Genomic DNA, 288,358 nt, shown 5'->3' with positions numbered 1-288,358 from the left:
TTTCTGGCTTAGCATTTACTCTTGATATGCTTTAGGTGTGTGTCCTTTTTTAAAATTTTTTTATAAATAGATAAATAGATTTTATCTATTTATTTGACAGAGTGCTCACTTCGGCAACACATATGCTAAAATTGGAACGATATTTATTTGACAGAGAGACAGCAAGAGAGGGAACATAAGCAGGGGAGAGGGAGAAGGAGGCTCCCTCCTGAGCAAGGAGCCCGATGCAGGGCTTGATCCCATGACCCTGGGATTATGACCTGAGCTGAAGGTAGACGCTTAATGGCTGAGCTACCCAGGCACCCCAGGTTTGTGCCTTTTTAAAATAACTCTGCTTGGCACTTATTGAACTGTTTAGACTTAAAAATTTGTCTTGTCTTAGTTCAAGGAAGTTTTTATTGCTTTCCTTCCACCGGTTTCCAACCTGCTTCCTTTATAGATGAGGAAACCATGTCCAGAAAGGTTAAGCTACTTGCTCAAGGTCACTCAACTAGTTAATAGTGAACCTAAGCAAATAATTTGATTTCTTCTTTTTATTTAAGATTTCATTTATTTGATAGTGAGAGACACAGCGAGAAAGGGAATACAAGCAGGGGGAGTGGGAGAGGGAGAAGCAGGCCTCCCGTCGAGCAGGGAACCTGATTTGGGTCCCAGGACCCAAGGATCATCACCTGAGCTGAAGACAGACGGTTAATGACTGAGCCATTCAGGCGCCCCAATAACTTGATTTCTTTGATGAACTAGACTTTTATTGTATTGAGTATTGCTCTGTTGAGAGGCCCATCATGAAAAACGTGGACATTTTTTAGTGAGACAGGAATTTTGCTGAGGGTTCATGGGGAGCTGAAGGAGGAGGAGAAGATAAAGTTCATTATGATTAAAATGTGGCCCATTTGGGGTGCCGGGTAGCTCTGTCATTTGGGTATCTGACTCTTGGTTTTTGCTCTGGTTGAGATCTAAAGGTCATGGGATGGAGCCCAGTGTTACAGAGTTTGCTTGGGATTCTCTCCATGTCTTTTTCCCTTCCCCTCTGCCCCTCCCTCCCCCTAGGATGAAGAGATAAATAAAATCTTTAAAAAAAATGTGGCCCATTTGAAGGGCTATAAAAAATTCACAAGGTATCCCAGTCACTGGAGTTACCCCAGAGCTCTAAAACTTAATAAAGCCAGGAAGTTAATTGAACACGTGGAGAATTAGATATCTAATTGTCAGGAGCTGGACAAGCATGGTCATGCCCTGTTGTAAATATTGGAAAACATATAAATATCTGAAGGCTTGGAGACAGACATCATAAACTGTCTTATCAGTGGTCTGGTTTCTGTTTTGAGTTCCAGCCTGGGACCCTTTTCTGCTGGGAACCACCTGTTCTGGCTGTGTTGATCTTTGGACTTCCCCAGCTCTCAGTCCCTTTCAGTTTTGAAATGAAACCTACCCCAGAGGGTGAGGTCAGGTACGGAGAGGACTTTGACAGCTCACACCAGGTTGTTTTTTTCTAGAGTCTGGTATGTACTGTGAAGTCTAAGTCTCAGCGGGCTGTGATATAGACTAACTGATGGTGAATCAGCTGTTGGGTAAGGCTCAGGTAGTGCTATTTCTTTGGGTAACCAGGAAAACATGTAGACCAAATATGGTGTCTTTTATCCTTAGACAGTTGAACGTTAAAGAGTACAGTCATCAGAGATCTGGCTCTCTTTGGTTTACTGAAGAAGGAAAGGCATTGTTTCAGTGGCTTTTCTCCTCACTTTTAGAGCCTCCTTTCTTTTTAGGAAGGAGCCAAGTCCTTGGTTTCTTTATACTGCTCCAGCTTCTAAACGTTTATACTGTGCCTCCTGGAATTGCTGCTTTAATGTGAAGTGACTCCTCTAGGTACCCTTAGACACACATATCCCCCATGTGCTACCCCCACCCCCTTCACAGAATTTGGCTTCCCCTCTTCCATTTGTTATGAAACTCGTTTCCACTTATACTACAGCACTTTGCTTGGAATCTTTATAAGTGGTACTGGCTATTTATTTATTTACTTGACAGACAGAGATCACAAGTAGGCAGAGAGACAGGCAGAGAGAGAGAGGAGGAAGCAGGCTCCCCACTGAGCAGAGAGCCCGATGTGGGGCTCGATCCCAGGACCCTGAGATCATGACCTGAGCTGAAGGCAGAGGCTTAACCCACTGAGCCACCCATGCGCCTGGCTCTTTTTTTTTTTTTTTTTAACTCAGTCATACCACTTCCCCCCGATTTTATCTGACTGTCCTGCAGCCACATCCCTCAGTTTTGCAGAGCTGCTTATAGACCTTCAAATACCTTTCTCCACTGAGACTTTTACTGGGCAGCAAGGCTGCTGGATCCCTGTCCTTAGATTGGTTGACATCTGTACTCATTCTCTCATGGTGGTTTATTGTTGTTTTTTTAAAGATTTTATTTTTTATTTTTTTAAGATTATATTTATTTATTTGACACACAGGGAGAGACAGTGAGAGAGGGAATACAAGTAGGGGTAGTGAGAGAGAGAAAAGCAGGCTCCCCACTGAGCAGGGAGCCCAATGCAGGGCTCGATCCCAGGACACCAGGATCATGACCTGAGTGGAAGGCAGATGCTCAACGACTGAGCCACCCAGGCGCCCAAAGTTTTTATTTTTTAAAGTAATCTCTACACTCAATATGGGGCTCAAACTCAAAACCCCAAGATCAAGAGTTGCACGCTCTACTGACTGAACCAGCCAGGCGCCCCTCATTCTTCCATGTTTGTTTATTTTATTTTATTTTTTTTTAAAGATTTTATTTATTTATTTGACAGACAGAAATCACAAGTAGACAGAGAAGCAGGCAGAGAGAGAGGAGGAAGCAGGCTCCCTGCTGAGCAGAGAGCCCGATGCGGGACTCGATCCCAGGACCCCGAGATCATGACCTGAGCCAAAGGCAGAGGCTTTAAACACTGAGCCACCCAGGCGCCCCCATGTTTGTTTAAGACTTTGGTGTCTGACTTTTCCTCCTGGGACTCTGGCCCAGGCTAGGGGATTGGTGGTCAGGCTTGGCCTGGGTTTAGTGATTCAGGGTCTAGGGATTCAGTTCAGGCTTGGCCTTGGTCTAGTAGACCATAGAATTAGGGAGCTTTGTGTTAATATCTTAGATGTGGGGAGATGGGAAGCCTTAAGATCTGAACACTAAGACAATTGGAGGTGAAAGGGACAGAAAATTTGGCATCTGAAGCAAATTTTGTAGGCTCCCATTTAAAAAATTAAGAGTTTTTTTAAGAACAGTTTTAGGTTCACAGCTAAATTGAGGGAAAGATAAAAAGAATCCTATTATTATTATATTTAGGTAAGCTTTGTGCCCATGGTGGGGCTCAAACTCATGACCCTGAAGTCAAGAATCACATGCTTTAGCAATTGAGCCAGGCAGGTGCCCTGAAAAATTGATCACTTTTTGAAAAATTGATCTTTTTGAAGAATTGATCTTTATTTTATAGGGAATATGGTAATATAATCTAAAAGAATTAAAATCTGTAGATATTTTGAATTCTCCTGCTCCCCCTGTTATTTTTATATTTCTTGGAGGTGGTAACCTGTTAGTGTTTGGAATTTGTACATACCGGACTTTTTTCTGTTTACATGTATATGTGTGAAACCAGAAAAGTATTATTTTTGTGTCTTATTTATACAAATGGGGTCACATTTTATGGATCACTTTGGTATTTCTCTGATTCAGTAAGGTGCCATGACAGTATTTCATGTTGGTACAAGAAGATACTTCTCATTGATTTTGGCTACTATATAATATTTTATAGTATAGGCAGATATGCTATATTCAGTTATTTTCCTATTGAGAGACATTAAGGTATTTCCATTTTTTTGTTGTTATGAACGATTCTTACTGTGTTTTAAGTATCAGTGTTCTTTTCTTAGGCCTTTTGTCTTCTTTTCTCATGCTGCTCTTCTAGGTGATCTCAACCTTTCTGACAGCTCCACTTAACCGTCTACATATGGATGATGCCCAGCTCTGTCTGCAGACCAGTGTCCAGCTGCTCACGTGGCCGGCATCACAGGGATATTGTGCACACTCACCACCATGTGGCCTCCTGCTCCTCCTTACTTGCTGCCTCACCTGGTGTCCTGTCACATGGTAAACACCACGCAGTTATTAGGCCCAAAAGACTTCCCTTCCCCTCCCACAGCCAACAACCAGCGTGTCCCTGGGACTTTTCCTCCCTAGTATTTCTTGGATCCAGTTGCTTTCTTTTCTTCTTCATTGCCACTATTTTGTACCTTAGTTTTATGGATTTACAAAACAAGAGTACTTGTGAGTATTAAATAAATTAGTAACACGTAAAATGCTTAGAAAAATAGATCAACTCCCCGTAAGTGCCATGTGAATGTTGTTACCATCATCACATTGTCGTTGTGGGGTTCTTCTCATCTTAGTGTACATAATACCTTTTCGTCTCTACCTCCAGTCTTGATTTTATCCTTCCCCACCTCCATTCCACTCTGCACAATGCAGCCAGAGTGATCTTTATAATATATATGAATGTTCATGGTTTACATTTCTTGCTTAAAAAACTTCCATGATCTTGCTTTTACATGATTTGTCACCCCCATCTAGAATGCTTTTCCCCTTGATCTTTGACTGACAGTTTTTTTTAGGGGTTTGTTGTAGTTCTTGTTGTTTTATTTTGTTTTGAGATACATGTTTTAATCTACTTTTATTTTTTATTTTTATTTTTTCTAAAGATGTTGTTTATTTGACAGAGAGCACAAGCAGGGGGAGCTGCAGTGGGAGAGGGAGAAGCAGACTCCCCACTGAACAGGGAGCCTAATGAGGGGCTTGATCCCAGGACTCTGGGATCATGAGTTGAGCCAAACTGATTGGCTTAACTGATTGAGCCACCCAGGCACCCTGAGATACTAGTTTTTAAATGTCATGTCCTCAGAGAGGCCTTCCCCTGACCACTTAATTATTCCAAAGTAGCCACCCATATCTTTTCTCTTACATCACCTATTTTAATTCTTTCCATAGCACTTAATATGTGATTTTTTCTAGTTTATTCATGTATTTGTTTATATAGTCCCTTTCAATTAATATGTATGTATGTACGTATGTATGTATGTGTTTTTTTAAATTTTTTATTTTTTATAAACATATATTTTTATCCCCAGGGGTACAGGTCTGTGAATCGCCAGGTTTACACACTTCACAGCACTCACCAAAGCACATACCCTCCCCAATGTCCATAACCCCATCCCCCTTCTCCCAACCCCCCTCCCCCCAGCAACCCTCAGTTTGTTTTGTGAGATTAAGAGTCACTTATGGCTTGTCTCCCTCCCAATCCCATCTTGTTTCATTGATTCTTCTCCTACCCACTTAAGCCCCCATGTTGCATCACCACTTCCTCATATCAGGGAGATCATATGATAGTTGTCTTTCTCCGCTTGACTTATTTCGCTAAGCATGATACACTCTAGTTCCATCCATGTTGTCGCAAATGGCAAGATTTCATTTCTTTTGATGGCTGCATAGTATTCCATTGTGTATATATACCACATCTTCTTGATCCATTCATCTGTTGATGGACATCTAGGTTCTTTCCATAGTTTGGCTATTGTGGACATTGCTGCTATAAAGATTCGGGTGCACGTGCCCCTTTGGATCACCACGTTTGTATCTTTAGGGTAAATACCCAGTAGCACAATTGCTGGGTCATAGGGCAGTTCTATTTTCAACATTTTGAGGAACCTCCATGCTGTTTTCCAGAGTGGTTGCACCAGCTTGCATTCCCACCAACAGTGTAGGAGGGTTCCCCTTTCTCCGCATCCTCGCCAGCATCTATCATTTCCTGACTTGTTGATTTTAGCCATTCTGACTGGTGTGAGGTGATTTCTCATTGTGGTTTTGATTTGTATTTCCCTGATGCCGAGTGATATGGAGCACTTTTTCATGTGTCTGTTGGCCATCTGGATGTCTTCTTTGCAGAAATGTCTGTTCATGTCCTCTGCCCATTTCTTGATTGGATTATTTGTTCTTTGGGTGTTGAGTTTGCTAAGTTCTTTATAGATTTTGGACACTAGTCCTTTATCTGATATGTCGTTTGCAAATATCTTCTCCCATTCTGTCAGTTGTCTTTTGATTTTGTTAACTGTTTCCTTTGCTGTGCAAAAGCTTTTGATCTTAATGAAATCCCGATAGTTCATTTTTGCCCTTGCTTCCCTTGCCTTTGATGATGTTCCTAGGAAGATGTTGCTGCGGCTGAGGTCGAAGAGGTTGCTGCCTGTGTTCTCCTCAAGGATTTTGATGGATTCCTTTCTCACATTGAGGTCCTTCATCCATTTTGAGTCTATTTTTGTGTGTGGTGTAAGGAAATGGTCCAATTTCATTTTTCTGCATGTGGCTGTCCAATTTTCCCAACACTTTATTGAAGAGGCTGTCTTTTTTCCATTGGACATTCTTTCCTGCTTTGTCGAAGATTAGTTGACCATAGAGTTGAGGGTCTATTTCTGGGCTCTCTTGTATGTGTGTTTTTTTTTTAAAGATTTTATTTATTTATTTGACAAAGATCGCAAGTAGATGGAGAGGCAGGCAGAGAGAGAGAGATAGAGGGAAGCGGGCTCCCTGCTGAGCAGAGAGCCCGATGCGGGACTCGAACCCAGGACCCTGAGATCATGACCTGAGCCGAAGGCAGTGGCTTAATCCACTGAGCCACCCAGGCGCCCCTGTATTTGTTTTTTTTTAAAGTAGGCTGCATGCCCAGTCTCAGATCAAGGGTTGCATGCTTTACTGACTGAGCCAGCCAGGCACCCTGGTCTCCTTCAGTTAGAATTAAATTCTCTGAGAACAGGAAGGAATGTTGTCTGTTTTATTCACTCTTACATTTCTTGTATGTGTAACAGTGTCTGGTACATTGTAGGCACTCAGTGAATACTTGTGAATTATAAAATGGTTTCATACATATTATGAAGCCCTTTTTGGTCTCTCCAGCATCTTCTGCTTCAGGACACCCTCTGCTTTGGCCTCTCCACTCCCCAGCTCATCCCATCTCTTCAGATGTGTTTTCTTGCTGCAGGACCTTTGCAAATGCTGTTCCCTCTACTTAGAACACTTTTCCTCAAGTGCCAATCCTCTGCCTGGGTATCTCCCTCCTATTTATCCTTCATGTTTCAGCTTAGGTCTAACTTCACTTGACTGCCCTTCTTAGTCTTACAGTTCTACATGCGTTACCTTTAATTATACATACCGTAGTTATTTGTCTGTCTCCCTCACTATATGGTAAGTTTTGTTGAGCAAAGACATACGTCTTATTCACCATGTATTCTTCATTGTAACTGCTGTGGGCTAGAAGCATCTCTTGAGGTGGGGTGCTGTATAGGAGTACCCAGAGTACCCGTCGAGGGCTAAGAAGGTACGCCTTTGAATGTCAGGGTAAGGTCTGGTCATTTAGCCCTGGCTCATTGTCATTCTCCTTATTCCATCTTTGGTGATCCCAGTGTTTACCTGGATGAACTATCTAACATGCTTGAGATGAATCATCTAAAACACTTGTCTTTCTCTGAGACATATTCATAAAAATCAGTATACCTGGCAGAAGACTTGCCCAGGAATGGGACATGAGTGGTTAAGGATAAAAGTTGCGGATCTGGGTAGGCAGAATATTTACTCTGAGTGGCTGATGGCAGTATAACTGAGAGTGGAGTGCACTTCTATTCAAGGAAGGAAGCAAAAGGCCTTAGGGATAAGGTGAGGCAAAGATGAAACAGGAAACTGAATCATTAATTCAGAAACCTAGAGAATCAGGATAATGGGTGGAGTGTAAGAATGGAAGGGCAAGCAGTTCACGATTAAGGCCATAAATAATCTTGGGGATTACTTAAATCATCTTTTGGCATTCTTACCTCTTTAGTGTGGAACCAGCTTTTGGATTAGAAGGAGGATCAGGTAGTTGACATACAAAGGTTGGAAATAGATTGCTTATTACTTTGTATTTTATGTGTTAATTATCTGAAAGTCAGATCCTCAGAAATCCTACTGTACCTTTTCCCCACACTTCAGTTTCTGCTCATTTTTAAATATACTAGGTTTAACTAGCTAATCTTTGGAAAAGTTTCCTATAGCAATCCGTCCTGGTGCTCCCCTTAGGTAGGCTGAGGATACTCCATTCAGGTAGGGTGAGCACTCCTTCAGACTGTACCTCCTCCCATCAGACCATGCCTAGGAGCTGGCCTCAGCAGCCTCAGGAGTTCAGGACTCTGCCTAGCCTGAATCTGTGGATTTCTGTCTGAATTTTGGGGAGGGGCATGAAAGTGTAAAATATAGGATGGGATTCTGTTAGTGAGGCGTGGTAGAAGTAGTGGAAGACTGGCTGGGTGTGCATAGATGTAGGATCTGAAGGGGTATAGGCGGTGGTTTTCAAAGTCACTGACCTGGAATGGTCGTTGAGTTTATGGCAGTGTTAGGTGCTCTGATGTGCCAAGTGGAGAATCTTGGTGAGTGGTGCCTGCCATTAGCCCTTTGGGGTGTTCTATATGTTTTCTGTGTGGCCTGAAGGTCTGCTGCAGACTGGTAGCTGGCTTCATGGTGGTTGCTTGGTGAGGGGTAGTCATGGGGATAGGAACAGTACTTACTGTATGTTTTCTTTGAAGATTATGTGCACATCCTGGGCAGTCTAAGGCCAGTCACCTTGCCTCTGTGAGGCAAGGCATCTATCTGCACTCTCCTCCTAGGGTTTTGCTGGGAAAAGCAGACTAAGAGAGCCAGAGTTCTTGGCCATAGTTAGTGATTCCCTCGAGAATGCTCCCTGTCTTTGACTCCTCTGTTCTCTAAGCCTTATGCTCTGATGTTCTGCCTTCTATTTGCTGCTTTGGTACCTTCGAATTTTTCTTTCTTTCTTTTTTAAAAGATTTTTATTTATTTGACAGACAGAGATCACAAGTATGCAGAGAGGCAGGCAAAGAGAGAGGGGGAAGCAGGCTCCCTGCCAAGCAGAGAGCCTGATGTGGGGCTCGATCCCAGGACCCTGGGATCATGACCTGAGCCGAAGGCAGAGGCTAAACCCACTGAGCCACCCAGGTGCCCTTGATTTGTTTTTTAAATAGAAACATCAGGACAAGTGGGTGGCTCAGTGGGTTTAAGCCTCTGCCTTGGGCTCAGGTCATGATCTCAGGATCCTGGAATTGAGTCCCGCATCGGGCTCTCTGCTTGGCAGGGAGCCTGCTTCCTTCTCTCTCTCTCTCTGCCTGCCTCTCTGCCTAGTTGTGATCTCTCTCTGTCAAATAAATAAGTAAAATTCTAAAAAAATAAAATAGAAACATCACTTTTAATGACCAGTTAGGGCCACAGCAGACACCTTCCAGAATAGAAGTAAGACAGTCCCAAGACAATGGAGTGTAAAATCGTTTCAGATAGCTAAAAATATGGACCGCTTTACGAATTTGTGTGTCATCCTTGTGCAAGGGCCATGCTAACCCTCTCTGTATTGTTCCAGTTTTAGTATGTGTACTGCTGAAGCAAGCACAGGAATCTGTATTTTGATTGCCTCCCAGATGACTCTGACTACAGTCATCATCTGCAGACCATATTTGGATAAACTGACAGAAGATTCCACTGACCTCCTATCTCTAAAGGGGAAGAAAGGGGATTTGAACACTTTACTTGGATCTAAAGGTTCTAGGAAACCCAGTCTGTCATCCAGTGGGAATAATGGATAACTGCATGTACTGGCACCTCATCTTCTCATTGCCACAGTAGATGGCAGAGCCAGATGAGGTGGACAAGGGCTTCATGACTAAGCCGTAGCTCTAGGATTTATAGGAAGCTTTGACTTTGGACTCAGAAAACAGGATAGAACATGGACCCTGAAGGCTACCGGTCGCATGGCAGATTTTCTCAAGGGTGCCTCTCTTTTCCTGTGTACGTTGACCCTGTCCTAGTGCAGGTTTTCTTTATTTGGTTCCCAAGCTGTCTTCACTCCCTGTTGTTGCTATTGTATACACACAGCTGCTGCTATCCTTCTATAAGAACCTTGTCTTTCCTTTTCAAGTCCTCTGTTAAATTCCTGTTACCTATAGGATCAAGTCCAAATGTCTTGGGTTATAATAAACGGCCTTACACAATTTGGCCCAAATTATGGCCTATAAGAATCGAGGACAATCTGGTCCCTGCCTTTTTCTTAAGTCTTATCCCAAGCCCTTCTCTCATCTCCTGGGCACCCTTATATATTCATAGTTCCTTGATCTCTTCTTCTGCTCTCTGGTTTCAGAGCCTTTGTAGTGCTATAGCCTCTGCCTAAGGCTATAGCTTTTACCCTACTCTTTACCTCATTAACTACCCTTTACTTTTAAGTGTCAGTTAAACATTATCTCCTCTTATTTTTTTTTTTTTAAAGATTATTTATTTATTTGACACAGAGAGAGAGAGAGAGAGAGAGAGGCACAAGAAGTCAGAGCAGCAGGCAAAGGGAGAAGCAGGCTCCCTGCTGAGCAGGGATCCCGATGTGGGGATCAGTTCCAGGACCCTGGGATCATAACCTGAGCTGAAGGCAGATGCTTAACCGACTGAGCCCCCCAGGCGTCCCCACATTATCTCCTTTTAGAAGTTTTTCTGGCCATTCTATACAAAGCAACTCAATGTTACTTTTTATTTTTATACCTCATTTACTTCATTAGACCACTTACTGCTTTTTACTAGTTTGTCTTTCTCTCCTATTAGATTATAAATTCCATGAAGGTAGGGACCTTCTTGCTCATGGTTGTATCTTCAGTGCTTAGAGGTACTTGGGAAGTACTTGTTGACTATAAATTACTTTTCACCTTCTTGTCAGTAGCTGTGTGGGTGCTTTGTGGCACTGCACAACTCTCATCCTTTGCATGGATTGTTGCCTCTGCTGAAGGCACCGTTTCTCTCATTACCTGGTCAGAATTTTTTCTTGTCCTTTTCCACTTCTCTAAGCAAGTCTTTGACTTCCCCAGGCAGTGCTAGTTCAATAGAGACAGCTCTTTGGTTCTCTCAAGTGGATTTCCCTGTGTTGATTTCATCTGCATAAGAGATAGATGGTATTGCCCTGGGTTTGTAGATGATGAACCAGAAGCTCTGAGCAGTGGATTAACTTGGAAATGGCAGAACTGAGATTCCAGCCCCATTGTATGCATAGAGCCCTCACTCATTCTACCTTGCTGTGATCTAAAAGAAACCAAATAGTAGACTGAGAGACACTGAAGTGAAAGAGATGTTTTTTGTTTTTTAATTGAGTAATGAAACTGTGTGTGTGGGGAGTGGTGGTGGGGGGTTTATTTGTCTTACACTTTTTCAGAGTTAAATCCAGTAAAAGGTTTACTATTAAGAAGCAATTTATAAGGATGATGGAGTAAAGGGTGACCAGAATATTCAGAGGGCAATGTGTGTTCTTTTTCTTTTTCTTTTCTTTAAGATTTTATTTATATACTTGAGAGAGAGAGAGCATGAGAGGAGAGAGGGTCAGGGGGAGTAGCAGACTCCCTGCTGACCAGGGGGCCCGATGCGGGACTGGATCCTGGGACTCCAGGAGCATGACCTGAGCTAAAGGCAGTCACTCAACCAACTAAGCCACCCAGACGCCTCTCCTGTGTTTTCTTGATCATCTTTGGTGACAAACAGTCAACGTATACCCTAGTAGAAATAAGTCAAGGTGAAACACTATTAAATTCAAACCAAAGCAAGTATCAGTGGTCATTAATAGTTGCTTGGAGGATATATAAAGAGTTAAATATGAATATTTTTGTTAAGGGAGAAAGATATGCAAAATTGGTATGCATAGTCTTTAACACATTTTGCTTAAAAATACATCTTAGTATATATTGTTAAGATACTAGTTGAAGGGGCACCTGGGTGGCTCAGTGGGTTAAAGCTTCTGCCTTCGGCTCAGGTCATGATCTCAGGGTCCTGGGATCGAGCCCTGCATCGGGCTCTCTGCCAACAGAGAGCTTGCTTCCTCCTCTCTCTCTCTCTGCCTGCCTCTCTGCCTGCTTGTGATCTCTGTCTGTCAAAAAAAAAAAGATACTAGTTGAATAGGGCGCATGAGCGGCTCAGTGGGTTAAAGTGTCTGCCTTTGGTTCAGGTCATGATCCCAGGGTCCTGGGATCGAGCCCTGCATTGGGCTCTCTGCTCGGGGGGAGCCTGCTTCCCTCTCACTCTCTGCTTGCCTCTCGTCCTACTTGTGATCTCTGTCTGTCAAATAAATAAATAAACTTTTTGAAAAAAAGAAAAAGATACTAGATGAATAGGGATGCGTTGGTGCCTTAGTTGGTTAAGTGTCTGCCTTTGGTTTGAGTCATGATTCCAGGGTTCTGGGATTGAGTACCACATTGGGCTCCCTGCTCAGTGGGGAGCCTGCTTCTCCCTCTGCCTGCTGCTCCCCCTGCTTATTTTCTCTCTCTGACAAATAAATAAAATCTTTAAAACAAAAATACTAGTTGAATAAGTTGTAGTGGATATTGCCATATTATGTAGTGTTAAAAAGAATGAGACAGGGGCACCTGGGTGGCTCAGTGGGTTAAAGCCTCTGCCTTCAGCTCAGGTCATGATCCTAGGGTCCTGGGATCGAGCCCCACATCGGGCTCTCTGCTCCGCAGGGAGCCTGCTTCCTCCTCTCTCTCTGCCTACTCATGATCTCTGTCACGTAAATAAATAAAATCTTAAAAAAAAAAAAAAAAAAAAGAATGAGACATACAGGCACATACACACTCACACCCTGATATGGAACAATCTCTGAGATCCATTATTAAGGCAAAGTGCAGAATAATATTTGTGGCATGCTAGTATTAGTATTTGTGTGCAGAAGGGGAGGATTCTGTCTACCTATTATACTCAGATTACCTCTTCTTTGTTTTGTTTTGGTTTTTTGTTTTATTTTTAAAGATTTATTTGAGAGAGAGAATGTATATGTGTGCGAGACAGAAAGTGGGGGGAGGAGCAGAAGGAAAGGGAAAGGGAAAGAATCTCTAGCAGACTCCCCACTGAGCACACACAGCCCAATGTGGGGGCTCACGGTTTTATTTATATACTTGAGAGAGAGAGAGCATGTATACGTTGACTGTTTGTCACCAAAGATGATCAAGAAAACACAGGCTCACGACCCTGAGATTATGGCCTGAACCGAAATCAAGAGTTGGATGCTCAACTGACAACCAGCCAAATATCCCAAGTTTTATAAACTTTTTAAGTACTTTGCTTTACCCTCTAAATGTGTTCCTGAAAAGTTGAATGTTTGTGTGTGTGTGTGTGTGTGTACGTGTGTGTTAACAGGAATTGGCTGGAGAGGTATTAAGTTATATCTCTCTAAACTTCACAGAAAAGAGGAAAAAGGAAGATCCTTTCTGTCTAGTGAATGATCCCTAATTTAATGTATTTTGATTTTGGTAAATGACATTTTTCTTGAAGTGAAACACATTTCTACTGAGAATAGAACAAAAGGGAGAATGTGTTTGAAATTGAAGATACCCGTGTGTGTCAGGATACCCCATTATTTGTTTATCCAGAAATCTTGGAGCCCCCATTTATAACATTTTTCCTGTGTGTTGATTTTGTTTTTCCAAATGGAGTAAATTCTTTTTTTTTTTTTTTTAAGATTTTATTTATTTATTTGACAGAGAGAAAGAAATCACAAGTAGGCAGAGAAGCAGGCAGAGAGAGGGGGAAGCAGGCTCCCTGCTGAGTGGAGAGCCCGATGTAGGGCTCCATCCCAGGACCCTGGGATCATGACCTGAGTTGAAGGCAGAGGCTTTAACCCACTGAGCCACCCAGGCACCCCTGAAGTAAATTCTTGAAGGTGGGAGGCATATCTCATGATTATATCTTATAGTGACAAGCATAATAGAAGTTGCTCAGTAGCCCCTTGGGCACCTGGGTGGCTCAGTCGTTAAGTGTCTGCCTTCAGCTCAGGTCAGAGCCCTGGGATTGAGCCCCGCATTGGGCTCCCTCCTCAGCGGGGAGCCTGCTTCTCCCTCTCCTACTCCCTTGCCTGTGTTCCCTCTCTCTCTCTCTGTCTCTGTCAAAAAATAAATAAAATCTTAAAAAAAAAAAAAAGTTGCTCAGTAGCTACATATTCAAGGAAGAGAAGAGAGAGGTGGAGAGAGAAAGAGCCACTTCTGTCAAAGAGATGATTGCTTTTGGATTTTCTCTGACTCATCTTTTCTCTTTACTAGTAAAGAATTTCTTCCAGTTGTACTAAGTGTGTTGGAGGATTTTGGGGGTGTGTCTGTGTATGTATTGGAAAGATGTTCCTTGCTGAATGCCCAGGAAGGAGCAGAAGCTGGAATGGGGCATGAAGGCTGTTGACCTAATGGTGTGTAATGAGACTTCTGTGTTGCAGCCTGAGGAGAATCTCAGATTGTCTTACCTGTTCTAAATTCAAGCTTGGGTATTCACCTGTCAGCAGGGCAACTGGACCTGTATGTTCCATAGACTTCCTAAATTTAGTAGCAACACGGTAAGAAAGTTTGGTTAAAGTGATTTGTTATTTTTGGTGAGAGTATATGAAAACTCTTAACACCAGGACTTGTGTATTATTGGTATCCAAGAGGTGACAGAGAGTATGTGAGATATATTTTGAAACTGTTAAGTCCTTCCTTAGATCCCCTGCTTCTCACGTGCCTCCTATTCTTAGCTAAACAGGGGATAGCAACATGGATTCCACATTTGGGAAGTTGCCAATTCCTCGTTGGTGGCTTTATGCTCAGGCAGAAGGTGTAATAGGCTTCTGCATATATGACAGCAAATATATCTGGACCCTGTCTGTCAGGTTACTCAAAATCTTACCCCAGACTGAAAATGTCACCTTGGGCAACATTCTTGGTAGGGACCTAGGTTTGAGAATCTTAGTGGGGAAGACTGTGAATCTCTAGGGTAGTCATGCAAGGTGGTGAGTGTATGGGATTGGACAGGAGTTTAACTTAGCCAGGATAGCTTGATGGATGTAGCTATGGAGGAAGGGATAAAGTAAGGAGTAAAACGGTCTCAGCTCCTTGTAATGTTCTGCTCCTAGGAAGATATAGGCACTGTGTGCCAGGGGCAGAGCTCTGGCCTGTCACTCCGCTTTGAGAGTCAGTCTTACCCCTGGCTGCCCTACAAGGCATTTGGAGTTCAGTAGGAGATGGAACAGGGAATCTGAATCAGAAAGACCTTGCTTCAAATCTTTTTTTTTTTTTTTTTTAAGATTTTATTTTATTCATTTGGTTGCGGGGGGGAGCACAAGCAGAGGGAGAGGCAGAAAAAGAGGGAGAAGCAGACTCCCTGCCAAGCCAAGAGCCTGAAATGGGACTCAATCCCAGAACCTGGAGATCATGACCCGAGCCAAAGGCAGATGCCTGCGTGCCCTAACCTTACTTCAAATATTACAGATCTGCAGGAAGGAAGTGTGTGTCCCAGGACTTGTTTTCTGTGTGCTGAAATAAGGACTGCCATCCAGGTGTGTGGAGGTTTCCCTCCATCCTTCTTATGCCCCTTCAACTTGCTTCCATCTTAAGCTTTCATCCTTTTCACCCTATCATTGGCATGGCATCTAGAAAGAGGAGGGGGAAGGGTGAGAAGGAAAGGGAGAGTTAGGGCTGAACAGAGAGCCCAATGCGGGGCTCGATCCCAGGACCCCAAGATTATGACCTGAGCTGAAGGCAGAGGCTTAACCCACTGAGCCACCCAGGTACCCCTAAATTATATTTCAATATGTGGATGTACCATAATGCTTTTTATTTTTCTTGTAGGGGTAGGTGGATTTGTGATTCTTAAATCCTTTCTGAACAAAGTGTAGGGGGTGCTTGTGTGGCTCACTTGGTTGGGCATCTGACTTTTGATTTCAGCTCAAGTCATGATCTTGGGGTGTGGAGCCTGCTTAGGATTTTCTCTCCCTCTCCCTCAGCCCCTCCCTCCTCCAATAAATAAATAAATGAAAGTATAGGTGTGGGGAGAAGAATGAGTAGAGTTGGAGAACAAATAAAGGCTGCCCATACCACTTGTCTGGCAGTCAGCCTGGACCCTTGGTTGGTGTTATCAAGTTCTTTCTGTGTTGTTCCTCCATCCCAATTTAAAGCATAAGCATATATAAACATGTAATTTCATATGAAAGGAATCATACCTTAATACTGTTTTTCTTCTTTATACCATTTTGTAATCTTTTTTCACCTTTTTCCCCACTTTATTGAGATATAATTGGCATATAACATCGTGTAAGTTTAGGGTGTACAATATGATGATTTGAAACATATATATTTTTAAGTTATTATCATAATATGGTTAACACTTCCATCACCTGACATAGTTCCCTGTTTTCTGTGTGTGTGGTGAGAATCTTTTCTCATTTTATAATTTGTTATAGACACCTTATTATGTAAATAAATGTAGAATAAATGGCTAAATTATATTTCTTTTCTTTTTTTTTTTTTTAAAGATTTTATTTATTTATTTGATAGAGGTCACAGTAGGCGGAGAGGCAGGCAAAGAGAGAGAAGGGAGAAGCAGGCTCCCGCTGAACGGAGAGCCCAATGCGGGGCTTGATCCCAGGACCCCAAGATTATGACCTGAGCTGAAGGCAGAGGCTTAACCCACTGAGCCACCCAGGTACCCCTAAATTATATTTCAATATGTGGATGTACCATAATGCTTTTTATTTTTCTTTTCTTTTTTAATTTTTTTAAAGATTTTATTTATTTATTTGACAGACAGAGATCACAAGCAGGCAGAGAGAGAGGAGGAAGCAGGCTCCCGAGCAGAGAGCCCGAAGTAGGGCTCGATCCCAGGACCCTGGGATCATGACCTGAGCCGAAAGCAGAGGCTTTAACCCACTGAGCCACTTAGGTGCCCCTTCTTTTTATTTTTTAATATTTAATCTGTTTATTTTATCTGTTATCTATGGGACCTTCCCTGACTCCCTTACTTAGAATTGTAGCAAACCCCCTTTCTTTCCTATCTCCCTTTTCTCCTTTTTCTCTGTAACGTTTAATACTGCTTGATACACTGTATACTTTTATTTGTTTATTGCCCAACACCTTCCATTAGAATATAAGCTCCATGAAGACAGAGACTTTTTTTTTTAAAGATTTTATTTATTTATTTGTCAGAGAGAGAGAGAGCGAGAGGGAGCACAAGCAGACAGAGTGGAAGGCAGAGTCAGAGGGAGAAGCAGGCTCCCTGCGGAGCAAGGAGCCCAATGTGGGACTCGATCCCAGGACGCTGGGATCATGGCCTGAGCCGAAGGCAGCTGCTTAACCAACTGAGCCACCCAGGCATCCCAAGACAGAGACTTTTTTCTTCTTCTTTTTTTTATTCACTGCTTTCTGTTACATAGGACAGTTCCTGGCACACAGTTGGTATTCAGTAAATATTTGTTGAATGAATGAATTTGTTGGACTTCCGCTGTGTTTGTTGGACTTTTTATTTGCAGTATTTTTTTTTTTTTTTTTTTTTTAGTAATCTCTGCACCTTTTGTGGGGCTCAGACTCAGGACCCTGAGATAAGAGTTGCACACTCTATTGACTGAGCCAGCCAGGTGCTCCTATTTGCTGTATTTTTGTTGTTATATACATGCTGTGATAAATGCCCTGTATGTAATCTTTGTACACTTGTCTACTTATCTTAGGATAAATTCTTTTTTTTTTTTTTTTAAAGATTTTATTTATTTATTTGATAGAGAGTGAGAGAGAGAATGAGAGGGGAGAAGGTCAGAGGGAGAAGCAGACTCCTCATGGAGCTGGGAGCCCAATGCGGGACTCGATTTCAGGATTCCGGGATCGTGACCTGAGCGGAAGGCAGTTGCTTAACCTGTAAGGGCCTATTTAGCCGGAGTGGCCCCACCTCGATTGAATAGCCATTTTGTTGTTCATGCAGTAAAACTTAAACTGACCCTGCCTCCCCCCCAACCAGTCCCAGGTAACAAGCCCAAATACAAGGGTGGGTCAGATCAGGTAGAGTTAACAGCCCAAATGCAGGGATGAGCCGGGTCAGGTGGAGACATCCAATCAGTGGGGCGCGCATACTGTCTCCCTAGCTACCAAGGAGTGTGGGCCCCACCTTTTAAAGGGCTCCAGTTCTGACCAAGGTGATAGGCTAGTTCAAACAGCTACTATGGGGTGAATTGTAATTCAATTGGCCACCCGTGTGTGACCTAGCATGACTGTGCAGCTTTCTCTGTGTGTTGCAATCTCATTGGCCACCTGTGTGTGGCCAGGCCCAACCACATGGCCTTTGCTCTATAAAAGTTAGTCTGTAAGGCAGGGAGGGGTTGCCCTCTCTGTAAGAGACGGCCCTGAACGGTCAGTTTGATTCTCGATGCTTGGCGTGAAATAAAACTTTGCTTGACCTTCGCTTTTTATCAGTCTCGCTCCTTTAATCACAGACCCATTATTGGGGGATCTTTCACACCAACTGAGCCACCCAGGCGCCCCACTTAGGATAAATTCTTAAGAAATAGAATGGCCTAGTTGAAGGATATGCACATTTTAAAATGTTGATTTATGGAACCAACTACCCTTAAGAATTTTAACTCCTGCCAGTGGCACATGAGATTGTCTACATTTGCCAGTAATACTGTGTTGTATGTTTTTCATTTTCACATCTGACAGGTGAAAAGTGGTCTTGTCACTATAATATGGTAGTTGAGAATGTGACTCTGATAGATGTGATGTGATACGGCATATGACTCTGGAGCCCATCTGCTGGGGCCTGAATTCTGACTCAGCCACTCACTTTGTGACCTTGGGTAAGTCATTTAATTTCTCTCTTAGTTTCATCTTTGATAAGGTAAGCATAATGATAGCACCTGTTTCAGGAAGAATAAGTCAATTAATCTAAGTAAAATGCTTCAAATAGTAAAGGAGATCTGCAAATCAGTAACTAGGACTTAGTATTTTTTTATATTAAAGATTGAACATCTTTTCAAATGTATTTTGGAAATTTATGAATTTTTTTAGTCACTTATTCATGTCTTTTTTTTGTTTTGTTTTTTGTTTTTTTAAGACCTTTATTTATTTGACAGAGATGTAGCCAGAGTGGGAACACCAGCAGGGTGAGGGAACACAAGCTGGGGGAGTGGGAGAGGGAGAAGCAGGCTTCCCGCTGGGCAGGAAGCCTGATAAGGGGTTCGATCCCAGGACTCTGGGATCTTGACCTGAAGACAGATGCTTAACAGGAGGCACCCAGGTGCCCCTGTTTTTTGCATGTGCTCCCAGTAATGTTTTCTTAATAACTTAAAAGAGGTAAGGTTCTGACTATAATATATAACAAAATTGTTCCTAGTTTATCATTTGTCTTTTGACTGTGTTTATGCAATTTTTTTCTCTTGGGAAGTTTTATATTTTTAGCTAGTCAAAATAATCTTTTTTCTTACAGTTTTTCCTGCTGCTAGGCCAGTGTTTAGAAAAGGCATGTCTCCCTACCTCAAAAACATAAAAAATGGTTACTCATTCTCTTTGAGTACTTGTGTGTGTGCTCGTGCACCTTCTTTTAATTCTTTAAATTTAATCTTTAAGTCTTTGATCCTTCTGGAATTTATTTTGATATGAAGATAGCAGTTGAGATCTGGCTCTATTTCTTTTCAGTTGTGTACTGCCCCAGACCTGTTTATTAAAGAAGAAAGACCAGGAGCCTTTAATCTTTTTTCCCCTCCCCTAACCTGAAAGTAAGGTAATAGGAGACCTCCATTTTGGAGAATGAATTTCATGTTTGGACTCAAGTCAGTTGCTTGGCTGTGGGATGCATATGCTGTGTAAAGCAGTTTGGGACCAGAGCTCACAGCCTGACTAAGCGATGAAACTGCTACATTCCCTAGTGTAGCTTCCCTGCTGGCTCTTCTCTGGAGGCGCCTTCTAAGTGCATCTTAGTTTGAGGACTGCTCTGAAGGGCCATTGTTAGTTTGGAATGATAGGTTTTGTGTTCTTAAGAAACAAATGAAGTGACTGTGGTGGATATTTCCTTACTCCAGCCTGAGAGTATTGGTGGGGTGTTGATGGGGGGCATTGAATGGTAATGAACACATTGTGTTCTACCTGTGCCCTCATCAGCTCTTTTTGGAACTCTTTTGTCCCATCTAATTTCTTCCCTCTAATCAAGATGGAGGAAGAGGAATTCCTCTATAACCAAGCTCTCATATATCCCGTGGCAGCTGTCATTTGCCAAAGATGTTGAAGAAGGGTAGCTGACTTTTACAAGGCATGTGTTATGTGCCAGCAACTGTTCTAAGCACCTTACGTATATCAAGTCTTTATGAGATTGGTTCTGTGTACTGAGTTGCATAGTGTCCTCCCCAAAATTCACATCCACCCAGAACCTATGAATGTGATCTTATTTGGAAATAGGATCCTTGTAGATGTAAGCAGGTTAAGATGAAGTCATACTGGGTTAGGATGGCCCTAATCCAGTGACTGGTGTTCTTTTTTTTTTTTAATATTTATTTATTTGACAGAGAGAGAGAGAGATATCACAAGTAGGCAGAGAGGCAGGCAGAGGGGGAGGGGGAAGCAGGCTCCCTTTCTGAGAAGAGAGCCCGATGCGGGGCTCGATCCCAGGACCCCGAGATCATGACCTGAGCCGAAGGCAGAGGCTTAACCCACTGAGCCACCCAGGTGCCCTGTGAGTGGTGTTCTTATATGAAGAGGGATACATAGAGGGAAGATGTCCGTGTGAAGATAGAAGCAGAGATTGGAGTTGTGCTGCCACAAACCAAAGAATGTCAAGGATTACTGGCAACCACCAAAAGCTGGAAGAGGCAAAGGAAGATTCTCCCCTGGAGCCTTCACAGGGAGCATGGTCCTGCTGAAACTTTGATTTTGGACTTCTAGCCTCCAGAACTTTGAGAGAATAAATGTCCTTTGTTGGAAGCCACCAACTTTGTAGTGTTTGTTATAGAAGCCCTGGGAAACCAACACATGCTCTTTTATTATGTCCATTTTCAGATAAGAAAACAGGCCCAGAGAGGTCAGAGACTCTGAGATCTGTCTAGGCTGCTGCTCTGCTGGCTGGGCACTTCCACTGAAGTTCCTGATGTTGCTGTTGTCAGCTCTGCACCTTCGCCATGGCCATCACACCTTCTGGTAGTGCTGGCACTGAGCTGCTGGAATGGCTCCTTCTCTAACTCAGCGGGCCGCAGCCTTTCCCCCATTCTTGCCCATTTCATGCCCTAAAGCCAAAACTCCTCTCAGGGGCTTCTGGCTGTAGCCTGATCATTTTAGCAGGTTGCTTTGTGGCCCCACTCTTCCAGGTGAAATCAGGCTTTTATTTTTCATTTCCATGCAATGTCAGAGCAATGTGGGTGACAGTTGTGGGGAGGGTCACTCAACTTCTTCTGGCAGTTATTATAATGCTTCCCATTTCTGGCCTTCTATACTTCCTAGAATTCCTGTCAGTAGACAACTCATGTCTTGATTGTTTTTGGAGCTTCAGGGTGTCTCATACAGCTCACGTGGCACATACCAGTTCATGGCTGTGAGCAGAGAAGCGGCAGCATCATAATTGCATTGACTCTGAGGGCCCTGGTCACCTGTTCTTGATTAACCCAACATATTACAGTGGCTCTCTTCTCTGCCAAAGTGAGCGGAGGGGATAAGGATGTTATCTGACCCAGCCCATCCCCCTAAACAGCAGCTCCTTGTTTGCCCATGGCCTCTTTTGCTGGCATCCCAGAAGGGATCTCCTCCCTCGGCATTGTTGGCTGCAGAATCTTACCTGCTTTCCATTATGGACCTTTTGCTTTGGATCCTACTCTTACTCTTTTTTGTTTGTTTTAATTTTATTTACTTATTTTGAGAGAGCGAGAGAAAGCACGAGCAGGGGTAGGAGAAGAGGGAGAAGGACAAGTGACAGAAAGTGTGAGCAGGGGGAAGAGAAGAGGAAGAGGGACAAGCAGACTCTGTCCTGAACACGGAGCTGGAGGTGGGGCTTGATCCCCCAACCCTGAGATCATGACCTGAGCCAAAACCAAGAGTCAGATGCTCAACCCACTAAGCCACCCAGATGCCCCAGTCCTGCTCCTATTCTTAACAACTCTCACTAGACTGAGCTCCAGGAACTCAGGAACCATATTTGTTTTGTTTGCTGCTGTATCCCAGGACTGAGCAAAGACCTGACACTTCTCTAGCCCCTCAAGAAATATTTATTGAATGAAGAACTGAATATTGACCTTGAAGCTTTGGAATCCTGATTTTCCTTGCTTCTTGATAAAGCCAGGGACCAGATTAAGAACTTCAGAGACCTAAGCAATAGAAAGATTATGATGTCCCTCATATTTTCAGCCCTCAATATGTATTTGAAAAACAATATTTAACACAGAATTAGTATAAGGAAATTGAGCAAAGTAGGAAGATCTAGCAAAGTTCTGTTTTCATGGTGATTAATTACATAAATACAATTTAAAATATTTGCAATTACTGTTTCTGCTTTGCCAGTTTTCTAAGCACATGCTTTTGGATAATCCTGCCTGGACCAGTCCTTTCCTCCCTTTGGATTTCTTCATTTCGTCTTTATTCCATCTGCTAAAGTTGCCAGCCAGTCTCTTTCACCCCCATAGGGGTGTCTGGCTCCTGAGACCCCCAGCCTAGGCTAAATGCCCTGGGCTCACTGAGGGCTTGCCAAGAAAGTCAAGTAGAACATGCACACTGCTAAAGAGTACCTCAGGGAACTTGCATGCTGGGTTACGATTTATAGTCAACATAGCGCATTGTGCCGAGTGATTACACTTGGGCCATTTTTAGTTGTAATAATCTGCTTCTGTGATCCTGTATGTGGAAACCACAGAAGAACATCCCTGTGGTCCTCCTTCCTGCATCACTGAGAAGATGCAGTCCCATTCTGCCATTAATTAATCTCTGTTATTCTGGCTTTGTTGAAACCATTCAGAGGAGCAAGTATGATTCTGGAAGTGTAGAGCCCAGGCCTCCTACAGGCTATTCCAAGGCTGTGACCGTAATCGCCTCTGTTGCCGTTTCATTTCAAAGAGCTTAAAATAGTGTTGGAAACTTCCTAGGGAAAAAGCACCACTGTAACTTTTTGGCTAAGGAAGCAGTGTGTGTTGGCTAGAGCAGAAGCAATGGCCAAGGTCCCAAATTCTTTTCTGGACCTGTTGATTTAGGGTGTGATATTCGACAATCTGAGATGCTGTCCTATAGCTCTGATGGTTCATCTTCAGCACAGAGAATGATGTGGGCCATGCCTGTAGAGAGAGAGGCTGACATTGGTCCCCTGTGATCTAGGGGAGCCTCATCATTAGATGGCCTTTCTTTCATTTGAATTTCTAGTTCTTTTAAAAATTTTTAAAAATATTTTATTTATTTAGAGGTGTCTGGGTGGCTCAGTTGTTAAGTGTCTGCCTTTTCCTCAGGTCATAGTCCTAAGGTCCTGGGATTGAGCCCCACATTGGGCTCCCTGTTTAGGGAGAAGCCTGTTTCTACCTCTCCCTGTGCCCCTGCTTGTGTTCCCTCTCTCACTGTCTCTCTCTCTGTCAAATAAAAAAATTTTAAAAAAGGAAAAAAAAAAAGCCAGGATTCCAGAATCAGCTGACCTTGGAAATCTACCTAGTGTTTAAAAAAAAAAAAAGATTTTATTTATTTATTTAGAGAGTGAGAACAAGTGAGGAGAGAGGCAGAGAGAGAGAGAGGGAGTGAGAAAATCTCAAGTAAATTCTACACTGAGCACAGAGCCTAATGCAGGGCTCCATCTCACCACCCTGAGATCATAACTTGAGCTGAAATTAAGAGTCTGATGCTTAGCCGACTGAGCCACTCCCAAAAAATTTTCAAAGGTTTTTATTAAGTAATTTCTACATTCAGTGTGGGGCTCAAACTTACAACCCTGAGATCAAGAGTTGGTGTGCAGAGTCAGCCAGGCCCCCCTCTAGCTCTTCTTCTTTTTTTAAAAAAGATTTTATTCATTAATTTGACAGAGAGACAGTGAGAGAGGGAACACAAGCAGTGGGAGTGGGAGAGGGAGAAGCAGGCTTCTTGCCAAGCAGGGGAGCCTGATCTTGACTTGATCCCAGGATGCTGGGACCATGACCTGAGCCAAAGGCAGATGCTTAATGACTGAGCCTCCCAGGTGCCCTAACTCTAATGTAATGTAGAAATCCTCCCCCTCTTCCGCAGAATTAATACAGTATTTGTTTTTTTTAATGAAATATTTTAATTAAATTAAATTAAATTTATTTATTTATTTGACAGAGATCACAAATAGGCAGAGAGGCAGGCAGAGTGAGAGAGGAAGGGAAGCAGGCTCCCTGCTGAGCAGAGAGCCCAAATTGGGGCTCGATCTCAGGACCCTGGGATCATGACCTGAGCTGAAGGCAGAGGCTTTAACCCACTGAGCCACCCAGGCACCTCGAATTAATACAGTATTAATACCTACATTTTACTTGAATTCGTTTTATCGGAATTGCTTTGTGGTGTGATTAGATCAGTTCTTTTTTTTTTTTTTTCACCAAGATTTATTTTAGAGAGAGTGAATGAGCAAGGAGAGGGAGACAAGTAGACTCACTGCCCAGCAGAGAGCCTGATATGGGGCTTGATCCCAGGTCTCAGAGATCATGACGAGCTGAAATCAAGGGTTGGACATGTAACTGACAGAGCCACCCAGGTGCCCCTAAATCAGTTCATCTAAGGGATGCAAACTTTAATAGGGTTTAGGAAAAGAAGGTTAGGTTTGTGTGGGGCATACACCTTGGCCTTGGATAGCCAGAGAGTAACATTTGGGCACCAGGTGCATGATGAGCCAGATGGGAGAGAACAAACTCTTACCCCTGGAGAGCCAGGCATGTATTAGATGCTTTTCATATATTTTCTTATTTAATTATCATAATGCAAACCAATAAAGTATCATCTTCACTTTTGCACATGGGCAAGCTGAAGGTCAAAGAAGTTATGTAACTTGTCCAAGGTCAGATAGCTAATAAAAAAGGCTGATCTAGGGGACGCCTGGGTGGCTCAGTTGGTTGGACGACTGCCTTCGGCTCAGGTCATGATCCCGGAGTCCCGGGATCGAGTCCCGCATCAGGCTCCCAGCTCCATGGGGAGTCTGCTTCGCTCTCTGACCTTCTCCTTGTTCATGCTCTCTCTCACTGTTTCTCTATCAAATAAATAAATAAAATCTTTAAAAATAATAATAATAATAAAATTTTTAAAAAAAGGCTGATCTAGGATTTATTTCTCTTCAGATCTGTCCAGTTCTAAAGCCTATGCTGTTTTCACAGAGCTCTTCTGTCTCTGACAAGATTTGGGGAGAGGAGAGAAGTTAGAGAGATGACATCTTTCTCTACCTCACAGTTTTACTCGTTGAGACATGTTTAGCCAGAGCATCCTGTTTATAGATGCTAGGTTCTATATATAGAGATGCTGCAACAACATATGTGGGAAGGATACCAATTGGCCGTAGGGGAGGATTAAAAGAAAGCCTTTGTTCTTTACCTGTAAGTTTTCATTGCAGTGTAATCTACAAGTGTCAGAACACTACTGATGACTCTGGTTCACTGCTTAAGAGGCCCTGTCCTGTTCTCCAAATAAAATTTGTTGATATGTCCCAAGGAGTGAGCCATGATGGGGGCAGAGGTGAGGGTGTGGTGTGCCCTTACTGTATGTTCTGGAGCTGGTGACACCTGTTATGTGACTATTACAGTGAATTATTACTGAGTAAACAAGAGGTGTCTCTCTTTTGCCTTTCTAAGAGAGACCAGATGGCATTGGGTGCTGGCCCAGGTCCAGGGGAGCCTGTCCTCTGGGCTGACAGAGCAGACAGCTTGAGTGTGTCAGGTGATGAACTAAGAAGAGACAAGGCTGGACTGTCAAGTGGAATCATTTCAGGGGCACGAAGAATGTGTGTTGCCCCTCAAAGACTTGCTTTAGCTCTTTGCTAGTGTTCGGAATTCCACAAGTGAAATTTATTTCCCTTGATTTAAGTCTTTGAGACCCTATTAAAAATGAAGAGACTCCAGGAAGGGGTCTGACTGTGAAGCATTTTGTAAGTGGAAGTGTTAGTGAGTGTATGTGATTGATTTCTGAGAACTGAACTAAGGCAGGGACAGAGAGGGAAGGGCACTCTGCCCTCATCATAGGGACAGGAAGGAGAAACTATTGAGTTTGAGATAAAGGCCCTGAAAAGAGAAGTTGGGTCCCTAAAGAAACACTTTGTTTTCTTTACAGTTTTGACTGAGAAGACAAGCGGCTGAGGGTGATGGGGTTGGAGGCTTATGATTCCAAGAGGGAGTGTTGCATGGAGAAACTTCCTGTGAGCATGCTGGGTATTCAGGCAGGATATTGCCTGGAGAAAAGCTGATAAGCAGAATGTAACAAGGAGTATAGGACCTTGGGTCTGTGGTTTGCTGTGATGTCCTCAGACAAGACCAGCACAGATCTTAGGAAGTGGGAGGCAGCTTCCCAGAAGTGATGTAAAATGGTGGCGCAAAAGAGGCTGCTGATGACAACATGGGCAGGGCACTTCCTCAGAGGTTGCTGGTCACAGACAACTTCTACTTAATTTCTCAATGTGCTGTGCTGAGAGAGGGCTTTACCAGAAAGCAAAATACGCCATGTCAAAAGCAGTGACAAAGCATTTGGGGTGTCCACACAAAGGTGCAGTTTCCCCTTGTCCTATAACTTTGTGGAGCCAAAATAGCTAATCCGGAGGCTGCCAGAATAGTACCTGTGATTCAGATCTACAACTTTTTTGACCTGAGAGCCTTTCTAGTTCACTGTTCATCATCTTTCATCTAGCACTGCTTTCAGACGGCCTTTGTGATCTGAATTCTCACATCTTTTCTCCCCCAGGGAGTCTTTGACAGAAACAACTCAAATTTCAGTGCCTTTACCAGCTCCTCACAGTTGGGTTCATGGATGCCCTCCACTTCCGGCTTGAACTTCTACGGTGTCCACATTCCTACCCCAAGTCTAGAGCATTTTGTTTTGGTTCAGTTCAGTCCTCTGGGGTCCTTCTAGCACATTTCCCTAGAAGGCTCTTCTAGGAATAGTCTCCACCTCTCACCTCCTGAAGTTTGACAGGGTCTGGACCTCCCTCCTTAGTGGAATTAGCACAGCTCTGTAGAGTTTCTGGATGTAATACACCCCTTCATCCCTCCCCAACCATCCTGGCCCCATACAGAAGATCTAATGATGTAGCTAGATCTGTTATCACCAGTATTTTGGAGCCAGTGCCCCCAGCAGGGTGGGACTCCTGGATAGGTGTACCATACTGTGAGTGACAGCTCTGTTTATTACTCTCTGCCTCTCCTTCATTTCACCTTTATTTTGGCTTTTTCCTAAGGGCATCAGGCTCCGTCCATTTGCCCTGCCTGGACCCCCTAGTCTTGTTTAGGGCTATAACTCTGCTCAGTCAACACCTTACCAGAGGCTGGGGCTTTTGCTTTCCAGCCTTTCTCAGGCCAGGTCCCTTCTCTGATACTAGAGACTTTTCTTTTTTCCCCTTCATCCCCCCACTAGAGACTTTCTTCCATCTAGGCTTCTGTGGGTAGGGTCTTGCCCATGCACAGATCTCCCAGTTGTTGACTATCCTGAACTCTGCCTGCTACTCTTTATTTTTGGGCTAATTGGATGTCATGCTAGTCTGCTCAGCTGTACTTTCAGAACAAGCTTCTTAGCTTAGTTGGGCTCTGTTCTGAATTTCATGTTAGTTCTCCAACTGCCTCTGCCTCCAAAACAGCTTTTAATATGCATTTATAAAGTTTCAGAAGGGAGATAGAGAATATAATATCTTCCAAAGTCATTTAACTAAAGAACCATTTTTTTTTTGAAGGGATATTAAACTCTCACAGAATATGGTGTCTGGTGGAGCACAGTTTGGGATAGTATGAGGCTTTATCCTAAAGGAATAGACATCAGATGGAGGAATTCCAGGTGGAGGTAACGGGGCAGTCTGTGAAAAAAAACTGTTTGCGGTAGGAAGTCTCTCTTGGTGCCCTTCATTCAGCAAATGCCTACTGAGCACCTGGTGTTTACCAGTCTTTCTGGAGGAATCACTTCATGTGGTCGACTGCTTAACTCTGTGTTGTCTGCGTAAGGACAGCTCTGATCTGGAGTATAGCTCTAAGGTGGGGAAGATGTAGGGATTCTACATTCTTTCTCCCACATTCAAATCTTCTTCCTCTTTCCACCAAGTAAAACAGGAAGTAATGAGGTGATGCCATCATCAGCTTCTGGATCCAAAGAAGGAAGCTTCTCTGAGGCTGCTTTGCCCAGGTTTGACCTCTTCCAGGATTTCTCTAGCACTGCTGAGCCCCACTCCATCTCACTTTGGGAGTATTTGTCTCAGCATCAGTCTCAGGTCTTACAGCTAGTTCAGGATTTCAACTTCGCCTACAGAATCAGTGCCAAGTGGGATGGAGCTCATTCTTGTGGAATGATTATGGCATTGTAAATTTCTGTTCTGCCTATGAAATCCCTCCTTTATAGCTCATGGGTAGTCCAGACTATTATTTTTTTTCAACCCTTCAGTGGAGATAAACCCATGCCCTGTAGGCTGGCAGTCTTGCAGGTGGAGATCATTTAAATCTGGCCAGATGGGTGACCAAGAGCCAGGAGCTGCAGCTGGCAGAGCTGGTCCCCAAAGAGGAAACTAGTTGCTTCCTCTATATGCCATTCTCAACCAGTACAGCCAGGAAAAGACCACTTGAAGCAGACAGAAATCTCTAAGACTCCTTATTAAGAAATTTTACGTCCCTTTGAGACCTTGATGTATGTATGTTTTTACTGTCATGAATGAGCTCTTTATTGGCCAATCTTAACTCAGTTGTATGAGCTAATCATGAAATAAACTATATGCAAAGCTTAGCTTTGATCCTGCCTTTAGGTATGATGTTCATCCAGTTATTAGCATCCTCTACCCACAGGTCTCACCCCAGAGGCCTTGGGTCCAGGGCCCTTTTCCATTCTTGCCACTTCCTCTGAAACGCTCAAGTTTTAACTGAAGATCAGGGAGTAAGCTCACTTACAGGAAGACTGAAAGAGGGCTTGAAATGGGCATTTGGAGGTCTTCAGTAGAGTCAGTTATTTGGTCCATCTGTTATAAGTATTAGTTGGCACGTAACTATGTAGATGTGGTAACTCTAACTTTGTATAACTGTGGAAGGCTTGTTTTACCCAACAGGCTTCTTATGAAGACATTTCTTAAGATTCTATTCTTAGTCTCCTTCTCTCCTCATCTGTATATATACTATCCCTGGGTGATATCACCTGTGCTTATGGTTTTAGCCATCACTGATATGTCAGGAACTCTTAAATCTCCCTCTCCAACCTAAATCTCTCTTCTGCGTTCCAGACTCAGGATGGCCAAACACTGTTACCAAACACTATTACCATCATAACGTGGGTGGCCCTCAGGTCTCAAGCCAAATTATATTTTTCATTATGCCATCCTCTTCCCTTCATTCTTCTATTCCTTCCTATTCCCGTTCCTCCTCTTTTGTTCTTAGGAGCATTGCCATCCAGGGTCATTAGTAAACTTGCTTCTGCATCACTGTCTTCCATTTCCCTACCAGGAATTAAGTAGGCTCTGAGTGTAATGTAAGATTTTTAGAATGTCCCTTCCTCCCACCCTCTCTCGCTTGTGCATGTGCACACACTCTGCCTCTCTCTCTTGTTGGGGTTCTTGTCTACAAGGCATCTATAGTTGAATTCTATAGATAAGTTAACGAATAGGGAAAAAAAAGAACAATTAAAGGTTACACTGAGGTTCAGATTCTTGGTAAAATGGAAGTTTTGGAAAGGAATCATCTGACAGCTGAAACCTGGGGAGAAAGCTTCATGGAAGAGATGAGAGTAGACCATGCTAAGTAGGGTAGGGACCAGAACACCTCTGTGGGAGCATGTGGAATGGGAAGGTTTGTGGTATAATCCTCACCTTATCTTTTGTGTAAACAGAGTAATTGGCATCTCCCCCACTGGCTTCTTCTGTAAATCACCACTGAACCTCATGTAGTTTGGTCCTTTTTGAAAGCTTTTGAGGATTGAGTATCCTAATATCACCCATTAGGTAGTTGGAACCATCTTTTCCCTTAAAAATTTGGCTCAAAGTGTCATTCTACAGCTTGTAGAGAGTCTCATTCCTTCACCCAGATTCTTCAAATTCCTGGTAGCTCATGTATTTATGGTCATTCTAATTTTGAGCTCTTGCTTCTACTAAATTAGTTCAGATTATAGATGGTCTTACCAACTCAAGCATGCTGTTCCTCTTTCTATCCATATTCACCCAGATGTAGAACTCAAATATCTCCCAGCTACAGACTTTGTGTGTAGCAGACTTTATATTAAAGATTTAGGGTAATGGAGATTGTTTTACATTACCACAAAGCAAGCAACTTAAATTCTAATACTGGCTGTTCCTGTCCCTTAAATATGTATATATATTTTTGTCTGCCTCTGCATTAGGGATTCATCATTATTCCTATCACCTATGTGTATGTCTTTGGTCTCTTATAATCTCTTCTCTGTAAGCCTTCCTAATTCTATTGCCACTAAGCATTCTAGATACTTCTTATTCTATTATGCAAAGCAGTTGAATCTTACTCTCTCTTCCAAACTTCCCTCTGTACATCCAAAGCCTACTGGAATGGGTTTGCTGAATTAAAAGTTCATCCACTTCTTCAGCCACACAAAGTATTTGTAGAAGCTCTGATGTGTTCTTTTACATTATTTCTCTCCTTTGAAAGCATTTCTTGTTTGGGGTTCCTGGGTAGTGCAGTCGGTTAAATATCTGATTCTTGGTTTTAGCTCAGGTCATGATCTCAGGATCATGAGCTCAGAGTTGTGAGGTTGAGTGCTGTGTCAGGCTACAAGCTCAATGTGGAGTCTGCTTGAAATTCTCTCTCCCTCTCTCTCTGTCCATTCTCTCTCTCTCTCTCTAAAATAAATAAATAAATATTTTTTAAAAAGGCATTTCTTGTTTTATTTTTATTTTTTAATTTTGATTTTTTAAGAATTTTGTTTATATGGGGGGAGAGAGAGTGAGCGATTGTACAGGTAGGGAGAAGGGCCATAGGGAGAGGGAGAAGCAAACTCCCAGCTGAGCAGGGAGCCCAGTGCAGGACTCTGGGATCATGACCTGAGTCAAAGGTAGATGTTTAACGAACTGAGCCACCCATGACCTGAGCCAAAAGAAGATGCCCAACCGATTGAGCCGCCCAGGCACCGTGAAAATATTTATTTTAGTATGACACCCAGGGCAGGAACTATAAAGGAAAAAATACAGTGTATTAGCCAAAAAGAACAAAAACAAAAAACAAACACCATAAACAAAAAGTAGATGACAAACTGTTGTTAAGAACAGTTTTGGGGGCCTGTCGATTAAGCAGCTGCCTTCAGCTCAGGCCATGATCCTGGGGTCCTGGGCTCCCTGCTGAGTAGGGAGTTTGCGTTCCCCTCTCCCTCTGCCCCTCCACACTGTTCTTTTCTTGTACCCTTTCTCTCAAATAAATAAAATCTTCAAAAAAAAAAAATAGTTTTCAGCATATCTCAGCATGCACAAAGCTCTTATAAATGAATAAAACAAAAACAAAAAATGGGCAAAAGTCATAGAAGAACAAATACTAATGACTTATAAAACCCATAGAAATGGGGCACCTGGGTGGCTCAGTGGGTTGGGCCTCTGCCTTCGGCTCAGGTCATGATCTCAGTGTCCTGGGATGGAGCCCTGCATCGGGCTCTCTGCACAGTAGGGAGCCTGCTTCCTCCCCTCTCTCTGCCTGCCTCTCTGCCTACTTGTGATCTCTGTCTGTCAAATAAATAAATAAAATCTTTTAATAAAAAAAAAACCATAGAAAAATGGTGTTTACCTTATAATCTAGAAGACACAAATAGAAATGAGACCTCCCCTCCTGACCCAGAAAGCTTAGGAAATGTGAAGGGTTCAAAATGGTTGTTAGTTATTGTTGCTCCCCTGTGCCCCCTTGACTCAGCCTGTAGCCACCTGTTTTACCAGCAGACCACATTAACTAGCCAACCACAGACTCTACAGTGAGAGCATGGGGGAAATCTATGGCATGAGGGGCAGTTACATACTACCCCTTCTTTTAAAAGGTTTTAAAAGAAAAAAAAGAAATGACACATTATTTTTCTTTTCTTTCTTTCTTTTCTTTTTTTTTTTTTTTTTAGATTTTATTTATTTATTTGATGGAGACACAGTGAGAGAGGGAACACAAGCAGAGGGGTAGTAGAAAAGGGAGAGGCAGGCTTCTGGCTGTGCAGGGAGCCCAATGTGAGGCTCGATCCCAGGACCTTGGGATCATGACCTGAGCGGAAGGCAGACGCCCTATGACTGAGCCATCCAGGTGCCCGAGACATCATTTTTCAACTGTTAGATTGACAGATATTTAAACTAATAGTATTTATTGCTCATGAGAGTTTGAAGAAAGGGGAACTCATACTCTGGGAATTTAAATTAATATAGTTTGTCTGAAGTTCTGTTTGGCAATATGTATCAAATTTTTTAAAAAGATTTTATTTATTTATTTGAGAGTATGAGTATGAGTTGGGGGAGAAGCAGAGACAAGCAGACTCCCCACTGAGCAGGGATTGTGACACAGGGCTCAATCCCCACTGAGCGGGGAGCCTGACGAAGGGCTCAATCCCAGGACCCTTGAGATCAGGACCTGAGCCGAAGTCAGATGCTTAACTGAGCCATCCAAGTGCCCCTGAAGTACACACATTCTCAGATCAGCAATCTGACTTCTAGGTATTTATCCCGAGGACAATGTACAGAGATATATTTATGAGGATAAATGTCACTACAGAATTTGTAAAGCCATCAAAATGGCCATCAGTAGGGAATTGGCCAGATAAACTGGTAAATCCATACAATGATAAATGAAGTAAATCTATAATTATTTACACATAAATTTGGCTATAATAGGTGCATGAAAAAATATATAGCATATGAACCTGTTTCAGATGAAATAAATACAGCCATGACTATATGTATATATTTTAAAAAAATCATACAGTAGGGGTATCTGGGTGGCCTAGTCGGTTGAGTGTCCAACTCTTGTTTTCAGCTCAGGTCATGATCTCATAGATCATGGGATTGAGTGCTCTGTCAGGCTCTGTTCTCAGCGGGAAGTCTGCTTGAAGATTCTCTTCCTTCCTTACTTGTCAAATATATGAATTTTAAAAACAATATTAAAAAGAAAAAAAACCTTTTTTTTTTTTTAAAGATTTTATTCATCTGCCAGAGAGAGAACAAGAGAGAGAGAGAGAGAGAGAGAGAGAGAGAGGAAGCACAAACAGGGAGTAGGAGGCAGAGGGAGAAGCAGGGTCCCCTCTTGAGCAAGGAGCCCGATGTGGGACTTGATCCCAGGATGCTGGGATTATGACCTGAGCCGAAGACAGCTGCTTAACTGACTGAGCCACCCAGGTGTCCCCCAAAAAAGAAAATCTTAAAAAAAAAAAAAGTGGGAAATAGATTCTGACTTGAGGGTGGTGGGTGGGCCAAAACCACAGTTATATTATGCCAAGGCATGTTTCTATCCTGTGAAGTTGGAAAATTACTTGTCATGACAGAAAGGGGTAACTGGAAAGGAGAACCACTTTTTAATGTTTTTAATTTATATTTCAAAAGATTTTATTTATTTATTTGACAGAGAGAGAGAGATCACAAGTAGGCAGAGCAGCAGGCAGAGAGAGAAAGGGGAAAGCAGGCTCCGCATGAGCAGAGAGCCTGATGCAGAGCTCAGTCCCAGGACCCTGAGATCCTGACCTGAGCCGAAGGCAGAGGCTTAACCCACTGAGCCACCCAGGTGCCCCAGAACCACTCTTCTAGAAAGGGGAGACATATTTGCTTCTTGGAGTTGAATTTGAAGGGCCAGAGTTACATCCAAAAGAAAGTATTCTATAGCCTGGGAATTCCCATTTAGAGGAAAAGGTACTTCTAAAGTAGAAGCAGTAAGTAAGAGTTGGGACTCTAGATTTGACACCCTTGAGATGTTTAGGGGAGGAGTGGTCTTATCTTAGTTCTCCCTTTTTTGTTGGGTAGTCTTGACAGATGGTGGAGAGGAGTACATGGCAGTGGTGTCCACTGGTATCTGAGAGTAGAGCTTGAAGGGAGGTAGGAGTGGGCAGTAATCACCATAGTAAAACAACAGCCAAAACATTATTTAAAGGTCACTCTGCAATTTACGAAGGCCATTGTATAGTGACATGGCTAACACGGTCCAGTATGCTATGCATTATTTTTTTTTCTTCTTTTATATGGACATTGAATCTCAGTCAGAGAGTAGAATTAGGACTCAGACTCAGGTATTGAGGCCTCAAATTCCATTTCTCATTTCTCCACTTTGCATTTCTTCGAGGTGAATCTTCCAAGGAGGGAAAGACTAGAGCAAAAACGGCATCCTGGAGCTAGGGATACCCACAGTGAAGAGGTGGAAGGAAGAAGAGGGCCAGGAAAGATACCATGCTATTCACAGTCACTGTCCTGTCCTCTGGCCATTGTAGGTCCTGACATTTCTCTAAACCAGAAAATGTGGGATGTTCTTTTGATTTAAGGGGGAAAAAAGTCCTAATCTGTTCATAAATAGTTTGAGGTGTTTTGGAAGTAAGCTTGGCCAGTTTGGTTACAGCAGAGTTTATTGAATTCTGGCTTCATTTTTTGAAAGCAATACAGTAGAAGTATATCAATTTAGACCCATGACGGAAGAGCTTGTCTGATTTAATTACATGGAAAAATTTTTTTTTGTGGATTCATTAAGTTTGTTTAGTTTTGGAATCACATGTTAATTCACTTATGCATGTATGCACTAACTAGTTGAGATCCTAAGAGGACCTGCTTTAATCAGTAGAAAATCAGAAGTCTCAAGTTACTTCAATTTTCCGACTGACAATCATATTTATGCAATTAAATATGTTAGTTAGCCGGTTCTGATAGCATAAACACAAGCAGTTATCTCCTGTCAGAAATTCTGAACCAACAGGGTCCACTTTAGAGAGGTTCTTGGGCATTTGCTAGAATGGTGTCTGCTAAGAATTCTGCAAGGCATTCTTGCTGCCCAGTGCTTGGAGCATGTGAGGAAGGAATGGGCGAGTAAGGAAAAGACTGAAGGAATCTTTATCTCTGAGGCATGTTGAGCTTTATGGAACAATCTTTGTACTATAGTTTGACTTGGGTGGTTTTGAGACTAGTCTTATCTCTTGGATTTTGTGTTAGGGAGAGAGGAAACAAGTACTATGGAAGTTTTTGCTCTGTGAGCTGGTGACTCCACAGAGGAGGGATGTTTCCAAAATCAGTAAGCTGGTGTCACTTGAGTCCCAGTCACATGGTCTCTCCTTCTAAAAAGATCAGGCTGCTGAGAAAGCCTTTGGAACAAGTGAGGAGGCCCATGAAGGTAAGAGATTTCCTGTTGGCAACCTGGATCTTACCCAAAGAGGGCAGCTACTTTGTAAGTCTTCTGTGGGAGGCTTTCTACCACCCTTCTTCTGAATTGCTTAGCTTCTAAATCAGGAGCCTTTCTGGCTCATCACTGGTTTTTGCTTTACCCAGCCTGGCCCTGCCCTCTGGCTGTGTGCCATTGGTGATTTTTAGCCTTGCTGGAAATTACACCCTCTGCGAGGGTAAAGCAAACTGGGAGGTTCAGACTCTGGCTCCAGAGGGACTGGAGCCTGTCACCTACCTGGCCCTGCCCTGTGTTTCCTGGCATGTTTTCCTGGCCACCTTTTTACCCTTTCCATGGTCCTCTACACCCATAATTCGGCCTCAGTAAGGATTTAAGGACTGGCTTCTTCAGAGGGACTGTGGGAAGCAAGAATGTCAGTGCTTTGGCGGAAGCTCCTGATAGCAATCTCTGTGTCCTGCCTAAGGAGAGTATTGGTCTCATGTAGGTGATCTAACAGCTATGTTGGGGATGGTTGGAATATGAAGATTCTTCAGTATCACGAAAGGACTCACCACTGGGTTCCTTTGACCTGCTTTTCAAAATAAAATTTGATTCTCACACTGTAAGTAGCGGCAGTTACTTATATCAAAAAACCTTTGAGGGGCACCTGGGTGACTCGGTTAAGCATCCCCCTCTTGATTTCAGCTCAGGTCTTGATCTTAGGATCCATGCTGGGTGTGGAGCCTACCTTAAAAAAAAAAAAACACCTCAAAAAACACTTTTTTAGATTTTCTAGGCGAACTTCCTTGTTTTAGATATGAGCAAACTTTGGGAGGTTCAACAAGGGCAAAGCTGTGCCTTTACTAAGGAGCTGACATTCACGTTATCTGAGAGGAATTGAAGCAGAGGGGAACAGACATTGTGTGAGAGGAGGTCTCAGTTCCCCCGGGAGGAGCATTTCTTGGTTTGTTTGTTTTTTTTCTTTAAAGATTTTATTTATTTATTTGACAGAGAGAGAGAGAACACAAGTAGGCAGAGAGACAGGCAGAGAGGGGGGGAAGCAGGCTCTCTGCTCAGCAGAGAGCCTGATTCGGGGCTCCATCCCAGGACCTTGAGATCATGACCTGAGCCAAAGGCAGAGGCTTAACCCACTGAGCCACCAAGGCGCCCCTCTTGGGGTATTTTTAGGTGAGGGAGAGGAAGAATGCATTCCTTCTCCTCAAATGCTCACAGCCCTTGGGTTGGGTAATTCTGCCTCACTGACTTTTACCTTAGTCCTTTTGGATTGAACCCCAAACGACATGGTAATACCTCAGTGTGAAACTTTGCAAGGTACATTTAAGTAAGTGAAAACTTATAGGATGTAAGTGACTGAATGTAACTTTATTAAAATTCAGTGTGTGAGAAAGGCCTTATACTAAGTTAGCAAAATGTCAGTAGAGGTTCTTTAGATGGCCTGATTTAATTAGTGGATTAGATAGATTAGATTAGAATTATCCGGTCTATAATAGGTACTTGTAAATTTGGTTCATTTATCAAATACGGATTAACTGCAGAGAGTTCCCTGATAACTCGAGATAAAATGGTATGCTATGACAGATACAGACCAATGCTGTGGGAACTCAGATTGTTTCTAGTTTTGGGATCTAGAGAATCAGGATCGTTTTGGGAAAACAGATTTCTTTGTTTTAAAGTACACTTTATTTTATTCATTTTTTAAAAAAGATTTTATTTATTTATTTGACAGATCACAAGTAGGCAGAGAGGCAGGCAGAGAGAGAGAGGGAGAAGCAGGCTCCGGCTGAGCAGAGAGCCCGATGCAATGCGGAGCTCGATCCCAGGACCCTGAGATAATGACTTGAGCCAAAGGCAGAGGCTTAACCCACTGAGCCACTCCCTTAAAGAACACTTTAAATAATCTTGCTTATACTCTGGTCAGAGGTAGTATTGATACAAAGATAAATCTATTCTCATTTATATTATTAAAATTTATTTTCATTCATATTATTAAAACTGAATAAATAGCAACATAATGTATTTCCTTTCACTAAGCTTCTTTGCTAATCTCTAAAACAATTTTTCCAAAGAACAGACCTTTGGCAAATAAGAGCAGTTCACTCTTTTACAGACAGTACCTCTGCAGCTAGTGAATGGAGGCCAGGCTGTGAACAGAGAGGCCACTCTTACAAGAAGCTTATTTAAGATTTTATTTATTTATTTATTTGACAGAGAGAGATCACAAGTAGGCAGAGAGGCAGGCAGAGAGAGAGAGAGGAGGAAGCAGGCTCCCTGCTGAGCAGAGAGCCCGATGCGGGACTCGATCCCAGGACCCTGAGATCATGACCTGAGCCGAAGGCAGTGGCTTAACCCACTGAGCCACCCAGGCGCCCACAAGAAGCTTATTTATGAAGTAAGGACCGTTAGTGAAGGGGCAACACAGAGCCTAAGGAGGGTTATTTATTTTTTTGAGACTGGAGCATGTCCTTGTGCTGTGGGGGAAAGAGCTAGTTAAGAGGTAGAAGATAAGAGTAATGTTGGAGAGGATGACATGCTAGAGGAAGAGCGCCCTTATGACTTAATGGTTACTTTGGCAGTGTCCAGCAACTGAGGGTTAAAGCAGAGGACATTTGTATTCAAACAGGGGCTGTGTTTTGTGATCCAAGTGGAAGACTTGGAGTAAGAGGAGTCTAAAATATTGGTAGCAGAGTGGTAATTGTTAAGGTGGTTAGAGAAAAGAGTGACTCCAGAGGAGGGCTGATAGGCAGCAGAGTGATGGCGGTGGGATGTCAAGGGGCTGGAAGTGTCAGTGAAGTTGAAGAATGAATCTGTAGAAGAGAAAGACAAGGTGAGGTGGAAATATAGAAGGATATAAGAGGTCATGACCAGGCAAAAGGTCTGACGTGGAGTGTAAAGCACACTGTGATCAAGGATCCAAAGGTCTTGATGACCAAGGAGTCAGTAGTCAACAGTAGGGAGGAGGAGTGTAGTTGTTTGGTATAGATGTAGGCAAAGGAAGGATTTTTTTGTAAGGTGGTAGGAATAATGGCTTTGAAGACACATTGAGACAGACCATCTGTTTTTCTTCTTGGTACCACTGGGTACTGAAGAATGATTTTATGGCAGCATCTTCATTGCTTAGAACCAAGTTCCTCAGGGAGTGCCAGGTTCCAGCTAGGGGGAGGGAAGCCAGAAGCACCTTTTAGGCCTACTTTTTTTTTGCACTGTGTACCTCAGTGCTGTGGACTGCAGGGAGGAGGGAGATTCTGGCCAAGTGGAACAACCTCTACAAAGTACTGGGCCTTTAGGTGGAGTTTGCAGGAGTAAGGACTAAGTACTCTTTGCAGGGAAAATCCCATTTGGCCATGAGGGTTTTTTGAACTGTTCAGGATCAGATTGAGTCAGTGCTAATCTGTGAGAGGCTGAAGGGAAACTGTGAAGGTTTCTTGCTTAAAATTCTACAAGTCCATAGACTCTTGAGACTTTCTATTCCTGTGGGGTCTGGAATTTATTTTTTCTTTCCATAGTGACAGCAAATAATGCCCTAAAATTCACACGGTTTGAAAGCGTCTGGAGATACTCAGATTACTGTTTATAAAGATGTTTTTGGGTTTTTAATGGTTCAGAATTCTTTTGACATTGTTAGTACATGATTCCAACAGTTTAAGAAAGAGCTTCCAAACAGGTGGAAACAAACTAAGTCTTTACAATTCTTTTTGTTCCTTCTTTACTTGATTCATTTATACCACCACTCTGGCCAGATGTGAGTAGCTTAGAAAATGAGCCTAGGGACGCCTGGGTGGCTCAGCTGGTTAAGCTGCTGCCTTCAGCTTAGGTCATGATTCCAGGGTCCTGGGATTGAGTCCCGCATCAGGCTCCTTGCTCGGCAGGGATCCTGCTTCTCTCTCCGCCTCTGCCTGCTTGTGTGCGTGGTTGCTCTCTCTAACAAATAAATAAATAAAATCTTAAAAAAAAAGTTAGAAGACAGCCAACAGATGGGGAGAAAATTTTTGCAATATATGTAATAAGTGATGGGTTAATATCTATAATCTATAAAGGGTTTCTATAAATCAATAAGAAAACGACAGACCCAGTAGAAAATGGGTGAGAATACAATAGGTGAGACACAACAGGGCAAACTGTAATTTCATCTTAGAAAATGCTTATTCACTTCATCCATTCCAGGTAAAACTAGAATTTCATTTAAGAAATGAGCACAGACTTCTCTGGATAGGAATGTTCACTCTTTGGTAAATATCCATGAATAGGGTACTGTGAAATACTATGTGGCTGTGAAAACTTTTTTTTCTTTAGAGAGAGTGCACATATCCATGAGTGGGGTGAGGGAGGCAGAGAGAGAGAATCTCAAGCAGGCTACATGCCCAGCACAGGGCTGAATCTTACAACCCTGAGATCATGACCTGAGCTGAAATCAAAAGTTAGACACTTAACCAACTGAGCCATTCAGGCACCCCAGCTGTGAAAACTTTGAAGTTAACTTTCTGTATCAGTGAAAGGAGCAAGTACAGAGAAATATGAATAGAATGTTCCCATTTATTTTTAAAAAACATTGCTATTTGATTTGGAATGTATTTATTCTGTTTTGAATTTTGTAAAGGATTCCTGTAGGTTAAAAAACATTTAAGACTAGGGATGCCTGGGTGGCTCAGTGGGTTAATTAAGCCTCTGCCTTCAGCTCAGGTCATGATCCCAGGGTCCTGGGACCGAGTTTCGTGTCGGCTCATTGCTCGGTAGGGAGCCTGCTTCTCTGCCTCTGCCTGCCACTCTGCCTGCTTGTGTGTTCTCTCTCTCTCTGAAAAATAAATAAATAAATAAATAAATAAATAAATAAAAATAAATTTAAAAAGGATATTAAGATTATATTCTTCTAATTACATTAATGAATGAAATGTCAACTCTTGTCTTCCCCTTATGTAAATATTGATCTTAGCTTCTGAGAATTTCAAGACTTCTCACTACCTTTCTCTTTCCAGAAACTAAAAAAATTCCTGAAGGAGGCTACTGGGCCATGGTGTCTGCAGTTACACTTGGTGTGAACAAAGGAATTCAAAGCTCAGAATTATTTTTTCTTAGGATTTGCTACATTTTGGTATTCACAGTCTTCTAGAGCTTCTCTGCTTCCTGCCTGTGACATATTTGAAGGAGCTGAGACCTCCTCTGGTTGGAGGGCTTTGTTGCTCCTGCCCTTGCAAGAAAAAGGAAAATTACATGACCGGCCCAGGGAGGCAAGACCTAGAGCCAGCCTGAATCTTGGGAGGAAACCTGCTTCTAGCATTTGTCCTTGCCTCTTCTTTGGAGAAGCCTCTCAGCCAGTTTTCATCTTGATCTCAGGCCCCCCATCAACCTAGGTGAAAGCAGACTTTGAAGCAGATAGCTTAGTTTTGCCTATCTCATTGGAATTTGAGGCTCTAGATCTCAAGCCTGAAAACAACAGAATTCCATCAGAGGCTGGCTCAAGGCCAAAAATCTCTTTGTCTTTCAAAGACAGGAAACAGTTATGGGACATAAGCACCACTTTCTTTAATTATAATACCAGTGTCAGTAGACCCCAGTATGGGTGTGTGAGGATTGTTTCAGACTTGTAACATAGGCTTTTCTGTGAACTGGAGAGTTTACAAAGAGCAATAGAATAAAAACCTATTTAAAAAACCAAAATCGACTCTAGCCAGTTGTGTTCGAAAGAGGGGTGGCCTAATTCATATTTCTAGGGGGAAAAATCATTCCATTCTCTTCACCAGTATAGAATGGTGGTGGTGAGAGAGTGAATTTCAAAACTTCCTTTTGTTCCTCAGTGCTGGTCAGGTGTGGAGCCTGGAGTGATAGTTCTCAGTGGGGCTGATTCCAGGTATGGGTCACTGGATGTCAGAGAAAGGGGGATGGAGCTAAGTTGCTCTGAATAATATAAGGGGAATTTAGTTTCCTGAGCAAAGGGGAGACCTTTTCCAAATATGAGCAGTCTGGGGAGGGAAAAGGAACCACGAAGCATGGTAACATTATAAAACCCCTCTGTCTCTTCATAACTTAGGAAAGTCTGATGAAGACATAGTGTTTCGAGTCAGTTTGTGTATGTGTATTTTTTTCTTTTTGGTAAAGCATGGAAAGAAAGGAGCTGAGTCCCACCTCTGGGACAGCTCAGATCAGAAGGAAGAGATTGGCCTCAGTGAGTGATTAAAAATCCAGCAGGAGCTGGAGTCAGAGCCAAAAGAGGCTGTTAAGAGCATTAGCTGGTGGGCGTTTGCAGAAATTGTGGGAGGGTCATCGGATGGGAGGATCTACACCGTTTAACCAACTGAGCCACCCAGGTGTCCCTCAGATTGGATTCTGGTGTAGTCAGGTCAATCCCTTGGCTAGATGGAGGACACATGACTGCCAGTCGGAACACCAGTTGATGTTGGTATGGTCTCAAATCCAGGCCAATTAGGACTCTGGATTTTTGTCAGAACTATTAAGAAGTGACTTCTCATTTTTTTTTCCAACTGAGTTGCCAATCCTGTAGAATGTGCATAGTTCTGAGGCTGCTGGTGATCATCTTGCCATCCCAAGGGGAGTGCTGAAGTCAACACAGGTGAAAGTTGAGTTGTGAGGTGGAGATGGAGCTTAAGTGGCATCTTTGGACCACCTTTTCTCTCTCTCTCTCTTTCTTTCTTCTTTTTTAAAGATTTTATTTATTTTTTGACAGAGACAGCAAGAGAGGGAACATAAGCAGGGGGAGTGAGAGAGGGGGAAGCAGGCTTCCCTCTGAGCCGGGAACCCGATGCAGGCCTCAATCCCAGAACCCTGGGATCATGACCTGGGCCCAAGGCAGACGCCCAAGGACTGAGCCAGCCAGGCACCCCAGAGCACCTGGATCTAACCAGCCATTTACATGAGTCCAGGCTTTTTTTTTTTATTTTTGAAAGTGTGCTTGGATATTTGTCACCTACAGCCAGTAGAGTCTTAATTCATGTTATGAATTGTATATAGTTCTCATTACAAAGTGTGGTTTGGCTTTTCTCATCAGACTCTTTTGTCTTAAAGTGCTGACTTGTAAGCTTGTTATATGAATCAAATGAGACCATACGTATAAAGAATTTAGCATTATCCTCAGTACATAGGAAGCAAGGAGGGAGGGATTGAGGGGGAAGGCAAGGAAGGTCACGTGCTGAATTAAAAGGACCCTGAACTCCCTAGGGTAATATTCCAGAAACCTCCAAGCCCTATCAGGTCCCCCTGATCTAAATGCCCTAATGCCCTACACTTTATCCTCTGTAAGCCTTTATCATGGTTTGTAATGATATGTTTATGTAATATTTTGGTTACTGTCCACCTCTCTCACTGAACTGGTAGTTCTATGAGGGCAGTGATTTTTGCTCACTGTTTTGTCCATAGCAGGTAGTTAAATGTGTGGCATTCAGCAAACATTTTTTTTTTTAAGATTTTTTTTTTTTTTTGAGAGAGAGAGAGAGAGTGTGTGTGTGTGTGTGTGTGTGTGTGTGTGTTGGGTGGGGGTGAGGGGGTGAGGAGCAGAGGGGAAGGGAGAGGGAGGGGGAAAGAATCTCCAACAGACTTCCTGCTGGGTGCAGAGTCCTACCCGGGGCTCAGTCTGACCTTAACAGATTGAACCACCCAGGTGCCCCTCAGCAAACATTTTTTGAAGGAATTGTCACCTGTAGGTGCCTAAATTGGACTGGCTATCCTCGATTATTGGGGTTGGGGCTGTGGCAGAATTGGCAAAATCAGGGAAAGCTATCTCTGTCCCCTCTGTATCTCCTACACTAGTGATATCCCCAACACACATAGAGACAATTTTGTCTTAATGGGATACTTTTTATTTGGTTGTGAAACCTGGAGAGGTGGGAAAATGTTCCCTTCTTACTTCCTAGAATGGTCTAATAACTAAATTGATATAAAACAGATTGCAGGAGAAAACCAGATTTTGTATATATGGGAGCTCCATAAAAACATAAGGCCCAAAGGGCAGTCAAGTAATTGAAGTTTTATATAACATCCTGAGCTAAGGAAAGGGCTTGCGGTCTGGGGATACAAAGGGAAGGAAGGCTATTTACAAGAGGAGATGTTTGGAAAACAAAGGTTACCCTTTTGTGCAGATAAGTTGCTTAGGTAAAAAAGTATTTCTGGTAATAGTGTCCTGGTATAGGCACCCTTCCAATGTCAATTTAGGCAGTTGAGGCGGGGGAGGTAAAGAGCTTTTCCTAAATTTGCTGTGTTTTGACTGCGTTTAGCTCAGAAAAAATCCTTATGCCAAAGAGACATGTTTGGGGGTGGCAAAATCTCCCCTTCCAACCCTTTACCGAATCTCTAGTACTTATATTTATAATCTCTAGTTATATTTTTATTGGCTCATTTTATTGAGGAATCGAATAGTATGGTGGTTGGAAATAAATAGAACGCAGAGGAGTAGGTCAGGTCTCTGTGATTAACAAGCAGTCTTCCTTGCTCCTGTGTCTTAATAAAATCATATATTTAACTGGAATAGTCTACTCTCACTTAGGCTTGCTCAGGAGTGTGTTGGAGGATGTATGAAGGTCCAGGAAATTGAAGAGGGATGTGAATGCTGGAGACTTAACTCTCCAGCAAGGAACAAAAGCAGTTAAGTGGCCTGGGGAGGGCAGGTGACCTGAAGCTCACTCCTATGGGCCTGGTATCTGGGCCCAGTGGAATCTCCAGGGGCATCCCAACCAAACCCCTGCCCAACACAAAAAGCAGCCTCCTTCCAGCTTAGTCTATGGTTCCTCCCTTCCCCCAGCCTGCTTTCCCTGAGGTGGGGAGTGTTTCCCAGGGCCCATGTGACTTCCACTGGCAAGTGACGATTACAGACGGTTTACCAGTCAGTAAAACTGCCAAAGGCTTTTGTGCTGTAATAATCCTTTTCCTGTTTAAAACTCTGGGGATTTTCTACTCTTGCCAATAGTTTTTCAAGTCAGCAATTACGTTGTGGATTATGTAATGGCTAGGTATTAAAAATAGAAAAGACCAGAGTTTGCGTCTATTTTAACCAAATCAAAACAGAGCAGAGGGGAAAGGAGGAGAGGGAGAGACCAGAGGAGGAGGGAAAAAGAGTTTACGTGACAAGAAGCAGCCAGATCCCATCATGTGACTGGGCAATCCAGCCCACAATTTACTGTGCTCTTTTCCTGCCATTCTTGGCCCAAGGGGCTGTACTCTTCCTTGGCCTCCTCCAGGGAGAGGACCCTGAGGAGAATTCCTTTATTTCTCAGCTAAGCCTGGGGTGTTTGCCTGCCTCTGACAGGCGAAATGACTAAGGGCAGAGGGGATTGATTTTGATGTGATTAAAAACTATTTGCTATGAAAATCCACTTTTATTATAGCTACTGCCAACCCTCCAACTTCCCCACCGTCATCTCTTCCCGCTGGATTGCCATCCCTAAACCCTCATCTGGCAGTTCCAAGGCTGCTGTTCGTCGTTCTAATGTGACTTCTCACCAATCCTCCACCCTCACCCCAAGTGAAGAGATCTCTGTTTTTTTCTGGGAACCTACTGAGTAACTTTAAGGGCCCTCTAATGAGATTTTAGGTGCCAGGTGGGTCTGGAGTAGGGGGTATATTTTTGGAAGGGAAACTTCATGTAAGGGCCTGATAGATCATACCAAAATATACCAGGCTTCTACTGTGTCACCTTCGAAGTCCCTCACTCCATTCCGGATACAGAGGCAGCTGCAGGGGCAAGTCTTGAGTTAATCACCTCTAGCCCTTGGGCCTACGTAGAGCACAGGCTGAGCAACCAGATTTAGTAGGTCTAGGGGGCGGGGGGTGGTGGGTGCTTTGAAGAAGCAGCTTACTGTTTCTGAATATGGAACCCAGATAGCTTTGGCAGGGTTAGGGCGAGAGACCTGGGAGTCTAGACCAGCGATAGGATTAGTAACAGGCAATATTAGAAAGTTGTGTCCTCATTGTTCTTCCTCAGTCTTCGTCTGATCTGGGGTGGAGGAATGCCAGTAGCTCAAAGGAACACTGGTCCTAGCTTTACCCAGCACTGCCCCGATTAGTGGAAGTACGGTGAAAGAAGAAAACTCTAATTTGGGGATTATAAGCATAATTTCACTAGGTAGGTGGAGGGTATGGGCACTCTTCCTTAGGGCCTTTCAAATCCTAATGCCAACCTGGACTAGGAAGTGCCTGTGACTCAACCTTGGGTGTGGTCAGTGTCACTGCAGCATCAGTTTTCTGTTATCTGACAGGCTGGCTTCTCCAGACCCAGATAGTTAGCAGAAGTTGTCCATCTTCTGAGTATCTGTCCTCTACATCCCTGAGGCTTTGAGCAAGATTAGGAGTCCACAGAAGCACCTGCCTTCGGGTCAGTCAGAGGCTAAATCATTGCAAGGTCCACAAGGAACCTTTTCTGTCTGAACTCAACTTTCTGTTGTGGCCTCCTTCCCACTCCTACCCGCCCATGACCTTACAGTTTGACCACAGCAATGTTACATACACCGGTCATCCCCCTCCTGAAGGAGATCACCTTTTCTATCATTATTATAATATTTAATGGATTTCCACTCCCAACATACACACACACACACACACACACACACACACACTCTGTAGTGGTGGTGCTTTCTGTTGCTTGTTGTGGTGTCTGTTGCTTGTGAGAATGCTCGTAGTCACAAACTGGTATAGACAGAGTAACACATTTTAACAGATTTAACTTTTATTCATCCAGTTGACAAAGACACAGTAGTGCTTCTATGTGTTGGACATTCATTTGGGCCACAGAAGTGTAAGGTATAAAGGATAGATCTCTTGCATTAACTCCCACTACCAAGACTCAGAGCTAGGCAACTACTTCCCTTTACTACACACACCATCACACTCCTTGGACCCCCTTCTTTATCCCATTCCAATATCAGACCGAGAAATGAGTTTGGGGACAGGGCGCCTGGTTGGCTCAGTAGACTGGGCGTCTGTGTTTGGCTTGGGTCATGATCCCAGGGTCCCAGGATGGAGCCCCATGTCAGGCTCTCTGCTTTCTGCTTGGTGGGGAGCCTGCTTCTCCCTCTCCCTCTGCCTGCTGCTCCCCCTGCTTGTGTACTCTTCCTCTCTCTGTGTCAAATAAATAATAAAGTCTTTAAAATAAATTAAAAAAAAAAAAAGAAATGAGTTTGGGGCATGGACCAAGACAGGAGAGGGTTAGGCTTCAGGCTTCCACATTATTTGTTGCAATTCCTGTGGCCAGAAGTACTGGGTGGTGGGCATGGGAAGAGGGCTGGATGTGGGGAGAGGTGGTATAGCACCTGAAATGACTCTAGGAACTCCTGGAGCTCCTGTGTCTTCCAGCAGAAGTCTGGGAGAGGACGTTGGGAGAGGGAGTAAGAGGAGAGTAAGAGGAGGAGTGAGGAAGGGAGGGAAGGAAGAATCAGGTAAGGGAAGAGGGGATTGTAGGCAGACCCTTTGGGCTGGGCAGAGCCAGATTAACAGGGACATCTCAGAGCTCACCTAGGACAGACAGGGCAGGTGAAATCTCTTATTTTATTTAAGGTGCCAAATCTTGTGGAAGTGAGCAGGGATGTCTTGGCAGCCTGGTATCTAGCCTGGTGATCTGACTTCAGGCCAACCAGGGCTGCCAAACAAGGGGCGGTACTAGCACCTGCTCTGTCTCTCAGCACCCTCGTCCATCCAGATAGACTGTTCCAAAGACCCATCTCTTGTGTTACAAAAGGCAACCAGTTCACTAGCACTTACTTCCCTGAGGGGTTTGCATTTGAGAGACCCCAGAATATTACTTCTACTACTGCTGTATAAATTTTACTAGAACTGTTACTTTTCCTCTAGGCAAGTAATTTGGTAATTTAAAATTTTATCAAGGGGCCCCTGGGTGGCTCAGTCAGTTAAGCATCCCCCTTTGGCTCAGGTCATGATCCCGGCATCCTGGGATGGAGCCCTGCATTGGGCTCTCTGCTCAGCTTGGAGCCTGCTTCTTCCTCTCTCTCTGCCCCTCCCTCTCTTATGCTCTCTCTCTCAGATTTTAAGATAAAATCTTAAAATTTTTTTTTCTTGGGGCACCTGGGTGGCTTAGTGGGTTAAAGCCTCTGCCTTCAGTTCAGGTCATGGTCCCAGGGCCCCGGGATAAAGCCCCGAGTCGGGCTCTCTGCTCAGTGGGGAGCCTGCTTCCCCCTTTCTCTCTGCCTGCTTCTCTGCCTACTTGTGATCTCTGTCTGTAAAGTAAATAAATAAAATCTTAAAAAATTTTTTTCTCAAAATTTAAAAATTATTCACATAAAATTTCTGTAGTCTTGTTTTTATATCTCTACTGTATCTTCCCTTTTTCATTCCCAAAGTTGCATACTTAATGCTTCATGCTTTTTTCATTAGTTTTGTTGGAGTTCTGTTTTGTAAGCACCAGCTTTTATGTTATATCTATTGTTTGTTTATTTGCCTTTTATTTCATTAACTTTTCCTTCTTAATAATTTTTTTTTAAGATTTATTTATTTGACAGACAGAGAGCACAAGTAGGCAGAGAGGCAGGTGGGGGGTAGGGGAAGCAGGCTCCCTGCTGAGCGGAGAGCCCGATGTGGGGCTCGATCCCAGGACTCTGAGATCATGACTTGAGCCGAAGGCAGAGGCTTTCACCCACTGAGCCACCCAGGCGCCCCTCTTAATCATTTAAGGTTTATTTATTTGTTTTGGGGGGGGTACAAAATGGGGGGAGGGGCAAGGGAGAGAGAATGCCAACACAGGGCTTGAGTTGGACACTTAACTGACTGAGCCACCCAGGCACCCCTCTTCTTAACCATTTTAAAACCAGTTTTATAATTGAAAAGCAATACAGGGGCACCTGGGTGGCTCAGTGGGTTAAGCGTCTGCGTTCAGTTCAGTTCATGGTCCCAGGGTCCTGTGATAGAGTCCCATGTTGGGCTCTCTGCTCAGCAGAGACCCTGTTTCTCCCTCTTCCTCTGCCTGCCCTCCTCCTGCTTGTGCTCTCTCTCCCTTGCTCTGTCAAATAAATAAAATCTTAAAAAAAGAAAAAAGCAATACAAAGCGTCACTTTTTCTTACAAACTATTATAAAAAGATCAGTTACCCAAAAGAAGAGAGGATTAAAAAAAGAACTATAATAAACATAGTAAGAGAAGACCTTACAAGTAAAATAATGCATCTGTAATAACGGGCCTCTAGGATTGAGTGGGAAAAAGAGGCATTTTAGAGCTAGTGCTCAGTGGAGGGAACCCTGGAAAGTAACCCAGTGCTCCTGCCTACCTCCCCCCCATCTTTATTTAAGATTGGTATCAGGGAAGACACAGACCTCTGTTTCCTTCTCTGTAAATAGTGACTAATACAGAATGGCCCCACCTGCCTTACTTACTTCATTGGCTGTTGTATCTGATCAGATACTGAATGTGAAGGAGATGAGACCTGAACTCCCACTGAGCCCTCTGCTCCCCGTCTGTTCTCCCACAATTAGCAGAGTATGAAGGGTTTACAGAGGAACCCAGCCTTCCTTGGCAGGGTTAGTTACCAGGCCGTGGCTTTTAAGGGAACATTATTTTGAAGGGAAGGAAGGGTCTTATTCTCTGTTTAGCTCACTGTGCCTGTTGTCTCATCTCTTCTTCAGCTAAGTTTTATTTTTGATTTTGTATTATAATTCTGTATTTTACGGAGAAGTACGTGGAAGGGGTGGGTGTGCTAAAAATGAGCTCCAAGAACTGGGAGGCAGGAAGGGGGGCTCAATATTAGTGGTTCCCAAACGTTTTGGTCTCAGGACCCTTTTACACTCTTAAAAATTATTGAGAACTTCAAACATCTTTATTTATGTGGGCTGTGGCTGTAGATATTTACCATAATACCAATATGGAAAAGAATATTAGAGAAAGACTTTAAAAGTATTTATTAATTATGTAAAAATAACAATAATAAATCCTTTACATGTAAGATACTTTTTATAAAAATATGTTATCTAAAATGAAAAAATTCAGAGAGTTATTATTTTACAGTTTTGCAACTGTCTTTAATGACTGGCTAAACAGAAGACATTCGGATTCTTGTATCTCCTTTACCAGTCTATCATATGTTGCTTTGGTTGAAGTAGGTGAATACAAACCCACTTCATACAGATTTGTAGTTGAAAAAAGTAGGAGTATTTTTAATAGGCTTTTCAGATAATTATGGATATCTTCTTTGATGTTTCACCAAAACTAGACAAATGGTATTTTCTGATAGGTAGTTGCAGTGTGAGATCTGAAACCGAATCAGTGTATTTCTCATCCTCAGTTATATTCTAATCCATTGATCTGTTTATACTTTGAATGGTTCTTTAGCTCATGGTTGAGACATCATGCATTGGTCATTTGGAAAATAATGGCTTGGTGATTGCAGATTTTCCCAATGTAGACACATTTTGATCCATAGTATTACATTCCTTAATATTACTGCTGATGTCATCAGCAAAGTCTTTAAGTACCAGGAAGCTGTGAAGCTCATGGTGTGGAGACAAGTTTTCTGAAATTCTAATTTTCACTTGCCAGATCGAATTTTATCTTTCGCAAAACATACTATCAGTTTTCCTTGACGTGACAAGCTCACTTCATTGATTTTTAAGAAAATGACTGTGAAATGCGCATGTCTGAGTAATCATAGTTTGTCAGTTGTTCTTTCCTTTTTTGGAAGGGGGTGGGGGTTAGTAATTTTTATAATAAAAATGTTTCATGGAAAAAGGAGGTGGTTCATTTCTCAATGCAAACAATCACATGAATTTATCTAGTACTTTGGTATATAGCAGAAGTGCTTTATGTACAGACTATTAACAAGATGTACTCATGGATTTTTTTTTTAAGATTTATTTATTTATTTGATACAGAGAGAGATGGTAAGTAGTCAGAGAGGCAGGCAGAGAGAGAGGGGGAAGCAGGCTCCCTGCAGGGAGCCTGATGTGGGGTTTGATCCCAGGACTTTGAGATCATGACCTGAGCCAAAGGCAGAGGCTTAACCCACTGAGTCACCTAGGCGCCCCTTGTTTTTTTTTTTTTTAAGATTTTATTTTTAAGTAATCTCTACACCCAACGTGGGGCTCAGTCTCATAACCCTGAGATCACAAGTCACAGGCTAGCCAGGAACCCCAAGAGTCATGTTAAAAAATCAGTAATTATTGTTCTATCATGGCATTCTTGTGTGAAGCTAGCCTTTTTGTTAAACCAAAGTGCCTGGGGTGAAGAATATGACCGGTGATTTGTGTTAAGTCCCCAGAAGTTTTACACCACTGTTGCTTTTGTATTATCAGTTCAAATGTCAACTGAGTACTGCAAAAAAGTCTTAGTATTATTATAAATATGGTCTTTACCTCTTGGGCCGCACTGGAAGGGCCTTTGGGACTCCCAGGACTCCAGGGATCATAATTTGAGAGGCACCAAGGTGTGTGATCGTGGGCAATAATAGTTTGTGGCTTGGAGCACCTCGGTATCCCTAGACCTCAGTTTTCTCAGCTGTTAAGGGGAGCCAGGGTTCTACACACACAGACTGTGTTTACTAGTTCTTGAAGCCACTTCTCCCTTAGGATGCTGCTCTCTTCCTTCCTTTCTTATGTCTTCTTTCCCCTCCGTATCTCCCCACCCCAAGCCTACCTCTTAGAGGTGGGGATCTTCCTTGTTGTTTTCCCTCCTCTTTTCCTCCCTGGGCTATCTTATCCCCTCCTTGATCTTAAGCCATCACCTGTAGGCTGACAACTCCCAAATCTCTATTTTCAGTGCAGATGTCTGTCCTGGGATCCAGCGCTGTGATTCTAGCTGCCCTTGGGACCTCTTCACCTGTATGCCCTACAGGCATGTCAAAGTCAACAGGTCTAAACTGATTTCATCATCTTCCCCAACACATTGCCTCCTCGTCCAGAATAGCCAGTCATCTACCCACTGCTTAAGCCAGAAGCCCAGGAGCCCTCCTCTCCTTATCTGATCCCCTCACTTCCCTCATCTAATCACCCAAGCCTATCAGTACTGCCTCCTAAAGATTTTCTCAATCTTTTTCTGCTCTCCAGTTCTACCACCAGTGCCTCAGGTCAAGCCCTCATCACTCCTTAACCAAACTATAGCTTGAACCTTCTCCCTGGGCCCCCTCATCTCCCCTTTCCAATTTCCAATCTGCAACTCTGGCTGGAAACCACAAGATCATCTTCTCACACTTATCTTCTTCTTGTTGTTTTATTTCCTATTAAATAAATTTCCTAAATAAATTTATTTCCTAATAAATTTCCTATTAAATAAATACATATTGAATACTTATCATGCCAGGCCCTGTGTGGGGTGCTGGGGATAGAACATAGAGCACAATAGGCGTAGTCCTTGGCATTCAGCACTCGCAGTGTATGAGGGGACAGAAGAAAGTACAGGGCACAGGTAATCAAGACACAACGTGATGGGGAAGGAGGAGAGGGCAGTGCTTGCGAGCCTCTAGAAGCCTGAGCTGAGGGCTAGCTGAGCCCGAAAGGTGGTGAGGGAACACTTCCTGGAGGAAGCAACACTCTGAGACTACACACTCGGTGAGAGTTAGCTAGGAGTGGTGGGAGTGTGGTGGTGAAAAATTTGCCTGGTAATTTGTTCATCTCATTTCCCTGCATAAAAGCCCTCTTCTGAGCTTCACCATTGCCAGCAGAATAAAGTTCAAATTCCTTATCAAGGAACCCAATCTGCGTGGCCTCACTGACCACTCCCCTGTATTGAGTCTGTGGTACTCTAAGTTAGTTCCCCCAGCCTCTGGCTAGCTCCCGCACAGCTCCAGGCCTTTGCACGTGCAGTTCCTCATGCCCTCCACCCTTCCCACCCACTCTGAATTACCGATGTCAGTTGACTCAGGAGACCTTCCATGACCCCTCCCATGTAGACTTTGTGGCTCCCTCTTCTGTGCTCCCCACCTGTGCACACACCTGCACACCTGTGCACTTGTCACATCATTAGAGCTCATCCACGTGTATCTCTGACTCTTGCTCCTACCTGCCAGTGCAGAATTCCAGGTCTTGCCTACCTCCCACACCCTCGCCCCGTGAGCATTTTGGGCGTCCCCAGGGTGTGTGTCTCCCCGGCGCTGTTGGATAAGGTTAGACAGCTACACCCTCCCACTCCCAGCTATCTTTTTCCCCCTCCTCCACTCGGCAACCTCCCTTTGCCCCTGTCACACCCCATGGAGCTATCAGTTCTGCTGGACATTGCCACACCCATTAGACGCCCTGCGCCTGCTGGGAGCCACTGACACTCCTGCTGGCACGAGATCAGCTGGCTCCACTGCAGGAGTGGGGCTGGGAGGCTGCTGGCACCTCCAGTGCTTCACAGATCCTTGAGGTTTGATCCCACGGATATGTGTACGTCACAACTACTACGACTTCAGCTCAGAATTACTTCCCCCTTTCCACTGAGCAAAGCTTTGGCCCTGGTTCAGTTCACTGTGCTTGTCTCCTTCCCTTAGGAATAGTTCTTTCCTAACAAGTCTTGCAACCCTTCATGCACATATACTCCACAAGGTTCTGCCCTTGGGTGGGCTAAATAGGTGTGACCTGCATCACCCTTCAGCTCTAGCCTAGAGGGAAAAATATATGTGTATTTATATATTTAAAATAGTAGATGATATAAGTGATACTGAATAGAGCTTCATCATTAAAAAATAAAAGGGCACCTGGGTGGCTCAGTGGGTTGACGCCTTCGGCTCTGGTCATGATCTCAGGGCCCTGCGATTGAACCCCTCTTCGGGCTCTCCGCTTAGTGGGGAGCCTGCCCCCCCCCCCGCCTCTCTGCTTATTTGTGATCTCTGTCAAATAAATAAATAAATAAATAAATAAAATCTTTCTTTAAAAAGCAGTTTAGAAATACATAAAGTAAAAAGGTAAAGCCCCCCTTCTAGCCCTTCCCCTAGGCTAAAAGCTTACCCTACTGGTAGACACTGTTAATTCTTTGGTGGGAATGTTCAGACGTTTTGCTCCATATTTATACATATATTTGGCTGGCATAATATTGGAGAAATCTCTTTCTTCTTGGATTTTCCCCTTTCCCACTCTCACATTCCTGGAGCTCATTTCCTCTTGAGCTAGCTCCCCAGATTAGAAAATAGAATCAAGTTTCAGGTGTCTCTGGCTTTTGTGTGCCAAAAACTTAGGCACTTATGAGAACTTTAGGGTTTGTGGAATAGCTCATTGAAGGAAAACGATTCTCTTGCACAGACTCAATACCTTGACTAGAAATGAGAAAGAAGGATTTCACCGGGAGTGGAAAGAACCTCCAGTTCTTTGCAGACCTCTCTTCCCCAGACTGGCTCAGGGCAGGAGAGACAGGACAGAAAGATCTGTGGTCTCCAGAGTCCCACCTGCTTTCTAGCAGATCACCTGGGCAGGCAGGAGTAAGATCCCAGAGAGGGGTGGCCACCAAGCTGTAGGGACACAGTCAGCCTGGTCCAAGATTCTTGGATGCCCATGGGTGGCAGAGAGCAGCAGAGGCTATTAGAGTGGCTTCAGCCAGCTTCACAGCCACCTCCTCTGCTCCATGCCTGGCATTTCTCAGTATTCAGTTCAGGAGAACTCAGATACACCTATAGTTGAGTTTCCTGTTGGCACGATAGGAGCTTACCATAAACATTTGAGTTGAGTTATAGAAACTAAAGTTTGGTGTCCTTCACACTTGAATTTGTGAACTGAGATTCATTCCTATGGCTTGTGCTATTAAAAAAAAGTTGCAATGTATCTTAAAAATGTTTCTCCATCAGTAGATATAAATTTATCTGTTCTTTTTAAAAAAACAATATCCGAGATGCCTGGATGGCTCAGTCAGTTAGTGTCTGCCTTCAGCTCAGGTCATCATCCCAGGGTTCTGGGATTCCGGCATCCAGCCCAGCTTCAGGCTCCTTGCTCAGCAGGGAGCCTGCTTCTCTCCCTGCCTGCCGCTGCCCCTGCTTGTGCTTTCTCTGTCTGACAAATGAATACATAAAATCTTAAAAAACAGTAAAAAACTATTATTTTCAAAAACATACATGCTCATAGTAGAAAATTTTAACAGTACCAAAGGAGAAAGCAAAAGTTCTCCAGTCCTCTGTTCCTACTCTCTAGATAGAACTATTGCTAACGGTTTTTCCTTCTCCTCCTCCTCCTTCTTCTTTTTTCAGATTCTATTTATTTATTTTTATTTTTTTTTAAGATTTTTAATTTTATTTATTTGACAGAGAGACATCACAAGTAGGCAGAGAGAGAGAGAGAGGAGGAAGCAGGCTCCCCGCCGAGCAGAGAGCCCGATGTGGGACTTGATCCCAGGACCCCGAGATCATGACCCGAGCCAAAGGCAGCGGCTCAACCCACTGAGCCACCCAGGTGCCCTTCAGATTCTATTTATTTGACAGAGCACAAGCTAGGGGAGTGGCAGGCAGAAGGAGAAGGAGAAGCAGGTTCCCCACTAAGCAAGGAGCCTGATATGGTGCTCAATCCCAGGACCCTGGGATTATGACCTGAGCTGAAGGCAGCTCTGAATCCTCTATGGCCTTCTCCCTTCTGGGCTCTTCAGGGCTCTCGTGAGGCCTCTCAAGGCCACAGACACAAGCTGCCAGAGAAGTCAGCTCCTGGACTCCCTTTCTGTCTACACCCTCTTAGTCTCTCAGGGGTGAGGGTAACTTCCGACTAGAGTAGGCCCCAGTTTCCCATTCCATCTGCCTGGAAAGAAAATGGCAGCCACCTACAGAAATAGAATTGGCTGCTCTGTACTTCCCCACCTGCAGCTCCTACATCAAGCCACAAGGGGCCCCATTGTGGGATCTTTAGTCCTGGATCCATACCAGACCTGCCGAGTGTGTGGCATAGCTTCTCCATAGCAGTAGCTTTTTTTTTTTTAAAGATTTAATTAATTTATTTGAGAGAGCGACAGAGCACAGCAGGGGGAGGGCTGGACAGAGAGGGAGAAGCTGATTTCCTGCTGAGCAGGGAGGCCAGTGTGGGGCTCAATCCCAGGACTCCTGAGATCATGACCTGAGCCAAACGCAGCCACCCAACCAACTGAGCCACCAGACGCTTACCCCCTACCTTTTTATTTTATTTTATTTTATTTTTAAAAAATATTTTATTTATTTATTTGACAGAGATCACAGGTAGGCAGAGAGGCAAGCAGAGAGAGAGGAGGAAGCAGGCTCCCGGCTGAGCAGAGAGCCCGATGTGGGGCTCGATCCCAGGACCCTGGGATCATGACCTGAGCCGAAGGCAGAGGCTTCAACCCACTGAGCCACCCAGGCGCCCCACCACCACTACCTTTTTTTTTTTTTTTTAAGATTTTTAAATTTTTTAATTGACAGACAGATCACAAGTAGGCAGAGAGGCAGGCAAAGAGAGAGAGAGGAGGAAGCAGGCTCTCCGCGGAGCAGAGAGCCCGATGTGGGGCTCGATCCCAGGACCCTGGGATCATGACCTGAGCTGAAGGCAGCGGCTTAACCCACTGAGCCACCCAGGCGCCCCCACCACTACCTTTTTAAAAGTAAATTCTATACCTAACGTGGGGCTTGAACTCATGACCTCGAGATCAAGAGTCACGTGTTTTAGGGGCACCTGGGTGGCTCAGTAGGTTGAGCGTCTGACTCTTGATTTTGGCCCAGGTCATGATTTCAGAGTTGCAAGATTGAGCCCTGCATCAGACTCCGTCCGTGCTGGGCATGGAGCCTGCTTAAGATTCTTTCTCTCCCTTTTCCTGTCCCCTCTAAAAAAGAAGAGTCGGTGCTCTATTGAGTCTGCTGGGTGCCCCTGTGACAGTGGCTTTTATAGGACTGTATCAGTGGTCTGAAAGGGGGCAATTTTGTCCCAATACCACTAGCAGGGGACATTTAGCAATGTTTGGAGCTATTTTTGGTTATCACAAATTGGTATGTGGGAGGGTTAGTGGGGTACTACTGGTATACAGTGGGTAGAGAGAGGCCAGGGCTACTGCTAAACATCCTTCAGTGTGCAGAACAGCTGCTCACAAGGAAGAGTTACCAGCCCAAAATGTTACTAGTGTTGAGGCTGAGAAACCATTGGCTACAGAGGCTAGACAGTTCCCAACATGACTGTCACCATGTAGCTCCTCCTTCTGTTAACAGTGCCAAGCACGTTTATGTCTTGTTCTCTTGTAGCTTGCAACTGTTCTAAGTGCTTTATCTTCATTAACTCATTTAATCCTTACAGGTCTGTGAGGCAGGTTCCACTATTATCATCTCATCTTGCAGATGGGGAAGCCGAGTCATGGAGCTGTAAAGTACCTAGTCCAAGGTTCCCATGGTGGCAGTCTAGGCTCAGTCTCCAGATACCCTCTGTACATGCTCATGGTAAGCACAGCAGGACCTCCCTGCCTTCTTTGCTACTTCTAGAACCTTGGGAGCACCGGGGATTGTACATAGCTATACAAGGAGGGAAAACAAGCAGGACTGGTCTTTACTCCCAGATTCTGACTCTCCCATTTCTGATGGCTTTTGTATTTTTTTCCTTCCCTCACCAAAGTGAGTACTGATTACAGAGATTATGGACAACCATGAAAATTAACTTAGTGGATTTGCATAAAAAATCCTACGTCCTTCCTACAGTGGTCTCCTAGGGCTCTTTCATTCTATAGGCTGAACTGCTTGGGTGGCAGATTCGCTTAAATATGAGAGCAGACCTGATCACAGGAGGACAAGGAGGAGCTGGTGAGTCAAGCTTGGGACACCAGGGACATAGGACTACTCTGATTAGGCCCATAGTTTTGATGAAGGGGCTGCTCTTCCAAAGGAGGCCTCCAGTAGCCAAGATGGGAAGCTGTAAATGGGGGGAGGGTGGCGGAAGAAGTGGGAGGGGATCAGTTGGATCAAAGCCAGAGGAAATACTCATTGGTTCCTTAATTATAGGATGCCATAGGATTGGCTTTGCCTCTGGGTGTGGGGGCAGTAACCTGTGCTTTAAACAAACAGCCTTGTCACTCAACAATAATGAGCAGCAACAATAAGCATCTTCAATGGGACGAAATTGACAGGTGGCCCACAACATGCAGCCTCAAGCCTGGCCTGCAGCTGAGCTTGAATGCCACACCTGTGGAGCCAACCAGTCTGTGCTCAGGCAGCCCACAGGGTCACGGGCACAGAGGTGACATGGTCTTTCATGGGCCATTTGCCAAGAACCTGTAGGCACTGTGAGACCCTTACCCATGGTCTAGAGAATTGAAGAGACAAGATTAAGTTTGAAAAGTTAAACAGAAGCATAAGAAATACCACATATATCATGTGTAAGGCATGTAGATGTTCAGAGTCAAATGGGAATTCTGGACAGGGACTCCCTCCAGGCAGATGGTAGGGAAGGAGGTCTATATCACACCACCATGGTTCTTTTAAAAGTGGGAAACACAAAGAACAAAGAAGGAAGTAAGAAGTCATACTATTAATACTAGTCAGTGGTATGTGTTATTATTTTGATTACATGCCTAAAGATCTTTTATCTGTGCACATATGTGGATGTGTACACACATGTATTTTGTTACATAACTGGGTTTGTCTCATACATATGGTTCCGTGACTTGCTTTTTGTATTTAGCAATACATTGTAAACAGTTTTCTTTGACAATAAACACACTTCTTACGGCTCTGTAGATTTCACTGTATATCTACCATGATTTAACTAATCCCTTATTATTGCCCCTTGGGTTACTAACAGTAAGGCTTCTATAAAATTTGACTTTGTGTACATCCTTATTTTTATTCTTAGAATACAGTCTTGAAGTACAATTGGTAGATAAAAAAATATGCACACTTTCAATGGGTTCATTTTATATTGCCCAGTTGCCTTCCAGAGAGGACAGATCAACTTAGGCGCTTACCCCCAGTCTTATGAGAGCATCTCTTTGCCTGCAGCTTTCCCAATATTAGGGAATACTACTTTTTTTTTTTTTTAAGATTTTATTTATTTATTTGACAGAGAGAGAAAGACAGCGAGAGGGAACACAAGGAGTGGGAGTGGGAAAGGGAGAAGCAGACTCCCCACTGAGCAGGGAGCCTGACACAGGGCTTGATCCTAGGACTTTAGGATCATGGCCTGAGCCGAAGGCAGAGGTTTAATGACTGAGCCAGCCAGGTGCCCCTACTTTTTTTTAATTGCAAATTTGATAAGTAAAAATAGTAATTTATTGTTGCTGCCTTATTTTGCTTTTCTTTTTAAAAAATTATTATTTTATTAGTGGGACTCTTTTTTTTTTTTTTAAAGATTTTATCTATTTATTTGACAGAGAGAAATTACAAGTACACTGAGAGGCAGGCAGAGAGAGAGAGAAGGAAGCAGGCTCCCTGCTGAGCAGAGAGCCCAATGTGGGACTCGATCCCAGGACCCTGAGATCATGACCTGAGCCAAAGGCAGCGGCTTAACCCACTGAGGCACCCAGGCGCCCCGGGACTCTTTTTTTTTTACAGGCCAATTAGTCATTGGTAATTCTCTCTTGAAGGATTGATTATGTGCTTTATTTAGTTTTCTATTGGTATATATTTTTTTCATTTCATTTGTGTGGTGTTTTATTATTATTCAGTGTGGCTTATTCTTTTTTTGTCTTTTTTTTTTTATTTAAAGATTTTATTTATTTATTTGACAGAGAGAGATCACAAGTAGGCAGAGAGGCAGGCAGAGAGAGAGAGAGAGGAGGAAGCAGGCTCCCTGCTGAGCAGAGAGCCCGATTCGGGACTCGATCCCAGGACCCTGAGATCATGACCTGAGCCGAAGGCAGCAGCTTAACCCACTGAGCCACCCAGGCGCCCCTGTCTTTTTGATTTAAAGGAGAACTTGATATATATTCAAGATATTAACTCTTAGCCTTTCTTATATAACAACCGTTTATCCTAGATTGTCATTTGCATATTTAAGAATTTATTAACCTAAAATGTCCATGCAGTCAAGGTGGTCTTTATAGATTTCCAAGCCATTGGACTGGAGGTGGCTGTGACTAGAAGTAGAGAGGCCCATGGCAGTCCTTGAGCTGGTAACAGGGTGGTAGGATGAGGCCTTCAGTTGGGGCCAGGCTGGTGAGGATCAAGCTGCACAGGTTCAGGGCAGAATGAGAGGTGGCTAAGAAATGGTAACCTTGGGAGGGGGGAATGAGGAGGGAGCAGGAAGAGTCTGGGGTGATTCAAAGGTACTCATCTGGATGGCAGAGTAAGCAGGTAGAGGATGAGCCAGACTCAGAAATACATGGAAACGTTGGGGTGGGGAGCAGGGGTGGAGATTGTTATAATCCATCTTGGGATTGTTGATGGAGGTTCCTGGTGGAGAGAACTCATTGGTATTTGGATCTCTAGGCAGAACCTATGCTTCTGTCTTTGTGTCAGGCTTAGAAAAAATTTTTTTTCTGCTGCAGAATTATATATTCATATCAATTCTCAATACTTAAATGGTTTCTTTTTAACAAGTTACATTTATAAGTAAAAAAGGAAAAAAATTACATTTAATTCTTAACCTATATGGAATTTGTAACATTTTGGTAAATTCTGAGAGTTGAGAGTTTAACTTCTTTTTCCTAGTCAGCAATGATTAAAATATCTATCCTTAGCCTCCTGATCTGAAATACTGACTACATCTTACAGTACATTTCCACACATACCTGGGTCTGCTCTAGGACTCTGGTCTGTTCCAGTGAATTGATCTGTTCATACACCAGTACCTTCTATTTTTTTTTTTTTAAAGATTTTATTTATTTATTTGACAGAGAGAAATTACAAGTACACTGAGAGGCAGGCAGAGAGAGAGAGAAGGAAGCAGGCTCCCTGCTGAGCAGAGAGCGCGATGTGGGACTCGATCCCAGGACCCTGAGATCATGACCTGAGCCAAAGGCAGCGGCTTAACCCACTGAGCCACCCAGGCGCCCACCAGTACCTTCTATTTTGATCACCTTTTCTTTAATATAGCTTAATAGATGCTAGTGTGAGGTATACATCATCACACTGTTTTTCTCAGAATTTTCTTTGTTCTTTTAAGATAGACTTAAAATCAGTGTGCTAAGTCCTCCTCCTTTGGACTACACAGTGGAGCTGGAAACATGGGTCATCCCAGTGGAGCCCTTTATATTCATAAGCAGCAAACATTCGGATTTGGAGTTGGATTTGATGGGGCTGGACTTTCTTCAGGATGCAGAAATCACCGGGCTCTTTAAGGAAGAAGCCCCTCCCTCCCATTGACCTCCATGTGGGACATTCCATAGTCTGACCCAAAGACAGCCCTATGGACCTTCAGAGCTCTTGTGTCTCTGCTGCTGTGGCTGCTGTATGCCTAGCCGTGTGCTTCCCGCTCTAGTCTCACCATCCTATACCGGGGTCTACCTGTCCATCTTGCGGGGGACCCTGCCTCCAGGCAGTGCCCTCTTCAATCCTGGTCTTCTCTAAGGGTTTCCTGTGGGTTAGCTCTGGGGATTTTTTATTAATCTGTTTTTAAATGTGTTATTCCAGAAAGAATTCTTCATAATCACCAGCATTGTAATGGCTTCTTCCTAATTTCTTCTGAGCATGCATGTTTTTACTTATTTCATGTTTGCTTGGCCCTCGCTTTCCTCCTTCCTTCTCTCCCTCCCTCACTCCCCTTTTCCTTCCTCCCTTCCCTCCCTCTTTCCCTCCCTCCCTCCCTCCTTCTTTCTTTTCTTTCCTTCCCTTCCCTTCCCTTCCCTTTTCTTCCTTCCTCCCTTCCTTCCTTCCTTGTCTTCCATCCTTCCCTCGTTCCTCCCTTTCTTTTCCTTCCTTCCCTTCCTTTCTTACTGTCCCTCCTTCCTCTTTTCTTTCCCTCCCTCTCTCCCTCTTTCTTCCTTTCCTTTCCTGCTTTCTTTCTCTCTCTCTCTCTTTCTTTCTCTTTCCTTCCTTCCTTTCTTCTTTTTCTCTTTCTTTTTAAGTGACTATTTCCAGAATCCTTTTTACTGAGGAGGAATGAACATACAAGAAAGCTACACATCCTAAGCGTACATCTCAGCGAATATTTGTAATGTGTATACTCTATAACTACCACCATGATCAAAATATTTCTTGTAGAGTTAAGAAGCTGCGGTGGGAGATTAGATGGAGAGGGAAATCACGAGTGTGTCCCTAAGCTCCTATCTTTAAAAAAATATATTTTTTATTTTTAAAGATTTTATTTATTTATTTGAGAGTGAGAGAAAACAGGAGCAGGGGGAGAAACAGGCTCCCCCCTTAAGCAGGTAGCCTGATGTGGGGCTTGAACCCAGGACCCCAAGATCATGACCTGAGCTGAAGGCAGACACTTAAGGGACTGAGCCACCCAGGTGCCTCTCCTTTTTTTTTTTTTTAAGATTTATTTATTTATTTTAGAGAGCGTGCAGGAGAAGGGGGGAGGGGAAGAGGGAGAGAGAGAATCTCAAGAAGACTCCCCACTGAGCGGGAGCTCAAGCCCTTTGATTACAACCCTGACATCATAACCTGAATAGAAATCAAGAGTCAGATGCTTAACTGACTCAGCTATCCAAGTACCCCTCCGCATCTTTTCCTAGAACTGTCTTTAAAGGGTATTAAGAAGGGAACCACACTTCAAGTCAGGTCTATACAGTGGTGTAGAGAGCAGAATGGTAAGAAGTGGTGGGTTATGTTCTGGTCCTACTCTCACTAGCCATGGGACTTCTGTGCCTCAGTTTCAGCACCTGTAAAATCAGAGTAGATGATAGCTCCTACTTCACAAGATTGTCATGAAGATTACACGAGGCGGTACATGTAAGTGCACAAAAAATGTTAATTGTTGTTTTTGTTGTTATTAATAATGAGGAGGAGGAGGAGGTGGCAGTGATTCCTTTTTTTTTTTTTTTTGGTGGCAGTGATTCTTAATGAAGGGTACACATCAGAATCACCTGGGGCACTTTTGCAAAATACACGTGCTCAACCTGGCTGGATCTATTGAGTCAGAATCTATATTTTAAACACCTCTCCAAGGTATTCTGTTGCTTATCTGTGATTAAGAAGCACTGGGCTGGAGGTGGCCTGACGGGAAGCAGAAAGACCAGTGGGTGGCTCCTGTGATTGTGAGGGCTGGAGGGGTCAGAGCTGGGCAGATTCATGGCAGAGTGGAGAGGTGGCCAAGATGTGGTGACCTTGGGTGGGGAGCAAGGAAGGAAGGGGAGGAGTCAGTGGTGACTCATAGGGTGCTGACCTGGATGATCGAGTGAGCAGGTGGAGGATGAGCCAGAAACCAGAATACAGGAAATAGGGGAGGGGGACGGAGGGCCAGAGAGTGTTACAGTTCTCCTTGGGATTGCCGTTGGAGGCTCCTGGTAGAAATAACAAGTTAGTATTTGGGGCTCTAGGCCTGGGCTGATGGTATTTTTCAGGGAGTCATTGGGTTGAAGGAGATAGAGCCATGGACCTAGTCACAGAGCAAATGTTAAGAGCAGAAGATGTCCAAGTTCATAGGCATCCACCTCTGGGAAGGCCTGTGTCCATTCTTTCTTACTGCCTCCCTAGAAATAGAGAAGTGCTTGTTTCCTGTTTAATAACCCCCTTGCTGAGGACTTTTTGGGAATAAACTCTCACTTGAAGAAGAATAATAACTGTGGGTGACTTCCTCAGAGTTCTCAAAGTTTTCCACATGCCCTGATAGAGGAGCTTATCCTTATCTTCAGTACCCTCAGACCGCACGTACGGCTAGGGCAGCGTCTTCTGACATCCCTTCATCCCACATGCTGTCACACATTCCCAGTCTACGGTGGATGGGTTCGAAGGCTCTGGCTTTCTTCAGGCCATTAATATCAACCAGTTACTCTTTGGTAAAAATTTAGGTCATTCCAGTACCCCTCCTAGAGACATGTGCATTTAGAACTACAGGGGTAGGGGCACCTGGGTGGCTCAGTGGGTTAAGCCACTGCCTTCGGCTCAGGTCATGATCTCAGGGTCCTGGGATCAAGCCCCGCATTGGGCTCTCTGCTCAGCAGGGAGCCTGCTTCCTCCTCTCTCTCTGCCTGCCTCTCTGCCTGCTTGTGATCTCTCTCTGTCAAATAAATAAATAAAAGCTTTAAAAAAAAAAAAAAAAGAACTACAGGGGTAAAAGAAATAATGGAAGTCGTCGGATTCCTGAGGGAAGGCAGTCCTGGAATGAATTAATCATTTGCTCATTCTAGAATACCCGTGTCCAGCTTTGCGCAGTGGCAGTATCGTAGCCAATGAGGTTTATCCAAGGCGCGATTATTGCTAATAGAATACCCGTGTCCAGTAGACCTTGCTACACTGGTGGAAATGCTCTGTGCTATACAACATGATGGCCATGAGCCCTATGTGGCTATTGAGAGTTTGAAAAGTGGCCAGTATAACTGGGGAACTGAATTTTTCATTTTAATTAATTAAAAGTTAAATTTAAATTGACAAAAGAAAAGCAGGCCCTCTCACTGAGAGATAGGGGCACTAGGCTGGGCACCACCCCACTTGACTCTCCCACCCTCTAGTGTCCCCCAAAGGTAATTTTGAAAATAGGTCTTTGGAATCAAGTCAGGAACTCCCACTCCTCTAGCCTCAGCCCCTCAGTTTCCCTCCCCAGGAGTGCAGGTGTCCATAGCTATCCCCCACAGGCCTTTCTCAGCCCTGTGTTCGCCCCACTCCTTCTTACCATAGTAGATTGCCCATGCCTTTCCTTCTGCCCTTGCTGCCCCCTCCCTGTTCCCGCTCTGGCCACAGCAAGCCCTACTTCCCCCAAAAAGGCTTCCCTTACGCCTGTGCCTTCAGGTGAGGCCAGTTTTAGGACCTTGAACAGATTCCTTTGGACTTCTCATTGAGGTGGGGAGGTGGCAGGGCTGGGTCTGAGGAAGGTGTAGCTGCGGGATGGATGTGTGTTAGAGGACCGCATTTCAGACTTCCTTGACCACCACTCCCTGTGAGAAATCCATCTTGTGTCCCAACCACCACACACCTACATGCAGATATATAAAACTGAAGCAAAAGTTTTATAAAAATAACATCCTCGCTGTATGTGATGCACTTGGATATTTTCTGTTCTACTTATTTTTTTAAAGAAATTTGCTGGTTGTGACCCACTGAACTGATTTCATAACCTAGTAATGGGTCACAGCCCATGGGGTGAAAAATGCAGTGTGAGCTCATTGCTCAGAACAGCTGAAAACACAGGCCCCGTGGCATCATCTAGACCTCCCCCTCCGGGTTCCTGGCTGAGCTGCCCCACAATGGCACCGGCAATTGTGTGCCCCTGGTGGCAGTCTGCCTGGTGTGGCTCTGCGTCTCCTTTCAGGGGCCAGTTGGTCATACTGTCAAGTGGCCATGGTCACAGATGCCGTCGCGGTGCTGTGACAGGAGGCTGAAGTCTGTAAAGGGCTCCAGAAACCTGAAGGATGCCAGCTCAGTGTCAGTATCCCAGGGCCGTACATTTCATCCTTCTTGCTGAAACTCCGTGTGGAGGTGAAGTTCCCAGGCTGAGTGGGGCCCCTCAAGGCCGCTCACCGGCAAGGCTCTAAATAACAAACAGAAGAAGGGCAAAACACAGAGCTCTGCGTGCAGCATCACAGTAATAGAAACGTCTCTTTGGACTTTAGCCCTGAACTGGAAGTTATTGAAAACAGGATCCGTGGCAATAACTACATCAAAATCTTTGCATCTCAACCCAGTGTTTTAGCTTTCTGAGGGTCTCAGATCTGGTAACGCTTAGCACACTGTTCTTTCTTCTTCTTTTTTTAAAAATTGTGTTTAGCTCACTGTTCTAACAAGAGTCGCTGTCTGATTTCCCAACCACTATGGAAGAAAAGAAACAACCTGGAAGGGTGGGGCTGGCAGGTTGTTTTTAGACACTGATGTGTAGATGACAGGAAAGTGAAGGCCATGGGGGAAGAACAGAGCAACAATAAGGAAACATAATCACATTATTGTCTAGTTCCATAGGGAATGCTCATAATGATGACCACTTCAGTGAGAAAACGATAGCTTTTTGTTTTTTAAAGATTTGGGGCGCCTGGGTGGCTCAGTGGGTTAAGCCGCTGCCTTCGGCTCAGGTCATGATCCCAGGGTCCTGGGATCAAGTCCCGCATCGGGCTCTCTGCTCAGCAGGGAGCCTGCTTCCTTCTCTCTCTCTCTCTCTGCCTGCCTCTCAGTGTACTTGTAATTTCCCTCTGTCAAATAATAAATAAATAAAATCTTTAAAAAAAAAAAAAAAGATTTTACTTATTAAAGAGCATGAGCACAGGGCAGGCTTGGGAGGGAGAGGGAGAAGCCAACTCCTCGCTGAGCTCAGAGCCCATGGGGCCTGAAGCTGGGCCCTGAGATCATGACCTGAGCCAAAGTCAGACACTTAACTGACTGAGCCATGCAGGCACCCTGGAAAAGGATAGTTTTTTTTTTGTTTTGTTTTTTAAAGATTTTATTCATTCACTCAACAGAGAGAGAGATAGAGAGTGAGCACAAGCAGAGGGAGGGGGAGAGATAGGCTCCCTGCTTGAACAGGGAGCCTGATGCAACAGGGGACTCAATCCCAGGACCCTGGGATCATTACTTGAGCCGAAGGCAGATGCATAATTGACTGAGCCATATAGGTGCTGCAAAAAAGGATAGTTTTTAAGGCTTTAGGAAATTGTGGGCCAAATTTCAGCAAGATTTCCGTTTAAAGTGATTAAAGTACTATTTGGCAATTTAGTAGGCTTCATCTATTTATTTATTTATTTATTTGATTGAGAAAGCACAAGCAGGGGGAGTGGCAGGCAGGGGAAGAAGCAAGCTTCCCTCTGAGCTCGATCCCAGGATCCTCCACTCAGCTGAAGGCCGACTGAGCCACCCACGTGCCCGAAGCTCCCATTTTTAGAGAAGGTATTTTGTTGGAACCTCAGTGAATCTGGATAAATTTGATGCAGTTGAGCTGATTCTGATTAGGGCTAACCATATTCCTCATGGGTTTGAGGCATGCTGTGATCTCAGGTTCACAAGGCAGGTCCTCCACACCCAGCCTCACAGCCTAAAATCCTTCCATTTCTGTTGGATTCTGTTGTTCGTCAAAGTGAATTTGTGCATAAATACTTTCTCACCTGAAAGCTTGCTGTTAGTGGCTCCCTGATGCCCTAAAGATAGATGCAGAGAGGAGACTCTGAGATGGACACTCCCTGGGGATGGCAGGCCTGGGTGGGGTGATCTATGACCAGAAGGCAGGACAAAGCCACCAGGCTTTGGCCAGGAGTGAGTTTTTAGGGAGTAGCGGGGGGGAGGTGGCGAGGACCAATTTCCCCCTCTTCACCCTGCATTGGCCAGTCACTGGGGCAGGGCCCGATATCTGTTTCTCTGGTGGCCTGTCCCCTCAAGGCTCTCTTGTCCCCTCAAGATCTCTCCCAGATCTGCTTCTGTGAATCATCCCGGAGGACTGCAGGGGTGTTCCTATCAGTGAGCAAAAAGAGAAGCTAAGTATTTCTGAGACAAAGATGATTTATTCCACGCCTTCCACACCATCTGAGAAAGGGATGTTAAGTGGAAGGCAGTGGGACTGGAGATGTGTTACACCACCAGGAGGATTCTGTCTTAACAATAGATGATTATATAGTATGCATGCATAATACATTACACATCCTTGTGTTGATATTTGCAAATGCTGTTTGATTACAAAACGATGAAACATTTTTTCTAATGGGGGAGAATAATAATAATAAACTAAGATAACAATCTCAAAAGTCTTTGGAAAGATTTCAGAGGTTTGCCGAGCCATTCACTGATATGTCCCCAAGGCCAGAAGTAGAGTAGGGTTTGGTTAAGTGGTGGTTCTAAGAAACTATGTAATAAAATTCTTTATTTTTTTCAGTAGAAGTATAATGTGAGGGGTAGAGAAAAAGCACCCAATTCTTACTAGTTTGGAAATTAGATTCTGATGATGAAGTAAAAATGATTTTTATAGGGAGAAGGGTGAGCAGCAGCAAAAGAAGACAGATGAGCTTAGATTTTTAATGAACCTACTGGTTTTTCACGTGTATGTCATACCTTGTGTGTATCCAGAAGTACCAAAGTCCAGAATTAGCGGTGATTGTAGAGGAAGCGTGTCCAGCACAAAGGTTGCTTGTCTCCTTCCTTATTGACGTCTGTATGAGTAGGGGGATGAACAAGGCAAAAACAGGCCCTCTGTTAGGGAGAGGCACAGAGTGTTAATGTAAGAGAGAAAAATTGCCCTATTTCCATTTGTTTCGAGTTCTGTCTCCTTTGAGAATAGTCCTCAAATGGCCGGAGGTGGAGGTGGGGTGGAGGGACCACAGGAAGTGAAATTAAGTACCCAGTAGTAGAGATGTTAGTGGACCTCCCTCAACCCCAGCCTGGGGCAAGGTCCACCTGTCCTCAAGAAATCGCAGGCAATTGGGGCGCCTGGGTGGCTCAGTGGGTTAAGCTGCTGCCTTCGGCTCAGGTCATGATCTCAGGGTCCTGGGATCGAGTCCCACGTCGGGCTCTCTGCTCAGCAGGGAACCTGCTTCCCTTCCTCTCTCTCTGCCTGCCTCTCTGTCTACTTGTGATCTCTCTCTATCAAATAAATAAATAAAATCTTTAAAAAAAAAAAAAGAAGAAATCGCAGGCAAGTGATTTGTGCCACAAATAGGGATGAGTTCAGGGCAGTACAGGGTGTGGCCCCTCAGGGGAGGCTCCTGGGGGAGGCAGGCAGAGGCTTCCTTCCCTGGAAACCAGCTCCTGAAACCGTGACTTGGCTCTAAAGCATTTTTAAGCATCTGAAGGCTGCTGTCTTTGTCAGTCTAGTGCTCTCTCTCTGGCTATTTGTTCTGGGGGTGGCTGTGCAAGAAATGCACCCCGAACGAGTGCTAGGACTGGCCAGGCTGGCCTGGCAGGTTCAAGGGTGCAGGGCCCGCCCCACAACTGGGGCCCACGACACCATTCCTGAGTGTCAGGGCCCAAACACTAAAGTTCCCTGTGTGTGTCTCGTCTGTGCCTGGCCCTGTGCTGGGCGTTGTCTGGTGGTGTCCTGACACATCATATCCTGGGAGATGGGTGGTGTCAGGCCATCCCCATTTTACAGCTAAATAAACAGGGTGGGACCTTAAGTGTCTTATAAAGGGCAGAGCCTGGACTTGGAACCAAGGTTTCCAAGGCCAAAATTGGGGGGTGGGGGGGAGGATGCCATTTCTATACCCCACCCTGGTCTAGACCAGAAGAGACTCAGCTGAGAAATGTGCCCTTGGGAAGAGATGGAGCCAGAGCTCCAATAACTGACCACCTCAGCCCAGGGGAAGGGCTAGAGAGGCTCTGAGAGTCCTACCATTCCAGGGCTGGATCCCTGGATCTGCTCATGGGGCCCCCACCCCTCACAGAGCCAGAACCTGCCTGCAGTGTGTCTAGGGGATCCCTCCTGCAGACTGTTCCTTGCTAGCTCACTCTTCATGAAAGGTTCTCTCAACCAGTGGTCATTTTGGAGAAGGAAGGCAGTAGTTGAAAAACATGTTTTTAGGTAGTGGTGGCCTTTTCCTCCCCTAAAAACAATTAAAAAAAAAAAGATTTTGTTTATTTATTTGAGAGACAGAGAGAAATCACAAGCAGGCAGAGAGGCAGGCCGAGAGGGGGGGGGAAAGCAGGCTTCTTGTTGAACAGAGTCCCATGTGGGGCCCTGTTGAGCAGAGAGCCCTGTGCGGTACTTGATCCCAGGACCCTGAGATCATGACCTGAGCCAAAGGCAGAGGCTTAACCCACTGAGCCAACCAGGCACCCCCTAAAAACAATTTTTTAGAAACAGTGTTAGGTTTACAGCAAATTAAGAAGGTGGTACACAGTTTCCTATATACCGCCTGTCCCCCACACATGCAGAGCTGTCCCCATCATCATTATCCCCCACCAGATCTATTTGTTCCAACTGATGAATCTATGCAATGGCTCTTTTTTCCCAACAGAATTTCCTCTGAACATGCTTAAAATTGGACACAGATACAAAGGGAACTATTCTGTGTGAGGAGGTTGTGGGGAAACCTGTGCATGCCTCCCGTTTCCTGACCCGTTCCTACTATTCCACCCAGATTCTCCAGGACCCAGATATAATTTACGGCTCCTGTTCTGAGGTGGGGAGAAGTAATGCTACTCTATTAACAAGCTCTTCTCCCCAGCTGTGCCTCTAGGGCGTAAGTTCCAAGCACCAGGTTTAAAAAAAATTAGGAATATATATATATGACATAAAATTTACCATTTTAACCATTTTTGAGTGTATGGTTTATTGGCATTAAGTATATTCATATTATTTTGCAACCATCACCACCATCCATCTCCAAACCTTTTTCATCATCCCAAACTGAATCTCTCTACCCACCAAACAGTAACACCTCACCCTCTCTCCCTCCAGATTCTGGCAACTATAATTCTACTCTGCCTCTGTAAATTTGCCTATTTTAGGTACATCATAAGTGGCATCAAACAATAACGGTCTTTTTGTGGGTGGCTTATATTACGTAGCATAATGTCTTCAAGGTTTATTTATGTGGTAACGTGTGTCCAAATTTCCTTTCTTTTTAAGGTGAAATAATATTCCATTGTATATATATCCCACGTTTGTTTATACACTCATCTGCTAATGGACATTTGAGTTGCTTCCACTTAGTGGCTGTTTTGAATAATCCTGTTATGAACCTTGTTATGTGTTCTTGTCTCTGCTTATGATTCTTTGGGGTATATACCCAGAAGTGGAATTGCTGGATCATGGGATTATTCAATGTTTAACCTTATTTATTTTTTTAAGAGGGAGAGAGGGAGAGAGAGTGGAACTGGGGAGGAGGGGCAGAGGGAGAGGGAGAGTTTTCTTTTTTTAATTTTAGAGATTTTATATATTTGAGAGAAAGAGTGAGCAGGAGTGGTGGGGAGAGGTGGAGGGAGAAGCAGACTTCCCATTGAGCAGGGAGCCTGATGAGGGGCTTGATTCCAGGACCCTGGGATCATGACCTGAGCTGAAGAACAGATGCTTAACTGACTGAATCACCCTGGCACCCCATGCAGGGAGAGAGAGTCTTAAGTAGACTCCATGCTGAACAAGGAGCCTGATGCAGGACTCCATCCCATGACCCTGAGATCACAACCTGAGCCAAAACCAAGAGTCAGATGCTCAACTGCTCAACCAACTATGCCACCCAGGCACCTCATATGTTTAACCTTTTGAAGAACTATCAAACCATTTTCCATAAAGGATGCACTTATATTCCTACCAGCAATGGATGAGGGTTCCAATTTCTCCACATCCTTGCCATCAGGGCAGACATTTTTAATCTCTTGTTCATGGCTATATCTCCTGAGACAGGGACAGTGCCTCACACATAGTAGGTACTCAATAAATATTTGTGGGGTTGAATGAGTGAGAGGCCTTGGTCTCTGGGCAGCTGTGTCCAGGAAACCTCCTACCTGTTAACCACTCAACAGAACCTTCCCCTCCAGTCCCTGCTCTGCTCTAGGAGAATCACCCTTTTGATCGGGTAGGTTACCTGGAAGTGCCCACTGATGTCAAAGAGGAAATGGTGGCACTGTGGAGATCTGAGACTCTTAACATGTGTGGGAGGCTTTCAGACTGTTGGTCTTGACTCATTTCTGGCTCCGGAAACCCCATTTTTAAGGGTTAAAACCAGGAATTTTAAAAAATGAAATACAAAAAAATACCACGGATACCCCATGGAAGAAAGAGCAAATATCATTTTGTGAAACTTTTGTTTTTAGTGTGATATTTATGGATGTTTATAATGGATCACAAAGAATTTGAAAAACACTGTTGGATAGGGTATACAGCCTCTGCTTAAAGAATTCCCTATGCCGGGGAGGTTTACTGCCTTACAAGGGAGCACATGCTGCTTGGGGGTCTGCTGGAATATTGGAATGTTTTTCCTTTATTGAGCAGAAACCATTCCACTGAAAGATCTTTCCTTTGAGGTCCTTCTGTGTTCTAGGACGTGTAGTAGGCACATGAGTTGAAGAGGAGAAGGTGCACTCAGGAGTTAATGGGAGAAGAGAGGTAGGAGAACAATAAGGGGACAGAATAATGTGGGAAGGGAGGGGAGAGGAGAGCTGGGAATGCTGCCTGGAGGAGTCCAAGAAGGAGCCAAAATGAGCCTTAAGGTTGAATAGGGATTTGCTACTACTCTCTACCAAGACAAAAACTTACAGGAAAGTATGAAGACGAGGAAGGGCAAATTGTGTTTAAAAAAAAAAATGGCAAGTAATCTGGTCTGGCTGGAGTCCAGGGTTGGTTTTTTTTTTGTTTGTTTGTTTGTTTTTTTTTTGGTAAGAGTTTATTTATTTGTGAGAGAGAGAGCGTGCACAAGCAGGGGGAATGGCAGGCAGAGGGAGAAGCAGGCTCCATGCTGAGCAAGGAGCCCAATGTGGGACTCAATCCCAGGACCCCGTGCTCATGACCAGAACCGAAGGCAGACCCTTAACTGACTGAGCCACTCAGGCATCCTGAGTCCAAGGTTCCTAAGGAGGTCAGGGGTAGGGATGGCCAACTTGAGCTTGGCCAAGCTCAGATGTGAAAAGGTCTTTGTGTCAAGAGCTTAGATTTTCATCCTACAGGCAAAGGGGTGTCTTTTCAATATTTAGAAAACAAATGCTTGTCAGGATGTATACTGGGCTCTGGGGAATTCGGGTCAATGAAACCTGAGAAACCATCACCCCTGTGTAGGGAGCTGGTATGAAGTAAAGAAACATAGAAACAGATGGTTATTGAAAGTGGGGTGAACAGTGTGATGGGAAATAACAGGGTCCTATGTCCTATGGAAAAGGGTGACAGGGGTACTTGGTTTAGACTAGGGGGAGAAGGCTTCTGTGAGGAAGTAATGGTTCAGTTGCAGCCTGCAGGTGAAAAGCCTTCTCAAAAGAGGAGGCAGCATGGGCAAAGACCATGAGGTGCAGAAGGCCCAGAGCAAGAGGCAGTGGGAGAAGGGGTGGGAATGGCTGAGCCAGCCCAGGGAGGGCCCAGGGACCAGATGCGGCAGGCCTAGAGGAAGGATTTGGGATTTTATCCCAAGAGCAGTGAGAAGCCATTGGAGTTTAACCAGGTGTGTGTGTGTGTGTGTGTGTGTGTGTGTGTGTGTGTGTGTGTGTAGGTGTAGGTGTATGGGGAGAGGAGAGGGGGAAAGATTGAGAGAGATTATTTATTTATTTCTACATGAAAGGAAAAGTACATCCAGGGCAAAGATCAAGAGTCAGGAGGTTCAGAGGAATAGAATATTTTTTATTTATTTGACAGAGAAAAAGAAAGAGAGAGTGTGCATGCGTGAGCAGCGAGAGGGGCCGTGGAGGGAGACACAGACACCCCGCTGAGCAGGGAGCCCGACACAGGGCTTGGTGCAAGAACCCTGAGATCGGGACCTGAACTGAAGACAGACGCTTAACTGACCGAGCCACCCAGGTGCCTGGCATCATGTTTCTCATGTTTTCTCACTGAGGGTCCAGCTAACATAAGCCAAGAAAAGGTCATTTATTGGAAGACTTCTAGCTGGTAGCCTTGAAGAAAGGGTCAGCTCTGAAGCTTCAGGAAGATCAGAAAACTTGGACCTGGGTTTTCAAGAAAAAGAAGGCTGCCATTAGGTAGAAGCCATGCCAACCTCTTTGTGTGATCGAGACAGAGTCTCACTGGCTGGTCTGGATCCTGTCCAGACAGTCCCACTGGGGATTGAGGGAGATGGAGTTCTCTCTCAGAAAAGTGAGGTGCTGTATCCAGAAGAATGGGGGGGGGAGATTGCTAGACAGGCAGAACTGTTGACCATCACACAGGAGACTCCCCTCTCCCCCATCCTGGTGCTCCTGTAGGCCTGCCAGGTGAACCCTCAAGTGCAAAACGATGTAACTACTGCTCACCTCCCCTGTTTTCTTTTAATTCCTCCATCAGTTTTCCATTTCAACACACTCTGCCCAGCCGGGGCCCGCTCTGCCTTGAGCAGGAGTGTGGCATCTTTACTCAAAGGGCTCCCCTGCTCCAGGGCCTCCAGCCTCCTCCCTCACCCTCTCCAAGGGTCCCAGACCCAAATCCTTACCTGCTCTTTACAAAGTTCTGTACACCCTACAGAAAAGAACCTCAGGCCAGTTTTAAATTTTTCGTTAGCTTTTTCCTACTTATACTTTTTCAATACTGACTCTTCTTTTTACTTTACCCTTGGCCCAGTCCTGCAGGAAATGTGTTCTTAGGAAGGCTGCTGGGAGACCTTGGGTTTCCAGTAGAATGAGAAGGCTCAACTGAGACTAATGGAAAACCCGAGTACTGACAGTTGCTGAGCGTCCTTCAGTACGGAGCCCTCCATAGGGCTGGAGGAGGGACCAACTCCCCACTTTGCCAGTCCTTTCTAAATTCCTCCTCTCCCCTTTTTCCGTGCCCCATATTCTACTGCAACAATGTCATCCACTTGAGGTGTCTAAAAGGCCTCTAAGCCTGAGGGTGGCACTTGGGAGGTGGAAGATTTTGTGATGACCACCTCAGGCCCAAAAGGGAGAGAGGCCCACCTTCTCAGTGCTGCCCAGTCAGAATATTTGCCTCCTAGAAGATTCCTAGCTCCAGTGCCCTCATACCCTGCCAAGGCTTGTCCATTCTAGGAACTTATTGCCTGCTGTGAGCCTGCCCCATCCTTCTGCCCCTATTAAAGCTTCTCTATCTCTTGTCTTACCAGCCTGCTGTATGTTAGATCAGTTATTCCCACAGAGGTGGTAAATTCAAAATCCCAGAAAACTTGTATTTTATAGGGGAGATTTAAAAGGACAGAGTGTCAGTTTCAAAGGGTAGCTCTAAGGATTAGCTCCTTATTGTGGGGGCCCCGTGGATAGTATAGTTTTAGTGCTAGAGGGAGGGAGGGAAGAAAGGGTAGACAGATGAATGAGCTAATGAGGATGGAAGGAACCAATGGGGAGAGATTCATAGTCACAGTCACCTTCTCAGAAGTCTGTCTGTCACAGAAACGAACGGCCACCTAGGTGTCTGCCTACATGGGCCTGGCTTGGGGGGCAGCCTGAGCATCACTTGAAAGTACGGAAAAGGATTTTGTGAAAGAAAACTGTCAGAAGCAGTGAAATGTGGCATCCACACAGGGGAATTTTTTCCTTTTCCTTTTTTTGAGATATAATAATCCAGAAATCACAAAATTTAGCCTTTAAAGTGTATAATTGAATAGTTTTTAGTGCATTTGCAAGGTTGTGTAACCATTGTCACTAATTGAAGAACATTTTCATTGCCCCAACAAGAAACCTTGGACCCCATGAGCAGTTGATCCCCGTCCCCCAGCATCCAGCAACCACTAGTGGACTGTACTCTCTGTCTCTGTGGACCTGCTTATTCTGAACGTTTCATAGGAATGAAATCCTATAATAAATGCCCTTTGCGTCTGGTGTCTTTCACTTAACATAATGTTATCTACATTGTAGCTTGTGTCTATGCTCCATTCCTGTTTCCTGCTGAGTAATATTCCATTGTGTGGATATGCCACATTTTATTTATCCTGCTGGATGTGTGAAGGGGTTCTAGTTTTTGGCTATTATAAATAATATTTCTATGGATATTCATGTACAGGCTATTATAAATAATATTTCTATGGATATTCATGTACAAATGTTATTGTGGGCATATGTTCTCAGGTTTTTTTTGTTTTGTTTCATTTTTAGTTTCCTTGAGTGTATCCTAGGAGTGGAATTGTTGGGTCATATGGTAATTCTGTTTAAGTTTTTGAGGAACTGCCATGGTTGGGAATTTTTGATGTCTTTTTTCCCTGATTATAAACAAAAGTTCATTGTAGAAAATTTACAATATATACAAATTTTGTGAAAGAAAACTGTGAGAAGAAGTAAGATTCTCTATATGACCCATTAAGAACTACCTTTAACATATCAGTGTATTTCTTGTCTTGTTTACGTACATCACTTAAAAATTGTATTGAGTTTAAAAAATATATAGTTTGTATCTTAATTCTTTCACTTTACCTTCTATTGTAAGCATTTGCCATGTCAACAAATATTATAATATTATTTCTGACCACATTCTGTCATCATCTGATGCATTATAACTTACTTAATTAACCGGCTATTCTTGGACATGTAGATAATTTCTACATTTTTGTGATTATCACAGGTGGTTCAGTATCTTTGTATGTAAATGTCCATCTACCTCTCTGATAAGTTTTTTTAATATGCTGGGGATTCGTTTTTTGTTTTGTTTTGTTTTAGTCTGCTAGGTGTTTTTGTTGTTTTTAAATATATATTTTTAGGTAAGATCTATGCCCAACATGAGGCTTGAACTTATGACCCCAAGATCAAGGTGCCTGGGTGGCTCCATAGGTTCAACGTCCGACTCTTGGTTCCAGCTCAGGTCATGGTCTCTGAGTGTTGGGATCAGCCTCTCATCAGTCTCTGTGCTCGAGCTGGGAGTTCCTTGAGATTCTCTCCTTCTCCCTCTGCCCCTCCTCTGCTCGCATTCTCTCCTTAAATGAATAAATGTTTTTTAAAAATGAGTTGCATGTTCTACTGATTGAGCCAGACAGGAGCTCCATATATCTCTGAAAAGTTTGAGATAAAATCTTAGAAATGAGATTTTTGGGTAAAAGAATGTGAACATCTAAAAAATAAACCTTTTGGGATGCCTGGGTGGTTCAGTTGGTTAAGCGGCTGCGTTCAGCTCAGGTTGTGATCCCAGCGTCCTGGGATTGAGTCCTACATCGGGCTCCTTGCTCGGCAGGGAGCCTGCTTCTCCCTCTGCCTCTGCCTGCCACTCTGCCTGCCTGTGCTCGCTCTCTCTCCCTCTCTCTCTCTTTGACGGATAAATAAATAAAATCTTAAAAAAATAATAAACCTTTTGCTTTGAAATAATTTTAGATTTATAAAAAGTTGTGAAGATAGTGCAGAGAGTTCCCATGTAGCCTTCACACAGCTCCCTCTAACATGAATATCTTACCTAACCAGAGTATATTCATCAAAATTAATAAATTAACTTTGGTACATTACTATTAACTAAGCCCCAGACTATATTTGGCTTTTATTAGTGCTCTTACTAATGTCCTTTATCCATTCCAGGATTCAGTCCAAGACAGCATGTTGTATTTAAGTGTGTGAATATTTTTAAATCTTTGGGGTTGTGTGTGTGTGTGTGTGTGTGTGTGTGTGCATGTGTTAAGGAAAGTTGTGTCAATTTATATTCCTGTCAATAGTATAGGGGAGGGCACCTGGGTGGCTCAGTTGGTTGGGTGATTGCCTTTGGCTCAGGTCATGATCCCAGAGTCCCAGGAGTAAGTCCTACATTGGGCTCCCAGCTCCATGGGGAGTCTCTTTCTCCCTCTGACCATCTCCCTTCTCATGCTCTCTATCACTCTTTCAAATAAAATAAAATCTTTTAAAGAAATAGTATAGGGGAAAGACTTTGTCAACCTAATAGGTATTATAGCAACAGCAATAACATCAGTTTATTGGACATTTATTTTTCCTTTTTTTAAAGTATATGGATATGTTATTAGAGAATATATGCAGGAGAGTTTTGTGGTTTTATTTTTTTTTTATTTTATTTATTTGACAGACAGAGATCACAAGTAGGCAGAGAGGCAGGCAGAGACGATGCAGGGCTCTGTCCCAGGACCCTGGCTGGGATCATGACCTGAGCTGAAGGCAGAGGCTTTAACCCACTAAGCCACCCAGGCGCCCCTATGCAGGAGAGTTTTAAAACCACTTTGTAAATGAGGACCTTTAAGTGTATGATGCCAGTTATAGAAATAAACATACAGTTTTGGAAACAATGTTTGTCAGTCTTTTAAAATATTATTCTTTCTAGATTTTTTTTCTCTTTTTAATTAAAAAAATTTTAAAATGTGAATTCTGGTATAGTTAACATACAGTGTAATATTAGTTTCGGGGGTGCAGTACGGTGATTCCACAATTCTGCACATCCCCCGGTGCCTGTCACAAGTGCGCTCTCTGCCCCTGTCACCTAGTTCACCCATCCCCCACCCGTCTTTCCTCAGTTTGTTCTCCAGCTGTTGGTTTGTCTCTTTTTTCATTTGTTTTCTTTCTTAAATTCCGAATGAGTGACATCATATGATATTTGTCTTTCTCTGACTGACTCCATGTAGCGTGATATTCTCCAGCGCCATCCATGTTGCTGCATGCGGCAAGATCTCGTTCTTTGGGGCGGCTCAGTAGGGTTCCGTTGCATACGCGGCCCCTGCCATATATCCATTTCTCCATCCGCGGATGCCCGAGCTGCTTCCATACTTTGGCCGTTGCAGAGATGCTGCTTATAAACGTAGGGGTTTGTAGGCACATATCCATGTATCCTTTTGAATTAGTGTTTCTGTATTTTTGAGGTAAATACCCAAGCAGGCTGACTGCGGGATCACAGGGTACTTTTATGTTTAGCTTCTTAAGGAACATCCATACAATTTTCTACAGTTGTACTGATTTGCATTTCCACTGATAGTGCACGAGGGCTCCTTTTTTCCCACATCCTGACCAGCAGTTGTTATTAAGAAATTTTTTATTTTAGCCATTCTGAGGTAATATCTCATTGTAGATTTGAGGTGCATTCCCCCAGTGATGCGTGATGGTGAGCGTCTTTTCGTGCGTCTGTTGGCCGTCTGTTTGTTTTCTTTGGAGAAACGTCTGTTCGTGTCTCCTGACCATTTTTTAAGTTAGTGAGCATTTCTGAATGGCAAGTGGCTTTACAGACTTTTTTCATCTGTTTGGTAACTACTTGTACTTGTTTTTTATTTCCCAATCATCGGTAGGGGCTTTTGTCAACATCTAAGCCTTTAGCTTCCATTCAAGCTGACATAGAGCCAATGTCAGATGAACATCCAGAAAGCCATCACGGGATCCTGCAGAGTCACCGAGGCAGTGTCACCCAGGAAGGGAGGCCTGCCAGATGTTTCCTGACGGCCTTGTTTTTCCTGCAGGGGCCTGCCCAGGGCTGTGGAACCTGGGTGCTCTCTAGGGGAGCAAGCTCTGCTGGTGACCCAAGGCCAGCTGTGTCCAGAGTGGTCCAGGGCAGGCAGTGACACGTCCTAAACAGCACTGTCCAGGAGTCCGCAGAATGGCGGTTTCATCCTGGTTCTCTTGCTACCTGTGCGAACTTAAGCAGATCTGGCCCATTTTCTGGGCTCTCTTTTTCTCATCTGGTTAGTGGTCAGGATCTCAGGGACTAAACGGACTATTGCAAAGCACTTTGAAAAGCACTGGACAGGTGGGTACAGTACAGTCCTAGGAGATGCTGTCCTGAAGCGTACTGAGGAGTGCCTTATGTGGATAGTGCAAGCCTCAATCCACCATCCCAAGGGGGCAAAAAAAGCTCCTGAGATCAATTCAGTTCCAACCCTGGACTCACATCTTACCTGATGGGGAGGAAATTTATTGCTGTCATTATAGGCCCCCTCTTAATAAGAGTCACCCCAGAAACCAGGAGGCTTTTGGTGCTTCCCAGAAAAGGGGCACTTCTGTAGGCTGTGCTCTCTCTCATGGGCCCTGGTACCCTGTGAGACTCAGACTCTGCTTGCTTGCTCAGGCCTTGCTTGAGGCCTTCGTCCCCAGGGCCATGCCTCCCCACCGCTGAGGCCCACTGCTCTCTGAAGGTGCAGAGCACTAGTCTGGCTCCTCTTCCCACTTCCCAAGATCCCTCTTCCTCTCCCCTTTCACTTTTTCCCTCCCAGCGTGGCCTTTAGAACACTCCTCTGAGTCTGCAAGTAGCTCAGGCTCAGGAAAACAGATGCAAAGGGGAGAAGGGCCCAGGGGTGGCTTCTGTCTAGTCCTGAGACTCCAAGAGGACAGATCCCAGGCCTTCTTGGAATGAGAAGGCAAAGGAAAACCACAACCATCTAAACACAAATTAATATCTGAGAAAATAATCTGGCCACACCAAGAAGAAATTGGAAAATATGTCCTCTTGCCCAAATACTGTCACAAACTTGTGTCCTCCGGCATGTCATGCATTGTCTCCGAGGCTGTTTTCTCCACTGTGCAGTGAGGGGCTGGTTTCATACCCTCTAGAGCAACCCTGGACCCTCACCGTCCTACAGTCAGTACTTCCTGAGAAAGGCTGAGCTTTTCTTTTATTTTGACCTTGTTGGTCTTTTGTAGTCACTATCACGTGACCTGAACATGACCCCTGTAGCAGCATTGCCAACAGATTTTTCCTGAGGCCTGTGGTTGGTCTGATCTATGATCATTTCTTTTGTTGCTCTGTGTAATCATCATGGTAAATGGGAGCTAGCTCTGGGCTTGGCCTCAGCGCTCTCTCTGCATTATCTCATTTAATCCATGTAACTGTTTGTTGGGTTGATCCTACTGTTGTCATTGTATGAAAGAGGAAACAGAGGCCAAGTAGCTTTCCCACAGCAAGATGGTAGGTATGGGACAGAGCTGGCTTGATTCTGAAGCTGAGTTTTCTAGCCCACTGGGTTGTGTCGCCTCAGGGAGGCAGAGGGAACTGGAAGACAAATGTTCTGGGAAGATTGTGTGATCTTCCTCAGAACCAGTCTAGGAAACCTTCCCTGAAGCAACTCCCAGGTACTCATGTCTCCCCGGGGCCTGCAGAGACGGATACAGTGTTGGGGGGAGCATGGGAGCCCCCTCTCTAGAGTTCTCTGGGGGTGGGTTGCTACCTGGCCGTAAGCTCCGGGACCCTGGCTGCATGCTGACCCTGCAGAGGGCTGTCCTCCTTCCTGCCTTCCTTTTTTTTTTTTTTCCTTTTAAAGATTTTATTTATTCATTCATGAGAGACAGAGGGGTTGGGGGAGAGGCAGAGGGAGAAGCAGACTCCCCACTGAGCAGGGAGCCCAATGTGGGGCTCAATCCCAGGACCCTGACCCTAGGATCATGACCTGAGCCGAAGGCAGATGCTTAACTGACTGAGCCACCCAGGTGCCCCTGTGCTCCCCTCTCCAGTGGCTGAGGATAGGCACCTGGCTAGTTGTGTTCATGCAAAGGCGGTCTGAGAGTGCGCCAGTGTGCTTCCCTCTTGGGCTGGGGTGGGAGCGATGATGTCGGGTTTACATCCATTCACTGGGCAGATACTCGCTGCTGTCATCACCACCCAAGGGCAGGGATGCACATGCAGGCTCATTACGTAGAGGCAGGTCCAAGGCAGCCTGGAATGGGGTAGCTCACACTGACACAAGCAAGTCTCCCCCTCAGTGGTTCTGGCCCATCAGTCCCTTCACTATCCCCTCAGAGTTACTCCTACTTCTCTCCTTTTCACCCCATGGACTAAACATTGGCTATGGAAAAAGAGAAAACCGCAACATCTTGTCACCTTCCTAAGATGCATTTTATCCAACTTCCCTGATGAACTTGTTGGGAAGTGGTATCTTAAGCCAGGTTTGGGGGTTATAGCTCTCAAAAATCATGTTGGACAGGGCTCCTTGGTGCCTTAGTTGGTTAAGTCTCTGATTCTTGCTTTCAGCTAAGGTCATGATCTCATGGCTGTGAGATCAAGCCCCGCATCCGGCTCCATACCCAACGTGGAGTCTGCTTCTCTCTCTCTCTCAGCCTCTCCCCCTGCTCATGCTCTTTCTCTCTTTCAAATAAATAAGTAAATCTTTTTTTTCTGTAAAAATTTTATTTATTTGTTTGAGAGAGAGAGATCACAAGCAGGCAGAGGCAGGCAGGGGGGCGGGAAGCAGGCTTCCCGCTGAGCAGAGAGCCCGACGTGGGGCTCGATCCCAGGACCCTGAGATCATGACCTGAGCCGAAGGCAGAGGCTTAACCCACTGAGCCACCCAGGTGCCCCTAAATAAGTAAATCTTTAAAAAAAAATCACATTGGACCATTTCTTATCATTTGTACATATTAAGCCCTTCCTAGGTTGTGCTGGGCCAGGCACTATGAATATAGTGGCAATCCAAGACAGAAGATCTAAAGCCCATCTTCCATTTAACAGGTGGAAACAGGACATCCCAGAGATGCAAAGGAGCTCATTTAAGGTCACACAGCTACTTAGAGCAGTTGTGGGCTTGGAATGTGAGGTTCCTGACTTTCAGCCCTGTGCTCTTTCAACAGCATCTTACACAACTTACAGTACAGTTGGTTGCAGGAGCAGGAACACTGGCTCTGGAACAATTCTAGAACTCAGAGGGGAGCAGAGTTCCCCTTGCTGGTGATTTCCCACCCACAGTGGGCTTGCTGCCAGTATCTTTATGTTTTTTACTTATAGATGCTTGTCTGGGAGTTGTAATTTTCTTTTGAGACACTGGGAAATCCCATAATTTAAAAAATGATTTGGTGAAATTAAATTCCTACATTTTTGCCCAGTTTATGCTTCTTCAGAGTGAGTGAGTGTGTGTGTGTGTGTGTGTGTGTGTGTGTGTGTGTGGTTATGGGGGCATTCTAGCAGTTCCTGTCCTCAGGCAATTTCACATAGGTTGATCTGGGTTAGGGCGCTCCATATGTGCTTTGCACAGGGCACAGTGACAAAGAGGAAAGTGGCAATGAAGTGTGGGGAAGACCTAACTCAGGCCCAAATGGAAAAAAGTCATGCCATCTTAATGATTGGGACACTCTGAACGGGGAGGGAGAGAAGGTCTGCATGGCTTCCCCTGGTGGGGTGAGGTGAGGTCTCAGGGCAAGAAGAAAGAGGCTGATGAGGGGTTTTCTTAACCCAGAAGTATCCAGTTTTGAAGGCTCCTGACTCATTGTCAGTATTAGTCATTCATTCACTCAGGTAATTCTGGAAAACATTCAACAAATCCCCTCTGGGCAAAGGCTCTGTGTCAGGTCCCAGGAAGGATGTGTTCTGTATCCAGGGAAATGTCTAGGCTGGTCTCTGTGGTCCAGGAGAGAATCAGTCTCCTGCAGGTCCTGTGGCCTGTGGGCTGGGGTTCTGAGGGCTCCCAACTCAATCTCATTGGCTTTGGAGCTGATTCCTGGCTCCCAGGGTTGGGATGGGGTTGAAGACTGCACATCCATCTGCTGCCTCACCAAGCCCAGCCTGAAGGGAGCGACTGTGGCGCTGGGCCTGGCTTCTCAGGGAAAGTACTACAGCAGCAAGCCAGGGGGCCAAGCAGCCGGGGTTGGAGGGTCATGGGTTTCCATCCCTCCCTGACTTACAGTGGACTTTTTGTTAGAGAATATGAAAGTCAGGCCCACTACCTGGAAATGAATCCAGATTTGGATCTCATGAGAGATCAGTATAGAGTCTCAAGACAGAAGGCTGGGGAATGTGGTGCAGGGATGCAGGCCTGAGTGGCCAGTCCTGGGTCAGAGCCTCCCTGGGCCACACAGTGGGGAGAGACAGGGTTGGGTGGGGCAGGACTGCGCTTGGGTCACATTTCTAACTCCTGGTGGTTTTTGTTTTTTTTTTTGAGCTATGAGTCGGACAGATTTTATCTTGCTTCTTTTGACCCTCCATGAGGCAACAGCTGGGGGCCAGGGGAGAGACAGAGAGCAGCAAGCATGCTGGTTCTTCTTTTGGTCCATTTAGCAATTTCCTGTAATTTTTGAGCAAGAACAGGTATAACCCTTTACACCCTGAGGTGTGCAGTCTCCAACACATATGCCTGTGGCCCTGAGGCTATCTGGAAATTGACCCTGGCTCAGTGCAGTCAAAAACAAATGCATTGGGGCGCCTGGGTGGCTCAGTGGGTTAAAGCCTCTCTTCTGTTCAGGTCATGATCCTAGGGTCCTGGGATCAAGCCCTCCATCGGGCTCTCTGCTTAGCAGGGAGCCTCCTTCCCTTCCTCTCTCTCTGCCTGCCTCTCTGCCTGCTTGTGGTCTCTGTCTGTCAAAAAAATAAATAAAATCTTTTTTTTTTTTAAAGATTTTATTTATTTCTTTGACAGAGACAGATCACAAGTAGGCAGAGAGAGAGGGGAAAGCCGGCTCCCTGCTGAGCAGAGAGCCCGATGCGGGGCTTGATCCCAGGACCCCGAGATCATGACCTGAGCCGAAGGCAGAGGCTTTAACCCACTGAGCCAACCAGGCGCCCCAATAAATAAAATCTTAAAAACAAAAACAAAAACACCCCCCCCCCAAATTCATTGACCACAGGGAAAGGTCAGGCACACACTACATACAGATGCAACCTTGGCCAGGAGCTTGCATTCATCTGGCTGTTCATTCGGCAGAGAGTTTTGGGGCACTTATTTTGTGCAATGCACAGTGAAAGTAAAGGCCCACATCTTGGGACGCCTGGGTGGCTCAGTTGGTTAAGCAGCTGCCTTCGGCTCGGGTCATGATCCCAGCGTCCTGGGATCGAGTCCCGCATCGGGCTCCTTGCTCAGCGGGGAGCCTGCTTCTCCCTCTGCCTACCATTCTGTCCGCCTGTACTCGCTCTCTCTCCCTCTCTCTCTCTGACAAATAAATAAATAAAATCTTTAAAAAAAAAAAAAAAAAAAGGCCCACATCTTACCCATGAAGACATGGGACCACAGGGAGAAAACCACGACCTGGCTTCTGTTTCTAAGTGAGGGAAGCTGGTGGCAGTTTCTTGGCAAATTCAAATGTGTCTGCTGCAAACAGATCCTTTTTCCTCAAGTAATTCTGGGTGCTTTCCAAACTTACCAATTCCCTCAAGAATAGGGGAGGAGGCCAGGAAGCTCTCCAGGGAGAGGAACAGAATGGTCAAAGGCCCTCTGTTAAAGGGAGCGAGACCCCTTTAAAAACCTGAGGGAAGGCAGTGTGACAAGGAAGGAAAGGTGAATTTGCAGGGCAGGTTGGGCTCTTGGTGGGTAAATGGGGACTCTCTGAGCGTCACTCACGATCCCACTTCTCCTCTTCTCCTCACCTAGGACACCCTTTTCCTTCCCCAGATCTCAGTTCAGGCATCCTAGCTTCCAAGGAAAACTGCCACCACAGCTACTCTGAGAAGCCAGTGGTCCAGTTCCATTACCCGGCATCTTGATTCTTAACCTGTATCTCCCATTATATTTCTCAAATTGATCTTTCTGAATGACTTGTCATTCTTTTTCTTTTTATTTTTTTTAAGTAGTTGGGGCTTGAACTCACCACCCTGAGATCAGGACCTGAGCTGAGATTAAGAGTCGAACACTTAACCGACTGAGCCACCCAGGTGCCCCAAGGCCTGTAATTCTAGACTGGGAAGGCTTCCATTGCTTCCCATTGCCTTCTTTACTATCAGAATCACTGTTTCTTAAGCTTTCTCCAAGGGCCAGTTAAAACCCCTCTCCATCTGGTCTTGCCTTCCTTCATGGTCTTCTCTTGAGCCCCAAGGGCTAGCTAAAGTGAATCACTTGTAGTGGCCTGCATTCTCGTGCCTCAGGGCCTTTGAACCATCTTCCTGGAGCACTCTCCCACATTCCTCACCTAGCCAACTCCATCCCATTCTTCAAAGCTCAGATCAAGGGCTACCGCCTCCAGGAGCCTTTATAAAGGCACCCCCCTTCTGCTCTTCCCCAGCACCCTCCACAGAACTATGTCTGTCAGGGGGCTGGTTGCCCTAGTTCTGCTTCCCCTATAGAGCTTTCTGAGAGCCGAGTTCATTTCTGCTTCCTCAGTACCTAGCGTAGAATGTAGCACATAGTTAGCAATAAGTAAAGATCAGTACTGAAGGAATGCATCAGTGAACAAACAAATGAATTCTGCTTTGAGGTGCGGTGCTCACTAGGGAGATAATATTTGAGGTTGAGTCCAAAAGAATGACTAAGAATTTGTGAAGCAGGAATTTTAATTTCTGGGACAAGGAATGGCAGGTGCGAAGCATGGAGGTTTGGGAGAATGGGATGAGTTAAGGAAGCTATGGCTAGTTCTGTAGCTGAAGCAGAAGGTGAGTGTGTGGGATATGCCAGAGATGGATCTGGAGGGACAGTGACTGTCGGGATCTGCGAAGCCTGACTCCACCCAGTATAGGACAGAGCAGGACATAGAGAGTGCTTTTGATGCCACTAGGAACATGGGCCGGAACGGGCAGTGGCAGGCCATGGGGGACTGGAAGAAGGCAATGGGGGGTGTGAGCCAAAGCAGATCAGGGGACAAAGAGCAGGGACAGACTTGAGTGGGGTTTAGATGACTGTGATCTACAGCCATAGGAGGTGTGGGGCTTGTGGGATGGTGACATTGTGGTTTCTGGCATGGGTTCCTGCGTGGCTGGCGAAGCCACTCACCAAGATGTCAGCCCAGAGAGGAGCCAATTTGAGAGCAAGAATATGAGTTTGGATTTGCTTATAAGACGTGAAAATTGTAGGGCGCCTGGTTGGCTCAGTGGGTTAAGCCTCTGCCTTTGGCTCAGGTCATGATCTCAGGGTCCTGGGATCGAGTTCCCATCAGGCTTTCTGCTTGGCAGGGAGCCTGCTTCCTCCTCTCTCTCTCTCTGCCTGCCTCTCTGCCTACTTGTGATCTCTCTCTGTCAAATAAATAAATAAAATCTTAAAAAAAAAAAAAGACCTGAAAACTGTACATTGGAAGGAGCCATCAGGTTTGGAGAGCTTTTTGAGGTCCCTGTTCAAGGCAGATCTGTGGGGATGGGTTCAGATCCAGCTGTGCCCAGAAGATACTAGCTCCCAAGAGCTGATGTTAAATATTCAGGGATTTGCAAGAATGTAGTTAAACCTGCCTATTATTGAAACATTTAAGTTCATAAAATTACAATTAAGTAAATTGTATTAAAAACAAAGGTATTCAACTCATCACTTCTAAGAATTTCAGAATATTATTGTTTATGGCTTTAATTATTTACATCTGTTAGGTCTCTGGAAATACTATATGACATTGTGTTACTCTGCTATTCTTCCTAATGCCTTTAGTGACATCACATTGGTAGCCTGAAATTGGCCATGGTGGGAATAATTGTACCATGGAAATTGATAAACACTACACATCGGGGCCTGATATATTGCTTTGTTGACTGCCTAGACTTAGGAAAATTATGGAGAAAATGTTAATAATGTACTTTGAACTCATATATATATTGTGCCTATAGCTATTATGTTGTGAATGGCCCAAAGAAATTGACCAGAAGTTCTTCCAATATTCAAAAAGTATTACCTGATTCAGTAAAGAAGTTGCTTATTGACAAAGGAGTGAAGTTGCATCATGTATCTTCATTGTTTCACTCTTTTTTTATTAGTCAACACAAGCAAAAATATCAACCAATATTCATGTAAGAACTACACTCATTTGTCAGTTATAATTACAGGTTAGTTATGGATTTAGCAGGTTGGTAAAAAATCAATGAAGGTTTTCTGTAAGACTCAATTTGCTATATGCAATTTACAGTATAGACTATTGAATATTTTATTACTACTTATAAATTGCTAAACATCTTTAAATGTCAGTTAAGTTTGTAATGAACTCATATATGAGTTTTTTCTTTTTTTCTCCAGAGGGCCTGTTATTATGTATTTACCAGCACACCACTGGACAGATTGCCTTAGGCTAAGGAGTGACCAGAGACCAGATTGGACTCCTTGGAAAGATTCCCAGAAGAGGGAGGGAATCATGGATGGAAAGAAGCTTCCATCCATGTAGAGACTGGGGGCAGGTAAGTGAGGCTCAGGTGGAGGGACTGGGCTGGAGGGAGAGTTCTGAGAAAGGGTGTAGGAGTGAAGGGAGCCTGGGGTGGGAAGCAACTGGGCCCTACTCTTTCCTCTGCCAAGGAGGGTGCAAACTATGTCCTGAGAGTGAGAGGCAGATGGGTGAGGAGGTGAGGTGGGGTGAAGGTTTGGCCCAAGTAGGCAGTGAGGAACACCAAGGGGGCTCTGGGAGGATGAGGCTGACTCAGGAAGACAGCAGAGACCACAGCACGGACATGTAACCGTGAGGGCCAGAAGATGGGGTGTGTACCAGATTCCTGCCATGGGCCAAGCCCTGCTGTGAGGACTGCTGTAGTATCTCCCAGGACAATCCTAGAGGAAACCAAGTCTGGGAGAGGTGAAGTCCTTTATCCCTAGCCCCCTGCCGGTTAGTGGCTGAGTCAGGATGGGAACTCAGGCACCAGGCTCTGTTGACAAGGCAGGAGCCTGCATGGTGGCACTCCTCTCCTTGGCAGAACCCCTCACACTATGCAAATAGAAATTCCTTCAGGGCAGAGATGAGCAGGTAGGTGTGGCTACATGCCAAGGGCTTACAGGCATCAGAGTTCCCACAAAGCCTCCTCAGCCTGCGGCCCAGGCCCATGTCTGCCTCCCAGCACATCCTTGCTGTGCCATTCCACGGTGTCTACTGGAAGCTAATAATAATGAAAGGGACTTGCATTTTTTTAAACACCTTTGTTACTTTATTTTCTAATAATTCATTTTATTATATTTTTAAAAAACAAAGTACATGACAGATTGGGAACTTAAAAAATTGGTCCTTGCCTTTAGAATATTTGAGAAGCACTGTTCTAACCCAGGCCATGGCAGACTTAGGAAAATTATGGAGAAAATGTTAATAATGCACTTTGAACTTATATATATATTGTGCCTATAGCTATTATGTTGTGAATGGCCCAAAGAAATTGACCAGAAGTTCTTCCAATATTCAGAAAGTATTACCTGATTCAGTAAAGAAGTTGCTTATTTTATTTATTTATTTATTTTTTAAAAGATTATTTATTTATTTGACAGACAGAGATCACAAGTAGGCAGAGAGGCTGGCAGACAGAGAGAGAGAGAGAGGAGGAAGCAGGCTCCCGGCTGAGCAGAGAGCCCGATGTGGGGCTCAATCCCAGGACCCTGGGATCATGACCCGAGCCGAAGGCAGAGGCTTTAACCCACTGAGCCACCCAGGCACCCCTTATTTTATTTTTTAAAAAAATTTTAAATTATTTTATTTTATTTTTAAACCTTATTTATTTATTTAACTTATTTTTGAGTAATCTCTGTGCCTGATGTGGAGCTCAAACTCACAACCCCGAGATGAAGAGTCCATGCTCCACCAACAGAGCCAGCCAGGCGCCCCTCTAGCCGCCTCTTCTAACCCCACTTCTCCCCTGCTAGAAACCCTTAGTGATTCCCACTGGCTGTAGCAGAGGTTTCAAATGGTGGATGGGGACCAGTTTGTGGAACTTAATTGAATGTGTTATTATCAGCATTAAAAAAAAAAGAAAAAAGAAAAGGCACTTTTGTTTCAGTTACTTACCTATTTCATGTCATATACTGCATGTGTGTACTAGCATATGGTGAAAAGGTCTTTCCACGCTCCCAGTAAATACAGATGTTCGAATGTCACTGCCCTGCAGATACGGACTGCAGCACCAGACCTGACACCCCAAGTCCGGAGGAGAGCATGGCTTCTTGGGAAAAAGGTGAAGGTGAGCAGCGATTGGAGGATGCCCCGGTTATGGATGAACAGAGGGAACAGGATGAGTCAAGTCAGAAAGACCATGACTTTCATGCTGAGATTGTGTCTCCAACTTTAAGAGGGCCTGGGTCATGCCACTGGTACCTCGCAGATGGCATAAGGGTTCCAGGCCCTGTGATGAGAGCTCAATGGGGAGCCCGTAAGTCTGCCAAGGAAATCGAGAGAGACTTCCCAGAGGGGGCAGTGCCTCAGATGGGAAGAGTTGGGTGTTCTCCAGAAGAACAGGCCTGCGGGGAAGGCTAGCCTGGTCAGGTGGAATGGCTTATGAGAAGGCACAAGCAAGCTCATCGTGTTTGGGGAACCATGAGGCACTTGGGGTATGTGGAGCGTGAATTAGGGAGGCGGCCTTCACGTGCTATGTTGTGAGCTGAGATTTTATTTTGGCATGAGCAGCCAAAGGATGACACGAGTGGGCTTCATCTCCGGACTCGGGTGGGTATGAGGAGAGTGGATTAAGGTGAGGAGATCCGCAGCTCCGTCACTGCAGTGGTGGGGCCCGAGGGAGGCAGTGAGGGGACAGGGGCAGGGAGACCCAGGAGGGGGATCGGCCGACTGTGGCTGGATTGGGCCCTGAGAAGAGGAGGCGGTGAGGGTGCCCCTGCTGTGGCTGACTCGGGAAACTGACGGGGTGGTGGCACCTTCTGCCCAGGAAAGGAACACAGGGGGCCAAGAGGGTCTGAGGAGGAGATCTAATGAGTTCGCTGTTGAAAAGAGCGCCTGCCTGGCTGAGATCATCGACGTGTGACTCTTGATCTCAGGGTCATGAGTGTGAGCCCCACGTTGCGTGTAGAGATTACTAAAAAAACCCAGAAAACAAACTTAAAACCAAATGGAAGAGGCAGGTAGGAGAATGTGGCAGTGGGCAGCTGGAGCAGAGCAGAGAGCTTAGGCCTGGGGTACAGCCCAAGGAGAGCGCAGAGTGAGAGAGACAGCGTGCTATCAAGGGTGCCACAGGAAACTGGGGACAGTGGTCTTGGAGGCACAAGATCCAGAAGCTTGGGTCCCACGAGCCAATGGGACAGAAAAGACTTAGGAGGAAAAGCAGTGATGCAAATGCTGGAGGCCACAGGCTGTCCTCAGCCCTTCTAGGCAGTGGAAAGGAAGGAGAGAAGGAGTCATTGACCAAGGGAAGTGCTGGACCATGTGAGGGAGTTATTTTTTTTAAATGTGAGATAGTGGTACATGTTGACTCAGCTGAGAGAGGGGAACCCTCCACCAAAAAAAAAAAAAAAAAAAAAAAAAAAAAAAAAGTCTAGGACAGGGACACTTGGAAAAAGCAGTGGAGTGGGTAGCCAGGCAGGAAGGTGCAGGCCTCTGGTGTGCCAGGGGCAAGGCTGGTGTTGCTGTCATGGGGATGGGGCAGGGACTGAGGAAGAGCATGGCTGTGTGCCAAGACCAGAGCCTGGGGCCCAGTGTGCAGGTCAGTCCCACCGGCAAGAGGTAGCTGAGAATCTCTGCACCAGGGTCCGGGAGAAGATGCTGAGCAGGGACTCAGTGACACAGCTGAGACTGCCTGTCCAGGGTGACACACGTTTCCAGCCCAGGACTGGCTGACATCTAGACTTCACAGGCTTTCAGCCTAGAACTGGGCAAGACCAGGCTGGAGAGGGTCTTGGTACAGAGCTTTAGTTTGCTTATCTTACTTAGATTATGGAAAATTTTCAAACACACCCGAAAATTGTGGGAAACTCAAATGAACCCTCTTATACCTATCCTTAACCTTCAGTGATTATTATGATTTTCAATGCTATTGTATGACCTCCCCCTGTAAGTACCTTTTTGAAAACATTACAAAAAAATCATTTAATAGATCTTATTTTTTTAGAGAAGTTGTAGGTTTACAGTAAAATTGAATGAATGGTATGAAGAGATTTCCCACATAATCCCTAGTTGAAAACTTTATTTGGAATAACTTTAAGCTTTCAGAAATTGCAAGAACAAGTTTCTGTATTTTTTATATGTTTCTCTTATTAGAGAATATGTTCTCAGACTGTATATAGAAGAATATTAAGATCACTCATGATCCTACCACCCCGAAATAAGTACTATCACTATTTTGGTATATTTCCTCCTAGTCCTTTTTCTGTGCTTTTATGTACATATTTTTAACTGGATTTTTTTTTAAAGATATTTATTTATTTATGTGTCTCAGAGAGAGCGAGCACAAGGAGGGGGAGTGGCAGGCAGAGGGAGAAGCAGGCTCCCCACTGAGCAGGGAGCCTGATGCAGGACTCAATCCCAGGACACTGGGATCATGATCTGAGCTGAAGGCAGCTGCCTGATCGACTGAGCCACCCAAGTGTCCCTAACAGGACTTTTTAATCCAGAAAATAACCCCATCCCCTAAAACCTTCTTGTTAGGTGGGTCCATATGATCTGGCTCAGTCTAGATCACCCCTGAAGCCCTCTACAGAGACTGCAGAGAGCAACCACCATTGATCCAAGTCTATGGTTTGTGGCCACTCTCATTCCTTGGGTTCAGTGCCAATGCAGGTTTCCCCTTAACATTCCTTTCATTTTTGTTTTTTTCTTGGGTAGTGTAGGTTGATTTCTGTGGGATGCTCCTTGGATCACCGTCTTGCCCACCTTCCACACTCATCTCTGGATTTGGGGCATCTGTGTCTGAGCCTGTCTCCCCAGCTCACCTGAGCACTCCGTGAGGGTAGGGCCCCGCTGATTCATCTAAACAGTGAGGCACAGTTGGCCTCCAGAAATATGTATGGAATTGAATCAGCCCACTTATTTGGCATTGCCCATACCCATCTACGTTGCAGACTCTTGCCTTACACTAATTTACAGCCAGCAGCATGGTGTCTGACATACAGTAGGTGCTCAATAAATGTTTGTTACTGCTACTACCAATAACTTGGGGATTTCTATACATGTTAGGGCTCTGCTGTTTTTCCTCCTTCCCTTTCCCACCTTCCCCCACTTCTCCCAGATGGAAGACCCTACTTTGACATGCCAGAGGGAAGGTGTCCCCCCTCTGTCCCCCTGTCTTCTGGAAGTAAGGAGCAAATCTGAGTTGGCAGTGGATTCACAAGAAGCCGTTCCCTGCTCTGAGGCTATTTTATATGTTTGCATTGCTCACAATACCAGTTATCATTAGCAGCAATTAAAACTATTTCAGGATCAGTTCAAAGCTGCCTTTGAGGTATTTTAAGTTGGACCAAAGTGTCTAGCTCTAAGCCAAGTTTCCTGGTGTCATATCAAAGCCCACTTGTATTTGGAGAATACCCAAGCTGTACATTTTGACTGCCTGAATCTTTCATAAATTTCAGGGGTGTTTTCCACAAGTGGGTCAGTGTCCCCAGAGCTGTTGAGACTGTCTTACAAGTCTCACTCCCACCCTTCATTAAGTGAAGGGGACCATGGAGATGGGAGAGGAGAAGGGGTTCTGCTAGGCCCCTCTGGCCAGGCAAACCCCTGGGCCCAGGGGGAGGGTGGCAGAAATCAGAGCATAAAGAGATGAGGGTTTGGTCTAGGGTAAGGGCATCAGGGCTTGGGAAGAAGGTGGGAACCCAATTTGGAGGGCAGGCTATGGGAAGGGGAAAAGGGAAGCCTTCAGAACACCTTAAGTGATATTCATATTTGACTGAAAGATAAATATAGGGAAAAAAAACCCTTTTGGCCTATTGGACTTGTAGGGAGTTAGTCAGTAATGTGTTCTGACTCTTGCTTGGCTGTGGCCCTGACCCCGGGCCTGGAGGACTGGCACTGAGGCCTGAGATCACTGTTCTGGAAACACCTCTAGGGCCCTTTGGGACCCTGCAGGGCCACAGTGGGCACCCAGGCATCTTGCTGCCTGCTGACAGAGTGGGTTCAGCTGGTGGGCTGTGCTCGGCGGTTTTCTGATAGAAGGGTTCTGAACTGATGATAAAGGAAGGTGGAGGGCAATCCAGATGGCCAAAGAGAGGTTCGGGAACAGTAGAGAAATGGGGAAGGGCCCCACGGGCAGAAGTGCTTGTTCCATCAGGGCAGTGGCAGGGATCAAGGAGGGAGACCAGTTAAGGAAAAGCTACCTCTGCTAATGCCTTTGGCCATGACTGATGTGAGTACTGGGTACTTCCTGCTTGGGAACGGCGGTGCTGGTAGTTGGAGGCTTTGTGGTTTGGGAATAGGGAACCTGCTGGTGCCTTGGTTTTCCCCACAAGCATTGCTTTGGTCAGAGCCCACCAGCCCCACCTTGGTCTCTGATCTGAATCCCTAATTGGATTTTTGTGTAGAATTCACCTCTTTGCCCTTCTTTTCAGCTGGAAGACCTGATGCCTTGCCCCACTGAAGCAGAACGCCAGAAGCACCCGTGGGCCCTGCTCCTAGGAGTCATGCCATAGACCCTGCACACCCACCCACGCACCCCAGCCCCAGGACTGGGGCCTCTGCACGGTTGGGGGGAGTTGTATGGGACAGGGGACCAGCACTTAGGGCCTTACTTGTGGTGGTGAGTGCCCAGAAAGGGGAGGAAGGGAGACCATGGTGTCCTTGGCCCCACACAGTCGGGGAGGGGGAGGCAGAGGGCAGGATGACCCACTTTCAGAGCGGCGGGCCTGTGACCGGGATTGCTTCACATGGTCAGTCTGCATGTGCATGTCTGTCTGCATCTCTTCAAAAGACTTAAACATCTGCGTCCTGTTTTCATTAGCTTGTCCGCCATGGTGATCTGACCTGCCTAGTTCTCTGAGCCAACAAGTGTGCCCAGAGGCTGATAAACAGCAGGTGCCTCCAATAAATCAGATTTTAATAGTCCGTGTAAATGTGCGTGTAAATGTGCGTGCAAAAACACCTGGGAAATGAAAGGTGGGAGCTGAAGTCTATGCAAGTTACACAATTTCAGAGCCGTTTCGAACTGAGGACTGCAGGGTAACTGTGTTTGCATGGATGGCATAGGTTTTACACTTACAGGAGGTGTGTGCAGTTGTGCAGGGAGCGCAGCCGATCGGAGTGCGGTGTGAAGGGGTAGGTGCATGTGCGTGTAGATGGGCATGTGGCCGAGAAGCCCCCATCGGATCAGGTGGGGACAAAACCAGTGGTGTACTCCCTAGGGCCTGGGTCAGAATGAAAGCGTGGGACCCCTTGTTCAAAATTATTGGGAATTTCAGGACAGCCGTAGCGGCTGGCCAAAGCCAGCTTGGCCTTTCTGAGCGCAGAGCCCCGAATGACGTCAGGTGATAACTGCCCACGGAGCCTCCTGGGCTGGAGCACATGTACCTCCCGTCCCCCCGCCCCAGCCTTCCTGTGCTGCCCCGGTAAGTCCCTCTGCTCTCTCCCCCTCCAGCTCCCAGGGTGACCCTGATTTGGGGGCTGGGATGCTAGCCAGAAGCAGCCCCAGATTCTCAGTGAGGGGGTGTGGAGGGTGGGAACTCCCTCGGTCCTTCCTGTTTATTGTCCTGGTTTGCCTCCTTTCCGGTTGAGTATGGTGTACCTGCTTCAGAGCACACTCAGGAGATGCTGATGGGTAATAAAGAGGGTGTTCCCGCCCTGATACCTGTACTTGTCAATAATTAACCATGATTTCCTAGGTTCTGGGAGGAGGCAGCGGCCCCTGGCCTGCCCCAGCTGGTTTAGCTCATCACTGTGGATTAACATACCAATTCCAAGGTCCCTGAATGGTTCTAGCGTGTTCCCTTTATGGCTTCTCCCAAGGGGTAAGGGACCTTGAGAAGTTACTTCACTGTGTTCCTGATCCTAGCCTGAGACCAGTTCCTAAACTCAAGGCCTTCCTGCTCTCTCCATAAAGATGACAGTGCGGTGTGCTTTTGTCTGGGGATCCAGAGGGGAACGTTCGAGCAGAACGTCTGCTGGTCCGCTCTGCCGAGGGCCACCCACCTCAAGCCAAAGGACCCAGGAGTGTAAAGGTTATTTTGGCAAATGTAAGGGGCAAGGTGGGCAAGAAAGGTGGTCAGGAGTGGAGATTTCGATAAATTTGTTAATCACTGGAAATGGGGCTTGGCCTGCCCCAGAGAGGGGGAGTGACCAAGGGCCCCCACCCCCAGTCCAATTGGCTTTCCAGGGGAAAAAAAAGTCCTGGTTAAGAATTTGCTAATATCTAGGGACGCCTGGGTGGCTCAGTTGGTTAAGCAGCTGCCTTCAGCTCAGGTCATGATCCCAGCGTCCTGGGATGGAGTCCCACATCGGGCTCCTTGCTCAGCAGGGAGCCTGCTTCTCCCTCTGCCTCTGCCTACCATTCTGTCTGCCTGTGCTCGCTCTCTCCCCCTCTATCTCTCTGATAAATAAATAAAATCTTTAAAAAAAAAAAAAAGAATTTGCTAATATCTAATTAAAAAAAAAAGAAGAAGAATTTGCTAATATCTGTGGTGTCCGTACTCCCACTCCCACCAGGTGCAATTTCAAGCTACCAGCTGGTTTAGGAACTGACTTACAGAACTCTCAAACATTTAACAACCAGCCCTCATGGCCCATTAGATCGCTGTCCCCACCAGAGGCCATCAACCACGCAAGCCCCCAGGGCCCACCCGCATGCCTCCTTGAGCCCCGACTCCCACTTCCCTGCCTGTATTTGCAAATACATTCCCTGAACAGTGTGTTCAGGCCCGCGTGGCCCTTCACACTCCTTGTGCTGCAGTCCTGGGGGAAGGCTGGCGAGTGGGCCTCTCGGGTCACGGCGGAACAGCGGAGGGAACAGGTGTGAAATGGCTTTGCCAAAGTGAACCCCAAACCCAGTCCAGTGCCCAAGTCCCAGTGACTACTATCTCTAGTCTGAAGCGATGGGGAGGTCTGACTCAATGTGTGCCCTGTGGGTTGACAAGCCCCTGTCGGGAGCAGCCAGCCGTCTGCCCGTTGAGGAGCCGCCCAGCCTCTCACCTCCCTCTGTCACATGCAGCCTCCTCACACCCTCCCACTTCCAGGGACCAGGTGAGCCCGGTGACGAATACCAGGTAACCAGGAAGCCACTGCTAGGTCAGTTCCTGGACCACAGAATGACACAACGCCCATCTCAGGGGCTCAGAGTCTGTCCACAAAGTTCCCTTGCGGAAGAGGCTTCCTGGTCTTGTGGGTGGCCAGAGCGTTTCTTCTTGGAGACCCACCTGCCCTGCCCTTGACACCTTCCCGGTGACTCCATTTCCCCCTCCTCTGGGCTTCTGGAACGGCACAAGGGCCCCACCCTAGCCGGGCGGCAGTGATGGGAGTTGTTGGCCCAGCTGCGTCTCTGCTAGCCCACTGTGTCAGCTGACACAGCAGCAGGGACTGGGGATTTTTCGGTATAGCCAGGGACCCTGGGAATGTCCAGAGGCAGGACCGGGGCCAGGATCGTCGGGGACTCAGCCAGGCACTGGGGGAATGAGTGGTACAGGGAACGGATGAGAGACAGGCTCTGGGCCAGGAACCATAGCTGAGAGCCGCAGGTGTGCCGCTGTTCCAGCTCCTCTCCTGTCTTAATCCCTCTTGTTTGGTGACAGCACTCCACTGGGTCTGGAGCCTGGCAGAGAACACCTGCTGACCTGAGAGTAAGTTTCTGTGGGGGCTGGAGACAGTCACACGTGTCTGGTTTATGTGAGCCTCGCGTTCCGGTTCATTGCTGGAGACAGAGTTATGAATGAACCAGTACACCATCCTGCAACACACGCTCCACTGGGAGTGGGCAGGCGTGTGAGAGGCGCAGAAGGCTCCATGGAGGGGGTGACATTTGAAGGAGATCATGAAAGTGGGTCCCCCCAACAGCCCCAGTCTCTCTGCACAGGCCCAAGTCAGGCTCCAACCTTGGGACTCACAGATCTGCCTTCTGGGAACCCACGCAGTGGCCCAAGGCAGGCTGCACTCCCCAGCAGGAGGTCACACAGCCAACTTCCTCCATCCAAATCCTCCCAGAACCTCACCACTGGCTTCGCCAACATGGCGGGCATGTCCCCTTCTCAGAACACAAGGGAGTGAGATTCCCTCACTGCTCTTTCCGTGAATGAGGACGGAACTGGGAGAAAGAGGGCTGCGGAGCTTGGGGAAGGGGCTCTTGGAAGTTTCCTGGAAGGTGAGAGGGAACAGGAGGGGAGGAGACAACATCAGTGGCTCAGAGGTCGGGCCCGCCCAGCTCTGGAGCTGGAGCCCATCCGGATCTTGGCGTACACTCCCAGAAGTTCAGGGTTGGCACCAGCCCACTTCAGGGCCTTAATGAGGGTGCTCTGGCCGAGGCCTGCCCCCCTCCCCCAAGTGCTGACTCTGTACTGGATGTGATCAGTGAGGGAAAAACAACTGTAGCAATCGAGTTCATGGCAAATGCTTGTGTGTGTATGTGTGTCCCCTCACTTAAAAAACATTTTCTGCGCATTCTTGATTTGGGGACTGTCCTCTATCTTCCCCTCTAGAGAATCTCAGGGGATTCCACACTTGGTTCAGAATGAGAAACACCCACGCCAGGCTCACATATGGTAAGAGTGTGGTGAATGAATGCTCCTTTAGCCCCTCAAAGCGGCCACTTGGGCGTGGGGCAAAGGGCTTCCCCAGGCTGGAAGCTGGTGGGCCTTTGGTCCTGGCCTCCTCCAGCTGATGACAGACACCTGGATGTCATAACATACTCTGTGTCCTCCTCTGTTATTCTCGGACACGGGCTGGGAAGGGTACCTGAGTGGGTCCCCTCTGACTGGGGCTGGACTTTCTTGCACCGTGGGCTGGCCTGTACCAGTCCCAGCGATGGATGCAGAAGGGTGAGGCACTGATCCTGCTCGTTGGGCAGGATGCTGGCAGGAGGGAGGGCTGAGCAAGGGCGGGGCTTCCAGAACAAAGGAAGAATGGGGAGCCCCAGGGCCTAGGCTAGGCATCAAAAAGGCTCTGCCGATAGAGCAGGTCATAGTAGCTGCCTGCCTCCGTGCCCAGCAGTCAGTCGGACAGCTCGTGCCGGGCCCCCTCTGCCTGCCCCAGACGGGCAGCAAACAACACTCCGCTCCGAGAGGCCTTCTTCTCCAGCGTGATTGCGCCCACACTGCTCTGCGCTTTGCTCTACTTGGCGTGGGTCGGTGCCGCAGTTCCAGCGGAGGACAGAGGGATGGCGGGGAGCGGAGCCAGGAGCCGGGAGGGCCGTCGGGAGCATGCCTTCGTTCCGGAGCCCTTTGATGGAGCCAACATAGCCCCACACCTCTGGCTGCACCGCTTCGAGGTCATCAACGACCTCAACCACTGGGACCACGTCACCAAACTCCGGTTCCTGAAAGAGTCTCTCAGGGGAGATGCCCTGGAGGTCTATAGTGGACTCAGCCCCAAGGACCAGGAAGACTACGGTGCGGTGAGAGAGACCCTCCTGAAAGCCTTCGGCGGGCCTGGGGCCACCCGCAGCCACCTGCCCAAGGAGATCGTCTTTGCCAACAGCATGGGTAAGGGCTACTACCTCAAGGGGAAAATTGGCAAGGTGCCTGTGAGGTTCCTGGTGGATTCCGGGGCTCAGGTGTCTGTGGTCCACCCCAGCTTGTGGGAGGAGGTCACGGATGGTGACTTGGACACCCTGCGGCCCTTTGAGAATGTGGTAAAAGTGGCCAATGGGGCTGAAATGAAGATCCTGGGCATCTGGGATACAGTGGTGTCCCTGGGGAAGCTGAAGCTGAAGGCAGAGTTCTTAGTGGCCGACGCCAGTGCTGAAGAAGCCATCATTGGTACTGACGTGCTCCAGGACCACAACGCCGTCCTGGACTTCGAGCATCGCACATGCACCCTGAAGGGGAAGAAGTTCCGCCTCCTGCCTGTTGGAGGGTCCCTGGAAGATGAGTTCGACCTGGAGCTCATAGAGGAGGAGCCCTCCTCGGGGGAGGGGGGACAGGAGCTCTCCTACTGAGAAGCCCCCTTTCCTTTACCCCCCAAACATCAGTGGGAGGACCCACCACAGTGGAAGGGAAGGGCAAATAGCCTCAGGGGTCACTGGGCTTTGCCAGCCTTCTGGAACCAACTCCCTCCTCCTCCCTGTGCAGGGGCCTTCTTCTGTCCCTGGTCAGGGAGGCTTCCATCTGAGCAGGCACAGGTGAGGGAGAGCAGGCTGGCTATCTCAGAGGGAGGGAAGAGTCCTCATAGTGGTCAAGCTGCTATTGGTGGCAAAGATTTAAGACCGGAAGGTTCCAAGACGACTAGAAATGACTGTCTTTCAGGGAGGACTGGGGTACCTCTTCAGATCCCCTGAGATGTGGCTCAGTCCCTTCCAGCTCCATGCGGTCCTTCTCAGCTGGGCTGGGTCTGGGCTACAAGGTCCTCACAAGCAAGACTCAGCCCTTGTGGGTGAGGGTCACAGCTGCCCTGGGAGTCTTCCCTGCTGGGTCTTCCCACCTACCTGTATGATGTAGTTTCCTTCTGTCATTTGCTCTGAAACTCATTGAGCCTTATGCCCATAATTCTTTACTTCAAAAACCAATAAAAATTGACTCATGGAAAAAAAAAACCCACATAATGTGTTGATTGGGGATGAATGGAATGGATGAGAGTAACTGGGTAAAACGGGGAGAAAATGTCAAAGAGAGGGAAGCTCCAAGGGCTCCAAGACTGATTAGCCTGGAGATGTAAGAGCATAGACACACAGTGCCTGTATATATGTCTCGGATTTTCTTAGCCTCGATTTCAAATATTTTTACTTATTTCTTCCATAATTCCTCTATAACTGAAAACTACAATATTTTCACACCCAAATTGCCTCTTCTACCCAAAAGTGACCCTAACGTTATTTGTGAGGTACTGATTGAGGATTGGAAATTGATGGTTCTTGTAAAGAAGTGGGAAAGTAAGTGCATGGCAAATAGCTCTTACGGCAGCCTGGGAGACAGAGGCAGACCGGGCAGGGGGCAGGTATTGACCTGCACAGAGCAGCCCACGGGAGTCTGGAGGACAGAGTAGGGGTTTGGCCGTGGGGGCTCCGGCACCATGAGGGCAGCTTCTTCCTGGAGGGGCTTCTTCCTGGAGGGACGTGGAGCCTGAGACTAGAGGGATGGGATGGAGTGGTTAGGGCATTCCCAGATTTGGGAGTGGGGTGTTACTCTTTCTTTTCTTTAAAGATTTTATTTATTCATTTGACAGACAGAGATCACAAGTAGGCAGAGAGGCAGGCAGAGAGAGGAGGGAGCACCCTGGGATCATGACCTGAGCCAAAGGCAGAGGCTTTAACCCACTGAGCCACCCAGGCGCCCGGGTGTTACTCTTTCTTAGGGGGCTTCCTCATACCCGCTCCTAAGTTCCTGTCCTTTTGGAACTCAGCAGGCCTGAGTAACGACGGAAACACTCAGCCAAAAAGGATCTGCAGGGAAACGAGAGTGCAAAGCCTCAAGAGCTTTAATGGGAGGAAGGGGACATCTTCCTTTCCTGAGGGTGGGATGAGCCTCTCCTGGAAGTTTCCGCCTGGATGTCCCCAAAGGAGAGACAACTAGCTGGGCAGGCACCAGAGGCACGATGGAGTCAGCTGCCTCAGAAGCCTCTGGGGACTTGAGGCTGGCTGTCCCGCAGCTGCTCTGAGTCCGGGTCCCTCACTCCCCATTCCAACTCCAGCTGTGATTCTCCTGGAAACTGAGGCCCAGGCGCAGCCCCTCATCTTCATGATTACCGTAGCCCATCCCTAGGCAGCCAAGCACATTAAGAGGAATGAGCTCCAGCAGGCTCTGTGCACGGGGGCAGTGGGTGGTGGATGGTGCTGGGTCACGAGGAAGTGTTTTTCAGGGCAAGTGAGGCCTGGAGAGGCCCAGCTGTGGCGGTGGGAGGAGCCGAGAAGGAGGTAGGAGAACCCTGCACAAGGGGACGGTCTTCTTGTGCCTCCCAGGTCCCTTTCTCAAGCTCCAAACAAATTTAGGGCTTCTCTCCTGCGCCAAACCCTCCCCTGAGGGGACAACCCTGGCAGCACCTCCCCATGACCTATTTTCTCCACCTCCGAGGCAAGGAAGGAGGGAGGGTGGGGAGGCGGCCCGGCGATGGGGAATTGGGTGCCAGGCCCGAATTTCAGGGTGACACCGAGGTTGTCCCCTCTCTGCCCTTGCCCACATGTGGCAGGCTGCTGAGCCCTGTCCTATGGGAACAGGAACAGGGTGACCTGTGGCCCAGTGGCAGAGACGCTTGCTCCTCTGTTCTAAGCCCTGGGATGGGCCCGGTGGGGGTGGGGGCCCTGTGACTGCCTCAGCACAGGCCCCCAGGAGGAAGGAACCAAAGAGCGGCTCTCACGCGGGAGGGAGTGAGACCGGAGATCAGCGCATTTGAGGTGGTTACAGGTGCAAATGGAGCCTGGGGTTCAGGGGGCTGAACAGCTCTGCTAGGAACGGAGCATCCAGGGGGGAGCCCTGGAGAGCAGCTGGGAAAAGAAGGTCTGGACCCATCGCGGAGGGACTGGTGCCTGGGGGAAGGGTTTGTGCATGACCTGTGTGCAAGTGCTTCAACTGTGGTGGTCGACCAGGAAGAGTCCTCCGGCTCCTGGGTGTCTGATGGATACAGCAGCAGCAGACAATGCCGCTCTGGAAGCCAGGGTGATATCCGGATGGAGGATCTCAATTTGAGATGATGGAAAGGCAGGGGCATCAAAGTAAGGAGTTAATCCCAGCTGCCAAGGAGAATCCGCTGGGAAGAGCAATGAAAGCCGGTTCCTCAGGGTCCCGTGGGGCAGCCAGGCTGGAGAACGTGTGGGCAGTGCCGCAGCTGTATTTACCCCCCGGTGTGACTCAAAGGGCAATACCGGGACCAGCAGGAAAGCAGCATCAGTGTCACCTGGAGCTTATTAGAAACGCAGGCTCTACCCCACCTAGAGCTGCAGGAGAGCCTCCACCAGGGCGCGTGGGTGTGTGTGGAAAGAACAAAACAACAGAAAGCCCTCTCCAGGTGAAGTTTGGAAAAGCTCTGGCGAAGAACATCTGATCCTCTAGTTACGGGGCAACTCATGGCTCCCACAAGGCACCCATTTCTCTACGCATGACCGCCACACCCCCAAGAGCCGTTAACTCCCCAGACTATGCTGGATAATTCCTCATGCCCTTATCCCGCATTTATTTTATTTTATTTCTAAGTTTTTGTTTTGGAATAATTTTAGACTTTCAGAAAAGTTGCAAAAGCAATGCAAAGAATTTCCATCCGTTTTACCTAGTTCCCTAAATAGTCACTTTTTAAAAGAATTTTATCTTTAAATTTTTTTGAAGATTTTCATTTATTTGACAGACATCACAATTAAGTAGAGAGAAGGAAGCAGGCTCCCCACAGAGCAGAAAGCCCAACACAGGGCTCGATCCCAAGACTCTGGGACCCTGACCTGAGCCACCCAGGTGCCCCTAAGATTCTATTTCGTAGAGAGGGAGAGACAGATTACAAGCGGGGGGGAGGGGCAGAGGGAGAGGCACAAGCAGACGCCCTGCTGAGCACAGAGCCCTGGGCATTAGATCTCATGACCCTGAATCAGGACCTGAGCTAAAATCAAGAGTCAGAAGTTCAACTGCCTGACCACCCAGGCAGCCCCACCCCCAAATAGTAACATTTTTATCAGTTAACCTTATTCTCTCATTCTCCCCTGGACTGTATTTACATGTATATGAACTGTTTGAAAATTGCAAATATGCATTTACTTCTAAAGACATTAGTGTTTATTTCCAAAAAGACAAGGAATTCTTTAAGAATAAAATCTTTTTTTTTTAAAGATTTTATTTATTTACTTAACAGACAGAGATCACAAGTAGGCAGAGAGGCAGGCAGAGAGAGAGGAGGAAGCAGGCTCCCTGCCGAGCAGAGAGCCCGATGCGGGGCTCGATCCCAGGACTCTGGGATCATGACCTGAGCCGAAGGCAGAGGCTTTAACCCCCTGAGCCACCCAGGCACCCAAGAATAAAATCTTTAAGATTTTTTTTATTTGAGAGAGAGTGAGAGAGGGAGAGCGAGCACAGAGGGAGTGGGAGAGGGAGAAGCAGACTCCCCAGGTGAGCAGGGAGCCTGAGTTGGGGCTTGATTCCAGGACCCCAGGATCATGACCTTAACTTAAGGCTTAACTGACTGAGCCTTAACTGACTGAGCCACCCAGATGCCCCAGGAATTCTCCTCTACAACCACAATACAGTGATCAAAATCGGGAAACTAACATCGGCATACTACTATTACCTGATCTGCAGACCTTATTACATTTTCCCAATCATCCCAATAGTGACCTTTAGAGCAAAAGAAACCACTGTTTTCCGTCCGGCATTCAGTCCAGCCACCTGCTGCATTTAGTTCCGTGTCTCTTTGGCTTCCTTAACCTGAAGAAGTCCTCAGTCTGTCTTTGTCTTTCACACCCTTGACATTGATGAAAAGGCCGGGTCAGTGACTTTGTAGAGTGTAAATCTACACTTGGGCGACTGACGCTTTCTTGTGACCAGATTCAGGCTCTGCATTTTTGGCAGGAGTTCGCAGGACCGTGATGATGTGTCCTCCTCTGTTCGCATCAGGCTGCCTGTTGGCTCCACTATTGGTGATGTTGACTTTCACCAGTTGGTCAAAGTGTCTGCCAGGTTTCTCTACCACAGACTGTTCTATCGCGTGGAATTAGCCTTTTCGGAGTAGATGCTGTGGGACCGTACAAACAGTCTGTTTCTCGTCGGACTTACCCACTGGATCCATTGATGATCCTTGCCTGCCAATGGCGATTTTCTAGTTCTACTTCCCGTGTGTACTAACTGGCACTCAATTCTGAGCTTTCCCTTCCTTTTTATTAATTGGATTTAAATTAATTTACTTTCTTAAGTAAGCTCCAGACCCCGCATAGAGTCCAATGCAGGGCTTGAAGACACAACCCTGAGATCAAGACCTGAGCTGAGACCAAGAGTTGGACACTCCGCTGACTGAGCCAGCCAGGCCACCCGCCTTCCTGCTGGTTATTTGTGTCCCTGTAGACTCGGTCTCTTGTTGTACTCAGTGAGTGATCCTCTCTTACTACCATTATTTTGATACTGATGTTTTAGATTTGGTCTTGGGAGCCGCTTCAGACTGGCTTCGGTCTTCTTGGGCCATGTCGCCGTCATAATTTGAGCCCTTCTTTTCTGTCATGAGATGTTTCAGCTTCATCTCTATCTTCCTTGGACCAGTCTTGGGATCGGCCATTTCTCCAAGGAAACTGGTTCCTTCTAGTAAAATCTGATATTTAGAAACCAGGATCTGGTGTTTGGTGTGTTCATTGTTACTGGGGTGTCCTTACATCACTGGTGTGGTCAGATCTAAGAAAAAAACACCTGCTTCATCCATTTATGTTTCTACATCTGTCTCTCTGTGTATTAACAGTGAGTTCATACTGATCCTTCCAACTCCAACCCAACTCCCTTTCCGTCTTCGCAGCTTTTTTCTCCAACGAGAAATCTAGCTCCAGGTGACTTATCTGCTCAGTCTCAGCATACCCAGAAAGTAGTTTCAGAATTGCTAACCCTGTGCCTATGAAACACAAACACACGAGCAACCACTTATTAATCACCTACTCAATGGGAAGTGTGGGTGGTCCTTGGCAGCAAATGAAAAGAAAAAGAAATGATGAAATCTGACCACAGTCAAATTAAGGAGAGCCAAGGCTCCCAGGTGTGTAAAGCCCTGGGTGCCAGCGTAAGGTTTTCTTTTGTCTTGAGGACACAAGGTACTCGTCACGTGAGCAGCTGGAGTCAGAGAGACTCGAGGTCATAAATCTTTCTCCTGTGGCAGTGCTGAGACCGTGGCTGGCCTCTGTGCCCCATAGTGGTGACCTAGCCTGCCCACCTGGTCCTCCGCCACTGAAGAAACACCGAGGCGGCTGTCAGCTGATGCCGCCACACGTTTTAGTCCCGTCAGTGGCTGTGTGATTCAGGGCCCGCTCTTGCCAAGCAATCCTGGTAATGCAGGTGCCTTCGCTGGCAGGGCCGCCAGGAAACTCTGGTCAGGTCTTCACCCCCTCTCCTGGCAGTTCTGGTCCTCACTGGGGGTTCGCATATTGGCTCTCAACTTCTGACTGCTCGGATACCATGGGCCAGCTTTCCTGAAGCCTGGACAGGGGCACTTCTCCAAGGTACAGGCTGTCATGGGACTCATCTGTGGCCAGCCTTGCCCTGCCTCATTTCTCCGGGCTCCTGTTAGAGCATCTTCCTGCCCTAGGAAGTGTGTGAGAGCTGAGCCATGCCCTCTGGGGATCTGCAGTCTGAGGAAGGAGGCAGCCCAGCAAAGGGACCCCAGGTCTTAGAGCGGCCCAGCGCTGTGCCCCCTCCTCACTGCCCTCTGCACAGGGCCAGGAAGGGCTCCAGAGAGTGGATCTTTAAGGTGAAGACAAGTGGTTATTTCCCAAGAAGAAGCGGGGGATAGGGGGATAGGTAGGAAGGGGGAACCAGTGGGGCTGGCTAGTGGGGTGATTGGGGGTGGGGAGAGACAGAAGGCCAGTGTGGAGGGTCTTGTATGACTTTTGAGGTGACTCCAGAAGGCCAGAGATCATTGATGGTGGATTTTTTCAGCTTTAAGATGCACTCCATTAAAAAGTACACTATCAATTTATTTTAAAGTTTAAAGTTACAGCTTTATCTTCATGTGTATGAGGAAAAAATATACATATACTAATAGCTTGTCCCTTTGTGAACATTTTGGGTGCACTGGGCCTAAGGTAGATAAAACTTTGACTCCACCATCCATAAGCCAGAGGAAGAGGCAGTACAATGATCGGGCAATGGGCATATAGGCCAAAATTTTGGAAGCAGTATGCAAATGACTGAAACTTGGGAAATACGTTGACAGGTTTCTCCTCATTAGAATGTAAGTGCCAGAAAAGAGCTCTTTTGTGCCCACCCCCCCCAGCAGGCTTGGTGCATATCAGGGCCTTGATAAACAGTTGTTGAAAGACTTGACAGGTGATTGAGCAAGGTAGTGACTCAACAGGTGTCCCTCCTAAGTGACATCAGGAGTGACCTCAGCCGTAGATCAGACAATATGACGGAAGGCTGAGATTTCTCTTGGAGATCATCCATACAGGTTCTCTGACACAGCACAGAAGCTTTGTGGGGAGAGGGGCAACAAATCATGGACACCCTGTGCACCGTTATCATGGAGAGGACCATGTCCCAGCCACATGGCTGTGCTGCTTTATGCCACATGAAGGAGCACGAACAGCCAGGGCCTCAGGTCTTGCCTTCCAAGGGACACCAGGCAGCCCCTCCCTGGGATGTCTTGACACCTTCGGGGCCACTGAGCGGTGTGTCGGTGTCTGTTCTCTCCAGGACTATCCAGCCACCGTGTCTTCCTCATCCCCTCCCTTACGTTGGAACCCACCCTACACTTCCTGGCTGGGGCAGTCAAATAGATTTTTTTTTTTTAATTTGACAGAGAGAGAGGTCACAAGTAGGCAGAGAGAGGCAGGGAGGCAGGCTCCCCGCTGAGCAGAGAGGCTGATGTAGGGCTCGATCCCAGGACCCTGAGATCATGACCTGAACCGAAGGCAGAGGCTTAACCCACTGAGCCACCCTGGCGCCCCTTGAATAAAGTCTCATTGCGGGTTTAGGCAGATACAAAAGTCGAAGAAGTTAGACAGGTACAAAAGTACCATGTCTTCTGGTCAATGCTGGCTGGTAGCCCAGGACCAGAAGCAAATCCTAAAAGGCTAAATTACTTGTCTGAAATGGGAGCGTCGGGGGAAGAATCTAGAGCAAAAGCCCACACGTTGGTGTTTTTGTGTCCCGCGCTGATGTGCATTCCAGTGTCCTGTGGACAGGGAACAGGCATAAGACTGGATGGGAAGGGGTTGTCTGCAGGGGAGGGGCGTCTGCGCTGGCCGGGGTGCAGGCTGAAGAGCCTGACCAGCAGCCTTGGTGGTGAAGGGGGGCCAGTTCCCGAGGTAACAGGGGTGGTTTCGCCTCTCAGGGAACACTTGACAATGTCTGAAGACCTTTCTGGTTGTCACAGATTTCAGGGAGGTGGAGGGGAGAAGGGGGGTGCCACTGGTGTCTAGGGGGTAGAGAGAGGCCCGGGATGCAGCTCAGCCTCCCACAGTGCACGGGGTGGCCCCCCAACAGGGAACTCCCCAGCCCTGAATGTCAACAGCAGGTCAAGGCTGAGGAACTGGCCTGAGGTAACTCACAGTTTTCTGATTTGGCAATTTCTAGGTCTTAAAAAGCTTCTGGAATATAGGTTTTATCTCCATTTAACAGGTAGGAAAACTGACATTAGGGGGCGTTGGTTGGCTCAGCCTTGTTCAATGGTCGATGGCTGAACTGGGAATGTAAGCCTGCCTGCCTTCAGAATGTGCAGTTCAGTCTGCTGGGGTAAGAAGGATTTGTTTTCATCTATTATAAATAGACCCGGGAGGACAAAGTGGGTGGAAACGAATTTAGAAAGTGGAAATGTTCAACAAATGGGCCTTGGTGAACTAAGCAACATGTAAAGTATTTGTAAAACTTTTGAACGTGTTCACTGTGGTTGAACACCGTTCAATTTATGAAAATTAAAAATCTATAAAAATTACCAAATGAGTAGAAGAGACGTGATTGGCTGAGAATAAACTTGGGAGGTAGAACTTCCCGAAAACCTTCCCCAAAGGAGGAGGAGGACCCCCCCAGGGTCCTTTAATTACTTCATTGCTTGGTTAATTTGCCATTGTTTACATTCCTTTTAGTAATTGTTGTTGTTGTTTTTACAAATGCAGCGTGTGCTCATTACAGGAAAACCAGAAAATTAGGTCAACCCAAAAAATAGATAAAGAAACTTCTTGAAGAACCTTCTAGCTCGTCACCCTCCTGAGGTCAAATATGGCCCATTTCCCAGGACCTTTTCTATGGACATTTATTTGGGTGTCTTTTCCTTCATCCTTTCACTCCTTCTATTGTTTTTTCTTTCTTCCTTTTTAGCAAAAATTTCGGCAAAACTTTAGTCTTCTTCCTTTTTAGAAAAAAAAAAAATTTCTTTCTTCCTCTTTCGTGCTTTCTCCTCGCAAACTTCCATACTTTATGTAACTAATGCCCTGTTTAGGACATGCGGATTGTTTCCAGCATGTTGCCGTGACGAGCCTCCCCTTCCAGTGAAGAAAAGGAAGGGGCTCCAGCCACACACACCACAGATCTCACAGCCATGATGTCAGATGAAAGAAGACAGACCCAAACATGGCCTGTGTGAGTCCACGCACATAACCTAAAGCCAACGGCAAACTCAGCCCCTGTGCGTAGAGACGCAGTCAGGAGGCAAGGGAAGGTATGCGGTTATGACAGACGCGGGGCGGCCAGGAGGGTGCGTCGGGAAGGGCATCTGGGGACACGCGGGGGCCAGCAGTGTCTTGATTCGTGACTGGGTGGGGCTGGTGTGGGCATTTACTTTGCAATAACTCACTAGGCAGAATGTGCATGGTCTAAGCAACTTCATCTGTGTGCATGGCATTTCACAAAACACTTTTAGAAATGAGCAGAATTAAGATAGGTGGCAGAAATATTAAGTAGAAATTTAAAAGAGGGCAAAACTATTCTGAAATGTAAGCAAAATCCTTGAGGCACAAAAAGATGCATTCTGCCTCCATACTACCTCAAAATCCCAATTTTTGAAAAATGTGGACCATATTTGTATTTTAATTTTATTTAAATTCAATTAGCCAGCATAGAGCACATCATGAGTTTCAGAGGTGGAGTTCAGCTAACCATCAGTTGCATAGAACACCCAGTGCTCCTCACATCACGTGCCCGCCTTCCTGCCTGTCACCCGGTCACCCCACCTCCCTGCCCACCTCACCTCCAGTGACCCTTGGTTCGTTTCCCAGCATCCAGAGTCTCTCACGGTTTGTCTCCCTCTCTGATTTCTTCCCATTCAGTTTTCCCTCCCTTTCCCTATGATCCTCTGCACAATTTCTTATTTTTGTGGACTGTATTTTTAGACCAAATTGTCCTTTGGGCTGAAGTGTGTCTCCTCCCCTGTTCTCATCCAGATTGTTTTTTATCAAATTGCTTTTGCTTGTGCCAAGTCATGTGGATTAGTCTAAAGCCCAGGTATTTTTCGGGGCCCTCTGGCCTGCCTGCCTACAACTCTGCCAGTGTTCAGGTCCTTCATTTGTAATAAACGCCTCAGTCGCTGGCTTTCACCGTCGGCCCTCTGGGGTACAGGACCCTGGAGTCATCGTCCTGCCTCAGCTGTGAGCCTGAAGTCTGTCTCTTGCTTGTGTTCACTCATTTACTCACTTGTCCATCCGCCTACCAGTGTGGACGGCTGAACATCCCGTGTGCTGGGCACAGTTCTAGGTGCTGGGGCAACACTGTTCTGGAGAGTTCTGTCTCTGCTCTTACAGAGCCCCCTTTTAACATCAAACAGACAAAACAGAATGTCCTGTGGTGAGAAGAAAGGAGTCAGGTGAGAGGGAGAGTAGGTAGAAAGTGAGGGGGTTGTGTCGTTTGTACAGATGGAGTCCTGGGGACCTTGTGGACATGGTGACCTCTATGCAGAGACCCGAGCGGAGCAAGGAAAAAGCCATGGAGGTGTTGGGGGAGGACATTCTGGGCAGGAGTAGCAGCAAGTGCAAAGGCCCTGGGTGTTCAGGGAACAGTCCATGGGGTGAGGTGGTAGGACCTGAGGTGTAGGAGGGTGGCCAAGGCCAGCTCAGGTGGGGACTTGCCACTGAAGAGATCTAACATGTGCTGAGAGATGGAGTTCCACAGGTAGATTTTGTCCTGAGGAAGGCGGGGTCTGATGGCTGTTTAAAAAGGATAATAGAGGGAGGGGGCCTGGGTGGCTCAGTTGGTTAAGCGTCTGACTCTTGCTTTCGGCTGAGGTGGTGACTTCAGGGTGGCAGGATCGAGCCCTGCACAGGGCTCCACTTTGGGTGTGGAGCCTGCTTAACACTCTTTCTTTCTCCCTTTGTCTCTGCCCCTCTCCCCCTCTAAAAAGATAGTGAGGGGTATTGGGGGGGCGGTTCCTGGGGACAGAGAGGGGAGAGACCAGCTTCCTGTGACCTAGGGGCTTCACTCTGTGGTGGCCCCTTCTCTCTCTGAGCCTTGGCAGTGGGTGGCACTCCCCTCTGGGACTGGCAGGTCCATTGCCAAGGACGGGGGCGTGTGCTCATCTCTGAAAAATGCATCATGTCTGAGATGCCCCCTCACTTTAGCAGTCAAGAAGTTTTGGATCCTGATTCTGTTAGGCAATCAGGGTGTCATCTTACCACCTTGGGGTCACCCTCAGACGTGGGGAATGTGCCATCCATACCTCAGTCCAAATCAGTGTATTTATGTTGACTAGGACAGGATGCCTTCCTGTAGCTAGGCCAGTGTCCACTAGTCTAATCTCATGGGACCACAAGTTATTTATTTATTTATTTATAAAGATGTCACTTATTTTAGAATGAAAGAGAGAGCGAGCACAAGTGGGTGGCAGAAGGAGAGGGAGAAGCAGACCCCCCGCTGAGCAGAGAGCCCGATGCAGGGCTCCATCCCAGGGCCCTGGGATCATGACCTGAGCCGAAGGCAGATACTGAACAGACTGAGCCACCCAGGCGCCCCAGGGACCACAAGTAATTTATTAATACTGAAATTTGCAAGTGATTTTCTCTTTATACAACAGAGCAGAGTCCAGGCTAGTCCCGTGTAAATACTATTCTCATTTACTTACAATCTGATAAACTTTCTTGAGTTCAGGAGAAAGGGTGGTGTTCCTTCTGCTTCTGACAGGTGACTCAGACCCAGGCCAGCTCTGCTGCTGCCCTTGGTCTCTGTGGAAACCCCCAGAGGAGCCCCAGTTCCTCTAGAAGTAGGGATTACTTTCAGCCCTGAGGCAGCTCCCTTCTATTCTTTGGCAAGTTTATTTCCACTGCTTTAAAATACCCTTCTCACCTTAAAATCCCCTACTCACCTTCCTTCTCCATGCTTTCGACCCCAATTACCTTACCCTTGCTTAGCCAACCTCACTGCCCTCTGCTGCCAAAGAAGGGACCAGAGTGTTTTTTGTTTTAACACACAGGCTGCCCTCTTTATAATTGTGTTCTTGTTCTCGACAAAGGTGATTCTGAAATGACTTCTAAAATTATATATCTTAAAATAGAAGAAATTTAAATAAAAATCAAGTTCAAGAAAAGGAGTAGGGGAAATTTAAATACACACAGACACACAGACACACACAGACACAAATCAGGGTCTCACATAGTTACTAATGGTGAGGTGTGAATTTGGCTCTGAGCTTCCTGGCAGCCTAAGCAATAAGAGAAAGGTGACCCATTTAATGATTCACTTTTTCCTGAGGAAACACACACCCATTCTTCAGGGAAAGCAATGGGATTCCTGCTCTGAGTTCCAGACAAGTAGTTTCACCCACCATTGAGGGCTGTTAAGTGTGGTAAAGAGGAAGCAGTGCCCCACCCAAGTCTTCTCCTGGTCGTCTGTCTCCACTGATGACTCTTGTGGGTCCCATGCTGTTCCATGTCCTGTGCTGGTCTGTGCTTGCCCTGCAGCTGCCCTAAGCAACGGTTTTAATTGTAAAGTTGAAGAGAATTGTCATAACCTCTTGGTTTATACTTGAAACGTGGGGTCTCTGTTGACTGGCTAGGGCTCTGGTGGCTGTTGTTCTGAATTTGCTGTTGGAAAGACACATGCAAACGCTGGGACCCAAGGCACTTCCTGCTCTTCTGAGGAGATGTCTACAAAATGGAGGCATTTTAGCTATGGGGTCTCTGGCTTCGCCCGCCCTGTACTTCCTGGTTTCTCTTTGAGAGGCTCTGAGCTGCTTTGCCAGGCTGGAGGGGTTTTAGGATTTGTGTTTTCACTTTTTGAACAGCAAGCAAGTGAGGTGCCACCTGAACAAAACACCCCTTTCCCCACCTTTGGCCACAGTCCATCCCTGAGTCACCCTCTTGTCTCTCCTCCTGTCATTTTAACCACTTCCTGCTTGCCCTTTGTTGTCTAAATAGCATGGTCAGAATGACATATTTGAACACTTCCCTGCCATCTCATGTAGTTTTCCCTTCCAGGCTGATTTCTTTTCTGAATGTTGGAATTTTGTCTTCTGGAGACCCAAGATACATTTCTGACCGCGGTAGTAAAATAATGATCGCTCATATGTATTGAATGCTCCCGAAAGTCAGGCACCAGGCTGGGCTCTTTCCATCTCCTCTCTCACTTAATCCTCCCAACAGCCCCAGGAGATAGATATTATTATTATCCTCCTTTTTCAAAATGGGGAAATGGAGCCCAAGACCAGTGGCCCCACATCACCCGGAGTACAGTGGGTGGAACTGGCACTGGGCCTTGGGTCCATCCGACCAGAGTCTGTGTGCTTGACCATCACCCAGGACCCCCTTTTGGGGTACCCCCGAGGATGTCTCATTCCACTGTCAATCAGGATCAGTGCCAGCGCCGTGATAAACAACTCCCTTCTGGGCGATGGGAATATCAGCAAGGCAAGAATTTATCAGACGTTTTTAAACTAGATGACCTTCTCAGCAGATGGTTTGGGTCTCTCAGCCCTATTGGCCACGAGGCAGGTTGAGGGACGGCCCCCAGATGCTATCCAGCCTGGCATCTGGGTGACCAACAGGGTTGGTTGGGCTGGTGTTTCTCCCTTTCCCTCTGTCCCCTAGGCCCTCCCAGGTGTCTCCTTGAAGGTAGACCTATTCCGGACACAGAGCTCCCTACCGTGGGTGTCCCCACTCACCTTTGCCCCCAGGTGAGGCTAAGAGAGTCCTAGGAAAGCTTCCTCTCTCTTCCCTCAGGGCCTTGGTTCCCTCAGAACCTCTCCAGCCCTGAGTCCCCAGTCCCCAGCTCCATCCTGGCCTTGGGGCCACACCGTTTGCTCTGCACTGGCTCTGGCCTCCATTATCCCACAAAATCCTCAGCCTGTCTTTACCAGAGATATTGTGTTCATGCACGGGGAGGGCAGAACCCAGAAGCTGTAGCCTGGCAGAGCCTGTCCTCCTGTCTGCTGAAAGCATGTCTGTCATTTGCCTCCATCACGCAGCTGCTTTTTCCCCTGGGCAAATGTCCACCCCTAGTCAGCTGTGAGAGGTCTTGTCTGCTTTGTGTAGTCCCTGAAAGAATGTTCCATGCGTTCCATGTGGGGCAGAGTGGCCACCCAGTCAGTGCCAAGCCCAGAACAACACTTCCTGCGGAGTCCCTGCCTGGGGGGCCCTCGGCCACTGGAAGCCAGATGCCCTTCATGGATGTGAAGGCCCAAGTGGGCAATGGGAATGAAAGGCTGCTGTTCCAGAGATGCTTGGGGACAGGCTTGCTATATCCCTCCTTGTCTAGGTCTTGGTGACATCTAAGAAGTGGGCTGAAGTGTCACTAGATTCAAGGGAACGCCAAGGCTACGTGCAAGCGTGTTAAGGAAATACTGGCTGACTGAAATGATGTCCCAGGGCCCCTAGCGCAGAAGACATGGTGGAGAGAGAATGTCTTCAAGTCCCGTAAGAAGGTCTTCCTCAGCAGCGTGCTGGGTTCTTGTCACCAGAGCCCCAGGAGGTTCAGGAGTCGCCCCCCCGCCAGAATGAACGGAGAGGAGCGTGAAGACGGAAGTGAGGATGGCGACTCAGCAGTGGTGACCCGCTGTTGTCTCATGTGTTCCCGGGTTCTGCCTCATCCCCTGGACCGTAAGGTCCCTTCACGGAAACTAGATCGCTGCGTCCAAAGGCTTGGAAAAGAAAAGATGCCAAATATGGAAAACCAACTGGGATGGGCACCGCTCTTGCAAAAATGGAGGCGAAGGAGTGTGGGCTTTGGAGTCCGAGTCCCCCAGCGCCGCGGACTCAGGGCCAAATACCTCACTTCCCACTGCCCGTGTCCCCCATTCCCACAGATGGGGCTGATGACTGCAGTCACCCTCAGGGCTGACATTGGGACTCCTGGAGGTGCTGAGGCAGAGCCCCAGCAGTCGTGAGCTGACTATCAGGGTGATGTGGACCCAGACGGCAGAAGCGAGGCCACTTCCTTGGGCTCCTGTGAACAAGCAAAGTCAGGAAACCTCGGGAGTAAGATTTGTCACCGTGCGGGGGAGGCTGTCTGTGCGAGCTGCCTGGGTGATTATCTGCAGCCCGGAGCTTCCTGTCATCTGCTCAGCAAACGGGGGACCGGGACCGGCACCAGCCCCTCGTGCCTTCCACCCCTGCTGCGGACCATGTGCTCTCCGGTGGGTTTGCTCTGGAGCCTGTCCACGGAGGTCCTCGACTGGCCTGGCACATGGCCCCTGCTTTTGAGACAAAGCAGAAGGGCAAGGCTACTTTTCCCAAGTAGGAGGACCAGAAAGACCCATTTTTTAATAAGCCCCACGGGCTGCAGACCATCCTAACTTAAACCACTTCTTAGGTGGTTTTAAGAATGAGCGGTCACTAGTCAAGGAGAAAGCCCCCCTTTCTCTCCTCTTGACTCTGAACAAGTGCTTTCTTGAGGGATCAAGAAGAGGCCATTGAGGGGGCTCTGAGCTCAGAGGCTTGCGGGGCAGGGTCTGAGGGGCAGAGCCAGTGGGTGACCCTAAAAAGTGGCATCAGAGGGCAGGGTTTTGTGATCTGTCCCTATGTGTGTCCCTCTGCCCTATGACAGAGCCAGGCTCAATTTTGTTAAATGAGTGAATGTAAATTAACCAAATGGGTTCACGTGTGAAATAACCAACCCCCTAAAGCAGGTGCCTTCTCTCCTCTCGACCGCATGCATCCTTCACAGTTGCGGTCCCTCCCTGCTCCTGTCCCATCACACACCACATGCTCTGTGCACCCCTGCCCCTGCCAGACTCCAGCCCTGCAGGGCTGCCCTCTTTCCCTGCACGCTTGCTCCTGTCCTAGAAGACATCCGCTCTCTTCAGGGCCCATCTGGAAAGCTGCCACTGCTGTGATGGCTCATGGTACGTCCCTGCCCAGCTTTAGTCCATAACTGACCACCTGGCGTTACACTGTGACTACATCTCTGTCTTTTCCAGCAGAGCGTGGGCATCAGCAGGGGTGTCAGCCCAGTGACCAGTGAGCCTGGGGCGAGTGCGGAGCAGGGACAGGTGAGAGCAGCAGCCGCACGATCCGTGCCCGAGCCACGCCATCTCAACTCATCGGGGAACCCAAGAGCTGAGAACTTTTGGCCAGCGAACTTCCCATGAAATTAAAGAGTCTGATCACCTCAGTTCTGTAAGTAAAACCATAAGAGGTACAAAACATCAGGAAGACCAGAATTTCTTTAATAATGAAATAATTTATTTGTTAACGGTGGAACAGTACAGAAGTTTACATATACACAGCAAAGATTCTCTAAAACATGTAGTAGTTCTAAAAATGCATGTGCTAACTGTAGTAAAAAGCACCATTCTCTAGATCTTGACACAGGATTTACATTGGCTTCATTATTTACACCAAGAAATAAACATCTGGAAACAGAATTCCATACTCTCTCATCTGCTGCTCCCCTGTTTAGGCTGTGTTTACTAGAAAGATGGCCCCAACATTGATGGTTAACAGCAATATTCCCAGAGCACCAATTCTAGGGACAAGGGGTAAAAGGCAAGTTTGGTTCTCAGGTAAATACTAAAATGAGGAATGCCCCATCAACTTACCACCCTTCCCAGAATAAAAAATCAAAATAAAAAAATTTGGATAAACCTTAGAATCGGGTGCCTCACTAATTCTCATTTTATGATTTTGAGAGAAGACAAAGATACTCAATTTCTTCAGCCAGTCAAGAGCTGACTTTAGAAGTGCCAGTTATTTCTTCCTTCAGAAGAATTAAGAAAAGCGTCCATGGAACAAATATTGAGGAAATCATGATAAATCGCATATTGCACACACACCCCTCCCCATCCCCAGATAGCTTTGAGAACAAAACATCCCATAGTCACAGAGATCTGAATGAGAAAAACCACCCCGTCTGCAAGGGTCTTTGGGTCATCTTCTCCCAGAAAGGATTTGAAAACTCAGTAGCCAGCTACCTAAGCATGCGGTATCCAAGAGTTAGACACAGGAAAACAACAACAACCACCCCAAAAAACAAAACCCAGGTTGACCTGCAGGAAATCGCCTTGTGGCACTGGACTTCCTGGGGTTCTATACACAGCAGGTAGAGGAGGAAGGCAAAGAAGCTTGGGAAACAAGCAGAGAAGGAAGAGAAGACAGATTCAGGAACAGATTATAAAACACAAAGTGGTATTCTTGCTGATACAGTATGGTATAAAAACCTAAATGTGTATGTATATACTTTTCAAAAATAAGTTTTCTCTTTAAAGGATGGAGCAGAGGCAAGAAGAAAAAAAGCCCATAACACCCATTTGCAACCCCCCAAGACCCCGCTAGACAGTTATTTTGAGCACCACCATCCTACCTAGTTGACACTTTTTTTTTTCACCCCACAGCCCAGGATCTGTTCTTAGCCCACGGGAAACCCAGGTAAGGACCCTTTGTTTCTTTTGAAAACAAGCAGAGGTTAAAGGACAACACTTTCCTTAGAAGAAACCTGCTCCATGGGCTGAATGCCAGGTCAGGGCCCTACCACAGTGCTCAATTTTGAATTGACCCTGAAATTGAGTCTGGGGTACACTGGGAGAGGAATTTAGATCCTGCTCAAAATAGTGATTCAAAGGGCATCACAAACTAGCATTAGGTTTGTGACTAGACACAGGAGTCAGCGGTCACTAGCAGCACCTTGAAGAATTCAAGATCTTTGCTCAGCAGCAGAAAACCCACACAATCCCCTGGGTGCTTTGCCGTGTTAAGCCAACAGGCGGAGAAAGCTAGGCTTTCTGGGCTGTTCACAGAAGCACACAGACGTAGTTTTCTCACTGCACAAAACTGGACTACATACTCTTCTTATCCCATCTGCATTGCAATGGTATCGATGAGAGTATAGATTTCTCTGGTCTTTTAAAATCAATTTTACATAAAAATATGCATGTGCCTATATTTACACACATCTATAGTTAAGTACAATTGTCAAAGTCTTAAAGGCTGGGGTTTCTATCTTTGCCCATCCCCTCCCCCCAACAACCCTCATAGAAAGGTTTTTCATTTTTCTTTAAAAAACCCTAAACAACCAAAAAGACTTTATAGCTCTGAACAGTCACGCTGGTGGATCAGTGAATGAGAGGACAGGTTGGCAAATCAGGGCCGCTGATAGCCGCGTGGGGAAGGGGAGTAGCTGCCTCGGGCTGAGTTTGCTGGTCCTGAAGGTTACAGTTTTGGTCAGAGAGAGGCCTGGCTGCCATGCCAATTCGGTCCACCTCGAGCTTTTGCAAAGTAAGGTCTAACCCTGGTGTCAGTTTATCACAAGTGCATTAAAAATATATCCATTTCCACATTATATATGCAGTCAAATTGAAAAGGACCAGACAAACAGTGCAAAGGTCAAATAATTACTGTTTTATATTGGGACAGTACATTTCAGATTTCAACCAAAAGACAAAAATGCAGTTTAACTTAAACACAGAAAATAACGGCATCTCTCAGATGCCTTATTTCTAAATCGAACAAATACACAAATTCTGTTCCCTTCCCTCCCCCAAAGCAAGCCCACCAGCTTTGCCCAAAGTCTTGAGTTTTCGATGCCATTTGGCATCCAGCATCTTGGCCTTGTGACGGGCTTCAATGTAGCAATTAAAACGCTTGAGAGGTCTAGCGAATGGCATTCGAAAGGGACCTCAAAGTGCAGATACATCTTTTCGAACATGTTACAGGCTGAGCTGGCTCTTTGAACACTATCACTCTGCTTAAATTCAGGAAGCAGGCTTTAAAAATGCGAAAGGCATACAAGTTGTATTTCAGTGCAAATCTTCAGCTGGTCATTGGAAAAGATTCCAAAAAAAAAAAAAAAAAAAATCCTTTGTGTCACCTACCCCGCCCTTCCCACCCCCACAAAAGCTGAAATTCGGGAAAAAAAAAAAAAAAAACCAGAACAAAACAAAAACAGAAGTACAGATGACTTTGGAATCATTTAAAGAATCGACTATTTCCAATTAAAAATTTTAATACATTAGAATCATTAAAATGAAAGAACAAAAACAATCTTGCTTTGTTTAGACCACTCTAATGAATGAGCTTCCGCGTGGAGCGCATTTGAACTCTGAGTCGTGTAGAAGTTGGAGGCGCTGGAGGCGAGGCGAGGCTGGGGGGCCAGAGACCACAGGCAGTGGGGGCTCAGGGCGGCCACCCGCCTGCCGCTGCTTCAGCCGTGGAGCCCTTAGGTTGCAGTGCGTCTGTGGATTTTAGGAATGTTCTTGTCACTTTGTGACACACACTCTGTTTCAGCATCACAGGTTTTACAAATGGTTCAAATTCAATGAAAAAGATTTGCCAGAGGCTGAAAACCTCGACCTCAAAAATATGAATGCAAAAATATTAAGGGGAATGAACCAATTTTGTAGATACCTACATACAAAGTTTCTAGAACATCTATAAAAGCACAAAGTCATAAGAATTTGTTTTCCATTACATTAGTTTATATAAAATGAATAAATAGTATTTATAGATTTAATGTGTCTTATGTACATATACATGTGCTCTGTTTTAGCTTAAATAAAAATGCTACAAAGTGGGAGACCACTTGAGGGAGAAATCATAACCAAAAAGAAAGATCAGCCTTTTAAACTAGCAACCCCAGAAGCCTCCATAAAGAAGTTTCTGGGTGTATCCAAAAATAAGGAGAGGAATTCTAATAACACTGTACCATCCCCTCCTGTTCACCTGCAACACAGGGTAGAAATGTGGACTTTTCCTTTCACTGATGATGGACACTAGCTCAGCTAGTGCCAAAGCTCAGTTATTGTTGAAAGTTAAATAGGAAAATAGATTAGAGTTGGACCCAATGTCACTTATTTTGGGGTGAAAAAAAGGCATAATCACTTTGTGTTAAGTGGGAAATGGAGATCTCGTTTATCTCTGAGGTAGGAAAAAAAAATGTTCCAGAGACAAGTAGCATAACAAACTTTGAGGGGAAAACGTGCCTTGGGATAGCAGTATGCAGCGCAGTCCCAAGAACATCGCACACAAAGAGATTGTACCGTCCTGTTTGTGACAACAAACGCTGCTGGAGCTTGCATGAGCTGTGCGACCCCAAAGACGTGCTCTAGCACGGTGTCCACTTCCAGGCGAAAACTACTGCTCCCATCCACACGCGGCTGTGTGGGGGGCGGGGTGAGCAGGGGGAGCGGGTGAAGGGTGTGTTTTCTGGAGGTGTTCCTGACTCCTCACTGGGGTGAGGTCCACGGTGAAGTGCTCTTAAATGCCGCTTTCAAAGCTTACTTTGGAGTTCTGAGATCAGGATCTCAACTTTAAAAGTTTGTTTCCTTCCATTTCCTAAGCACAAGACACATTCGGACATTCCTGCTAGGTGAGTAACATAGCCAGAAAACTTTAAGACAGGTATGCTAGACTACCCAGGGACAGTAAATAAGGTGGGGGAGAGTGCTGGGTGGTGAAAGTTGCTTATTCGGTCTGAGAATTCTTGGGTGCTTCAGAGTGATTGGAATGTACAGTCTGGCAGACGGATTTTTATGGAGAGAAAGAGAAACTAGTGGATGCAATCAGAAACCCACCATCCTAAGCACTTCCTGGAAAACGTTTACATAGCTGGTTCTGGTACAGGTGGTACACGGAGGCTGACGTGCAAGGGGACTGTGGTTGGGTCTGATACGCTACCTAATCCGCTCGGCCGGCAGAGCCCTCCGGGAGGCAGCCGCGGCGACCCCGCGCTCTCAGAGGCCCAGACACGTCTTGTGATTGTCCTGGAGCTTTATTCTCTTCATGCTGGAGCTGGAGTAGCCCTCGTCACTGCCCAGGCTCTGCATGCTGCCCCGCTCGTCCGAGTCGCTCACGCTGCTGCTGCTCCAGTCCAAGTCGCCCGTGAGATAGTCTGTGCTTTCAACATCCACGTCGATCTCTTCTGCGGGAAGGACAAGAGACACGGGTGGAGGCACGCCACAGGATGCTCAGGCCCAACCGCCAAGCCAGCCCTGCCAGGCCCTGCACTGGAGCCCCAGCCGGAGTGCGAGGAGGAAGAGGGACTCGTCACTGGGGGTCCAGTGATTGGACATCGCGACAGCTCAAGGGGGCCAGGTCTCTGTTCCTCCCTGGTGTGGCCTCTGGGGACACACACACACACACACACACACACACACACACACGGCAGGTGCTCACCCCTGTCGGAGTCTGAACGCTCCGAGGAGACAGTGGAGCCGATGCTGTCCATCCGTATCCTCTCGATGCCCAGCTTCTCCAGCTGCCGCTTCAGGTGCCGCTGCTCTCGCTGAAGCTGGTCTATTTGGTGAATGGCTTTTCTGTCACAATCTTCAAGTTTCTGCAAGTCAAATGGGGAGCTGTTGGAGCCCGCAGCCAACTTCCAAATGGGCAAGGACTCTGCATCTTGCCTTCGAGCCCCCTGACAGGCTGGTTTTCCTCAGAAGCCCTTCGGTGTCTCTTGTCTGACTTCTCCCAGGGCAGGATGGGGGCCTCCTGCCTTTGGCTATGCTCTGCGGCACCAACCTCGCTGTGGCTACCTGCACAGTCACAGGTAGGGATCTGGGGGCTGAGCTCGGCCCCTCTAATGCTGGGGAAGAGCTAGCAGCCCCCCAGGTCTGTGGGGAACACCCTGAGCACCGCTCTCTGAACTACAGCCCTCCTCGGGCTGGGAGCTGTGACACGGCCATGCAGAAGGAGGGTTCGTCAGCTCCGTGTTCTAATGATATCAACACCTGAGTTATTCCAGATCTCAATTAACTTCTGTTCAGTAGCAGGAAACAGTCTTTGCAAGTCCTGATTCCAAACTGTCCAACATAAGAGCTTAAATGTATTTCCAAAGACCACTTGTTTTTATGAATCTGTTTAACTGTGGTTATGTTGCTCTAGACAGAGGTTCTTTTTCCCTCCAGAACTGTCATGAAGGCAGGTCACTAACCATAATTAAGGAGACATTTGTCCAACAGTGACTAAAGGGTTATTGCTAAACAGTGAGCTCCGGCTGTGGCTTGCGGCAGTCTGACTACCACTTTACTCTCTCACCTTTTGCTCTTCAAGCTACGTGCTACACACGGCCTGTTTCAGACCCTCTGGGAGGTGCTAGGGATACAAGGTGAGCATCAAGACCTCGTCCCCTCCTCCGACAATGGAGACAACCAAACAGTCACACAAACCATGGTCAGATGACAACTGTGATAAGTGCTAAGAGAGAGAAAGATATCCAATAATAGCTCAACTGTCGCAGGAAGGACGTAAGCAGGTCAAGAAAGGCTTCCCTGAGCTAGTGATACCTGTGTTGAGATCTAAAGGATGACAAGAAGTTAACTAGGTGAAGAAAGGAGGAGAAAACATACCAACCAGAGGGAACAGCACGTACAAAGGCCCTGTGGTTAGAGAGCATGACAAGTGCAAGGGGCTGAAAGGGCACAGGGCCCAAGATGCCACTGTACAGGCAGGTAAGGGCCAGGTCATGCAGCCTGCGGCAGGCCTGCTGACAGTCTGCCCTGAGCCACTGAAGAGTTTTAAACAGGGTGACATGCTGACTTGGGCTTTGGAAGGACTACTCTTGGGAAGCACAGAGCTTAGCTCAGAGGCAGCTAGAGGAATACAGGGAGGCCTCTGAGGAGTTCACTGCAGTAGATGGTAGGGTGAAATGGGAGTTAGCCTGTGAAATATTTAGGTCTTGGAGAGGACTCAGATATGGCTAACAGAGTAAGAGATAGCAAGGCTGACCCTGAGTTTTTGGCTTAATCAAACGGACAATTAGAGGACCCTTAAACTGCTGCTACACAAGGGTGAGAAATACTGAGTTGGGTTCTGGACATGTTTGGTTTGGGATGCCTGAGATCATCAAAGAGGCAGGCTGGAGGATGATACACATTTGCTAGCCCTCATTAACAGACAAATCCTTAATGGACAGGTAAAGCTAAAAACGAATCCCAAGGATCTTCTTACCTTTATGTGCAATTTGGCTTTTGTCAATAAACTCAATGTAGTGTGTCGGTTCGATTCCGGCCCAAGCGGAACCAGCCCCTTCAACTTCTCCAGGCACAAGCGAAGATGGGCCCGCCTAAAAAAACAAGGTCACAGTAGCATTGAGAATTTCACAGTGCGCCAGAAGGCCCTCTGGAAAAACAAGTTCTAAAAGAGTAGGAAGTTGCCCAGGCCCAGGCCCAACACCACCAATGACGTCTGGTCAAACAAACATCTTTGGACATTGGACAACTCTGGTGAAAGCCATAGAGAAGCCAAAACTGGGGTTTTCTCATCTCTTTATAATACAGGTGTGTTAGGGAAGGGACTAAGATCTACTCTTATTAGGCATATTTGTCAGGTTATATCCAAGTTTCTGGGTTTGAATGTGACCTGACAGCACATGCCAGGGTTTGAATCCTTTCAATCCATACTTCTTCTTTTCCCATTCATGGGCCACTAGAACTCGAGCACTGCTGTATGTAGCATTAACACACATGAATGGCCTTTGTGGTTACTCATTACAGCTTGCTTTAGAACAGCGAAGATAAAATCCACTTAAGTCACTAACATTGAGACCTGGTTAAAAAAAGTATCGTGTAGCTATCCGGCGGAATACTATGCAGCTATGAAAAGAACCAGAATGTGCTCTACTTACTACCAGGAAAGAACTCTCAGATACATTGTGAAATGAAGAAAAGCAAGATACCATACCATGCATACAACATGCCATCTCTGGACAAAACAGGAAAAGTAATTATATTTTTTTCTATAGACATAAAATCTTGAACAATAAGTAAGAAACTAATCTAACAGCAAGGAGAGAGAAGTCAAGGAAGAGGTGGGAATAAGGTAATATTCACTGAATGACTTGTATCTTTTGGCTTTTCAACTATGTAAACTGTTCAAAAAGTACATTAAAGAAAATGAGGGGCGCCTGGGTGGCTCAGTGGGTTGAACCTCTGCCTTCAGCTCGGGTCGTGATCTCAGTCCTGGAATCAAGCCCCGCATTGGGCTCTCTGCTCAGTGGGGAGCCTGCTTCTCCCTCTCTCTCTGCCTGCCTCTCTGCCTACTTGTGATCTCTGTCTGTCAAATAAATCAATCTTTTAAAAAGAGCAAGCACATCATAAGCATTGCTACACTACACAGCCATGCAGAACAGCTAGAGGTAACCACATGTGGGCCCCGGAGGGGGCCCAGAGGCACAGTGGGACAGAGCGGGAAGGGAGAAAGCCTGGGGGAGGCAGAAGCTGCAGTGAGCCCCTCAAGAGAGATCTTTAGTCACCGACCGGAGTCCCTAAAGTTTTGGAAGTTAACACTTCATTTCTTTGTGCTTTAGTCGGGAACCTAGCAGATCCCGCGAGTGGGAGAAACACCCAGGATTCAGAGTTTTTGCCTCAGCCTACCACATCCTAAAAGCCTTCACAGGCCATTCCAACCCATTGTGATTCCTCCACTTTCTGAGTACTTCCTGGTTTATACTAGTCAAGGGGACATTCACTGTTCTGCTGGAATCATTTGGTATTTGCTAGTCAAGGGGACATTCACTGTTCTGCTGGAATCATTTGGTATTTGCTACTTAACCACTCATTCATTGCAAACTCCTCAGGTTGGACTGCTGCTTAATCACTGCTGAGTTACTATGGTGCCTCCCCCTCCCACTTCCTTAATAAATGTCTGCTGAGTGGGTTGCGTCACTATTCAACTAGACCATAAAAGTTTCTGGAGGACACAGTCCATCTCTCCTCCACCTCTGCTCCTTCAACAGTGCTCCGGCTCCTGGGGTTTTTGATACATGCCCACAGCCCACACACAACCACCCAGAGTGGAGTTCCTAGGAGCCTGGGAGGCTACCAGCTGAACTGGGAGACAACCTTAAAGCTTAATTTGCTCCCCTTACCACTTAAAATTTTTGACCATATTAGCGAAAGTAAAAATGGCTTCAGAAAGCTCCAAGAGGTCCATATGTATGATAACAACCAAGGAAGTCCCTTCACACCCTTCATACCAAGACTTCGGGATGTTCCTCCCAAGGCAGACCTAACAAATGGTACATCAGACATCCTGATGAGCCCGTGTCTCATCTGCTTCCAAGCCTCCTTCCTTGTCTAGCTCTCAGAGGAGAGCTAGGAGCTGTCCTAGACTCTCCGAGGGCCCTTGAAGCCTGGACAGATTTGAAGAGCACAGCATTTGCTCTTGAGCTAGGAAGATTTAATGGCACAAAAATGCCTTACTCTTTGGTAAGACTTCCACTTGCCCTGAAACCCTGTCCGTGTGGAATGGCCACAAGCAAAGGGTCCCATGACAGGTATGCTCCGCCTACCACTGCAGGCGGGAAAAAGCAAAGCAGAACCTGTGTGTAAAATGGACCTATTCACCTTGGATGATAACATTCAAGAAGAGTCATGAAAACAGATCATATAAGAAACACCATGAGAAGATAAAGTCAATTATACAGTTATCCAAATTATTTCTCCCAAAGTTTACAAACAAACTGTCAAGTGAGGAAAAAGAGTTCAAAAATTAGATGCAGACATTTTTCAATTTAACTTGTTACCTGCAAAGACAGCATGATTCAGAACAGAGTCCTATTAGTCATTTTATGATGTGGGTTTATTGCAAATATGAGTATGTAAATTTTTTAGGAAGTTTGTCTACTGATAAAAATATAATAAAGTCATCTTTCCATGCATCGTCATTTCTAGTTCTATAGGGAGTCTAGCCCAGAAAAGTATAATTCTCACTACCCAAATGTGGGTTTTTCCAAAGAACACTTCAAGTTGTGAAACTAGAAAAAAGCCATTTGACTAATTCAAGCTAAGGATAATACGTGTACATTGAGTGTGTTTTTTTGGCCTGGTTCTATGAAAATAAGACCAGAACTTTCCCCATAATTTTGTCGAGATCCAAAGCCAACTTCTGTCCTTAGTAGTGCCTGCCTTGGCCTCCTCAAGTGCCCAATGGCTGCCCTGCCCACCTGCCTGCAGACATCCCCAGGCTGGCACCTGGGCCAGCCATAGGGGAGGGGTGAGGTCTACGGAGTGGGCTCAGTTCTGTCATGTAATAGCAAAATTCGACTCCCGAACCAGATAAACAAGCCAACAGACCCCTCTGTAAAAGCTGCCCTTGAGGCTCCTCAACCCTGAGACACACACGGGCATGCCGCACCCAGGATCTGGAACCCTTTAGCCGGCCTTGAGAGCACCCAGGAATCACGGGATCTAGAGCAAGTAACACAAGCACCTGCCTCAGCTCTTCCTCCCCAGTCCGGACAACTCCCCTGGCCAGGGCTGTGGTCCTCAAGGAGGGGGATCAGTATCCCGTTTTGAACCAGGTCTACCTCCTCCTTGGGGAACCAGCAGAGGTTCTACCACTCGTACTTAACAGGAAGCTACTCCATACCCCAGTCTGCTCCCCACTGAGACCTCCTCCCAGTCCCATCTTCTTCAGCCAGTCCTCTACCGGTTGCCAAGAGCTGCCTCCCAGCTCCCCGCCCCCAGGAGAAGAGGGTTGTGCCGAGTCCTGGCTCCCTCCTGCTCCCAGCTGCCTCTTCTGTTTGTGCAGATCCAACTGCTTTGTTCCCAGGTCATAAACTTTGACAAACTTCATGTGCTGACTTTTCAGAAATACTGCTTTAATTATTCTGAAGGGACAGATACACCTTTGGTCTACAGTGGCATAAAGAGACCAATCTTTGATCTGAGCTATAATCAGTAATGCTTAGAATCCAGTGTGCCCTGTGACTAGGGATAACTAAACTAGATACAAACTACAGTTTTTAAGATTTTGAAAAGGATCTCAAATTCTATTTTTGTTTTTAATTCTTTTAATAGTCACCATACAACCAAATGCCAGTGTCGTATGTAAGAAGAGCAAAGGTTTGGGACCTTGGCTTTGCCACTGACTTCCTAGGTGACCTTGAGCTAATCCCTTCACTCCACATGGCACCAACTTCCTCAGCAGCAGACAGGAACACCATGCCTGACAGCACCAGTATATTAACTGGGACAAGGTATGGAAGTCCCTGGCCAGAGTCTGACAGGAGTGTTTGCTATGGGGTAGCAGTTATTCTTTCAATTCTAGCTTCTTCTGTAGACCAACAATTAGAGGGAACAAACAGATTTGGATAGCACTATAATATTCCTCTGAAAATCAAAAGGGGACTCAAAGTGTCTCACTAGGTAGATAGAGGCTATCTGGTAAAAATCCAAGTCTTCCTTAAAGTAAACACTTGTAACCTATTTTCTATGGCAATACAGATCTTGCTTATGCTAAAGATACTATTTTTACATTAAAAAAAAATCAAGGACAGTGAAGGAGACCATCAACAAAAGCAACCTACTGAATGGGAGGAGATATTTGCAAATGCCATATCCAATAAAGGGTTAGTACCCAAAATATATAAAGAGCTGATATAACACCACCCCAAAAATATAATCAAATTAAAGATGGGGAGAAGACACGAATGGACATTTCTCCAAAGAAGACCTACAGATGGCCAAAAGACATATGAAAAGGTGCTTGACCTCACTCATCACCACCTCGTATCTCAGAATGGCTAAAATAAAAAACACAACAAGTGGGGGCAGAGACGTGGAGAAAAAGGAACCCTCTTACACTGCTGGTGGAAATGCAAACTGGTGCAGCCACTGTGGCAAAGTGTGGAGGTTCTTCAAAAAGTTAACAATAGAGCTACCCTATGATCCAGCAATCGCACTACTGGAGCAAAATAACTAAACACTAATTCAAAACAACTTATAAACAACAGCATTCTCTCCAACAGCCCACGTATGGCAGCAGCTCAAGTGTCTACGGACAGATGAACGGATAAGGAAGATGCGGTATAAATATACACACGACACAGTATTATTCTACCCTAAGAATGAAATCTTCCTTTGCAACGGCGTGGATGGAGCTAGAAGAGTATAATGCTAAGTGAAATAAGTCAAAGAAAGACAAATACTGTATGATTTCACTCACATGCGGAGTTTTAACAAAACAAACGAGCAAAGGCAAAAAAGAAAAAAGAGGCAAACCAAGAACCAGTCTCTTAACTAGAGAGAACCAACCTACAGTTACCAGAGGGGAGGCGGGTGGGGGAGGAGGGAAACCAGCAAGGGGCATTAAGGAGGGCACTTGGGACGGATACTGGGCAATGTGTGGAAGTGCTGAATCAGTCATATTGTACACCTGAACCTAATTATTACACTAGGTTAACTATACTGGAATTTAAAAAATTCAAAAACTCAGCAAGGATCTTATAAAGCTAATGCATGCAATAGAAAAAACTTCTTGGCCACACGTCATGTGGTGTTGGGTAGAAGGGAGCCCAAGGCTGGGGCGGGGGGCGCTGAAGAGCACCCGACTCTCCCTGCTCCCGCTGCCCTTCAACAGCCCAAAGAAAATACAGCAGCAAATACTGACCTTGGAAAGCCAAGCACATCTCTGGGTGTGCTGTCTATAGCCAAAGCACCTACAATCTCTCTCAAACAACAGCAAGAAGAAAGGAGAGCATATTTAAGAATGAACTTAAAACAGCTTTGGAAGGAAACTATAAAACGTTGCTGAGATACATAAGAAAATCTGAGTAAATGGAAAAAAGTGGCACCCTCCTAGATATGAAACTTAAAAGCAAAGAAGCCAATGTTGCCCAAGTCTGTCCACAAATTAAACCTAGTTCCAGGAAAAAAAAAATCCTAAATGTTCTTCTTAATGCTGGGACTCATGTAGAGTTTAGACTCCTGTAGATTCTACAGGAGTCTAAACTCCATCTAGAACAACACAGGTATAAGGGATTGCCAGATTTTTGAAAAAGAAGAATGAGAAGGAATGTGCTATACCAGATACTAAATTGTATTATAAAGCTTTAATAATTAAAAAATAAAGGAATGGGCAGACAAATCAAGTGAACAGAATAAAAAATTCCCAGAAACAGACTGAAGATATAGGTATGAATTTAGCATATAACAGAGGTAACACTGCAAATCCTTGGGAAAGGAATGAATTATTGAGAAAATAGAGAAGTAGGGAGACGGACATCAAAATAAATTCCAAATATATTAAATATTTAAATATAAAATATTTATATTTCATATTTAGCACACTGTTGTCTGTTTGATAGCACACTGTTGTCCATTTTCCTTAAATCTTGTCAGCCATGAATTATGGAAAACTAAACACCCAAGTGAAAGGAAGTCATTAATGAGGTGGCTCTGGGCTGCTTGAGGCACTACCACATACCAGAGCTTGGGCACTGACAGAAGGCACCCGGGCCAGCCAGTGTGCTCTTAAGACAGTTCTGAATGTGGGGCGCCTGGGTGGCTCAGTCGATTAAGCGTCTGCCTTTGGCTCAGGTCATCATCCCAGGGTCCTGGGATCGAGGCCCACATCGGGCTCCCTGCTCAGCGGAGAGCCTGCTTCTCCTTCTCCCTCTGCCTGCTGCTCTGCCTACTTGAGTTTTCTCTGTCAAAATAAATAAATACGATCTAAAAAAAAAAAAAAAAAGAAAGTTCTGAAAGCTTCTCACTTTATTTCTGCCCCCAGACTTAAGCTCCCTCTAGTCTATCCATGTCTCTCTCCCTCTCAGGCCAACAGACTTGTCAACTGGGGAATAAACTGGGAAAAGAGTAAGATCAGAAGTAGACTGTGCCATCTGATAGTGCTCCTGAATTTGCTAGGTTACCCAAAAAGTTCTTCCTGACTTGAACATGGTCAGGAGTGGGAATGGTATCCAACAGGACATATGTGCGTGTCTGCGTGGTAAGGGAGGACTACTGTCAGAGATTTTTTTTTTTTAAACTGAAGGTCTAACTGAATGCTTTCCTTTCGTAGTCAAGTATAGGACAGAACAAAGAATTAGAAGGTGAGAACAGAGTGTACAGGATGGCAGCCAGTGAAGGGGGTAGATAAGTAAGTTCACAGGTAGAAATATGGAAACATACACTTGACTCTTTCATTCATTTACTCCAACTACATTTCCCAGGGAGGATTACTGTGTACTGCTACTTTCACAGGTACTTGGATACAATGCTCAGTTAGATCAAGTCCCTGCCTTGGTGCTTCTTGAAATTTAGTTGGACAACAAAAGTAAACAAATTATTGAAGAATTATTGATCTGAACTACCTTCAGGCTATTACAAATAGCAGCTCTCACCAAAAGTTCTAGAACAGGCTCCCCTTTGCCCTCTATAAAGCCTATTCTTTCTTTTCCCTCACCCATATCTTGACTTACAAGGTGTCAAGCTTCCACAGAACATCAGAACCTGTTTTTTTCCCTTTCCAAATAGATCACATTCATTTCTTCATTCATTCACACACAGACTTCCTACATAGCCAATTGTTCTTTCATTACCAAGTAACAGGAAAGATCAAGACCTTCATTTCATGTTAATCCACTGGAGCCCAGAAATAACAATGTATCTGCAGTTGCTGATCTGAGAGTAGAATCTGGTATTTTAGGCAATCCAGGTCCCTTCTCTTTGGGAAAAGCCCTACCTAACAAAGATACACGGTACCTCACTGAGAACTACTTTTCATTAAAACTGGGCTTTATGGGGCGCCTGGGTGGCTCAGTGGGTTAAAGCCTCTGCCTTCTGCTCAGGTCATGGTTTCAGGGTCCTGGGATGGAGTCCCACATCAGGCTCTCTGCTCGGCGGGGAGCCTGCTTCCTCCTCTCTCTGCCTGCCTCTCTGCCTACTTGTGATCTCTCTCTCTGTCAAATAAATAAATAGATGTCTTAAAAAAAAAAAAGAAAGAAAACTGGGCTTCATATTCTTCACCAAAGGAAAAAAAGCAAACAATAAACAATAGCTGATTTAACTGTAAAGTTTCACCATCTTATTTCCTAGCTTTGTATGGGCACAGATGTAGCCAATTAAATAGCTTCATAAATGCTACAGGATAAATGGAGGTTTAATAAAAATTTCAGATATGCTACATATGAGCTGTATAGTGAGAAAAAAAGGTTTAGTATAGAATAAGAAGAAACAAATCATCTCATGGGGTCAAAAATTACTCCCTAAAAGTGATTACAGGTCACAAGAGATCCTTCCTCCAGATTTGGGGTTAAGAACAGAGCCTTCAACTGGTCAAACAAAAGGTCCGGGTGAAGACTACAAGTCATGCTTTGAGGGGAAAAAAAGGACTCTCCTCCTTTCCCGAAAATGATCCCTTTATAAATAATTGCCAGATGCATCACTATTACCAACTTAATTAGAACCTAGGAAGGTTTTAAAGATTTTTGATAATTGTGATAAGGAATCTTTATAAAAGATACAGAGATAGTTCTATATGCTAGCAGTATGGGAACAGGTCACTTGATGAACAAGGCATAAACAGCAATTCACGGTGGCTACATTTTGAAGTTATAAGATCACTTCTCCACTAAAAGTATGAAATACATAGTATATTCATTAATATGTCCTTTCCAGAGACCAATTTCCAGAGACTATTAATGCTTATGACAAAAAGTCAGGCAGTGCCCCCAGTGCTCCAGCGGGGACTGGAAATTAGTTGAATAAGCAGCATAGGTCTTTTCTCCAAGTTTTTCTTTTCTTTCTTTTTTTCTTAATTTTTTTTTTAAATTTATTTGACAGACAGAGATCACAGGTAGACAGAGAGGCAGGCAGAGAGAGAGGAAGGAAAGCAGGCTCCCTGCTGAGCAGAGAGCCCAATGCGGGGCTCAATCCCAGAACGCTGGGATCATGACCTAAGCAGAAAGCAGAGGCTTTAACCCACTGAGCCACCCAGGCGCCCCTCTCCAAGTTTTTCCAAGGGCAGATGCCATCTATCCAAGAGGTATAGTCCAAGGAAAACAGATTCTAGAAGTACAAATCTGGGTGTTCTACCTTCAATGTAGACCAGATTTGCACACTGATAACTACATCCCTTCTTTGTAATAACCAGGCCATGCCCTTAGCCCCATGTGGCAACAAAGCAATGCAGATTCGTTACAACACTCTAGAGTGAAATCTGAATGTGGTCAAGAAAGTTCAGAAACAGTAAGAGTGGCGCAATGCCTACCACAACTCGGGCCTGATGCAAATGTTACACCCCTACCCTCTTCCGATAGGAGGAGCTTGGCCATTTGAAAAGTGGAAATAATGATAGGGACCTGCAATCAATTAGAATATCACCAGAAGAGATCTGACTGCAGGGATTTCTCATTCCAGACCAGAGGCTACTGCAATACTGTTAGACCAAATGAAAATAATAGCTTAGATCAGGCTGCTGAGTCCTCCCCACAGAGCGCACACAAAAATCTTTTGTCATGGGGTCAGAAGACTCTAGCAGAGGTAATCTCTCTAGACCAGCTAGCTGCCTAATTCCAGCAAGGCCTGCATATGTACCATTCCAGAAAAACGAGTGCCTATTATTAAAGAAGATTCCAGAGCCTTCTTTTGAAAAAAAGTCCAACCTAGCACCTGACTCCTGACCCACTGACTACAGCTTATATGCAGTCAGTGTCCATTTGCTAAAGTGTTATTGAAAGGCATTGAGACCAGAGGAATTCCCAGAAAACAGACGAATTATTATCAACAAAGCCATATAACAACAAGATTCAAAATTTTCCTATATTCCAATAAGAGTTAATTAGTAATTACAATGGGAATATAATAGTGATTTAAAAATTGGGGTGCCTGGGTGGCTCAGTGAGTTAAAGCCTCTGCTTTTGGCTCAGGTCATGATCCCAGAGTCCTGGGATGGAGCCCCACATAGGGTTCTCTGCTCAGCAGGGAGCCTGCTTCCTCCCCTCTCTCTGCCTGCCTCTCTGCCTACTTGTGATCTCTGTCAAATAAATAAATAAAATCTTAAAAATTTATATATATGTATATATATGTATATGTGTGTGTATGTCTGAATACCTCTTTTTTTTTTTTTTTAAAGATTTTATTTATTTGTCAGAGAGAGAGGGAGAGAGAGCGAGTACAGGCGGACAGAATGGCAGGCAGAGGCAGAGGGAGAAGCAGGCTCCCTGCCAAGCAAGGAGCCCGATGTGGGACTCGATCCCAGGACGCTGGGATCATGACCCGAGCCGAAGGCAGCTGCTTAACCAACTGAGCCACCCAGGCATCCCGTGTCTGAATACCTCTTAAAAGAAATATGCAAGATGTACAGGGAAACACTATAAAACTTCAGAGAGAAAATGAATCTGAATAAATGAAGTCATATACCAAATCCTGGATGGAAAGAGCTAATACGTGAACATGAACTTTTATTTATTTATTTTAAAATATTTTATTTATTTATTTCACAGACAGAGATCACAAGCAGGCAGAGAGGCAGGCAGAGAGCGAGGAGGAAGCAGGCTTCCTGCTGAGCAGAGAGCCCAACGTGGGGCCGATCCCAGGACCCTGAGATCATGACCTGAGCCGAAGGCAGAGGCTTTAACCCACTGAGCCACCCAGGCACCCCATGAACATGAACTTTTAAAAGGTTCATTTATACTAAAATTATTAGATTTTGATTTTGAAAGTCCCAAAAGGATTTGGATGTTGTGGAGATGGGTTGACCATACAATTCGTAGGGAAAAATAAACTAGTAAAAAAAGCTAACAACATGGTAAAATTAAAAAAAAGAAATAAAAGGAGAAGGGAGTAGGGATTTGCTTTACCAGATCTCGAAGTTCATGGTAAAACCTCAATGACTGAAACAATATTCACTGGCAGAGGAAGAGCAGAGCAGATGATCAACGGAACAGAAGAACCAGTCTAGAAACGGACTCAGCCACAAACATGAATTTAGTATACAATAGAGGCAGCAAGTTCAGACAGTGAGAGAAAATGGATTCTGTTAAATGAAATGATAAACTGGACAATAATATGATACTCAAAGGGGCAATCTCTTTCATATATATCCTTCATATATAAAATCTTTTCAAAGTAAGGGGAAAAAGAATGCCCGAGTAGAAAATTGGGCAACGGTTATTAACAGGCAGCATAAACACAAAAAGGTAAGAAAATGATTTGATTATGCTAGTGACGTAAGAAATGCAAATTGAAACAAGTTGTCTGTTTTTACTTTTTACGTATCAATTTCATAAAGGTCTTCAATTATAATATCACCTTGTGAAGGTGTAAGGAAAATACACCGGTGGGCAATCAGCAGTCACATCGAAAACCCTAACAATGTGTCTATCATTATTTCCACAACTGTAAGTTCACCTTAAGGATGTAATTATGGTGGACAGTGGTTTATCTACGACGTAGTTTAAGGAAGTACTGTGTGTATTAGCCAAATACAGGAAAGAACCTAAAGCAGGGGACTGGTTATAGGAGTTACCGCCCATCTGTAGGAGAGAACATTACTAAACATTACTAAAAGTAATGTTAGAGGAGACTTGACACTGGAAAATATTGATAATGTAGCTTGAAAAGAAGATAGATATTATTTACTGTGGGATCCCATGTTGATTAAAAAAAAAAAAGGCATGCACAAAACCTAGATGGGTACAGAACTTAGTAGGAATATTAGCAGCTGTTACTATTGCAATTAGGACAGGCGATTTTTATATTTTTTGTGCTTTTTGGAACTTCCCAATTTTCTACCCTAAACTATATATATTTTTTTAACAATTTTACTTATTATGAGAGAGAGAGAGGCAGAGGCCAAGGGTGAAGCAGGCTCTCCACAGGGAGCCCGATGTGGGGCTCGATCCCAGGACCCCAAGATCATGACCTGAGCCGAAGGCAGATGCTTAACCATCTGAGCCACCCAGGCGCCCCCTAAACTATATTTTTAAGTCATTTTCCAAAAGCAACTTTGGCGATACACTTCAAAGTTCCACTGCTGTCTTCTGGCAGCTAGAATTATGGATGATTTAAATTGTTCTTAGACTCTCTATAGTTCTCAAAATTTTTGGTAAGATTGGTTTTTTTTTCTTTTTTTTTTAAAGATTACATTTATTTGAGAGAGAGAGAGCAAGTGCGAGAAAGATCACAGAAGGAGAGAGAGAAGCAGACTTGCTCCTGAGTGGAGAGCCTGAGATGGGACTCCATCCCAGGACCCCAGGATCATGACCCGAGCTGCAGGCAGATGCTTAACTGATGAGCCTCCCAGGTGTCCCTGTAAGATTAGTTTTTTTTTTTTTTTTTAAAGATTTTATTTATTTGACAGAGAGAGATCACAAGCAGGCAGAGAGGCAGGCAGATAGAGAGAGAGGAGGAAGCAGGCTCCCTACCGAGCAGAGAGTCCGATGCGGGGGCTCCATCCCAGGACCCTGAGATCATGACCTGAGCCGAAGGCAGCGGCTTAACCCACTGAGCCACCCAGGCGCCCCTGTAAGATTAGTTTTAAAAAGAAAAACCATGGGCACCCGGGTGGCTCAGTGGGTTAAAGCCCCTGCCTTTGGCTCAGGTCATGATCCCAGGGTCCTGGGATCCAGCCCCGCATTGGGCTTTCTGCTCAGCAGGGAGTCTGCTTCCTCTCTCTCTCTGCCTGCCTCTCTGCCTACTTGTGACCTCTTTCTCTGTTAAATAAATTTTTTAAAAAAATCTTTAAAAAGAAAAACCATACACTCAAAAGTGTTTCCTGAGGAGGCTGGATCCACAAGGCCTAGTCACAATTCTGGGAAGCACCGGCGGAGTGACAGCCGCTCCCATCTAAACTGATAAACTGAACCCTCCACCCCGGGAGCAAGGGCTTCATCAGACTCTGTATTCCCAGCACCTTAGGACCCAGAATCTTCAGGCCTCCAGAATGCCTCATCTAGAGAACGGAAAATACAAGCCTTCTAGAATGGTGGAGGTGGGGTATTTTCCTGCCAACACCAAGGATAGTGAAGTGGTAATGTTGAGTATATTGTCCTCATAGTGGAGTCCTGATGAAGACCAATTACTCAGAATCTCTAAAGTGCCACAGAAAAGGATTTTGTTTAAAAATCTAACCCAAGCATAATCAACTCTGCGGTATCAAAGAGGAAAACAAATTCCCATTGTTGAAAGCTCTTTTCCTAAGGTTTTTGTTTTTTTTTAAGAGTCATGTCAATCTTTCTACGTGATGTTTTAAGGTAAAAAATGGCTAAAGTGCACATGCACTTGGCAAAGCAGGGTTCTCTTATGGGAACCAACTACTAAAACCAGGAGACGACCACAGTGGCTGCTCAGCCGTCTTCAAAACCGAAGATTCTTAAGCATCTACACTCATATGGGGAGAAAAACGGAGCAACTTTAAGTTCCTCTCCTGGACTGCAGCAACCAATGTTTGGTTAAATTAAGAAATTTGAGTCTTTACTTCCTTCTTTTCTGTTCACATGCTCTGGACTAGAGAAAGAATTATCAAGACCTTAAAAGACCGAATTCCAAAAAAGAAAGGACAGTAAGGAAACTAGATAAGTCTTCAGCAAGCAAAAGTGGACTGGTCACACGGAAGCTGTGTGAATTAGAAGCAGCTTGCTCAGTGGGGGCTCCAAATCTAGTTTTCTGGATTCTTTGCCTCTACAGCCTCTCATGTATACCTCAATCTGAGCACATAGTGTGTTCATTGAGATGGTCTCTCCGTCTTTCCCATTAGACAGACTACACTTCTCACGGATGGGGATCATGCTGATCTAATACCCCCAGTGTGAACTCATTTAATACCTAGTACTGAGCACAAGTTCTGGAGACACTGGAGGCAAAAAATAAATGCGGCTGAATGGCTAAAAAGGAAAACTGACATTGTGTGGCATTCTTGCATAGGTAAAAAGCATAAAGTAGTGGTAAGTGCAAAAGCCCTTATCCAAAGGGGTAAAATTTTCATAACAAAATGACTGTCTAATGGAATAATAAAAAAGTAAATGCCTAAGTAAGGTGGGGGAGAACTAGAAGACTTTTCAGCAGAAAGAGTCCCAGTTTACTCAGTTCACCCCCAAGGCAGAAAGCTGAGAATCCAAAGATGAGAAAGAGAGGCGACATCTGACTACCTTTCCAACTTAAAAGATACTTTTGAGTTCCCAATTCATGAGCCGGAAATCCCTAAAGCATAAAGGAAGCTCTGACTTCAAACACAGTCCCAATCACAGAATAATTAAAAGGGAAGAAGAGGGATGGGAGCACGTGTGCAGTGAGGCACACACGGAATTCTTCAGCGGAGTCACGCTACGGGTTCACCCTGTTCCAACCTTCTCCTTTCCAGTAAGTCAGGTCTGCCCTTTCCCAGTGGAACGGGTCATTCAGATCCTGACTTTCAGAGGCAAGCTCCGTCTTCAAAGAAGGTTTGCATGAAATAACCATATGTATTTGCAGAACCATCACTACCCATCATCATCTCGCTCACGCAGAGCACCGAGAAAGCCACTCAGTCTGAACGGGTAGCCTGTATTTCAAATTGATGGGCGCTCGGAGACCAGAATGAAGCTTGTTCAATGGTTCTCAGCCCTGGCAGCACATGAGAATCACCTGGGGAGCTTTTAAAAAAAGTACTAGAGCAGAGTCTCAACCCAAACCAATTAAAGCAGAATTGCTAGGGGTGAGGTCTGAGCATTGGTTTCTTTCTTTCCTTTTTTAAAGCCCCGCAAGGAATGACTATTAATTCTCCCTCCCACCACAGCATAGTAAAAGTGGTTATTTCTTTTTTTAAGTCTTTATTAGAGATAAAAGATTTGCTTTAAAATACTCCACGGAGAGGGGTAGTTTTGATTATCTAAGATTGACAAAATGATAATGATGGTTGAAGCTGGGTAATGGATACACAGAACTCGATTACATTATTTGTTCTCATATATTTGAAGATTTCTAGAAGTTCTTTTATAAAATTGGCAGAAATAAAATCTGTTCCTTCTCCTCAAGTGAATAAATGTAATTTAATACAAAAATATTTTTAAGAAAACATTAAAATAAAAACTTCGCAAGTGACTAAGTACAACCAGAGTCAAGATCCACTAGGCTACATCATTGAAGAAGGGGCAAACCAAATTTAAAAACTAAAGATTCAAACAAACAGCAAGAGGCAATCCAGGTGAGAGAGATCAACTCAGGCTCAGCCAGATGGATCCCAGGGAGGGTGGCAGGCCTCCACTAGTGAATCACCATCTCCAATTTGTGCTATGCATATATTTGCCTGAATTTTGAGAATCTTTATTCTCAAGTAAACTGTAAATACACACACATATGTATGTATATTTATATATATCTGGGTGTGTACACGATTTAAGACAGAACTACCAATTATATTCAGCAGCATGTCATTTTTTTAAAAAACACTATTTGTGGAAACATGGCTCATGACCTAAAATGCTTTGGCCTGTGAAACAGTCACCCAGGAAGGCGCTCCTTAGGAGAAGCAGGTGGCAAGAGTGAGGGGTGGGAGTGTGGTTTCTGGAACCTTGCAAGCCCTTCGTCTACCTAAGTGATTTAGGGGCAGCGCTGCTCAACAGACTAGAGGAAACTCATATATCAGGTGTTGCTTATGGGAAGAGCCAAGAAAAAACAGCCATGTCTCCAAAATCAGAGGACATATCAAAGAGACCCCCATCCCACCCCCAAATCCCCAACTCACCTATTCTTCTCCATTTCATTGTGAGTTGATCTGAAAGAAGGAACAGTAAGAAAAAAGTGAGATTCTTCTGCTCTTAAAGGACTGCTTCAACACCAATACAGTTATTTTAACTTCTTTCTCTCCAGAGTTGGCAGGAGAGAAAACAGAAAGGGAAGGAAAACTTAGTGGGCTCTGCTACACAAATCAGTTCCTTTGAGGAGTTAGATAAACGTAAATGTGTAAAATAGAGTTCAAGGACAAGTGGCCAACTTAAGAGGCGTGCAATCCCTGGTGGAAATGTAATCCATTTTAAGAAAGGAAATAAAAGGGGTCTATTTATACAAAGAGAAAAACAGCTGTGCCATGTGATGCGAATTCGGGTTCTAGAACAGTGAAGAAGCTTTCTTCAGGCTGAGGGTAGAAGAGTGGTGGTGTCATCCCCCTGAATCCTGCAGTTTTTCTAGATGAGTAGATACACCAAATTTTTATGCTAAGTTTCTTAACAATAGGATACAATTTTAAGTGGATAAAAATAATCCCTCATCCCTCAATCTTTCTACTCCCTGACGTAATTATCTGATCATGTCCACCCTCCTGAAAAACGCTACTGGTGAACAGCTCCCAGAGGATTTCGGGAAAGGGCTTCTAAAACTGAGCTCCACATAAAGACGATACGGATTGGTTTAAAGCTTCGGTGAGGGTGAATTGTGAAGTCTAGCTTTGCCACTGACTGGTGCTGTAGAAGAAACAAAATCCTTTACCATCTTGTCCTTGATTAACCCCTCTGTAAAATGGGGAGTAAAAATTAGTGTCAATTATCTACTCAACACACATAGATCAATGAGGTAGCAACTGTAAAAGTGATTAGAGAGCCTTGGACGAAAGCTGTGGTGGATGTGAAATCCTGTTATTAAAGTGTTTATAGCTGACCCTGAATATAAGGCCTGGTCTAAGAATTTATAGACAGATTTCCACAGAAGTCACAGGAAGCCAGTCAATATGGCCACTACAGTGTCCTCCTCACACAACTCCTCCCTAATTATAAATTTGAGGAACCTCCCAGCATTATAAAGGAGCTGAATCTTGACTTTTCTTCATGGAAATTCTCTGGAATCTAAACAGTTCAGGAGACAGTGCCCTGGCTCAGGCCAGAATCTTCTGGGCCTACAGAGAAATTCTCACGGTAATCACAGAAAAACAGGACCTCTGTGAATGCTCCACCACTCATTTATACCGGGGAAGCAATCACACCCAAGTTCATTCACACCAGAGAAGGCTGGTGGGGTGTGTGTAGGGGTTTGTAGTCTCAGAATGAGACATTTCCAATCCTGCAATAAAACTTCTCTTCCACAAGGCTCCTGGGACACCAATTTTTATTAATGAGGAAAACTGAGAAAATAATGACAGTATTTTAAGTTTTAGAGTATTTGTTTTCTAGGTAAAGGACCTCAAAATTGGTTACTGTAAAAGCTTTATATTGATTTGCTTGGTTTTCCCTTAGCCTTCTTCAGTTACATTTTTCTGAAGATTTACTTCCTGCAATGGCTGGCAGGATATCACAGTTAACAAGTTGGGCCCGCGCTACAAACCTTTGGCTTTAAAGCATGTGGCATTTTAGTTTTAACAGGGAATAACAAGTTCAAAGTCTGACAGATTTTTTAAATGCATGAAAGTATATGACAGCAGTTGGTCAGGATTTCCCTATTTAATTGTGGGCAAGGACCATCCCAGGAAGGTGGTGGAGGACAGAAGGCTGGGTATTTGAAAGCATATCATCTCTGATTACAGAGAATAGCATGCAGGGCACTCTTAGCTAAAATTTCTGGATTCTTTGAAGCTACATACAAGAAAAATTCTGAATCCCCAAGATAAACTTTTAAACAAATTCCATAGGAAGGACAACTCCTTCTAGACTTTGAACAGTTTTGGAAACTACAGATCTTATCTGATTACTTAAGAGTCTTGAACACAGGGACCTAGGTGCCTCAGTCGGTTGAGTGTCTGCCTTCGGCTCAGGTCATGATCCTGGAGTCCCACATCAGGCTCCCTGCTCCGTGGGGAGTCTGCTGCTCCCTCTGAACCTACCCCCCTCCATGCTTTAACTCTCTCTCTCAAATAAATAGATAAAATCTTAAAAGTACTGAACACATTATGATTTTTACAAGGGGACTTACATCTAATGTCACCATTTAAAAATATATTCTTACAAGGGGCACCTGGGTGGCTGAGTCAGTTAACATCTGACTCTTGATCTCAGTTCAGGTCTTGGTCTCAGGGTCGAGTTCAAGCCCCACACTGAGCTCCACGCTGGGCGTGGAACCTACTTAAAAAAGAATATATGTATATATATATATATATATATATATATATATATATGCTCACAAAAAGATAACTAAGCCAAACTACAGAGTGTATGAGAATGGGGAAAGTTCTTGGGTTCAAAAAGAGTCTCCATGTCAGCTCAGCTATATACCCCTGTTGCATAGAAGAGCTAGGAGGCAGGTCCTGAACTTCTCGTTTCATGAGTGCCAAAGCCTGCTCTACAGTTTAACAAAACAGACCTTTAAAAACAACTCTGGATTTCAATTCTAAATGATTAGTAACTCATTTCAAAAACCAGTAGGAAAGAAAAAAAGATTTCACTCCCTGTATTCCAGTAGTTCTCTGGATGATTCTGAAGCGATCAATATTTAAATTTCATTTTTGTTTTTTTTAAACAAGCAACTAGAGAAACTGGATTAAAATCTGCATTTTTAGTTCCCAAGAAGTTGGATATGTGGCTAAATCTTATTTATTTTTTTATTGTCCAAGTAAAAGTAGTCCCCTGACTCTACAACCAAAGAGCACAGCACTTGAACCTGAATTAACAAGAATAAACTATTATCTGGTGGTTATGTAAACCAGCAGTAATCTCACCATCGCCCTTACCTCACTGCAAAATCCTGACCATACATGGCCTTGGAGAGAAGTCTAAATCAAAGGGGTCAAACTGCATTCTCTGGGGCGATGTCTCACTGCTAAGGTAAGGGTCATTCCTTACCTGATCACATTTAAACAAAACCACCTACTCTTGCTTCATGTTTGCTTGGTGCCATGTCCAGGTTTAATTAAGGTCTCTCTCAGAGATCCTTGCACCACTGAGGATATGACACTAATTCTTTAATGGTCAAGAACATGGGAAACTGTGATAGCCTCTGGTCTGTAACCATGGAAAGCAAACCAAACCCATTAACAGAAGACAGCTTTTCCAAAACTCAGTAGTTATAGCTATTTCTTCCATAATAGCACTGGATAGTAAAGAGAAAGAATCTGTTTCTTGGCTTGCATTTCTCAACTATCATTATTTTTCTTTCCTAATCACCTTTGAGGACCAGCCTGCTTCTCTTTCAATATCCCTTTCTCTTCCTCTCCCCACCACTGAACCTCTTCAAACTTTCCTATGAAACTTAGGGAAAAATAAAGTGCTAAAGATTAAGCCTTGACTAGCAGAGTGGACAATTCCTTCCAAATCATGAGTGGACAAGAATAAAAGTAACAAATGGAGTACCCTTTTCAGGAAAAATAAACAAAAAGGCTTCAAAGTTCTTCCAAACAAAATTCAAAGAATACTGTAACAAAATGCAACATAGCTAAATTGTTTTATCCCCCTGCAAGTCAATATTAACATTCTTCTTATAGGCCCTTAATACCCACACACAGATCTATTAGCTACCACCTTCAAGTAATGTGAAACATGGGAGGGAAAGGAAAAGCAATTACCAGGTTCATCCCTCAGGTGCCTTCTTATTCAAGAGCTTAGCACATGTGTGTGGCTCACATCCTGTGGTTCTGCCAACACTAAGTACAATGGGAAGAGTCAAGGACAGAAGCAGCAGTAAGAGCAAGTGAGTTTTAGGTTTAAATGGGACCTCCTGGCTTTGAGTGGTCTGTATTATGCCACAGAGGCTAACCAAATACAGTTGCTTGCAGCCAGGAATAAGGATTCTAAGTCAGTGATGAAAATGTGAATGACTATTGGAATGAAAGGTATAAGTAAATAGACCTAACAGATTTCCTAGCTAACTTATATTTTAAGGGCAAAGAAGGGAAAAAGGGGAAAGTAACATTAATAGAGTACATCATAGGTAGCATGAACTATACTCAGGGTTTTAATGTGATTTCACTGATCATTAACCACATACTTCCTAGTGAAATTTACAGATTTTAAGAACTAGAAGGCTAACATAAAAGGGTTGTGGCATATTAATATTTTAATATTAATTTTCCATCACCAAAAAGGCAGGTCTTAACCTCCATCATTCCTCTTTGCCACTATAAACAGATTTAACAGTTTATGAGACAAACCACTGCATTTCATTTACATGTCAAATATGAAATCTTACCACCTACACTAAATTGGATACTTTAGCATGTTTATAAAATCTTCACTATGAAAAGTAAAAGAAATGGATAATGTCCAGCATTTCCAATTATAAAAAAAACCTGCCTTTAATCTGATTTCTGAAGGCAACATATTGTCATTGTTCCTAATCTCACTGGAAGTTTCCATAGATTTTTGTTCCAAAAGGGAAGAAAAGCAAAATAAAGTTTAAAAGTTCATAAAGAAATGTAAAACACTTCCATTTCTCTCTTCTGTCTCAACTCAAACACAAGGGCTCCTTCCTCCAATGGCTTAAGACCATGTGTGCCTGACTGAATCATGATCGCTACTTAATGTATTTACTGGGTTATAATCACAACAGACAACTTCCATTCTGCAGTTTGTATCATCTGCAATCTAAAAGAGAAAGAGAAATATTTACCAAATTACCTGCTACTGCTGTTATTCTTCTTGGATTTGTTCCTCCGTTTTAAGGCATCTCTGTCCTTGTTATTGTATGGTAACATGGAGGCATAACCATGTTCAGCTTCTAGAAAATCGAAGGATCCAGTTAATGAATGAGCCTAGAACATTCAATATTCTCTCCCCTCTACAGTATTTCCTTTTTAAATTTTATTTTTCATTAAAAGAATATTGTGTTAAGAAACAAACGATGCAAGGTGGAATTCTTAGAACAATGATTTTTTTTTTTTTTTTTAATTGTGTGAATACCCTCAGTTCGGAGCAGGTGTAAGAAGCATTCCAGCTGCTCATTGTTGAGAAAGACACAGCAAGTCGCTGAGCTCATGGAGCTTGGGTTCCCCACTGGCAACGTCCAGCAGGTTGGCGTGCTTTAAGTGGGACCAGCCTCGGGCGAAGGTGCGGGGCAAACACCCGAAACCCAGAGGGCGGGGAAGGGGGCGCGCAGGGGAATCGCTGCTCCTCCAGCTGGGAGACGGGGCTCCAGGCCCAATTGGGGGCCGCTCCGGACAAGCCCCGGTGGGGTAAACCAAGGGTCTGGCCGAGAGGACCCCAGGCACCCCATTTGCTTTGCGGTGGGGGGGGGGGCAGCGCTCGGGACTCCGGAGGCAGCGGCCCCTTTCCCCACCCTCATTCATTGCCTTTGGGGCAGCAGCGGCCTCCCTTCGGACCGCGCGTGGGGAGAGCTGGAGGGGTTGGGAGCGCTCGCGGTCGCGGTCTCTGCGCCTCCAACCACCCCCAGAGAGGCTGGGCGCCCCTACCCCGCGGCCGGGTCCCTCAGAGCCCCCGGCCCCGGCTCGGGATGGACCCCTCCCGTCCCCGTGCACCTCTCTCCCGCCGCTCCAGGTAGTCAGCCGCCTCCAGCAGCATCTGGATGTTCATCCGAACCGCCGCCGCCATTCTGCACCGGGGGCCGGAGCCACGGGACCAACCCCCACTGTCCACGGGCTCGCCGCCGCCGCCGGACACCCGCGCCCTGCTGTGGACCCCGCAGAGCAGGGTTGAGAGAGCCTCTCTGCCGACCACGCTCGCCGGAAGCGGCGAAGGGGGTCCGGTGAGCTGGGCACCGCCGACACCGTGACAGAACCCGAAGAAGAGCAGCAGCCGCCACCGCCGCGGAGTGTTTATCTCCGACTCACCATCCCCCCGCCCCCAGGCCCTTCTCTTGACAGGCCCGCTTCGGCTGCGTTCCTCATTGGGCACCCTAAAGAATGCCCCGCCCCTGGCCTTGTCCGATTGGGGAAAAGCATTACAGCCCCGCCCCCTAGAGTCCGCTCCTCTCTCTGGTTGGTCACGCTTGACAAGGCCCGGGCTCCACCCCCCCTTTCCAATTGGTAACAGGATTCGCAACTCCGCCTCGTGCTCCTTCCCTGTTTTCCATTGGTTCTATGCCGACAACCCCCTTTTGCTTTGTTAGTATTGGCCCAGAGCTACAGAAAGCGAGCCACTTTGCCTATCTCCCATTGGTGGAGCTGGCTGAAACCTCCCAGCTACGATGACGTCACCATCCTTCGGGCCCAGCGAACCCTGAGTGGCTGGTGATCAGCGGCGCCGCCACTCCTCCCCTGATCTGGCATTGGCTGGGAGGGCTGACCTGGGCGCGGGCGCTGATTCACCGCCGCCGCTGGGCTCCGCTCCGTCCGGCCCATCCCGGCCCCGCCTCGGACCTGTTGCCCGGGCCTGTCCCCGGGGAAAAGTTCCGAGAGCCTGCCGGTTATCCTTCGAGTGAAGGCTGGCACCGCGCGTCGCCTGGGCTCTTTGTCCTGCTCGGATTCCTGGCCGGAGCCCTCGGTCCGGCGGCCACAGTCCCAGAGGTTCCAGGCTTCCCAGCTCCCTGGCGGCTGTGGGCCCCGCTGCGAATCCCACTGAAGCGAGAGTGGCGCCGGCAACCTGGTGGGCCCGGGGCTTCCGCCGGCGCCACGTGGCTGTGGGGCTTGAAGGAAAAAGCTTGCCTTGCGTTAAACGCTCGCCGCCCAGCGTTTTTTCTCCTCAGAAAGCGGCGGAATCGGGCAGCCGTTTACAGCCCTGCGCGTCTCTGTTGGCACTCCCCAGCCTTACCCCAAGTGCAGGCATAATCACTCCCTCAAAAACTTACTGCATCTACAGAATCCCCAGCGTTGGATCCCGAGATTTTTTGACCCAAATCTCGTTCCGGGTCTTTCCTTCCCTTTTAATTTTAGATGAAAACACTAAAAAACAAAACAAAAAAACACAAAAAAAAAACCACGAACGAACAAACTTCCTCTGTACAATATAAATGGTGTGTGGGGGGTGGGTACCAGTAGAAATACACAGAACTAAAAATTTAAGTATTATTCCCTAAGCCTATCAAGATTTATAACCCAAGTTATTGTTAATACATTGGCATCTCCATGTTAAAAAGGAGGAATAAATGTCTTCATAAGCTTGAACATATTTCATAAAGCTTTAAAAAAAAAAAGCTTACTGTTGGCAATACATGAAAATAATAGCTTTGCTATATGTCACCTGCATTATCACTAATCCTTAATATGACTCCATTAGATAGATTAATTACATTTTGAACACGAGGAAACAGACCCAGAGAAGCTAAATGACTTTCCTTGTCATCCATTTAGCCAGAGATGGAGACTGAACCTAGACTAGATCTGTTTCGCCTAGAGCCCATGCTACCAATGCCTTAAACAAGAGTTAAGAAAGAGATTTCCTGACTGACTCACAAACACTGACACTCAAACACTTGGGGGGAGAGGAAGAAAAACATGTAATCATGGGAATTTTTTCAAATGTGTCCTTCTTAGTCGTTGACAAATCCATTAAAATTAAAGTCAACAGAATTAACAAGTAGAATAAATGTAGTAAAGCATGCCTGACCTATAGGAAACATTTTCTGCTTTTAATGGTTAATTGAATCTAAAAGCTTATTTTTTTTATGAGTGCTAATACACTGAATATAAATGTATTAAAGAAAGCACAAAGAGAAATGAGAATGGGGATATGACATTTTTAACAAGTTTTTTTTTTTGCTTCAAGATTTCATTTATTTGAGAGAATGTGAGAGAGAATACTTGAGCAGTGGGAAGAGGGTGGGGAGAGGGACAGGGAGAAGCAGACTCCCTGCTGAACAAGGAGCCAGATGTGGGACTTGATCCCAGGACCCTAAGTCATGACCTAAGCCAAAGGCAGATGCTTAACCAACTGAGCCACCCAGGTGCCCCCATTTAATAAGCATTTTAAAATTGCAAGTTATTTGTAATACAAATTTGAAAGTCATAATGAAATGAGTACCATCCTACTAAAGTACTAAAACTGATAATAGTAAAAACACTTCATTATCTTAAATTTGGATTTTATATACTTTTATATTTTCTGTGACTTTATCATGAACATTCAGCAGATTTCTTTATTCTTTGTCTTTTATCCTCAACTTTTTTTTTAGCCCAGTCTTATTTCAGTACCATATCCTTCCCTTTGAATCAATGTGATTGAAAACCACTATATAAAAAGGGAAGAAAAGGTTGTCAGAAATAGAAAATTAGTATTTTAAATATCAATGGGCTTATTTATTTATTTTTTTGAAGATTCTTAAGTAATATCTGCACCTAACATGGGACTTGAATTTACAACCTTGAGATCAAGAGTTTCATGCTTTTCCAACTGAGCCAGCCAGATGCCCACTAACAGGTTTATCTTAAACCATGGACAAGGGGTGCCTGGGTGGCTCAGTGTGGTTAAGGCCTCTGCCTTCGGCTCAGGTCATGATCCCAGGGGTCCTGGGATGGAGCCCGCATCGGGCTCTCTGCTCAGCAGGGAGCCTGCTTCTTCCTCTCTCTCTGCCTGCCTCTCTGCCAAATAAATAAAATCTTAAAAAAAAAAAATGGACAAAATACTAAGTCATATTACAATCACAGAATTAGATGGAACAATGGATTTTTTTTTATCCCGTGGTGGTGGTGGTCGTGGTGGTGGAAGAAATTATCAATTAGTCAGTACCACCACCTAGGAATTAGTATCATGAATTTTCAAGGGTATTTGGTGCCATCTACTGGAGATCAAGTAGTACAAAACAAAGACTTTGTTTTTCTAGAGATTATTTTACACAAATGTACACAATGTCTACTTAAGATAATCTAAAAGTATAGGTTTTGAAGAAAGAAGTAAAAATCCTAAAACAAAGTATAAATGGTGACCCCGGCACCTCGTCCCTCAAACGCATTATAAAAAGCATTGATCACTAGACACAAATCCAAAAATAAAAAATGGGAATTCCAGAATGTTTGAACCTAAACTTTGTGACCAGGACTTTTAATAAAAAGTTATGCACGAATATGGGTTGTCGAAGACTAGTTCACATTTCCAAGCAGGCATCAAGATAAACTAACAGGGACGCCTGGGTGGCTCAGTTAGTTGAGCAGCTGCCTTCGGCTCAGGTCATGATCCCAGCGTCCTGGGATGGAGTCCCACATCAGGCTCCTTGCTCCGCAGGGAGCCTGCTTCTCCCTCTGACTCTGCCTTCCACTCTGTCTGCCTGTGCTCGCTCACGCTCTCTGACAAATAAATAAATAAAATCTTTAAAAAAAAAGATAAACTAACGGACTTGGGAAAGAGAAAGAAAATGCTGAAAATGGGGAAGCATAAACACAGAAGGTATTATACTTGTTAGATAATCTTAACTGCATCTTTTAAAAGGCTAAGTAAGACCCAGCTTCCTTCCCTTGAGCGGCTTATGTTCCAGGATCGCATAGAATACTATGTAAACGCTAATGCCAAATGGCAGGTTCATTAAATGTTATGGTAATTGTGATAGAGATGCCTCTTCAGTGAATCCCTCAGAGTGGCAGGAAGATTACTGTGGTATTAAAATCCTTAAATATCTAAAAAGTTCCAAACTTTTGGGAGTTTGGGAAAGGGAATTTAAAAACCCTACTTGTAACTGAGCTTAGGACCTAATCACTACGATATTAAAATAAATTTTGTTTTTTTATGTTTCTGAGGAACTGATTTTATTCTTTGAAGTATAAAAATGAATGAAATTTGCTATGTCCATAATATGAACATAATATATCCATAATATGAACCCCTTCTTTGTGGCTACTTTGGATGCTCTGATATCATATTATGAGATGATCTAATATCATGATACAAGCTTTAAAAACCTTTACTGCTTTCCAAAAATTAGTTACTCCATGAATATTTGTGACTTTAAAAACAGAGTAATATCTTAACAAAGTGGTAGTACCTTTTACAAAACACTGTGGTAGCAGTTGAAAAAAGCAGAGGTGTATATATATTGGCATGGAAAGATCTCCAAGGCGGTGTTGAGTTAAATAGGCTGTAAAATGTTCCTATAGCATATTATTTATGGAGAAAAAAAAAAAAAAAGAACCCAAACTATGTACTTTCCTCCTTTGCAACTTTGTTACATATACAAGTATATAGTCAAAGGTCTGGAAGGATACACTGCAGAGGGGCAACAGGACCAGGACTGTTCAAAAGGGGTTTAGCTTTGTCTTAAAGTTTTAAAATTTTTACAGGAAAAAAATGTGTCCACTTATGACTTGGGTAACTAAAGGTTAACATAAAGATCAAAGGAAGTGGTTAAATGAAAAAAAGGTTACTGAACTATTTTCATGGATTGAGCAGATATTTTTGGGTGTTTTACTCTGTGCCAAGCACTATGTGGTGCTGGGGCTACAGCAGCAAACAAGACAGAAGCCCTGATTCTCAGAGCTGGATGTCTGGTGTTTAAGAACCAGACTGTAATAAATGAATACAGTATGTCAAGCAGTGATAACTGCTACTAGGAAAAGGAAACTTCGCAGAACATATGAAGAAACTGGAAGCTTCACATATGCTGGTGGGAATGTAAAATAGTGCAGCTGCTTTTGAAAACAGTTTGACAGTGCCTCAAAAAGTCAAACATTAATATTTGAGCCAACAATTCCACTCCTAGTTATACACCCAAAAGAACTGAAAATATGTTCATACAAAACTCTGTGTACTGGGCGCCTGGGTGGCTCAGTGGGTTAAGTCGCTGCCTTCAGCTCAGGTCATGATCTCAGGGTACTGGGATCGAGTCCCGCATCGGGCTCCTGCTCAGCAGCGAGCCTGCTTCCCTCTCTCTCTCTCTCTCTGCCTGCCTCTCCATCTACTTGTGATTTCTGTCAAATAAATAAATAAAATCTTTAAAAAAAAAAAAAAAAACAAAAAAACTCTGTGTACTAATGTTCAAAGCATCACTACTTATAAAAGCCAGAAAGTGAAGTACAAATGCCCATCAACTGATGAATTGTAAAAATGTGGTAGATTCACAGACTATTAATTGACTTTAAAAAGGAATGAAGTAATGACACATGCTACAATGGGAACAAACCTTGAAAACATGTTAAGTGAAAGAAACCAGATATAAAAGGCCAAATACTATATGATTCAATTTATATGAAATGTACAGAAGAGGTACATCTTTAAGATTTTATTTATTTACTGGAGAGAGAGTGAGAGAGCTGAGCAGGGAGCCCGATGCGGGACTTGATCCCGGGACTCCAGGATCATGACCCAAGGCAAAGGCAGTTGCCCAAACTGAGCCACCCAGGTGCCCGTTTTGGGTGCCAGAGGCACATTTTTAGAGACAAAATGTACATTAGTGGTTTCAGGGGTGGTGGGAATGAGGGTGGCGGGGAAGGATGAAGAGCGACTGTTAATTGGGTATGGGATCTCTTTGGGGTGAAGAAAATATTTTGTAATTAGACAGTGATGATACATAGAATATACTAGGGACGCCTGGGTGGCAAGTCATAGTCCCCTATGTTGGGCTCCCTGCTCAGTGGCTCAGTGGGGATCCTGTTCTCCTCTCCCTCAATCCCTCCTCCTGCTTGTGCTCTCTCTCAAGTAAATAAAATCTTAAAAAACACAAAAAACCCCCCAAACCCTGAATATGCTAAAACCCACTGAAATGGTACCACTGTAAAAGGGTGAATTTTTTGGTGTGTGAATTTCTCCTCAATTTTTAAAAATGTTAAAGTAAGTAAAACAGGGTAAAGGAATAGAGAGGGAAGCAGGGTTGCTGTTTTAGATAGGATGGTCAGGAATGATCTTATTTTGGGCAAAGACATAAAGCCACCCCTGCAAATCAGGGTGGAAGTTGGGGAGCAGAAAGGAACATTCCAGGAGGAAGAGCAAGTGGAAAGACTCTGAGTTACAGTCACACATGTTCTCAAGGAACAGCAAGGTCAGGAGCTTGGTTAAAGGAAGCAGCAAGGAGGTAAGACTGTGGGAAGCCAGGGTTCAGACTGTATAGGGTTGTACACTGCAGTAAGGACTGGATTTTATTATTTAAGAAGATTTATTTATCTATTTTAGTGAGAGACAGAGAGCAAGAGCAAGTGAGAGTGAGTGTATGGGGTGGGGGGAGGTGGGGTAGGCATGACAGAGGGAGAGGAGAGAATCCCAAGCAGACTCTGCAGCATGGAACCTGACACTGGGCTTGGTCTCATGACACTGAGATCATGAATTGAGTTGAAATCATGGCCTGATGCACATTTTAAAAGGTTTGCCTCTGCTGCTTCAAGAGAAGCTATTGCAGTAATCCAAGCAAGAGAGATAACTTATGTTAGTCTAGATGGTAGGTGGTCAGATTCAATGTCTATCAAATCACCATGATGTATACTTTAAATAACTTAAAGTTTTGTATGTCAATTATACCTCAGTAAATCTGGGGGAAAAAAGCAACAGTTGAATGCAAAATATACTGAGGTTAGAGCCAAAAAGTTTGCTAATGAATGTGGGGTATGTGCACAAATGTGGTCAGAAATAGGCCTTATTGCGGATAATTTAAAGACAAACAGCTCAGGTGGCAAAACTCCAAGCAAAATAATCTAACTACCTGGGGGAAGGAACATTCCGGCAATGGGTATTACAAACTGTGCAACTGATGTAGCGTAAATTCTAGTATTTCCTGCTTTTATGGTTTGAAGAGCCTCAGCTTTCTCATCTGGGAAATGGAAATAACAGTACCTGCTCTATCTCTTACGGATTAAATAAATAAATAAAATAAACCAAGGTGCTCTGTGCACTGTATTATGCAGTGCAGTCACACTACTATTATTTTCTTTGCAGGAAATGAATTTGCCAGGAAAATTTTTAAAGAACTACAACAGGTGATCAAATCTTAGATGTAATAATGATTTATAATCCAGCTAAAAATGCTTGTAAAATTATTTACATACAAGGATGGTGATCATAGAATCCTTTTTTAAAGGTTTTTTTAAGGGGCACCTGGGTGGCTCAGTGGGTTAAAGCCTCTGCCTTCAGCTCAGGTCATGATCCCAGGGTCCTGAGATCAAGCCCCGCATCGGGTTCTCTGTTCAGCAGGGAGCCTGCTTACCTTCCTCTCTCTCTGCCTGCCTCTCTGCCTACTTGTGATCTCTATCAAATAAATAAATAAATATCTAAAAAAAAAAAAAAAAAGGTTTTTTTAAAAAGTAATCTCTATACCTAATATGGGGCTCTAACTCGTAACCCTGAGTCACATGCTCCACTGAATGAGCCAGCCAAGTGCCCCCAAATTTTTAAAAACAGCGAAAGACTTAAAAAAAAAAACAACCAATATGGGTGCCCATCAATAGGGACTACTATAGTCCGTCCTATAATGAGCTGTGACTGCTGCCCTTAATAAACAGAGGCAATGTTACATGCACTGGTAAGAAACAATCCTGGGGCGCCTGGGTGGATCAGGTGGTTAAGTGCCAGACTCTCGATCTCAGTTCGGGTCTTGATCTCAGGGCTGTGAGTTCAAGCCTGCATTAGGCTCTATGCTAGACAGGAAGCCTACTTAAATAAAAGATAAAAGAAATAATTTTAGGAGTTACTAGTAAATTAAAAAAGGACAGATGCAGAATAGTGTATAGAGTCTGCTTATATTTGAATAACAAAGATATGTACACATATACGTTTGTGTATATATGGAATATCTCTAAAAGGATACACAATTAGCTCTTCCCTATATACCCTTTGTTCTGTCTGAATTGTGTTCCATGTGTTTATATTACTTACTCAAAAATAAAGTAAAATAAAATCTAACTACAGAACCTCAAATATCAGCAAGGTATGAAACAGAATGGGGGGGCGCCTGGTGGCTCAGTGGGTTAAGCCGCTGCCTTCGGCTCAGGTCATGATCTCAGGGTCCTGGGATCGAGTCCCGCATCGGGCTCTCTGCTCAGCAGGGAGCCTGCTTCCCTCTCTCTCTCTCTCTCTCTCTCTGCCTGCCTCTCTGCCTACTTGTGATCTCTCTCTGTCAAATAAATAAATAAAATCTTTAAAAAAAAAAAAAAAGAAACAGAATGGGTAGTGGTTGTTATCTTTGGTATAAAAAGGGTTCCCCTCAACTAAGAAAAAGAAAAGCTTGCCAAAAGAAGCAGCTCCAAAGGGCACACGGGTGGCTCAGTGGGTTAAACCGCTGCCTTCGGCTCAGGTCATAATCTCATGGTCCTAGGATTGAGTCCCGTATTGGGCTTTCTGCTCAGCAGGGAGCCTGCTTCCCTCTTTTTCTCTTCCTGCCTCTCTGCCTACTTGTGATCTCTGTCAAACAAATTTTTAAAAAAATCTTTAAGAAAAAAAAAAAAAAAAGAAGTGACTCCAAGACTTGGAATAAGCATTTAAGCATTTCACACGAATGTATGTATATATGTGTGTGTGTGTGTGTGTGTGTGTGTATATGACCAACATTTTAAATGTTCATCCTCCTTAGAAACTGAACAAATTAAAACCAAATACTATTTTACCAGATTGGAAATTTAAAAAGTATTACACCTGACACCGGTGCCCACATATGAAAATCGGAATGCTTATGCTTTACTGGTGAGAGATGGCTGTTACCTTTCTAGCCATACATATATCAAAAGCCTTAAGACACGCACACACACCCCTTTATCTCACCCAGCAATGCCACATCTAAGAATGGAACCTAAGGAAATAATGCAACAAGTACAAAAAGATGTATGTAACAGGAATACTACTCACAGTTTTAATTAAAACAGCAAGTCATGGGAGGGAAGCCAATGTTTGCTCATAAAAGATCAGTTAATAAATTATGGTACAACCAAGTAGCTAAATTTAACTAAAAGTTAAGTTTCTAAATAACACATAAGTAATAAAAACTGTTCACAGTACATGGGAGAAAAAAGATCAGCAAAGGAGAACAGCATATAAATTCTGATATAATGGGTAGGGACAATAAATATATACCATAGGAGGCTGGAAAGATATATACCAAAATATTGTTTCTGGGGATAGATATAGGTGATTTTTGGCTCTTCTTTTTGCTTTTTGGTTTCTCCCAAGTTTTTATATAATAAGCATATATGGTTTTTAAAATGGGAAAAACAATAAATGGAGGAAATAATTGGGGCAAAAAAAACCCCCCCGTTATTTCTAAGTTACTAATGAAATCTAAATCTATGTAGCAGAAGAAAACTGTGTAGGGGGAAAATTTTATACAGCAATACAAATATTTATCAAATACAAAAGGGTAGAAATATTGCTTTATTTGAGAAACTTACATCCAAATTACTTTTATGTGTTTAAAAAAGTCCTAACGTGCACCCAAGAAAACATTATACAGATTCCACAATAATAAGAACAAAAAAATGGGGCTGACTGCCTCAAATGATATTTCCTAAAAGAAAAAAATGCAGTATTTAACTTTCCTTTTTGTGAGTCAGGGTATGTGAACTGCATACATCATAAATAAAAATTTTCTTACTTTACAAGGAGGAAGGACTGTGATCCTGTTTTTTATGCATATTAAATATGAAATACAAAATCCACTCTTCTGAACAAGGTAAAGGAAAAAAATTATTCTTTATCATTTCGGTTTTCATGCAATGAAATCCAAAGGTCTGTTGAATCCGCCTTTTCGATTCATGTATTGCCTATGATGAGAAGAGAAAACTCATTGTGTATTAAAAAAAATTCTGGACTCCTCTTATAAAAAAAAATAATATAAATCATCTTTAAATTGGCAAAGTCTAGGGCAAAAAGTATTCATGGTTATTTAATGCACATTAAGGATATTATGTCATTTTCAAAATAACCTAAAGCCTTTCAGATTTCTTTAAAATCCAAAGAGAAGGATAGAAATATACTTCCAAAATTATTTGGAAAGGTTCTACAGACTTTAAAAAAAAAAAAAAAGGTTTAAAATCCTTATTTACAGGTATAATAAGGAAATAGAGAAGAGCTCTAAAATAGGTACCCATCATGTAAATCTGATTGCATATTGTACTAGTTCTCCTCATTAAGACTTTCTTTGAAAATAATTTTACAAAGGGCCGTTAATGATGATTCCTGTCCTCACCTTAACTCACAGCATTCTTAGATCACATTATACATATTCTAAGCTAATTGGAATACTAATCTTTTATCATTGGTGAAGGCTGAGAGAAAGGCATTCGAAGATGTCATTATGAATTCAGTGAAATTTCAGGTATGGATTGTTTATTTCTGTACTACTGATAAAATATGCCTTAATATACTTAATATACTCAACAGAAAAATACATTTGTAGCTGAAATCCTTACACAATCATTCTAGGTTAATAATTCAGGAGGGATCCAATTTAAATCTGTAAATGTAGTAAAATTAAAGCCCAAAGACTTGAGAATATGCTGTTTTGAAAAAAGAACAATGCTGAGTTTTAAAAAATTTACGCCAACAGTCTTCACTGTAATAGAACTAATACTCTGTAATTAGTTCACATGTAAATTGGAAATTATTCTAACACACCAGAATATAAGCAAAGATCAAAACAAGGAACTATATGGAAACTGCTACATTTCCTACAAACACAACTATCTCATAAATAAATTCTTTCCCAAGTACCTAATTTTTATGATTAGTTCAAACATAGTCATGGGAGCTAAGCATACCTGTACTTCCTCTTCTGAGACACATTTATGGCATAGGCATTTACAGAACCATCCACCTTTTTCCCCTAGAGAAAAGCAATAAACAAATATAAAAAATGGGAAGGATATATTAAATGCCCCAAAGAGCTGGATCCTATAAACATACTCAAATGGCAAAATTCATTTAAGAATGGTGAAGCCCAATGAGAGAATTTTCAGATACTGATGATATTCCAAGAACTCCCATGTATTAAAACTCTGTTCCCATTTTTACAGTCACACATAATCTAACATATTCAAATATCCAAGCCAACAAACATTCATGGTATATATATATATTTCTATGCAAGGCATGCAGAGAAATAGGTTCTTAACCTTTTTTGGTCCAAGAATTCTTTGAAACCAAATACCACTTATGGATATTTTCCCTAGGAAAATTTAACTTGTAACCTTAGCTCACAGCTCAAATCAGAGCTGGAACAGTCACCATTCATTCAGATCTCCTTTCTTGCACAGGCCTTGAAATTTTGATTTTTCAATCAAGAATCAGAATACAGGGGTGCCCAGGTGGCTCAGTCGATTGACTAAACATACAACTCTTGATTTTGGCTCAGGTCATGATCTCAGGGTCATGAGATAGCTACACTCGGCTGAGGGTCTACTTGGGATTCTCTCCCTCGCCCTGTGCCCCTCTCCCTACGTCCCCTCTCTAAAATAAATAAATAAATAAATCTTTAAAAAACCCAGAATGCAGAATAACAGGTGTTAATGTTAAGTGTCACTTTTATCTTAGCCCTTCTTATGTGGCATCTACCTTCTTTTTCACTAACTCCTTTATGGGTCTTTTGATCTGGCCAAGTTAACTCATCATTTGCTGTTTCTCATGTCTAAACTGCCTCCTCTGGGGTGCCTGGGTGGCTCAGTGGGTTAAAGCCTCTGCCTTCGGCTCAGGACATGATCCCAGGGTCCTGGGATCGAGCCCCGCATTGGGCTCTCTGCTAGGCAGGGAGCCTGCTTCCCTTCCTCTCCCTCTCTCTCTGCCTGCCTCTCTGCCTACTTGTGATCTCTGTCTGTCAAATAAATGGATAAAATCTTAAAAAAATAAAAAATAAAAAAATAAACTGCCTTCTCAACCGTCATCCAAGAACCCCAACCATCTAGTTCTTATCCACCATTCAAGGGCCAATTCCAGTGGTTCAGCTGACAGAAAGCACCCTCTACCCTTCCCCAGGCTGTTAACTGTGCTTCCCTCATTAATACCTTCCATTTTCTACCTTCCATTTTCATGATGTATATACATGTTACTTTCTCTGAGACTGAAAGCTTCTTGATGGAGAGATACGGATATCAGTTACCTTTGCATTCTCACACCCTAGGCCACTGAACTTGCAGTGCTCAGAAAATGACTGTTAAATATATGAACACCAGAAATCAATGCCATCTCTTTCATACACATGTGACCTCCAATTCCCTCCCTCCCTCCCCCACCATTACTCATGGGAGTATCCCCTATCTGCATAGCACACTTACTAGGTATCTCTGTTAGGATAAAAAAAGAATTCTTTTCCACTGCCCTAAAGGAATGCACAGGTCGGGTATATATTTGAGGTGGAGCTAAAGTAAATGCACTTGGGGCTCAGTTGATCAAGTGTCTGACTCTTGATGTCGGCTCAGGTCATGATCTGGGGGTGGTGGGATTGAGCCCTGTGTCAGGCTTCACACTCAGTGGAGGTTCTGTTGGAGATTCTCTCTCTCCCTTTGCCACTTTCCTGCTTGCACTCTCTTCAAAACTGAATAAATAAATCTTAAAAAATAATAAATACATGTATTTGGTCTTACTTTTCTATTCCTGTTTTCACTATATTCTTGGGAGGGTGCGGAGAGTACAATACTGGGTAAATTACTTGAGGTGTATAATTTTACCTTCCCAAAAAGAGAAAGCAGGCATGATTTCGAAAGACTGGCTTAGAAAAGAAAGTAATGATTCTAACTATTTTATTAAGTTCAATTCCTAAAGGATTATCGGTTTTTGAAAACTATTTGAAGAGTTGTACATTATTAGCGTGTTTTGATTTACATGCTGAAATAGAAAATTACCCATTAACAAACATAACCGAACTCTGAAACATTCTAGAATGTGAAAATTTAAGGGAAAGTAAGTGACCACACTGGTACATGAAAAAGTAGCACAGACCTATGATGAAATATCACAAGATACACCATTACTGAAAGGCAAATGAACAGAGAAGCTTTACAACTGATAGCCGTGAAACTAACTGCATATCAACTAGATTAACATCCTTGTAGATGTCCTTAAGGAAACAAATGACATCATTTGTTCTCATGGTAAGCCTTTATTTTTATGGGATGTATGAATTCTCACCTATTTTTTTCTTTTATTAAAGATTATTTATTTATTTATGTGACAGACAGAGACAGGCAAAGAGAGGAAGGGAAGAGCAGAGCACCTGATGTGGGGCTCGATTCTAAGACCCTAGGATCATGTCCTGAGCCAAAGGCAGAGGCTTTAACCCACTGAGCCACCCAGGCGCCCCTATTTTTTTCTTTTATAAATAAACACCTTCAGCACAGACTACATTTAAAAGTATGGCTCCAGGGTCATGATCCCACAGTCCTGGGATTGAGGCCCATGGGGGGCTCCCTGCTCAGCTGAGAGCCTGCTCCTCCCTCTGCTCCTCCCCACGGCTCATGCTCTCTCTCTCTCAAATAAATAAATAAAATCTTTAAAAAAAAAAAAAAGTATGGTTCCAGTTTCACATCTGATTCTCAGAATTTCAAACTTAACATCAAACAATAGAAACCTCTGCTCCAGCCCCAGCCCCCCAAAAATAATTCTGATAGATTCCCCTCCCTATTCTTCTAACAACAGCAAAATTACAGTTGCTTTACTTTGGAGATATTTTTGTTCACTCAGTGTACACATTAATAAACCATTTCACTTATAAACTACTCTTTGGCAAAACAAATAAGGATTTGGTGTACTCAAGGAAAAAAAACAGATACATAAACTGCATTAAATTCCAAAATGGGGAATAACCATTTGTGAGAACAAGAGCTCCTAATTTTCTTACCTCAAAACAGTCATGCCTGGGTATTCCTCTTAGGTTATATATACAATGTCATTTTAAAAACTTATGAGCTCTAGGGGCACTTGGGTGACTCATTAGGTTAAGCCTCTGCCTTTGGCTCAGGTCATGGTCCCAGAGTTCTGGGATCAAGCCCCAAATCAGGCTCTCTGCTCGGCAGGGAGCCGGCTTCCCCTTCTCTCTGCCTACCTACCTCTCTGCCTACTTGCAATTTCTGTCAAATAAATAAAATCTTAAAAATAAAAACTAAAATTAAAAAAAAAAATGTGAGCTCTACACAATCACAACCATTAGTGAGAAACTTTTACAGATTCTGAGATTATCCCAATCCATTCACAAGATTTGGATTATTTTTGACATTTTTTTCTTAAGAACCTATTTCCATTTATAAAACTAAATGGACTTAAAATTCTAGAGAAAGTTTTTAAATTATATTCTCAAAGAAAATATATATTCCTTCCACACATACTCTCTATTCTTACTACCTCCTTCTCTCTCCTCTCCTCTTTCCACATCCTCTATCTCCCCTCCTCCCATTTCTCTTTCTTTCCCATCTCCCTATCTCTCTTTCTACGCTTTACCCCACCCCCAACCTATAATCCCTTCTCTTCATCATCATCTTCAAAAACCCTCCCTCTTTTTCCTCCCCCAGTTCCTTATTCTCTTCAGTATTATGATCAAGGTTAGCAAATTTCCTAGTGATTGGAAAATCACTTTCCAATTCTCCCCTCTTCTGAGCTTTAAGATATATATACAGCTACCCAATGTCATCTTCCTCTGCAGCTGAATTTCATTCTTGTTTAACAGCATTTCTCTGCCCTAGAACCCTTTCTTGGTTAATCCCATTTCCTAGTGTTTCAGCCTGTCACTTTGGAGTCCTCAAAGACTACTCACTCCCACCACCACCACCAAATCTGGCTCCTGAGTAGATTCAATATTCAGGCCTCAGTTCAGGCCTTCATCATCTTTCATTTGCATGACCCAGCAGTTCTCCTTGCCTCCAACCTAACCTGTCTCCTATCTGTCCTCCAAGTTGTCCTGGCTCATCTTTCTTTCTTTTTTTTTTTTTTTAAGACTTTATTTATTTATTTGACAGAGAGGGATCACAAGTAAGCAGAGAAGCAGGCAGAGGGAGAGGGAGAAGCAGACTCCCTGCCGAGCAGAGAGCCCGATGCGGGGCTTGATCCCAGGACCCTGAGATCGTGACCTGAGCTGAAAGCAGAGGCTTAACCCACTGAGTCACTCAGGTGCCCCCTGGCTCATCTTTCTAAATGCACACATCATTGCTTCTGTTCCTCAGCACCTAAAGAATCAACTCTAAGTTTCTTAGCATGGCTGAGAGTATCAAAAGCTTCCACAATTTGCTCCCTATCCCACTTTCTTTTTTTTTTTAAGATTTTATTTATTTATTATCAGACAGAGATCACAAGTTGTCAGAGAAGCAGGCAGAGAGAGAGAAAGGAGGGAGCAGGCTCCCCGCTGAGCAGAGAGCCTGATGCGGGGCTTGATCCCAGGACCCTGGGATCATGACCCGAGCCAAAAGCAGAGGCTTAACCCACTGAGCCACCCAGGCGCCCCCCATCCCACTTTCTAACCTCATTCCTAGCCCATCAGCACCTCTTACTAGTCACTGAATTTGAAATTCCCACAACACACTATGCTCCTTCATGCCTACATACATTCTCATGAGCTCTTCCCTCTATTCAAATGATCTTCCTCCTCTTCATCTGATCACCCTGAAGATAAACATCAGGCAAACACTCCCCAAATTCTAATGGCAGCTTAGTGCTTCCTTCTCTATGCTCTCAATGCTCTTCACACAGATACTTCATGTCTTCTAAAGGAAAAAACTTGAGTGAATGGAAGAAATTATGAGCAACAGTAAAATAATATGGAAATTTGTGGCAGTAAGAACGGATTAATTCAAATTGGAATGTTTAACTGGCTACATGTTTTACTTACTTTTGTGGAGTCAAAAGAGGCAAATCCCATTAATTTCATCATTTCTATTTCTTCCTCTGTTTTGCCCTCTAAGTCCTCCTCTGCAAAAAAATAACACAAAAATAAAATTTTTTTTTAACTCCTATCACTTTATATATAGACATCCCACCTTCCCGAAGTTTGTGGTATACCACTTTGCTTTTAGAAAAGACCTACATTAGGGGCACCTGAGTGGCTTAGTCAGTTTTAGTCAGTTAAGCATCCAGTTCGTGGTTTTGGCTCAGGTCATGATCTTGCAGTTGTACGATCGAGCACCATGTCGGGCTCTGCGTTCAGTGTGAAGTCTGCTTCAGATTCTTTCTCCCTTTCCCCTCCCTGCTTGTGCTTGCTTGCACACACACACTCTCTAAAATAAATACTTTAAAAGAAAAAAAAAAAGACCTATGTTAGTACTTTTTTTTGCTAACCAAAAGAAATGTGAAGAGGATTTTTTTTTTTTAAGATTATTTATTTATTTATTTGACAGAGAGAAATCACAAGTAGATGGAGAGGCAGGCAGAGAGAGAGAGAGAGAGAGAGGGAAGCAGGCTCCCTGCTGAGCAGAGAGCCCGATGCGGGACTCGATCCCAGGACCCGGAGATCATGACCTGAGCCGAAGGCAGCGGCTTAACCCACTGAGCCACCCAGGCGCCCCAAGAGGATTTTTATTTTTAAGAAAAAAGCAATTACTGTACTAATGTAGGTCTTTTTTGTTTTTTCTTTAAAGATTTTATTTATTAATTTGACAGAGAGAGACAAAGCAAGACAGGGAACACAAGCAGGGGGAGTGGGAAAGGGAAAAGCAAGGAGCCAGATGCAGGGCTCGATCCCAGGACCCTGGGATCATGAGCTGAGGCGAAAGCAGCCGCTTAACAACTGAGTCAACCAGGCGCCCCCTAATGTAGGTCTTTTTAAAAAGCAAAGTGGTGTACCACAAACTTTCAAAAAGCATGACTCTTTGCTTTATGCCATTTTAGCTTAGGAAAGGTTTCATAGGAAAGTTCAACTTTTGTACCCAGGGGTAGGGGCCAATGACATGGGACATGACCTGTATAAAAAGGGTGGTGGCAACAGATTAACAGTTATTTCAAGGTGCTTGGGTGGCTCAGTTGGTTAAGCTTCTGCCTTCAGCTCAGGTCATGGTCCTGGCAGGGTTCCCTGCTAGGCGGGGAGTCTGCTTCTGCCTCTCCCCTGTCTCTCCTCTCTGCTCATATTCTTGCTTGCCCCCCCCCCCACTCTCTCTCTCTCAAAAATTACATAATATCTTTAAAAAAAAAAGTTATTCCATCTCAGCAGCAGAGAACACACAAAAAATTAGCTAAAGACTTGGAAATTGGAAAAAAATTCCTCCTCAGTTTGGACACAGTGTAACTTAAGATGCCCAGAGGAAATATGCTCTCCATCCTCCATCAGAAGAGAATGCTTAAAAAAGGACATGCTTGGAGCGCCTGGGTGGCTCAGTGGGTTAAGGCCTCTGCCTTTGGCTCAGGTCATGGTGCCAGGGTCATGGGATAGAGCCCTGCATTGGGCTCTCTGCTCAGCAGGGAGCCTGCTTCCTCCTCTCTCTGCCTACGTGTGATCTCTGTCAAATAAATGAATAAAATATTTCAAAAAAAAAAAAAAAAAAAAAGGGACATGCTTGGAGCCTTTGGGCAGGACCACTTTTAATGTCAGATACAACACTACTTTTGAAGGTACTTCCAAAATAGAATATTCTCATTTTTAACTGTCCTTCTTATATCAAGAGCACCACAGAAAACCAGTAACTCACTAAGGTACAATAATAACAAAATCTCAATACCATATGCAATGAGCACTAAAAAAACTAATACTTAAATGTCCCCAAATTATGCTTTTATAATTTTATCATGACTAAAGTTATATGAATACAGCTGTGTTTTTCCTACAGTTATTTATCTAATAACATTACCAGTAATCTGGCGTTCTTTGCTCTTTGTTTCTTTTGTTTCTTTCTTTTCCTCATCTCTTCTTTCTTTCAGTCGAGAAGGGGAAGGAGATGTGGATCTATGTCGTCTTGGGGACCTAATATTCAATAAGTAAAGATATCAGAAGCAGAGATATAACTGATGACTAGTGTTGACTGGCAAACATGTACATGAGCTCCAAAAAGGTAAAGGCTGAACAAAAGCCAGGTTCCGAGAATTCCATTCCCCATAGCAGAACAAGGAAGAAGGTTCTGCCTAGGCCCTCACTGTTAACAAAAAGCCAAAAGTGTAATTTATTGCTTTAATCATCAGTCTCAGTGCAGCCAGGGCTGAAAAAATTTTCTGTAAGGCAGAAAAATAAGTTTCCAACAATTACAAACACACAAAAAAGTTGACTTAAACAGCAATTGATACTTAAGAATCAACAGTCCATTTCTAAGGTTCTTTCAAGATGTCACATTCTTGTTTATATATTTGAGTAAACCATCATCACCAAAAAGTTAGTAAAAACGAAACAGGGACACCTGGCTGGTTCAGTCCGTGGAACATGCGACTCCTGATCTCAGGACTGCGAGTTGGTGCCCACACTGGGTATAGAGATTACTTATAAAAATGAAATCTTAAACAAAACCAAAGAAATCCTAAAACCAAAAAACCCCCAAATACAAAACCTTTACTTCCTACTCCTGCCAAGCACCACGCTAGTGTTTTTCATGTATTATTTCTCACTGCCTCCTCAAGGCAACTCTATGGCATAGTGTGTGATTAACCCCGTCTTACCAATGTAAATGTTCAGTTTAAAATAAGGTGGGCTTAAGTTCCCCTCATTTCATCAAACTGTAAATTCCGTGTACGTGATAAAAACAAAACTAAGGGTAGCGACTAGATTCTTTGGGGCTGGTACAACTTCTGGGTTGTTTCTGCACTCACCTGGAGCGTCTTCTGTGTGGGGATCGAGAGCGGCTCCTTCGCCGATCTCTCTCCCGGGACCGGGACCTTTCTCGGCGCCTGCGTTCTCGCTCACGGGACGTGGACCGGGACCGCCTGCGCTCTAACACAAACACACAAAATCTTTTTTGCAGAGGCAAAACATTACTTCAAATTTCTAGAGCAGCGCCGTCTGATGGAAATATAATGCCAGCCATTTCTAGGAGTCACATTGAAAAAATTAAAAGACACAGGTAGCATTCATTTTAATCTTGTTATTTGACCCAATATATCCCAACTATTCTCATTTCGCCATGTACGCGATATAAAAATTACTGAGATGACTTTTTTTTTTTTTTTTGGTGTTTAATAGGAAATCTGGAGTGTATTCTATACTTAAAAACAGCAGTTCCTAATTCGGACTGAGCACATTTTAAGTGCTCAATAGCAGTATGTGGATCGTGGCCTCATTCAACTTTGGAGTCTTGACTAGTTGAAAGTGATAAAAAACCAACCAGACGAAGAAGAACAGAGGGTCTAAGTGAGATCTCCCGACCGAAGTCCTGTTCTTTACTTCCCACTGCCTTATTTATGGGGGTGGGTGCCAGAAGATATCACGAGATACGCTCCCTGGACGCAAAATTCTAAATATCGCTTTCCCTATTACATAAACTGGGAAGGAAACGAACGATGAGCATTCAAGAACTAGCCATTACCAGACGCTGAGTGTTATGGAATGTGACATTAATTCTCAGGCCAGTTTTTAAGGATAGGTAGTACTACCCCCATGTCTAATTACGGTCATTCGGCCTCAGAAGGGCCGGATGACTTGCACAAAGCCACCCAGAAATTAAGTGAGGGAACCATGGTCTGATTCTCAATCCTTCAAGTATAAACAGGTTATTGTATGAGTCTGACCGAGAGTCCGCGAAACTCTAACTCAGAGAAGGGAAAACTGCCTTCACACCGGAGGGCTGAAAAGTACAGGGATCAAGTCTTCGTACCCCCCCCCTTCTCCTCCTCAGGAGAATAAGGCCCCTTTCTCCGCTGCGCTCGTACTTGGGGTGAGAAAAGGGAAGGGGGGCCACGCCTCTGACCAAGGGCCAGACCAGCCAAATTCCTTCTGGACTCACCCCTCCGTGGGGAGCGGCTGCGACTGCGACCCATTCGTAATCTTCCTTCGCCTCACCCTGCCCCGGAAGCGACTGCGCAACAACTTCCGGTAAGATCGGGTACTGAGCTTTTCATCGCCGACTGGAAAACGTAGACACGACTCTGGACAGTTCCGGTTGTAAAGGAGGGAGGCTGGGCTGAGCCCGCCTAGAGTCGTGCAGTCTGCCGGACTGCCACGACGTCTGAGCGTGGACGTTGTCACCTGAGACTCTCCAACAAGCGCCATACAAGCTCCATAGCCCAGTTTTTGAGTCCTGCTTGCAGATGCTGCTTGCCACCAGAAACTAAAGCCAGATACCAGAAGCCATAGACTCCAAACAAGACCCCTTGACACAGTTTTCCACCGGTTTGGTTCAGTTCAGCCACGTGCTAACCCTCCACATAGCCTGCGGCTCACTGACATCTAATTGTAGTAACAGAGAACACAGCTATCAGTGCCATGATAGATCTGACTGCACCCATTTTAAGGGAAGAAAAGATTGGCGCACTCATTCTGAGACGTCTCCTCTTCACACCCCCCACCTCAAAAGCCCCAAGGTCCACTTGCTTACCAGCCCCTTAAGTACCTTAACCCCATAAAACGCTGACCATGAGACCTAATAGGAAAAACGTGCCTATAGAACACGAGCTCCCCTTCTCTATTCTCTAGCTACTGAATAAATTACCTGCTTGCCCTCAAATACTGTTTCGTTATTTGGCAAACGGTATTGAGTAGGAAAAAGAAAGAACAAAACCTTCCATTTTGGTAACAAGATTCTGGTGAGAACAGAGTTATCATGTCTGCTCCTCTAGCCCCGCTTTCCCAGTGGCTTCCCATCTTTGCGTCCATGATGGGCTTTAAAATGTGCTATTGAAGGACATTTGGGTGGCTCAGTTGGTTAAGCGTCTGTCTTGAGTCAGGTCATGCATGATCCCAGGGTCAAGGGATCAAAGCCCACATCGGGCTTGTTGCTCAGCAGGGAACCGGCTTCAGCCTCTGCCTGCTGTTCTCCTTGCTTGTGTTCATTTTCTTGTTCTCTCTCTGACAAATAAAATCTTTAAAATAAATAAATAAATAAATAAATGTGCTACTTGATATTATATAAAGGCCTGGTAAAAGCTGTATATCCTCCACCCTGATACAGTTCTCATTTTCCCATTTTTCTTTCTAGTTCTTGCCCACACCCATAAAATATTTTATACCAAACCAATTCTAGACATACCATACACAAAGTTTATGTCCATACAGGGAAGCGCTAGGATGGATCAGGGGTCAGGAGGAGCAAGGGGAAAACATGGGTGAGAGCCTTTATTGTGGTTTTTGCATGCAGGAATAGCAGAGGTGGGGAAGCCTAAGAGGTTTTGTTTGTTAGAGAGGGAGAGGGAGGGGTGGGGTAGAGGAAGAGGGGGACAGAGAATCTCAAGCAGGCTCCGTGCCCAGCCCTCAGCTGAGTCTGATGCAGGGCTGCATCTCATGGCACTGAGGTTATGACCTGAGCCAAAATCCAGTTGGATGCTTAATTGACTGAGCCACTCAGGCACCCCAAGGTAAGAGATTTAAGAGGTAAGAAAAATTTCAGTGCGCTTTGGGACATAGGGGCTATCCCGAGTTGTTTGGTACCTGGTCCTGGGGTCATTAGAGCAGAGCAGTATTGCCTTGGCTTGTGAAACTTTGATAAAGAAGGTGGTTGCACACCTATATACCAGAGGATTAATCAGTGAAAAAAAACACAAGTCTGCTCCTGAGTAATTTGCAGTCCAGCGAGGGCTACACACACCTAAATAGCGTGCAAGTGCATCTATAGGGTAAGAATTAGATACTGCAGGACAGGTCCCTAACGGTTTCGAGGGGGAGGACTGGCAAGAAGTCTCTATGAGGAAATAATGACCAAACAAGACCTGAAGGAGTAGAAATTAGCCAGGAGAATGGAGTGACATTTGTGGGGAGAGATGGAAGAGATTGTCCAGGTAGAGACTGAATGTGTGAAGACAAGAAGCAAGAAAAAGGAAATGTAAAGGCTGGAGTAGGTTTGTAAACTGGGGTTGTGGTGAAGAGTTATTGTGAGACAAAGGCACCAGGGAGTCTTTGAGGGCTTTCAAGGATGGGAGGGAATCAGATTTGAGTTTATTCAGAGAACTACTGATGTGGATACTTGACTAGAGGGGGGATATAATAGGAGGCTGGTAAAATAATCTAGATTGGAAATTACTGGCCTGTTCTAAAATGGTATCCGTAGGTAAGGTGGAAAGTGGCTCTATTTGAGAAATAGTTGCTAAAATGGGAAAAACTTGATGATTTTGGATACAGATGATGGGAGAATTAGAAGATTCAAGAATGACGTTAAAATTGAATAGCTAGATGGTAGCATCACTTGCTAAGATTAAGACATACATGAAAAATTCAGGAGAAAGATGATGTGCAGATCTGGACATGCTAATTTGAGGTGCCTCTGTGAACACTCAGGAGGAGATGCCAACTAGATGTGTATCTGAAGCTCACTGGAGAGATCCAGGCTGGAACTACAGAAAAACAATCAATCAGAGGGGCGCCTGGGTGGCTCAGTCAGTTAAGGGTCTGCCTTGAGGTCAGGTCATGATCCCAGGGGTTTGGGATTGAGCCCCATGTTGGGCTTCTTGCTCAGTGCAGAGTCTGCTTCTCCCTGTCTTGTGTTTTCTCTCAAATAAATAAAATCTTAAAAAAAAAAAAAGGAAAGAAAATCATCAGAATACAGATGTTCATTTGAAGCCATTGGAGTACATGAAATCTCCTGGTGCAGGTTCAGGACAAAAAAGGGCCCGGAGACAGCCAGAAGAGACTAAGATGGGTCACCAAAAGAACACTAAGGAGTGGACAGAGAAACAGAATGAGCCAGGTGTGAAGTCAGAGAAGTTTAAGAGAAGGCTGCTTTTTTTTTTTTTTTTAAAGATTTTATTCATTCATTCGACAGACAGAGATCGCAGGTAGGCAGAGAAGCAAGCAGAGAGAAGGAAGCAGGCTCCCCGCCAAGCAGAGAGCCCGATGTGGGACTCGATCCCAGGACCCCAAGATCATGACCTGAGCCCAAGGCAGAGGCTTAACCCACTGAGCCACCCAGGCGCTCCAGAAGGCTGCTTTTTAAGGAGGAGAAAGTAGTAAAACAAAACAAAACAAAACAAAAAAACCCTCATCTAACCTATAGAATTTAGCAACAAAGTCTTTGTTGACTCAAGTTTTAGTGGAGTTGAGTTGTGCATGGGTTTTTAAGTGGAGACAGAATTTGGAGAACCCTTATGAGTAGTTTAACTGACGCAGGGCAAAATATGGCAGTGGGTGGAAGTAAATGTTGGAAGGTTTTTCAAAGATGTTGAGAAACTTAACCACATTTAAATACTGGTATGAGGGGTGTCTGGGTGGCTCAGTGGGTTAAGCCACTGCCTTCAGCTCAGGTCATGATCTCAGGGTCCTGGGATCAAGCCCCACATCAGGCTCTCTGCTCAGCAGGGAGCCTGCTTCCTCCTCTCTCTCTGCCTGCCTCTCTGCCTACTTGTGATCTTTGTCAAATAAATAAAATCTTAAAAAAAAATACTGGTATGAATGAGTCAGGAAAGAAGTAAAGATACAGAAGAGAAAGGGAAAAACCAAAGGAGTAAGTTCCCTAAAGGAGATCAAACCTTATCTGAGGGCGCCTGGGTGGCTCAGTGGGTTAAGCCTCTACCTTTGGCTCAGGTCATGATCTCAGGGTCCTGGGATTGAGTCCCGAATCGGGCTCTCTGCTAAGTGGAGAGCCTTCTTCCCCCTCTCTGCCTGCCTCTCTGCCTACTTGTGATTTCTCTCTGTGTGTGTCAAATAGATAAACAAAATCTTTAAAAAAAAGAAACAAAAAACCAAAACCTTATCTGGGAAACGAAATGGTGTGTTTCCAAAAGTCTCCTTCCCCTTTAAATTGTGGGACAGAAATGGGTTGTGCTAGGGCTTCCTTACTTACTGATCAAACTGCCTTCTCTCAGGATGTAGGTTACCCAGCACTGTGTATCTCTCAGCACTGTACCTGGAAGAAAATCCTTTATATTTCTGATAAACAGTTTGAGGTACCCTCATTCCATTTTAATGGAATTCAAGTGGAGTAGGATCAACACTTGTGACCACACTTGCTTTTAAGTTCCCTCCCCAACCAGACAGTAGTTTTTCAATAAAGGCAAACTGTATTTAAAGTATGTGTATACCTTACATAAGAACCAACATTAGTAATCTGTGACTGTCCGCAAATGTACTATTCTCTAGCCTTGGTTAAATTTTGTTTTACTTTGCTAGTCCTATTTTTAAAAAATCACCAGCTTTTACAAAAGTATTGTACTTTATCATTACATGTGGGTGCATGCCGCTGAGTCAATAATCTTCCCCCTAAATTAGATGCAGTCAGACCTCTACTTAACAGTGATTGATGATGTTTGAGGCTTTTTGCTTTTATATCCCTGCATCTGGACCATGGGAAAAATGTCAAACTCTCTGGCTGAGGAGGAATTGTACCAGGTCTTTTGTGTTTTTTAGGTTCACGTTGCTTGAAATTATGAACCAACATTATCATTTCAAGTATTTGATCTACCATTGGCACCCCGGCTCTAATAGCTATTATTAACATGGGTTCGTCTTTAAGGGAATATAACTTTTGACATAGTTTCAACATAAATAGTTCAATATTCTGGACCAACTATTCAACAGAACTTTCTGCAACAACAGAAATATTCTATATCTATCCCATCTGATACTGTAGTCACTAGGTACATGTGGTTACTAAGCACAATGTACCTAGTATACTGAGGAAGTAAATTTTAACTTTTATTTAATTTTTATTAACTTAAATAGCCACAAGGGCTTCTGGGTGGCTCAGTCAGTCAAGCATCTGACTCTTAATCTCAGCTCAGGTCTTGATCTCAGGATCTTGAGTTCAAGCCCTTAAAAATGGGATGAGTGCTGCATGTTCTATTCAAGTGATGAATCACTACGTTCTGCTCCTGAAACCAGTACTATACTCTATGTTAGCTAACTTGAATTTAAATAAATTTTAAAAAATAACCAGAGTGATCCTTGGTAACCTCACTTTTGCACTTGATACTGAAAATTATGGATATATACTGGTAATCCCATTGAAAGACTTAAAATGGGATAAAATGTGAGCCACTGAACAGTTACTAAAACTAGTGACTACCACTGTTCATTTAATTTTGACTGTACCTTGCTAAGTTTCAAGGGAAATCCATTTAAAAAAAGGTATTTTCATATTCCTCTTTGATAATTTAGCATGAGGCTCTAGAATGTTTTCTCTTAAGGACCGCTATTTTACTTTGAGTAAACTGATGCTAAAAACCAATTTACTGATAATAATTATTAATGGATAAATATAGTTTTCTAGCCTTAGTAACTGAAAAAAAAAGATCTGGCAATGGCTATGAGACAAAAGGCAGTCAAACAAAAGCTTTCATATAATGGTTTATATGATACTTCAGCTGATACTATTAATACTTTATGGAAAATATGCCTATTGAAAAGAATGAAAAGTTGCTGCTAAGGAAATAAAAACAAAAGCAAATTTCTACTATCAGTAGCTGACAAATTATCAATTTCTCTGATGAGAACACAACCTACTTGTGACTGAAGAAATAGCTCTTATTTGTGGATAAAATTCAAATAACCACATAATTCAAATTAAGGTTCTTTATATTTTTTAGCAAGGAACCTCTGATGCTAGAATAAGACAGAGAAAAAGCATCTCATGAAAGATACGTTACAGCCAAATATAAAAACAAGAAAAGCAGCCTCTTGATATAGCTGAATTATTGTATTTAAAACATTTAAACTAAGGGGCACCTGGGTGTTCAGTTGTTAAGCGTCTGTCTTCGGCTCAGGTCATGATCCCAGGGTTCTGGAATCAAGCCCCGCATTGGGCTCCCTGCTCAGCAAGAAGCCTGCTTCCCCCTCTCCCACTCCCCTTGCTTGTGTTCCCTCTCTCGCTGTGTCTCTGTCAAATAAATAAATAAAATCTTTTAAAAAAATAAAATAATAAAATAAAACATTTAAGCTACAGTTTGGGGGGTGGGAGAGGGAGAGGCATTTAAAAGTTTCCTTTAAGTCAAAGAGGATTAATTTTGAAAGGAGAAAAGCAATTTATGAACCTATGGGCAAATTACTGAGGATGAAAAACTATCAAATTCTAGAAGTTAAATCTAATTGGGAAAAAAATCTAACTAGAAAGAGAAAAACTCTGTTTTCAACAGAAGTTTGTTTGTTTGTTTTTGGTCCATTTTATATAAGAGCTTATTTATTCTTTTTCCAAATGGGTATTTATTATTTGTACAGACACATAGAAATGATTCCCAATTTTAAAAACATACTACAAATATACATTAACCACAAAAAGCATTTACTCTCACTGGAAAGAAGAGGAGCATGGCTATTTGCAAAATAGCAGTGAACACAAGAAGGAAACATAAATCATGACAAGTGTACATCCCATTTGTGACAAAAATAAGTTCTATTTGTACATTAATGCTTTACTGTAAGCTTCTATATGAGATCCTCTGACCTTATTTACATATACTCTGAAATTTCTATTAGCATGTATAACTCAAAGGCACTCAATTCAGAAGTTAAAAGGTCCTGAGCTTAAGTGGGAAATAGGATTCCCAACCAAAATTTGAACATAAATAATTCTGAAGATTAGAGAATATGAAAATGTTTAAAGTGTAGTATTTGATACATAAATAATCCATGACCTAAGAATAAAGTACAGAATGTCAAAAAAAAAAGACCATGTAAGGCAAAGAAATATCCTCAGGTTCCAACTGATTTTCTCCCCTATTCAAGTTCATTTGAAAGTCTAAAGCTGATTTTGTTAAAAATCCTGTAAAACCTAAATTAAAAGCAAAATAAAATAGCATGAAAATGCTTACGTTAAATAAAAAATTCCCCAGCTTTGTCTCCAAAACCACAAAAAAGTATTTAATGATTAAAAATAAGTACAGCTTGGAGGGATATCAGAATATGAGGAGGAATCATAAAGAGCATTTGAAAAAATTAAAGGACAGCTTTGAATGCACCAACTGAAAGAGGATTTATAATTTGCCATTCAATTGTTCCTTTAGCGTTCTTTTAGCCAAATAAAAATAAATTTACAGATAGGTAACTGACATTCACTAACATTAGGCAGGATCAAGGTTTAAACTAAAAATTAACCCTATATTAGGCTGCAATGTGAATTTACCTACAGCAATTTTCTACTGATGCTTAAAAATTAAAAGCATGAGTCAACATCTTTGTTACAAATGGTTCAACAGATATTTTCTTGGCTTTAAAATGTTTTTTTCATGTATGCATAGAAATGTGATGAGCATAAGAATAGTCTTCTGTATTATCTGTACAGTTCATAAGGCCTTTGTCATTGTTAGTCACCTTAGATGTGAATATCAGTAGGGCCATTAAATTAAAGCAGGCCAAAAAAGTTTTCAAAGTGCTACTGTTTCCAACTGATGAGATCCTCAGTTTTCTGCATTTTCTGGATGACGATTATTTTCAGTTCTTTTTTCTGGCGATATATACAAGAAGTTACAGCAGATGTATAAAGGGAAGATCAGAAGTCTGCTGTCCAAGTTCATCACTACTTGTTCCTATAAAACAAATGTATAGCTTTAATGACAAGACAAACAGAAAACAGAACACCAAACTGTTGAACTTAGTAAACTGCAGGAGATCCCATGGTGGTTAAGAGTTTGCATCTCAAGTCTCAAAGTCATTGTTCTAATCTTGAAACTCCCATCAACTAGCTGTGACACTGGGCAAGTCAATGACTTGTCAACTGCAGCTTCCTTACTATAAAATAAATAAAACTACCCATCTCACATGATTATAGTGAGAATTAAATGAGACGATGCACATAGAGGACTCAGCAAAGCTGGCCAAGTATGAAATACTCAGTAATGGAAATTATTTTCACTACTGAAAAATTTCTATCAAGTACCTACATATTTTATGAACAGATATAGTCAAGAAATAAATGGCAATTTGGCTTCATTTCCTGATGGCCTTTAGGTAGAGCAAATAAATGGAAAGAAGGTGGGAAGCCATTATTAGCACCAACAAGCATGGTTCTCATGTTCCCACTCTTGTCTGAGATTTTCCACTGTCTCTAATGCAAACATATGATTTGTTTCTTGGAATGTAAAATACATTATCCTGTAAAACTTTCAGTGCACAAGAGAATGCCCTGAAATCTCACGGAGACAGGATTTGATCCTATACCTGAGAGCCACAAATATAACCATCTCTCATTCTACAGATCTCCATTTGGAACCCTGTATGAACAGCATTTGGTGAAAAGAGTGAGCCTTTAGAGTAAAAGGAGCAGCACTGGAACTTCTACTTTTTGAATCCTTAGATACATTTTCTGCAGTAATTTACATTAGTTTTGCCTTATTTTATGTATTTTGAAGAACACACTATTAAATATTAAACACTGTTTTTTATTTTTTACTACAGAAGATGCTTCTGCAATGGAGAGAGATTAACACACTGGAACATGTGAATGACTGATGTAGGCTTAATTGGATATGACTTCTGTATTGGGGGAAAAGCAAGAAAAATTGGATAAAGAAGGTAAGGAACACACACACATGTGCGTGTGGTATCTCCATATACAAGATAAACTAGATAAAGAGTGTAAGGAACACGTGCGCGCACGCATACACACACACGCGCGGTATCTCCATATACCCCCAAACAGGGAAAGTGGTGTTTTAAAAAAAATGTTAGTGAATGAAAAGGGTGAGATGATGGGTCAAGTGAGGCAATCACCTGGGCTGATGGTATTAACAGGGTTAGCAGAGAGAAATGATGTCAAACATAGTTGGTCTTTAGAACCTTGAGTCAGCCTGGCCTAGACAAAGTCTGTAGCTACAACCCAGGTGAAGACACACTTACAAAATTTGTTGAGGACATTTGTTTTGTCAATTTGTGTATTTGATGATAAAAACCAAGATTCAGTGTTACAAAAAAACAAAAACTCCTAGGAAGATTCTAGTATTTCAATATAGTTAGGGCTGGGGGTAGGGGTAGGTCTAAGTGCCAACTTTTGGATAAGAGGGGAGCCATGTGGACATTACTTGAGAGCTGGAAGGACAAACTGATTTCTGAGTATTGGGTTGTACTAATTCCCAATTCCTATCCCCAAACTAGACAGATTTAATCTTGGCTTTACTAAACCTTTAATTCCACGTGAGAGCTCAGTTTACATCTATGTTCGCACTGAAGCACCTTAAGTTCCATTTTCTTTCCTCCACGACAGAGTGGAAGCTGAGAAGCCCACAGACAACAGCATCAGACAGAGTGGCAGCATCTTCCTAGGTTTCCATTTCTACTTCCAGACTAATTACTTCTCCATCTTCACAAATCCCTGCTTCTCTGAGGCTCACCACCTATTCTGTACTAGAGCTCCATTGCTGCTCCACATGCTTCATCTAGGTCTGAATTCTAGGATCTATGCACGTAACTCTCCACTGTAAGTCTTCACTTAGCTATAAAGCAGCTCCAATTCAAATCATCAGCTACTGGCTACTACCTCTTCTTTACGGGTCATCTCTACTTTCACTCTTGCAATTTGACTCTAACTCCCCATCCTAACTCTTGAATGTCTCACCAGGTTACTTTTTTTGCCCATCCCTCAAGTACCAGTGTCCCCTATGTTTCTGACCTGTTAGACGCCCTTACGTATTCCCTAGAAGGTATCTCATCCAGTCATTATTTCTTCCCCAGGCAATGCCTGTAAACCCCAGAAGCATTTATCCCCCACCAAACACACTTTTACCTCAATGCCCTCAAATTAAATATGGCTTAAACCGAATTCATCATCTTTTCACCCATACTTGGAAATGTTCATTTTCCTTCCTATAATTCAAATCAAAGGAAAAACTACTATAAATCAAGACAGTAGGAACATTAAAAAAAAATATTTTATTTTATTTATTTATTTGTCAGAGAGAGAGCACAAGCAGGGGGAGCAGCAGAGGGAGAAGACACCCAGCTGAGCAAAGAGCCCGATGTGGGACTCAATCCCAAGCACCTTGGGATCACGACCCAAGCTGAAGGCAAACCCTTAACCAACCAAGCACCCAGGCGTCCCTAGGAACTATCTTTAACTACTCTCTTACCTTCACACAATTAGGCACCAAATTCTATCAACTGCACTGCTTTATTTCTAGAACCCATCAACATGTCTTCAGCCCCACTGCTACCTTCCTTAAATTAAGGTTTTCATCCATCCTTTATCTGGATTATAGCAATAGCTTCAAATCACCTTTCACCTATTACCATGTCTCTAATCCTTCACACACATTGCTGAAATCCTTCATCTAATGCAAATCTAGTTTACATAGTTCTGTAAGACAGCCAGCCATAAAATATACAAAAATCAGGGGTGCCTGGGTGGCACAGAGCCTACCACCCAGCAGGGACTCCAATGTTTCTGAATGAATAACTCAAGAAACACTTGAAATACAACTATTATCTTGGCCTGGTGTTTCCAAGTCTCTAGCTGCTTTGAGCCATGACAGAACTTTTTATGAAGTTCCAGGTAGAAGTAAAGACAGCCATTGCTCATGCAGTTCCAGAGGGTGCCAGGGGAACCACAGAGTTCTACTGAAGGCAGATTTGAATTTTTCTTATTATATATATCTACCTTCTCAAATATTATCTACCATGTGAGAGAGTCTGCTCTGTTGCTAGAACTGCAACAAGTGGAGGATCCTCTGTCAGAATGTGATTAAAGGAGTTCTCATACAGGCTATGTGAGGTTAGAACTATCACTTCAAGGTTCCTTGCAGTGCTAAATTCTGATATTCTGTCAGAGGCTCTTTGGTCTAAAGAAAACAGCTAATTTCTAATAATTTATGTGAACTATGGGCTCTGAATGCCTTACTAAAACAGTATGTCCCTTGGAATAATGATTAGTTTTAATAGAAGTAAACTTCCTTAATATTTTTTAAAGATTATTTATTTAGGGGCACCTGGGTGGCTCAGTGCATTAAGCCTCTGCCTTCGGCTCAGGTCATGGTCTCAGGGTCCTGAGATCAAGCCCTGCATCAGGCTCTCTGCACAGCGGGGAGCCTGCTTCATCCCCTCTCTCTGCCTGCCTCTCTGCCTACTTGTGATCTCTGTCAAATAAATAAATAAAATCTTAAAAAAAAAAAAGATTATTTATTTACTTGGGGGGGCGGGGAAACTTGCGAGAGCACTCGCTCATGTGAGCAAGACACAGCATGTGTTCCCCCGAGGAGCATCTGGGAGAAGCAGAGGGAGAAGGAGACAGCCCACTGAGCAGGGAGGGGCTGCGGGGCTTGATCCCAGGATGGAGCTGAAGGTGTTTAACCGACTAAGCCACCCAGGTGCCCTTAAACTTCATTAATATTTTAACAGCTCTCACATTTCTTTTCAAAAATGGTTTCTTTTCTCATTATGACATTTTGGAAGTTCAGCATGCATGTGATATATGAAGAAACAAATTAAATAAACAGCTTTAGAGAGTGTTTTGGGAACATTACAGATGCTTGCTACTTTAGAAATCTTTTGTGCTAGAGGACAATGTTCTCTTTAATATTCAGGAACTATTGCAGACATACTGGATTATCTTCAAAGTGTTTGCTATTAATCTATAAATAAATGCACTTATGAACACAATGGATAAAGCAATTAAGATTCCTAACTTTTTAAAGAAGTTATTCAGGATAAACAATTATTTACCAATTATCAGTTTTTCCCTGCCCCTCAACTCATATTTTGTTTTTTCTTTTTTTGTCTTAGCTCTACTTCTAATAAAATGGGGGCAAATTATGCATATGTGAACATGGTATTTCCATTTCTACCTTCAAAAAACTTTTCAATCAATCTGGGGGCACCTGGGTGGCTCAGTGGGTTAAGCCTCTGCCTCCGGCTCAGGTCATGGTCTCAGGATCCTGGGGTAGAATCCCGCATCGGGCTCTCTGCTCAGCAGGGAGCCTGCTCCCCCACCCATCTCTGCCTGCCTCTCTGCCTACGTGTGATCTCTCTCTCTCTCTCTGTCAAATAAATAAATGAATAATCTTAAAAAATAAACAACAAAAAAACACTTTTCAATCTTTAAATCAAATGTTAATTCTACTTAAGAATTTTTAAAAGAGGATTTGAAAGACAAATCTTATAACCATACAATAGAAAAGTAATCAATAGAGCTTGAAGTCCGGAATTGTGATGCCACCAACTTTGGCTTTCTTTTTCAATATCCCTTTGGCTATTCGAGGTCTTTTCTGGTTCCATATAAATTTTAGAATTATTTGTTCCATTTCTTTGAAAAAGATGGATGGTACTTTGATAGGAATTGCATTAAATGAGAAAGGGGAACCCTCCTACAATGTTGGTGGGAATGCAAGCTGGTGCAACCACTCTGGAAAACAGCATGGAGGTTCCTCAAAATGTTGAAAATAGAACTGCCCTATGAACCAGCAATTGCACTACTGGGTATTTACCCTAAAGATACAAACGTAGTGATCCAAAGGGGCACGTGCACCCGAATGTTTATAGCAGTAATGTCTACAATAGCCAAACTATGGAAAGAACCTAGATGTCCATCAACAGATGAATGGATCAAGAAGATGTGGTATATATACACAATGGAATACTATGCAGCCATCAAAAGAAATGAAATCTTGCCATTTGCGACAACATGGATGGAACTAGAGCGTATCATGCTTAGCGAAATAAGTCAAGCAGAGAAAGACAACTATCATATGATTTCCCTGATATGAGGAAGTGGTGATGCAACATGGGGGCTTAAGTGGGTAGAAGAAGAATCAATGAAACAAGATGGGATTGGGAGAAAGACAAACCATAAGTGACTCTTAATCTCACAAAACAAACTGAGGGTTGCTGGGGGGAGGGGGGTTGGGAGAGGGGGTGGGATTATGGACATTGGGGAGGGTATGTGTTTTGGTGAGTGCTGTGAAGTGTGTAAACCTGGTGATTCACAGACATGTACCCCTGGGGATAAAAATATATGTTTATAAAGAATTAAAAAAAAAAGTAATCAAACATACCTGATCTTTTTCAAGTGTAAGTATTTGATAGCCAGTTGTTCTACTACATATTAATTTTCCACTACTATCAAAAGAGGCCAAACGTAATCTAGGATTAAAAAAAATACAAATTAAAAAACAGACATATGGTGCTCAAACCCACAACCTAAAGATCAAGAATCTCATACTCCTAAACATATGATTTTTTTTTTTTTTTTTAAAGATTTTTTTATTTATTTATTTGACAGAGATCACAAGTAGACAGAGAGGCAGGCAGAGAGAGAAAGAGAGGAGGAAGCAGGTCCCCTGCTGAGCAGAGAGCCCGATGCGGGGCTCGATCCCAGGACCCTGAGATCATGACCTGAGCCGAAGGCAGCGGCTTAATCCACTGAGCCACCCAGGCGCCCCTAAACATATGATTTTTGAACCACAGATTAATTTAAACAAGACCTCCCTCACTTTAATATTTACTTTTCTCTTCCATATACTTTAATTTGATAAAAGATTTTATAAGTCTCTTCCAATTCTAAACTGATCCCCTTAGAGATTTGTAAGGTGTGCTATTATACATATCTGGGATTAATTTATCTGTGTCTTTTTTATTGTGGTAGAATATACATAAAATTTACCCTTTTAACCATCTCTAAGTGTATAATTCTCGGCATTAAATACATTCACACTGTTCTAAAATCTCACTGCCATCCATCTCCAGAACTTTTTTTATCTTCCCATCTGAAAGTCTGTACCCAGCAAACACAAACTCCCCATTACCCCTTCCTTGGTCTGGGACAACCACCATTCTACTTTCTCTATGAACTTGTCTACCCGAGGTACTGCATGAGTGGAATCACGTAGCATCTATTCTTTTGTGACTGGCTTATTTCACTTAACATAATGTCATCAAGGCTCATGTTGGTGCATGTGTAAGAATTTCCTTCGATTTCAAAGCTGAATAAAATTCCACTGTAGGTACAGACAATATCTACATGGACATCCTTGATGGACAATTGGGTTGCTTTCAATTTCTGGCTATTTAAAGGCTGCTGCAAAAATGAATGTACTAATAATATCTTTGTCAGTCCCTCCGTACAATTCTTTTATCTATCTATCTGTCTATCTATTTATTTAAAGATTTTATTATCTATTTGAGTGAGCAAGAGAGCACACAGGGAGAGGCACAAAGGCAGATGGAGAAGCAGACTCTCCACTGAGCGAGGTTCTGACATGGGGCTTGATTCTGGGACTCCAGGATCATGACCTGAGCTCAAGGTAGACACTTAACTAAGTCACCCAGGTGCCCCCCTTCTTACAATTCTTTTGGGTAATACCCAGAAGAGGAATTGCTGGATCATTTGGTAATTCTATGTTTAATTTTTTGAGGAAATGCCATTTCATTTTCCACAAAAGATACACCATTTTACATTCTCACTAGCAACGAACAAAGGTCCAATTTCTCCACATCCTCATCAACACTTTTTGTTTTTTTAAAAGATTTTATTTTTATTTATTTGTCAGAGAGAGAGAGACAGAGAGTGCACACAGGCAGGCAGAATGGCAGGCAGAGGCAGAGAGAGAAACAGGCACGCCGCCGGGCAAGGAGCCCGATGTGGGACTCGATCCCAGGACACCAGGATCATGACCTGAGCTTAAGGCAGTAGCTTAACTGACTGAGCCACCCAGGCATCCCTGTTTTGTTTTTGATAATAACCATTCTAATGGGTTTGAAGTGGCACCTCATTGTGACTTTGATCTGCGTTTCTCTAATGATTAGTGATGTTGAGTATCTTTTCAAGAACGATCCTTTCATGTTTGAAAAGATGTGTATTGGCCATCTGCAGATCTTCTTTGGAGAAATGTTTAAATCCCCTGCCTATGTTTGAATGAGGCTGTTTGCTTTTTTGTTGTGGAGTTTTAGGAGTTCTCCAGGTATACAGGATATTAGCTCCTTATCAGATACATGGTTAGCAAATAATTTCTCCCATTCTCTCCACTGCCTTTTTACTCTTGTTGATAGTGTCCTTTGATACACAAGAATTTTAAATTTTGATGAAATCCAATTCATTTTTTTTCTTTTGTTGCCTATGCTTTGGTGTCATACTGAAGAAATCATTGCCAAATCCAACGTCAAGTTTTCCCCCAGGGTGGCTCAGTCATTAAGCATCTGCCTTCGGTTCACATCATAATCCCTGGGTTGTGGGATGGAGCTCCACAACGGGCTCCCTGCTCGCAGGAAGCCTGCTTCTCCCTCTCCCACTTTCCCTGCTTATGTTCCCTCTCTCACTGTCTCTGTCTCTGTCTCTCTGTGTCAAAGAAATAAATAAATAAAATCTTAAAAAAAAAAAAAAAAAAAAAAGCTTCCCCCTATGTTTCTTCCAAGAGTTGTTTTATAGTCTCAGTTCTTATGTTTAGGTCTTTGATCAATTTTGAGTTAATTTTTGCATATGGTGTAAGGTAAGTATAAATAAATATATGACTTTAAAAAATTTCCTCATAAAGCTATTTTCCAACTTGTCAGCATCCTCTCCAGTAAGATAGCCAGCTCAACCACCAGGTGAAATTGGACAAATGAAATCCCACAGAAAGTGAAGAACAATCCCAGACATGTTTTCCTAGAAAAATATTTTGCTGTCTTTCCATTCTGGACCTTTAATTTGCAAGAACAGCACCAAGGCAACAGCGTCAAGCCTATTATCCATCTTATATCATTTATATTCAGCCTATTCTTTCTGACACACTAGATCCAGACTTTTTGATTTTGATTATTACTAACATTTCACAGGAAAAGAACCTTACTGTTTTCCTGCACTTTCACATATACTGTATCTTACCAAAACTCTACTGCTGCTGGCATAAGTTATTAGGTTTTATATTACTTCTTGAATTTTTTTCTGGAGTGAGGAGGCGTGGGGCAGGGAAATTTCATCCTACCTAAATGCTATGCTCCTTCGAGGCTGTAAACTGACAGATCCACTACACGGCTGATTCAGCGTATTGCGTTTGAAAATGATATATCGATTGGTGTAAGTTACAAGCAGGTCAAAGCCGAAGTTAAAACCTGTCCACCGCCAGCAGTACTAAGAAATACAAAAGAGAAAGATTTACTTCAGTTTATCATACTAGCAAGTCATAGATAAAAAGTTCAAAATGTCTTCTCTTTCTTTAACTCACTTCAAATATTTCTCTCTCATGCTTACCTTTCCCTTAGGGCTTGCTTACCACACAGAATATATTTGTGAATATATATAAAGGTTTACCACATGGGTACAGTACATTTCAGAGCCAGAAAAGCAGCCTTTATGATCGACATTCTTTAAGGTATTTTCCTATTATCACCTCTTTGTGATGTTTTGTTATGTCTTCACACCCAATTCTATCGTAAGTAATAAGGCTTTTCACTGCAACTCTATGGAGGTATAACTTAGGGGGCTAGGAGTCTATAAGGAGGTAAGAAAGTCCCACTAAAACCCACCTTGCTTTAAAAATACTCTAAATTCCTTAAATAACTAACTGACACATACACATGGGTACTTTATTTTTTAAAGTTTATTTAGCAATCCCTATATCCAATGTGGGGCTCATGACTCTGAGATCAAGAGTTGCATGCTCTTCTGAGTCTGTGAGGCACCTAACAACTGAATTATTTTAAATACCAACATGGGGTCCACACGTTTGTTTCATCTATCACCCAATAGTTAATGCAATATTAAGCAAGCTGGTATAGTATAGTAAAGGAAAGTTAGAGCTTCAAGTGTTTGGTCGACATTCTGAATTACAACGTATGTGCCAAGTCCTGCTCTAGGCATAGAAGAACAGCAAGTTTTTGCCCTGGTAGAATGTGTATTTTAATATGTGTATATGTTTGTTTTGGGAAGGAATAGATGGAATGGAATGGAATGGAAGAGAACAAAACAGAATAAAATGTCAGAGAGATTGACAGGATAGGGAAAAAGGACCTAGCTAGGAAGCCTGCTGGTTCAGACAGGTGGTCAGGGAAAGCCTCTCCATGGAGATACTAGGTGAGCCGGGCACTGAGTCAACTAAGGGGCAGACCAGTAACTATCTGGGAAAAGGGTGACTTAGGCAAAGAGAACAATAAGAAGGGCTATGTGACTAGGGCAGTCACGTGGGTGGACAGAAGTTCAGAGTTGGTCAGGGGTCAGAAAATGTTAAGGCCTAGAACTCCAAAGTAAGGAAGAGCATGCATTTCTTCTAAGTGCAGTAAGAGGCTGATGGAAAGTTTTAGGGAGGGAAGTAACATGATCTAACTTGCATTTTAAAAAGATGACTTGGCTGCTATATGAAAAACACGTAGGAGAGCAAAAGTGAAAACAGGGAGAGCATTATGAGGCTATTATCATAGCCCAGGCAAGAGATAATGCTGGCTTGGACTTGGATGGTAGTGGCAGACAAGATAAGAATAGATTTCACAAGTAGAGCCCGGAAGAATTTTTTATGAACACCAGTTGTGGTATTCAAGAAAGAAATATCCGAAGTTTGGAGCTTATTCAATGATTAACAGAGGGGCCATTTATGGGTTAGAGAATTACTTGGAAAGGAGAAAGTTTGGGGATGAAAATCAGAGTTCAGCTTGGGACTATTTTATTCAGGATGCCACTAGGATTCTAAGAAAGATGTTGAGTGAGTAGCTACATATGTGAATCTCGAGTTAGAAGTCATCAGTGTGAAGTCATGGGAACTAGATGATATCACTTTGGAGTGAGCTTCCACAAGGAAGAAGTCCAAGCACTGAGCTTCTAGTCATACCAACATTTGCTGAGAAAGAGAAGGATCTAGACAAAGACTTACAAGCCACTGAATTGGGAAGGAAACCAGCAGGATATGGTGTCCTGGAAGTCAAATGAAGAAAATCTCTAATAAAGAGTGAGTGCAGGGGCGCCTGGGTGGCTCAGTGGGTTAAGCCGCTGCCTTCGGCTCGGGTCATGATCTCAGGGTCCTGGGATTGAGCCCCGCATCGGGCTCTCTGCTCGGCAGGGAGCCTGCTTCCCTCTCTCTCTCTCTCTGCGTATTGTGATCTCTGTCAAATAAATAAATAAAATCTTTAAAAAAAAAAAAAAAAAAGAGTGAGTACAGATGTATCACGTCACCAAGAAATTTTGGAAGACTAAAAGCTAACTACCTGACCTGGCAATGTGGAAATCACTGGTGACAACAGCATGGCAGTTTCACTGGAGTTTACTGTGATAAATGAATTAGAGTGAATTCAAGAGAGCATCAGAAAACAGGAAGTATAGACAAATATGGGTAACTTTTGCAATGAGTTTTTTTGCTTAAAAGAGATGCACAGAAATGGGAGTGGTAGCTAAAGAAGAACGTGGAGTCGGGGTGTGGTTCCAGATGGGTGGTGGTATGGTATGGTATATGTTCAATGAGAATGACCAAGTAGAAAAGAAAAACTGATGATGCAGGACAGGGAGGTGAAAACTGTAGGAACAAAGCTTCTGAATAGGTGAGAAGGGATGGAATTTTTTTATGAGGGGAGGGGATGGACTAGGATAGTAGCAGATGGTTCATCCATTCTAATAAGAGGAAGAGCATGACACACAGCTATAACTGCAGGTAGACTGGCAGAACTGCTGGGTAGAAGGATATGTAGATTCTCTTCGTATTGCTTTCATTTTCTGAGTGATGAAAGAAACAAGGTCATAGATAAGAATGAGGGTGGTGGTGGGACGCCTGGGTGGCTCAGTTGGTTAAGCAGCTGCCTTCGGCTCAGGTCATGATCCCAGCGTCCTGGGATCGAGTCCCACATCGGGCTCCTTGCTCAGCAGGGAGCCTGCTTCTCCCTCTGCCTCTGCCTGCCATTCTGTCTGCCTGTGCTTGCTCTCTCCCCCTCTCTCTCTCTGATAAATAAATAAAATTTAAAAAAAAAAAAAAAAGAATGAGGGTGGTGGCACTGTCCCTTTTAATGGTCTGAGAGGTACTCAAAGACTGGCCGATGAATTCACTAGGGAAATACAGGAGGATCCCCATGCAGCACCTGTTTGAAGTTTACAGTTACATTCAAGTAACACCTGGTGAGGGGTACACTGTTTTTCTTTAGTCATAGCCATCTGTTTGGAAGCAGACGTGGAGTGCGTATCAAGTCAGGATTTAATAAGAATTGGAGTTTAGCTAGCTGAGCTTGATGAGAGTAAAAAGAGAAGTTAAGAGTATTAGCCAGGGACCAATTTTAAGATGGAACATAAAATATAAGTCAAGTAAAGAAAGAAGTAGCAAGGTGGTGAGAGGATAATGGGAAAATGGTAAGAACAACAATGTATTGTGCACCCCACTGGAGTTAAAAAATTGCTGGGAGTCCAGGTTCTAGAAAGAGAGTACTAGAAGGAAAAAGAAGTAGAGTGTGAAAATGATGAGCTTGAAATGGTGATTCTGAAGGGGATGTATTACTTAGTAGAGCAAAAACTGAGAATCTGTGTCTAGGAAATGGGTACTGGAAGTAGGGTAGAGCAGAAGATCACTGTGGGGAGGAAGGTCAGGGAACAGAGATGCTGAAATCACCAAGATTGGTGACAAGAACAGTCATAAATACAGATAGTCCTGTGAATGATGGCTACAATAAGGGTCATGACTGGTGTAGCAGAAGCATGTGCTTCAAAGGAGCTGTGGCTCAATGAAGGGTGAGGGAGGAACAAGTTGTGGAAGCAGCAACAAGGAAGACACCTACATATTCCCCTTTCAGATGCTGCTAACATTTATCACAATTATGAATGCAAACATAATTAACTTCTAAAAACAAAGAAGTTACAATAAGGGAAAACTTAGGAGAAAAATAATGGTTGTTTAAATTAGGCTGAATTATTATTATTTTTTAAAGGGAGGGGGGCAGAAGGAGAAGAGAGAGAGAACCTTAACAGTTTCCATGCCTAGTGCATGAGTCTGATGCGGGGCCTGATCTCACAATCCTGAGATCATGACCTAAGCTGAAATCAAGTCGGATATTTAACTGACTGAGCCACTCAGGCACCCCAGGCTGAATTATTTAAGATGAAAACTACAATTAGAGTGGGATTTTAAAAAATGTAGTTCATGTCCCATTAAAATCAATTTAATGAGTCACAATAAGCTTTTTAAAAAAATTAAATACAAAATGGGACCTTTGGACACAGCAACAGTTAAGCACTATTTCACAGTACTTTTGTTTCACTTATATACATTTATATATGGTGATAATGAAAAACAGAAGTCTAAATGTGGGTAGCAAAGGGTTTGAATGTCTTTGATTTAAGGTAACTGTAAAATAGAAAGAATCATTTTTAACTATGTAATAGCTCCCATATAATTTCTTACTTATCTTAATTTCTGGATTGCTAAGGGATCTTCTTCTTCTTTCTCGTAGTGGGTCACAAAAAGTTCAACAGCCTCATGCAACACAACTGAGCACCTAACTTCCTGTCCAGGAGATCAAGCTATAGAAACTACCAAAAAAGCTCTTCTAAGGTATGGCAGGTGTCATGATTGTTACTGAAAGTGTATTTTGCACTAATAGTATTACAATTTGCATGAGAATGTTAAGAGTCATAACCCATACTTACTTCCCCATCTTTGGCAAGCTTTCTACCACACCTCATGCTATTTCCCTCTAGTTCTTCTTTATTGATTTCTTGAGGCCTAGAAATACACATAAAATGTGAAATCTCATAGAAAATAGGCAACTAATAGCTTAAAAATAATTGTTAAGTTTAAAAGAACAGAAAAACTTGCTAATAGATTTAAAAATGCCTTTTTGTGTTATAGATATAATACGAATACATGGATTAAATCTAGCCTATTGCCTTTGCTTAAAAAAAAATTAACGTTTCACTTATTGCCCTGACTTCTAGAATACCAGAGAAGAGGGGAAAAATGTCTATGAGAAACTGTGATCAAGGAAATAAAACACTCAAAATTCTAACTACTAAGTAACGTAAGTTAAAATCTATTATTTAAGATGTGACAGTTTCAATCTATTATTTAAGATGTGACAGTTTCATCTACCATTGGACATTACTGTTTCATATCCAAGCCATCTTTTACGTAGTATAACCATGCAAACTCAAGATTTAATAGAAACAGCTGAAGAACTGGTTCCCTACTTTAAAAATCTAGAAACCAATCTAGAAAAGCACTTTTGTTTCAAGTTATGAGAACAAAAAATGCATTATTATTATTATAGCTTGGAATTCCAAATGATAAAAGCAATACAATATATTCATCATATACAACATTTATTAAGTGCCTAGATACTGGGGACATCATCATCAACAAACTAAAATACTGAAATACAATATATAAAAAATACATAAATGTATATAAAACTAATAAAACATGTCCTTGATACCCAAGAGTTTAGTCTAGTAGAGAACTAGACATATAAGTAATAATTAAAATAATGTGGAGAGTGTTGTGATGTTAGGAGCACAAAGAAGGCAGATTTACTGCCTGGGATTAGAGGGGGCTCATCACAGAGGAGGGTTACTTGTGCCTGAAAAGGAGATTGTTGTTGTAGAGGTCAAGGGTGGGATTCTATGCAGGTGAAGGGCATTCCAGATAGAAGGTATAGTAGGTAAGAAGAATCTGGAGCATAAAAAAATAATAATGTATGAAGAATTTAGTACAGCTAGAGCCTAAGATGAGCACGTGATGGGATGAAGTGAAAGACATTTGGGATGGACTATGGATGGGCCCCTCATGCTATGCTAATAAGAGTTTCAACTTTTCCTGTAGATGGTAGAGAGTTTCCAGGCATTAGTTCTGTTACTTTCACATTTTTTATTACGAAAAATTTCAAACCTAAAAGTGGATAAAACAGTATAATAGGCTTAATGTTCTAACCATCTAGCTTCATTAATCTTGTTTCAGTTTTATTCTAAGCCCACTTCTCCCCATATCCCTCCTGACTGTTTGGAGGCTAATTCTCCAGAAATATCCTTTAATCTGTAAATAGTTCAGTATGAATTTCTTAAGAATGAGGAATTTTTAAAAATGCTTAGATCACACACAAAGAATAACAACTGTCCCTATCATCAGATCCTGAGACACAGTTAAGCCAGGAAGTGACACAATTCTATTTCTGCTTCAGAAAGATAACCTGTCGGCAGTGTGGAAGAGCATGGAAGAGGAGAACCTTGGATGTAGACTTCACTACATTATAACCTAACACCCCAGAAACACACTTTCTCGCTTTAGTAGCCCTGCAGCAATGAGGAGGGGCTCAGTATCTATGAAACAGAGCACTTTGTCGCAGTGCTATACACCTACATACACTTCTGAGGGGAGGAAACCCACTCAGTCCAGCTCAGTTTCTTAGTCAGATTCTATGTTCAGTTCATAGAGACAGATGAGGGAAAGGTTAAAAAATAAGAACACCTAAACATCTAAAAACTGAATATATAAAAGAATGAGGATGATTTTGAAAATATTTCATATATTACAAAAGGCTTCATATCTGAATTTCATTACATAATTTTTATTGTTTTTTGATTTATTATTTCTATTTCAACAATCTTACTATATTTATGTAGGATAAGAGTGCTGTGAATATATTTGGAAAAAGATCGAAAATAAATTATCAATAAAGCAGAAACCAAGAATCCTGGAAAATAACCTCATAATCATTACCATGAGTTTATATAACACTTTCATACAGTAACTGTTTGGATATAAACATAACAGGTCATATATTTTAGCAGGTCTTTTGGTGTATAAAAATGGGTTAAAAAGAGATTGGGGCAAAAATGTCACATACACTCTCGGATGGACTGTCTGCTCACACGGTCTATACCAAGGAGCCAGTATATAGATCAAATAATAAGTGTGGAAGCACATCTGTGACCTGCAAAGCACATCAAAAGAACAGATAATCTGCTTTCCCTTCAGATGAAAAAAAGCACAGAAATATTTTTTCGGGGGGGCATCTATAACTGGATTATGTCAACTCATTTCAGACTCAAAGATCTTCAAAACACTTATTAGCTAATTAATAAGAATTAGAATTTTATAATACTACCACAAATAAAAGTAGCTTTACCTACATAGAAATATGAAAATCAGGCTTGGCGGAAGCATTATTCCAAGTTGTATTTCCATATGTTGAAAGAAAATCATTATACAACACTAGGTGAAACAGTTTATGAATTACTCAAGTTTTACAAATACAGCAAACGACTATTCAAATGTTCCATTAATTGACCAGAAAGATTATTAATAATACTGATCATGTTATAGAAATATAAGAATAAAAATTGATTAATGATCTTCTTTCTACTTTAACATCTCTTAATTTTTCAATATAATAAATGCATTTAAAAATTCACAGCAGAGGGGTGCCTGGGTGGCTCAATGGGTTAAAGCCTCTGCCTTCGGCTCAGGTCATGATCCCAGAGTTCTGGGATCGAGCCCCACATCAGGCTCTCTGCTCCACAGGGAGCCTGCTTCCTCTTCTCTCTCTCTGCCCTCTCTGCCTCCTTGTGATCTTTGTCTGTCAAATAAATAAAATCTTAAAAAAAAAAAATTCACAGCAGAAAATCCCTGTTTGGGGTTTGTTTGCTTTTTACCAACAGTGTTATGATCGAACATACTTACCCCACCTCACTGTCTTGTTCTGCCCGGAGCATAGCAAGCCACTGCTGTTTGTACACTGAAGACAGCCATTCTAAAATAGAAAAATAAGCATAAAAGAATAATAATAAATATTGAAGAACATAAAGCATTTAAAAATTTTAAGAACTTGATAAAATTGTTCCCTTTTTTTTAAAAAAAAAAGATTTTATTTACTTATTGGACAGACAGAGATCCTAAGTAGGCAGAGAGGCAGGCAGAGAGGGGTTGGGGAGCTTCGAAGCAGGCTCCCGGCTAAGCAGAGAGCCCGATGTGGGGCTCGATCCCAGGACCCTGAGATCATGACCTGAGCCCGAAGGCAGAGACTTAACCCACTGAGCCACCCAGGCGCCCCGACCATTTCTAAACTCAAGTTTAAAATAGCAATAGGGACGCCTGGGTGGCTCAGTTGGTTGGACGATTGCCTTCGGCTCAGGTCATGATCCCAGAATAAAATCTTAAAAAAAAAAAAATCATTAAGCCCATATTGTTATAGCATTTTATAAAATAAAAACTACCAGCTTTATTTATTGCTTTTTTTTTTTTTTTAAAAGATTTTATTTATTTACTTGAGAGAGAGACAGTGAGAGAGAGCATGAACGAGGAGAAGGTCAGAGGGAGAAGCAGACTCTCCATGGAGCTGGGAGCCCGATGCGGGACTCGATCCCAGGACTCCGGGATCATGACCTGAGCCGAAGGCAGTCGTCCAACCAACTGAGCCACCCAGGCGTCCCTGGGCTTAATGATTTTAGTGTGGTAAAGGCTATTTTGCTCTCCTTTAGGATAAACCCTACTTAGATTACATGCATTTATTATTTTCTAAAAGATTTTATTTATTTATTTATTTGACCAGGGGTGGGGTGGGGTAGAGAGTGTACAAGCAGGGAGAGCAACAGAGAGAGAAGGAGAAGCAGGCTCCTCACTGAGGCTCCTCACTGAGCCCAATGTGGGGCTCGATCCCAGGAACTTAGAATCATGACCTTGGTCGAAGGCAGATGCTTAACCTACTCAGCCACCCAAGGTGCCCCAGATTACATGCATACAAATTAGGACTTAAATTTTTAGTTAAAAGTAGATTCTTGCATTTCCTTTTCATAGATCATATTAATTTTTATAAGAAACATACCTAAAGTAATATTTTCAGTTTTTATGTAACTTTTATAGAAAACTGAATAAATTGTTTTATTAAATTATCTAATTAGTGGGAGATAAATTATCAGATATATCATGCACACTCAAAATATAATTTTGGGGGGTGCCTGCATGGCACAGTTGGTTTAAGCATCCAACTCTTGGTTCCAGCTCAGACTGTAATCTCAGGGTTGTGAGAGAGAGCTCTACCTTGGCACTCTGCGTGAAGTCTGCCTGAGATTCTCTCTTCCCCTCCCTTTGGCCCTCCTGCCTATTAGCTCACTCTCTAAAATAAATAATTCTTTAAAAAATAATTCTGGCATATTAGATTTAGGCAACATATTAAAAAGAGATTTTAATTCAGTCTAAATGGAATAAAAGTTATAATTTTTTTCCTTTAATAAAGCAAACCATTTTTTGCACAAGTCTATGTAAAACTGAAATTTTAAAGAAATTTATTAATAATATAGGTAGACTTGGCTTAGTACCATATTTATTTATTTTATTTTTTAAAAAGATTTTATTTATTTGACAGACATAGATCACAAGTACGCAGAGAGGCAGGCAGAGAGAGAGGAAGGGAAGCAGGCTCCCTGCTAAGCAGGGAGCCTGACGAGGGGCTCGAGCCCAGGACCCTGGGATCATGACCTGAGCTGAAGGCAGAGGCTTAACCCACTGAGCCACCCAGGTGCCCCAGTACCGTATTTATTTTTCTTCTTTTACTTATTCCCAACCAAATGTTGTATAAGTATACTTGAAATACTTCAACACTCTTTTTTTTTTTTTTTTAAGATTTTATTTATTTATTTGACAGAAAGCGATCACAAGTAGGCAGAGAGGCAGGCAGAGAGAGAGAGAGAAGGAAGCAGCCTCCCCGCTGAGCAGATAGCCCGACTCGGGACTCGATCGTAGGACCCTGAGATCATGATCCGAGCTGAAGGCAGAGGCTTTAACCCACTGAGCCACCCAGGCACCCCTCAACACTCATTTTTAAAAGTCTGGTCTAGAGGTAAAAATCCAGAAAAAATAATAGAAGGGAAAGTCAAGTTGGGTCCAAAACAATCCTAGTGAAGCATCTCAGAAAATAAATCAAACTTATTTTGCATATTAATAAACTGCATATGGCCCATTCAAAAAATAAAGTAAAAGTCTGGTCTAAAATAGTGTACTATTACACTTTAATCAGATTAAAGAACACCCATAATAATATATAAACTTGGTACATAGTATACTTTTGTTTTTATTTCAATGTATACATATTAATAAAGAGGACTAGAAGAATTCATCAAGGTACTCATTCTAGATGATGGGATTAGTTTCTCTTTGCTCATATTTAAAACAAAACAAAACTGTATCACAAAAACTAGAGTCATTTAAATAGCCTCGGTAGTGCCTAAAGGGAAAATACTCAATATAGAATGTGAACACAGAAAATTACCTATGTAGTATGATTTCACTTTGGTACAAAAATGTGTAATCTTTTTGGGATTAAAGGTAATTTCTATTCTCTTTTTACTCTTTTCTATGACATGTATTACTATTATAATCAGAAAGATAATACTTAAAGTCATAATTAAGTCATGTTCTCTTACCTGAAGGTACTAGAGAATCTTGTTCAATAATTCTTGCAGAGGCCAAATCACTGATAATATACTGTAACCTTAAATGTCTGAATACTGACACAAATGGTTTTCCTTGTTCGGTTTCAAGGAAGGTCATACCTTCAAAATCTATTAAAAAACAATTTAAATTCAATAGGCATTGTTTTCAAATCTATTTTATTCCTAAATGTTTTTATGGGCAGGGAGAGATACACACACAGACACACACAGACACACACACACACGTGCAAGCACATGCTCATACACACAGATAATACACACATGTATGTCGATTAGAACACAAATAAACTAGTTTTCAAAGATTATATAAACCTGTGGTATATGGATAAAAACTTAGAGATTTAGGAAGAAGCCCCAGGAAATTAATTTTGGTCCCAAGTGGCCTCTGGGCTAGGAATTCAGGTGTACACCTAGTTCTGGGGTTTGGAGCTTCCAGTGCCGCAGGTTTGGGAAAGGATGGTTTGAGAACAGTAGTTAGGATTACAGTATCTCTCTAGAAACCCTCTTCCCAGGGACTGAACACTCCAGTGAAACTCCAGGGCTCAAATGCCAAACATAATGGTCTTCATAAGATTACGCAGGACATGGATTTGTCTCTTGGGGTTCATCTAATTTTTGTTTTATGATAAACACTACTAGCTAATACATTAATTCTCTTAAAATACAAAATAAGATGCAAAGACACTATAGCCATTGATCTGCAACATATGTATTGAAAGAGCAACTAAAATATACCAACTAAAATCGAATGATATACTGTCTAATGGTATGCTGGAGATGGATTGCACTGGCTTATAGGAGCTGATGGGTGCATTTCATCTCTCAACTAGGCATTCAGTGCCAATAATGTCATAGTGGTAGCTTGGAACTGGCCACACTGTGAGAATTTGTATCATGGAAATTTTAAAACGCTTCAAATCAGGGATTATTTTTTTCAGAGACCAGTATATTAAGACATACATTCGTTATGCAATAACATTTTTTTTTTAAGGGAATAATAAACACAAAATTCAAGATAGTGGTTGGGAAAGTCAGAGAGACACAACAGGAAAGAAGCACAGGAGTAGACTGAAGTTACAAATGTTCTAGTCCTTGAAGATGAGTTTGTGGGGGTTCAATATATTACTAAAAATAATTAAAAAAATGTAGCCATGCATGGGCTAAAAATGACTGTGAATTAAGAAAATCATGAACTAAGGATTATGATTTTCCCACTTCTTTGCACCTGAAGTTCTTTCCCTATTATCTGTTTTAGCAAAATAAAAAATAAATACATTGCATGTTCCACCTCTATCCCAGTAAGAATTTTTTTTTTTTTTTTAAAGATTTATTTATTTATTTGACAGAGAGAGATCACAAGTAGGCAGAGAGGCAGGCAGAGAGAGAGAGAGGAGGAAGCAGGCTCCCTGCTGAGCAGAGAGCCCGATGCGGGACTCGATCCCAGGACCCTGAGATCATGACCTGAGCCGAAGGCAGCGGCTTAACCCACTGAGCCACCCAGGCGCCCTATCCCAGTAAGAATTTAATGGCAGTAGATCTTTATGAATTTATTCAGATCAGTCTTCTCCGAGAATCTGACAAAAATTATGGAAGTTCTCACCTTGCAAAACAGATGCAACACAAGCATACACATAAAGTTCTGCATACACTTTTGGGGGTTAGTTACAAACTGAAGCCTGTAGATGGGACCCCCCCTTTGTTAAGAACTGTTGCCTGATAGACAGGGTTAATGTGTTACAGAAAATTCAGTGTGGTCAAACACCTGTTGGTGATAAAATAGGAAAGGTGATACTTTGGGGAGTCAAACTATGGTGTTAGTTCAAGGAATAATAATTCAGTTAATACATGCAAGGCATTTTTTTTTCTTATCCAGCTTTACTTTTCTCAATTTAAATTAGGGGCTGAATTAGATAACTGCTTGAAGTCTTCACCAGATCTAAAATTCTCTAGGTCTACCAATAAGTTAGGACCCGATTTTAATAAATTTCAATTAAAAAGATTCTCAAAATAAGTGCTTAATAAAAATTTCAAGCATACCTTTTCTCCTCTTAGAAAACCAGACATCTGTCTCAGTCAAAAGTTGTTTTAAAGATCCATTCCATGAAGGCACAAGTTGAAGGAACATCCACTACGTTAAAAAAGCAAATTTAAGAAAGAAATTATAAGATTTCATTATGTTACGATTTTACATTCATACTGCTTCCACCTTAAAACGTAATATCTAAAAAAATTAATTTCTAGTACATGAAACTGAAAGAAGTAGGACTGTTTTATGAATGCTTACAAGCTTTAAATTCATCATAGCTCTGGGGCACCTGGGTAGCTCAGCTGGTTAAGCATCTGACTCTTGACTTCGGCTCAGGTCATGATCTTAGGGTTGTGAAACTGAGCCCTACATTGGGCTCCACACTGTACTGAGCCTGCTTAAATTCTCTCTCTTCCTCGCTCCTTCTCCCTCGCTCTCCCTTTGCCCCTCACTCCCTTTCATCATGGTCCAAAGTTCCACAGTCCTTTAGTCGTTTTAGTCGTGGTCCAATGATAAAAACTAAAACAGTGTGTGATAAAGAATAAATGAATTCCTGAAGTATTTAAGGCCTCAAACGCAGTATAGTTACACAATTAAAATGCTAAAGGTTTAATATATTTTACATTAGTGATTTTACACTCATTTATTCTACTCATCTATTAACTCAATTTTGCTAAGTATCATTAAGGTTATAAAATAATCCTAATTACTTAATATTAATTTAATAAATAATTTGATAATAATTTATTTAAAAAGGAAAAAGGAGTTTCTTATTGTTTTATTACTGTTGAGGTAGTATACAGACCAGTTAGGGGCATGGGTTTTTAAATCCTTCCCCTGCCAATTACAGCTGGGCAAATTACTTGATTTTTCTGGGCCTTAATTTCTTCATTTATAAAATGAACATGATACCTCATAGGACATTAAAAGAATTATTATGTGTAACTTACTTTGATCGTGCCTGGCACACAGTAAGCACTTATCACTACTGGCATAAGAGCAATTACAACAATAGGAAACAATGAATGCTACCACTGGCTCAGAGACAGAAATGGCCTGTCTACCCCTCCAACTCAGTTACTAAACTCCCCTGCGGCGCGGGTAGGGGGTGGGGGTGGGATGTGACGAACACAACCTTTTTCTTCTTTTTTTTAAAGACTTTATTTATTTATTTGACAGAGATCACAAGAGGGCAGTGAGGCAGCAGGTGGGGGGGCGGGGGAGCAGGGCTGAGTAGAGAGCCCGATGCGGGGTTTGATCCCAGGACCCTGAAATCATGACCTGAGTCGAGGACGGAGACTTAACCCACTGAGCCACCCAGGTGCCCCAAAACACAACATTAATAAAATGTCATCTCAACCACAAAATAAGCAATTGCAATGATACAACTTAGAACGTGTCTCATTCTCAGTTTTTTTTTTAAAAGATTTTATTTATTTATTTGACAGAGAGTATATCACAAGTAGGCAGAGAGGCAGGCAAAGAAAGGAGGAAGCAGGCTCCCTGCTGAGCAGAGAGCCAGCCGACTCGGGGCTTGATCCCAAGACCCTGGGATCATGACCTAAGCCGAAGGCAGAAGTTTTAACCCACTGAACCACCGAGGTGTCCCTCATTCTCAGATTTTGAAGCTGTGTTAAATGGAGACTCTGTTGCTGGTGACAAAAGGCTAAAAGCAAAATTATTCAGTGGGAAAAGCAATGAACTAGGACTCACAAACCTGGGTTCTACCTCAAGTCTGCCACTTAGTAACTGTAAGAGTTCTAAGTCCTATCATCTACAGAACAAGAAAGATAGCTGATTTGTCACTTCAGAGTTGTGAAAATAAAATCACTTTAAAGATGTTAAAACCTTTCAGACAATTATCATATGATCTCTCTGATATGAGGAATTTGAGAGGCAGGGCAGGGGGTTGCGGGGGGGCAGGGAAGGAAAAAATGAAACAAGATGGGATCGGGAGGGAGACAAACCATAAGACACTCTTAATCTCATGAAACAAACTGAGGGTTGCTGGGGGGTTGGGGTTAGGGACAGGGTGGCTGGGTTATGGACATTGGGGAGGGTATGTGCTATGGTGAGTGCTGTGAAATGTGTAAGCCTGATGATTCACAGACCTGTAACCCCTGGGGCAAACAATACATTATATGTTAATAAAAATAATTTATAAAAAAGAAAAAAAAAAGGATGATTCAAAAGTATGAAATGAAACATATGCCTGAAGTGCAAATAAGGTCTTTAAAGAATTTTACCATTTTCTAGAAAAAGTGAAAATTTCATCATGAAGTCATTAATTCAACTTTGAAAACATTTCTGAAAACCATATAAAACATTTAACATTTCTGACTATGTAAATAACATAACAGCATGCTTGTTGTTGAAAAACATGTGGGAAAAAAACAGAAACATACTTCTAGAATAGAAAAGTATGTAAAACCAAGCAAAGGAAATAGGATGCAAGCTCTCATGGCCCACAGCTTGATATCAACTGCAGACCCAACAGTAAGAGAGGTACCTTGCATTCCCAATAGGAAGAAGCCAACTCTACCATTCTAGTAGGAGAAAGGAAGAATTTCTTCTTGGCCAGCAACAAGCTCAGTCAATAAGAAGATACAGGCAACACGCAACTCTAGCTTTTCTCCAAGGGATTTTGATTCATTCAAAGCAGCCCCTCCCAACTTCCTCTTTCTCTTGATAAAGTAGTGTCCCTCTCCCTTGAGGTCTGGACTTGCTTATGGTTTGTTACAGCTTACATGTCCCAAAGTCCAACTGCTCTACTATTCCCAAATAAATCCATTTTGCTGGTAAAATAACTGGCTATTGTACTTTAAAGGTTGACAAGTATAAAGAATGAAATTAAAATCACTCATGTTAGCAAACAAAGTTTTTTTTAAACATTTTGGCATATTTCCTTTAGTATTTCTTATATTTACACCATACCTTTATCACTGGACACCAGCTGTGTCCAGTTTTTCACTATTATAAGTAATGCTGAGGTGATGCCCTTACATACTATTATGTCAATACCTTTTTAAGAGCTGTGTACACATCCATCTCCACTTGCATCACAAATAAGTTAGATGAACCAATGAGCTGTTTCATGACATTTATACTAGAAAAGAAAAAGAGAGGTATAGTGAGTTTATCCTCATGCACGGCTAAAACATCTTGGTGGAACTAAAAAATTTAAGTCTTTCTTATGAAAAGAAAATGACATCAGTCTTTTTGCCCAACACAAAGAATCTTAGACAGAAATAACCTATCTGAGCACAAGGATATTTTAATTCAGAGAGAATCCTCTGAAAGGTCTTTCTTTGAACTGACAGGAAAACAAAGAACTTTGATCTGCTGATTAATCAAGTTAAAAAAAGGTCTCAATGAGGTATCTTTTGTTATGCCCTGATAGAGTGGCAGTGTTCCTATTTTGCCTTTCCGGCCCATTCACTGTTTAAAAAAAAAAAAAAAAAAAAAAAAAAAAAAAAAAGGCATTCATCAAAATTCACTGAAACATCTGTATGTTCAAAGTAACCTTTAACATTGAGGGTTAAGAGAATTGCTTAGTCTTAAAGCATGTTTTCATCACTTTTAAAGAGCAATATCAAGAAATATGTATTAGTTTAAACTTGGTATCACCAGCTGTTTCTCCCCCTTCCTTTAAGCCGTAAAAACCAGAAGAACCTCTAGGTTTTTAAGATGGCCACTACAATTTATCTTCTTTTTGAAAGACCTCAATGAGAAATTTAAAAAAGGAAAAAAGATTAAACTGTTCCCAATTCTTTTCTTTCTTTCTTTTTTTTTTTTTTTTTAAGATTTTATTTATTTGACAGAGAGAGAGATGGAGAACAACCTGGGAGAGTGACAGGCAGAGGGAGAAGGAGAAGCAGCCTCCCCACTGAGCAAGGAGCCAGATGTGGGGCTTGATCCTAGGACTCTGGGATCATGACCTGAGCTGAAAGCAGACACTTAACCAACTGAACCACCCAGGTACCCTGATGATTTTCAAACCAAACATAATGCAGAGCTTTGTTTATACCTTGCCATTATTAGGTAATGATTTTTTTTGCAGAAAAATACTTCTCAAACTTTTTTACCCGTTACCTCGTAAGGGCAGAGGAAAGGAAAGGACCCAGGAATCCAGGAAATGGGTCTTAGCCAAAAAAATAACATTTCTATGATTTCTTGTATTTCATCTTTAAAGCTCAAAGAAACTTGAATTCTCTCTATTCCATATTGTATTTAAATGTAAAAATGTTTATCTTTTCCCCCACCACTTCCCTACCCACCCTTGCAAGAAAAACAACAACAAAAAAAAACAACCCACAAAAAAAACCCCAACAAATCAGTGAAGTTGACATCACAGGACTCATCTCTTCGAGAGCAGAAACCATGACATAATCACCTCTGCATCCTTCACAGCACCTAACAGAGTACCTTCGTAGATAGCGGACATTCAAGAAGTGTTTGTTGAAGGAAGGCAGGAAGGAATTATCAGCCGATGTTATTCAAAAGGCCAACCTCATTGTGAATTTGACTTCATCAGGCCTAGCAGAAACTTTAAAACAACTTCCTTAATTTTGCAGGGGTGCCTGACTGGCTCAGTTGGAGCATGCAACTCTTGATCTCAGGGCTCTGAGTTCAAGCCCCACACTGGGTCTGATTACTAAAAATAAAATCTTTAAAACTTAAATTTTGAAATGGTAAAGAAGGTTTTTAAACTTTTAGATTCTCAGCGCACCTGGGTGGCTCAGTCATTAAGCAGCTGCCTTTATATCAAGTCATAATCCCAGGGTCCGAGATTGAGCCCTGAGTTGGGCTCCCTGCTCTGCAGGAAGCCTGCTTGTCCCTCTCCCACTCCCCCTGCTTGTGTTCCCTCTCTGGCTGTCTCTCTTGCTCTCTGTCAAATAAATAAAATCTTTAAAAAACAAAAGAAAACACAAAAAAAACCAAACTTTTAGATTCTCTCAGAGCATAGCAAAGGTAAGGTAACACTTGACATTTTTCTATAGTTTTATAGTAACAGTGAATTATTCAATCAAAATTAGTTAAAATAGTAGACATAATACACATATTATTTATGACGACAAATTCATGAAGCATTTCTTCAGTTCATAGATGTCAAGATACCTTTCATGAAATTATTCACTTTTTGTAAGTAATATATTTTTGTATAAAGCAAATGCATACTTTAACAAATAACCATTATTTTAGCGTGATTAATTACAATGTTATTAAAAATTAAAATACCTGAGTTCCTTAAAAAGTTCAACATTCTGGTGAGTCATCAAATTGTTGAGAAGCCATTCTAGGCACCTGAAATTAAAACATGGCATTATTTATTACATGATACATAAAAAAAATCCTGTGTTTATGTCTTATGTAGTAGGACTTACAGTTAAAATAAAAACAATTAGTCTTGCCAGAACATGCTCAAATTTTTAAATTTAACAACCAAAAATTTAGTATTGTTTTTGTCAGCAGTTATTAAGGAAATATTCTCTTTATATTAATAAAAGCATTTCTAATTAAGAAAACCTCATTTCAAGTTGGTGTTACATCATTTATGCAGGGGCCTTCACACTTCTATTACCTTCTTTCTAATTTGAAAATAGGTACCATAATACTCAGGAGTTAAAAACATTGCCAGTAGGTGTGCTGATAAATATGTCTATGATGCCTATTACTTAAAAACTATTAATAGAAAATACATGGAGTGACCAGAGTTTTTCTAAGCCACGTATAAGCATGTATAACCCACCCATGGTCATTTACAAAGACAACACTTTCAAGGAATTTACTAATTCATCCAAATGTAAAAAAGAACTTTTTATAACAAAATTCTAGTCCCCTATTTTTTTTTTCTTTCTTACAGCTATACATTCTCTTAAGAAACGAAAGCAGCCAAATTCCCACAAGTGGGATGGGAGGAAAAATAAAAAAGGTAACTCACTTTTTCTTTACAGAATCTAATCCATAGGTCCCTGCTGATGTGTAATAGCCACATACAGTTTTCACATTAATTGTTTCCTTCATTGTCTCACCACACTGCTGTATTAAACCATCCTGTAAATATAAATAAGCACTGGAAAGGCCCATTTCACGTGGGAAAAATTAGCTCTGAATATGTGCTTTTACATATTAAAAAGTAAAAAAAGAAAAAAAAAAGGAAGAAGGAAAGAAAAGAAAGAAAACTCATTAAGTGCAGCAAGCCTAAATTTTTAAGTCCAATAAAAATACTGAAAAAAAAAAAAATCCAGCAAGTATTCAACTAAATACTTGGAATTGAAAAACAGAATGGAGGGGGTAAAAGCAGTAAGGCAGTAAAGTAGAGCTGAATATTGCTATTCTCTTTCTTTTTTATTCTTCCCCTCTCTGGGAACTTTGCAAATTTAAGCAGCATTATGTCTGGTTTGCCTGTTCTTTTAAAATTAAGATCTTTTAACATACTCAGGTGACCATGTGATAGACAAGTAAACAGTATGAATCATCAGAAAGTGTTTATTAAAGTATAAAATACTTATCAACTTCTAAGAGATGCACCTAAAACAAATACATTACTATTTACACTAAAATATTAATCTGAAATGTTTATATGTAAGATTCAAATGAACTAATTTTATTCAATATATGGAAAGAATGTCACTTTTTACCTAAACTTCTGAAACATATTCATCATGCAAGTATATTATTAAGTTAGTACGTTAAGTCATAAAGATGATGCAGAAAATAGGTTTATGATAAAACCAAAAGGACTAAAGTTAGAAAATAAAGTGTACTTGTTAAAAATAAGTACTGAAAGGATGACAAATTTAAAAAATTAAATGATCCCAGCTAAGTATATTGAGCAAGCTATTTACTAATACTTCAAATAAATAAGTATACAAATGTCACAGAAAAGGAAACTTAGTGAACTTTTTCTAAAGATCAAAATAAAATACTGACCGACCTTAAGGATTTTAAACTTACCTGAAAGTTATTTGAGACTACTCCCCTCTTAACCTCCTCCGCTTTCCTCTTAACACCTTGTCACCAAGTCCAGTGGATTACCCTTGATTAATCTTTCTTTGATCCCGTTTTTCCTCCCCATGCTTATTGCTACTGCCCTACTTTAGACACTCACTTGGACTACTGCAATAAGATTTTGTCTCTAATGTACTCATTTTTCTTCAATACATCCTTTACGTTATTTCTGAAGCATTCTTTCTAAAACTTCTGAAGTAAACTTTCTAAAACTTTTTGATTTGATCTAAAACTTTTGATTATTCCCCTTTTCCAAAAGGGGAACATGGGTGGCTCAGTTGGTTGGGTGTCCAACTCTTGTTTTCAGTTCAGGTCATGGTCTCATGGGTCATGGGATCAAGCCCCATGGGGTCCTGTGCTTAGAAGAGAGTCCGCTTGAGGATTCTCTCCCTCTGTCCCATCCCTCACTTGCGTACCTACATATAAAGTCTAAAGTATAGAGGGATTTTCACAGTCTGGCCTCTGTTATGCTCTCTGCAACCCTTCTTTTATTGTGCTGGAGCTTCTTATCTCTGTGCTAGAGCCATGTTCCACTCAGATTCTCTGATCCTCTACTGTTTCACATCTCTTAGTATTAATTTGCTCTGTAGAAAATGCTTCCTTCCCCTCTTTTTTGCAAGATAAATACGTTTTCAGTTTTCAAAACTCAACCTCCTCCTTTGTACCACCAAGCTAAACTAACCACTCCCTCTGTTCATCTGCTAAATCCTACAGAATGTTTATTATCGTATCTATAATACTGGGCAATTCTCACTTTATCTTTGGGTCTATTTATCAACCCTCCCTCCCCCATTCCACACACACATTATATTGTGAGTTTCCTGAAGGCGGGTACTATGTCTTAATTTACCTTTAAATTCCTATGCCTAGTTTGACACATTGCTCAATATACTTCTGTTGAAAGAACAAATCTGTCATTCTACCAATGGATTATATATATTTATGTGGTTTACCACAATTATTTCATAATTAAGAAAAAGTTGACAAAGTGGGCACTCAATGTTTTTCAAACCCATGACCTAAATAAATTTGTAATCGTAAGTGATCTGCTTAATAACAGTCAAGATAAATCATTAATGAATAGAGATATGTAAATGGACTTAAACAAGTAAACTCTTACATTATAGTAATTCTAAGGTATCTACACTGAAATAGCTTGCATTCATCTTACACAGACGGGATTACCCCCTGAGTTATAATAAATTGGTTTTCACTGAGCATTTTACTTTATATTTTTGGGGGTTAAGCATTTTAAGTGACTTATCACAAATGACATATTTATACATTTCATTTTTATTTTTAAAAATTATAAAAAGCTAAGCTTTTTGTTTTTAGAATAGATACTTTTTTTTTTTAAGATTTTTTATTTATTTATTTGACACAGAGAAAGATCACAAGTAGGCAGAGACACAGGCAGAGAGAGAGGAAGGGAAGCAGGCTCCCTGCTGAGCAGAGAGCCCGACACGGGGCTTGATCCCAGGACCCCAGGATCATGACCTGAGTCAAAAGCAGGGGCTTTAACCCACTGAGCCACCCAGGTGCCCCTAGAATATTACTTTGAAACAAAGATCCAACTGTGATCCTTTCTTTAAAGAATGTGCATACTCACCAACTGCAACATACAAGCTGCTGCCAAAATGGCAATAACTCGACTGGGCTTTATTAAGACATCATCTCTATATAGCGACCCAAAGGCAACCTGCAGTGCTGAAAGCCAAAGTAGACCCAGGGAATGAAATAACAGTGACATCTATAAAAGTATTACAAAAATAACAATAATGACCATCTTTATACTTGAAGACATATATCAAAATGTAGTATATACATAAAAGGTTAAGAGAAGTATCACTATTTAAAATGCTAGGAACAGTAACTGATTAATGGTGCTAATTTAATAACAATGTTACAAATTGCCATTTATTCTACCTAACAGAGTTGAATTCTTCTACAACTAATCTTGATATTAAGATACTCTTGGAAAAAGTTTTATAAAGATACCCTGAGTAGACCAATCATTAAGCAACACAGACCCCATGATGATCTTAACCCTGATGTTTCAGTGCTTCCTTCTTGGGGAGTGGGGAATAGCACCTGGTCCACTCCATGAAACACTCTCCCTGAGCCACCACAGCTATCTAGGCCTGTCCTTCCTTCTCTCCACTGTCACTCTTGCATGTGTTTTATAAATATCCTTAACTTTTCTCTTTGCCTATGTTGTGAGTACTGGGTACTTATACTTGGGCAATCAAAGAGGGGAGCAGAGAACGAGAAGTGGAACAGGAATTAGGAGAGTGACAGGACCACTGAGGCTCACTAAACTGCTGAGGCCTAAAATAAGTCCCTAAATCCTCTGGGCCTCTCAGCTTCCTCATCTAAGAACTCAGAGCTCTTAAACACTGATTACATGATTCGTACCCTCTTGTTCCCAGAGAAAGTCTTCATACATGGGAAATAATCAATAAACACTATATACCAGCTTTTCTTTTCTTTCCTTTTTTTTTTTTTAACCAGCTTTTCTATGTGATTTTTAAAAAGAGTCATACTCTTCCCTCCTTCACCCTACATCCTCCGTATCCCAGGCAAATATAATTATGAACAGTAAACAGTAAACAGATTGATAAGGCCTACAAGTAGATTAGGAACAGATAGAATAGAATTGGTAAAAACTATGGAGCTGAGAAAATGAATACAAAGCTGACACTCTGGGGTATTAAATGAAGCTTTCTTCTAGCCTATAAGGTTGGAAGAAAATATTTATTTTCTACCAAAAGCATAAAAAGGTTATGTTATAATTTTTAAATAATAGTAATTATAGTGATGGTTACCTTCTATATCAATATTCTGGTCCGGAATCTCCAGTTCAATAATATTCATGCTGGATTCTTTCCAAGAACCACTGAACATACTAGAAAAGTAGCCAGACTTAAAAAACAAAACAAAACACCCAATTATCCAGTACTTTCTGTGTCTTCCAAATTATTTTCCCATTTCTAATTCCAAGTAATTCTTCTAACAAAATGAATCCATATTATTTTAGGAGAAAAAGAATAGCTAAATTTGTCTATAGGATAATGAAATTAAGGATATTTTAGGTATGTCAAAATACTTTGTTTAGTATCAATTTAATGAAAATTAAACCAAATTCTCATATTACTATCTGAACTGAATTCCTATATTACTTTTGAACCTTACATTAGTTTTTTTACTTAGTTCAAACAATTTCTAAGTCTATTACAGGTATGTTTTCCTTCTCAATGGCATTTTAAATTTAAGCTTAGAAATTACAGCATATATTTAAGACTCTCATAAACCTATGACAACACATAATGTAAATACAAGATCATGCACTGAGAAGAAGTGAAGACTAAGAACCTTCCTACTGTTAAATCCTTACTGTTGGTGGCTATAAATGGGATGATCCCCAGAAATCAGGATTAATCTAAAGTTTAATCTAGTCAGAAAATTCCAGAATGGACCTAAATTCTTGGAAAGGTACCAGAATGGATGAAGCCTTTAGTTACCTTCTAGATAGCACCTTCCATAATTTGAATACTTTGGAATACATCAAAGAGTAACTAATTTTACTGAATACTTAGTATGTATAAGGCACTGTGAATATAGCAGTAAACAAAACAGACATTGTTTCTGTCCTTAGAGGCTTACTATATTTCAGCATGTGGTTTATACTATAATCAATATAGTTGCTCTTGAGAGGGAAAGCCTTCACTGAGGCATTCTCATCCTTAAATCCACAAAACTGCTTTCAGTGATTAAAAAAAAAAGTTATGTACCCTATCCTCAAGTTGAGACCAATATTCTGATATATTCCCTGAGCTATATATTTCAAGCCAAAGTAAACTTGTTCAAAAAAATTAGATAAAAACCGCTATGATTAAATTCTTATAGAAAAAGTTCTTTTAAAATATTTCTACTGAAAATCTTATACTATACTGTCTTACCAGTAATTACTGTCAAACGGTGAAGAAGAGAGAAAATATAAACTCCATAGGATAAAAACTGAATTGTTCACTGTTCTATTCCCAGTGCCTAGAACAATGATTTGAAGAAAGAATAGATAGATTTGATGAAAGAATAAATGAGTAAAATATTTGAGCCAATAGAGCAAAATTTTCTTTCATTTTCAGAGTTCTGAACCTTTAAAATGGGGTGACAATATTACCAAAGTTGGTAATATTTTCAGCACACAAACCAAATAGGTATATCAGCTAAATGAATTACTCTGTATTTGCTAGGTCTTTAATTTAACTGCATTTTCCAGAAGGAAAGAAGAGTAAGTGTCAAGAACTTTCTATTAATTTTCAACCATATCTACAAAATAACATTTTGGCTAAGTTCATCTAGTTTAAATAATTACATTTAAAAAAAAATTCAGCCATCTTAACTTTAGACATTTTTCCCTAACTTTTTTCCCTTTTGTCAACAAAAGGTACCAAAATAAGAACCTTACTGTAGTAATGATCAAAAGATATTTGCTGGTCTGGTTGACAAGGAAAATTCAAAATCTGTTTTCTAGACTATACTAACTGTGTGCTGTATTTCTGATAAAACAAGATTTTGAAATCAGATGACAGGACTTATAAACAACTACTGTCCGTACAAAGAGACTGCTATGAAACGCAATTAGAAAGAACATGACTTGAAAGAGTTTGAGCTATTTTTAAGTAACTACCTTGTTTACTCAAAAAGAAAAATAAAATACTTACTTGACATAAATATATTTTGTGTAAGTTCCACTCTTCTCCTAGAGCACAAATCTTAATGTCACTATTTTCACCATTCAAAAATAATGTCTGATAAATGTACTTGGATGTACTCTTTAATTTTTTCCTGTTAAAAGAAAAGCAAATTTTATTTTTTTTAAATTTTTTTTTCTAAAGATTTTATTTATTTATTTGACAGAGAGAAATCACAAGTAGATGGAGAGGCAGGCAGAGAGAGAGAGAGGGAAGCAGGCTCTCTGCTAAGCAGAGAGCCCGACGCGGGACTCAATCCCAGGACTCTGAGATCATGACCTGAGCTGAAGGCAGCGGCTTAACCCACTGAGCCACCCAGGCGCCCCGAAAAGCAAATTTTATATATGTGTAAAACTGAATGTTTTACTGATTCTGCAACTCAAAATATTCCTTTTGTTCAATTTCTAAGAAATAGAGCCAACTTATCCTCTGCGTAAAAGGACAGAAGCATGTAATATTCAAATTTACATTAGTACCTAAGAAACTAATAACAGTAGTTATCTAATAGGGTACTCTATTCCTAAGAGGGTTAATAGTGGCTAGATGGGACCTTTCATTGTGCATCATTTTTGCAAATCGTGATTGTTGAACTAAGTGAATTACCTGTAGATCAGCACAGTGATTTTTGCTTACCTCCTCGTTTAGAGAATAGTACTATGGAGGATCTCAATACAACTACAATGATACTTCTATGCAACTACAAAACTGAGAACAAGAGTAAAAATTTTACCTACCCAAGTAATTTTTAGAATAATTTAGATTTAATCTTATTTTGGTACCAAAACATTTTAAACTAGTTAAACAAGATTTTTCCCCCCATTAGACCAATGATTTGCAGCCTTACATAAAAGGTTTTCAAAACTATGCTCAATGGAGAAGTGTCTTCAGGGCCACCAGGGAGAGCTGGGGAACAAACCCTGGGCATCCTCACCTAACTTCAACTAGAACAGCATCACAACTTAGGGATTTCTGCGTTAAGATTTCATTTAAAAGATGAATTATATATTTTTTAAAGTCTGATAATCATTGTTCAAGATGGTCCAATGAATAAGAAAAGCCCTAGGCAGAGGCCGATGAACACCTTTTTATATTCCTGGCCAATCCTGACAAGTTTTCTTGGTAGTTAAAAAATTTTAATCTTTAAGAAAATGAAGTGTTTCAGATGATGTTTTGAACCAATGTGTTTGACAAGTCTTTCCAACAGACAGTAAAAAGAGCACATGCTTTGGTAGTGGAGAGACTTGGGTTTGAGTCCCAGCTCCACCATAGCTCAGTTACCCCAGATATAAAGAAGATATTAGTAGTAACCACCTTACTGGGTTACTTTGAGAAATAAATGGGGCAATATAGCTTCCAGTCCCTGATGGCACCATCCCCAAATTACATAAAAGATTAAAAGAACAGAAAGGATTAAGCCCATAACAGCAGAAAGTAAGGGTGGGCTTATCACCTGAAAAGAGCAGCAGAAGCCACAGCCCGGAATGCATCATGAAGGTCTAGGATGGAGGCTGAAGCCCATCTGCCCTTCAGAAGCCTGTGTGGGTTGAGGGGAGGGGTCTCAGGAGAAGCAAAAGGGTAAAAGTGAGGCTGAAAATGGGGAAACGTGTTCCTTTAATGGCCTCTTCCACAGTGTATGAACAAAGAATACAGACAACCAGAGTACAGATAATTCAGACATAAAGATTCCAAGGCTCTTCTAAGAAGGAGAGGACAAATCTCTCAGGAAAAGCCAAGATTTTAGTGTAGGTGTTGGCACCCGACAAAGCAATCCTCATTCTGGTGTTTGAGAAATCTGTAGCCTGTGAGCTCTTGACACATTCACCCTGAATCATGGTCCCCAAACTATGTGTCGAAGCACCTGGAGCACCACAGCAAACTCAGGGATGTGTGTAGAATATTTTATATTCGAGGGCAGCAATGCATCTTTCAGATACCATGCTATCTACTACTATTAAGCAGTAGTTTGAACCTAACTATGAGATACTTCTTTAGGACCAGAGGAACCATGGAAAAAATTGCTGTGCTGTGAACAAAAAACGTTTGGGAATCTCTGCTCTGAACAAACTCACTCACCCCATCATCCAATTTAGTAGTCAGTCTTCCTACTTAAAGGGAAGGCTTAGTAGAAATAGGTTTACTCAATTAAAACACACACACACACACACACACACACACACGTTTTTCATTCTTAAATATAAAAAGACAAGCAAGGATGACACAACATGAAGAGAATTAGGAGCACTGAGGACTATTAAAAAGAGAGAAACTGGCCCCAGAGGAAATATATTAATTCAGGAAAGAGAGAACTTAAAACACTCTAAAATTAGTGTAGCTAAATATCTGAGATTACTACATTTATAAAACAACAGGATACTACGATAAAGGAAACAAGGGAAAAAAGAGCTCTTAGAGACTAAAAACATGGTTACTAAAATTACAAAGCCAAAACAGAGGCTGACTGAGAAAGTTAAGGAAATTTCCCAGAATATAAAACAACAACAACAACAAAAAAAAACTAAAAAGAAAAAAGAAAAAAAAAAAAAAACGAAAAGAGAGAGGTAGAATCCAAGAAACCCAGAATCTGGTTAAGAGGAGTCCACAAGAAAGAAAAAACAAAGATAACAGGAAAAAGGAAATCATGGAAGAGATTAATGGAAGAAAATTTCTCCAAACTAGTGTCCAGATTGTAAGGATCAACCAAGTATTGAGGCATTAAAAAACCCACACTTAAGCACATTCTAGTTAAATTCCAAAATACCAAAGAAAAAAACCCCAAAATTTCCAGAGAAAAAAAGGTCACCTACAAAGAAAAGAATTAGACCAGAATCCAATTTCTCATCCACACTGTAGGCTAGAAGACAATGAAGTAATGTCCTCAATGGTATGAAGTTATTGTAAATATCTATACTCAAAGGATGAATAAGGTGAAAGTCTAAATTCACATTTATTTATTTATTTATTTATTTTTAAGATTTTATTTATTTATCAGAGAGAGAGGGCGAGAGAGCAAGCACAGGCAGACAGAATGGCAGGCAGAGGCAGAGGCAGAAGCAGGTTCGCGGCCCAGCAAGGAGCCGGATGTGGGACTCAATCCCAGGACGCTGGGATCATGACCTGAGCCGAAGGCAGCTGCTTAACCAACTGAGCCACCCAGGCGTCCCCTAAATTCACATTTAGATAAGCCCGAATTACCTACTTTTGCATCCTTCTGAGGAAGATACAGGAGGATGCAGTTCTCTAAAATGACCGAGAAAGACAAGACGCAGAAAAGAAAAGGCTACAGAAAAAAAGACTACAGAAACAGTAGATCCAATCCTAGAGATGTGGTAAAATTAAGTCCCAGGATAAGCTCAGACCTGGAGAGCAATGGATCCAGAATGGAACAGGAAGATGAAGGGACTCAAGAGCAGGGGTCTTGGGTTTGGAGGAGAACACCATGAAACTATGTTTGGAAAGATAGGAAAACCTGAATATATTATGAAGGAATATTACTCTTTTGTCAATGGTGAGAAGTGGGGAGGCAGTTAGAAACCAGGAAAATGGGAACTATTGCAATAAGATACAAATGAAAACAGGGCCTGAATTTGAGCACTTGATGGAACGTAGAAAAAAGATGGCACTTAAACGTGAGGTTAGAAAATGTCTCCAATAGAAAAACAAGGAGTTTTGACACTGCACCCAGGAAGGTATCATTTATAATCCTATCACACTATTTGACTTTGAGGTGAACAGTATTTACATAATTCTAACAACAAATACTGTTTACTGGTTTCAAAATTTAAAGACAGTCTAGGCACAGCAAACACAGAAGATCTGGGTACAGAACAGCCGAGTTTTAATAGTTATCTAACATAAAAGTAAAAAATACAGTTGTCAAAAGGTGTGAATGAAGTGGAAGTTTGGCTTGGAAGCCACAGTTTTTCATGGTGTAGTTGGCTGAGATGGCAGAGTGCATCAGACAACCTCAGGGAGCATAACTGGTGCCAACACACATATTTCTAGGTCTTAATATTTTCTTACACTCCTCATCCATGCCAGGCTGAATAACCAGGCCTCTTCCACTGATAACAAAACATACTAAATTCTCCATGTATTTTCTAGTAAGTATTTGCTTTAAAGACTTTCCATTCTAGCCAACTCGCGTAGTTCAGGGGTTGGCAAAGCTTTTCTATAAAGGTCTGCAGAGTAAATATTTTTGGCTCTGTGGGCCAGAAAGGCTCCAGGCAAGTTTGCTGGCATCCCAACAGGCAGCTGCCTGCTTTCTCACCTTGGCCTACCACATCACAGCAAACTTCTCTACCGTCTAGTGTGGGCTATAGCCATACCATCTCCAGTATCTGAATCTCTGGTGGGGAAAGATGGCTATATTCCAAATTTGTTTCTTTCTTGGGTATTCTGTTTCAGTCTGAGAAGTTGTGATTGCACCTTTAAATCCTCTATTCCTGTATATTTTTAGAGATCTCTTTACCTCAGTAGTTTACCTACAGTAGTTAATTCCCCATTACTTGCAAATAATGGTTATATTAAAATTTCCCTGTTCAAATTACAGCATAATTTCTTTTTTGAATGGATCCTGACATAGATTTCAATAATGACATTAAATATAAGTGGTCTAAAAAAATAATTAAATGGCAGAGATTATCCTAAAGGATTAAAAAAAAAACCCAATTACATGCTCTCTCCAAGATATCTATTATAAAGATACAGGTAAAAAAGGAAAATGGAAAAGATGTACCTTTTAAACACTTATCAAAAGAAAGTAATAATGGAAATTTACTAGGGACAAAGACATTTTGTAATGATAAAGGGTGCCAAATTATCAAGGAGACATAATTATTTACTGAGTGCTTCAACATCAGGGACTGCGCATTATACACAATCAAGTATTCGTCAAACCCTAAAAGCCAAGTATTATCAACTCCACTTTACTTATGAGGAATTAAAGCTATTAAGCACAGAGTCCAGACTAGAACTCAGAATCTGAGCTCCTTATATTAGACTGACTCTCCACAAAGGTGGTGGAGGTGAAGGGGGAGGGGGGAGGTGAAGGTGGTGTTCATTTTTGTAAATAAATACAAGCATTCATATATAAAACTTATAGAAAAGATTGTTTAGATATCAAACTATTAACAGACATAATCCATAATACTTTTATTTTACAATAGTTAAGTTACACTTGTGTAGCAAACTTTTAAAAATATTTTTCTAAACTTTCATTTAATAAATTACATTTATGTGACCCCAATGATTATCTTAAAAAAAAAAAAAAGGCAACCAGATTGCTTTATGTGAAAACATTCTACGCATAAGCTACATTCTGATTTTCTAATTCACAAGTAAACACCCTGTTTTTCAACTCTTTGAAAAAAGGTTAAGCAAGTTGCAGCACTGACTGACACACACCCACGGCCAGCGTTCAAGTACTAGAGACTCTGACTTTGTTCCTGGTAAGGAACACATGTACAGTATTGATAAACTTCGCCTTTACAGTTAAAGAGAACTCCTCATGTATGTGATCACTTCCCTTTACACTGGTGGAAGACAGCGGGGGGAGGCTTAAGGTAACCGGATGCAAAACAACTCATTCTCCTGCCACCCACTCAGGACAAAGGCCAGCCAGCCGTTCCAGTCTGAGGTTTAATGAGGCTTGGCGTTTACCAGTCTCATCCTAGGGCTGTAATGCCACTCGGGCAGCGTCTGTGGTTTATAATCCAGAACGCCAGGCGTCTCCTAAGGCGCTCCCCATCCGCCGCGCATCGGGCTGGCTCCCACGCTTCCCGGTCAAGGGCGCATCTGGTCCTCACCCGCTGGCCAGCACCGCACCCCGAAGTGCAGCCGGCGCCGGGCTTATCCGCAGGCGCGGCCCTGAAACCGCCCAACAGGTGCGGACGCGTCCCTGCACTTACCTGCGCGGGGTGTTGAGGAGCCGCTGCTGCTCGTCCCCTTCCTCCTCATCCTCGTCAGTCTCGGAGTCGGGGTGACAGTAGCAGAAGGCCCCGCTGCTCCGCTTGCGCTTGCGGCTGCCCGGGCAGTAACAGAAGCCGTGGCCGGCCGCATCGCCGCCAGCCTCCGGCCTGCGAGTCGAGCCCCCCGCCCCAGAACCCGGCTCCTGCTGGGCTCGGGCTCGTCCCGGGTGGCGCAGCACTCGGCTGCTCAGCGAGCCCATGGACCACGGCTCCCCGGGACTTCAGGGAGCGCACCTCAGGGAGCCCAACGGAGACCGTCTCCCGCCATGCCCCGGCCGTCGCCGGCCTCCAACCAGCCCGGGTGCCTATACCGCCACCTTCTCACGCGCAGCCCCAACCGTTGCAGCGGACGCTACCGCGTCCATCCTCCGCCCCGCCCGCCGCGCCTATGCGCGCGGCGCGCCGGGACCGCAGGACCTCGCCCCCTTGCTTTCGCAACAAAGCGCGGACGGGAGAGCGCGTGCGCGCGGCGAGCCTCCGGAAGGGGCGGGGAAAGGCGAGCGTGCGTGGTGGGTGGGGCTGCGCCGAAAAGTACCCGGCGCGCTAGAACCCGGAATCGCGTAGGCCCTTGCTGTGGTGCTGTCAGCTTGGGACTCACACTACCGGGAACGTTGGGGCCAACCTAGAGGTTCGCCTTATTCTACACACCCCATTGTATTCGCCCGACCGGGAGCCCCTCCCCCCCTCATTGATTCACTCTGCAAAAGTTCCTTGAGTTCCGAATACCTAACCTAGTAGGTTCTGTGCTAGGCAAGGGACAAAAAGGTCGGTGCTGTTTGGACTCTTCCTTAGAAGGGCTCACCACTCGCTAGGATCACGCCTTGCAGAGATTTGGCAGGCTTCCTCAGGGAGGAGGCCCTGTAATGTGGAGTTTGCTAGGCTGTTGTGTTTCTTAAACATCAGCCTTCTGCTGCCCTAGACGGGTTATGGCAAGTGTTCCCTGCACTCCTTACCTTCTCTCCTAGTGGCAGTGGAACGTCTGGGTAGAGTCTGGTACCGGCACCCGCAGGGCTTACAGTGCCTTCGGGAGGCCCGAGCAAAATTTGCAGCTGTCTGTCTGGAGTGTACAGCCGTTGCTATGGACTCTGGACAGCCAGCTTTCACTCCCTGACTCCCTTCTGCTACTTTTTAAATAAAGTATTTTCAATGAATTACTCAGAGTAACACGGTAAACACCTATGGACCCACAAGTATGATGGAATTTAAAATTAAAACTGCATTCTTTTAAATAAAATAGAGAACGAGATCCTCCTCCATCCCAGTCTGTCTCTCCTCCGCTGTAACCACACCCTAAGGAAAGTGTGTATCATTTTTCCCATGCAATGTTCTTATACCGGTAAGTAAATGCGTTCCTTAGAACATTTAGGCATGTAATTAAGTGGAATCATACTGTACCTATCATTCTGCACCTTTCTCCTTTCTCAAAATTATACTTCCAAGACTTATCCAATTGACAAATCTCCAGTTAATCTTCACTGTTCGTTGTGTCACTAACCCATAATTTGGAAGTTAGGTTGCTTCTACTTTAATGTTCTTACAGAGTAGCAATTAACACCATGTGCAAAGATTCACCAAATAAATTCTTAGAAGTGGATTCCCTAGGAACTTTACAACTTTATTAGCTATTGCCAAATTGTTCTCTGAAATGATTCTGCCAATTTATACTCCCATCAGCAGTATGTGTAGTTGGGGCCCCAGTGCACGGGTGTCTGACTCGTTCCTGAGAAATCTGAAAGGTAGAGGCTGGTTGAGGCAAGTTGGTGGGAGGTGGGGAAGAGAGGGACAGAGAATGTCCGCAGCAAGGGGATCAGTGTTTGTGCCCAGAATTTGTCGGCATAAAGGATGTGCAAGTGTCTCCCATGTTAGAAGTGTGGGCCACCAGAAGATAGCCAGCCTCGGATCATCTTGGATTCTGTCCTAGAGAACTGGGTGGAAGGACACACTGACTTCAGCAAAGAACACTTGAGGGGGTTGCTGTTCGTAGGGGCTGGAAAAGGAGAATACATTTGCCTTGCTAAATGAACAAAAGAGGAGTAGTTCCCTGGTGATGAGGTTGATAAAGGAATCCAGAAGAATGCCCCTAAAAATCAGCGTTAAATACTTGCCTTTGTTAAACAGTGTTGATCCTCTACAACAGTCAGGTAAGACCTTCCCTGCTCCCGTTTACAACACTGCTCCCTCCTGCTACAACACTGGCTAAGTTTGGGCTGGGTGTGGAAGGAAACTAAGGTAGAGAAAGAAGAGAAGTTCACCTTATTCTTTATTCCTGCTGGCAATAGGCCAGAGCTAAACAAAGGAAGAAGCCTCGACTGTAAATCAAGTTTGAAATTTTGACTAGACATATTAATTACTAAAATGACCTTAAGGGACTGCACATTAGGACTTTTTAAAACCTAAGAGTGGCCAGAAAAGTCCCAGCTCTATCCTCTGACTCAATTTCCATCTAAAGCCAGGAGATAGGCCCATGAATAAATGAACAATGGGAGAGAAAAAGTTGCCTCATAATAATATTCCAGAATCATGCTGGTTTCTGACAATAAACCACCATTTTTCCAAGGTGGCCTTATCCTGCTTCCAGTCAACAAATGCAATTTGTATGAAAATTTTGGCTAAGTTATATATATAATTTAAAGATAAAACTACCAAAAATTTGTAATGCTTCCAAAGAAAATAAAGTTGGAGATTCCATACTTTTCTAGGTAGGTTTCAAAGCAGAAGTACTGTTTCCTATAATTAATCAGAATGACTAAGCAGTCATACAAATAGCCTTCACCAGTAACTCAAGCATTTATAATGGGCAGTAGAAACAAATTGAAAAAATATCTTTATATTTCATCCATCAAAATACAATAGATACTATAGAATGAACAAAGAAGACAATTATTCTTACTAAATACAAATGTTCTATTTAGTAGAACAGAGAGCATCACTCACTTCTGGAGAAAAAATACATTATTTTATACCATTAAGTAGTGTTTGGTATATGTGAACATTAGTTTTATAGCAATAAGTGTACATAAGACTAAATATATTGTTTTTTCTTAATTTGTAGTTTCTAATAGAAACTAAGTGACAAGTGTTTTTAAAGATAGTTGGAAAAGTCAGAGAAAGAATATACCTCATTTTAAAGATAACAGGTTTTATTAAAATTATTTTTCCATGTTGTATACAACTGAACTTTGGAATAAAATCAAGTACAACTTCAGAATAATTCTAGAGTTGAAAGGCACAATGCAAATGTAAATTAGTACAAATCAACAATATTGAAAAATACTTTAAAAATTATTTTTAGCACAAAAAAATTCCTTTAAGTGAAAGTAAATTCAGAATATTACACCCATCACCAAAATAGTACCTAGCTGGACACTTAATTTTTTTTCCATTCATCTTCCAGCTTGATTAAGATATTAACCATGATATTGTGGAATGTTCAGCATTTATATTTGCTAACCGCACAAACATGATCTGTATAACCACACTAAGAATTTAATTTGTTCAGACAAGTAGCTGATTTTGGTATACTTCAACCTGGAGAGAGTAAATAATCTTAATATAAGATGTGAGGAAGGAAGTCTCCCATCCAAACTTTCGCAGAGATCAACTAACAGTGCAGATAAAAATCTAAACAAAGGAGAGTATTGGATGTCTTCAAAGTATGACCATGTAAAATAGCAAATTGGATGGATATTCTTATGAGCTAGATGCTAACAATTTCAAATCAAGAAATTACTAGTAGAAATTGCTAGCCTTAGTAATTAAAGGCTAAATTTAGCCAATTAAAGGCTAAAACTAGTCAAGAAATTACTGGCCTTTCAAATACAAAGTATTTGAAAATACTTTGATTTTAAGACAATCTTTCAGTCTTCCACTTTAACAGTTTTTCACCAAAACCATGAAATAAATTTAATACATTCCAATTTCTAAGAAATACAGATGAGGAAGATATCTGTTTAAAAACCATGGAATACATTTTTATTTTTAATTTTAAATCTCCTTTTAGGTTTTATAAGCTTTGAAATGCAAGTATAGCTTTAAAGCATCATAATGAGTAATTATAGATGAATAGTAATATAGTCAGTCTATATCCTAGGAAGCATCTGTAGGCGTTTTAATTGGAAATAAGCATTCTGAGATAATGCTAATAGCAGTGTAGAAAAATGAACTTAAAAGAAGAAATCCAAAGTGCTGGGACTCCTCCTATCCTTGGATTTTATTTTAATCATCTCCTCCACAGAGAATGAGCAGTACCTTCCTGTAGTCTCCAGATGTGTCTCCCTGGGGGCAAGCAAAGCAAAGGTACAGTCAGATACAGGGAATACACAGCTCAGAGTCATCTGTGTTAACTTTTTCAGTCTTGTCTGGCTTTTTCTCAGAGAGGTGTTTTTTAAAAAACAGCATTTGTGGGGCATCTGGGTGGCTCAGTGGGTTGAGCCTCTGCCTTTGGCTCAGGTCATGATCTCAGGGTCCTGGGATTGAGCCCTGAATTGGGCTCAGCAGGGAGCCTGCCTCCCCCCCCCCCCGCCTACTTGTGAACTCTGTCAAATAAATAAAATCTTCAAAAAATATTTAAAAAAAATATTTCATTGCAAAATTAATACATGTTCAATGTAAAGAATAAAGACCTAAAAGAAGGGGTGCCTGGGCGGCTCAGCTGGTTTAGCATCTGTCTTCAGCTCAGGTCATGATCCCAGGGTCCTGGGATTGAGCCCTGCACTGGGCTCCCTGCTCAGCAAGGAACCCGCTTCTCCCTCTCCCTTTGCCTGTTGCTCTCCCTATTTGTGCTCGCTCTCTGTCAAATAAATAAATAAATAAATAAAATATTTTTTAAAAGTTTTAAAAAGACCAAAAAGAAGAACACAAAAATCCGAATTCCACCGTCCAGAGATTACTATTCTTAACAATTTGGTGTGTGCATATCCTTCAGGACTTTTCCCATGTATATAGGTTCCTGTGTGACGGGCCTATAGTGTTCTGTGTTCTGCTATTTTTTTACATAATGCAGACTATTTCCCTATTTTATTAAATATTCTTCTACAACATTATTCTTTAATAGTTAAAAGGAATTCCATCCTATACAGATAAAATAATTTATTTGGTCACCCTCCCCCATTGTTAGGTATTTGCTGTTTCCAGTTTTTCACTACTGTAAATACTGCAGCAATGAGCAATCATGATTAAATTTTGTGCTTCATGGGCACTAGAAAAGAGGGAATCTCGAGGTGGCTGGTTGGGTGGGATAGTTAAGGGTCTCTCAGTTTCCGCTCAGTTCATGATCTCACAGTTGTAAAACTGAGCCCAATCCTGGGCTCTGTGTGCAGCAGGAGTCAGCGTGAGAGTCTTTCTCCCTCTCCCTCTTGCACTCTCTCTCTAAAATAAGTAAATATGGGGCACCTGGGTGGCTCAGTGGGTTAAAGCCTCTGCCTTCGGCTCAGGTCATGATCCCAGGGTCCTGGGATTGAGCCCCACATCGGGCTCTCTGCTCCGCAGGGAGCCTGCTTCCTCCTCTCTCTCTCTGCCTGCCTCTCTGTGATCTCTTGTCTGTCAAATAAATAAATAAAATCTTTTAAAAAAATAAGTAAATATATCTGAAGAAGGAAGGAGGAGGAGGGGGAGGAGAAGAAAGGAAGATGGGGTATCTGGGTGGCTCTGTCAGTTAAACTTGTGTGCTCTCTCCCTCTCAAATAAATAAAATCTTAAAAAAAATAAATAAAAGAGGGAATCTCTGTCTATAGGATTCAAAGTTGATATATAAATCTATTGAAATAAATCTTAATATATTCTTCTTTATGCTTTGCCTCATCCATCTGCCAAAGAATAAGGATGTGTTAAACACTATCTGGCATACTATTGACATCAATATCTTCTTTTGGAGCTTCAAATTTCTTATTTATAGATTTGAATGCAATACTTGTTTGACACCTAAAGTTTCATGACAATTTAATTGTTGTTGTGAACAGTTGCCTATCTTAATATAAAGTCATCCATTTTTTCCTATTTAATACTTTTTCTCCTTAAATTCTTCTTTTTCCTGATAGTATAATCCCTGCTTTCTTTTCTATATTGTCAAATATTATCTGCCTTTACTTTAAGCTGGTTGTCACTGTGGTTTAGTTGTTCCTTATAAACAGCACAGACTAGGATTTTACATTTTTATATAATCTGAGTGCTTATTTATAACTCACATTTTTGTCTTACTTCTGTCATTTTCTTTTTTTAAGACTGTATTTATTTATTTGTTGGAGGGAATGGGAGAGATAGGGAGCACAAGCGGGGGGAGTAGCAGGTAGAGGGAGAGGCAGAAGCAGGCTCCCTGATGAGCAAAGACCCTAACTCAGGATGGGATCCTAGGACGCTGCCATCATGATCTGAACCCAAGGCAGATGCTTAACCCACTGAGCCACCCAGGCATCCCTGTCATTTTTTCTATTACTGATGTATTTTATGTATCTGTTCTGTATCTTTATGTATCTTCTCACACCTGTTATTAAATGGACAATGTATTCTTTTTTTTTTTCTTTTTTTTTTTTTAAGATTGTTTTTACTTACCTGACAGAATCACAGTGAAAGAGAACACAAGTGGGGGAGGAGGGAAGGGGGGGAGAGGGAGAGCGGACTTCCTGCTGAGCAGGGAGCCCAACCCAGGACCATGACCTGAGCTGAAGGCAGATGCTCAATGACTGAGTCCCCCAGGCACTCCCAATGTATTCTTTATTTTTAATTTTTTCCAGTGTTGTGTGTGTACACATATATATACATATAATGTAAATATATTTATAGTGATGTTGTCCGAGCCAGTCAATATTTTTGTACCCCGTCATTTTAGTGCCTGTATAGTACTATCTTGTATAAATTTTCAATAATTGAGTCATCCCCTATTAGTTAACAAAAATAATAATACATAATAAATTATGTACCATAAGTATATGCCATATAATTTATACAAATATAAACAACAGGGGCATCTGGGTGGCTCAGTGGGTTGAGCCTCTGCCGTCAGCTCAGGTCTTGATCTCAGGGTCCTGGGATTGAGCCCCACTTCAGGCTCTCTGCTCAATGGGGAGCCTGTTTCCCCCGTCTTTCTGCCTGCCTCTCTGCCTACTTGTGATCTCTCTCTGTCAAATAAATTTAAAAAATATTAAAAATACATATATAAACATAAGGTAATATAAATATAAATAATACTATGATAAAATAAAATATTTATTGACTTTTTTCACATTTTGTGAAATGATTTTATTCAGATTTGTTCATGTCTTTTTTATTATGTTAAAATATATATATCATAAATTTTGCCATTTTAACCAGTAACACTAATTCAGTAACACTAATTACATCACATTGTTGTATAACCATCATCACTGTCTATTTCCAAAATCTTTTCATTTCCCCAATTCTGTAACCACTAACCAGTAACCCTCCATTTCCTATCCCCCCCACCCCTGGCAACCTTTAATCTACTTTCTGTCTCTCCGAATTTACCTTTTCTAAATATTTCGTGTAAGTACACAGAATCATACAGTATTTGTCCTCTTTTGTCTGGTTTATTCCACTTAGCATGTTCTGAAGGTACATCCATGTATCAGAAACTTCATTCCTTTTTATGAATGTATATACCTCATTTTGTATCCATTCATCTGCTGCTGGATACTTAGGTTGTTGCCGCCTTCTGCTCTTATAAATAATGTTTACACTGGTGTAGAAGTATCTGTTAGAGTCTCTGTTTTCATTTCTTTTGAGTATATAGGAGGGAGCAGAATTGCTGGGTCATTTGGTAATTCTAGGTTTAACTGTATTTTTTATGTTTAACTCTTTGAGGAAGTGCCAAACTGTTTTTCACAGTGTCTACACCATTTTACATCCACACCAGCAATGCACAAAGGTTATAGTTTCTCCAAATCCTCTCCAACACTTGTTATTTTCTGTTCTTGTTTTTTAAAATTATAGTCATCCTAATAGGTATTTCATTGTGGTTTTGATTTGCATTTCCCTAATGATTAATGATGTCGGGCATCTTTTCATGTGCTTATTGGCCATTTATTTATCTTCCTTGGAGAAATGTCTATTCAGTTCCTTTGTCATTTTTTTTTTTAAGATTTTATTTATTTATTTGACAGACAGAGTTTACAAGTAGGCAGAGAGGCAGGCAGAGAGAGAGAAGGAAGCGGGCTCCCCACTGAGCCGATAGCCCAATGTGGGGCTCAATCCTGGGACCCTGAGCTCATGACCTGAGCCGAAGGCAGAGGCTTTAACCCACTGAGCCATCCAGGCGCCCTCCTTTGTCATTTTTAAATTGGGTTGTTTTTTCGTTGAGTAGTAGGAACACTTTATATATTCTGGATAGTAAACCCTTACTAAATATTGCAAATATCTTCTCCTGGCTTCTGGATTCATGTACTTTTATTCTGTTATTCTGCTTATTCTACTTTTATTCTGTTATTTTCTCTAACGAAATTCCTAAACATGTAATAGCTAAGTAAGAGGTATAGTTTTTGTTTTGTTTTTAACATTTATTGCCAGGGCACCTTGGAGGCTCTGTCATTTAAGGGTCTGACTCTTGATTTTGGTTCAGGTCATGATCTTGGGGTCCTGAGATTAAATGCTCCATCAGGATCTGAGCTCAGCAGGGAGTGTGCTTCTCTCTCTCTCCTTTTACCACCCCCCGCCCCGACTCATGCACCCATGCTTTCTCTCTCAAATAAACAAATAAATCTTTAAAACAAAAACAACAAACATTTATTGCCAACTTGCTTCCCAGAAAGGTTAGACCACCTTATAGTCCGTCCATAAGACATGGTGAATTTTCCTCAAGCCCTTCTCTTTTTTATTTTATTTTTTAAAATATTTTATTTATTTATTTGACAGGCAGAGATCATAAGTAGGCAGAGACGCAGACAGAGAGAGGAGGATGCAGGCTCCCTGCTGAGCAAAGAGCCCAATGCGGGGCTCAATCCCAGGACCCTGGGATCATGACCTGAGCCAAAGGCAGAGGCTTTAACCCACTGAGCCACCCAGGTGGCCCCTCAAGCCCTTCTCAATGCTGGCTATGATCTGTTTAAACTTTGTTAAGGTATGAAGTGAAAGATGGTGATTTGTTTTCACTTGACATTCACTGTACATTATTGGTATTAAACATTCTATACGTTTATTGTCCATTAGTGTTTCATCTTTCATGAAGTAAGTGCCTGTTTTCTTTTCGGATTTTTCTCCCTTTTCTTTGTGATTTGCAGCAGCTCTTCATAAAGGGATATTAATTCTATATTATATAGTATAAATATTATTTTCTCTTAACTTCCCCTATGGTCATCCTTGAATCTTAGAAGTATTTTACCTACAGCTAGCTATATTTCAGCTCTGCAAACTAAAGTTACCTCATAATTGGTCCAGAAATAGAAACAAGTTCCTAAATGCCTGTATACATAGTAACAAACTCAGCAGCTCAGACCACCTCATAATTATACTCTGCAGGCTATGGGTGGGATTCAGAATATTTAATTCACAGATCAAATCCTGATTTGAAGTTTACTGTGCAGGCAACATCAGCTTCTAGGGAAGTGTGTTCTTGGTTTCATATTCCTAAGGCCCTTCTGGCTTCCTCAGGAAGCAAAATCCCAGTAATGAGGGGTTTTAAGGGATGTGAGTCATTTCTCATCACCCCTAGGCCAGGTCCTGACTCCTGGAAGTCTGCTGCCATTGGGTAAAGAAAGGCAGCAATCCAGGGTAACATGCTTTCCCATATTTTCAGCAGACCTCAGCTGGCCCAGGAGAGAGTTTTGGATGACTGATTTCGTTGTGTCCCTTTCACCGTAAGCAGGTAGACAGGGAAACTGCATTGTTGAAAGTATTCATTAAAATATACTCTTTCTCTGTCTGGAGTCAACATGAAATAATTACTATATTTAGAAGGCAAACATTTCCAGCTTTTAGCCTGGCCGGGATTTAAACATCTGTGTGAAAGGGGAAAAACTGGAAATACCTGAATCGCAGTACCATCTTTAAAGGGGAGGCTATCTGCCAGGGAGTGGCTAAGAAGTGTCTGAATGCCCGGGCTGGACCCCCATTCTTTCCTCAGAGCCTTCCCCTGGCCCGAGGCCGGGCTCCTGTGACCTACCTTGATGAAGGAATACAGAGACTTTCCATAGAGCCTCTTAAAGTTTTCCCGAATGTCCATCATATCAATCTCCGCTCGGGAAACCATAACTCTGATCAGGGTGTCATCATCGGTGCCCAAGCCCTAAGGAAGAAAACAAGATCCATGCTGGTTTCCAGACGGTCTTCTTTGTTAGCTTATCAAGGCAAATCTCTGCGTGGCTCATCCTGGTGATGTCCTACCACAACCTTAGAAAGCGTGTGGAACGCTGCTCCTCACCAGTGTTCAAGGCTTTCCAACGTTCTGTGTTCTGACCAGAGGAGACCCCTCCCTGCCACTAGAGACATAGTCCGCATTCCCAGCCAGCTGCCTTGCCCTGCCTGCCACGATCCCTCCCCCTGAATGTCCCCCTTCCCTCCCCAGCCTCAGCACCCTTCCTCCTGTATGGAAGCCCCTCATGTAAAACTTCCTTGAAGGTCCTGCTCACAGATACCAACTTCTTTACCCTAGTCTTTTCTGATCCTCACCTCCTCAACAAATATGGGGAAAAAATAGTCTCTCTGTATTCCTATACATTTGGGTCCTCAACTACCGTCTTACCTTCTATTTTGTTCTTATCCGTGTTCTGCCCATACCTGCCTTCCCCTTCCTACCTTTTGATCTCTCCTGCACCTCCCATGGTTCCCAGCAAGGGTGTCCGCATAGAGGATACGGCACGGTTAGGAGCCTGGGCTCTGAGCCAGACTGCCAGTGTGTGTATCCCTGCTCTGTTGCGTTGTCACTGAGGACCCTGGGCAAACTGCGCACCTCCCTATGTCTCAGTTTTCTCATCTGTAAAATGGGGGTTAATAATAGTACCTGCCCCACACAGCTGCGATAGGCATAAAATTAATCCACGTGTATACAGCATAGGAATAGTGATCATGTTATAAGTACTCAATAATTATTACCTAGTATTTCTATTAACAGGCACTCAGTGAAGTATTTGATGAACTGAGTATCTCAGGCTTTTGGTTAATTTGTGTAGGAAACATAAGTAAACATGAAGGTAGACACAAGACATGCTGAAGTCATTCAGATGCTAAAAATAAGGCCATTTACCTTCATAGATTTATAAAGCCTTTCAGCAAAATATGCAGATTTGTTCCTCATGCACTTTACTGTTAAGAGATTAAAAAAGGAAATAGCAAAATTACAAATAAAATTATGAGAAAAAAATGACAGTTGTTCCTTCTGTTTCTACAAGGTATGAAATTAATATCTCCCCATTGCTTTGTCGGAAAAATTTTAGCCAAACAATGTCTTATTAACACAGGCCATGGAAAAATAATTAATAAAGTAATTAATTGGAGAAATAATAAAGGCAATTAAAGCAAAAGGCAGCATACAGTTTAAAAATGATTACTATTCTGAAACTCTTATTAGTTCTAATCATTCATAGACTTGAAAAATGCAGCTACTATAGGGTTATCTTTCCAGTATACTGAGATATAAAGGCACAGAGGATATAAAATATAGAAAACTATATAACAGAGTAACAATCAGAACACATGTAATACTTCTTGTTTAAAATTCTGGATCTTATTATGGGTGATTTCAACTTTTTTTTTTTTTTAATCCCTGAAACCAAAAAACTGTATCTCCATGACAACAAACTGGTAAGAAGGAAAGTCTATAAACGTTTGTTTCTCTGCTCCCCACCCCATGACCAGCTTACCTATGGCCAGAAGAGCATCTTCAAAACTACCAGATGTTTCAGACTTAATACTCTGCTCAATATCCTTCTGAGATATCCTTTTGTATTCATCAAACACTACAAACAGTAATAGAGTGGAATTATAAATAATAAAAAAAAGAATACAGGGAACTAAAATTTATGGAGAGAATAAGCATCTTTCTAGAGCTCGCTCTTTATTCTTTGGCATATATCAGGAGGCAATTAATTATCAATGTCAGTGAGAACCGGGAGGCATATGGCAAGTGGAATGGACAAAGGAATATTGTGCCTCTTGGAGGGTATCAGGCAAGCCCTTTCCCTTATTTGGGACCTTGCTTTCTCACACATATAATAGTGATAATGTCTGGAGAGATTTGCTTTCTTTTCTCATTGTTCCCTTTAATAAGCAGACCATGTCTTTCTGTAATTTTGGCCTTGGCAATCACCTGCATGTTCGTCTTCCTTTTGGCTCATCAAAACTAGAGCAATTTAACCCTTTTAACTGTTGAATCACATTTGGTAACGAACAGTTGCATCTTTTAATAGACTGTAACATAATTTTTTTTTACTTTTTGCCAAGTATTTTTGAATGTGATAAACCTATTTCCCTCTCAGAGCCTCCTTCTGGAGCCTTCTTAGAGTGGATTATTTGTTTTATCTTTTTTTTTTTTAAAGATTTTATTTATTTATTTGGCAGACAGAGATCACAAATAGGCAGAGAGGCAGGCAGAGAGAGAGAGAGAGGAAGCAGGTTCCCCGCTGAGCAGAGAGCCTGATTCGGGGCTCGATCCCAGGACCCTGAGACCACGACCTGAGCCGAAGGCAGAGGCTTTAACCCACTGAGCCATCCAGGTGCCCCTTGTTTTATCTTCTTAACATTAATTCTTTGGGGGTGCCGTCCCAGGCCCCATCAGGGTGATTCTCACAGGGCTGTCAATCCAGGGACACCCTGCCTCTCAACACAGACCATAAGCTCTACGAAGTGAGTGGAAAGTTCACTGGACCAGAACCAGTCTCACCCTCCTGGGGAAGGTCAAAAGCAGTGCGTCATCTTTCACCTTAGCCAATGTAAGAATCACCTGGGAAACCTGTGAAACTTCCTGGATGTCACTTTCAGGGAATCAGAGTCAGCCAATCTGAAGTAGGGGTTCAAGAACCAGCATTTTCAATGAAGACCAGACTTTGGAAACTCTGCCTTACAAATAAAATATGTGGGGGCACCTGGATGGCTCAGTGGGTTAAAGCCTCTGCCTTCGGCTCAGGTCATGATCCCAGGGTCCTGGGATTGAGCCCTGCGTGGGGCTCTCTGCTCCGCAGGGAGCCTGCTTCCTCCCCCCTCTCTCTCTCTGCCTGCCTCTCTGCCTACGTGTGATTTCTCTCTCTCTGTCAAATAAATAAAATCTTAAATAAATAAATAAATAAATTAAATATGTGACTCCCTTCCACTAAGATCCCTAGATCTGCCTTGATTTCTGTACTTCCTGGAAATGTTCAGGTCTCCCTTCAATTCAATGAGTCACCAATATTTTCCATTTTCCTTCTTGTCCCATTCTGTATTATTTCTTCTTCTTACTGAAGTTGGGAGTCTGCATCTACTGCTTAGAATCAAAAGATCTAATTGATACATTTTCTAAGCCTCAGTTTTCTTCTCTGTGAAATGGTATAGATACTGGCTGCTCCAATGAGATGTTGCGACAAACAATGCTTATAATATGCTTAGCACTGGGGGTCCCTGGATGGCTCAGTTCATTAAGTCTCTGCCTTTGGCTCAGGTCATGATCCCAGAGTCTTGGGATTGAGCCCCACATTCAGGCTCCCTGCTCAGTGGGGAGCCTGCTTCTCCCTCTGCCTGCTGCTCCCCCTTGTTTGTGCTTGTTCTCTCTCCCTGTCAAATAAAAAAGAAAAATCTTTAATATTCTTAGCACTGTACTAGAAGATAACAAATAAAACCCTAGTTATTTGAATCCTCACTATTATTGTTGGTTGCTAAGAAAATTATGAAGTTTTATTTATACAAATAGTACTTAGATTTTCTTCCAGCGGTGTATAAGTAGATATTTTACAACGTCCCGACAACTGACTTGTGCCTAGAAGTGAAAATGGTTAGGTATTTGCATGTTTTGAGGACCTGTAGTTCTTGGAAAATACCACCAGGGGGAGATTTATGTAATAAGTCATCTGGCAAGGAAGGGAAGGCCAAAGAAATAGGGAGCTGAGTCAGAAGGTGGTGCATTTGACGGTAGCCCATGACATTTATTAACAGGTGTGATCACCTATTTTTAGTCACTGTGGAATATCTGAAGTAGCTACAACTTCCAAATGTGCTGTAATTTTCAATTACTTTATGTCTTCAATTTACCAAACTTATTCTTCCAAAATTTCCCATGGGTTTGGTAAATTGTGTGTGATTATAAGGCATGGTGGGTTTATAAAATTATGATGCAACACAAAGACCTAAAGAGCTTACATACAAGATGAAATATCTTATTAAACCCTTATTGCTGTTTACAAGAAGAAAATAAACCTGACGACAAATGCGCTACAATTTTTCCCCCATAGAAGTTAAAAGCACATTACAAAGACTAAGCATTATCAGAAGCAAATTAGGAACATTACACATAGGAAATAAAATTTGAAATTATCCACTATTTATTTTATGCAACATACTCCCTAAAGAAATCACTTCTATTAGCTTTCAACTTGGATATTAACTAGGAATAAATGTCAACCAACAATTTTATTTTATTGCTCACTGATGTACTGAAGATTTCTTTGTATGTAATTAAAATTAAATGGGGCTGCTTTAGAAAAAGGACTGACCGTGAAGGTTGGTTTCCTACAAATAGAAATGCCAAACTTCTTTTTTTTAATATATATATTTTTCTTTATTTGATAGACAGAGATCACAAGTAGGCAGGGAGGCAGGCAGAGAGAGGAGGGGAAGCAGGCTCCCTGCTGAGCAGAGAGCCTGATGTGGGGCTCAATCCCAGGACTGTGAGATCATGACCTGAGCCAAAGGCAGAGGCTTTAACCCAGTGAGCCCCCCAGGTGCCCCAGAAATGCCAAACTTCTAAGAATGTGTTGTGTATCTGGTAATTTTTCATAATTAATCTTTTAGCAGGCATCTGGGGAGTTCAGTGGGTTAAGGGTCTGCCTTCAGCTCAGGTCATGATCAAGTACTGGGAATCCCTGCTCAGTGGGGGGTCTGCTTCTCTCTGTCTCTTTCCTCTGCCTTTCCCCCTGCTCCTCCCCCTCATTTGTCTTCTCTCTCCCTCTCAAATAAATAAATGGAATCTTTAAAAAAAGAAAAAAGAGGGCGCCTGGGTGGCTCAGTGGGTTAGGCCGCTGCCTTCAGCTCAGGTCATGATCTCAGGGTCCTGGGATCGAGTCCCGCATCGGGCTCTCTGCTCAGCAGGGAGCCTGCTTCCTCCTCTCTCTCTCTGCCTGCCTCTCTGCCTACTTGTGATCTCTCTGTGTCAAATAAATAAATAAATAAATCTTAAAAAAAAAAAAAAAGAAATTGGCCTTCATGCACATTGTTTCACTCATGCATTTCCAAGTAAAACATCTAAGACAATTCAGTACAATCTGTTCTTTGTACAAATAAAGGGGGAGAATTCTCAATTAATTATGGACAATACAATTTTCATCATCTTTCAGTTTCTTTGAAGATGAGGCAAGCGCCTTACCATGCAACAGATGATTTCGGTTCCGGGAACAGAGAACAGTTAGAAATTTCACCTCATCTGTCCCCCATTTCTTCTCTCCAGCCTCATACAGGTCCTGAAGCCAAACAAAGCAAAAGCTTAAAACCATCACAGAGAAGGTGCCAGGAAACATGCAAATATTTCCGGAACATCAAAGAGCTGAGCTGGCTTTGTTTTATTTTGCTGGTGATGGGTGTGGAAGTGCTGCTTGTGGTTAGTAGCGATGACTCAAGATTTTTCCTTAGGTATAAAAGTAATGGGACCATGGGGTGCCTGGATGGCCCAGTCGGTTAAGCATCTGATTCCTAATTTCAGCTCAGGTCATGATCTCAGGGTCTTGAAACTGAGCCTGGCCTCAGCTCTATGCTGGGCGTGGAGCATGCTTAAGATTCTCTCTTTCCCTCTGACCCTTCCAGCCCCCAACCCCCGAAAAAAGACTAATGGGAGAGTCAGAGCAAGCACCAGCAGCTCCCAGTATAGGGCTAAGTGGTTCTATCTTTTTTTTTTTATTTTTAAAGATTTATTTATTTATTTATTTGACAGAGAGATCACAAGTAGACAGAGAGGCAGGCAGAGAGAGAGAGAGAGAGAAGCAGGCTCCCTGCTGAGCAGAGAGCCCGATGCGGGACTCGATCCCAGGACCCCGAGATCGTGACCTGAGCCGAAGGCAGCGGCTTAACCCACTGAGCCACCCAGGCGCCCTAAATGGCTCTATCTTTATCCTTCTTTCTTTTTTTTTTCTTTTTAAAGACTATAAATAGTCTCTGCACCCAATGTGGGCTCGAACTCACAACCCTGAGATCAAGAGTCACATGCTCCACCGACTGAGTCAGCCAGGTGCCCCACATTGTTCTACCTTAAGAGCCAAAAGAAATGCCCTAGACTGGCATTCTTTATAGTAGCCACCAACCAAATGTGGCTATTTATATTTTAACTAACTAAAATCAAATTAAATTAAAAATTCAACTCCTCAGACTAGCTATATTTCAAGTGCTCAGTGGCTACACGTGGCTAGTCTGACCCAGGTGTTGAGTTTTACATTTTATTTATTTAATTAAAAATAGCTAGTGGTTACCCACACTAGACAGTGCCACCGTATACACTTTTAGCATCATGGAAAGTTCTAAAGGACGACACTGCTCGAGAATAATCTGTGATTTGCTCCAGGATACGGAAGTTCTCACGGTAGAACCAGGACCCATTAGTAACTGCTTATAGTCCTTTTTTTCTGTAACCGCTTATTCCAAACGGGTAGGAGTATAAGAAATTCTGGTTGCTTTAACTCTGTGATTGACAAATCAAAACTATTACTCATATCACCTCACTACTATTTCAAAACGAAACAGCAAGTGTTGGCGAGGATGTAGAGAAACTGGAACACTGTGCAGTTGATGAGAATGGAGAATGATGAGCTACTACCGGAAACAGTAGGGCTGTTCCTGGAAAAGTTAAAAATAGAACTACCATAGGATCTAATGACACTACTCCTGAGTATACAGCCAAAAGAACGGAGACCAGATCGTATAGAGTTACCTGTGCACGTGTTCATAGCAGCAGTATTCACAAGGGCCAAAAGGTAGAAACAACCCAAACTGTCCACTGACATATGAATGGAGAAGCAAAATGTGGGTGAACGCGTGCCATGGAATTCTGTGCAGCCTGACAAAGGGCTGGAATTCTGACACATGCTGCACCATGGGCGAACCTTGAGGACAGTATGCTAAGCGAAATAAGCCAGTTACATAACACAAATACTTTGATTAACTTATTATGAGGCGTCTAGAGAGATCAAACTCTAGAAACAGGAAGCTGAACTGTGGTTGTCAACGGCTGGGGGGGAGAGGAGAAATGAGGAGTTGTTTAATGGGTATAGAGTTTCAGTTCTGCAAGGTGAGAAAGTTCTGGAGATGGGCCGCACAAGAATGTGCACAGAGTTAACACTACCGACCTGTACACTGAAAAGTGGTGAAGACAGCAAATTTTATGTTACGTGCATGCTGTTAAAACAGATGTCTTTAAGGCTCTACTGTTTATCTAGAATCTGCAGCTGGTTTGTTAAATTTCTCAAAATGCCCTTATTTGACACATCTTATTACTCCCTGTGGGCTCACCTCCATCTATCTCCTCATTCTTCGCTTCTTTGTCTCATTTCCTCCCTGCTTTAGAGTCCGTTCATAGAACCATGGAATTTTATTTATTTATTTATTTATTTATTTTATTTTTTAAAAGATTTTATTTATTTATCAGAGAGAGAGAGGGGGAGAGAGCGTGCACAGGCAGACAGAACGGCAGGCAGAGGCAGAGGGAGAAGCAGGCTCCCTGCTGAGAAAGGAACCCCGATGTGGGACTTGATCCCAGAACGCTGGGATCATGACCTGAGCCGAAGGCAGCTGCTTAACCAACTGAGCCACCCAGGCGTCCCGAACCATGGAATTTTAAAGCTCGGAGGACACAAAGGCTTCATGTAAGCTGTCAAGTAATAAACTGCAAAATTCAGATTTCCATCGAAGACCATTTCTCGTGAGTTCCTCTCACTCTATTTATCTCGTCTGGCTCTTCATTTGGCTCCATGCTCATCTGTTGTTTTCTCGCTTTTTATTTTTTAGCTGTTGTTTAATTGAAATCTGTTTTTCTTTCAATCTGAAATCTGTCTCTTCCTTACAGTGTGGCCCTGTCTGCCTCCCTTCCTGCTTCTGTGTCTTCATGGGCCACATGGTGTTTGGGCTGAGGCATTTGTGGCTTTTCATTCTTAAAAAAGACGAGCAGCCTATCTGGATGTGGTTTTTTCCTCCAGAACAAGGTGAGTGGAGTCTTCCTGGAGTTCCTCACGTTCTATTTGGATGGATTTCAAGCAGGAGCTCCAGTACCTCTTCCACAAGGGCAGCCGAGACACAGGAGTTCCTTGAGGAACGTCTTCCTGTTTGCATGAAGCCACTGTGCCTGCTTCCCCAGCTTGGGATTGTGGGGGTGGGGAGGGGGTCAGCCCCTTTTCTGGGGGCAGAAATGTCCTTCTGGAGTCATTGGCCCAGGTTCACTGCCCATCTGGCATTTTAATGGCCCTCCTCCATAGTTTCCAATGTTGCTGCAGATCCCCCCCCCTTTTTTTTTTATATTTGCTGTTATTTTTTTCTTTTCAGAAGAAGGGAATCAAAATGTGCCACCTAGCCAAAGCACTCAAGGGCATTTTTAATGTAGTTTTAATATATCACAGGTTTCTTTCTAAAGTGGGAATTCAGAGGGCTCCTGATTAGGTCCTTCGGTGCAAGTTTCATCCCAAAGACAGATACAATTGGATTTGTTGGATAACAGCCTCTGTATTTTAAGATTTCTACTTTCGATACATAACCATTACCTAATTCCAACTGCCCTGGTCATTCTTCTCATCTCAAACTCCTTTACTTTCCTCCGTCAGAATCAAGCCGTAGCCCCCAGTGTTTGCAAACACTCCCCTTGCTGCTGAGACAAGTCACAGAGCAAAGACTGACAAGGTTTTCCTCCTGTTTTATCCTTAGAAGAGCTGAAATCTCAGCAGCAGTTGTTCTTAAATCCCTCACCTCTTGGTAAGACTTGAAAGGATTCAGAAAAACCTTCTCTGAGCTCTGCTCCCTCTGTCCAACTTCCCCAGACCAAACTTATTTGGAAACCCCTTTTCATCCTGATCACTCCCAAGGGGAACTGCTCCTTGGACAACCCCACCCACAAAACATTTGTTCATGGAATTGCATGGTTTTAAAAAATCAGACAGACCTGGATTCCAAGAGCCCAATTCCACCAGCTATGTGATCTGGGACAAGTTATTATGCCTTTTCATCGGTTTCTTTTTTTGTTTTAATTTTTAATCTTTATTAACATATAATGTATTATTAGCCCCAGGGGTACAGGTCTGTGAATCTCCAGGTTTACACACTTCACAGCACTCACCATAGCACATACCCTCCCCAACGTCCATAACCCAACCACCCTCCCCGCCCCCCCAACCCTCAGTTTATTTTGTGAGATTAAGAGTCTCTAATGGTATGTCTCCCTCCCGATCCCATCTTGTTTCATTTTTTCCTTCCCTACCCCCTGAGTCTCCCACGTTACCTCTCACATTCTTCCTATAAGGAAAATCATATGATAATTGTTTTTCTCTGATTGACTTATTTCACTCAGCATAATACCCTCTAGTTCCCTCCATGTCATTGCAAAAGGCAAGAGTTCATTTCTTTTGATGGCTGCATAGTATTCCATTGTGTATATATATCACCTCTTCTTTATATCCATTCATCTGTTGATGGACATCTAGGTTCTTTCCATAGTTTGGCTACTGTGGACATTGTTGTTATAAACATTTGGGTGCATGTGCCCCTTCAGATCACTACATTCGTATCTTTAGGGTAAATACCCAGTAGTGCGATTGCTGGGTCATAGGGTAGCTCTATTTTCAACTTTTTGAGGAATCTCCATGCTGTTTTCCAGAGTGGTTGCACCAACTTGCATTCCCACCAACAGTGTAGGAGGGTTCCCCTTTCTCCGCATCCTCACCAATATCTGACATTTCCTGACTTGTTAATTTTAGCCATTCTGACTGATGTGAGGTGGTATGTCATTGTGGTTTTGATTTGTATTTTCCTGTATTTGCATCGGTTTCTTAATCTCTAAAGCATAAGAAGTAATAGTATCTACTTCACCGATGTGTTATAAGGAAAAAGCATGAGGTAGTTAATGCAATGCCTGGCACCTAGGAGACCCACCAGCAAATGATGGTGGGTATTCACCTGGGCTATGAAGTCGCCCTCCAACATATCCAAAAATGCTGTCTTTGAGGTAGCTGAAATTCACATAAGCATCCGGGAGTTCCAGCAGCACCTCCTTCCTCAAAGCTTCTGGATTAAAGGCAATTTCCTATTTCTCCAGTGTGGAATGGGCCTCTCTGTGTCCTGAGAACTCTTATGACATTTTTACCCCTCTCCCTTCTTGTGAAAGCAACAGGTTCTTTCCCACAGAAGCCCTAGGGTTCATACCTCACATACCTAATGGGACCAACCCTTCCCTGTGGTTGTGTATTGATTAAGAGTACAGGGTCTAGATCCAAATTGCCCAGGTTCATATCCTAGTTCTGCCATGTGAACTTAAGCAAGGAACTGGACTTCTGTAAGCCTCAATTCCCTCGTCCATAAAAAGCGGATAGCAGTACTTGGGTCGTAGGGTTATTGCAGGATTCATACTTTAGGTCAACAGCTCTCAACAGTGTTTGGTACCTGGCAAGGCCCTGTTTTTTATTAGCTATTGTAATTAGTGTTATCTGGCCACAGTAAATCGGGGGTTGGTCCCAGGACAGCCATCAGTGGGCTGATACTAGGGAAACATCCGTCTCTTGGGATTTGCCCAATAGGGTACACACTGTGCCAAGCTGTTTTATACAGGTTCTATCAAATGTTCTCTCTGGGAAAGTAAAAATGCAAGGTAAATAAAGCACAGGCAGGTCCCTTCACCTCCAAGTGATTCGGAAGACATTCCATGGTTCTCTGGGGTGGCCATACCATGGTCCCAATGTCAAGAACCCAGGGATATTATATAATGATGCCCTGCATCACCCCAAGCCCCAGGTATATTTCTGCAAGAAATTTCTGCTATTAAAGGTCATCTGGGGGGCCTGGGTGGGTCAGTCAATTAAGGGTCTGCCTTTGGCTCAGGTCATGATCCTGGTATCCTGAGATAGAGCCCTGCGTCCGGCTACTTGCTCTGTGGGGAGTCTGTTTCTCCCTCCCCGACTCCCTCTGCTGCTCTCCCTGCTCATGCTCTCTCTCACTCAAATAAATGAAATCTTAAAAAAAAAAAATAAAAAGGTCATCTGTGGGAATTTCTCCCCCCACCCCCACCCCAGAGAACATATCCCAGCTTGTCCAACAATATACACTGAAATGTAAGAGGGGGTCCACCAAATAAGGCCTTACCGGCAAAAGAAAAAAGAGAGAAACTGCAGTTCTACTGACCTGAGCATCCTGTCTCATGAGAGCATCATCCAGGTAATTTCCTTCGTCCCTGCCACCCTGAGAAAACCAAAGAGAATGAGACAGTATCCATGAAGATTGGGTGGGGGGAGGGGCACTGTCAAGACAGAACGGCTGGAACCCAAGGACATGGTAGGGTAGACGGAATGCCAACAGGGGTCCCAGTTCCAGCCTAGGGAGGGATAACAGATGTCCTCTGAATGCACCTCCATTATTCCTATGGCCCTAATCTGTGCATAGATAGCATTACCAACCAGAGAGCCAGCAGTTCCTGCATGCTGTGTGGGTGTCTCTGCCGGAAGAAGGGGAAGGACGACCCACCTGCTGACCGCCCCCTCTCCTGCTGTCTCCTCCCCTATTTCCTTCCCTGTGCCTCGTCCTACCACTCCTGTGTCTTCCTGGCTGACCAAAGCCTTCCTAACTGACTCATCTCCATTGATCAGTTCTGCCAAACAGGGGCTGGGAATGGAAGAGAATTAGAACAGAAGCGAAGCCTGTAGTGGGGCTTAAGGAGCAGGTGAAAATGCCCCAACCCTCACTGACACCGGGTTCCGGGGAGGGCGGGGTAAAGGCCTGGAGGAATGCTAACCAGCCACAAAACAGGCAACTTTCCTCCGGTTTGTGAGCCTGTTTTTATCTGTCAGGCTGTCTCAATATTCTATGGTCTAGGCATGGCTTGGCAGAATGCTAAATCTGGCAGGCAAAGAAAAAATGGGTAGGAAGTAAGAAAAGCAGGCTGGCATTTTAAACTATCAGAGACAGGGGACAGGTGGGGTTAGAGATGATTCCCAGGGTCCGACTTTGTTGGAAGAAGAGCAACAGGAGGAAGAGAAACAGGCAGGTCAGGAAGGTGAGCTGGTTTGGGGCGGGGGGAGGGAAAGGAGTTCAGGTTTAGGTTAGGAGGCCCGATTTGAGGAAGCACCTTAAAAAGCAGTGAGAAATCAGAGTCTTACACTCAGGAAGGAGGTTGGGATAAAGACAAAATTGGGAAGTCACGTGAAATATCTCATGTACGCATTTGCTATTTGCTGACGCCCCTGCTCCCACACTGACTCAGTCCTGCTTTATTTCTCATCTGGAATAGTGAAGTAACTTCCTACCAGACCTCCCAGCTTCCAGTTCAGCTGACCTTACACATCACGATTTATGTTACTCTTCTGAAAATGCAATTCACTCCCGTGTTCCCAAACCTTCAGTGGCTCCCTAGTGCTCTCCCAACAAGGGATTCCAGTTCATCCTTCCACCTGGCTCCTAGAATTACTGCCAATTGCTCAGTCATTTGTTCCCTGAACACACCCCACACCCTGTGTTTCCTGCCTCCTTGCCTTTCTCTGGCTGTTCTTGCCTGTGATGCCCCCACCTACACCCCAGCAAGCCCCCAGGTCCTCTGCGAACAGGCACCTCTGTCACAAAGGTTCTTCTCTGTTTCTGCGACCAGACTCTGTCCTTGAACCTTCCTTTAACTCTATTCCTCTCCATGTGTACTCTTCCTGACTTTATTACGGCAACCTGTATACCTGATATATTCCTTTATGACAATATGAACTCGTAAAGCCTAGAAGCTGTCTCAATGCACTGAGCAGTAAGGATATCTGGCATGTATTAGGTACTGGGATATATACATTTAAATAACTGGGCATGCATGACTACCCAGAGTCTCTAAAAGAAAGATGAAAACAAACGACAGGCCCAACAGCAACACCTGGGCAATGTTCCCGTTTGGGAGGACGAAAGGATGGGAAAGTCTGGAAAAGGGGATCCAGGGTGAGCTCTCCAGCAGAACTGAACCCCTGTCAGAAGCAGCTCACAAAGGGAGCAACTCACAGCGGACAGAGACACCAGCACCCTCTGGAACATGAACGAAGTGTCAGAGCGAATGTCATCTTCAAGGCTCCGCCCGTATTCTGCAAAGAGAACAGAATGAGCTGCATGAGAACAGAGTCCTGCCCAGCCCTGTGTCCTGCTCCAGGGCCCTCTGCACCCCCAACCCCACACAGGATTAGCCAGCTTGCTAAAGCAGCTCCTCATGACGGTTTTCACCCTGCACACACTTCTGCCAAAACTGAACTCTGATAAAATGGTCAAGGTTAAGTTTAGGTTGTCATTATGGAGGAAGCAAAGCTGTTTCTGTTCCTTAACATGGGAGGTCGAGGAAGACTACGGCTGTAACCCTCCCTCTAGGTTCCTACTGTCAGGACTCTGTTCTCACCATGGTTCCCAGTGACACAAAGAAGGGGGACGGTTGAAAGGAAAATGGAGCAGAGTTTCTGAAACTATGTCTGGGGACCATCAGGGGACCGTCAGGCCCAAATTTCCAGCACGTGCCTTCTCTGCCTGGGTGCTCCTTCGAGAGTTACCCCAGAGATCCTCTAACTCTTCACAGCCTCTCGGGGTTAGAAAACCTACATTCAGCAGACGTGGGGATCTCAGTGCTTGGGCCAAGCTCCCAAGGTCTAGCATCTCCTGCTCTGAAATCTTACCAAAAAACTCTTACTGTTTTGTTTTCTTTCTACCAGAGCAGTGCATATTCGCTATGGGAAACTTAGGGAAAAACAAATAAGTAAAATGAAGGAGGGAGGGTGCCTGGGTGGCTCAGTGGGTTAAGCCGCTGCCTTCGGCTCAGGTCATGATCTCAGGGTCCTGGGATCGAGTCCCGCATCGGGCTCTCTGCTCAGCAGGGAGCTTGCTTCCTCCTCTCTCTCTCTCTCTGCCTGCCTCTCTGCCTACTTGTGATCTCTCTCTGTCAAATAAATAAATAAATCTTAAAAAAAAAAAAAATGAAGGAGGGAAAAAAAACACACCTACAAAACTCCACCATAATGAATTTCATGAAATTTACTAATAGCCTTCCACAGACAATTTGGGGACTACCTATCACTCCACTGTGTGGGTACACCGCAGTTTGCTTAGCCAATCTGCCGTTGCTGGACATTTTTAGCTATATGAACAAGATCAAATAAGAACTGTAGGCTAAACCTTTGTGCATTTTTAAAATCGCCTTAGGACAAAAAGGCATATATTAACGGCTCTTCATAAAGCACTACCCTCTGGAGATTTTTAAGAGGGCAGGAGATGTCCATCTTACTGAGATGGCTGGAGGGCATAGAGTCCCGTCTGGAGGGAGGAAGTTGGGCTAGACAGCCTCTCCAAGCTGTTCCCTGGGATGCTAAGATTCAGCTGTCCCACCACTTTTGCACAAACACATTTGATTCTCTGCTTGGTAATAAGGAGCAACCTTCCAACTTCCCAGGTCGTAAAACGCTACACTGGGTGGCTTCCGTGGAGTGGCATCTTCACCAGAAAAGTCTGGAGAAGCCAAGAGACTCTCATCTCCCTAGACAGGGATATGCCTGGAAACAAGGGTCCCTCATGGTCAGCATCACTGTACGAGGAGAGTTTGGCCAGCAGGTAATGACCTGCTGCTAGTTTACTTCTCAAATCACAGTGAAACCTCGGGGGCCACGAAGGACACTACATACGAAGCTGGTAGGTCTGGTTTATGCGTCGAATCTCCTCGGGTGTCCGGGAGGCCAGGATCTCAATCAGGCAGCCCTCATCCGTGCCAGCTCCCTGCACACGAAACCCAGAGGAGAGGCAGTTAGGAGCCAGTTCACAACGCTGGATCCCAGACATGGAGGCATATATACCTAGGAATCCGCAGAGAATAAAGACAACCCACCAGGTTCTAGCAATTCAGGATTTGCTCATTTTTGATTGTCCTGCCCAAATTCCAAAGTGTTTACCGTAGTTGTTTCTAGTAATAACAAATATTTATAGGCTGTTGTTATTGTGCCAGATTATGGACAGTGTCTACCCTCTGGGGATTAATCTCTCCTTGACTTCTGTACTTTTCCTTTGAAGGGCAGAATCTGCTGGCAAAGACTGTTAACCTCTTTGCTTTCCTGGAACCTTCCATGAGGCTGTTTATACGGACATGGTTAGGGAGGGCAACTGTATTGGAATTTCATAGCTGGCCATTCAAAACTGGCAGACCCAGGACTAGGGCACAGTGGGCCCAGCACCGAGGGAGGCCAAGAACCTTTTCTGACAGTTCGGAGCCTCCAGCAGACCCAGAGGCCCCAATGCATTGGCCATAAAGTTTCATACCGCAGAAGCAGCTAACACGACAAAGTTCCTAGAGCTGCACTACAGACACAACTATCACCACTCCCTAGAGAGCCCCAGGAAAGAGCAAATGATCGGCTGCATCACTTTGTCGAAAACAGTTCTTAAGTGACAACTGCCGTAAGGTAATGTCACATTTTCTCATTGTCCTCAAGGAGGGGAATCTCTCTCCTGTGCCTCACCCTCCCCACTCTCACAAGGCTTTTGTCACTTTCTTGGGGAAGCTGGTCAGCGGCTGCAGGACAGGAGGGACACACACCTTCATGGCCCTTCGCAGTTCCTGCACGTCGTACAGCACGGTGGGCATCATCATTCCCACGATCACCCGCTCGAAGTTGCCACTCAGTTCTGACTTCAGGTCGTCTACCAGGTCCTGCAAAGCAAGCAGGGGGCTCTGTGTAACCACCATGCTAACTTAAACCAGCCACTCTCAAAGCGTGGGCCCAGGATGCCTGGGGTCTCCAGACCCCTCTGTGGGGCCTGCAAGAGCGGAGCTCACTTCACGATAACAGGAAGCCAGTATCTGCCTTTTCGCTGTCATTCTCTCACAGTTGTACAGTGGAGTATTGCAACGGCTACTGGACACATCTACACTTCCACAATTATGTTAAAAGGCTTTTTATTTATTTATTTTTAAAGATTTTATTTATTGGGGCGCCTGGGTGGCTCAGTGGGTTAAGCCTCTGCCTTCGGCTCAGGTCATGATCTCAGGGTCCTGGGATCAAGCCTCGCATCGGGCTCTCTGCTCTGCAGGGAGCCTGCTTCCTCCTCTCTCTCTGCCTGCCTCCCTGCCTACTTGTGATCTCTCTCTCTCTGTCAAATAAATAAATAAATAAATTTTTAAACAAGATTTTATTTATTTATTTGACAGACAAAGATCACAAGTAGGCAGAGAGAGAGAGGAGGAAGCAGGGAAGCAGGCTCCCTGCGGAGCAGAGAGCCAGATGCAGGGCTCGATCCCAGGACCATGGATCCCAGGACCATGGGATCATGACCTGAGCTGAAGGCAGAGGCTTTAACCCACTGAGCCACCCAGGCGCCCCTTGTTAAAAGGCTTTTTAAATGCCCTCTTTCCAACTCTGTATCTGTACAAGAACGGATTTTCTTCCTATACTTCAACCAGAACCACGCATCACTACAAACAATGCAGAAACAGAGAATCTGACAATCCTCCATTAAGCCAGGCATTTAAGAACTTTGCAAAATGTGGAACAATGCCAATTTTCTTGCTACATGTTTTTGTCTTGGAATATACAGCTATTTTTCATAAAAGTCTTACTTATATTAACATGTAATATATTTACTGTTTTTTAAATAAGTTAACTTATGTATTTTTAGATGCCTCAGTTTTAATTTCTAATATGGCAAATCTCAATAGATATAATCCACAAGAACAAAAAAGTCCTCAGTACGTTAAGAGTGTAAAAGAGGGGAGCCCCTGGGTGGTTTAGTGGGTTAAGCCTCTGCCTTCAGCTCAGGTCATGATCTCAGGGTCCTGGGATGGAGCCCTACATCGGGCTCTCTGCTCAGCAGGGAGCTTGCTTCCCCTCCCTCTCTACCTGCCTCTCTGCCTACTTGTGATCTCTCCCTCTCTGTCAAATAAAAAAATAACACATTTAAAAAAAAAAGAGTGTAAAAGGGTCTTGAGATCAAAAAGTTTGTATACACTGACTTAAATGTATTCACTCAGCCATGTACTTTGAATACATTTCCAAGTTTATAATCACCTGTGACATTTTTAACGGCTGCTAAAATTTCTTTATGTAGATGGAATATAAATTCTTTCATCGGTCCCGTTTCTATTTCTGTACCATTATGTATACATGCATTTAGCTGTATCTTTGTGATCTTCCACGATTATTTCTTAAGACTCAATTCCTAAAAAGAAATGTAATTCTAAAATTCTAAAAATGTTTATTCACATCCTCTCCTAGAACAGATCAGAATAAGAACCCACTTAAGTTCAACCAAAATAAAGAAGCTGAGATATGGTTCAAGTCAGATCTCTGATGCTCACACACCTGACTGCACAGCCCCTGTATTTCAATCTCTTGTGTATATTTTTATGTCAAATCCACACACATTCTAGGAAGGAACAAACAAATTAGAGCTTAATCCTTTAATGCTGGGCATCTTAACAAACTGCGACCAGATCAGCTTCATTCTGAGGCTGACTATTCCAGGTCACACATCACATATGTGTTCACACCAATTTGTGCTCATTAAATGTCTTTGGGTCAGAGAAGTGCTTCAAATGCCCATAAGACCGTCTGAGCTATGAAGAATCCCATTCCCCACTGGGGTTCCAGCCCAAGCTCGCACGCAGGCGCCCGAGGGGATCGCCGAGCCAGCTCTGTCCCAGCTTGTACTTCAGTGCCAGCCTTCGAGCAGCAGAGGCAGTCGGAGTAAGGTCTCCTGAGTAGAAACACTTATCAATTTATCAGAGTGACTGTACTCCAGGACCTAAAACACTCATCAATGATGTTCTCTCAATGAAAAGATTCTTGCGAATCACACAGCTAGGTTTTCAGTGAGGAGGAAAGGCTGGGTGGGAGGCTCTGGTTAACTGGGTGGTTGAGAAAGGAGTTTGAAAGAGGGTCCCTGAGGGGTGCACGATTCAGACCACAAGGGGTAAGCGACCACCCTCTGAATGCGTAAGCTAAGGAAATATATACATGTTCCCAAGCACACTGGCCCCATTCTAGGATTTCAGAGGGTGTCCCTCAACTGAGGATTACCAAAGGGATGAATATTTGTGACAAATGGGTTTATGTGGAGGAGTTGGAATAGACTCTAAATCCTAGGAGAGCACCTTTAGAACAAACTAGATATAAATACTGCCTAAAAGGCAGCCTGACCAGGATCAGGGAAGCAGCGAGGGTGGAGGCGGAGTCCACAGAGGGACCAAGTCCCAGCAAGGAGCTGGATGGGACGACACCAAGAGCGCCACCAAGTGGACGGAACATGCTGAATTTAATTCCCCCCCCCCCCCCCCCAAGAACATCTTTCAACAAGGGCAAGGATGCGCTTTTGAAAACCCAGGGCCACTTCAGTAATCTAGCTGGGGAAGAGACTGCTCCCTGCTCCCTGCTCCATGACATGTTCTTCGTCAGCCCCGAGAGTCAGAGAGGCTCCGTCCTACCCTGCCGATGGTGCTCTTGTAGGCCGTCCTGATTTCCTGGCGCTGGGCTGTGTTGCGGTAGGCGAGGACGCTGATGATGGCATCTTCGTCGGTGCCTGGTGGAGAGTGGGGACAGTGAGTGAGGTGACGAGAGAGGAGTGAGAAAACAGGTTCCCCCAGCGACACTAGCGTTACCCAAACGCATACAGAGACCTTTTTAAGAAAAGAGGTCCTGGGATGCCTCAGTGGCTCAGTCGGTTAAGCGTTTACCTTTGGCTCAGGTCATGATCCCAGGATCCTGGGATCAAGTTCCACATTGGGCTCTTAGCTCAGTGGGGAGCCTGCTTCTCCCTCTGCCCCTCCTCGCACTCATGGTCCCCTCCACCCCAACAAATATATAAATAAGATCTTAAAAAAAAGAAAAAAGGTCCTTGTTCAGTAGGCTTGTCTATTTTTTCAGGAACCAGACATTAGGTTTGAGTCTTAGCCTCTCTTTTAACCAACTGTTTACCACTGAACAAAAAAGCTAACTTCTCTGAGCATCAGCTTCCTAATTCACAAATGTGAGTGATCACAGCACTTTCCTTCCCAGGGCGGCTGCAAGTGTTCAATAAAACAAGGAAGTGAATTCCTTAGCACAACGTCCCGCAATGACTAAATATTCACTAAATACTGACTGGGATTGTGCTTCATCCCCTCTCTGCAATTCTTTTCATGTCTTTTGGTTCTCCTATATCTTCTATGTTTTTTGCTTTTCTCTCCCAGACTTTTTTTTAAAAGATTTTATTTTAAAATCATCCGGGGGGCGGGGGAGGGGTCTATGCTCAGCAGAGAGCCTGCTTCTTCCTCTCTCTCTGCCTGCCTCTCTGCCTACTTGTGATTTCTGTCTGTCAAATAAATAAATAAAATCTTCTTTAAAAAGATTTTATTTATCTATTTGAGAGAAAGAGAGAGAGCAAGAGTGACAGAGGAGGAAAAGGGAGAAGCAGACTCCCTGCTTCGCAGACAGCCCAATGCGGGGCTCAATCCCAGGACACTGAGATCATGACCTGAGCCAAAGGCAGACAGATACCTAACCAAATGAGTCACCCAGGCGCTCCTCTCCTCATTTTTAATCTTGTGATCATTTCCTTTGAGTTTTGAAAACTAGATAGTTTCAAATTTGGACTCTTAATTCACTCAGCACTCTGCAGGGTTTTTTTCCCCTTAATTTCAATATAATTAGCAAACTGTATGTATTAGTTTCAGGTGTACAATATAGTGATTCAACAATTCTGTACCTTGCTGAGCGTTCATCACTAATGTACTCGATCGCCTTCACCCATTTCACTTGGCACTTGCTGGGTTTTAATGGGCTGTTCACTGCATGCACTGTGCTTGGGGATCCGTATATGTGTTTCTCATTTCCAAGCAGTTCCCTGACCTGACCTCAAGCAGTTCCCTTTTGATAACTGCTGACAAATTCCCACTGGGCAACAGCCTACCAGAACTTTACGAGAATTCCACATTTTAAACATCCTAAATTTTTTAAAAAGATTTTATTTGTTTATTTGACACACAGAGAGAGATCACAAGTAGGCAGAGAGGCAGGCAGAGAGAGAGAGAGGAGGAAGCAGGCTCCCTGCTGAGCAGAGAGCCCAATGTGGGGTTCGATCCCAGGGCCCTGGGATAATGACCTGAGTTGAAGGCAGAGGCTTAACCCACTGAGCCACCCAGGCACCCCTAAACATCTGAAATTTTGTTTGCCTGTTTCTTGCAGCAACTTTTACCAGGAGGGCTTTACTCTGATTTTTTTCAAAATTGGTCCCTTGTCATGGTTAACAGCTGGAGGTTTGTGTATGTTTGGTGAGTTTTCTGCTTCCTTACTGTTTAACCTGTAGGGGGAATTGTGAGGTGACTACAGAAGAGATTCTATTGGGATATTTCAGGAGAAATGAAAAAAATCTAGATTTACCATAGTTATTCTTTGTAAGATTAGAAAGCCAGAAAAGTGTGAGATGTAAAGAGGAAGCTATAGAACTTTGTTTACGTATCTTACGGACCTACTTTCTGCTCTCCTTAAAAAAAAAAAAAAAGAAAAGAAAAGAAAAAGAAAGAGGCATCTATATGCAACCTTCCTGTTCTCCTTCAGAACTCTCGGGGCGGGGGGGGATCCCACTCTGGCTTACACTTATCCGTTTCTATAAAAGGCACCATCTTTCTTTCAGTCAGTCAGTCAGGTTTGAGCCCTCAAAATAGCCTTTTTTTTTTTTTAAACCTTCTCTCATCCTCCACATTCAACTTTCCTGCCAAGGCATATAAAGTCTAATTCTAAAAATCTTTTTTGCATCAGTACCCTCTTTGATTCCTACCACTTCTACTATAATCCAGGATTTTAGGGGCTTAGACACATGTAACATCTGTTAACTCATATTCTTATCTCTTAATTGGTGTTTCCCAAGTCTTGCCAGATTCATTTTCCTAAAAAGAAAAACTCTCAGAGGGCCCCTCCCCTGCTCAGGAATACACAGAGCCCCCCTGCCCCACACCATCTGCTGGATTCACTCCAAGTAGAGCATTCTAGCATTTGAGACTTTCTACAATATCCCATTCACTGTTGTAAATATCCACAGGAAACGGTATCAGGCAGCCAAATTCACAGACCTAACTCTTCAATTACTGTACTTGATCCAACTGTACTGCATTCCTTTCTCCTGACCTCTTTCATTCCCAGTCTCCTGGTTTATATGTCCCTCTAGCCACCCCACAGAGTGCCATGATTGTGGCACTGTTTCCTGGCCAATGCCTTTGGGCCATCGCCCCATGCCTATGACTCTACAGGTGGCCTCCTCGGGGGCAACCCCAGGACCTCCCTTTGGTAGCAGTCAACTCCTGCTTTCTAAATATCTCCTGCTGCAAGGCACCTTTCCATGTATTTACTCTGACTCCCCTAAGCCTCAGCTAACCTGGAAAGTGGGACAATGCTCACAGCCATGCCTTTGCTCATACTGTTCCATTCACCTGAAATACATTCTCTCTTATCTCTATTGAAACAGCTTACCTTGCAAAAGTCCATCTCAAATTCTACATCCACAGAGAAGTTTTGCCTGATGCCCCCAAATAAAATGGGATCTCCTCTCTGAATCTAATGGGATCTCATTTGTGCCCCTTCTATCACTGTCATATTCTGATAGCTATTACCACACTATCGCAGTTATTTCTGTGTACGCCTTACCCATCTAGCACCCATGAACTCGGAGGATTAGGTTTTATAATCATTGTCTCCTCCAACTGTCTGCTTTACATTAGTCCCCACACAGCAGAAACTGACAAGAATTGGTTGTCAAATGTCTCCTGACTTTTATTTTGAGACTTCTGAATGCCATGCGGTCCACATTCTGAATTTCGGTATTCTTGCTATATACCAAAGAAGTAGGAGAAAATGACAACAAGTGGGCCAAGCACACTTTCCATCTTATTTATGAAAAAGGGAAAAATGAGGAGAAGGACTATTGATTCAGAACAATGTTCCATTCAGAGGTGGGCAGCAGGACAGCATGGGGACTTAAACTCTAGCTCTGGAGTCACACTGTTTGGGTTTGGCCCCCTGGAATCACCTAGAATCCTGACTCTAACACCTACTAGCTCTGCGACATTGGGCAAGTTAGCTAACCTCCCCGAATCTCAACTTCACAGCAGTAAAATAAGCTGCTGTTATTGTTCTTGTCGTATTTGTTGCTAGTAACATTGGGCCTAAGTAAAATGAGCTCTTTGGGGGGAAAAAAACTGAGAAATATGGCTTCATGATCCAATGTTTTTAACCAAATTGCAAGGGGATTATTAACAGCAGCTATGAACCAAGGACACTTCTCTGGCTAAATGTCCACCCAGGCAAGAGTGGTCAGAGTACGCCAGTGTGACTATGCCCACTGGAGGCCTTTGCCTGCCAAGTGTGACTCAGGACTCAGTTCCACTTATTATGTGACTTCACTTCACATCCATGAAATGGGCTGAAAATATCAAGAGCAATCGCTGCTTTCACTACAATGCTGGGCTACTGTGTACACACCCATTTAAATAATATTTGTGAAAGGGCTTTGTACCACACACATACAGCACTACCTGGAAAACAGATACATTTCTGGAGTTTTACATATAGATTGGTAATGTTCTCATGCAAAACAGATTAAAATGGGAGAAATCCAGAATGAGTGAATTAAATGTTAATTCTGTAAGAAAAGTGAGTAAGGAATGCCCTCCCACCTAATCTGTCTTAAAAGCCAACTTGTTCCCACTGTCTTGTCTTAGAGACCTACTCATTTTTTGCCAGGGGACACAGCACCCTATGTGACTCTGTGATGCACAACATAGAAGGGCATGTTCCCCTCCAGTGGGACACTTACCAAGCCCCTTCATGGCCTTCCTCAGGGTCTGGGCATCTTCAGTGGCATTGAATGCCGAAGCAGCTTTGACGGTGCCTCCTTTGGCTGCCTGAGCACACAGAGAAAGATGTGACCGAGCGCCATCACCTCCTTCAACACCTACCAGAGGACAGACACTATTCTAGCTGCTGGGGATATAGCAGTGAGCATGAGAGAGGAGACTCTCACTCCCACGAAGCTGATGCTCTAGTTCAGGAGCAGGCAGACCTAAACAGGCCAACAAATGAAGACACACTTGGTGTCCAGTGGTGGGAAGTGCTAAGGAGCAGACAGAGAGCTCCCAGAAGGGCTGCTCTGACAGTGACATTTACGCTGACATCTGAATGACATGAAGCAGCTGGCCATGAAAAGATAGGGGGCCGTGGGGTACGGGGGTGGGGGTGGTGGTAGTGGTGTCACAGGCAGAGGAAACAGCCGAGGCAAGGGCCGGAGGCTGGACCTAGCGTGTATTCCAGGAGCAGGACAGAAGCCAGAGTGGCCCAAGTTGGTGTGGGAAAGGGGGACAGTGATAAGCTAAGTTCCATTACCACCTGTGCCATAATCTTGTTCCCTGCCACCACCCCTCCCCGAGAAAGGAACTAATCAAACCCAAATCCAATCAAGCCCCTAGAGCCGAATACCAATGTACAGAAAATAGGAGAGGGAAATGTCAACCTACAGCCATAGGGTTGTAATCAGCAAATTCCAGACTGTGAGAAGCACTACTTGATGAATGATCTAGGTTCATTAAGAAATCAGTTGCAAAGAGAATAAGAAAAGAGAGAGATGGAGGGGGGTGGGGGGAATAATAGCTTAAAAGAGATTAAAAAGGCATATCAATAATCATAATTTAAATCCTAAACCAACACTAGAAAAGTAAGTTATGAGACAACTGGAAATCTGAACACTGACTTGATATTTGATGACATTAAGGAACCAGCATTAACATTTTTAGCTATGATAATGGTACTGTGCTTATCTTTTATTTTTAAGAGTTTTAATCTTATATAGATTGAAATGGTTTACAGATGAGAGGATAAGGTGTCTGGAATTTGCTACAAAGTAACACAAGTTGTGGGAATTAAGTGGAGATAAAGAAGAAACAAGGCTGACCATGAGTTAATAATTATTGGTAAGCACACAGTCTTAATTCTTTTTAATACTTTTTAATTCTTTTTAATACTCAGTCTACTTTCCGACATATTTATACTTTTCCATAATAAAAGTTTCAAAAAGGAAAAAGGAAAAAAGACAATCAGAGAGGTGGGCTGGGGCCAGAACAAGGCAGCCCTCACTGAGGTAAGGAGTTTAGAGTCTGTCCTAAGTGCAATCGAAAGCCACTGGCAATTATCATATGGGTTCACTTATTTGTGGAGCGTAATAAATAGCATGGAGGACAAGGGGAGATGGAGAGGAGAAGGGAGTTGAGGGAAATTGGAAGGGGAGGTGAACCATGAAAGACCATGGACTCTGAAAAACAATCTGAGGGTCTTGAAGGGGTGGGGGGTGGGAGGTTGGGGGAACCAGGTGGTGGGTATTGGAAAGGGCACGGATTGCATGGAGCACTGGGTGTGGTGCAAAAACAATGAATACTGTCATGCTGAAAATAAATTTTAAAAATTAAAAAAAAAAAAAAAAAAGAAAGAGCAAGCCACTGGCAGTTTAAGCAAGGGCATGAAGGGCTTGAGCTGATTTACGTGTTAAAAAGATCTCTCCGGGGCACTTGGGTGGCTCAGTGGGTTAGGCCTCTGCCTCCGGCTCAGGTCACGATCTGAGGGTCCTGGGATCGAGCCCCAGATTGGGCTTTCTGCTCAGCGGGGTGCCTGCTTCCCTCCTCTCTCTGTCTCTGCCTCTCTGCCTACTTGTGATCTCTCTGTCAAATAAATAGGTAAAATCTTAAAAAAAAAAAAAAAAAAAAAAAAAGATCTCTCAAGCTGCTGAAGGGAGAGGCAGAGACCAGTTGATAATCTGGGGCAAGCCCCATGCATATGATATTAGACGAGGGTGACGTGAAACAGAAAGAAACAGGCAGACACAGCACATGTTTTGGAACAAAGGCAACAGAACTTACTAACGGACAGACATGGGAGGTAAGGAAAGAAAAGAATCAAGTGTAACTCTGGATCTCTCCCCTGAGCAGCCAAGTGCAGAGTGATGTTATTTACCTAGATGGGGAAATCTAGAGAATTACCAGTTTTGGCATCAGGGCCACAGGGGCAGTGGGGAGTGGGATTTAGAAGTTCTATTTTCAAAATGTTAAGCTTGGGATGTCCACTAAACACTCAAGTGGAGTTGTCAAAAGGACAGCTGATTATAAAATATAAGTAGAAATCAAGTCAAGACACATCACCACGTGGGTGGTATTGGATGAAATGACATAGGGAGAAAGTAGTTTAAGAACAGGGGTCATAGGACAAGCCTGGGTCTCTCTAGTAGTAGAGGTCAAGCAGAAGAGAGTCTAGAAAGGATGATCAAGAAAGATCAGTCCTTGGGGTGCCTGGGTGGCTTAGCTGGTTAAGTGTCTGCCTTTGGCTCAGGTCATGATCCCAGAATCCTGGGATCAAACCCCACGTCAGGCTCCCTGCTCAGTGGGAAGACTGCTTTCCCTCTCTCACATCCCCTCCCCCTGCTTGTGTTCTCTCACTCTCTCTCTCTCTCTCTCAAAAAATAAAGTCTTTAAGGAAGGAAGGAAGAATGAAAGGAAGGAAGGAGGAAAGATTGGTCCTTAAAGTAAAAAGAAAAACAGGATAGCATGTTGTCCAGAGGCTAAGGAAGCAGGGAGGCATCAGTGGCTGCCAAAGGTAGTGGAAGAGGTGGACACAGAAGGGATGGTCAGATTTGGCAACGAGGTTTCTGGTGACCCTGACAAGAACTTTTATAGTGGAATGAAGGAAACTAAAACCTGACTGAGTAGGCAGAGGGGAAAATGGAAGTCATAAGGAGGAGAGAGCCACCCTAGACAATAGAGATGATGACTGGCATCACTAGAAATGATCAAATGTCTTAAATAGGTACTCTGATGTGTACAAGGGATTTGAAGTTAGTGAACGTGAGGTGAAAGACCTGTACTCTGAGAACTATAAAACACTGATAAAAGAAACTGAAGATGACACAAACAAATGGAGAGGTATTCCATGTTCATGGATTGGGAGAACAAATATTGTTAAAATGTTCACACTACCCAAATTTTTAAAATTTACCCAGATTTAATGTAATCGCTATCAAGATACCAACATTTTTCACAGAACTAGAAAAAATAACGGTAGAATTTGGATGGAACCACAATAGATCCCGAATAGCCAAATCAATCTTGAAAAAAAGAATAAAACTGGAGGTATCACCATCAGATTTCAAGATATACTATAAGCTGTAGTAATCAAAACAATATGGTACTGGCACAAAAACAGACACATGGAACAGAAGAGAGAGCCCAAAAATAAACCCATGATTTTACAGTTAATTGATCTTCAAGAAAGAATGCATGAATATACAATGGGGGAAAGTCTCTTCAACAAATGGTATTGGGAAAACTATCCAGCTAACAATCAAAAGAATGAAACTGAGCGTCTTTCTTACACCATACACAAAAATAAACTCCAAATGGACTAAAGACCTAAATGTGAGACCTGAAACCATAAAATTCCTAGAATGAAAACATAATCTCTTTGACATCAGAGGTAGAAACATTTTTCTAGATAGGTCTTAAAAGGGAAGGGAAACAAAAGCAAAATTAAACTCCTGGGACTACGCCAAAATGAAAAGTTTTTGCACAGTGAAGGAAACTGCCAACAAAACAAAGACGGGGCGCCTGGGTGACTCAGTGGGTTAAAGCCTCTGCCTTCGGCTTAGGTCATGATCCCAGGGTCCTGGGATCAAGCCCCGCATCAGGCTCTCTGCTCAGCAAGGAGCCTGCTTCTCCCTCCCTCTCTCTGCCTGCCTCTCTGCCTATTCATGATCTCTGTCTGTCAAATAAATAAATAAAACCTTTAAACAAACAAACAAAAAACACAAAGAGACAACCCACTGAATGGGAGAAAATATTTCCAAATGATATATTCGATAAGGGGTTAAGGTCCAGAATCCATACATAATCTATTGTAGAGATAAAAATGGAGTCTCTCATGTCAAGCAATGATACAAGCGGTTAAGGTACTGAAGCTACAAAGTATCAGCAGGACCAATGTCAGCTGACTCTCCAGAACTGATAAGCAGCAGAACCAAAGGAGGTCTGCAGAGCCCCAAAACTGATTAAATCCCTTTAAAAAGGGAAGGATTTTGGCAACTGTACGTCAGATTCTTCAGACATGACTCCTCTATGTCTGAACACTTAGAAAAGGTAACTGCTGCCGAAGGCTCTCCCCATGGACCTCCAAACAGAACCGAGATCCTTCACCGCTTGAATATCAGAAGCAGTGAGTGCCGAGTGCTGACCTGGACCAGACCGAGGCCTTAGCTCAACTGTGCACCCACAGACTGACTTCATGTCTGGTTGCTTAACTTCCTACACCCTTCTGTTAACTTGTTTGTTGTATGGCTTGTCTTCTGTCCTGCTCTGCTATAGAAGAAGCCAAGTTTAATCACACATGAATTGTCATTGAGTTTGGAATCCTGAAGCTGCTCTATCATTGGGATTTAACTTTGGTTTATGATTGAATAAAGCTGACACTGTGGAAAGACACAACTTGTGTGTGTGCCTTTATCGCATGCTCATAACATTTATACAACTCGACATCAAAAAAACAAATATTCTAATTAAAAATGGGCAGAAGACGTGAACAGACATTTTTCTAAGAAGCCATCTGTATGGATAGACACAAGAAGATGCTCAACATCACTCATCATTAGGGAAATGCAAATCAAAACCACAGTAAGATATCACCTCACACCTGTCATAATGGCTAAAATCAAGAATACAAGAAACAACATGTGTTGGCGAGGATGTGGAGAAAAAGGAACCCTCACTGCTGCTGGTAGGAAAGCAAACTGATGCAGCTGCTGTGGAGGACAGTATGGAGGTTCTTCAAAACAGTAAAAATAGAACTATCATATGATTCAGTAATTCCACTACTGGGTATTCCAAAGAAAGCAAAAACACTAACTCAAAAGGATACATGCACCCCTATATTTACTGTAGCATCATTCACAATAGCCCAAATATAGAATCAGCCAAAATGTCCAACCATGTAGATGAACAGATAAAGAAGTTGTGGTAGATATAATATGATAGAATATTATTCAGCCATAAAAAAAGAATGAGGGACACCTGCGTGGCTCAGTTGGGTTAAGCATCTGCCTTCAGATGAGATCATGACCCAGGGTCCTGGGATCAAGTCCCACAGCCGGCTCCCTGCTCAGCAGGAGTCTGCTTTTTCCTTTTCCTCTGCTTCTCTCCCCTGCTCATGTTCAATCTCTCTCTCTCTCTCTCTGAAATAAATAAGCTTTAAAAATAAATAAATAATACATTAAAAAATTTTAAAAAGAATTAAATCTGGCTATTTGCAGCAACATAGATAGATCTAGAGAGTATTATGCTATATGGAATAAGTCAGTCAGAGAAAAACAAATACCATAATTCACTCATATGTGGAATTTGAGAAATAAAACAAATGAACAAAGAAACTCTCTCTCTCTGACAAATACATTAATAAATAAATAAATACAAACAGAAAAACAGACTCTTAACTACAGAGAACAAACTGATGGTTACCAAAGGGGAGAGGATAGGGATGTAGGAAACAGGTAATGGGGATCAAGAGTACTTATTATGGTAAGCACCGATTAATGTAAAGAGTTGTTGAATCACTATACTGTACACCTGAAACTAATGTAACACTGTGTGTTAACAACACTGGAATTTAAAAAAATAATAAATAAAAATTAAAATGAGTGAACCTGATCCTGTCAAAATAAAAATCAAAAAATTAAAAACAACAGGAGGCAAAACATAGGCCAGTGACCAGTAGGGACAACTTCAGTTGGATTATGATTTAGAGATAATTTGCTGATTAAGATCAAGGTGCCCTGAATATTCTGAATATATTTACTGATTTACTAATACATGATTTATGTTGTGGGAAGTAGTGTAGAGAAATAAAGACAATGCAATATAAAAAAATCGGGTGCCTGGGTGGCTCAGTCAGTCAAGCATCTGCCTTTGGATCAGGTTATGATCTCAGGGTCCTGGGATCAAGTCCGGCATCGGGATCCCTGTTAAGTGGTGAGTCTGCTTCTCCCTCTTCCTCTGTGATCTCTCCTGCTTTGCTCTCTCTCAAATAAATAAAATCTAAATAAATAAATAAATAAATAAATAAATAAATAATAGGGGTGCCTGTGTGGCTCAGTCAGTTAGGCAGCCTGCTCTGGATTTCAGCTCAAGTCATGATCTTAGGGTTCTGGGACTGAACCCCATGTCGGGCTCCAGGTCTACTTAAGAATTCTCTATCCCTTGCCCTTTGCCCCTATCCTGCTCTCACTCTCTCCCAAATAAGTAAAAAAATAAACCTTTAAAAATAGGGGCACCTGGATGGCTCAGGGGGTTAAGCCTCTGCCTTCGGCTCAGGTCATGATCTCAGGGTCCTGGGATTGAGCCCCACAACGGGCTCTCTGCTCAACGGGGAGCCTGCTTCTCCCTCTCTCTCTGCCTTCCTTTCTGCCTGTGATCTCTATCAAATAAATTTAAAAAAATCTTTAAAAAAAAACCTTTAAAAATAAATAAACAGGGGCACCTGGGTGGCTCAGTGGGTTAAAGCCTCTGCCTTTGGCTCAAGCACCATCTCAGGGTCCTGGGATCAAGCCCCACGTTGGGCTCTCTGCTCAGCGGGGAGCCTGCTTCTTCCTCTCTCTCTGCCTATTTGTGATCTCTGGCTGTCAAATAAACAAATAAATTCTTAAAAAAAATAAATAAACATATAAATAAGTAGATGGGGAAATTCAGTGACAGGGCATAAAACACAGAATACTAAGGTAAAGCTAGGGAGTAGGAAGGAAACCAAAATTTAGACCGTAAGGGTCTGTACAGTTTTAGCGGGAAGCCACGGGTTTCTCTGCCTGGAAGCTGAAGAGGGAATTGTAAACAGTACTGAGATTCACTGTAAGAGGAAAAGAGACCAGTTGCCCAAGAAATGCCTTGCTTTTCTTTGTACTGAGTTTACAGAGAGACAATCTGCATTACTAGAGCTTTCTGGGCTCCCTCATTTAGCCGTAGAGGATAGAATCAAAATAGCTTTGGGTTGTTTTTTTAAAAAAGATTTTATTTATTCATTTGGGAGACACAGAATGAGTGACAGAGAAAGAACAAGCTGGAGGAGGCACATAGGGAGAGGGAGAAGCAGGCTCCCTGCCAAGCAGAGAGCCCAAGGCAGGACTCCATCCCAGGACCCTGGGATCATGACCAGAGCCGAAGGCAGATGCCCAACCAATTGAGCCACCCAGGTGCCTCGCTAGCTTTGATTTTAAATATATCTTCCTCTCTGTATCTGACACTGAGCATTATTATAGCCCTTCAGTCACCCATGTTTTGATATTCTGAATTCTATTTTCTTGTCTTTTTTTTAAAGATTTTATTTATTTATCAGAGAGAGAGAGAAAGAGAATGAGAGTGCGTAAACAGGCAGAGGCAGAGAGAGAGAAGCAGGCTACCTGCCAAGCAAGGAGCCCAATGTGGGACTCAATCCCAGGACCCTGGAATCATGACCCAAGCTGAAGGCATCGGCTTAACCGACTGAGCACCCAAGCATCCCTGTTTTTTTTTTGTCCTTAAAAATGACCTAATTAGTCACTAGAACTGTTCCACCTCATCTCCTTTCCCTTAGTTAATTTGTCAGGTGTCTGCCATTGTGGTGTGCATTTGATTGGCCAAGGTTGTACATGGGGAAGGATCTAAATGACTTCTTGGCATCAGAAGGTCAATGGGGTTCAGACCAAGCTGGATACCTTCCTCTGTTCATAGCTGGTGCTATGTACTTTCACAATGCTAGGGTTCACAAGCTGAGGATAAGGTAAATTTAGGTCTCAGGTCACATAGTAGGTCTGTTTCTTCTGACTTTTCTGATAATGTCCTTTTTGGCAAACGGTGCTAGGATGTTACAGTGATGGGAGGAAACAGAACAGGGAGATGATATGAATTGTTGCAATGTGAGAATGGTTTTATATCTTATATAAGCCTTGGTTGAAATGTACCCATAGACTTGTGCCCACGATCCAGTAAAATCTAATATTCATGGAACGAGTTCCATCTCCTCTACATGACTCTTGGGGTCACCAACACTGTAAAGGGAATTCTACTACTGAGGGAAATTTCATCTGTGGGTCTCTGTGAAGGAGACACAGCAGGCTACAGTGCGAGGTAGTAAAGCTTAGTAGGGGGAACATGGATATTGGGAGTGGGATAGACGCAGCTTTGAATCTTGGCTTCAACCCTTTCTAGCTGGGCTGTCAATAGGGGGAGTTGCATTTTTCTCACCTGTACAAGAAGAATAATGATATCAACTCACAGACTTGGAATAACAAAGCAGATTAATGTAACAAAGCATTTAGCACAAAATCCAGCAAACAGTAAACTCCAACACAAAATCCAAACTCAGTAGCTATCATCATCATCATCATAATCATTAACTATGACTTCAACAAGATCTCCACAATAAATGTAAGAGTGAAGATTCTTGTATCTATTTCTGATAATATCTCCTAGTGAAAGCTTATGGGGTAATGCCAAAGCAAAATCCAGAACAGAGCATTTGTACAGGTGGCAAAAGCAAAGTAGAATAGATTGAAGGCTCTCTGATGATTTAATTTCATGCAAGAATATAATATGGACCAACTAAATCATCAGAGAATTTTTATGCCCTTAGGGAAGCTCTCTAGGAAGAGACTTCGCTCACTGTGGCCCACATCAAGACCATCCAAAGGCCTCAGGCACAGAGAGTATGGGCCTTGTTAGACACAAGCCCAGACCTTCACCTCCTAGATACTGCCAGCATCTAGCACTTAGTCATGACCTTCTATGCACTTGACAGAGAAAAGTAGAATTCCATGACAGTACCTTCCTTGGGTACTGTCACAGGTTGGACTGTAACCCCCCAAGAGATATGTTGAAGTCCTAACCCCCAGGACTTCAGAATGTATCCTTTTTTTTGGAAATAGGGTCATTAAAGATGTAATTAATCACATTAAGATGAGGTCATCCTAATAAGACAACACGTGCAGACACAGACATACAGGGAGAACACAACATGATGCTGAAGGCAGAGATTGTAGTTAAGCCTAAGACTGCCAGCAAACCCCCAGAAGCCAGGAAGAGGCAACAAGGAACCACCTACAGGTTGCAGAGGGATCCTGACCCTGCCAACACCTCGATTTTGGATTTCTGGCCTCCAGAAGAGTGAGACAACAAATTTCTATTATTTTAAGCCACCCAGTTTGTGGGACTTTGTTATGGCAGCCCTAGGACATTAATATAGCTTCTTTCATTCTTGTACTACGCATCAGTCATAATAAGCAAACTGGTGACCTGCTGTCAAAATTCCCACATGGCCTAACTCACACTATGAGACAGCTTTCTGAGGGAAATGTTTCACAAGGTTCTTTTGGAGCTTTACTGCAAAATTTTGGTCGGTGCCCAGACACTGCATTCAACTTTAACACAAACTGCATTGCTGAGGGATGCTATTATGGGATTAGAATTAATATCTAACAAGACCAATCGATGGAGAGATATACAAAGATGTTTCAGCTTATCAGTTACATTCTCGTGATTCTTCCTTCCAGGAAAAAGATAAGCTCAGGAACCTTGTTCCTGGTAGCGCTATGGTAACCGTATTGATCAAATTCCAGGGTATAATGTACCATTCTCTGTTCTGGGAAGGCGGGGGATTGTGTCCCAGGAAGGCTTCTTATGGCAGCAGGCAAAGGGAACAGGGAGGACGTAGGAAAGAATAACAAAAATGAATGACTAGACAAAGGCATTATATCGCTAGTGATGAAGTATTATTCCATTATCAGAATAATCAGGAAGATAGTAAATGTCAAAAGTTGGAATATGATACAATGGAATACTGTAGGTTCACAACCCCCTTGGGAGCTTTCCTGGCATCATGTGAAGCCGACCCCAGTAGGCGGAGGGCACAGGGAGATTGAAGAGAGACAGGCTGCCCCACGTCGGTAGGTGGCAATTATAACAGTGGCAAAGGGAACTCACATACCAGGCTTGTCTTGAGCAGCAGCAAGACAAACTGATCACTGAACTCAACCTCAAAATCTTAAAAGTATATAAAGACGCCCTAAATGGGCTCAGGCACATACACCATGCTGCTCTCTTCAACCCCACATCATCATCTCAGAGGGACCAGACTCTGGAGCAGGAAAGGTAAGCAGAACTCGTGTTCCAAAGACAGGGGTGGGGATGAGGAGCCTCCGATGGCCCAGGTCCAGGTAACCGGTCAGTCAGTGGTCACATCTTTTTTGATGACATTCTCCAACAAATACTCATCAGCAATTACAAAAAGTCTGAAGAACAAACTGCTGAAACTCATAGCAACATGGACAGATTGCCAAAAATATAACGCTCAGTAAAAAAAAAGCCAGACACACAAGAGAACATACTCTATGGTCCCACTGATAGGATGTTCTAGAACAGGCAAACTAATCTATGGTAATGACAATCAGAACAGTGGTTGTATTTCTGGGGTGGAGTGGGTAGCAGGTAGAAGACTGACCTGGGAGAGGCATAAAGGAACTTCCTGGAGTGAGGAAATGTTCTATCTTGAAAAAGGAGTAGGTCACATGGCCCATAGGTTTGTCAAAACTCCTCTACCAGTAACCTTAAGAGTGGTGCATTTCACTATATATAAATTAAACATCTATTTTTAGGGGCGCCTGGGTGGCTCAGTGGGTTAAAGCCCAGGTCATGCGCCCAGGTTAAAGCTCAGGTCATGATCCCAGGGTCCTGGGATCGAGCCCTGCATCGGGCTCTCTGTTCAGCAGGGAGCCTGCTTCCTCCTCTCTCTCTGCCTGCCTCTCTGCCTACTTGTGATCCCTGTCTGTCAAATAAATAAAATCTTAAAAAAAAAAACACATCTATTTTTAAAAATACTGTAAGTACTTGAATACAATAGCTTTTAAAACTTTTTTTTGGAGATTTTATTTATTTGAGAGAGAGAGGATGGGAGAGGGGAGGGTCAGAGGGAGAAGCAAACTACCCGCCGAGCAGGGAGCCTGATGCGGAACCCAATCCAGGGACTCCAGGATTATGACCTGAGGCAAGGCAGCTGCTTAACCAGCTGAGCCATCCAGGCACCCAAAACATGTTTTCATTTTAGAAATGTATCATATGGTCATTGTAGAGATTTGGAAAATTTGAAAAAAAAAAGAAGAAAATTGAAACACCCAGAACTCCACCATCTAGAATAAATGTTTTTAATATGGCACAAAATATAATATAAACATGTTAGCAAAGCCAAGATTAGAGTGAATATATAACAGTTTTTTACACTTATTACTACTATTTATTTATTTATTTAAAAGATTTTATTTATCAGAGGGAGAGAGGGGAGAGAGCGAGCACAGGCAGACATTGAATGGCAGGCAGAGGCAGAGGGAGAAGCAGGCTCCCTGCTGAGCAAGGAGCCCGATGTGGGACTTGATCCCAGGACGCTGGGATCATGACCCGAGCCGAAGGCAGCTGCTTAACCAACTCTGCCACACAGGCGTCCCTATTACTACTATTTAAAAATCATTATACATGTGAGTAGGGTCTAAAATAAAATGATGGAAAGCAATTGGGAATTACAATATTGTGATTATTTTATGTTTTTCTTCCCCTTTAAAAATGTCCTTTATCTGTCCAATAAGTAACAGTGGTGATGGAAAAACAGGTACTAGGAGCAAAGATGAGAACTACTGAGATAATTTTCCTTGAATGGAGAGCGCAGCAAAGGGTCACCAGGTTATAGGTTTCACATGTGAGAGGCCTGTGAGCTTGTTGCAGACAAGAAGACAGTCCCAATGATTTTGAGTCCCCAGAGCCAAGTACTACATCTGACACAAAGCTGGGACACTATATTAATGTTCTCCGTGTCTAGGGAGAATCAAGAAGAAATTAATATTAAAGTAAAGCATGGAGATTTAGAGCAGATATGAGTAAGGTTTTGACTGTCAAGGATGATAAAGAAAATTCTAGAATGTCTAATGTAAGACAATGTTAAGAGTATATTACTATTTGTTCAAGATAGTTTATACCTCCATCTTCCTAGAGGAGGCCATTTAGAGCTGGAAGATCTCCAGTTCCTTTCCAGGTATAAGATTGTATTTCTATTATTCCTTCCAAGAAGACCAGGGATCAGAATCACCTGTCAGTTCAGATAGGTTATTTGGGTGGGAGAAGGGGAGCAGATGGCCAGCCTCAGGTACAGCCTGTTTGTAGCTAAGAGGCTCAGCTTCCACCTCAACACTGAACTTCACAGAACTCCCAAAGGTATCCAATTCCCTGCCTGTCCCAAAGATGAGATAATCAAGCTCTGAGGAGTCCAGTCACAGCCGAAAACAGGAAGCAGATGACAAGCCCATATGGCCAGCAAACACCCTTCTTGATAAGCCTCCAATGATGTTATACCAAAATGTGGATGGCACTGATTTCCCAATGGTAGGACCTGCGGGACTTCTGCATGTTAGAAGGACTCCAATGAGTCTCTTGTTGAATTAATTTTCAGGGTCAGGTTACTCACCATCCCTGAAAGAAATGAAAATGGCCTGGGGAAAAAAACACAAAAAAACCAACACAACTGCCTTTTCATTTCCTCCTCTCTCCCCTCTATCAAGCAAACAACCCTCCGTAAAGTCAACAGTCCTGAATACACATCCTGTACCTGTCCGTGGCTGACACCAGGTAGGGCGAGGCACTCCCCAACTTACCATGGCCGGGACTCTCTATCAAGATCAGAGTTCAGTCACAGGAGCAGAAGTTCCTCTGTGATAAAAGCAGAGGGGAAATTACTGTGATGAGAGATGCATCATTAAAATCATTAATCAAGATAACTTGTAGTTTGTAGAAGTTAAACAATTAGGAAATGACACCCACTGTCCTGGAAAGGCCAGCTATTGATTGGCCAAAGATACAAAGGCCGGGTTAATAATTAAAGAGAAACTGGCCAAGCAAGCCAAGTTTATTACTCCAACAGAATACTTTCCCACCTGCTCTTCTGTTTGGAGATACACATTGTGGAAATGGCTCCTATTGTTTGCTAGGATGCAGTACAGTGCTTGTAGTCAAGGCAAACCTGGATTCTGAACAGTAAGCTCTAGTGGAACAGAAGTGCCTTCTTGGAGAGAAAGATAATGCAACTGTTATGGAAAAGGAAGGCTACCCAGCCCGTGCTCTGCGTGTGTGTGCACATGCATGTGTGCGTGTGTCCATGCGTGGGTGTGTGTGCATGTGTGTGCGGGTGGCCAGTAGCCAGCCAGCATAAGACTTGTCACTTGCGGATGACCCACTCCACTCCCACTGCCACCACCTCGGGATGCACAAGTGCTTCTTCCCTCAAAGTGCAGGCTTACACACTCAGCTTTGTCCTCCATTCTCTTCAGCAAGGATGCTCGATCATCGCACATGTACTCAGTCATTCAGAATGCAAGGAAGCCTTGACTCTGGGCCAAGACTCTTGGCCTCATGATTGACAGGCAGGCCTCTGAGGGACAGGCCAACTGACTTCCTGTTTCCATATTGGAGTCCTACAGAAAAGGCTGTTTTCCTAAGCAATTTGTTAGCTCCTTGATACTCAAAAGAATCATCCTGGAACCAGAAGCATGGGCATCCCTGGGAGCAGTCTCGGGCCCCCCACCCCAGACCTACTGCCAGAATCTGCATTTTAACAAGAATCCCCCCAAATTTGTCTGCACAGTCATTTGAAAATCACTGGCCAAGGCCACCCTACCAAGCAACACTTTTCAATTATACCTAAGAATTACGAAATCCTCTCCACTTATTACCAACTGAGTCAGTCTGCTCACATTCATTCCATCTCCCAGCTGTCCTGAGGCTCAGCTCCATTCTTCCTTGTCTCCCATCACCCACTGCAGACTTGCCTTATAACCACATAGGGGGTCAATCCTTTCCTGAGGGAAATGCCAACTTGTTCTGGGGCACAGCCTGAGCAAGGGTGGGGAATGAGCAGTGGCCTCAGGGACAATGAGGAGACGAGGCTGCCAGGGCAGAGGGCTCATTTCAGGGAAGGCTCAGAGGTAAGGTTGGAAAAGCAGGTACAGAACTTATAGGCAAGGCCTTGTATGCCCAGCTGAGGAGTGTGACTTGATGCTGCAGATAATGAGAAAATACTGGGAAGGTTTTGATTTTTGCTGAGAAATGATATAACAAAAGACACACTCCCTTCCACAGGACACTATTGCACAGAACAGAAAGGAGTGAGAAACAGGGGGTCAGGAAGGCTTGAGGGACAGGCAGAGGCAGAGACCTAGGTGGGGTGTGGCCCCTGGAATAGGAAATACATAGGAAACATCTGGAAGGAATTCTTTGCTAGATTTAGTAGCTCACGGACTGTAGGGATTTATTCACTCAATCACCCGATACTCATAAGGTACTTCTATATTCCAGGCAGTGTTCGAGTCGACAGAGATAATAGAGTGAGTAAGACAGAGAACAGGACTTCAAGGAGCTTACAGTCCACTAGGAAAGGCAGACAACAAATAAATCAATAAATAAGATGATTTCGGGATGAGTAAGGTAAAAATATGAAAGGACAATGCTATGGAACAGGAATCAGCATTCTACAGCTCATGGCCAAATCCTTTTTTTTTGGTATGGCCTACAAGTTAAGAATGCTTTTTACATTCTCAGTGATTGGCAAAAAGTCAAAAGAACATTATTTCATGAACACGAACATTATGTAAAATTCAAATTTCAGTGTTCATAAACAAACACTCCTTGGAGCTTGGTTATACCCATTTGTTTACATATTATCTGTCGCTGTTTTCGTGCTCCAACAGCAGAACTGAATGGTTGGGACAGACTACATGACTCACAGAGCTGAAAATACTTAATGTCTGGCCCTTCACAGAAGGAATTTGTTGAATCCTGGGTTGGAAGATGAGGTGATCAGGTCACTGGGACGGAGCTAGCCTGGACAGGGTGGCAAGGAGAAGACATCTGAGCTAAGAACTGAATGAGAAGAGGCTAGCTCTTCAGTGCTGGAGGAGAACTACTGAAGGCAGAAGGAACAGCTAAAGCAAAGGCCCTGAGGCAGTGATGAATTTACTGTGTTTGAGGAATGAACAACCACATCATGAACAAGGGCCAGAGTGGCATGAGATGGGGTTGGAGTAGGGTCAAGACTATCCGTGGAAGCAGGAAGGGGTATGTCTCATTTGCTCAGAATGTGCTAGGGGAAGCTAAGAGCAGGGCTCTTTGAGACTTAGCCACGACTTTGTTTGGAAGCCCTGTTTCACATCATATAAATGATCAAAATGTGCCAATATCTCTCATTAAGAATAATTTATATGTGAGTTAGATTGAGTTTCTGACAATTGGTGGACCACCTAGCAGACCCACCTTTAAGGAGCAAGGGCCCTCCCTTTGTTTCTATACAGTTTTGGAATACGGAAATCCTTCCTTATCTGTGGTTTTCATCAATTGCAATCCAGAAGCAGGTGATTCTCCTTCTGAAATCAGGTCAGTGGTAGCCTAACACAACCTCACAACACCTACATCATTCACCTAACTTCATCTCATCACACAGCATTTCATCATGCCACATCATCCCAAGAAGAAGGGTAACTACAGGGATGGCTCAGTTGGTTAAGCATCTGCCTTCAGCTCAGGTCATGATCCTAGGGTCCTGGGATCAAGTCCCACATCAGGCTCCTTGCTCAGCGGGGACCCTGCTTCTTCCTCTCCCTCTGCCTCTACCCCTGTTTGTGCTCTCTCTCACTTGTTCTCTCTTGAGTAAATAAGTAAAATCTTTTTTAAAAAGGGGGGGTTAACTACAGTACAGTAAGGTTATTTTGAGAGAGAGGGATGCCTGGGTGGCTCAGCTATTAAGCGTCTGCCTTCAGCTTAGGTCATGATCTCAGGGTCCTGGGATCGAGCCCTGCATCGGGCTCCCTGCTCAGCGGGGAGCCTGCTTCTTCCTCTCCCACTCCCCCTGCTTGTGTTCCCTCTCTCTGTCAAAAAATAAATAAAATCTTGGGAAAAAAAGATATTTTGAGAGAGAGACCACATTCATGTAAGTTTTATTGTATCATTAGAATTATTGTATTATTAGTTCTTGTTGTTAATCTCTTACTGTGCCTAATTTATAAATTAAACTTCATCATAGGTATGTATGTGTAGGAAAAAACAGTATAAATAGGGTTCCATTCTACCTGCAGTTTCAGGCATCTGTTGGGGGCTCTTGGTACATATACCCCACAGATAAGGGGGCAGTGCTATAGATGACAACAACAAGTAAGGAGGCAGGGAAGGGTAACATCTCCCTCAAAACCCAGCCTTTAATATAAATTCTTCCAATCCTCCTGACCACATCAAGAAGTGGGAAAAAAACGCTTGAGCAAAATCTTCTGGAAATACTGAGAGTCATTATTCAAAGAGCTAGAAATAATTTACTAAAGGGAAAAAAATGTATCATACTTGAACACAGGGTGCTTTCAGCCAATCTATTTTGAAACTTGGACAGCACTCAGCTGAAGTCCGTTTATATAGAGACAGCTGTTGTGTATTTGTTATTTACTAGCACGAAACAAGTTTCTCAGTGGATTATAGAAATGAAGGCAGGAAACAGTACCCCTTGATTCTTTCATCAGATACCAGTTAATACATGTAAAGTTAACCCAAGCTCATGCTTACGGGCCCAGTGTCTGGTGCCTAGTAAGGAGCAAGGATGGGTGGGGAGTGGGAAGGAGGGGAAGGAATCCTGTGGACCGCCCCCTGGAACAGAACTGTCACCGGAAGGCACTGGTGGTTCAGTGGTAGAATTCTCACCCCCCAGAATTGCCACAGAATTGCCACCTCCCAGAATTGCCTCTTCTTAACTTCCCCAAATGAGCGGCTCCCAAAGAATGCCACGCCCTTCTTCTGGAAGCTCAAACTCTAAAGTCCTTCCACATTCTCTTCCAGCCTGAAGAGCCAAGGACTCTTGAGAGGAACCCTTTTCTGTCTCAGCTTCCTGGATCCATTCATTCTTCCTCTCTGAAGGCCAGCCTACAAGCCCATAAACTGAACAATATCACCAGGTTCATAATGACTCAGACTTTGTGTTAGGGTTTCCAAAGCTTCTTGGCTGCTCACAGGTGGGGCAAACTAATTAGCAACTGTGCCCCAGTTTTAGGAAAAAGGGAAACCCACTCAGGCTTGGGCATGGCTCAGATGACCTTAAAAGCATCAGGGGCTCTTCAAGACGGGAAGATGAAGACTGGAGGGCCCATATGGTTCTGCAGTCTGTGGGGGGTGATGGGGGATGGCAGCTTCTTTATATATCTGAGCTCTACAAGCAGGGCCCATACTAGGGCTCCTGAAAATGTTAAGCCATTGTTTTAGAGCGACTGAAAGAAAGCTGGGAACGCAACATAAGAGATGGACCCCAAGAGCAGTTCTTTAGGGCATGCTAAATAAGTTCAACTTATTTCACTTCAGATTACAAAATTCTGCAGAAGTAATTTATGATGGAGTCAGAAAGAAAAAAATTAGATACGTCGAGAACAGATCCGTATCATTTTCTGCTTGGTGTACAAGAGGGTCATTTTGACATCATTCCACAAACTGCCCTATTGTAACACTGCTAGAAATGCCCTCATGCAGGAAGTTCCTTATGTCCTTATGGCAGACACAAGGAACCAGGAAATCCTATTTCGTGTGATATTTCAGGAGGCCAGATATGGAGTGCGGTGGATTCCTCCCCACTAAGCCAGAATTTGGAAAGCATGCAAATTAGGTCATTTCCTGCGCATTAGACTAGTAAAATCAGCAAATAACCATCAAAACAAAGATATGCAAATTCAATTTCAATAAGAAAGAACGGCTCCTGACCTAAGGCCACTTTGTTGAAACTATTAGCATATTGAAAGAAAGATGGTGTCCAAGCTCCACACAAAATTGTCAGAGATCGTTACTTTGAAATATTCATCAAAGCCCAGTCCTACGGAAAGGGTGTCTTGGCCCTAGAGAAAATGGTCCAGGATCAGATACTTCCCACAGCTGTGTTATCTATCTAATACCCTTTTGTTCTGATTCTGTGATTGCCAAGCAACACTTGGACTAGAGTTTGGCTTCCCACGTGGACCTGTCTTCAAAGTCCGGAGCACAAGGATTTTTGTCTCAGTAACAATTACATTTCTTTTTTCTTTTCTTTAAGATTTTATTTGTTTATTTGAGACAGAGAGCACAAGTGGGGATGGGGAGAGGCAGAAGGAGAGAGAAGCAAGCTCCCTGCCAAGCAGGGAGCCCCATGTGGGACTTGATCCCAGGACTCTGGATCATGACCACAGCCGAAGGCAGATGCTTAACCCACTGAGCCACCCAGGCATCCCGTATATTTCTCAATGTAATAAAGATATTATCAGCATGTGAGTGTTTGCATTTGAGGGCATGTGTGCGGTGAGCCTATAGATGTGAACCCATCCTTGAGAGCTGAACCCCGTTTTAGTGTGCTGATGAATGCAATTTCTCGGGTCCTGCTGCATGTGGCACCACGCTGAATTCACCCCAATTACTGGATGCCCCCCTTGAGACCCCACCACAACTTGGCCACCTCCATCCAGAATCATGACACTGACCCAGGTCCAGGAGGGGCAACCAGAATGTTCATTAGGAAGGGCTCTGCAGTCCTCGTGGCACATTCTTACTGAATCCCTCTCTTCCCCAGAAGATCACATGTGAGTGAGTCACTCATCATCCTACTTTGGTACAGGGTTTCATTTTACATCCCACGGGACGACAAATTTAAACTTCCAGCCTGTGGACTTCAGGAGGGTGTGCCCCACCCCGCCTAAGCACTGTAGGCTTTCAAAACTGTCTACGAAATAGGAAAATGAATGCAACCCTTTTTTCCTTGGAGCTTAGATCCTTCAAAAAGTAAAGGAAGTTCTGTTGCCATGATGGGGTTTGCGTCTGGAGAAGTAAGCATTTTTGAACATTTAATCCAAGACAAAGTATGTCAGCCAAAGGAAGGCGGACAAATTTGGAAACCTGACTGCTAAGAATCTCAGGGAAGAACGTATTCCAGCACGGCACCTGACAAACAACTGATTAACAGTGTTCTGTCCAGATTTTAGCCACTTATTCACAGCAGGGTAGGGGACAATCATAATTTCAATCCACAACTAATTTTATTTATTTATTTAAAAGATTTTATTTATTTATTTGACAGACAGAGATCACAAGTAGGCAGAGAGGCAGGCAGAGAGAGAGAGAGAAGCAGGCTCCCTGCTGAGCAGAGAGCCCGATGCAGGGCTCAATCCCAGGACCTGAGCCGAAGGCAGAGGCTTTAACCCACTGAGCCACCCAGGTGCCCCAATCCACAACTAATTTTAAAACACCCGTTTTACATACAATTTAAACCATCCCCACTCCTCTGTCATTGCCACATCGTGCCAAAGTTTTTTTTCTCTAGTCAAAGGATTCCTTTGTCCAAAAGGCAGGGGGAAGGAGGGAAGGTACATTTATTAAGTACTCCTCTACATTATCTTAATTAATCTACCCAATAACGTTTGGAGTCACAACTACCACCTCCACTTTGCAAACCAGTGGGATGATATAATAATGAAAGCTGACTATGGTGAATTCTCTGAGATAAGATTAGAAAAATTAGAAGACAGCTGAGGTGGTCTAAATGCTTACTGAGCAAGGGACTGGGTCCTGTACTCTCAGTTCAACGCCTGCCTTGTTAGACGTCTCTGTACTTCACATGATACCTCAGTTCCCCGGGCACAAGCTTTGAGTAGGGCACACTCAAAGCATATTGTGATAAGCTTTTAAATGTGTAGCTACCCTCCCTGGTTTCTCTGGGCACTGTATGCAGGTGCACAGAACAGTGCTTCGGGTTTTCCCAAGTGATGCCCTTCCTTGTTATCTGAGCAACTCCCAGTACCACACGTGGACAGGAGGTGGCATTCTCATTGGCTGACCTTTTGTTGGTAGCAGTGTTTTGTTTTGTTTAACTCTTCTGCCTGTTAACCGCAAACAAACTGTCTGGATTCCCCTCCTCTCAGGACAGTGACCATGGAAACAAGAAGCTAATGTAATGGGCATGCTGGTTATTGTTCACAATCATGGGACTGACAGGACAGTTTCACTGACGTTTCATGCACATTTGTACATTTAGTCATTCAACATGATCGGAATGCCCGCCCCAGGCCAGGTATCATTTTATTTATTTATATCTTAATTTCCACCTATCTACCCTTCATCCAGAGAATATCCGCTATGCTCTATTTGTTCAAGAGTAGTCTATCACTGGGGCGCCTGAGTGGCTCAGTTGTTAAGTATCTGCCTTTGACTCAGTTCATGATCGCAGGGTCCTGGGTTTGAGCCCCACATCGGGCTTCCTGCTCAGCGGGAAGCCTGCTTCTCCCTCTCCCACTCCCCCCGCTTCTGTTCCCTCTCTCTCTCTCTCATTCTCTCTCTGTCAAATAAATAAATAAAATCTTAAAAAAGAAAGAGTAGTCTATCATTTAAAACAGAATTCTTGTGGGGGCACCTGGGTGGCTCAGCGGGTTAAGCCTCTGCCTTCAGCTCAGGTCATGATCTCAGGGTCCTGGGATCAAGCCCTGTATCAGGCTCTCTGCTCTGCGGGGAGCCTGCTTTCCTCCCTCTCTCTCTCTGCCTGCCTCTCTGCCTACTTGTGATCTGTGTCAAATAAACAAATAAAATCTTAAAAAAAAAAAAACTCTTGGGGATGCCTGCATAGCTTTCTAGCTTTCTTGGTTAAGTGTCTGCCTTCAGCTGAGGTCATAATCTCATAGTCCTGGAATCGAGTCCTACATCAGGCTCCCTGCTCAGTGGGGAACCTGCTTCTCCCTCTGCTTGCCACTCCCCCTGCTTGTGTTCTCTCTCTGACAAATAGATAAAATATTTTTTAAAAAAGGAAAGAAAAGAAAAAGAAATAGAAATCTTGGAGGCTGCTAGAGATAAGTCTGTTGAACTTGCTTCTCATTGCAAGGACCCTCTACCAAACCTTCCCAAATGATCCCCTCCAGCCTTTAGTCATCCTCCTCTGGTTGTGGGCTCATCCTCCATGGGGCAGGTTCTGCCACCGCTGGGTAGCTCAACATCAGGAAAGCTAGCCTTGCATTCCTTGCTCTGTACACTGGAGCTATAGAAACTTAATTTGTGGGTAAATATTTGTTAACCACTTATTGTACTGAGCGCCTGGGTGCTTTCATCCATCTGGTATCATTTGCCCTTCCACTGTCCAGTGAATGAGGTCTGATAACATAAGTTTAGAAAAGTTAAACATAGTATCCAAGGTCACTCCAGGAGGAGGTGGCAGGAGCAGTTTTCTTACATGTCTGTCTGACTCTAGAGATCTTTATATTATACCAGGGGAAATGCATATATGTGTCCCTGTGTATACAGGCAGGTGACACCACTAGGAGCTCTCAGAGTAAAAATGGAATAAATACTGTAAACTGTCACATTTTTGCTGAGCTAGATGCATTCTTGTTCTTTGACTCTTTAACGAGCTGGGTGCAAAACAAAATCAAACAAAACAAAACCACGACAAAAATGTTCCTCTCCCAGACTTATCAGGCAGAAACTGGCTACACTTTGGCAGACAGCTTCCAACCCAAAGTGTTGAATACAAGACTACTGGCTGTTTGAAGAGAAAGCCCATTTCCTTTTTCTTTTTTTAAAGATTCATTTATTTGAGAGAAAGAGCACGAGCCTGTGAGGGGTTGGGGTGGGTAGAGGGAGAGAGAATTTTTCAAGTAGACTCCCTGTCAGCAGGGAGCCCCCCCCCCCGCCATGTGGGGCCCCATCGGGACCAATCCCACCACCCATGAGATCACAACCTGAGCCAAAACCAAGAGCCGGGTGCCCAACCAACTAAGCCACCCAGGCACCCCATGGAGAGAAAGCCCATTTCCAACCCACTTCCCCTGCTCTACTTCGGCCGTCCTGCCTTTCCGGTGCAAAAATAATGCAACCCAGCTCTGTGATAACGTTTTCTGAAATAGACACATGGTCAGAGTAGTGCCGTCCCCAGGGAGAGACACAAGGATCCCATCCAGGCACATTCTGTGCCCATCCTCCCCGCCCACCCCCGTATCAAGATCCAGCATCCTGTGCTGACTATGGTGGGGATAGAACATGGGGGTGGGGCATGGGGGTCATGGCTGATCCAACCATAATACAAAAGTGCCCAAAAGTGCAGCCTGCTTCAGAGACTGACTGATGCTCCTGGGGCAGTCTGAATCGAATATCAAAGGAGGTTAGAAACAATCCCTCCCCCCTTTGGTTGTATGTATCTTGATGCCAGCAATATTAAGACTATCCAGTGTAGGGGCACCTGGGTGGCTCAGTGGGTCTAGCCTCTGCCTTCAGCTCAGGTCATGATCCCAGGATCCTGGGATCGAGCCCCACATCGGACTCTCTGCTCAGCAGGGAGCCTTCCTCCCCCCGATCTTTCTGCCTGCCTCTCTGCCTACTTGTGATCTCTCTCTCTCTGTCAAATAAATTTTAAAAAATTTTAAAACAAAACAAAACAAAACTATCCAGTGTATACCGAAAGAGGGAGAAAGAAGGAATGCCAGAAATAGCTCGTCTGGCTTATGCTATGAATCAAGAACATTACGGGCTTTCATTCAAAGGGTTTGGCACAACTGTGACAGGTTTTCTCAAGCCCTAGATGGCCGTTGCTTATGTTCTGTGCTATGGCAGTGACTGTCTAGACTTAAAAGTATTCTTTTGATCTTCCAGAGTTTGTTTTTCCCCAATTTCAGTTCAAAACATCCAGCAAAGCACAGGTGAGACAATAATTCCAAGGTTCAGATGTAAGTGCCCCCAAGAAAGCAGGAGTAGAAATGTGGGGGTGGGGACACTTGTCTCCAGAAGGAGCTCATTTCTGCCAGTGTAGGACTGTCAGGGTAGAGAGGATTTCAGGGAATTCCCAGCCCACCCCTTCATGCTGCAGATGGAATGCCTGTCTATAGGAAAGTGGTGGGTCTGCCCTCTAGGTCATGTGCATGGTAATAACGTGTTGCGTTCCCTTGTCTGACCTGAGGTACGGCAGATGCTGGCATCACGGGCAGCACAGGCTCCCACTGGATGGGAGAATCCACGCCATTTTTTTGATGAGAATCACTTACACGAAGGTCCAAGCCTGACTGTGGTGCAGCCAACTCATGGTCTAGTGGCCATTTCACACGATGGCGGGAATTCCTCCCGTAAAGACCATGTCATCCTTCCTCCATAACCACATGGCCAGAGACTGGAGCCCAACTAACTTCTAAACTTGGGTTTAGAACTCTCTGACACACACTTTTAGCCGTATGACTGGGGACAAGTTATTCTTTCTCTGTACTTCAGTCTCCTCATTGGTAACACGGAATTTATAACAACAGCTACTTTATGGATGGTTGCAAAGATTAAACCAGTTATTGCATTATATGAAGTACTCAGAAGAGGGCACACATTATGTACTCAACAAACGCTCACTATTCTTTTTATTACTATTCTCTCCAGATAACCTTCGTCTGCCACATCTACATATTCTAGCATTACCTGTTCAGTGAGCTGTTCAAGGCGTGGGTTACCAACTCTACTTGTACTAAAAACATCTGTGGGGTACAGAGTTCAGGCTTTCACATCTACCAACATGTCAAACCGGATTTCCCATCTGGTTCTTTTGGCCACCAAGCCTGTGTGGGTCTGTACTCTGACAAGATCATTGTCCTCACACTACTAGGTATTTACCCCAAAGATACAGATGCAGTGATCCAAAGGGGCACCTGCATCCCAATGTTTATAGCCGCAATGTCCACAACAGCCAAACTATGGAGAGAGCCCAGATGCCCATCAACAGATGGATGGATAAAGAAGATGTGGTATGTATCTCCAATGGAACATGACTCAGCCATCAAAAAGAATGAAATCTGATCATGTGCAACAATGTGGAGGGAACTAGAGGGTATGACACTAAGCAAAATAAGTCAATCAGTGAAAGACAATTATCATATGATCTCGCTCATATGTGGAATTTAAGAAACAAAACAGAGGACCATAGGGGAAGAGAGGAAAAAATAAAAGACAAAATCAGAGAGGGTGACAAATAAGAGACTCTTAATCATAGGAAACAAACTGAGGGTTGCTGGAGGGGCAGTGGTTGGAGCAATGGGGTAACTGGCTGATGGCCATTAAGGAGGGCATGTGATATAATGAGCCCTGGGTGTTACATAAGAATGAGGAGTCACTGAACTCTACCTCTGAAATTTTTTAAGATTTAAAATTTTTTTAAGATTTGTTTATTTATTTGACAGAGAAAGAGAAGGCAAGAAGAGGAACACAGCTGGGGAGTGGGAGAGGGAGAAGCAGGCTTCCTGCTGAGCAGGGAGCCTGATGTGGGGCTAGATCCCAGGACCCTGGGATCATGACCTGAGCCAAAGGCAGACGGTTACGGACTGAGCTACCCAGGTGCCCCATAGTTAATTGAATTTGAATTAGTTAATTGTAAAAAGATCATTGTCCTCACAGCTGCCTGAATGTTAAGACAGTACCTTCCCGGGTGCTCACAGGATTTCCAACCTGAGCCCCCACTTTCCAGGGTTTGGAGGTGGTGATGAGGCAGAGAGGATATTAACTATAGAGGAGCTTGAGAGAAGGAACTTTGGGTGGTGAAAGAAATGTTCCGCATCTTGAATCTTGATTGGGATAGTAGTACCGACTTACATGCATTCGTCAAAACTTATGCAACTTGCCTCACACCCATTAGGATGGCTCCTATACACACACAGAAAATAAAAGGTGTCAGGGAAGATGTGGAGAAAGTGGAATGCTTGAGTACTGCTGGTAGGAATGTAAAACTGTACAGCCACTATGAAAATCAGTACAGCAGTTCCTCAAAAAATTAAAAATTGAATAATTACTATATGATCCAGCAATTCCACTTCTGGGTATATATATATATTCTAGGATACAAATTCATTCTTTCAAAAGAACTGAAAGCCAGGACTTGGGGAGATACTTGTACACCCACACTCAAAACAGTATTAGTCACAAGAGCCGAAAGGTGGAACCATGTACAACCCATGTGTCGATAGACAGATGGATAGATAAACAGGATCTGGTACATACACACATAAAATGGAGTATCATTCAGCCTTAGAGAGTAGGGAATGCTGACATGTGCTACAACGTGGATGAACCTTAAGGACACTGTGCTAAGAGAAAAAAGTCACAAATACTGCACAATTCCACTCCAAGAAGTCAAATTCAGGACACAGGAAGTGGAATGGCAGTGCCAGGGCATGGGAGAAGGGAGGAGTAAGAAATTCTAGTTTCGCAGGTACAGAGCTTCAGTTTTACAGAATGGAGAGAGTTCTGGGATTAGACGGTGGTGATGGTTGCACAACACTGTCAATGTGCTTGAAGCCGCTCAACTATACACTAAAAAATGGTTAAGACGGTAAATTTTATCCTAGATGTATTTCAGCACAATGTTATATAATATTTTTAAAACATGAACTCCTTAAAAAAAAAAAAACTCACCAAACTAACCACGTAGATCTGTGCATTTTATTGAATGTAAATTATACCTCAATAAAATAATACACATCTATATAGCTTAAGAGGTCAAGGTCTCAGCTTTGTAGGTTGATAGTGGCCTCTTAGGGGAAGCACATTATTATCCTCATTGAGCAGAGGGCACCTGGGTGGCTCAGTGGGTTAAGCCGCTGCCTTCGGCTCAGGTCATGATCTCAGGATTCTGGGATCGAGTCCCGCATTGGGATCTCTGCTCAGCAGGGAGCCTGCTTCCCTCTCTCTCGCTCTGCCTGCCTCTCTGTCTACTGTGAACTCTCTCTGTCAAATAAATAAATAAAATCTTTAAAAAAAATGTTTTATTATCCTCATTGAGCAATATCTACTCTTTTTTGCCTTAAGTAATTTATTTAATTATTTTAATTTTAATTTTTAAAAATTTTTTAAAGAATTTTTTTAAGGATTTTATTTATTTTTTGACAAAGATCACAAGTAAGCAGAGAGGCAGGCAGAGAGAGAGGAAGGAAGGAAGGAAGGAAGCAGGCTCCCTGCTGAGCAGAGAGCCCAATGCGGGGCTTGATCCCAGGACCCTGGGATCATGACCTGAGTCAAAGGCAGAGGCTTTAACCCACTGAGCCACCCAGACACCCCAAACTTTTTACATTTTTTATTAACATATAATGTATTATTAGCCCCAGGGGTACAGGTCTGTGAATTGCCAGGTTTACACACTTCACAGCACTCACCATAGCACATACCCTACCCAATGTCCATAACTCAACTACCCTCTCCCTATCCCCCTTCCCTCGGTAACCCTCAGTTTGTTTTCTGAGATTAAGAGTCTCAATCGATATCTTCTTTTAAGGGAAAACCCAACTCAGTGAATCCAAATTCCACATAGCTTTTGCACAGCATCATGGGTAAAATCACTTCTCCTCAGTCTAACAATGATTTAAAGATAAAATCTGTATCTCATGGTTAGGCTTTGCCACAGGTTACATCATGTTTACTGACCCATTACAATCAGAGCCCCTCAAGGAAATGTGAAAGGTCACTTTATTCCGCGTTCCTTCTTCAGAAGTAAGTAAACTATTCCAGACACATGAGAATCTAATGCAGAAACTCCAAGTAACTGGTAACAAGCTACTGCACTGATCTCCAATTCTAGTTTGTTCCAGCACCATATTTTTCACATGCTCGTTTACACTTAGATCCCCTCAGCCTCTCCTTATGAATCACAAACTACAGGCTGCCATGTCCCAAGACCCAGATTCCAAGGTCTTGACATCTTCTCTTGCGTCCGCAAGCCCGAATCTTAGGGATAAGGCAAGAGAAGCACCTCACTAGGAAAAAGAACCCTGACTCTAGCATCTAGTTTTTCTCTTCTACACCTTCCCAGAGAAAGTAAAATGTACTCCATCTTTCTTTACAAAATCCTTGTGATGCAGGAAGGGAACAGACAGCCTGGATCTGAGTGAGAAACTGAAGCCCAGGAAGGAAAGGATCTCCAGTGAGTCGGTGAGAAACCAAACATGCAGCTGGGCCCCCGGTCCTCCAGCTAGTTTTATTTACTTACTTGCAGGTAGAAAAACAGGAATTACGCAGCCCACGCCTTTCCTTATCAACATCACCACTTCTTCTGCTTCTTTTATTTTGTAAGTTTTATTTATTTGAGAGACAGAAAAAGAGAGAGAGCCTGTGTGCAAACATGCGCGTGGGGGGATGGGGTGGGGGAGGGCAGAGACCGAGAGAATGTCCAGCAGACTCCCAGCTGAGCGTGGAGCCTGACACAGCCCCATCCCAGGCCCCTGAGATCAGGACCTGACTGGAAATTCAGAGCCGGCTGCTTAACTGACTGAGCCACTCACGCGCCCCTCGACACCATCACTTCTGTTTGCCCAGGAAGGAAGAAAACAAACTCTCTTCCCAGATGAACAGGAAAAGCAGCTGAGTTTTCCTTCCTAGATTTACACGGGCTCAACCTTGGAGATCTGGAAGTGAGGAGAAAATAAACACTGCTCTCTGAAATGTCACATTTTCTCCTGCCACCTCCCAGGCCTGGCAAATATGCAAGTTCTAGCTGTGTGGGCATCTCCCCCCTCCCCCTGGAGCAGCCACTCCCTCCACAAGGCAAGGCCGGGTTCTAGTTCTAAATCTTGCCAGCACTCAAGTTGACTCTGTCAGAACACAAAAACAGAACCGTTAAAATTCTACCACAGTGGATTTCTGGTTCACATAGGGAACTTGCTGTTTCTGATGCAGCCTTGTCCTTCTTTATTTACTTTTCTTAGATATGGATACCACCTCATTTTTCTTTTCTTTTTTTTTCTCTCAATTTTTCATGAAAAACCTGATGGAGGCATGGGGAGGCACAAGAAGGAGCTCATGACAAAACCAACGACTAGTACTGACATGAGATTTTATCAGCAACTGAGAGGAACTGAAACTACTTTAAGACAGATGGAGAGTGAAAGTGTGTGTGTGCACGCGGGCAGGACAGTGGGGAGATGGGTGATACCTCCCTATCAGCTCTGTCTGTTAAGGGGATCCACCCAGAAAACCTCATCCCAGTCCACCCATTTGAGTTGAGGAGCTGTGAAGTGGATCCACTACTGGCCCTACTCACTCCCAAACCAGCAGAGAGGTGTTGGGAAGGACACTATGGTGGCAGAAAGGATGCAGGAAAAGGTGACCAGTGAAAAGAGCCTTGGCAGAAATGCATGCTGGGAAGCATATTTTAGGTCCTTACATTTTATATATTATATATAAACTATATATATTATTATTAAGTTATTATATTAATCAATGCTGATATATTAATTTATTAACAAATATTAATATTACTTAAAATTAGTATAATATTAACATTATATATTAATACTATATATTACTATAATTAATATAATTCTATAAAATTATAACATGTTTATAATTTAGAATTATAATAAATACATATTACATCTATATAGCTCAGAGAACCAGCATTGGGAGCAGGAAAAGATGCCACCTCAGAGAAGCAGAGAGGAACAAAGAGAAAATGAGCCAGAAACTGGGAACTGGACCAGGCACCGTACCAACAACTTTGGCACCTGATGCCAACACAAATAGGTGCCCCGAGTGGGGGCCTCCTGTCTTTTGAAAGTCACAGCTTCTGTACCTGCCCAATACAATGCCGTAGCCATGAGGCCACGTGTGGTTACTGAGCAACTGAAATTTAGCCAGTGCCGCTGAGAAACTAAATTTTAAATTTTGATTTTAATTAAATTTAAATTTTAAAGCTGATGCAGTATAAATGTCTTTCCATAGCACACAACTTTTTTTTTTTTTAAGATTTATTTATTTGACAGACAGAGATCACAAGTAGGCAGAGAGGCAGACAGAGAGAGAGGAGGAAGCAGGCTCCCTGCTAAGCAGAGAGCCCAATGCGGAGCTTGATCCCAGGACTCTGGGATCATGATCTGAGCCGAAGGCAGAGGCTTTAACCCACTGAGCCACCCAGGCGCCCTCCTAGCACACAACTTTTTTTTTTTTTTTTAAAGAGTTTTATTTATTTATTTGACAGAGATCACAGGTAGACAGAGAGGCAGGCAGAGAGAGAGGAGGAAGCAGGCTCCCTGCTGAGCAGAGAGCCCGATGTGGGACTCGATCCCAGGACCCTGGGATCATGACCTGAGCTGAAGGCAGAGGCCTTAACCCACTGAGCCACCCAGGTGCCCCAGCACACAACTTTTATATTTTAGTCAGGCTGTCTTTCACTTTAACCCCCCGCACGGAGTACACACATCAGGCATGCTGCATCTTTTCTAGTGTTACACCTAATCTCACCACCCATCTAGTTGGTGTCAACAGATATGCTCACTCTGAATATTTTTCTTTGCACTGATGTAATTTTTTTCATGTGCTTATTTCAATGTTTTTTAGACAGCACCAGTTACAGTGCTATTTATGTAAATTATAATTTATAATTACATTTAAATTCTTCTAGGGGCACCTGGGTGGCTCAGTCAGTTGGGCATCTGCCTTTGGCTCATGTCATGATCCCAGGGTCCTGGACTGAACCCTGTAGCAGGCTCCCTGCTCCATGGGGAGTCTGCATCTCCCTCTCCCTCTGCCTGCTGCTCTCCTTGCTTGTGCTCTCTCTCTGTGAAATAAATAAATAAAATCTTATAAAAAGGTTTAAATTATTCTTAATAAGTATGGGAGTGTGTGCTCTTTGGCACCTCTCCGGCCAGCAGCCTACCCGACACCCTCTCCTGTGTCCCCAGGTCTGCCCCTTCTCTTCCTTTTCCTCAACCTCAGGTGGAACAGCTGCCAAGGTACAGAGTTTTGTGAAAGCCCTTATGGAGAAGACCATCATTCTCAAGGCTGAAACCTTAACTACAATAGAAAATGTAAAGGCCAAGATCCAGGATAAGGAAGGGATTCCTCCTGATTACCAGAGACTGATCTTCGCGGGCAAGTAACTGGAACGTACTCTGTCTGCTACAACATCCTCTTTTTTTTTTTTTTAAGATTTTATTTATTTATTTGACAGAGAGACAGCAAGAGCTGAAGGACAAGTAGGGGTTAGAGGGCAAGGGAGAAGCAGGCTCCCCATTCAGCAGGGAGCCCCATGTGGGGCTCGAGCCCAGGACCCTGGGATCATGACCTGAGCTGAAGGTTTAACGACTGAGCCACCAAGGCACCCCTGACTACAACATTCTGAAGGAACTGTGTTGAGACTTCCTGGTGGTACTAAGAAATGGAAGAAGCCTTAAAGCACTCCCAAGAAGAATAAGCATAAGAGGAAGAAGGTTAAGCTGGCCGTCTTGTAAGGTGGAGAAGAATGGCAAAATCGTTGCGCTCCTCAGGAGCGCCCTTTGGATGAATATGGCGCTGAAGTGTTTATGGCTAGCTACTTTGACAGACATAATTGTGGCAAATGTCTGACCTATTGCTTCAAGAAACCTAAAGACAAGTAACTGTATGTGGGTTAATAAAAGACAGGAACTAATGACGACAAAAAAAAAAAAAAAAAAAAAAAAAAAAAGGGACGCCTGGGTGGCTCAGTTGGTTGGACGACTGCCTTCGGCTCAGGTCATGATCCTGGAGTCCCGGGATCGAGTCCCGCATCGAGCTCCCAGCTCCATGGGGAGTCTGCTTCTCTCTCTGACCTTCTCCTCGTTCATGTTCTCTCTCACTGTCTCTCTCTCAAGTAAATAAATAAATAAATAAAATCTTAAAAAAAAAAAAGTATAGACACATTTTAAAATTTAAAACCAAGGCATGTGAGGGAGGTGGAATTGAGTGGAGAGGCAGGGGCATGATGAGCTGCGCAGTAAAGAAAAAAGGAGACTGAACTGGTAGAAAGAGAGACAGAGAAAGAGAGCATAAGCTGGGAGTGCAGCAGGCAGGAGAGGGAGAAGTGGGCTCCCTGCACAGGGAAGTTTGGGGGTTTATCCCAGAACCCTGGGATCATGACATGAGCTGAACGCAGACACTTAACCCACTGGGCCACCTAGGCTCCCCAACAAAAGCAGTTTTAAAAGTGTTAGACTTTTCAGGAAATAATGTCCAATGGAATAAAGACAGTCTCTTCAACAAATGGTGCTGGGAAAATTGGACAGCCACATGCAGAAAAATGAAACCGGACCATTTCCTTATACCACACATGAAAATAGACTCAAAATAAATGAAGGACCTCAATGTGAGACAGGAATCCATCAAAATCCTTGAGGAGAACACAGGCAGCAATCTCTTCAACCTCAACTGCAGCAACTTCTTCCTAGGAACATTGCCAAAGGCAAGGGAAGCAAGGGCAAAAATGAACTACTGGGACTTCATCAAGATCAAAACCTTTTGCACAGCAAAGGAAACAGTTAACAAAACCAAAAGACAACTGACAAAATGGGAGAAGATATTTGCAAACAACATATCAGATAAAGGGCTAGTATCCAAAATCTATAAAGAACTTACCAAACTCAATGCCCAAAGAACAAATAATCCAATCAAGAAATGGGCAGAGGACATGAACAGACATTTCTGCAAAGAAGACATCCAGATGGCCAACAGACACATGAAAAAGTGCTCCACATCACTCGGCATCAGGGAAATACAAATAAAAACCATAATGAGATACCACCTCACACCAGTCAGAATGGCTAAAATTAACAAGTCCGGAAATGACAGATGCTGGTGAGGATGGAGAGAAAGGGGAACCCTCCTACACTGTTGGTGGGAATGCAAGCTGGTGCAACCACTCTGGAAAACAGCATGGAGGTTCCTCAAAAAGTTGAAAATAGAGCTACCCTATAACCCAGCAATTGCACTACTGGGTATTTACCCTAAAGATACAAATGTAGTAATCCGAAGGGACACGTGCACCCGAATGTTTATAGCAGCAGTGTCCATAATAGCCAAAATATGTAAAGAACCTAGATGTCCATCAATAGATGAATGGATAAAGAAGATGTGATACACACACACACACACACTCTCTCACACATACAATGGAATACTATGCAGCCATCAAAAGAAATGAAATCTTGCCATTTGCAACAATGTGGATGGAACTACAGAGTATTATGCTTAGTGAAATAAGTCAATTGGAGAAAGATGACTATCATATTATCTCCCTGATATGAGGAAGTGGAGATGCAACGTGGGGGGTTTGGGGAGTAGGAAAAGAATAAGTGAAACAAGATGGGATTGGGAGGGAGACAAACCATAAGAGACTCTTAATCCCACAGAACAAACTGAGGGCTGCCGGGGGGAGTAGGGTAGGGAGAGGGTGGTTGGATTATGGACATTGGGGAGGGTATGTGCTATGGGGAGTGCTGTGAAGTGTGTAAACCTGGTGATGCACAGACCTGTACCCCTGGGGCTAATAATACATACGTTAATAATAAAAAAAAAGTGTTACGCTTTTAGTTTCAAAGTCAAATCATGGATTCTAAAAGAGATGAGCCATTTTTTCCAATGTGGATGCAAATATTAAAAGGAAAATTATTTTTTGGCATTCCATTCAGATACTGGAAAAGTTCTAAATATGTTTAAAATGATTTGGGTATATGAATCTACATGAAAATTAAATTATATGAAATCTAAATACAGACCAAATATTTCTGATGGAAATTTAGCATTCAGATTCAGATGTTCTGTCAGTATATAATATTCACACGAGACTGTTAGGACTTAGTATAGTATGAAAAGAAGACTGTAAAACATCCCAATATTTTTTTCTATTGACTAGACACTGAAATGATAATACTTTAGATCTACTGGGTAAAATGTAAAATAATCCATATTATTAAATCTCATTTAACCTGTCTCTTTTAACTTTTTAAAATGTGACTACTAGGGGTGCCTGGGTGGCTCAGTGGGTTGAACCACTGCCTTTGGCTCAGGTCATGGTATCAGGGTCCTGGGATCAAGTCCCGTATCGGGCTTTCTGCTCGGCAAGGAGTCTACTTCCTTCCCCTCTCTCTCTCTGTCTGCCTCTCTACCTATTTGTGATCTCTGTCAAATAAATAAATAAAATCTTTAAAAATATAAAAAATAAAAATAAAATGTGACTACTAGATAATTCAGACCTATGTTTGTGCCTTGCTCTGCTCTTCTACTGCATACCACTGCTCTAGACACACTTGGCCTTGTTTAATAAAAATGATTACAGCTATTGCTGAATGCTTATTGTACTATGTGTCACATACTGTTCTAAACACTTCACGTGAATGACCAGATGATTACTTTTAAATACCACACACAAAAAAAAACCTTGCTCATCTTCTTAGTGCTTTCATTTCCCCATGTGTTAAAAAAATAGAAAGAAAAACACAAAATGTGGCCTAGGACAAAATGCTATAGAGAAGAAGAGAAAAGGAATTAGGCCTCAGAATATTTAAAGGGATGGCCTATTCCTGGAAATAATCGGTGTAATTATTCAAAAGAAAGCTCAGGGAACTAAGGGGCACCTTCACTATTTGGCAAAATAATACTTATCTAAATTGGCGGGAGGGGCCCCGGGTGGCTCACTCAGTTAAGGGTCTGCCTTAGGCTCAGGTCATGATCTCAGGATCCTGGGATGGAGGCTTGGGTCAAGCCACCTACCCAGTGGGGAGTCTGCTTGTCCTTCTCCCTCTGTCCCTCCCCGCACTGGTGCTCCCTCTTTCCTAAATAGATAAATAAAATCTTTAAGTAATTAATTAATAGGAAGGGGGAAATGACTAGTGTAATAACATCAAGAAATCCTGTGAAACTAAAGAGTTTGGCTTAACTATTTTGTACTCAGCATATCAGGCCCAGGTAAATTTTCTATGATCAATTCTTTCCCTCCCTTTATTTAATCAAGAGGCAAGACATTTTAGATTTGTAAAACATACATATGTATTTAAGAGGGCTCACCAACTCATATCTAAATATCTTTCTTTTCACTATTGTTTGGTTTCAACTAAAGTGTTTTTGTGGGGTTTTTTGTTTTCATAAAAAATAGAATCCTCCAGCCAGGAATCCTTTTAAAAGAAATGGAGACTATCTGCAGAGATCATAAAAAATTTAGTATTACCACCTTAGGAAATATCACAGGAAGGATAAAACAGAAAACACTGGCTAGCTTTTTAAAAATAACCTTTCTTATTTTTGAATAGTAAAGATAATAAATGTACATGACAGAAAATTTATCTGCTTTATTTATTATAATTTTATTTCTGTTTTAGCAACAGAATATAGCAACAGAAGTTTAAATCTGGTAAATTTAAATTAAATGAGAATTTAATATAACATATAGTAAAATTTATTATTTGGTTTATTGATTAACTTTTATTTCTGTTTTAGCAACCTCAGGAATTTATAGTGGGTAACAATATAAGGCAGTTAGTGGTAATTTTACCTGTTACTATTAACCTCTCCTCCCCTCCAGCTGTTATTAAATTCCCTGGGTGAGCTGATAAACTTGTTTCATAAACCCACCAGAATACAGACAGAAGTAAAATTTTCCATTGCAATGCTGAAAATTATGGATCTTTCCATTGACAATGAATGGAAAAGACTAACTTTCAGAGAACTGTAGAGACTGTGAGGCCTTAAGCAATCCCCTATTTCCCTTTCCTTTTATTTTGTAAATTATTTCATCAACTTTCAGCACTGAGAAGGACATTTTAAAACAATGTAAACTTACCATCTATTATTATTTCTATTTGTGCCAATATTTTCATTGTAATCACAGTATGTATATGATATCGTGTTCTACTCTTTCCTCTTAATTTTTCATACTTCACACAATCACCATATGGGTCACTGTACTAAAATTATACTCTTCCATTATATTGATATCTTGTAATTTATTCAATGTCCCTACTATTGATTGTTCAGGTTTTAAAACCATAGCTACAATATTTATATTTAGCTTTGCAAGATATTTTATTCTTCTTTTTGATGTATTTCTTGTGATATCTGATACTTATGTATATTTCCAGTTGTCCTCCAAATTTACAAGGACATCCAAACCCCAGCTAGCCATAAACTTGCTTGCTTTATTACTTTATAACATAATATTTGAGTATAATACTAAATCTTATTATTGATTTAACTTGCTTTTTTAAATCAGTAGTAGGAACACGGACTCCCTTTTTTCAACTCCCGTTCTTTGTGTATTACCTGTTTCTATTTTAGATAAGTCACCTATTTTTAGCATCTTGGTGCTTTACTAAAACTTACAGAAATTATTCCCATGTTATAAAATTTAATATTTTATGTCTAAAATGTATTATTAAGTATTTTACCAATTTAATACTATCCTTTTAACTCAATAAAGCCAAATTTTGGGAGAAAAACTTTCAATCATATCTGGCCATCTTTTCCTTTGTATTCCTCCCTCTTATTACTTAAATAGTTGGAAAGTCTCTTTTTTGGTGAAATATTGGTAACTGTTGAGCTGGGTGATGAATAAACACAGAGGTCCATTTTACTATTCTCTCACTTGGGTGTATTTTTTTTAAACAGTTTATCAAATATTATTTATTCAGAAACAAATACAATGTTTTAAGAACTTAATTCCAAAAGGGTGACAGAACCCAAACGCTGAGCAGAAAACAGCCTTCTGTGAGCAGTACCAGTCTGCTGGCAGTACTGAGAACTGCCAGCAAGGTCTAGCACTGAGAGAAGGCTCTACCAGTCATACCAGGTATAAAGGACCCTATGAATTACTGATGCTGGTGATCCCTTACTCTTCCCAGGCTGCCCATTTGCTCTACTCTGGGTTCCTGGTTGCAGCCAGGATAGCCACTCACTCATGAATCTGCAACTGTCAACTAACACCCTGTTATCTCATCCAAAAGCAAATCTACACATGTGTAACACAAGCACCTGTTATCTGCAACAAAATTTAGTGCAGCAAACCATAGTCTTAGTCTCTGAAATAAGTTGGGAAATGTCTGTAATAAAAACTTTCTTAAAAAAAAATATTTATTTATTTGACAGAGAAAGAGAGATCACAAGCAGGCAGAGAAGCAGGCAGAGAGAGAGGGGAGGAAGCAGGCTCCCCGCTGAGCAGAGAGCCCGATGTGGGGCTCAATCCTAGGACCCTGGGATCATGACCTGAGCCAAAGGCAGATGCTTAATCCACTGAGCCACCTAGGTCCCCTAACAATCACTTCTAATAGGCTAATAGGACGCTCCAGCACACTACTGGGAGACAGAATAGTAAAGAAAGCAAGACTTTTTTCAAATTGTGATAAAATAAACATAACAAAGTTTACCATTTTAACCAGTTTTAAGTGTATAATTCAGTGTTTTTTTTTTTTTAAGATTTATTTATTTATTGAAGAGAGAGAGCATGAATGGGAGGGGTGGAGACAGAGGGAGAAAAGCAGACTCCCTGTTAAGCAGGGAGCCCAATGTGGGGCTTGATCCCATGACCCCGAGACCCTGAGACCATGACCAGAGCCCAAACAAAGAGTTGGATATTCAACTCACTTAGCTACCCATGCACCCCATTTCAGTGGTATTAATTACATTCACCATGTCATGCAACCATCCCCACTACCCATTTCCAGAACTCTCCCATCATCCCAAACAGAAACTCTGTACCCATTCAATAATATCTCCCCATTTCTCCCTTACTTCAGTCCCTGCTAACCATCATTCTACTTCTTGTCTCTGAATTTGGCTAGTAGGTATGTCATATGTGGAACCGTATCTGATTTCAACTTGTGTGTCTCAGTTATTTTACAACCATGCCTGGCCCAGAGGGAGGGTGTGTGGGTGTCACCCTCTCAGTTCCAAGGAATAAGCCTTCCACAGATTCACCAAAACACAGAAAAGGAATCCAGTCTCCTCCTCTGGGAGGCCCCAGGGCAGCTATAATAAGGAGCTCAAAAGAACCTGGAAAGAGTAGAATATGCCAAGTCCACAATTATGTTTATCTTTTCAATAAATAATAGACCAGTATTTCAACCTAAAAGAAGTTCACACAGTTCAGTGTTTATGAAAGTGTGGTTTCCAGACCAATATCATCAGAAACTGGGAACTTGTTAAAAGTGCACTTTCTTGGGCCCAACACCACACCTACAAAACTCTGAGGGTAGGGTCTGGCAATTTGGTTTGTAAGAAGCCCACCAGGTGGTTTTTTTTTTTTTTTCAAGATTTTATTTATTTGACAGAGATCACAAGTAGGCAGAGAGGCAGGCAGAGAGCCCAATGTGGGGGTCAATCCCAGGACCCTGAGACCATGACCTGAGCAGGTCAGAGGCTTAACCCACCAAGCCAACTAGGCAGGTGATTCTGATGCATTCTCAAATTTGAGAACTACTGCTCTACAGTAATGATTCTAGATTCTAACTACTGATGCTCAAAAAGGTCCTCAAAATGCTCCATGGTCATTCCTAAGTGTAGATTCCCATTCCTGATCATACATCAAGTGAGTATAAGGGAATGGGGGTAAAAAACAGAAAAAACTATATTAATGGGAAGAGTCATAATTAACACTTTTTAAAGTATTTGTATAAATATGAGTCAGGAAATGTGTTTGTCAGAGATTATTTACATGGAGTTCTTGAAACCATTCACTGCAAACATGCATTTCTCCGGGCAAACCTGACCTGTTATTTTATGATTTCTGTGACATTCTGAATTCAATTCTCTTCCCACATGCTAGCAGAGGCTGTAATGGAGATCATTCCAAGCTGGACAGAGGAGGCTGGGAATCCAGAACATAAGCCAAATTCCAGTCTCTGCTCTGCCCTCCAGATTTAACTCCACCTAACACAGCTACTCTATGCTGACATATAAGTGACATAGTAGTGACTATTGTGCAGCATTTCTGAGAAGATCACTAATATGTCAACCCCCATCATACCTTCTTTCCTCATTAAGAGAACTTTCACTGAGTCTTCATGGTTTGGAAAACCAGGGACGTAGTACTCATCCCAGGAAGAAATAATGATTGGTCCAAGGCAACCCCATTCCAATAGCAACAAATGGTTTTCAAGTGGCCAGCGGACCCACTTCAGGCCAAGGAGAAATAAGAAGAAGCCTACTAAGAGGCTTCAGAGAAAGACTTCTGCCAGATTAAAAAGACAGAGATTAGCCTTCCTTCTTTCTTCTAGCCTTGGATGATATCAGGACACCATGTCTGGAGCTATGCTTCAAAAGGATCCTAATTGTAATATAGACTGTAAGACACCTAACACGATACCTAGAAAAAGTTCTCAAATTTTAGTGTGCAGCAAAAGCACCTGAGGAGTGTTTAGACATACAGCTTTTAGGGATGCTGTACTCAAGAACATGAATCAGTAAATCTCGGATTGGGCCCAAAGACCTTATTGAACCCATTTTCAGTAAGCACCCCAGGTGATCCCCCTCACATCCTGTTCCGGGCCCTGGTTCTCACACAGGTGGTCCCTGGATGAGACCCCAGTTCCAAAACTGCGGCTCACCAGGTGTACAGACCTACTCATAGTCCTTCCTTAAATATTGATTTTGCCTCATCGGGTACCAGGCACTGTGACAGAAACAAAGATGGAGGAAACAGTATCTTGCTACCAAAGAGCTTTGTAAGCTAGTAAGACAAACAGCCGATCCAAAGACAAAGCAGCAGGTGCTAACTATTGTCAAGAGTTGCAAGGTGGGAGACAGGAGACTGAGCCCGTCCCCACCCTGCCCCACCCCTAGTCAAATGTTCTCATTTGACTTAGGCTTCCAATGACAGATTTCAAGAGTGAAAGGTTTTGCCGGCAGAGAGAGAACAGTAAAAATGAAGCTTCAGCTATGATTTGGAAAACACTTCATTTGGAGTGGGGCTGGAGACTTAAACCCGGAAGAGAGTGGTAGGAGACAAAATTCTGGAAAGGTGATTTTCACAAATGGGTCATTTTGTGACAGGTTGAGCTTGGACACTGGACTCAATTTTCTAGGCCATGGGAAATCATACATTCATTCAGCACACACAGTGACACACGCCCTCTGTGCTAGGCCAGGGGACGGGGGCTGTGTAGTTCCTGCCCTCAGAGGAGCTCAGCTCAGAGCTGAGGGGGTGGCCCAGGCTGGATATCAGACACAGTAAGGCGTGAACATTCCTGTGATGGGAGAATGACAGGGAAAGAGGAGTATCCATAGTGGAGAGGCCCCTCACTCAGATTAAGTCAAATGGAGAAGAAGACTGTGTCCATGCCGAACCTTGAACGGTTGGCCATGTGTAGGACAGGGAAATAGGGAGTCTTGTTTCTCCAAGGCTCAGTCTCTGCCTGGATTTCCTTCCTGGTACCCAGCACTTCCATTTTATTAAAACAAAACATGCATTAGAGAAATGTACTAAGCAGCAGAACAGATACAAAGGAAAATGAGGATCTCCATAGGGGACAGTAGTTCCGACTGTGGACCCTCCAGGACCTGTCCCCCAAGACTGGTTGGTCCTGTCCCCCACAGGCCTACAGAATGACCTTCATTTCTGAGAGTCCTCCCACTCTCCCATCTGGAACTAGCCCTGCTCTCATCAACAGGCCATACTTCCAGTGAATAACAGCCTTCCTTTGTCATCCCTGTGACTGTACATAAATCTCTCCTCTCCCACCCCCAAGAAGCCTTCTCTGCCCGCCCCTGATGGGGTTAGGCGCACCTCCTCTATTGTTCTGTGGTCTGTGCAAAGTGTACCAAATCATTTATCATACAGTCCTATGAGTTTTGAATTATTGATCTGCTTGTTTACCTCCCTAAGGAAAGGGTCTGTGTTCTACCTTCGAATCTCTAGGGCCTGTCACATTATATGATAGATGGGTGGCCCTGTATTCATTGGGCAGGAGCTGTTGACATCCTGTCTCGCCCCTGAAGCCCCTTCCCCAAAGGGCTGGGCTGTCTCCCCTGTCTTTAAATGCTGCCCCAAGTCTTGCTACCACCTGGCTGGGCCCCCGGAATCAAGAGCAGCACATTGTCTTGGTTCATATCTGCTACACTCCTCACTCACTTACTGCATGGGACCCCCCTGGATATTTAGAATGACCCAGGTCGGCATCAAGTTCATCTCAGACAAGTGGTACGGACACAGGTTTCTACCTCTCCCCCTCTGAAAGAGTCCAGCCCCACAGCCAGCTTAAACTCCCAGCCCTGCCTTTTCAGGCTGATTCCCCATTCTTTTTTAAGATTTTATTTATTTCTTTATTTGACGAGAGATACAGCAAGAGAGGGAACACAAGCAGGGGGAGTGGAAGATGGAGAAGCAGACTTCTCGCTGAGCAGGGAGCCCGACACAGGGCTCAATCCCAGGACCCTGGGATCATGACCTGAACCAAGGCAGATGTTTAATTGAGCCACCCAGGGGGCCCCTGATTCCCTGTTCTTACTGCACTATGTAGGACAACAGGGTGGTAGAGCACAGGAAGTTGAACCAGACTGCCAAATTCAAATCCTGACTCTACCATTTGCATGTAGCATGTGACCTCCAGCAAATTACTGAACCCGTTTGTGCCTCAGTTTCCTCACTTACTCAATGGGGATGATAATGGGAGCACCCACGTATTATAGATGAAAATTTAGTAAATAACATGCCAGTTGTTTGGCACAGGGCCAGGCTCCTAGGACACACGAGCAAACATCAGCTATTCGTATCTGTGACATGGACCCTCCAACAGGAAGAAGCAGGGGCCTCACAGACTAAGACATAGTCTAGCTCTGAAGCCAAGGCCAGGTCCCTCAGTACCCAAGTTCTGATAGCACTGCTGGGACTTTGACCAAGGGCCCTATCCCAGCAAGTCTATCTAGTCTACAGGCTGGGACTTATCCCATCTACTCCTGTCTCTGTTTCTGCAGCTAAAAAAACATATGGAACTGATCAGACCAAGTAAATTCAGGGCTTTCTCTATCAGGCAGTTCATAGCACCTTACATTCTTTTTGGAACTAGCTGGAGTGTAGCCAAATGAAAAATCAGCCCAATTGAAATGTGTAAGAAACGAGCGATTGCTATTATAGCTCACTGGAGACCAAAGCATCATTCTTTGCATACAAATAAGAAAATATAGGGGCGCCTGGGGGGCTCAGTGGGTTAAAGCCTCTGCCTTCAGCTCGGGTCATGATCCTGGGGTCCTGGGATCGAGCCCCTTATCGGGCTCTCTGCTCGGCAGGGAGCCTGCCTCCCCCTCTCTGCCTTTCTGCCTACTTGTGATTTCTGTCAAATAAATAAAATCTTTAGAAAAATTAAAAAAATATATATATGATCATGTATTAATTTTGAGGTTGGAAAATTTGATAATATGTATTTATTTTCCATTTCTACTTCATTCTCTCTCTTCAAATGGGTAGGTGATATCTGTAACTATATGTTTTAAAAATTGATAATATGTGAATATGATTTTAAAAATTCAAATAATAATAAATGGTATAAAGTGATAAATCTGGATGAACTTTGCCCCCCCACCTTGTTTTGGCAACCACTGTGATAATTTTCCTATGCACACTATCAGAAATATTTAATGCATTAACAAGCATATAGACGATAGTCTCCATCATTCTTACAAAAAAAGTAGTAGCATACTATGCAATCCTGTATTTTACTTTTCTTAAAAAAATATTTTATTTATTTGACAGAGAGAAACCCCAAGTAGGCAGAGAAGCAGGCAGAGAGAGAGGGGGAAACAGTCTCCCTGCTGGGCAGAGAGCCCGATGCAGGGCTCGGTCCCAGGACCCTGAGATCATGACCTGAGCCTACGACAGAGGCTTAATCCACTGAGCCACCCAGGAGCCCCTATATTTTAATTTTTTTTTTAAAGTGTTTTTTAAAAAGATTCTTTGATATCATCCAAATCTATTCCTGTCAAGCTGCATCATTTTTTAACAGCTGCACAATACTGCACTGAATGGATGTTCCATAATTTAACCACCCCTTGGTGACAGATATTTAGTTCATTTCCAATCTGTTGCTATAAACAATGCTGCAATGTATATATATCCTTGTACACAAGCCTCTACACACATATCCAAGTATATCTTTATGATAAATTCAGAATTCAAATTGCCAGAACAAAGGCAAATCCATTCTAAAATTTTGACAAGCCACCAAATTTCAGAGCAAATCCATCTACGTACCTGCTAGGTACCATGATTGGGTTTGGACAGGTGTCCATCCCCTTGAAATTATACGAACAATGTCAAATATGTGTTTCTTTTTCTCAAGAGACAATCCATAGCTTTACTGAGATTCTCAAAGGGGTATGTAACTAACAAGGATGAGAAGTACTGAGTCAAACGGATTCTTGTATAGCATCCAAAAGCATCAACAGCAGAAGCTGAAGCAAGGTAGGACCCAGAAAAGACCTTCCTAAATGCTCCCTGGAGAGACGTGAGAGGGAGGATGCCAGGGACTGATTATACTAGCAGGGCTGTATCTAGTAAGGACTTCCTAAAGGGGAGATGACTCAAGTACACATAAATCAGGAGAACTTGTTCCCACTCACAAACCAGCCCTTCTATGTTAGTTTCTGGTAATAATCTAATGTTACCTCTGATAGGGGGCCAGGACAGGGGGGACGAGAGCCTTAACCCAGAGAAATGAATCCACAGGGCAGGAAGGTCTTTCTACTGGACCTGACAAAAGGCCACTCTTGAGACCTGTAGCTCTGTTAGAAGTCGGGCCATTCATACTGTAGGCCTTAAAGGATTAATGATGGGGGGGAGGTTTGATGAAGGTGTTTTCTAGAGCAAATTATAGTCTGGCCTATAGCTGCAATTTATCTCTCCAGCTGATTGCGGTTCATTCTGCTAAGAACATTCCCTCGGGTTCTTTGTCTAGCAATCTGGACCAAGAAACAATATGGCAATTTACTGACCTCAAACATCTTGAACCTTTAAAAACAATTCTTCAAAGGTGATGGTTTAGGTTCCTGTAACAAAAGCTCTTAGTCCAGTGCAGACACAAGTGAACACTAACAAGCTACTCCCAATAAAACAAGCAACAGGCCTAACAAATCCTAAATTCCTAGGTACATTATTCTTAATATAGTAATCCATCTCAGGTTCAATTAAGTTTTAAAAATAAACAAGGCCTCTTTGGTTTAAACCCTCTATTTGGTCTAGGGGTGTCAAACATTGTAAAACTATGGGGGGAATTTCATGTGATAGGGCATAATAAAAAGCTGTCCTTGAGAATGGGAACAATGTCAGCTTTTACCATATTATTTACAGCATAACGACAGGCCTAAGTTCCTTTAAGCCCCATGTTTTCGTTAATACTTTACTCAATTTATCAAGCATGCATATATTCATATAAGTCTTTCTAAAGCTTAGTTTCTCAAAGCAAGGTCCAAGAAACATCTGAATCGCAATCATCCAGGGAGCCTATTAAATATGCATTTTCCTGGGCCCAATTCTGTCACACTGGATGAGAATCAGGGGTGAGTGGCATTAAGAATATGCATGTTGTTGAGCTTCCTGAGGAATTCTGATGTACCCTGAAGTGACAAAGCTATGATTTCAGAGGTCATCTTAGTTTAACCTTCCACCCTTAACAGCCCCATCCAAAAGGGGCTACAAGGCCCCCACCTAAACACCTCTTGTTGAGAAAGCTCTCCATCTCCAAGTCCACCCAGCCAAGGGGTTTCAAAAGCCACACTCTTACATCCAGCAGAATGCACCATCCAACCCAGCTCTGCCCAACACCACAAGGAGTGAGTTTATTCTCTGGTCCACATGCCAAGTCCCTCAAGAATTGAGGGCCATTAACTTGTGTCCCCTCACCCACCTCATCTGTGAAACAAGGTTAGGAACCCGCAAGTTGAAATAACAATTAAATGAGGAACCAAGGATGACTGTTATTCAAAGTTCCTCCAGGTAGGACATGGTGGCACCCACTGCCTCCACAGTAGCCCTAATTCTAGTGAAAGCAAACCCTCAAAGGCTAGGTTTGGGCCAAATCACAGCCCCCAAATAAATTTAAGTTTCTTGTTTTATAATAAAACATATAAATTCTGAATTCTACTCCAAAATATATCTGGTTGTTCTTAATCTCAAAGATCGAGGTAAGAGTGACCCACCCCCCAACCCCAGGCCCTTGGTTTATTCTGAAGCTTCAGTTATTCCCTGGCAGTGCCTGGCACTCATTATTAAAGACGACTGGGCTTCCCTGACAAGCAGAAGATCAGGATGGGGAAAACAAGTAAGTGGATAGACATAAAGAAATGGGCCAAAGGCCGTAAGTCTGAGGGTAACCAGGGAGCTCATTCTTCAGATGCTGAGAACTGGTGTGATTTGACTTGACTGTGCATGTTACTCTCTAACTTGCTTCCAGAGAAAAATGATCCCTAGCCAAATATTAAAATATTTAGGAGGGAAATTCGCATATGCCCTTGATCTAACAGTCATGTGCCTCTGTGTGTGTGTGTGTGTCTCTGTGTGTGTGTGTGTCTCTGTGTGCGCGTGTGTTTCCCCCAAAACAAGAGAAATCTGGCCTGAACTGAATCTAAGGGATCTGGCCTTGACCAGATAGGGCTGGGCTCTGGAAGGAAGCCCGTTTTGGGTGGCTGTGATTACCCATCTCATTCCTGCTTCCTCTTCCACCTGTGTCTTCTGAAAATTCCCTGGGAAGGAAAGGGCTAAGGTTTGGCAATCAGAAGTGTTACCTGCAATGTAAGGAGGAGGTGGGATGGGTAATTTGGAGGGGGTGACCCTATCCATTCTTTCCACTGTCAGCTGGAGAAAGAAAGCAGAAGTGTCATGGAAGGTGTGGGTTACTCAGTGCTGCTCACAAACGCGCATCACCCCAGAGAGCACTTACAGCGGGCCAGATTGTTGAAAAGCAAAAGCCTCTTTGGCCCCATAGTCTCCCACTAGTCAAAGCCAAGACAAAACAGTGAGACGGCCCCTGGAAGACTTAAGTCATAGATGTCATAAGAAAAACATATTCCCGGGGCTCCTGGGTGGCTCAGAGAGTTAAGCGTCTGCCTAAGGCTCAGGTCATGATCTCGGGGTCCTGGGATCAAGCCCTGCATCGCTCTCTGCTCGGCAGGGGGCCTGCTCCCCCCCCCACTGCCTCTCTGCCTACTTGTGATCTCTCTGTATCAAATAAATAAAATCCTAAAAAAAAAAAAGAGTAACAGATTTCCATGCGCCAGCCAGCCAGTCTACTGAGGGCATTAGATACATGAGGAGGGAAAGGGTAAGAAACTAGGAAAACTGAGTAAGTGTCTTAAAAGGAAAGAAGAAAGAAGTAAAAAGAAAACTTGGGTATTAGACTGAGTCATATGCAAGGAGTACTAACTCAGTCTTTTCTTGTTAATACCTGAAGCCAGCACAGTTCTTGGCACATGGAACTCAATAAATAACCGCTGTGGTCTCCGACCTGTCTCCATTCCGAGCTGTATAAACTGCTCCTTCTGGACTGTGCCGGGGGATACCCGCCGGGGCTGCCGGCGCCCGCTCCACCCTTTGGCCGCCTAAGCCCCGCCCGCAGACCGGCGGCCGGCACCCCCTCCTGGGCGCGGCACAGGGCTGTCCCCCCGAGGGTGCTGCGACCCCTTCCCCGAGCCCAGGACCCCCGGCCCGGGTCCCCCCTTACCGCTCGAGCCGAAATGCGGCTGCGCTTGTCCCCTGCGACCGGTCAGATCACACCCTAGAGGGGCCGGGCAGCGGGTCTTATCCCGGGCGGACCCGCCCCACTTCGGGGTGGAGACTGAGTCCGAGTTCCTGGTTGTCCCTCTGCACACGGGACCGGAAAATCCTCCGGGTGGGTGGGGTGGGGTGGGGACGAAGCGCACCTGGAGCTTGGGCCCGGGGCCGCAGCGCCTGGCGCCCAGCTGGGGACCAGCCTTGCCCCCGAGCCTGGGGCTGCGCCCCCGGCACGTGCCCGAGCCCCGCCGGGGACCGGACCAGCCGTCCAGGCTCTGCGGTCTCGTCGCCCTCCGGGATAGCACCGCCTGCCCCGCCCCGTCCAGCCCCGCGCCTCCCTCGGCGGAATCCGAGCACTTGGACTTTCCGGGTCTGCGGCTCCAGGCGCCCCAACACTCTCGGAGGTGCGAGTATCCGCCCTGCGGCCGCTGGGGCCAGAGTCCAGCCGCGAATCGCAGCTTCCTCCCGAGGAAACTGCATTTTCTCTCGCCCCGTCTGGGCCAGAGCAGTGGGGAGAGAAATCACCAAGGCACATTGTTTCTCTCTTGCACATTGAAACAAATACCCACCCAAAGGCCCCAGCAGCTCCCCATCTCCCTTGAGGAAATGGAGTTCCCTTTCCTTTGGAAGGAGACCTTCGGGAATAGGAGAGTGCAGAGCAGCTCTTTCTCTTCTCCCCCAGTAAATGACCAGAGTTTGGAACTGGTGGTTAGCCCCTAGGTTGAGCCCGGGAGAGGCGCTCAGGCCCTGTAGACCAGTTGTATGTGCTCCTTTCTGCCTCCCCAAGTGATGCTGGCCTCTTGAAGGCACCTACTAAGCCTAGGTCGTCCTG

General features: G+C 43.4%; 5 protein-coding genes, 2 long non-coding RNA genes, 1 other non-coding gene and 1 pseudogene across 28 annotated transcripts in view; 4 read left to right on the top strand and 5 right to left on the bottom strand.

The window, feature by feature from the left end:
- The window catches only part of LOC101674755, a 111,716-nt gene extending 17,255 nt beyond the window's left edge, over positions 1 to 94,461 (top strand). For 11 of the 17 annotated variants that reach the window (XR_006606433.1, XR_006606434.1, XR_001177818.2 and 8 more), the window contains 6 exons: positions 3,938 to 4,119; positions 18,570 to 18,706; positions 56,427 to 56,566; positions 86,446 to 86,603; positions 88,284 to 88,355; positions 92,659 to 93,159. This is a non-coding gene — a long non-coding RNA (uncharacterized LOC101674755). Of the gene's footprint in view, positions 1 to 3,937; positions 4,120 to 15,356; positions 15,425 to 18,569; positions 18,707 to 56,426; positions 56,567 to 86,445; positions 86,604 to 88,217; positions 88,356 to 92,658; positions 94,051 to 94,142 lie in introns of those variants that run through there. The other 6 variants (XR_001177809.2, XR_001177810.2, XR_001177822.2 and 3 more) reach the window with 6 other exon arrangements.
- On the bottom strand, positions 9,393 to 9,499 carry LOC123391821. Its single transcript, XR_006606537.1, has one exon. It is a non-coding gene; the product is annotated as a U6 spliceosomal RNA (small nuclear RNA).
- On the top strand, positions 33,646 to 40,966 carry LOC123391743. Its single transcript, XR_006606437.1, has 2 exons — positions 33,646 to 35,915; positions 40,285 to 40,966. It is a non-coding gene; the product is annotated as an uncharacterized LOC123391743 (long non-coding RNA).
- On the top strand, positions 63,362 to 63,571 carry LOC123391815 (annotated as a pseudogene).
- A 2,375-nt stretch (positions 94,462 to 96,836) lies between the features above and the next one.
- Positions 96,837 to 98,774, top strand: ASPRV1 (aspartic peptidase retroviral like 1). Its single transcript, XM_013051132.2, has one exon. It carries the CDS (start codon positions 97,401 to 97,403, stop codon positions 98,178 to 98,180), a length of 780 nt encoding a protein of 259 aa, XP_012906586.1. The 5' UTR covers positions 96,837 to 97,400; the 3' UTR covers positions 98,181 to 98,774.
- A 17,797-nt stretch (positions 98,775 to 116,571) lies between these two features.
- Positions 116,572 to 142,619, bottom strand: MXD1 (MAX dimerization protein 1). Its single transcript, XM_004742128.3, has 6 exons — positions 142,275 to 142,619; positions 141,418 to 141,517; positions 136,629 to 136,658; positions 121,137 to 121,251; positions 119,364 to 119,523; positions 116,572 to 119,109 (listed from the first exon to the last, which is right to left on the bottom strand). The coding sequence occupies exons 1-6, from the start codon at positions 142,345 to 142,347 to the stop codon at positions 118,922 to 118,924; spliced, it is 666 nt and encodes a 221-aa protein (XP_004742185.1). The 5' UTR covers positions 142,348 to 142,619; the 3' UTR covers positions 116,572 to 118,921.
- Positions 142,620 to 151,418: 8,799 nt separating this feature from the next.
- On the bottom strand, positions 151,419 to 162,531 carry SNRNP27 (small nuclear ribonucleoprotein U4/U6.U5 subunit 27). Its single transcript, XM_045078977.1, has 6 exons — positions 162,423 to 162,531; positions 161,293 to 161,413; positions 160,347 to 160,459; positions 158,399 to 158,478; positions 153,351 to 153,415; positions 151,419 to 152,354 (listed from the first exon to the last, which is right to left on the bottom strand). The coding sequence occupies exons 1-6, from the start codon at positions 162,454 to 162,456 to the stop codon at positions 152,300 to 152,302; spliced, it is 468 nt and encodes a 155-aa protein (XP_044934912.1). The 5' UTR covers positions 162,457 to 162,531; the 3' UTR covers positions 151,419 to 152,299.
- Positions 162,532 to 168,740: 6,209 nt separating this feature from the next.
- Positions 168,741 to 209,064, bottom strand: GMCL1 (germ cell-less 1, spermatogenesis associated). Of its 2 annotated transcripts, XM_045078971.1 has the most exons (14): positions 208,559 to 209,062; positions 202,623 to 202,746; positions 200,724 to 200,820; positions 199,508 to 199,605; positions 196,829 to 196,941; positions 196,126 to 196,191; positions 193,909 to 193,993; positions 190,899 to 190,989; positions 188,832 to 188,969; positions 186,094 to 186,163; positions 183,066 to 183,141; positions 178,441 to 178,586; positions 175,534 to 175,621; positions 168,741 to 170,082 (listed from the first exon to the last, which is right to left on the bottom strand). In XM_045078971.1, the coding sequence occupies exons 1-14, from the start codon at positions 208,816 to 208,818 to the stop codon at positions 169,954 to 169,956; spliced, it is 1,581 nt and encodes a 526-aa protein (XP_044934906.1). In that variant the 5' UTR covers positions 208,819 to 209,062; the 3' UTR covers positions 168,741 to 169,953. The 2 variants fall into 2 exon arrangements, with proteins under 2 accessions (XP_044934906.1, XP_044934907.1); XM_045078972.1 differs by lacking the exon at positions 188,832 to 188,969 and having other exon boundaries at positions 208,559 to 209,064.
- Positions 209,065 to 211,740: 2,676 nt separating this feature from the next.
- On the bottom strand, positions 211,741 to 287,637 carry ANXA4 (annexin A4). 4 transcript variants are annotated; one of them, XM_045078973.1, is made up of 13 exons: positions 287,477 to 287,635; positions 254,675 to 254,729; positions 241,751 to 241,838; positions 237,390 to 237,484; positions 234,507 to 234,620; positions 233,602 to 233,692; positions 231,947 to 232,026; positions 230,105 to 230,161; positions 224,112 to 224,205; positions 220,423 to 220,518; positions 219,807 to 219,865; positions 218,727 to 218,849; positions 211,741 to 212,893 (listed from the first exon to the last, which is right to left on the bottom strand). In XM_045078973.1, exons 2-13 carry the CDS (start codon positions 254,675 to 254,677, stop codon positions 212,834 to 212,836), a joined length of 960 nt encoding a protein of 319 aa, XP_044934908.1. In that variant the 5' UTR covers positions 254,678 to 254,729; positions 287,477 to 287,635; the 3' UTR covers positions 211,741 to 212,833. The 4 variants fall into 4 exon arrangements, with proteins under 4 accessions (XP_044934908.1, XP_044934909.1, XP_044934910.1 ...); XM_045078974.1 differs by lacking the exon at positions 287,477 to 287,635 and adding an exon at positions 287,201 to 287,330; XM_045078975.1 differs by lacking the exon at positions 241,751 to 241,838 and having other exon boundaries at positions 287,477 to 287,637.
- Positions 287,638 to 288,358: the final 721 nt, after the last annotated feature.

The sequence above is a fragment of the Mustela putorius genome, unplaced genomic scaffold (genome assembly GCF_011764305.1).
Source record: "Mustela putorius furo isolate JIRA1106 unplaced genomic scaffold, ASM1176430v1.1 tig00000281_pilon_pilon_pilon, whole genome shotgun sequence".
NCBI classification, from domain to species: domain Eukaryota; kingdom Metazoa; phylum Chordata; class Mammalia; order Carnivora; family Mustelidae; genus Mustela; species Mustela putorius.
Note: the sequence above shows the minus strand (reverse complement) of the source record. Positions and strands in the feature narration are given on the sequence as shown.

Excerpts from the sequence above, each read along its gene's own strand:
- ASPRV1 (XM_013051132.2), top strand. The coding sequence starts at position 97,401 with ATGGCGGGGAGCGGAGCCAGGAGCCGGGAGGGCCGTCGGGAGCATGCC.
- MXD1 (XM_004742128.3), bottom strand. The coding sequence starts at position 142,347 with ATGGCGGCGGCGGTTCGGATGAACATCCAGATGCTGCTGGAGGCGGCT. Across the intron at positions 141,518-142,274 it reads CCTGGAGCGGCGGGAGAGAG|AAGCTGAACATGGTTATGCC; the intron begins GTGCACGGGGAC and ends TCGATTTTCTAG. Across the intron at positions 136,659-141,417 it reads AAGAATAACAGCAGTAGCAG|ATCAACTCACAATGAAATGG; the intron begins GTAATTTGGTAA and ends TCCTTCTTTCAG.
- SNRNP27 (XM_045078977.1), bottom strand. The coding sequence starts at position 162,456 with ATGGGTCGCAGTCGCAGCCGCTCCCCACGGAGGG. Across the intron at positions 160,460-161,292 it reads CCACACAGAAGACGCTCCAG|GTCCCCAAGACGACATAGAT; the intron begins GTGAGTGCAGAA and ends ATTGAATATTAG. Across the intron at positions 152,355-153,350 it reads TCTCAGAAGAGGAAGTACAG|GCAATACATGAATCGAAAAG; the intron begins GTATGCTTAGCT and ends TTCTCATCATAG.
- GMCL1 (XM_045078971.1), bottom strand. The coding sequence starts at position 208,818 with ATGGGCTCGCTGAGCAGCCGAGTGCTGCGCCACCCGGGACGAGCCCGA. Across the intron at positions 199,606-200,723 it reads CCAGAATATTGATATAGAAG|CACTGCAGGTTGCCTTTGGG; the intron begins GTAACCATCACT and ends TTTGGCTTTCAG. Across the intron at positions 175,622-178,440 it reads CGAAGGAGCATAGCATTTAG|ATTACGTTTGGCCTCTTTTG; the intron begins GTAGGATGAAAT and ends TTTTAATCCTAG.
- ANXA4 (XM_045078973.1), bottom strand. Across the intron at positions 232,027-233,601 it reads AAACCAGACCTACCAGCTTC|AATACGGGCGGAGCCTTGAA; the intron begins GTATGTAGTGTC and ends TTCTCTTTGCAG. Across the intron at positions 218,850-219,806 it reads GGCTTTATAAATCTATGAAG|GGCTTGGGCACCGATGATGA; the intron begins GTAAATGGCCTT and ends TTTCTTCCTTAG.